At 45.5% G+C, this 288358-nt stretch overlaps 1 protein-coding gene across 1 annotated transcript; it reads left to right on the top strand.

Moving 5' to 3' along the window:
* The first annotated feature begins 121154 nt into the window (after nt 1-121154).
* SLC1A3 (solute carrier family 1 member 3) lies at nt 121155-249936 on the top strand. Its single transcript, XM_088462231.1, has 10 exons — nt 121155-121273; nt 123863-124136; nt 137395-137532; nt 220227-220431; nt 221520-221562; nt 223826-224118; nt 230408-230641; nt 232441-232635; nt 243367-243501; nt 246399-249936. The coding sequence occupies exons 2-10, from the start codon at nt 123956-123958 to the stop codon at nt 246598-246600; spliced, it is 1626 nt and encodes a 541-aa protein (XP_088318357.1). The 5' UTR covers nt 121155-121273; nt 123863-123955; the 3' UTR covers nt 246601-249936.
* The last annotated feature ends 38422 nt before the right edge of the window (nt 249937-288358 follow it).

Below are 288358 nucleotides of genomic sequence, written 5' to 3'. Positions count from 1 at the left end.
AGCAGTCTGTGCACAGGGCACACAGTGACATTGGTGTGAGTGGTGAGTGAATAGGATAAGGCAACATAGCAGTCTGTGCACAGGGCACACAGTGACATTGGTGTGAGTGGTGGGTGAATAGGATAGGGTACATAGCAGTCTGTGCACAGGGCACATAGTGACATTGGTGTGAGAGGTGGGTGAATAGGATAGGGTACATAGCAGTCTGTACACAGGGCACACAGTGACATTGGTGTGAGAGGTGGGTGAATAGGATAGGCTACATAGCAGTCTGTGCACAGAGCACACAGTGACATTGGTGTGATTGGTGGGAGAATAGGATAAGGCTACATAGCAGTCTGTGCACAGGGCACACAGTGACATTGGTGTGAGTGGTGGGTGAATAGGATAAGGCTACATAGCAGTCTATGCACAGGGCACACAGTGACATTGGTGTGAGAGGTGGGTGAATAGGATAGGGTACATAGCAGTCTGTACACAGGGCACACAGTGACATTAGTGTGAGAGGTGGGTGAATAGGATAGGCTACATAGCATTCTGTGCACACAGTGACATTGGTGTGAGTGGTGGGTGAATAGGACAAGGCTACATAGCAGTCTGTGCACAGGGCACACAGTGACATTGGTGTGAGTGGTGAGTGAATAGGATAAGGCAACATAGCAGTCTGTGCACAGGGCACACAGTGACATTGGTGTGAGTGGTGGGTGAATAGGATAGGGTACATAGCAGTCTGTGCACAGGGCACATAGTGACATTGGTGTGAGAGGTGGGTGAATAGGATAGGGTACATAGCAGTCTGTACACAGGGCACACAGTGACATTGGTGTGAGAGGTGGGGGAATAGGATAGGCTACATAGCAGTCTGTGCACAGAGCACACAGTGACATTGGTGTGATTGGTGGGAGAATAGGATAAGGCTACATAGCAGTCTGTGCACAGGGCACACAGTGACATTGGTGTGAGTGGTGGGTGAATAGGATAGGTTACATAGCATTCTGTGCACACAGTGACATTGGTGTGAGTGGTGGGTGAATAGGACAAGGCTACATAGCAGTCTGTGCACAGGGCACACAGTGACATTGGTGTGAGTGGTGAGTGAATAGGATAAGGCAACATAGCAGTCTGTGCACAGGGCACACAGTGACATTGGTGTGAGTGGTGGGTGAATAGGACAAGGCTACATAGCAGTCTGTGCACAGGGCACACAGTGACATTGGTGTGAGTGGTGAGTGAATAGGATAAGGCTACATAGCAGTCTGTGCACAGGGCACACAGTGACATTGGTGTGAGTGGTGGGTGAATAGGACAGCCTACATAGCAGTCTGTGCACAGGGCACACAGTGACATTGGTGTGAGTGGTAGGTGAATAAGATAGGCTACATAGCAGTCAGTGCACAGGGCACACAGTGACATTGGTGTGGGTGGTGAGTGAATAGGATAGGTTACATAGCAGTCTGTGCACAGGGCACACAGTGAGTGGTGGGTGAATAGGATAGGTTACATAGCATTCTGTGCACAGGGCACACAGTGACATTGGTGTGAGTGGTGGGTGAATAGGATAAGGCTACATAGCAGTCTGTGCACAGGGCACACAGTGACATTGGTGTGAGTGGTGGGTGAATAGGACAGCCTACATAGCAGTCTGTGCACAGGGCACACAGTGACATTGGTGTGAGTGGTGGGTGAACAGGACAGCCTACATAGCAGTCTGTGCACAGGGCACTCAGTGACATTGGTGAGATAGGTGTGGCATCATGAGGACAGCCGGTAAGGGGTGGGGGAGAGGTGCTTTGTGCCCGCGGTCACATGACTAGGATAGGCTACATAGCAGTCTGTGCACAGGGCACACAGTGTCATAGGTGTGAGTGGTGGGTGAATAGGACAGGTTACATAGCAGTCTGTGCACAGGGCACACAGTGACATTGGTGTGAGTGGTGGGTGAATAGGATAAGGCTACATAGCAGTCTGTGCACAGGGCACACAGTGACATTGGTGTGAGTGGTGGGTGAATAGGATAAGGCTACATAGCAGTCTGTGCACAGGGCACACAGTGACATTGGTGTGAGTGGTGGGTGAATAGGACAGGCAACATAGCAGTCTGTGCACAGGGCACACAGTGACATTGGTGTGAGTGGTGGGTGAATAGGATAAGGCTACATAGCAGTCTGTCCACAGGGCACACAGTGACATTGGTGTGAGTGGTGTGTGAATAGGATAAGGTTACATAGCAGTTTGTGCACAGGGCACACAGTGACATTGGTGTGAGTGGTGGGTGAATAGGATAAGGCTACATAGCAGTCTATGCACAGGGCACACAGTGACATAGGTGTGAGTGGTAGGTGAATAGGATAGGTTACATAGCAGCCTGTGCACAGGGCACATAGTGACATTGGTGTGAGAGGTGGGTGAATAGGATAGGGTACATAGCAGTCTGTACACAGGGCACACAGTGACATTGGTGTGAGAGGTGGGTGAATAGGATAGGCTACATAGCAGTCTGTGCACAGAGCACACAGTGACATTGGTGTGATTGGTGGGAGAATAGGATAAGGCTACATAGCAGTATGTGCACAGGGCACACAGTGACATTGGTGTGAGTGGTGGGTGAATAGGATAGGTTACATAGCATTCTGTGCACACAGTGACATTGGTGTGAGTGGTGGGTGAATAGGACAAGGCTACATAGCAGTCTGTGCACAGGGCACACAGTGACATTGGTGTGAGTGGTGAGTGAATAGGATAAGGCAACATAGCAGTCTGTGCACAGGGCACACAGTGACATTGGTGTGAGTGGTGGGTGAATAGGACAAGGCTACATAGCAGTCTGTGCACAGGGCACACAGTGACATTGGTGTGAGTGGTGAGTGAATAGGATAAGGCTACATAGCAGTCTGTGCACAGGGCACACAGTGACATTGGTGTGAGTGGTGGGTGAATAGGACAGCCTACATAGCAGTCTGTGCACAGGGCACACAGTGACATTGGTGTGAGTGGTAGGTGAATAAGATAGGCTACATAGCAGTCAGTGCACAGGGCACACAGTGACATTGGTGTGGGTGGTGAGTGAATAGGATAGGTTACATAGCAGTCTGTGCACAGGGCACACAGTGAGTGGTGGGTGAATAGGATAGGTTACATAGCATTCTGTGCACAGGGCACACAGTGACATTGGTGTGAGTGGTGGGTGAATAGGATAAGGCTACATAGCAGTCTGTGCACAGGGCACACAGTGACATTGGTGTGAGTGGTGGGTGAATAGGACAGCCTACATAGCAGTCTGTGCACAGGGCACACAGTGACATTGGTGTGAGTGGTGGGTGAACAGGACAGCCTACATAGCAGTCTGTGCACAGGGCACTCAGTGACATTGGTGAGATAGGTGTGGCATCATGAGGACAGCCGGTAAGGGGTGGGGGAGAGGTGCTTTGTGCCCGCGGTCACATGACTAGGATAGGCTACATAGCAGTCTGTGCACAGGGCACACAGTGTCATAGGTGTGAGTGGTGGGTGAATAGGACAGGTTACATAGCAGTCTGTGCACAGGGCACACAGTGACATTGGTGTGAGTGGTGGGTGAATAGGATAAGGCTACATAGCAGTCTGTGCACAGGGCACACAGTGACATTGGTGTGAGTGGTGGGTGAATAGGATAAGGCTACATAACAGTCTGTGCACAGGGCACACAGTGACATTGGTGTGAGTGGTGGGTGAATAGGACAGGCAACATAGCAGTCTGTGCACAGGGCACACAGTGACATTGGTGTGAGTGGTGGGTGAATAGGATAAGGCTACATAGCAGTCTGTCCACAGGGCACACAGTGACATTGGTGTGAGTGGTGTGTGAATAGGATAAGGTTACATAGCAGTCTGTGCACAGGGCACACAGTGACATTGGTGTGAGTGGTGTGTGAATAGGATAAGGCTACATAGCAGTCTATGCACAGGGCACACAGTGACATAGGTGTGAGTGGTAGGTGAATAGGATAGGTTACATAGCAGCCTGTGCACAGGGCACATAGTGACATTGGTGTGAGAGGTGGGTGAATAGGATAGGGTACATAGCAGTCTGTACACAGGGCACACAGTGACATTGGTGTGAGAGGTGGGTGAATAGGATAGGCTACATAGCAGTCTGTGCACAGAGCACACAGTGACATTGGTGTGATTGGTGGGAGAATAGGATAAGGCTACATAGCAGTATGTGCACAGGGCACACAGTGACATTGGTGTGAGTAGTGGGTGAATAGGATAGGTTACATAGCATTCTGTGCACACAGTGACATTGGTGTGAGTGGTGGGTGAATAGGACAAGGCTACATAGCAGTCTGTGCACAGGGCACACAGTGACATTGGTGTGAGTGGTGAGTGAATAGGATAAGGCAACATAGCAGTCTGTGCACAGGGCACACAGTGACATTGGTGTGAGTGGTGGGTGAATAGGACAAGGCTACATAGCAGTCTGTGCACAGGGCACACAGTGACATTGGTGTGAGTGGTGAGTGAATAGGATAAGGCTACATAGCAGTCTGTGCACAGGGCACACAGTGACATTGGTGTGAGTGGTGGGTGAATAGGACAGCCTACATAGCAGCCTGTGCACAGGGCACATAGTGACATTGGTGTGAGAGGTGGGTGAATAGGATAGGGTACATAGCAGTCTGTGCACAGGGCACACAGTGACATTGGTGTGAGTGGTGGGTGAATAGGACAAGTTACATAGCAGTCTGTGCACAGGGCACACAGTGACATTGGTGTGAGAGGTGAGTGAATAGGATAGGGTACATAGCAGTCTGTACACAGGGCACACAGTGACATTGGTGTGAGAGGTGGGTGAATAGGATAGGCTACATAGCAGCCTGTGCACAGGGCACATAGTGACATTGGTGTGAGAGGTGGGTGAATAGGATAGGGTACATAGCAGTCTGTACACAGGGCACACAGTGACATTGGTGTGAGAGGTGGGTGAATAGGATAGGCTACATAGCAGTCTGTGCACAGAGCACACAGTGACATTGGTGTGATTGGTGGGAGAATAGGATAAGGCTACATAGCAGTATGTGCACAGGGCACACAGTGACATTGGTGTGAGTGGTGGGTGAATAGGATAGGTTACATAGCATTCTGTGCACACAGTGACATTGGTGTGAGTGGTGGGTGAATAGGACAAGGCTACATAGCAGTCTGTGCACAGGGCACACAGTGACATTGGTGTGAGTGGTGAGTGAATAGGATAAGGCAACATAGCAGTCTGTGCACAGGGCACACAGTGACATTGGTGTGAGTGGTGGGTGAATAGGACAAGGCTACATAGCAGTCTGTGCACAGGGCACACAGTGACATTGGTGTGAGTGGTGAGTGAATAGGATAAGGCTACATAGCAGTCTGTGCACAGGGCACACAGTGACATTGGTGTGAGTGGTTGGTGAATAGGACAGCCTACATAGCAGTCTGTGCACAGGGCACACAGTGACATTGGTGTGAGTGGTAGCTGAATAAGATAGGCTACATAGCAGTCAGTGCACAGGGCACACAGTGACATTGGTGTGGGTGGTGAGTGAATAGGATAGGTTACATAGCAGTCTGTGCACAGGGCACACAGTGAGTGGTGGGTGAATAGGATAGGTTACATATCATTCTGTGCACAGGGCACACAGTGACATTGGTGTGAGTGGTGGGTGAATAGGATAAGGCTACATAGCAGTCTGTGCACAGGGCACACAGTGACATTGGTGTGAGTGGTGGGTGAATAGGACAGCCTACATAGCAGTCTGTGCACAGGGCACACAGTGACATTGGTGTGAGTGGTGGGTGAACAGGACAGCCTACATAGCAGTCTGTGCACAGGGCACTCAGTGACATTGGTGAGATAGGTGTGGCATCATGAGGACAGCCGGTAAGGGGTGGGGGAGAGGTGCTTTGTGCCCGCGGTCACATGACTAGGATAGGCTACATAGCAGTCTGTGCACAGGGCACACAGTGTCATAGGTGTGAGTGGTGGGTGAATAGGACAGGTTACATAGCAGTCTGTGCACAGGGCACACAGTGACATTGGTGTGAGTGGTGGGTGAATAGGATAAGGCTACATAGCAGTCTGTGCACAGGGCACACAGTGACATTGGTGTGAGTGGTGGGTGAATAGGATAAGGCTACATAGCAGTCTGTGCACAGGGCACACAGTGATATTGGTGTGAGTGGTGGGTGAATAGGACAGGCAACATAGCAGTCTGTGCACAGGGCACACAGTGACATTGGTGTGAGTGGTGGGTGAATAGGATAAGGCTACATAGCAGTCTGTCCACAGGGCACACAGTGACATTGGTGTGAGTGGTGTGTGAATAGGATAAGGTTACATAGCAGTCTGTGCACAGGGCACACAGTGACATTGGTGTGAGTGGTGGGTGAATAGGATAAGGCTACATAGCAGTCTATGCACAGGGCACACAGTGACATAGGTGTGAGTGGTAGGTGAATAGGATAGGTTACATAGCAGCCTGTGCACAGGGCACATAGTGACATTGGTGTGAGAGGTGGGTGAATAGGATAGGGTACATAGCAGTCTGTACACAGGGCACACAGTGACATTGGTGTGAGAGGTGGGTGAATAGGATAGGCTACATAGCAGTCTGTGCACAGAGCACACAGTGACATTGGTGTGAGTGGTAGCTGAATAAGATAGGCTACATAGCAGTCAGTGCACAGGGCACACAGTGACATTGGTGTGGGTGGTGAGTGAATAGGATAGGTTACATAGCAGTCTGTGCACAGGGCACACAGTGAGTGGTGGGTGAATAGGATAGGTTACATATCATTCTGTGCACAGGGCACACAGTGACATTGGTGTGAGTGGTGGGTGAATAGGATAAGGCTACATAGCAGTCTGTGCACAGGGCACACAGTGACATTGGTGTGAGTGGTGGGTGAATAGGACAGCCTACATAGCAGTCTGTGCACAGGGCACACAGTGACATTGGTGTGAGTGGTGGGTGAACAGGACAGCCTACATAGCAGTCTGTGCACAGGGCACTCAGTGACATTGGTGAGATAGGTGTGGCATCATGAGGACAGCCGGTAAGGGGTGGGGGAGAGGTGCTTTGTGCCCGCGGTCACATGACTAGGATAGGCTACATAGCAGTCTGTGCACAGGGCACACAGTGTCATAGGTGTGAGTGGTGGGTGAATAGGACAGGTTACATAGCAGTCTGTGCACAGGGCACACAGTGACATTGGTGTGAGTGGTGGGTGAATAGGATAAGGCTACATAGCAGTCTGTGCACAGGGCACACAGTGACATTGGTGTGAGTGGTGGGTGAATAGGATAAGGCTACATAGCAGTCTGTGCACAGGGCACACAGTGATATTGGTGTGAGTGGTGGGTGAATAGGACAGGCAACATAGCAGTCTGTGCACAGGGCACACAGTGACATTGGTGTGAGTGGTGGGTGAATAGGATAAGGCTACATAGCAGTCTGTCCACAGGGCACACAGTGACATTGGTGTGAGTGGTGTGTGAATAGGATAAGGTTACATAGCAGTCTGTGCACAGGGCACACAGTGACATTGGTGTGAGTGGTGGGTGAATAGGATAAGGCTACATAGCAGTCTATGCACAGGGCACACAGTGACATAGGTGTGAGTGGTAGGTGAATAGGATAGGTTACATAGCAGCCTGTGCACAGGGCACATAGTGACATTGGTGTGAGAGGTGGGTGAATAGGATAGGGTACATAGCAGTCTGTACACAGGGCACACAGTGACATTGGTGTGAGAGGTGGGTGAATAGGATAGGCTACATAGCAGTCTGTGCACAGAGCACACAGTGACATTGGTGTGATTGGTGGGAGAATAGGATAAGGCTACATAGCAGTATGTGCACAGGGCACACAGTGACATTGGTGTGAGTGGTGGGTGAATAGGATAGGTTACATAGCATTCTGTGCACACAGTGACATTGGTGTGAGTGGTGGGTGAATAGGACAAGGCTACATAGCAGTCTGTGCACAGGGCACACAGTGACATTGGTGTGAGTGGTGAGTGAATAGGATAAGGCAACATAGCAGTCTGTGCACAGGGCACACAGTGACATTGGTGTGAGTGGTGGGTGAATAGGACAAGGCTACATAGCAGTCTGTGCACAGGGCACACAGTGACATTGGTGTGAGTGGTGAGTGAATAGGATAAGGCTACATAGCAGTCTGTGCACAGGGCACACAGTGACATTGGTGTGAGTGGTGGGTGAATAGGACAGCCTACATAGCAGTCTGTGCACAGGGCACACAGTGACATTGGTGTGAGTGGTAGGTGAATAAGATAGGCTACATAGCAGTCAGTGCACAGGGCACACAGTGACATTGGTGTGGGTGGTGAGTGAATAGGATAGGTTACATAGCAGTCTGTGCACAGGGCACACAGTGAGTGGTGGGTGAATAGGATAGGTTACATAGCATTCTGTGCACAGGGCACACAGTGACATTGGTGTGAGTGGTGGGTGAATAGGATAAGGCTACATAGCAGTCTGTGCACAGGGCACACAGTGACATTGGTGTGAGTGGTGGGTGAATAGGACAGCCTACATAGCAGTCTGTGCACAGGGCACACAGTGACATTGGTGTGAGTGGTGGGTGAACAGGACAGCCTACATAGCAGTCTGTGCACAGGGCACTCAGTGACATTGGTGAGATAGGTGTGGCATCATGAGGACAGCCGGTAAGGGGTGGGGGAGAGGTGCTTTGTGCCCGCGGTCACATGACTAGGATAGGCTACATAGCAGTCTGTGCACAGGGCACACAGTGTCATAGGTGTGAGTCGTGGGTGAATAGGACAGGTTACATAGCAGTCTGTGCACAGGGCACACAGTGACATTGGTGTGAGTGGTGGGTGAATAGGATAAGGCTACATAGCAGTCTGTGCACAGGGCACACAGTGACATTGGTGTGAGTGGTGGGTGAATAGGATAAGGCTACATAGCAGTCTGTGCACAGGGCACACAGTGACATTGGTGTGAGTGGTGGGTGAATAGGACAGGCAACATAGCAGTCTGTGCACAGGGCACACAGTGACATTGGTGTGAGTGGTGGGTGAATAGGATAAGGCTACATAGCAGTCTGTCCACAGGGCACACAGTGACATTGGTGTGAGTGGTGTGTGAATAGGATAAGGTTACATAGCAGTCTGTGCACAGGGCACACAGTGACATTGGTGTGAGTGGTGGGTGAATAGGATAAGGCTACATAGCAGTCTATGCACAGGGCACACAGTGACATAGGTGTGAGTGGTAGGTGAATAGGATAGGTTACATAGCAGCCTGTGCACAGGGCACATAGTGACATTGGTGTGAGAGGTGGGTGAATAGGATAGGGTACATAGCAGTCTGTACACAGGGCACACAGTGACATTGGTGTGAGAGGTGGGTGAATAGGATAGGCTACATAGCAGTCTGTGCACAGAGCACACAGTGACATTGGTGTGATTGGTGGGAGAATAGGATAAGGCTACATAGCAGTATGTGCACAGGGCACACAGTGACATTGGTGTGAGTGGTGGGTGAATAGGATAGGTTACATAGCATTCTGTGCACACAGTGACATTGGTGTGAGTGGTGGGTGAATAGGACAAGGCTACATAGCAGTCTGTGCACAGGGCACACAGTGACATTGGTGTGAGTGGTGAGTGAATAGGATAAGGCAACATAGCAGTCTGTGCACAGGGCACACAGTGACATTGGTGTGAGTGGTGGGTGAATAGGACAAGGCTACATAGCAGTCTGTGCACAGGGCACACAGTGACATTGGTGTGAGTGGTGAGTGAATAGGATAAGGCTACATAGCAGTCTGTGCACAGGGCACACAGTGACATTGGTGTGAGTGGTGGGTGAATAGGACAGCCTACATAGCAGTCTGTGCACAGGGCACACAGTGACATTGGTGTGAGTGGTAGGTGAATAAGATAGGCTACATAGCAGTCAGTGCACAGGGCACACAGTGACATTGGTGTGGGTGGTGAGTGAATAGGATAGGTTACATAGCAGTCTGTGCACAGGGCACACAGTGAGTGGTGGGTGAATAGGATAGGTTACATAGCATTCTGTGCACAGGGCACACAGTGACATTGGTGTGAGTGGTGGGTGAATAGGATAAGGCTACATAGCAGTCTGTGCACAGGGCACACAGTGACATTGGTGTGAGTGGTGGGTGAATAGGACAGCCTACATAGCAGTCTGTGCACAGGGCACACAGTGATATTGGTGTGAGTGGTAGGTGAATAGGATAGGCTACATAGCAGTCTGTGCACAGGGCACACAGTGACATTGGTGTGGGTGGTGAGTGAATAGGATAGGTTACATAGCAGTCTGTGCACAGGGCACACAGTGACACTGGTGTGAGTGGTGGGTGAATAGGATAAGACTACATAGCAGTCTGTGCACAGGGCACACAGTGACATTCGTGTGAGTGGTGGGTGAATAGGATAAGGCTACATAGCAGTATGTGCACAGGGCACACAGTGACATTTTTGTGAGTGGTGGGTGAACAGGACAGCCTACATAGCAGTCTGTGCACAGGGCACACAGTGACATTGGTGTGAGTGGTGGGTGAATAGGATAAGGCTACATAGCAGTCTGTCCACAGGGCACACAGTGACATTGGTGTGAGTGGTGTGTGAATAGGATAAGGTTACATAGCAGTCTGTGCACAGGGCACACAGTGACATTGGTGTGAGTGGTGGGTGAATAGGATAAGGCTACATAGCAGTCTATGCACAGGGCACACAGTGACATAGGTGTGAGTGCTAGGTGAATAGGATAGGTTACATAGCAGCCTGTGCACAGGGCACATAGTGACATTGGTGTGAGAGGTGGGTGAATAGGATAGGGTACATAGCAGTCTGTGCACAGGGCACTCAGTGACATTGGTGAGATAGGTGTGGCATCATGAGGACAGCCGGTAAGGGGTGGGGGAGAGGTGCTTTGTGCCCGCGGTCACATGACTAGGATAGGCTACATAGCAGTCTGTGCACAGGGCACACAGTGTCATAGGTGTGAGTGGTGGGTGAATAGGACAGGTTACATAGCAGTCTGTGCACAGGGCACACAGTGACATTGGTGTGAGTGGTGGGTGAATAGGATAAGGCTACATAGCAGTCTGTGCACAGGGCACACAGTGACATTGGTGTGAGTGGTGGGTGAATAGGATAAGGCTACATAGCAGTCTGTGCACAGGGCACACAGTGACATTGGTGTGAGTGGTGGGTGAATAGGACAGGCAACATAGCAGTCTGTGCACAGGGCACACAGTGACATTGGTGTGAGTGGTGGGTGAATAGGATAAGGCTACATAGCAGTCTGTCCACAGGGCACACAGTGACATTGGTGTGAGTGGTGTGTGAATAGGATAAGGTTACATAGCAGTCTGTGCACAGGGCACACAGTGACATTGGTGTGAGTGGTGGGTGAATAGGATAAGGCTACATAGCAGTCTATGCACAGGGCACACAGTGACATAGGTGTGAGTGCTAGGTGAATAGGATAGGTTACATAGCAGCCTGTGCACAGGGCACATAGTGACATTGGTGTGAGAGGTGGGTGAATAGGATAGGGTACATAGCAGTCTGTACACAGGGCACACAGTGACATTGGTGTGAGAGGTGGGTGAATAGGATAGGCTACATAGCAGTCTGTGCACAGAGCACACAGTGACATTGGTGTGATTGGTGGGAGAATAGGATAAGGCTACATAGCAGTATGTGCACAGGGCACACAGTGACATTGGTGTGAGTGGTGGGTGAATAGGATAGGTTACATAGCATTCTGTGCACACAGTGACATTGGTGTGAGTGGTGGGTGAATAGGACAAGGCTACATAGCAGTCTGTGCACAGGGCACACAGTGACATTGGTGTGAGTGGTGAGTGAATAGGATAAGGCAACATAGCAGTCTGTGCACAGGGCACACAGTGACATTGGTGTGAGTGGTGGGTGAATAGGACAAGGCTACATAGCAGTCAGTGCACAGGGCACACAGTGACATTGGTGTGAGTGGTGAGTGAATAGGATAAGGCTACATAGCAGTCTGTGCACAGGGCACACAGTGACATTGGTGTGAGTGGTGGGTGAATAGGACAGCCTACATAGCAGTCTGTGCACAGGGCACACAGTGACATTGGTGTGAGTGGTAGGTGAATAAGATAGGCTACATAGCAGTCAGTGCACAGGGCACACAGTGACATTGGTGTGGGTGGTGAGTGAATAGGATAGGTTACATAGCAGTCTGTGCACAGGGCACACAGTGAGTGGTGGGTGAATAGGATAGGTTACATAGCATTCTGTGCACAGGGCACACAGTGACATTGGTGTGAGTGGTGGGTGAATAGGATAAGGCTACATAGCAGTCTGTGCACAGGGCACACAGTGACATTGGTGTGAGTGGTGGATGAATAGGACAGCCTACATAGCAGTCTGTGCACAGGGCACACAGTGATATTGGTGTGAGTGGTAGGTGAATAGGATAGGCTACATAGCAGTCTGTGCACAGGGCACCCAGTGACATTGGTGTGGGTGGTGAGTGAATAGGATAGGTTACATAGCAGTCTGTGCACAGGGCACACAGTGACACTGGTGTGAGTGGTGGGTGAATAGGATAAGACTACATAGCAGTCTGTGCACAGGGCACACAGTGACATTCGTGTGAGTGGTGGGTGAATAGGATAAGGCTACATAGCAGTATGTGCACAGGGCACACAGTGACATTTTTGTGAGTGGTGGGTGAACAGGACAGCCTACATAGCAGTCTGTGCACAGGGCACTCAGTGACATTGGTGAGATAGGTGTGGCATCATGAGGACAGCCGGTAAGGGGTGGGGGAGAGGTGCTTTGTGCCCGCGGTCACATGACTAGGATAGGCTACATAGCAGTCTGTGCACAGGGCACACAGTGTCATAGGTGTGAGTGGTGGGTGAATAGGACAGGTTACATAGCAGTCTGTGCACAGGGCACACAGTGACATTGGTGTGAGTGGTGGGTGAATAGGATAAGGCTACATAGCAGTCTGTGCACAGGGCACACAGTGACATTGGTGTGAGTGGTGGGTGAATAGGATAAGGCTACATAGCAGTCTGTGCACAGGGCACACAGTGACATTGGTGTGAGTGGTGGGTGAATAGGACAGGCAACATAGCAGTCTGTGCACAGGGCACACAGTGACATTGGTGTGAGTGGTGGGTGAATAGGATAAGGCTACATAGCAGTCTGTCCACAGGGCACACAGTGACATTGGTGTGAGTGGTGTGTGAATAGGATAAGGTTACATAGCAGTCTGTGCACAGGGCACACAGTGACATTGGTGTGAGTGGTGGGTGAATAGGATAAGGCTACATAGCAGTCTATGCACAGGGCACACAGTGACATTGGTGTGAGTGGTGGGTGAATAGGATAGGCTACATATCAGTCTGTGCACAGGGCACACAGTGACATTGGTGTGAGTGGTGGGTGAATAGGATAAGGCTACATAGCAGTCTAGGCATAGGGCACACAGTGACATTGGTGAGTTAGGTGTGGCATCATGAGGACGCCCGGTAAGGGGTGGGGGAGAGGTGGTTTGTGCCCGCAGTCACTTGACTAGGATAGGCTACATAGCAGTCTGTGCACAGGGCACACAGTGACATTCGTGTGAGTGGTGGGTGAATAGGATAAGGCTACATAGCAGTCTGTGCACAGGGCACACAGTGTCATAGGTCTGAGTGGTGGGTGAATAGGACAGGTTACATAGCAGTCTGTGCATAGGGCACACAGTGACATTGGTGTGAGAGGTGGGTGAATAGGACAGGCACATAGCAGTCTGTGCATAGGGCACACAGTGACATTGGTGTGAGAGGTGGGTGAATAGGACAGGCTACATTGCAGTCTGTGCACAGGACACACAGTGACATTGATGTGAGTGGTGGGTGAATAGGATAGGCTACATAGCAGTCTGTGCACAGGGCATACAGTGACATTAGTGAGTGGTGGGTGAATAGGATAGGACACATAGCAGTCTGTGCACAGGGCACACAGTGACATTGGTGTGAGTGGTGGGTGAATAGGACAGGCTGCATAGCAGTATGTGCACAGGGCACACAGTGACATTGGTGGAGTGGTGGGTGAATAGGATAGGCTAGATAGCAGTCTGTGCACAGGGCACACAGTGACATTTGTGTGAGTGGTGGGTGAATAGGAGAGGTTACATAGCAGTCTGTGCACAGGGCACACAGTGACATTGGTGTGAGTGGTGGGTGAATTGGATAAAGCTACATAGCAGTCTGTGCACAGGGCACACAGTGTCATACGTCTGAGTGGTGGGTGAATAGGACAGGTTACATAGCAGTCTGTGCACAGGGCACACAGTGACATTTGTGTGAGTGGTGGGTGAATAGGAGAGGTTACATAGCAGTCTGTGCACAGGGCACACAGTGACATTGGTGTGAGTGGTGGGTGAATTGGATAAAGCTACATAGCAGTCTGTGCACAGGGCACACAGTGTCATACGTCTGAGTGGTGGGTGAATAGGACAGGTTACATAGCAGTCTGTGCACAGGGCACACAGTGACATTGGTGTGAGTGGTGGGTGAATAGGACAGGTTACATAGCAGTCTGTGCACAGGGCACACAGTGACATTGGTGTGAGTGGTGGGTGAATAGGATAAGGCTACATAGCAGTCTGTGCACATGACACACAGTGACATTGGTGTGAGTGGTGGGTGAATAGGATAGGCTACATAGCAGTCTGTGCACAGGGCATACAGTGACATTGGTGAGTGGTGGGTGAATAGGACAGGCACATAGCAGTCTGTGCATAGGGCACACAGTGACATTGGTGTGAGAGGTGGGTGAATAGGACAGGCTACATTGCAGTCTGTGCACAGGACACACAGTGACATTGATGTGAGTGGTGGGTGAATAGGATAGGCTACATAGCAGTCTGTGCACAGGGCATACAGTGACATTAGTGAGTGGTGGGTGAATAGGATAGGACACATAGCAGTCTGTGCACAGGGCACACAGTGACATTGGTGTGAGTGGTGGGTGAATAGGACAGGCTGCATAGCAGTATGTGCACAGGGCACACAGTGACATTGGTGGAGTGGTGGGTGAATAGGATAGGCTAGATAGCAGTCTGTGCACAGGGCACACAGTGACATTTGTGTGAGTGGTGGGTGAATAGGAGAGGTTACATAGCAGTCTGTGCACAGGGCACACAGTGACATTGGTGTGAGTGGTGGGTGAATTGGATAAAGCTACATAGCAGTCTGTGCACAGGGCACACAGTGTCATACGTCTGAGTGGTGGGTGAATAGGACAGGTTACATAGCAGTCTGTGCACAGGGCACACAGTGACATTGGTGTGAGTGGTGGGTGAATAGGATAAGGCTACATAGCAACCTGAGCACAAGGCACACAGTGACATTGGTGTGAGTGGTGGGTGAATAGGATAAGGCTACATAGCAGTCTGTGCACAGTGCACACAGTGACATTGGTGTGAATGGTAGGTGAATAGGATAGGCTACATAGCAGTCTGTGCACAGGGCACACAGTGACATTGGTGTGAGAGGTGGGTGAATAGGACAGGCTATATAGCAGTCTGTGCACAGGACACACAGTGACATTGGTGTGAGTGGTGGGTGAATAGGATAGGCTACATGGCAGTCTGTGCACAGGGCACACAGTGACATTGGTGAGTGGTGGGTGAATAGGATAGGGCACATAGCAGTCTGTGCACAGGGCACACAGTGACATTGATGTGAGTGGTGGGTGAATAGGACAGGCTACATAGCAGTCTGTGCACATGACACACAGTGACATTGGTGTGAGTGGTGGGTGAATAGGATAGGCTACATAGCAGTCTGTGCACAGGGCACACAGTGTCATACGTCTGAGTGGTGGGTGAATAGGACAGGTTACATAGCAGTCTGTGCACAGGGCACACAGTGACATTGGTGTGAGTGGTGGGTGAATAGGATAAGGCTACATAGCAACCTGAGCACAAGGCACACAGTGACATTGGTGTGAGTGGTGGGTGAATAGGATAAGGCTACATAGCAGTCTGTGCACAGTGCACACAGTGACATTGGTGTGAATGGTAGGTGAATAGGATAGGCTACATAGCAGTCTGTGCACAGGGCACACAGTGACATTGGTGTGAGAGGTGGGTGAATAGGACAGGCTATATAGCAGTCTGTGCACAGGACACACAGTGACATTGGTGTGAGTGGTGGGTGAATAGGATAGGCTACATGGCAGTCTGTGCACAGGGCACACAGTGACATTGGTGAGTGGTGGGTGAATAGGATAGGGCACATAGCAGTCTGTGCACAGGGCACACAGTGACATTGATGTGAGTGGTGGGTGAATAGGACAGGCTACATAGCAGTCTGTGCACATGACACACAGTGACATTGGTGTGAGTGGTGGGTGAATAGGATAGGCTACATAGCAGTCTGTGCACAGGGCATACAGTGACATTGGTGAGTGGTGGGTGAATAGGACAGGCACATAGCAGTCTGTGCATAGGGCACACAGTGACATTGGTGTGAGAGGTGGGTGAATAGGACAGGCTACATTGCAGTCTGTGCACAGGACACACAGTGACATTGATGTGAGTGGTGGGTGAATAGGATAGGCTACATAGCAGTCTGTGCACAGGGCATACAGTGACATTAGTGAGTGGTGGGTGAATAGGATAGGACACATAGCAGTCTGTGCACAGGGCACACAGTGACATTGGTGTGAGTGGTGGGTGAATAGGACAGGCTGCATAGCAGTATGTGCACAGGGCACACAGTGACATTGGTGGAGTGGTGGGTGAATAGGATAGGCTAGATAGCAGTCTGTGCACAGGGCACACAGTGACATTTGTGTGAGTGGTGGGTGAATAGGAGAGGTTACATAGCAGTCTGTGCACAGGGCACACAGTGACATTGGTGTGAGTGGTGGGTGAATTGGATAAAGCTACATAGCAGTCTGTGCACAGGGCACACAGTGTCATACGTCTGAGTGGTGGGTGAATAGGACAGGTTACATAGCAGTCTGTGCACAGGGCACACAGTGACATTTGTGTGAGTGGTGGGTGAATAGGAGAGGTTACATAGCAGTCTGTGCACAGGGCACACAGTGACATTGGTGTGAGTGGTGGGTGAATTGGATAAAGCTACATAGCAGTCTGTGCACAGGGCACACAGTGTCATACGTCTGAGTGGTGGGTGAATAGGACAGGTTACATAGCAGTCTGTGCACAGGGCACACAGTGACATTGGTGTGAGTGGTGGGTGAATAGGACAGGTTACATAGCAGTCTGTGCACAGGGCACACAGTGACATTGGTGTGAGTGGTGGGTGAATAGGATAAGGCTACATAGCAGTCTGTGCACATGACACACAGTGACATTGGTGTGAGTGGTGGGTGAATAGGATAGGCTACATAGCAGTCTGTGCACAGGGCATACAGTGACATTGGTGAGTGGTGGGTGAATAGGACAGGCACATAGCAGTCTGTGCATAGGGCACACAGTGACATTGGTGTGAGAGGTGGGTGAATAGGACAGGCTACATTGCAGTCTGTGCACAGGACACACAGTGACATTGATGTGAGTGGTGGGTGAATAGGATAGGCTACATAGCAGTCTGTGCACAGGGCATACAGTGACATTAGTGAGTGGTGGGTGAATAGGATAGGACACATAGCAGTCTGTGCACAGGGCACACAGTGACATTGGTGTGAGTGGTGGGTGAATAGGACAGGCTGCATAGCAGTATGTGCACAGGGCACACAGTGACATTGGTGGAGTGGTGGGTGAATAGGATAGGCTAGATAGCAGTCTGTGCACAGGGCACACAGTGACATTTGTGTGAGTGGTGGGTGAATAGGAGAGGTTACATAGCAGTCTGTGCACAGGGCACACAGTGACATTGGTGTGAGTGGTGGGTGAATTGGATAAAGCTACATAGCAGTCTGTGCACAGGGCACACAGTGTCATACGTCTGAGTGGTGGGTGAATAGGACAGGTTACATAGCAGTCTGTGCACAGGGCACACAGTGACATTGGTGTGAGTGGTGGGTGAATAGGATAAGGCTACATAGCAACCTGAGCACAAGGCACACAGTGACATTGGTGTGAGTGGTGGGTGAATAGGATAAGGCTACATAGCAGTCTGTGCACAGTGCACACAGTGACATTGGTGTGAATGGTAGGTGAATAGGATAGGCTACATAGCAGTCTGTGCACAGGGCACACAGTGACATTGGTGTGAGAGGTGGGTGAATAGGACAGGCTATATAGCAGTCTGTGCACAGGACACACAGTGACATTGGTGTGAGTGGTGGGTGAATAGGATAGGCTACATGGCAGTCTGTGCACAGGGCACACAGTGACATTGGTGAGTGGTGGGTGAATAGGATAGGGCACATAGCAGTCTGTGCACAGGGCACACAGTGACATTGATGTGAGTGGTGGGTGAATAGGACAGGCTACATAGCAGTCTGTGCACATGACACACAGTGACATTGGTGTGAGTGGTGGGTGAATAGGATAGGCTACATAGCAGTCTGTGCACAGGGCACACAGTGTCATACGTCTGAGTGGTGGGTGAATAGGACAGGTTACATAGCAGTCTGTGCACAGGGCACACAGTGACATTGGTGTGAGTGGTGGGTGAATAGGATAAGGCTACATAGCAACCTGAGCACAAGGCACACAGTGACATTGGTGTGAGTGGTGGGTGAATAGGATAAGGCTACATAGCAGTCTGTGCACAGTGCACACAGTGACATTGGTGTGAATGGTAGGTGAATAGGATAGGCTACATAGCAGTCTGTGCACAGGGCACACAGTGACATTGGTGTGAGAGGTGGGTGAATAGGACAGGCTATATAGCAGTCTGTGCACAGGACACACAGTGACATTGGTGTGAGTGGTGGGTGAATAGGATAGGCTACATGGCAGTCTGTGCACAGGGCACACAGTGACATTGGTGAGTGGTGGGTGAATAGGATAGGGCACATAGCAGTCTGTGCACAGGGCACACAGTGACATTGATGTGAGTGGTGGGTGAATAGGACAGGCTACATAGCAGTCTGTGCACATGACACACAGTGACATTGGTGTGAGTGGTGGGTGAATAGGATAGGCTACATAGCAGTCTGTGCACAGGGCATACAGTGACATTGGTGAGTGGTGGGTGAATAGGACAGGCACATAGCAGTCTGTGCATAGGGCACACAGTGACATTGGTGTGAGAGGTGGGTGAATAGGACAGGCTACATTGCAGTCTGTGCACAGGACACACAGTGACATTGATGTGAGTGGTGGGTGAATAGGATAGGCTACATAGCAGTCTGTGCACAGGGCATACAGTGACATTAGTGAGTGGTGGGTGAATAGGATAGGACACATAGCAGTCTGTGCACAGGGCACACAGTGACATTGGTGTGAGTGGTGGGTGAATAGGACAGGCTGCATAGCAGTATGTGCACAGGGCACACAGTGACATTGGTGGAGTGGTGGGTGAATAGGATAGGCTAGATAGCAGTCTGTGCACAGGGCACACAGTGACATTTGTGTGAGTGGTGGGTGAATAGGAGAGGTTACATAGCAGTCTGTGCACAGGGCACACAGTGACATTGGTGTGAGTGGTGGGTGAATTGGATAAAGCTACATAGCAGTCTGTGCACAGGGCACACAGTGTCATACGTCTGAGTGGTGGGTGAATAGGACAGGTTACATAGCAGTCTGTGCACAGGGCACACAGTGACATTGGTGTGAGTGGTGGGTGAATAGGATAAGGCTACATAGCAACCTGAGCACAAGGCACACAGTGACATTGGTGTGAGTGGTGGGTGAATAGGATAAGGCTACATAGCAGTCTGTGCACAGTGCACACAGTGACATTGGTGTGAATGGTAGGTGAATAGGATAGGCTACATAGCAGTCTGTGCACAGGGCACACAGTGACATTGGTGTGAGAGGTGGGTGAATAGGACAGGCTATATAGCAGTCTGTGCACAGGACACACAGTGACATTGGTGTGAGTGGTGGGTGAATAGGATAGGCTACATGGCAGTCTGTGCACAGGGCACACAGTGACATTGGTGAGTGGTGGGTGAATAGGATAGGGCACATAGCAGTCTGTGCACAGGGCACACAGTGACATTGATGTGAGTGGTGGGTGAATAGGACAGGCTACATAGCAGTCTGTGCACATGACACACAGTGACATTGGTGTGAGTGGTGGGTGAATAGGATAGGCTACATAGCAGTCTGTGCACAGGGCATACAGTGACATTGGTGAGTGGTGGGTGAATAGGACAGGCACATAGCAGTCTGTGCATAGGGCACACAGTGACATGGGTGTGAGAGGTGGGTGAATAGGACAGGCTACATTGCAGTCTGTGCACAGGACACACACTGACATTGATGTGAGTGGTGGGTGAATAGGATAGGCTACATAGCAGTCTGTGCACAGGGCATACAGTGACATTAGTGAGTGGTGGGTGAATAGGATAGGACACATAGCAGTCTGTGCACAGGGCACACAGTGACATTGGTGTGAGTGGTGGGTGAATAGGACAGGCTGCATAGCAGTATGTGCACAGGGCACACAGTGACATTGGTGGAGTGGTGGGTGAATAGGATAGGCTAGATAGCAGTCTGTGCACAGGGCACACAGTGACATTTGTGTGAGTGGTGGGTGAATAGGAGAGGTTACATAGCAGTCTGTGCACAGGGCACACAGTGACATTGGTGTGAGTGGTGGGTGAATAGGATAGGGTACATAGCAGTCTGTGCACAGGGCATACAGTGACATTGGTGAGGGTGGGTGAATAGGAGAGGTTACATAGCAGTCTGTGCACAGGGCACACAGTGACATTGGTGTGAGTGGTGGGTGAATAGGACAGGCTACATAGCAGTCTGTGCACAGGACACACAGTGACATTGGTGTGAGTGATGGATGTATAGGATAAGGCTACATAGCAGTCTGTGCACATGGCATACAGTGACATTGGTGAGGGATGCGTGAATAGGATAGGGCACATAGCAGTCTGTGCACAGGGCACACAGTGACATTGGTGTGAGTGGTGGGTGAATAGGATAGGGTACATAGCAGTCTGTGCACAGGGCATACAGTGACATTGGTGAGGGTGGGTGAATAGGAGAGGTTACATAGCATTCTGTGCACAGGGCACACAGTGACATTGGTGTGAGTGGTGGGTGAATAGGATAAGGCTACATAGCAGTCTGTGCACAGGGCATACAGTGACTTTGGTGAGTGGTGGGTGAATAGGACAGGGCACATAGCAGTCTGTGCATAGGGCACACAGTGACATTGGTGGGAGAGGTGGGTGAATAGGACAGGCTACATAGCAGTCTGTGCACAGGACACACAGTGACATTGGTGTGAGTGGTGGGTGAATAGGATAGGCTACATAGCAGTCTGTGCACAGGGCATACAGTGACATTAGTGAGTGGTGGGTGAATAGGATAGGACACATAGCAGTCTGTGCACAGGGCATATAGTGACATTGGTGTGAGTGGTGGGTGAATAGGATAGGCTACATAGCAGTCTGTGCACAGGGCATACAGTGACATTAGTGAGTGGTGGGTGAATAGGATAGGCTACATAGCAATCTGTGCATAGGGCACACAGTGACATTGGTGTGAGTGGTGGGTGAATAGGATAGGCTAGATAGCAGTCTGTGCACAGGGCACACAGTGACATTTGTGTGAGTGGTGGGTGAATTGGAGAGGTTACATAGCAGTCTGTGCACAGGGCACACAGTGACATTGGTGTGAGTGGTGGGTGAATAGGATAAGGCTACATAGCAACCTGAGCACAAGGCACACAGTGACATTTGTGTGAGTGGTGGGTGAATAGGATAAGGCTACATAGCAGTCTGTGCACAGTGCACACAGTGACATTGGTGTGAATGGTAGGTGAATAGGATAGGCTACATAGCAGTCTGTGCACAGTGCACACAGTGACATTGGTGTGAGAGGTGGGTGAATAGGACAGGCTATATAGCAGTCTGTGCACAGGACACACAGTGACATTGGTGTGAGTGGTGGGTGAATAGGATAGGCTACATGGCAGTCTGTGCACAGGGCACACAGTGACATTGGTGAGTGGTGGGTGAATAGGATAGGGCACATAGCAGTCTGTGCACAGGGCACACAGTGACATTGATGTGAGTGGTGGGTGAATAGGACAGGCTACATAGCAGTCTGTGCACATGACACACAGTGACATTGGTGTGAGTGGTGGGTGAATAGGATAGGCTACATAGCAGTCTGTGCACAGGGCATACAGTGACATTGGTGAGTGGTGGGTGAATAGGACAGGCACATAGCAGTCTGTGCATAGGGCACACAGTGACATTGGTGTGAGAGGTGGGTGAATAGGACAGGCTACATTGCAGTCTGTGCACAGGACACACAGTGACATTGATGTGAGTGGTGGGTGAATAGGATAGGCTACATAGCAGTCTGTGCACAGGGCATACAGTGACATTAGTGAGTGGTGGGTGAATAGGATAGGACACATAGCAGTCTGTGCACAGGGCACACAGTGACATTGGTGTGAGTGGTGGGTGAATAGGACAGGCTGCATAGCAGTATGTGCACAGGGCACACAGTGACATTGGTGGAGTGGTGGGTGAATAGGATAGGCTAGATAGCAGTCTGTGCACAGGGCACACAGTGACATTTGTGTGAGTGGTGGGTGAATAGGAGAGGTTACATAGCAGTCTGTGCACAGGGCACACAGTGACATTGGTGTGAGTGGTGGGTGAATTGGATAAAGCTACATAGCAGTCTGTGCACAGGGCACACAGTGTCATACGTCTGAGTGGTGGGTGAATAGGACAGGTTACATAGCAGTCTGTGCACAGGGCACACAGTGACATTGGTGTGAGTGGTGGGTGAATAGGATAAGGCTACATAGCAACCTGAGCACAAGGCACACAGTGACATTGGTGTGAGTGGTGGGTGAATAGGATAAGGCTACATAGCAGTCTGTGCACAGTGCACACAGTGACATTGGTGTGAATGGTAGGTGAATAGGATAGGCTACATAGCAGTCTGTGCACAGGGCACACAGTGACATTGGTGTGAGAGGTGGGTGAATAGGACAGGCTATATAGCAGTCTGTGCACAGGACACACAGTGACATTGGTGTGAGTGGTGGGTGAATAGGATAGGCTACATGGCAGTCTGTGCACAGGGCACACAGTGACATTGGTGAGTGGTGGGTGAATAGAATAGGGCACATAGCAGTCTGTGCACAGGGCACACAGTGACATTGATGTGAGTGGTGGGTGAATAGGACAGGCTACATAGCAGTCTGTGCACATGACACACAGTGACATTGGTGTGAGTGGTGGGTGAATAGGATAGGCTACATAGCAGTCTGTGCACAGGGCATACAGTGACATTGGTGAGTGGTGGGTGAATAGGACAGGCACATAGCAGTCTGTGCATAGGGCACACAGTGACATTGGTGTGAGAGGTGGGTGAATAGGACAGGCTACATTGCAGTCTGTGCACAGGACACACAGTGACATTGATGTGAGTGGTGGGTGAATAGGATAGGCTACATAGCAGTCTGTGCACAGGGCATACAGTGACATTAGTGAGTGGTGGGTGAATAGGATAGGACACATAGCAGTCTGTGCACAGGGCACACAGTGACATTGGTGGGAGTGGTGGGTGAATAGGACAGGCTGCATAGCAGTATGTGCACAGGGCACACAGTGACATTGGTGGAGTGGTGGGTGAATAGGATAGGCTAGATAGCAGTCTGTGCACAGGGCACACAGTGACATTTGTGTGAGTGGTGGGTGAATAGGAGAGGTTACATAGCAGTCTGTGCACAGGGCACACAGTGACATTGGTGTGAGTGGTGGGTGAATTGGATAAAGCTACATAGCAGTCTGTGCACAGGGCACACAGTGTCATACGTCTGAGTGGTGGGTGAATAGGACAGGTTACATAGCAGTCTGTGCACAGGGCACACAGTGACATTGGTGTGAGTGGTGGGTGAATAGGATAAGGCTACATAGCAACCTGAGCACAAGGCACACAGTGACATTGGTGTGAGTGGTGGGTGAATAGGATAAGGCTACATAGCAGTCTGTGCACAGTGCACACAGTGACATTGGTGTGAATGGTAGGTGAATAGGATAGGCTACATAGCAGTCTGTGCACAGGGCACACAGTGACATTGGTGTGAGAGGTGGGTGAATAGGACAGGCTATATAGCAGTCTGTGCACAGGACACACAGTGACATTGGTGTGAGTGGTGGGTGAATAGGATAGGCTACATGGCAGTCTGTGCACAGGGCACACAGTGACATTGGTGAGTGGTGGGTGAATAGGATAGGGCACATAGCAGTCTGTGCACAGGGCACACAGTGACATTGATGTGAGTGGTGGGTGAATAGGACAGGCTACATAGCAGTCTGTGCACATGACACACAGTGACATTGGTGTGAGTGGTGGGTGAATAGGATAGGCTACATAGCAGTCTGTGCACAGGGCATACAGTGACATTGGTGAGTGGTGGGTGAATAGGACAGGCACATAGCAGTCTGTGCATAGGGCACACAGTGACATTGGTGTGAGAGGTGGGTGAATAGGACAGGCTACATTGCAGTCTGTGCACAGGACACACAGTGACATTGATGTGAGTGGTGGGTGAATAGGATAGGCTACATAGCAGTCTGTGCACAGGGCATACAGTGACATTAGTGAGTGGTGGGTGAATAGGATAGGACACATAGCAGTCTGTGCACAGGGCACACAGTGACATTGGTGTGAGTGGTGGGTGAATAGGACAGGCTGCATAGCAGTATGTGCACAGGGCACACAGTGACATTGGTGGAGTGGTGGGTGAATAGGATAGGCTAGATAGCAGTCTGTGCACAGGGCACACAGTGACATTTGTGTGAGTGGTGGGTGAATAGGAGAGGTTACATAGCAGTCTGTGCACAGGGCACACAGTGACATTGGTGTGAGTGGTGGGTGAATTGGATAAAGCTACATAGCAGTCTGTGCACAGGGCACACAGTGTCATACGTCTGAGTGGTGGGTGAATAGGACAGGTTACATAGCAGTCTGTGCACAGGGCACACAGTGACATTGGTGTGAGTGGTGGGTGAATAGGATAAGGCTACATAGCAACCTGAGCACAAGGCACACAGTGACATTGGTGTGAGTGGTGGGTGAATAGGATAAGGCTACATAGCAGTTTGTGCACAGTGCACACAGTGACATTGGTGTGAATGGTAGGTGAATAGGATAGGCTACATAGCAGTCTGTGCACAGGGCACACAGTGACATTGGTGTGAGAGGTGGGTGAATAGGACAGGCTATATAGCAGTCTGTGCACAGGACACACAGTGACATTGGTGTGAGTGGTGGGTGAATAGGATAGGCTACATGGCAGTCTGTGCACAGGGCACACAGTGACATTGGTGAGTGGTGGGTGAATAGGATAGGGCACATAGCAGTCTGTGCACAGGGCACACAGTGACATTGATGTGAGTGGTGGGTGAATAGGACAGGCTACATAGCAGTCTGTGCACATGACACACAGTGACATTGGTGTGAGTGGTGGGTGAATAGGATAGGCTACATAGCAGTCTGTGCACAGGGCATACAGTGACATTGGTGAGTGGTGGGTGAATAGGACAGGCACATAGCAGTCTGTGCATAGGGCACACAGTGACATTGGTGTGAGAGGTGGGTGAATAGGACAGGCTACATTGCAGTCTGTGCACAGGACACACAGTGACATTGATGTGAGTGGTGGGTGAATAGGATAGGCTACATAGCAGTCTGTGCACAGGGCATACAGTGACATTAGTGAGTGGTGGGTGAATAGGATAGGACACATAGCAGTCTGTGCACAGGGCACACAGTGACATTGGTGTGAGTGGTGGGTGAATAGGACAGGCTGCATAGCAGTATGTGCACAGGGCACACAGTGACATTGGTGGAGTGGTGGGTGAATAGGATAGGCTAGATAGCAGTCTGTGCACAGGGCACACAGTGACATTTGTGTGAGTGGTGGGTGAATAGGAGAGGTTACATAGCAGTCTGTGCACAGGGCACACAGTGACATTGGTGTGAGTGGTGGGTGAATTGGATAAAGCTACATAGCAGTCTGTGCACAGGGCACACAGTGTCATACGTCTGAGTGGTGGGTGAATAGGACAGGTTACATAGCAGTCTGTGCACAGGGCACACAGTGACATTGGTGTGAGTGGTGGGTGAATAGGATAAGGCTACATAGCAACCTGAGCACAAGGCACACAGTGACATTGGTGTGAGTGGTGGGTGAATAGGATAAGGCTACATAGCAGTCTGTGCACAGTGCACACAGTGACATTGGTGTGAATGGTAGGTGAATAGGATAGGCTACATAGCAGTCTGTGCACAGGGCACACAGTGACATTGGTGTGAGAGGTGGGTGAATAGGACAGGCTATATAGCAGTCTGTGCACAGGACACACAGTGACATTGGTGTGAGTGGTGGGTGAATAGGATAGGCTACATGGCAGTCTGTGCACAGGGCACACAGTGACATTGGTGAGTGGTGGGTGAATAGGATAGGGCACATAGCAGTCTGTGCACAGGGCACACAGTGACATTGATGTGAGTGGTGGGTGAATAGGACAGGCTACATAGCAGTCTGTGCACATGACACACAGTGACATTGGTGTGAGTGGTGGGTGAATAGGATAGGCTACATAGCAGTCTGTGCACAGGGCATACAGTGACATTGGTGAGTGGTGGGTGAATAGGACAGGCACATAGCAGTCTGTGCATAGGGCACACAGTGACATGGGTGTGAGAGGTGGGTGAATAGGACAGGCTACATTGCAGTCTGTGCACAGGACACACAGTGACATTGATGTGAGTGGTGGGTGAATAGGATAGGCTACATAGCAGTCTGTGCACAGGGCATACAGTGACATTAGTGAGTGGTGGGTGAATAGGATAGGACACATAGCAGTCTGTGCACAGGGCACACAGTGACATTGGTGTGAGTGGTGGGTGAATAGGACAGGCTGCATAGCAGTATGTGCACAGGGCACACAGTGACATTGGTGGAGTGGTGGGTGAATAGGATAGGCTAGATAGCAGTCTGTGCACAGGGCACACAGTGACATTTGTGTGAGTGGTGGGTGAATAGGAGAGGTTACATAGCAGTCTGTGCACAGGGCACACAGTGACATTGGTGTGAGTGGTGGGTGAATAGGATAGGGTACATAGCAGTCTGTGCACAGGGCATACAGTGACATTGGTGAGGGTGGGTGAATAGGAGAGGTTACATAGCAGTCTGTGCACAGGGCACACAGTGACATTGGTGTGAGTGGTGGGTGAATAGGACAGGCTACATAGCAGTCTGTGCACAGGACACACAGTGACATTGGTGTGAGTGATGGATGTATAGGATAAGGCTACATAGCAGTCTGTGCACATGGCATACAGTGACATTGGTGAGGGTGGGTGAATAGGATAGGGCACATAGCAGTCTGTGCACAGGGCACACAGTGACATTGGTGTGAGTGGTGGGTGAATAGGATAGGGTACATAGCAGTCTGTGCACAGGGCATACAGTGACATTGGTGAGGGTGGGTGAATAGGAGAGGTTACATAGCATTCTGTGCACAGGGCACACAGTGACATTGGTGTGAGTGGTGGGTGAATAGGATAAGGCTACATAGCAGTCTGTGCACAGGGCATACAGTGACTTTGGTGAGTGGTGGGTGAATAGGACAGGGCACATAGCAGTCTGTGCATAGGGCACACAGTGACATTGGTGGGAGAGGTGGGTGAATAGGACAGGCTACATAGCAGTCTGTGCACAGGACACACAGTGACATTGGTGTGAGTGGTGGGTGAATAGGATAGGCTACATAGCAGTCTGTGCACAGGGCATACAGTGACATTAGTGAGTGGTGGGTGAATAGGATAGGACACATAGCAGTCTGTGCACAGGGCATATAGTGACATTGGTGTGAGTGGTGGGTGAATAGGATAGGCTACATAGCAGTCTGTGCACAGGGCATACAGTGACATTAGTGAGTGGTGGGTGAATAGGATAGGCTACATAGCAATCTGTGCATAGGGCACACAGTGACATTGGTGTGAGTGGTGGGTGAATAGGATAGGCTAGATAGCAGTCTGTGCACAGGGCACACAGTGACATTTGTGTGAGTGGTGGGTGAATTGGAGAGGTTACATAGCAGTCTGTGCACAGGGCACACAGTGACATTGGTGTGAGTGGTGGGTGAATAGGATAAGGCTACATAGCAACCTGAGCACAAGGCACACAGTGACATTTGTGTGAGTGGTGGGTGAATAGGATAAGGCTACATAGCAGTCTGTGCACAGTGCACACAGTGACATTGGTGTGAATGGTAGGTGAATAGGATAGGCTACATAGCAGTCTGTGCACAGGGCACACAGTGACATTGGTGTGAGAGGTGGGTGAATAGGACAGGCTATATAGCAGTCTGTGCACAGGACACACAGTGACATTGGTGTGAGTGGTGGGTGAATAGGATAGGCTACATGGCAGTCTGTGCACAGGGCACACAGTGACATTGGTGAGTGGTGGGTGAATAGGATAGGGCACATAGCAGTCTGTGCACAGGGCACACAGTGACATTGATGTGAGTGGTGGGTGAATAGGACAGGCTACATAGCAGTCTGTGCACATGACACACAGTGACATTGGTGTGAGTGGTGGGTGAATAGGATAGGCTACATAGCAGTCTGTGCACAGGGCATACAGTGACATTGGTGAGTGGTGGGTGAATAGGACAGGCACATAGCAGTCTGTGCATAGGGCACACAGTGACATTGGTGTGAGAGGTGGGTGAATAGGACAGGCTACATTGCAGTCTGTGCACAGGACACACAGTGACATTGATGTGAGTGGTGGGTGAATAGGATAGGCTACATAGCAGTCTGTGCACAGGGCATACAGTGACATTAGTGAGTGGTGGGTGAATAGGATAGGACACATAGCAGTCTGTGCACAGGGCACACAGTGACATTGGTGTGAGTGGTGGGTGAATAGGACAGGCTGCATAGCAGTATGTGCACAGGGCACACAGTGACATTGGTGGAGTGGTGGGTGAATAGGATAGGCTAGATAGCAGTCTGTGCACAGGGCACACAGTGACATTTGTGTGAGTGGTGGGTGAATAGGAGAGGTTACATAGCAGTCTGTGCACAGGGCACACAGTGACATTGGTGTGAGTGGTGGGTGAATTGGATAAAGCTACATAGCAGTCTGTGCACAGGGCACACAGTGTCATACGTCTGAGTGGTGGGTGAATAGGACAGGTTACATAGCAGTCTGTGCACAGGGCACACAGTGACATTGGTGTGAGTGGTGGGTGAATAGGATAAGGCTACATAGCAACCTGAGCACAAGGCACACAGTGACATTGGTGTGAGTGGTGGGTGAATAGGATAAGGCTACATAGCAGTCTGTGCACAGTGCACACAGTGACATTGGTGTGAGAGGTGGGTGAATAGGACAGGCTATATAGCAGTCTGTGCACAGGACACACAGTGACATTGGTGTGAGTGGTGGGTGAATAGGATAGGCTACATGGCAGTCTGTGCACAGGGCACACAGTGACATTGGTGAGTGGTGGGTGAATAGGATAGGGCACATAGCAGTCTGTGCACAGGGCACACAGTGACATTGATGTGAGTGGTGGGTGAATAGGACAGGCTACATAGCAGTCTGTGCACATGACACACAGTGACATTGGTGTGAGTGGTGGGTGAATAGGATAGGCTACATAGCAGTCTGTGCACAGGGCACACAGTGTCATACGTCTGAGTGGTGGGTGAATAGGACAGGTTACATAGCAGTCTGTGCACAGGGCACACAGTGACATTGGTGTGAGTGGTGGGTGAATAGGATAAGGCTACATAGCAACCTGAGCACAAGGCACACAGTGACATTGGTGTGAGTGGTGGGTGAATAGGATAAGGCTACATAGCAGTCTGTGCACAGTGCACACAGTGACATTGGTGTGAATGGTAGGTGAATAGGATAGGCTACATAGCAGTCTGTGCACAGGGCACACAGTGACATTGGTGTGAGAGGTGGGTGAATAGGACAGGCTATATAGCAGTCTGTGCACAGGACACACAGTGACATTGGTGTGAGTGGTGGGTGAATAGGATAGGCTACATGGCAGTCTGTGCACAGGGCACACAGTGACATTGGTGAGTGGTGGGTGAATAGGATAGGGCACATAGCAGTCTGTGCACAGGGCACACAGTGACATTGATGTGAGTGGTGGGTGAATAGGACAGGCTACATAGCAGTCTGTGCACATGACACACAGTGACATTGGTGTGAGTGGTGGGTGAATAGGATAGGCTACATAGCAGTCTGTGCACAGGGCATACAGTGACATTGGTGAGTGGTGGGTGAATAGGACAGGCACATAGCAGTCTGTGCATAGGGCACACAGTGACATTGGTGTGAGAGGTGGGTGAATAGGACAGGCTACATTGCAGTCTGTGCACAGGACACACAGTGACATTGATGTGAGTGGTGGGTGAATAGGATAGGCTACATAGCAGTCTGTGCACAGGGCATACAGTGACATTAGTGAGTGGTGGGTGAATAGGATAGGACACATAGCAGTCTGTGCACAGGGCACACAGTGACATTGGTGTGAGTGGTGGGTGAATAGGACAGGCTGCATAGCAGTATGTGCACAGGGCACACAGTGACATTGGTGGAGTGGTGGGTGAATAGGATAGGCTAGATAGCAGTCTGTGCACAGGGCACACAGTGACATTTGTGTGAGTGGTGGGTGAATAGGAGAGGTTACATAGCAGTCTGTGCACAGGGCACACAGTGACATTGGTGTGAGTGGTGGGTGAATTGGATAAAGCTACATAGCAGTCTGTGCACAGGGCACACAGTGTCATACGTCTGAGTGGTGGGTGAATAGGACAGGTTACATAGCAGTCTGTGCACAGGGCACACAGTGACATTGGTGTGAGTGGTGGGTGAATAGGATAAGGCTACATAGCAACCTGAGCACAAGGCACACAGTGACATTGGTGTGAGTGGTGGGTGAATAGGATAAGGCTACATAGCAGTCTGTGCACAGTGCACACAGTGACATTGGTGTGAATGGTAGGTGAATAGGATAGGCTACATAGCAGTCTGTGCACAGGGCACACAGTGACATTGGTGTGAGAGGTGGGTGAATAGGACAGGCTATATAGCAGTCTGTGCACAGGACACACAGTGACATTGGTGTGAGTGGTGGGTGAATAGGATAGGCTACATGGCAGTCTGTGCACAGGGCACACAGTGACATTGGTGAGTGGTGGGTGAATAGGATAGGGCACATAGCAGTCTGTGCACAGGGCACACAGTGACATTGATGTGAGTGGTGGGTGAATAGGACAGGCTACATAGCAGTCTGTGCACATGACACACAGTGACATTGGTGTGAGTGGTGGGTGAATAGGATAGGCTACATAGCAGTCTGTGCACAGGGCATACAGTGACATTGGTGAGTGGTGGGTGAATAGGACAGGCACATAGCAGTCTGTGCATAGGGCACACAGTGACATGGGTGTGAGAGGTGGGTGAATAGGACAGGCTACATTGCAGTCTGTGCACAGGACACACAGTGACATTGATGTGAGTGGTGGGTGAATAGGATAGGCTACATAGCAGTCTGTGCACAGGGCATACAGTGACATTAGTGAGTGGTGGGTGAATAGGATAGGACACATAGCAGTCTGTGCACAGGGCACACAGTGACATTGGTGTGAGTGGTGGGTGAATAGGACAGGCTGCATAGCAGTATGTGCACAGGGCACACAGTGACATTGGTGGAGTGGTGGGTGAATAGGATAGGCTAGATAGCAGTCTGTGCACAGGGCACACAGTGACATTTGTGTGAGTGGTGGGTGAATAGGAGAGGTTACATAGCAGTCTGTGCACAGGGCACACAGTGACATTGGTGTGAGTGGTGGGTGAATAGGATAGGGTACATAGCAGTCTGTGCACAGGGCATACAGTGACATTGGTGAGGGTGGGTGAATAGGAGAGGTTACATAGCAGTCTGTGCACAGGGCACACAGTGACATTGGTGTGAGTGGTGGGTGAATAGGACAGGCTACATAGCAGTCTGTGCACAGGACACACAGTGACATTGGTGTGAGTGATGGATGTATAGGATAAGGCTACATAGCAGTCTGTGCACATGGCATACAGTGACATTGGTGAGGGTGGGTGAATAGGATAGGGCACATAGCAGTCTGTGCACAGGGCACACAGTGACATTGGTGTGAGTGGTGGGTGAATAGGATAGGGTACATAGCAGTCTGTGCACAGGGCATACAGTGACATTGGTGAGGGTGGGTGAATAGGAGAGGTTACATAGCATTCTGTGCACAGGGCACACAGTGACATTGGTGTGAGTGGTGGGTGAATAGGATAAGGCTACATAGCAGTCTGTGCACAGGGCATACAGTGACTTTGGTGAGTGGTGGGTGAATAGGACAGGGCACATAGCAGTCTGTGCATAGGGCACACAGTGACATTGGTGGGAGAGGTGGGTGAATAGGACAGGCTACATAGCAGTCTGTGCACAGGACACACAGTGACATTGGTGTGAGTGGTGGGTGAATAGGATAGGCTACATAGCAGTCTGTGCACAGGGCATACAGTGACATTAGTGAGTGGTGGGTGAATAGGATAGGACACATAGCAGTCTGTGCACAGGGCATATAGTGACATTGGTGTGAGTGGTGGGTGAATAGGATAGGCTACATAGCAGTCTGTGCACAGGGCATACAGTGACATTAGTGAGTGGTGGGTGAATAGGATAGGCTACATAGCAATCTGTGCATAGGGCACACAGTGACATTGGTGTGAGTGGTGGGTGAATAGGATAGGCTAGATAGCAGTCTGTGCACAGGGCACACAGTGACATTTGTGTGAGTGGTGGGTGAATTGGAGAGGTTACATAGCAGTCTGTGCACAGGGCACACAGTGACATTGGTGTGAGTGGTGGGTGAATAGGATAAGTTTACATAGCAGTCTGTGCACAGGGCACACAGTGACATTGGTGTGAGTGGTGGGTGAATAGGATCAGGCTATGTAGCAGTCTGTGCACAGGGCACACAGTGACATTGGTGTGAGTGGTGGGTGAATAGGACAAGTTACATAGCAGTCTGTGCACAGGGCACACAGTGACATTGGTGTGAGTGGTGGGTGAATAGGATAAGGCTACTTAGCAGCCTGAGCACAGGGCACACAGTGACATTATTGTGAGTGGTGGGTGAATAGGATAGGTTACTAGCAGTCTGTGCACAGGGTACACAGTGACATTGGTGTGAGTGGTGGGTGAATAGGACAAGTTACATAGCAGTCTGTGCACAGGGCACACAGTGACATTGGTGTGAGTGGTGGGTGAATAGGATAAGGCTACATAGCAGTCTAAGCACAGGGCACACAGTGACATTGGTTTGAGAGGTGGGTGAATAGGATAAGGCTACATAGCAGTCTGTGCACAGGACACACAGTGACATTGGTGTGAGTGGTGGGTGAATAGGATAGGCTACATAGCAGTCTGTGCACAGGGCACACAGTGACATTGGTGTGAGTGGTGGGTGAATAGGATAAGTTTACATAGCAGTCTGTGCACAGGGCACACAGTGACATTGGTGTGAGTGGTGGCTGAATAGGATCAGGCTATGTAGCAGTCTGTGCACAGGGCACACAGTGACATTGGTGTGAGTGGTGGGTGAATAGGACAAGTTACATAGCAGTCTGTGCACAGGGCACACAGTGACATTGGTGTGAGTGGTGGGTGAATAGGATAAGGCTACTTAGCAGCCTGAGCACAGGGCACACAGTGACATTATTGTGAGTGGTGGGTGAATAGGATAGGTTACTAGCAGTCTGTGCACAGGGTACACAGTGACATTGGTGTGAGTGGTGGGTGAATAGGACAAGTTACATAGCAGTCTGTGCACAGGGCACACAGTGACATTGGTGTGAGTGGTGGGTGAATAGGATAAGGCTACATAGCAGTCTAAGCACAGGGCACACAGTGACATTGGTTTGAGAGGTGGGTGAATAGGATAAGGCTACATAGCAGTCTGTGCACAGGACACACAGTGACATTGGTGTGAGTGGTGGGTGAATAGGATAGGCTACATAGCAGTCTGTGCACAGGGCATACAGTGACATTGGTGAGTGGTGGGTGAATAGGATAGGTTACATAGAATTCTGTGCACAGGGCACACAGTGATATTGGTGTGAGTGGGGGGTGAATAGGATAGGGTACATAGCCGTCTGTGCACAGGACACACAGTGACATTGGTGTGAGTGGTGGGTGAATAGTATAGGCTACATATCAGTCTGTGCACAGGGCACACAGTGACATTGGTGTGAGTGGTGGGTGAATAGGATAAGGCTACATAGCAGTCTGTGCACAGGGCACACAGTGACATTGGTGCATCTTTCAACATAGGGATTAATCGTGATCCTAATAATAGGGGTAAACACGTGCAGTTATCGTTCTGGTAAACTGCTCAAAGCACATGTCTCTACATGCAAATATTACAAACAGCGTCAAATATTGTTGCCATAACATTTTCAGATAAATTTTTATCAAAATGCTTACTATAATGTAACCATTTTCCAGGTTGCCTTACTAATGTAGCATATGCATGTGACAGCTGGGGCCTCGGGGAACATGGTGCGTCTACATATCACCGAAAATACTTATTAACACCATATTGAAGGTGGTTGCTGTTTACACAGCTGCCTGTCTAAATTTTAGATCTTCCTCAAAGCAGGGCGACTACATTACTGCCAATAATAAATTTTCTCTGTTTTGGAGAGAAGCTGTGCATCCTGAATTCTGGACTCCCAGTGAGAAGCCGAGAGCTGGGGCTTTCAAAGTCTTTTATTGTGCTGTGTAAAACTGTGCCAGTGGGCAGTGATTGGCTGTAGTTGGTAGGACTGTGGGAGAGGTTATTATAAGGAAGAGATACCCTACCAGGCCGGCTGAATGCATCCTCGTTTCTGGGGCTCTTATCTGGGGGACTCAGATACAAACTGAATAGAGCGCTGAATCATTTTATTTCTGCAGGACTGTTATAGTAGACCTCCTTATGGGAGGACAATTTAGCAAGAGGTAGCAGAGCAATTTCTTATTAGAAGTCAGGGAACATGGAGGGTTTTTTGTGTTTTCCAATGCTTTGTACTTTCGTTGGAGAGGATAACACTCAAGCTCTTTAGTCACTCTCATAATTTCCTGCAAAGGTTAAAAGATCTGCGAAATACACAAGGTTCCAAAACACAGGAGACCGTGCAGGGTGTTCATGAAATAACTGACGCTACTCAGAGCAAATGATCTATAAGTCAGATTTCAGCGAAACTTGCAGGATATAAAAATGAAAGTTTGCAGAAGAGATTTATGGTAGAAAATAATTAATTTATAATAAACAATTTTCAGCGCTACTGAGAATCTCATGGAAAATAGGCCATTTATAGCAATTAGTAGCAGTCTATTCCTAATCTCTGGTTTTGTATGATTTTGTTCATTAATTTTATTATGGAAAATTGTAACTAATTTTTTTCTTCCATAAATCTCTCCCGTATGCTTTATTTATATATCCTGCAAGCCAAACTTTGCTATAACGTTCTGAGTAGCATCAATTATTCTATGGACATTCCTTTGCCTCCGTTCATATGTCAATGAAGATCGGTCATGCTTTTGTAGACATTTTAATGAATTTTACAAATATATTATTACAGTGTATATGAATAGTGATTTAAATAGTTTAACCACTTAACGGACTAATTCTTTTTCCAAAAACCGCTCCAAAATTGTTGGTTTCTTTTATGATTGAATTAGGTCACGAACATAATTTTAAACTTATCCATCACTATTTTATTTGAAAAATTTTTTTTTTAAAAACACAGTATACCATAAAAATAGCAATTTTTATATTATACTGTAGTGATGGCCATTGACGGCTGTACCATCGATGGTTCAACCATCGATAGAAGCCATCAATTGTTTTGCGATTGGTCGAGGAGATCTGTGTACACCACAACTGCCGATGTTTTCTAAACATCGATCGAGGTTTGCCATCGATGGTGCAACATTGATGGCCACAAGCAATGGCAAACCACTTGTCTTCAGTCAGACCATCGATGGTTTGCAAACCATCGATGGCCAGTTGCCTTCCCTAATCAGAGGCTCTGCGATAATCATCGATATATCGATCGAACATTTTATATACATATATATATATATACATACACAGTATATCCCCTTGTTGAAGTCATAGATTGACGAAACGCGTTGGGGGCTGATCATATATCCATGAACTCTTCAATTTCTTTTTTATCTAAAAGATAAGCTTTTTTCAGTTTATTCCTCCTTTTTATCCTATGTATATCATTTATTGCTATGTTTTTATGTACTTTTCATTATTGTAGGTGTCATATTTATGAATTAAATATTTTTTTTAATATTTAGATATATTCCTATTATTTTAAACACGTATTTATTCACTTGCATATATTATTTATTGAGGTTAAATTATTCACTTGGCACTTTATGTGTTTATTTCTGCACTTTGTTTTAAAACACTACATATGAATTACTAAGCGTTTTTCACAGATTTACTGAATTATTTAAATAGTTAATAGAGTGTACAAAGCACTTTTGTCGCTCACATTTCAACCTATGTGTACACTATCTTTATTTTAATTTATGGTGGCTAGCCACCACCAGACTTTTGTTGTTAAGAGCTGACACCTTTAATAGAGGAGTGCAATACACTGAGAGTCATTATAAACCCAGAAGGGTTATAAGGTGGTAATTTTTTCTGCTGTTGGCGCTGGGTACATCTACAATATCAAAAATATATATATATATATATATATATATATTAGGGGTGAGCGGGTTCGGATTTCTGAAATCCGAACCCCCCCCGAGCCCCCCCGATCCGAGTCCGATCCGAGTCAGGCTCGACTTTTCCCGCCTGACTCGGATCTGAAATCGAGGCAAAACGTCATCATCCCGCCTTCCGAGTCTCGCGAGTTTTGGATCCTATATAAGGTACCCGCGTCGGCGCCATTTTCTCACTCGGCTGTGGACAGTGAAGAGGGAGGGTGGGAGTTAGGGCTGTGTAGTGTAGTGTAGTGTAGTGCTGCTGTTGTCCACTACTTCAAAGTCCATAGGGGCTGGCTGTGTTGTGCTGTGCTGATGTTGTTAATAGTTGCTGTGTCCACTACTTCAAAGTCCATAGGGGCTGCCTGGACTGTGTTGTGCAGTCAGTTCTCCATAGGGGCTGTGTCCACTCCAAAGTCCTGTGCAGTGTCCCAGTCCTAAAGGGGTGCTGTAGTGTTGTCCAGGGGGTGCTCTGTCCATCAGGGGTGCTCCCCCCAAGTGCTAAAAAAATAATATATTTTCTGTGTTTGTGAATTGTGTGCGCAGTAGCCGCACGTGCATCAACAAAGTAGTGCCAAGTGTGCGCCTGTGTCATAAGTAAAGGGCCGGCTGGCTTGACCGTTAAAGGGTGCTGTAACCCCCGAAAGTACACTCCAGTCCAAACCAAAAAAAAAATTATTTTCTGTGTTTGTGAATTGTGTGCGCAGTAGCCGCACGTGCATCAACAAAGTAGTGCCAAGCGTGCGCCTGTGTCATAAGTAAAGGGCCGGCTGGCTTGACCGTTAAAGGGTGCTGTAACCCCCGAAAGTACACTCCAGTCCAAACCAAAAAAATAATAATTTTCTGTGTTTGTGAATTGTGTGCGCAGTAGCCACACGTGCATCAACAAAGTAGTGCCAAGCGTGCACCTGTGTCATAAGTAAAGGGCCGGCTGGCTTGACCGTTAAAGGGTGCTGTAACCCCCGAAAGTACACTCCAGTCCAAACCAAAAAAAAAATTATTTTCTGTGTTTGTGAATTGTGTGCGCAGTAGCCGCACGTGCATCAACAAAGTAGTGCCAAGCGTGCGCCTGTGTCATAAGTAAAGGGCCGGCTGGCTTGACCGTTAAAGGGTGCTGTAACCCCCAAAGTACACTCCAGTCCAAACCAAAAAAAAAATTATTTTCTGTGTTTGTGAATTGTGTGCGCAGTAGCCGCACGTGCATCAACAAAGTAGTGCCAAGCGTGCGCCTGTGTCATAAGTAAAGGGCCGGCTGGCTTGACCGTTAAAGGGTGCTGTAACCCCCAAAGTACACTCCAGTCCAAACCAAAAAAAAATTATTTTCTGTGTTTGTGAATTGTGTGCGCAGTAGCCGCACGTGCATCAACAAAGTAGTACCAAGCGTGCGCCTGTGTCATAAGTAAAGGGCCGGCTGGCTTGACCGTTAAAGGGTGCTGTAACCCCCGAAAGTACACTCAAGTCCAAACCAAAAAAAAAATTATTTTCTGTGTTTGTGAATTGTGTGCGCAGTAGCCGCACGTGCATCAACAAAGTAGTGCCAAGCGTGCGCCTGTGTCATAAGTAAAGGGCCGGCTGGCTTGACCGTTAAAGGGTTCTGTAACCCCCAAAGTACACTCCAAACCAAAAAAATATATATTTTCTGTGTTTGTGACTTGTGTGCACTGTGGCTGCACGTGCATCAACAAAGGAGCAGCGCCAAGCGTGCGCCTGTGTCCCATAAGTAAAGAGCCGGCTGGCTCATTTCTTAAAGGGTGGTGTAACCCACAAAGTGCACTACTCTCCAGCAAAAATAAAAAAATATTTTCTGTGTTTGTGTGCGCTTTAGCCGCACGTATATATCAATATAACATAAATGGAGGACCAAACTTTCTCCGATAAAAATAAAATAGGGAAAGATCAAGAACCACTTCCTCCTAGTGCTGTTGCTGCTGCTGGGAGTTGTTCATCATCCCAGAGAGGAAGTAGGAACATCACTACTTTTACTAAACAATTGACCCTCCAACAGTCCCTAGCGATGAGGATGAAGTACGACAGCAGTCATCCTGAAGCAAAACATATAACTGAGGCCTTGACTGCTATGTTGGTGTTAGACGTGCGTCCGGTATCCGCCATTAGTGCAGTGGGATTTAGACAATTGATGGAGGTAGTGTGTCCTCGGTTCCAAATCCCGTCTAGATTCCACCTGCATCCTCAAAGCAGCAGCGACAAGCGTGCGTCTGTCTGTTAAAGGGTGGTGACACCCTCAAAGTGTGCTACACAAACAATTAAAATATTGTTCTTTTTTTTCTGTCTTTGTGAAATGTGTGGGCTGTAGCCGCACCTGCATCCTTAAAGCAGCAGCGACAAGCGTGCGTCTGTCTGTTAAAGGGTGGTGTAACTCTCAAAGTGCTCCAAAAAATAAAAAACTATTTTTTTAATGTGTTTGTGACTTGTGTGCGATGTAGCCGCACTTGCATCCTCAAAGCAGCAGCGACAAGCGTGCGTCTGTCTGTTAAAGGGTGGTGACACCCTCAAAGTGTGCTACACAAACAATAAAAATATTCTTCTTTTTTCTGTCTTTGTGAATTGTGTGGGCTGTAGCCGCACCTGCATCCTTAAAGCAGCAGCGACAAGCGTGCGTCTGTCTGTTAAAGGGTGGTGACACCCTCAAAGTGTGCTACACAAACAATTAAAATATTGTTCCTTTTTTTTCGGTCTTTGTGAAATGTGTGGGCTGTAGCCACACCTGCATCCGTCGCTGCTCCTTCACACACAGTGATCACTATGTGATCACTGTAGTTCCGGAGCCGCAGCAGGAGGGTGTCCCGCTGGCGGCCCGGATAGATAGCAGTAGCATCGGCTACCAGAGCTGCCGCTACTGCTGGTTGCTGAAGGGTGTGGATGGCTGCCCGATCACTGCTGGCCACAGTGATCGGGTCACAAAAGGCAGCACGGCTGCTTCTATGGGGGGGGCTACTTACGGTGCCCGATCACTGTGGCCAGCAGTGATCGGACACGCTGGAGAGGCAGCCATTCTTGCAGAGGGACCAGAAGGTCCCTCTGATGTAGGCGGCTGCGGGAAGATTAGCTTCCCACAGCCGCCTAGTGGCCATTTTCTGACTGGTCGTATCAGATACGACCATGTCAGGGAAAGCCCAGCCTGGTGCGGTTGTATCTGATACGACCATGCCAGGCAAGTGGATAAAACTGTTCATTATACTAGGGGCCAGGGGTATATTTATAATGGGTCCAGGGGGGACCCGCACCGTGCACCCTGCACCCATAAAACTTACCTCTCCAGAGTTCTGAGTCGGCTCCGGTATCTGCGCCTGTTAAAAATGGCTGGAAAATGGCCGCTGTGGCCATTTTCCCGGTGACCTGTGCATGCGTTATAGACTCTGGGCACACTCTAGTGCTCACAGTCTATAAGTCCAATGCTGGCCACGCACCTCTCAGTGAGCAGCTGGCCGCCGGACAGAAAGGAGGGGGCCCGTGACGAAGACTGCACACAGGCCCCCTCCTCTCTAGAAATGCCTTTGCTAGGTGCTACTGTATATGTCACAGTCTGCGAGTTGCAGGCAGGCCCAGGGGCAATATATTAAAAGGCAGAACCAGGTTGGTTTTAAAAAATAACCTCTTTAAATCTAGCTGCTAACTAGTCGTCATATCTCAGCTGCCTGCCACCTGCAGGTTATGACTGTACATATGCTTCTATGGGCCTGATCTGAGTCGCACACAGGAGCTCATTCAGACCCGGTCGCTAAGCTGCGGATGCTCGCTCCCAGCGTATGCCATTCCGGCACACACCCAGCAAGGCAAGTGATCGCACGGCAAGACATAAGCACGCCCAATATGTCTTGGCGTGCGATCACTTTGTGTATACAGACGCCCACTTGCGCACATAATCTTCAGGAGTGTATGTAACCATCGGTACATCGGGTACCATCGGATGCGAACGCAGTGCTTCTGGTTAACTATGCACTACCACAAGCACTGCGATCATGGCAGGCTGAAATACACCCAAGTGACATGTACAATGACGCACCTTTGCTAATCATGGACACCCATTAAACTCCATTTTTGCACCCAGACACGCCTGCGTTAGCATCATCGCTCCTCCGTTCACAAGCACCTTCCCCTGCTACCACCCACAAACGGCACTATCTGTCACTCAAAATTTGCATCCAGTTTGTGTACTATGAACGCACGATTCCCGATTGCAGTGATTGACGCACGCATGTGCATATTGATGCATACACATGCGTCCAAAGCGTGCATCCGTGGCTTAGAGAGCAGGTCTGAATCAGGCCCACAATCCGCAAGCATTGCCGATGTTCACGTAATTGAACAATTATTTGTAACTTTGCACGTGCAAAAAGTTCTGAAAACCCCTTGGACACATGCGGAACACAGAGTACAAATTTTACTTTTTTTTTTATTTTAGGGATTTTTATTTTTGGTTTTGTGTTATTGCAACAATATTGTCATCATGTTTGTGTTTTAGCAACATTTTTAATGGGCCAGGAAACTTCCCATCCATTTTGTTTTGGCAAAGTGTTCCTTAAAACACATAAATGGTTTTTAACCCTTTGGAATCTGATTTCAAATTAATGTTTTTTTTTGTTGTTGTTTTTTTAGGGCTGGGATTACCGAAAAACCATTTTTTAAATAATGTCACAATACAATGGAGCAGATTTTGAAATGTTTTTATTTTGTACACACATTTTTTTTTTTTTCAAGGTGCATTTGCCAGTTTTCAGTTCTGGCAAACGTCAAAATTTGGCAAAGAAAAATTACAAACACAACAATAGTGGCATTTGCCCAAAAGAAAATAACACACATTAAAAACAATTCACAAGAAAGGAGAGGGAAGTTTTGGCCCTTAAGGAATATGGGGCAAGCACAGAAGGATTGTGGGAAAATTAGCCAGTGCTGTCATTGCTTTTTGCCCCGTTTGGCTGGGGTAGGGTGGGAGCCTGACCGGGTCCGGGATGTCCTTTGGCTGGCCTGTCCAGAGGCAGATGTTGGGGCCTCTGGACTAGGCAGAGGGCTAGGCACATTTGGAGGGATGGCTGTTGTTGTGCCAGAGGTGGAGGATCCTGATGTTCCGGCAGGAAGGGAGGGCGGCTCCACCATGTGCTGGCGAACGAACTGCTCCAGGGCATTGGCAATTCGGATGTTGGCCCTGGTATTTTCGGCCAGGGCCTGACCAATGGTCACGTTGGCCGCAGCATTTTGCTCCATGGCCTCCGCCACCTGTAGCAGACTGGCGTCCATCCTCTGCAGAATCTCCGTGTGGTAATCCGATTTAAAATTGAGATCTGTGAGGAGGGCCACTGCCTGCGAGGGGGATTGCCCTGGACTGGCTTCTGCAGGGTCCCCAGCCGGATCTACTGCTTCCTCCCCTGCAGAGCCAGCAGAAATTCTGCGGCCAAGGCTCCCCTCTGGACAGACTCATCCGCCTGTGTCTCTGTGCGAAAAATGCTAAAAGAGTCACATTAGAATCTACATATTGTCATAAACACATTTCTGAGTTGGTAACATAACAACATTTATCTGGGACAACATGAGGAGCCGCAAAGTCTGGCATGTCCGTATCCATGTTGGACACGCCAAACACCTCCTCTTCCTGCACACACCCCTGTGCCAGCTCTTCCAAGTCATTCAGCTCCAATGACACAGGGGTGGGACCCCCACCTGTCCCCCTTGCATGCCTAGCCCTGTCAGCCAGTTTTTGCTTCAGGCGATATTTGAAATCGGTCCATCTGTGGGTGAAAAAGTTGGCATTATTCCTGCAGTATTTGGCCCTGTAACCACTTTTTATTAAAATTTAGTTTTTACGTACCAGCGTTTGACATCCCGGGTTAGACGGTCCAACTCACCCACCCTATTGACAGCACTGGCTATCTCATCCCACATTCTCCACTTCTGGCTTGCACCCATATTCCTTTCTGCCTGTGGCAGGGTGTCCACACACTTTTGGACCAAAACCTCCATCTCCTTTCTTGAGAATTGTGGCTGCCTTTTTTTTTTGTAGCTTTTGTTGGCCTACTCGGCCCAGCAGCCTCTTCCATGGCATCCTCAACACCTTTTTTTAAAAACATTGGTTAATTTTTTTGTGGCAAATTTTCAAAAAATTGGTGTTCTAAATAATCCTTGAATACAAAAGAGACAAATACTTACCGGGCGCCTCTTGGCCATTGTTTTGCTGTTCTGTAGCCATTCTGAGTACCTCAACTTGGACTACAGCAGACCGTTTGTGAATTTCCGTGACGTATTTATACATGCATCCTCATTATTCGTCCGCATCATTGATTGTGCGCTCCTATGATCCATCCTTAATTTGAGCGGGAAAATAAAGACTATTTATGGCTTGTTGCGACTCGAGTCGAGGTGACGGGTGATGAATGTTGGAGGTTTAGATTGGATGAGTGGATTGTTGGCGTGCTTAGTGGTTTCAGGCGGTTGGTTGGAGTTGTTTATTTTTTTGGGCTGTTTGTTTTTTGGATTTGACGTTCTTTTTTTTGGGGGTGGTTATTTTTTGAGTAAGTCTTTTTAAAAAATGCTTCAAAAAATAATGGATCTACTAACCAAATGTTCTTACTTATTTTATTTTATTTTTAAATTTTTTATAGTTATTTTGGCTGTGCCCCATTGAAGTTTTTGGCCTGTGACTTATTTGTCACTTTTCGGTAAGTTTTTATTGTTTCATGATTTTACAAGGTTATTTTTTGAGTAAGTCTTTTTAAAAAATGCTTCAAAAAATAATGGATCTACTAACCAAATGTTCTTACTTATTTTATTTTATTTTTATTTTTTTATAGTTATTTTGGCTGTGCCCCATTGAAGTTTTTGGCCTGTGACTTATTTGTCACTTTTCGGTAAGTTTTTATTGTTTCATGATTTTACAAGGTTATTTTTTGAGTAAGTCTTTTTAAAAAATGCTTCAAAAAATAATGGATCTACTAACCAAATGTTCTTACTTATTTTATTTTATTTTTATTTTTTTATAGTTATTTTGGCTGTGCCCCATTGAAGTTTTTGGCCTGTGACTTATTTGTCACTTTTCGGTAAGTTTTTATTGTTTCATGATTTTACAATTGTGATGTGTTGGTCTTCGCATATGTTTTGCCAAGTAATGTTTTATTTTTAATTTAAACAATCATGTATTAACACTAAAAATAGCGTACTGTTTTGCGAAATATATTTCCTTTTTTTTAAAGTAAAAAAGCGTACTATTTAGCGCACTAATGTGTCCTTATTCCCCATGTAAAAAAGCGTACTATTTAGCGCACTAATGTGTCCTTATTCCCCATGTAAAAAAGCGTACTATTTAGCGCACTAATGTGTCCTTATTCCCCATGTAAAAAAGCGTACTATTTAGCGCACTAATGTGTCCTTATTCCCCATGTAAAAAAGCGTACTATTTAGAGCACTAATGTCTCCTTATTCCCCATGTAAAAAAGCATACTATTTAGCGCACTAATGTCTCCGTATTCCCCATGTAAAAAAGCGTACTATTTAGCACACTAATGTCTCCTTATTCCCCATGTAAAAAAGTGTACTATTTAGCGCACTAATGTCTCCTTATTTCCCATGTAAAAAAGCATACTATTTAGCGCACTAATGTGTTTTTGAGTATAAATTTGGACATTCTTGTTTGTCCACTAAATGTAGGGTGCATTTTCAAAATAATGTGTGCTCCCCCCTATCTTTTAACGCATTTGCAAAAATTAAAAAATTCAAATCTGACCCCCAAAAATTGAAACACGAATTTCTAATTTTGAAATGTAGGTTGTTGCACTCATGACAATACCCTGGCATGTAAGCATCTTAGGATTTTGCGGGAAAGATAAGTATATTTTTGGTTTCACATTTTCCTCAAACATTAACTACCTGGCTTACCATTTCAGGTAGATATTGGTCGTATTATTTTGGCCATGCTTCCGGAACCCGACCAACCTCAACCTCGTCCCAGGTGTAGGCATCGTAGGCGTGCAAGGCCCCAGATATATAGAACATGTGTCACCCTTTTTGGAATGCCCGATGATGAGGTTTTAAGACGATACCGTCTTCCCCCACAAATCATCATAGACACTCTCTCATTAATAGAGAGTGATCTTGAGCGGCAAATTGACAGTCCTACAGGAATACCACCACTTACGCAATTAATGGCAGTGTTACATTTCTGTGCCACAGGATCCTTTCAAACCACAGTGGGAATAGTGGCCGGAATCTCCCAATCTTCCTTTTCAAGGATCCTGAGGGCAGTGATGGAGGCCCTTTTCAAGCACCTCCATCATTTTATTAAAATGCCAGTGGATATGGGTTCCCTTAGTGTGGCGAAGGCCAATTTTTACCAAATAGCTGGCTTCCCACACATCATAGGGGTTGTGGATGGTACTCACATACCACTTCAGCCTCCAGCACAGCTGGAGGCAATTTTTAGGAACCGCAAGCACTATCACTCACTGAATGTAATGGTGGCATGTGATGCCTCCCTCCAGATCCTGTCCCTGAATGCCAAATTGCCCGGGAGTGCACATGATTCAATCGTCATCCGGCAATCAGGGATTTGGCAAAAATTAGACAACCTACAAGCTGGTGATGCGTGGCTTCTGGGTAAGTGGAGACCTTTAGTTGAAACCAATGCAAAGCTTGATACACAGTGATCCTGATTGTTGTATTTGTTTTTTCACAGGAGACAGTGGCTACCCTTGCACACCCTGGCTGCTCACTCCTTATTTGGCTCCCACACCAGGGCCACAAAGTGAGTATAATTCTGCATTTACAGCCACCAGGCAGGTGGTGGAGCACTGTATCGGCCTTTTAAAAGGCCGATTCAGATGCCTCCACCGCTCTGGTGGAGAACTCATGTATTTGTCGGCTATGGTTTCGAAAATTGTGGTCCTGTGTGGGATATTTCACAACATCGCCATAAGGAGTGGTGTCCCAATGCAGCCACAGGATGCCTTACCTGAGGATGGCCCCCCCGAGGTTGGTCGGAGGTCAGTATGTGGGGGGGCCATACGCGATGATGTGGTGGCCAGATTTTTCAGTTAATTATTGAGAAACATTTACTTAATTGTCCCAATGTCTACATGTACGATTGTAATGTGCCTTTTTAATCTTGGTTTTCGTTTTTGTTTCTTGTCTTCCTTTAAAAACCATGTAAAAACGATGCCTACTACCTGATCCACTAAATTGTCTACATGTGGCCACACTGGAACTAACTTGTGGAACAATTATTTCATCGCCTCATTTGTGGATTCATGTTGGCCTGCTACTTATTTCAACAGTTCTTGAGTGTTGATTTTGTTTTTTGATTTTGGTGTAGGTTGTTTTTTGTAGTGTGTTTTCACTGTGTGAATTGCTTATCACAATTCACTTTCTGTTTGTGTTTGGTGTGTATTAAAGTTTTGTTTTCTGTTAAAAAGACTGTTTATTTACACATTACAAGCACGTGTAACCTGGCTCAAAAAATGCCACCTTTCATAATGCCTAATCCTGTAATGTGTGAAATGGTTAAGTCTTGGAACATGCTTTGTGGCTTAGAAAAAAAAAAAAGGTATTAGGGGGAATCAGTAGTTTGTAAAAAATAGGCCTAAGCAGGTTTCAGTTTCTATTTACATTACCCACCACAAGAAAAACAACAAACTGTTGGATTTTCAACAAAACTATTGGTATGGTGAGGTGTTTAATGTGACAGCTTACATACTTACTAGAGCTTTGTACAATCTAATTTACCTTACTTTAAAGAACATGACCAAATAGTGTACTTATGGAAGGTTAAACAATGTAATATTTTCATACAAAAAATGAGACTCATTAACATACAATTATTTTATTTATGAAAAAATACTAAACAGTATAACAGAAAATACAAAAATCAGCTCCAAAGGAGCGCCGCCATGTGGTCCAGGACCACTAGCATGGCAATGACGTGGCCACGCAAGGCGGCCAAGCCCTCCTGCATACCATGCATCCGCCTCTGGTCCTCTGTTGGTAGAAAAAAAAAAGGGATCCTAAAGGGGGGTATCCACTAGATGATAAAGTTGAACAATTGAACGATAATGATAAAATAGTTCGATAATCGTTCGATAATCGTTCAAACATCGTTTGAACATCGTTTGCAAATCGTGCAGTAATTGTTTCTAACGATGTACGATGCGCGCTCCCGCTGGTCGTTTGATCGTCTCCTCCATCGACTGAACATGCAGGTCAATTTCACTTGATTGCTTACAAATCGTTTACACATCGTTTACACATCGTTCACGCTGAACGATCAAACGATGAACCACTATCTGCCCACTATAGCTGAAAGCTCTCAATCACAGATTAAAACAACATAGTTTATTGTTAGATCTTTTGCAAATCGTTTGCAAATCTTTTGCAAATCTTTTGCAAATTGTTCAGAGTGGAAGATCATATTTCAAGGGAAACTTCAAGGGAAAATCGTTAAGAGGTTGGACAGGGATAAAATCGTCTAGTGGATGCCCCCCATTAATGAAATGACACCTTACATTCGAAGTTTACAAAACAAACTAAACAAATAAATCTAGTGGCAAACAAGATCCAGGTTGGCAGAAAAATACCAAGTACTGGTAAATGCTAAGATGGTATCAATACTAAATTAGAAATGAACACACAAAAAGGCGAGCCAAAAAGGACGAAGTACCCTTGTTAGGGTAAACAAAAAAAACACAAGAATGAGTGTTTTGAGATGTGATATGTATCAGTGAAAAATATCCAAGACATTGTATATCCAATTAACAAAGTATTTTTGAAAACAAAAAAAGGGAAACATACTGGTCATTGGGCTTGATGGTCTTGGAGGCCCTCCATCCTCCTCCTCCTCGGAGGTGGGCCAGTGCTGTTGGGTTGAGGGAGGGGAGGTGGTGGAAACAGTTGACGGGTAGGAAAATCGACGGGGTGGTGGAGGGGAGGGTGAAGAAAAGAGAGGGGGGGGAGGGGAGTGGGAATTTTGGGGGTGGTGCAAATTGGGAGAGGGAGGGGACTCAGCTATTGGCCGGTCAGGGGTGGAGGGGGAATTGGGGGAAGGTTGGGGAGATGGGCTGGGACTTGTCGTCGGCGTCAGGGGCCGAGCCCGGCGACGAAGTCTGCGGCGAGGCCGGCTTCTGCGTTCAGCCCCTAAATGATTATTGACAAAATGTTTAGTTTTTTTTTGGAGGGGGGGGGTGGAACACAAATTTACAACTACAAAAATGTACAAACATTAAAAAAAAGGAAAACATGCACACGCAGGCATGTCATAAAACAACAAACAGGGCTATACTGAAAACATGCACACGCAGGCATGTCATAAAACAACAAACAGGGCTATACAGAGAACAAAAGCACACGCAGGCATGTCATAAAACAACAAACATGGCTATACTGAAAACAAACATGCACACGCAGATAGGGCCGCAATAAACAAACAGGGCTATACTGGAAACAAACATGCACACGCAGATAGGGCCGCAAAAAACAAACAGGGCTATACTGGAAACAAGCACACGCAGATAGGGCTGAAAACAAATCAAAATAAAAACAACAAACACTTACTTGCAGCAATCCGCATCCGAAAACATGCCAGCAAGCCGGGGGTGCGGCACCGCAGATCCGACCACCTGCGCTCTAATTGCTCGAAATTACGGCGTGAGCCGAAGGAGCGCAGGTGGTGGCGAACCTCCGCATAGGCCGATCGCTTTGCCCGGTTGGTGATGGGGGGAGGCTGGCTGGTGATCCTTCGGTCCATGACCTCGGTGAGGACCAACAGCTCCCGTGTGGTAAATGCGGAGGCTCTCATGATGGCAATGATTTTTTTGACAACAAACAGTTTTAATAAAGGCCCTAGAAAAATTTTGATTGGCTAATGTACTTTGTAAATTAACAGGAACCATTGTATTGGTTATTGTATGAGTCATGTGTCCTACAGGCTCCAAAATCTAATGTGAATTATGATAGGCTTCATGCAGTGACATGTGTAAGCTAATTTAAAAAAATAAAGAAATGAAGAAACTAAAATATGCCTAACACAAACACATGAAAACAATAGGATCATTGGTTACAACATGTATTTTTGATAAAGTAAACCATTGGTGAAACCGTACGGATTCTGCGTTAAAAATGACACACACGGACAAGAATAAAGTTTATTGAAAATGGAAAAAAAACGGATTGAAAACATGTGAAGAGCAATTAAGCTAATTAATATATTGATTGGCATGATACGATTAAAGTATGTATGCAGAATGAACGACCAGGTAATCGAAATCTGACAGGCCCACTTCCGGTTTGGACTTGTGCGAGCGTTCCCTGCAACCAAATTTGGAGTTGGACGGTCGCAATTTTGCTAGTTCGTTAGCTAGAGGAGGGGTTGGGAGACTTTGGGGCGGAAGATTAGCTACGAGCGAATTTACGAGCGACCGCTTGAATTTACATTTTCTCGCTCGTTCGTCGAACGAGCGATCATCCACTTGCGTCCGGCTCTGAATCAGGCCCAAAGGCCCTGGTGTGATCAGGACAGACGGTATCAGAAATGTGATGGAAAAGTGATGGGCGTTCCTGGGCGGTGACTGGATGGGCTAGTACTTCACACAGTAATGGTCTGTTCAATTCTTTACCAAGCTAGATCTTTTACGGTACGCCTATAATCTTATTAGGATCAGGTCTGGTGACAAGTGGAAGACAGCATTCAACACTCGTGATGGACACTACGTGTATTTGATCATGCCTTTTGGAATAAACAATTAAACAATGCACCCGCTATTTCCAAAAGTATATGAATAACATCTTCCGAGACCTTTTATATAAATACATGGTGGTCTATTTGGATGACATCCTGATATTTTTCAAAGAGTTAACCAGTCATCGTGAGCATGTTTGTGAAGTTCTTTCTCGACTTCTGGAAAACCAGCTTTACTGTAAATTAGAAAAATTTACCTTCTATCAAAAGTAAATTGCACTTCTGGGAGATATTATCTCCTGTTTCAGCTTGGAGATGGACCCTGAAAAGTTCACCATCATTGCTAATTTGCCCCGTCCTACTGGTCTAAAGGAAATACAACATTATTGGGGTTTTGCAACTTTTATAGAAAAATTCATTAAGAACTACTTGTCTATAGCAGCTCCCATTACCACACTCATCAGGAAAGGTCAAGATACTAGGGTGTGACCTCCCAATGCTGAAGATGCATTAATTTGGTCAAAGCAGTGTTTCAATTCAGCGTCCATCCTCCGGATATCCAACTGTAACCAGCCATTCTTCCTTGAAGTGGATATTTCTACGGTCGGTGTTGGAGCAATACTTTCTCAAAAAGATGCAGCAGGAAAGTGGTGCTCTGGTGGCTTTATTTCTCACAAGTTTTCAGCTCCAGAGAATCTTTATGCTGTGAAAGACTACAAATTATTAGCTATCAAGTTGACCCTGCCGGAAAATATTTGCTGGAGGTGGTGAAATTCCCAGTAACTGTCTTCACAGGCCACAAGAGTTATGCAAAAAATTACTCCAATGGGCACATTCCTCTTGATTCATCAGTCATGCATGAGTAAAGAAAACTTTGGAACTGATTCTTAGAGGTTACTGGCGTCCGATTGCTATTTGGGATGTAGAAGACTTTGTGGCAGCCTGTCTTATCTGTGCCCAGAACAATGTTCCTCCTCAGTCCCCCACGTGTTCCTTACAGTCACTACCAGACCCACATATCCATGGATCTTCCCACCTGCAAGGGTTTCAACACAATCTGGGCAGTGGTGGATAGATTCTCCAATGCTGTTCACTTCATTCCACTGAATGGGTTACCCTCAGCCCCAAGACTGGCAGAAATTTTTGTAAGGGAGATTTTAAAACTACATGGGTCCCCCATGGACATTGTTTCTGACTGCTATAGAACATTGCACTGAATTGAAATTGAAAATCCCCCCCCCCCATGTCTACTGCTGTCAGAAAATATATGGCAATACTCACCTATGGGGGTCTATTCATCATCACTTAATTTCTCCAAAATTAAGATTTTCACCTATTTTTATAAAAATTAAGTGTCAGTGTTATTCCTCAAACATGTAAATCAGGAGATATCACAGATATCCTTGTAACCAGATATCTTCTGGTTACAATTGTCCCCCGATAATTGCCAAAGTCCCCATACTTTAGTATGGTGATGTGGAAATTATGAAATTCATCAAGTTCCGAAAAAGCATTTATTTTTGGAACTTGACAGTGATATTGTACACCGCCCTGAGATGGCATACAGTATCCGATACAGCAGAAGGGATCTGAAAAGATCCCTCTCTGCTGTGTTCTCTTTCCTACCTGATGCTCGCTCCTGGCTCCCAGAGCAGTCTTCCTGTGAGCCAGGGCCAGAAGAGGGCAGAGGACCAACACGCTGCTGCAGAGAAGAGAGTAGAGGGTTGGGGCACAGTCTCTGGCGGCGGCTGCAGCTTTGCAGAGAATGTGGGGGGGTCTTCCTTGCTGCTACTCCACGCTCCACTGTATTATGCCTGCCGGCACCTACGCAGCCTACATGGTGGTATTCACTGCTGGTGCTCCGTCCATCATCCCCACTCCACTGTACCCGCTGGGGGGGAAGAGGGTGGTGGCTGCAGCAGCAGCAACTTGGTGGGCAGGCTGGGGGGGCACCTTTGCTTGGCAGGTATGTTCAGACAGGTGAGGTCGGGCAGGTGTTTTCAGGCGGGTGGGTGTGCGGGCACATAGGTAAATGGAGGGGCTCGGGCAGGCCCAGCGACAGGGGGGGACTAAGGGGACACTCGTACCAGGCCCAAGATCCTGAGGGGCCCCATGGACTGGACGGGTAATAAACGGGGCCACAGACGGTGATCTCTGTTCCAGCCGGCGGGCCGCGGCTGCCAGGACATGTGGTGGCTGGCCAACCCCAGCTCTGATTCCCCTGTAGCCTGGCCTGGGCAGTGCTGGGCTCTTCCGAGTGGCTCAGCTGCGACCCGGGCCGGACGTGACTTTTAGGTGAACAACGCGGCGGCATGACATCATAGGTCATGTCGCCGCACGTCAGGCAGGCTGCGGTGTTGAGGGGATGGAAGTGGATAGGTCCCTGGATGGTAGAAGAATAGGGGCTGGGGCAGGGGAAGATGAAGGGTGCTGGGGATGGAAGCATAGGAAGCTGATAGGGGCTGGGGGTAGTGGAAGGTGATGGGAGCTGGGGATAGAGAGAGATGAAGGGGCATAGGAAAGTGAGTAATGGGGGCTGGGGGCAGAGGAAGGTTGATGGGGCTGGGACAATAGGTGATGGGGCTGGGGACGGAGGACGGTGATGAGGCTTCTGGGCTGAGGATGGTATTGAGGCAGAATTTGAGGAAGGTTATGAGTACTGTGGATGGCTGGCTGCAGACACCTTCCCTCCTATCCCTGAGGCATACTCAGCACTAAAATCAAGAAGACCTTGGAAGAGACAGCAGACAAGAACTATAGCCTGCATCGTTTGTGACAGAGAGACAGTGTGGTAAGTCATAGTATATTTTTACTTTATTTAAAGGTTGGCATATCTTTCAGTTAACATTATCATGCTCCACATATCACACATTCAGGAGAGGGATGTGCGAGATCGGGGGTGGTGGTAAGAAGGTGGGGCCTCCAGAGACATCAGTGTACCGGGCCCCAAGATTTCTTTTGCCGGCCCTTGACTCGGGAGGCAGGTTCTCTTCTCCTGCTCCAGTTTAGGCTCTCTTTGCAGCCTGTCTTTGCAGTGAAAACTGAAGAGGAGCAGGAGAAAATTCTGTCACTTCCAAAATACTGACTTCGTAGAAGCAGCAGTTTTTCGGAAGTGATAGTTTAGGGCAGGAGGCATGCCTCCTAAACTGTGTTTGAACTTGCAGTGAGTTCAAACCATAATTATCTCAAGTGATATTATGTTTTGATGAATAGGCCCCGAAGAGTGGAACCCAAACTGAAGAAAGAATATTTTAATATATTAAGAGGAGTAAATAGAGACAGTAGAGCTGACTTAGATTTTGCACGGCACCTATGGGTTTTGTACAGCTCATTTGGGCATCCATAATAATTTTACAGCAACCAATCAGATTGCAGATAGTAACCAAAGCTGGACTACCATTGGCGCTTGCTCCAAGACAGAAGAATATCATCGTCCGCTGTAGACCGAAGTAGCAGATATAAAATAAAAGCATTCCCTGGAACATCTACAGAGGGGGGAGCATATTATATCGCTGAATGTTCAGAAAACCATACGTTCGTGAATGCCACTATACCTATTCCTGACTTTATATCTAAGTTGTTTTACCGGGATCTCTTTTGTGGTGTCAGGAATGCAATCCCTGACAATATCCTCTATATACCATGTTAATTACATTTCTGTGCTGAACAGACTTTCAATAGGTGTGACCCTCGCACAACTCTTCTCTCAAGATGCAGAAAATGCTCTTTAAATCTTTGTCAGTGCCCTCTGGGCAGCAAATGTTTTTGTTTTTACAGAATGACGGGTAGACCCAGAAATCCTCTTCACAATAAACCTCAACATAAAAAGGAAGTGGCTGTCAATGCCATGCTGCAGAAATTGGGAAGCGCCTGAATTTCTGGGTGACAAATCTATCAGAAAGAAAACTGAAAGTTGGGGCACGTGAATACGAGAAGCTCTGTACAGTGTAAAACCTGGTGTTAGGGAAAGAGCAACATTTTTAGTTAGATGTCTGTATTATTATTGTTATTATCCTTCTACAGTATTGGTTTAATAGAGAATATAAAGGTCTTTAAAGGTTACAGTATGTGATTGGTAAGAAAGTATTTTAGTTGGAATTCTTTTTTTGGGGGAACAAATGCCTATTTATTAAAAGATTAAAAAAATATATATTTTCATTTGTATTTGCTATGTACCACACCAAAACAGTGCACATAAAAAGCACCAAAAGTGTTATGGGAGAATAAAATAAATAATAATAATTGTAGTTATCATTGTTTATTTATAGCGCTACCAATTTACCCAGCGCTGTACAGAGAAAGTTTATTTTTCATATCAGGCCCTGCCTACTTGGAGATTACAGTCTAAAGAGGATATGTATCAAACCTTTTAAAGCAGGCCTGACCAACCTGTGGCTCTCCAGCTGTCATGAAACTACAAGTCCCAGCATGCCCTGCAAAAGTTTTGCCATTAGGGAATGCTAAAACTGTGGCAGGGCATGCTGGGATGTGTAGTTTCCCAACAGCTAAGGAGCCACAGGTTGGCCAGGCCTGTTCTAAAGAGTAAAATATGGCGAAGTTGCCCCTAGCAACCAATAAGCTTCTAACTATTGTGGTATAGATGAATGATACATACTGTAGAATCTTATTGGCTGATATGCTCAACTTATACACTTCTTCTCTTTAGAAGGTTTGATAGATGTCAAATTCCTTACCACAGAAGTACGCACACACATTAGGGCTAATTTTTTCAGAATCTTATTAACAGACCAGTATATTTGTGGGGTCCTGGTCAGGAAATGAACACATGACCTCATTGAGGGAACAGTCAGGTCGGCACAGCAGGGGGCGAGGCAGCAGCTTAGGTGAGCGGTGCAGGGGGTGTGGCAGCACAATCACATCATTGCGGACCTGCCCCCCATTATACAAGACAGCATTGTAAAATTGGGGGTGGGGCCAGTGGCATAACTACCGTGGGTGCATGGGGTGCGGCTGCTATGGGGCCCGGGCTGCCTCCAGGACCCGTTGCTCCCCCTGCACCCAGTCATGCATAGATTCAGCCTGAGGCACCTGTCCAGGGGTGGATTGGGCCACCAGGACAGCAGGAATGTTCCTACTGGTCCTGACTCCACTGCAGGCCATCTGCCACGGAATGCAAACCAGTAGTGGACTTCTGCTCCGGCTAGCGGCACCTGGAAGGGACGCTAGCTGGGAGCAGCGCCATAGTGTGCAGGGTGGCCTAATGATCCCTGTAGCCTGGACCAGGCAGTTCACGTCGCCGTGCATCATTCCCTGTACGCGCATAGTCCCTGATATAGGCAGGTTGCGGTGATGAGGTGAGGGGCTGAGCCAAGGACAGTGGTTTGAGGAGGGGTTGAGGACAGTGATGAGGGGCTGGGGTAGGTGAAGAGGGGCTGTGGGCTGAGGATGGTGGTGAGGGGCTGAGGATAGTGGCGATGGGCTGGGGCAGGGGATGGTGGTGAGGGACAGAGGAAGGTGATGAAAGGCTGAGGATGATGGTGAGGGGCTGAGGATAGTGGCAATAGGCTGGGGCAGGGGATGGTGGTGAGGGGCAGAGGAAGTTGATGAAGGACTGAGGATGGCGGTGAGGGGCTGAGGAGAGTGGTGTTGAGTTGGAGCAGGGGATGGTGGTGAGGGGCAGAGGAAGGTGATGAAGGGCTGAGGATGGTGGTGAGGGGCTGAAGAGAGTGGCGACGGGCTGGAGCAGGGGATGGTGATGAGGGACAGAGGAAGGTGATGAAAGGCTGAGGATGATGGTGAGGGGCAGTGTGCTTCTTTGCTTTCCTATTGAGGCCAATGTGTTTTTTTATTTTTCTCATGAGGGGGCCAATGTGTATTTTTTTACCTCTCGGTGCCAATGGAAGGGGGGACTTTTCAAGATTTTGCTATGGGGCCCACAAAGTTCTAGTTACGCCCCTGGGTGGGGCTACTATTATGCGATTTTGCTCAGTTAGCTGCAGGCTGGTTGTGGAAGCTCCGGGAGACTTACCCACTCTTCCAGGTGACCGGGAACGCCGCACGATTTTTCAAAACCGCCTGCAGTTCCGGGAGAGTAGGCAAATATGTCTCAGTGCAGTGAAGCAGAAGTGCTAGCCATTACGACATAATGCTGTGTTCTAAGTATTAGAGGCTTATTTTTATTTTTACATTGAAGCAGCATAAACTTGTTTTTGCCATCAGTTCAAAGTTGAAGGTGGGACCCTGGCACCAATTATAAAATATGTTTATAAGCAGAAAAAGAAACATCAAAATATGTAAATAAACAGTTCAAAGCCAACATAAATAAAAGAGGAAACTGAAAATGTATCTGAATGGGAAATGTATTCCAATCAATAGAAACCTGGTGGTGAATCCAATAAGATACGAGGTGCGAGCTGCCATTTTCTCTGCAAATTCGCATTGCAAATTCATTTTGCAATCCAATTGGCAACAAGCATTGAACCAGTCAGAGTAAACTCGCATTTTTCCATTCACACCTCCCTGAGAGATGGTAGGGAAAATATAGATATATATATTTAGGTAAAAAAGTGGGGACACCGTGCAGAACACCATAGACACCCCCCTAATGACTAATTAGGCAATTGGAAGTTTCCAATTAGCTCAATTAGTCCAATAATTACATGTCATTTTTGAGGTGTTAAAAAATAGCCTCAAATTACCCCCAAATCAACTATAATGTTGCTTTATGTACCCCAAATTTAATTATTATTTTTTTTAAGAATTGCATTTTATATTATATTTTACTTTTTTAGTCACCTCAAAGAAAACCAAAAGAATCTTTTTTCGTACTTTTTTTTTCATTTTCATTTTTTTCGTATTAAAAGTAAACAAAAAAAGTTTGCTTTTAAGCATTTACTAATAAATAAAAAAAATGCACATATCAGCCATTTAACAATGTTTAAATACTTCCAGTGTTATCCTTTTGCCCACTTCTGTGTGATTCTGCATCAGTTTTTTGGGGTCCAGGATGGTCACCCCCCTTTTTCATGCACTTCACTCCCATGGCATTTGGCTGACAATTCGCAAACCTCCGCTGCGAGCATTGCAAATAGACACTTTTAATTGGATTGGAGAATTCTCAGGTGTGCGCATTCGTGTGAAGTCTGCGAGTTTAATGAAACAAACTCTTCACTTGCACCTAACTGTAAATGGGTTGACCCCCTGGACTGTGAAAGCAAAAAAAGCACCTGAAGCCTTTGCTCTGTGGCAAGAGGCCTCCATTATTATAGTTACTGCTCTTCAACCAGAAGGACATCGGTATTATATTATTATTATTATTATTATTATTATCCTTTATTTATATGGCGCCACAAGGGTTCCGCAGCGCCTTACATAGTACATAGACATAGTACATAAACAGTTGAACAGAACAAGAAAACAGTGTCATACAGTTTAAGACACTACAAGACAAGTACATGGTATATAAACACTGCTGCAACAGAAGCAGGATGGCAAAAGTCACGGGTTAGGTGCTTTTGAGTATAGAGCAGATAGTATAAGTAAAGAAAGGATAAGCACAAGAGGAAAGATGGCCCTGCTCGTGAGAGCTTACATTCTAAAGGGGATGGGCAGACAGACAGGGGTGACACAGATGGGGTAGACAGTGAGCGTGGGACAGAGGGTTAGGATGACAGATGGGTGGATTCCTATTTTACAGTATGTGTGGAAGTCATTTGAATTAAGATTTACGCCACTGACATTCTACTTTAAGAGGCAGTTTTTGTAGGTGTTTGTGGAGAGCCATGGCTGTTATATCAGTTTACGTGAAGTCTGACGGGTGGCAGAAGCCACTTCATGTGGGGCTATTTAGAGAGTGTGGTTAACGTGTGAACCAGCAGTCTCAGGTAAATGTCGAAATTGGTGAAAGCAGTTATTGTAAAGAGATGTTCAGATGTAAAATAATAAGTTGTGATCGAGTGTGAATTCTATAAGGCACATTTATTGATTTGGAGGGTGATGGGAGACATGTGAGGTTTGCAGGATATATATTCCATAGCTCTTTTATGTATTATATCACTTATTGAGCATTTCTCTATGACATTAAATGCATGTAAGAAGATTTTGGGAGTTACCACTGAGATGGGGACGCTGTAAATGTCCACCAACCAACAGCATTATGGGTAAACACCAAGTAGCCAATGTGCGTTTACCTGTCAGTATATGGTGTGCAATTGTGACACAATGGTGACAGAGCCTTGTTCCAGACTTTAGGCTTATTACTGCATCAGTAATAGACAACGTATCCTTATATATTAGTTTCTGCTAGTTTCAAATCGTGAGTAACCTCCGGGAAACCTTGCATCTGTCTATGTATTAACTTTAGTATTGCATCTTTATATGGCTTGATTTATAAATCAGTATTAATGTTTGCTATTCAGGGTTCAATAATACTTTAAGCTGAATTCAGGAGTAAAGTTTAGGTTTCATCGAGGCCTTTTACATTTTATCTCAGTATGAAGTGAGAAGCTCTTTTATGTAAAATGCATTGATTGTTTTTAACTTGCTTGAAAGCTCTAATACAATTGGATTTATGGCTTTAAATTCATATCAGAATACATATTTGTGGCCGTATATATTTACAATTTACAGTATCTCCATGATGATATGATCCTATCAGCGACATGGATCTTGTCCATTGGTTGTACACTGAAGTATTATTGTATTAGTATTTATAATATACACTTTTTCACATATTTGAACAATATAGGGATGCTATACATTCCGGATTTCACGGGATCATACCGGTTTTTGGCCTTCCATCCTGGAGTCTCGATAACTGTTTTTGGGATGGACAAATGTCCCGGGTACTGGAGGGCGGAAGAGTCAGAAGCCGATGGGCACTGGACAGTGGTAGACAAAGTCACGCAGGAACGTAGGATGCTTGTGTGTGGACTGATGATATGGTACAAATATTTTAAGGGATAAATAGTTAAAACCTGGTACTGCCACTCAATGTTAGACGAAAGCTGAATAGGATTGAGGATATGTAAGATTACTGGTTTTTACTGATTGGGTGTTGCTTGATGACAGCCTTGTTGCTGGATAATTTACATAGTGGTGGTTTAGGTCAGCTGGTTTTATGTGCCAATGATATAGCTTGGGAGAGTGGTTGAAGAAGGTTATATATGGTATTGTCTGCATGTGATCAGCTTCATTGCAGGATTTTTGTACAGGATCAGGCTGAGTATTCTCTATCTCTCTTTTTGCTATAATCTGCAGTCATTGCCAATTTGATTATGCCAGACCCCTTAACTCTCCCCCAACACGTCCCAACTCCCCTCTTTCCCCCTCCCCCCGTCCTTTCCCCGCATCCGCCTACCCCCCATCACCTCTCCCATCTGCCTCCTCTTTTTCCCCGGCACCCCTTGCAGGTCCTGTGGTGCCGGCTGGGGCGTTTTCCCCTGGGGGGACGCCCACCAGCCACTCCTCGTCCCCGGCACTGCTTTCCGCCGCCGCGCCATTGGCATCCGACGGACGCTCCTTGTCAGCGCCACAGACACACACGGCGGTGGTCACTTCTGCTGCACCAGCGGGAGCGCTGGTGCTCGCGGCTCCCACTGGCTACTCTGCAATAGACCCGCCGATGGTTAGCATCGCGGGTCACATGGGGGCATTAGTTTCAAACCCACGGGGAGCGGGTGGTCCCGCCAGCCTGGCTAGTATGGCCCCAGTTTATCTCTCCACCTCTGTGGTATCTTCCTCTCCCTTTTATTCTACCTATTCCTCGCCCCCTTTTATGTCTTACTACCCCCACACATTTTATCATCCCCAACTTCACTACCCCTATCTTCCACCTCCACAACTGGCTTCACCGATGGTTGCCATGTCCCCGCAGCGACCTACGCTGTCCGTCGCAAGCAGTCAACCCTCTGCCACCAACCCCCCGGCATCCATCCCTGAGCTGGTTCTGCTATCTCATCTGTTAACTGCACCTCCACCTCTACCACCTTTTCCCTCCACGGCCAACCCCCCCACTCCAACTGACGTGCCTTTTGGCTCTGTTGCTCACCAGTTCCCTCCAGTTGCAGGCTCTGATGTGGCGATAGACATTGCTCAGATGGTCCCATTTGTTGGTGCGGCTGCTGATCCCCTGTGAGTGGAGTTGGCCCTGGCAGGCGAACCTTCTGCTACTACAAGCGAACGAGTCAAGGAAGCGGTTCCTGGTCCCTCTGGTGCTGGTGAGCAAGATTTGCCCTGTTCTTCATCTTCTGATTCTTCCTCTTCCTCTCATTCTTCTGGTTCCCCTGCACGCCCGCGTAAGATGGCCAGGATGGTTGCAAAGCGTTTAGCCAATAAGTCTGGTAGTGCGAATACACAGGGCACAGTTGCAGAGCAGATGGCAATAGTGACAGGTGCTGATTCAGTGCATTGTGCAAATACCGCAGTACTACGCGGTTTGCGCAAAAGTGTGAAGGGGAGAATTCGCAAGGGGAAATTTGTGGATTTCTTTTCACTCACTGTTGATATGAAAAAGGCATTTAGTCAGGCTAAGAAGGCAGGGGGTATTGGTGAGGAGGCTTTTTGCAGTTTCATCACTTGGTTGAAGGGCACGTTGATATTCGCAGCATGTTATTTGGTGATGCGGGCCGACAAACATGTAAACATAGTGAAATATATATTTTTAGTCCTTGACATGTTTGTCCGCTCTCAGGCCTTGGCGTGGCACAAATATGATACGCAATTTAGACGTAAACATGACAGTAGTCTTGTTATACCTTTTGGGGCAAAAGATGTTGAGGTGTGGTTAGAGGTGTCACAGCAGCGTCGACAACCCTTGGATTCATTGCCTCCTTGTAAGGGCTATCCCTCCAGTAGGTCGGGGGTGGCAGGGGTGGCAAAGGGCCAATGCTTTGCCTTTAATGACTCTCGCTGTACGCGGGGGTCGTTCTTTCGTTAGTTTTGCCACTCCTGCCACCTCTGTGGAGGAGAGCATCCGGCCAAGGATTGCCATAGCCGGTGCTGGATCTGCTCAGGATCGTACTGAAGGGTCAAAGGGAGCTGTTTAAGGCTAGTTCGCCAATTTGTTTGGGTGCGCTGGCTCGATGGTTGGAGCTCTATCCTCATAAGGAAGATGCTTCATCTTGTTTGAGGGTTTTTCGTTTACCAATGATGGATCCTTTACTGGTGAGGGCTCCCTGGAACTTGCGCTCAGCAAGGGACTACCCGGACATTTTACAGGCTAAGATAGGGCGGAGTTACTGCTGGGGTGGATGGAGGGTCCTTTCCCTGGTCCTCCTTTGCAGGACCTTTGTATCTCCCTGGTGAGCGTGGAGCCTAAGAAGGTACCAGGTAAGTTTTTATTTAATACAACACCTGTCATACCCGCCTGGGAGATTGGTTAATGATGCCATGCCAGATAGTTTCTGCAGAATGGAATATCAAGGTTTCAAAGAGGTTTTGGGTTTAGTTCGCAGTTTTTGAGAAGGTGCATTTGCTCGCAAAATTAGACATTGAGGCAGCTTTCCGTTTATTGCCTCTACATCCAGAGGCTATGCAGTTCATGGGTTTTAAATTAGAGTCTGGTTACTTCGTGGATAATTGTTTACCTATGGGCTGTGCAATTTCCTGTGCTTATTATGAGAAATTCAGTTCCTTTCTTCAGTGGTGTGCTCATGCTGGCACTGGACAGGCGGGCGGGGCACATTATTTGGATGACTTTCTCTTTATAGGTCCAGGAGGAAGCAATGTCTGTTCAGACCGCCTCTTTCCGCACAGGCTCTTTTCTGTGTTTTAGGGGTTCCCATTGCGCAAGATAAGATTGAAAGTCCTGTTTCTTGTCTATCGTATTTGGGAATTGGTTGTCAGTTGTTGTAGGTTGCCGCGTGACAAAGTAAATAGGTTGCTAGAGCAAATTGCAAGTTGCTTGGCAGTAGACACGGTGAGATTGCGCGCTAGGTTCCTATCATTTTGCTTGCCATATAATTCCCATGGCAGGGTTTCTTCTTTTTCCACAGTGATGGCGAAGGAAGACTGACAGGTGTGGCTTGTTGGCCACTCATATATTTATTTGGCTGAAAAGCAGTTTTCGTGTCGGAATGCTGGGTTGTCGTTAGGTGGGGGGTGGGGGGCTGGTGCGCTGGATTGTTGTGAGAGGTCTACGGGTTGAATCCGGACTTTCGCTGCTCATTTCGTCAGTGGCAAAATAGGGAGTGCCTGCCTGGTTGGTAATGCACGTTAGTGGGAACGACGTCGGTCATTTGAAAGGTGTGGAGTTGATTGTTTGTTTGCGTGAGTTGTTGGAGATGGTTCGTGTGCGATGGCCGACTGTGCAGATTGTGTGCAGATGACGCCTCGTTTGACGTGGAGAGTAGCGAGAAAGTTTGGTGCTTTGGACAGGGCACAGAGGAAGATGAATGTGGCAATTACTAAGCATGTCGTGTCCATAGGAGGCTTGGTCGTGAGTCATGGCTTTTTGGTGGGGGACATTGCTTGTTCCTTTTGTCCGGATGGTGTGCATTTGAATGGTCTGGGTATGAGTCTTTTTATTCAGGATTTCTTTTCTTTTCTTTTCTTGGGTAGTTTGTGTGGGTGGCGGGCCAGTCTCTTTTAGGGCCTGGCCTTGGCGGGAGTATGCTGCAGCTCAGTGGCTATATGTGGTGCAAGATAACTTTGTGGGGGCACTTGCCCTCGATGACCATGGCAAATTTGTCCTGCTCTGTGCGAGGGGACCCTGGCGCTTTTTGTGTGGAAGTGCCTCGGATTGGCTCACAATGGAAGTGAGACCCTCGCAGCGTTTGTGCATCTAGAAGGGGGGACGTGTTAGTCGTCCCCCGAGGATTTGAGCAAGGTAATAGCTAGAACTGAGGGCCTGATTCAGAGCCGGACGCTATTTGCGTTTGCTCGTTCAGAAAAAGGGGCCAGCTATTTAAATTGAGCGCTCGCTCTTTGCGGCCTGTTGACGCCTCTATGTCTGAGCGAGCGAACGAAACATGCACTCGTTATTTTGTAAAGACGCCCCCTGGCCGCTCGCATCCTACGTCATCTCCGCTATTTATTAGATTAATCGAGTACTTCGAAAGGCGTCTGAACTGCTCGCAGTGCTTGTGGTTGGATTTTCCTACCGCAATCATGCGAACAGTTCAGGCTAAGACACAACCAAGTGACGTGGTCAATGACGCTGCTTTGTTAATTATGCACACCCTTAAAACGCCCGTTTTGACCATTTGGCACGCCTGCGTTCGGATCTCCACTCCAAGTTTTCAAGAACCTTCCCCTGTTACCACCCACAAACGCCTCATCCTGTCACTCAAATTAGCAGGCACACGCTATTTTGCAAACACACGATTTCCGACCGCACTGACTGGTTGGCGCATGCGCATTATGACCCATACGCATGCGCAGATGTGCGAACATCACTCGGAGCGAACGAGCGGCCACTTACGAGCGGCTCTGAATCAGGCCCAGAGTCTGCAGCGTCTCTTTGCCACCCTGGTTAGGTTAATTGATTTAATTATAAATAAAAGCTGTGACCTTTTAGCCAAGCTCTGGTGTCTGTGTCTTTATTTGTAGTTTAGTTAAGATAATCAAGGATGTTAAGGTTCTGAGGTAATAAACCAATGTAGATCTAATGAAAACACAGTCATACAAAAGATTATTTATGTAAAAAAAAATACAGCCACACAAAGTATGTAATAAAGCACAGCCTCACAAGATAAAACCCCGGAAAATGCAGTTTTCGCGGGGGTTATCGTATACCCTCATACAGTATGTACTAAGCACCGGAATGCTTTGCCTTCAGGTGGCTTTACCCAATAGAAGCCTATGGGCTTCTTACCAGGATGCTCCCCCTTCGGGACATTACATAAGAGATTATGTAATGCAACACCACCTCATAAGATAAACGAAATGACTGTATAGGAGTGGAGAGGGTTAAACTTCCTAGGCTGGGGGCAGACCAGTGTGAGGAATCATGTGATAATTAGGGCCAATGGGTTTTTAGGGTTGTAGGTTATAGCAGGGATATTAGAGATTGTTGGAGGCGGAGTCAGCCTCTTTTGTTCCTGTCTTGGAGTGGGGTAAGTGCTCTTACCTGAGCTGTTATAGTATCTGCATAGCCATCCTTCTCTGTGTTTCTTTACTCTTCTTATCTTTATTCTTCAGCTTCTTCTGCATCTATCCCTCTCTCTTTTCCACACACCCCCCCCACACACTTGCGCTGTGCACTCTCTAGCTACCTCCTAACCCTTATAAGGACTGTGAGCCCCAACCCCCCCCCCCATTTGTTACCATGCCCCGCCCGCACCGCGCATCGCGGACCCCCGCCCGTTACCGGGTGCAGGAAGAAGGCCCAGGGAGTTCTGGGGAGGCTCCTGCCTCTCAAGAGGGAGCTGAAGGGGCTAGCGCGAGTCGCGCGGCCCCACGGCGTCATGGGTGGCCGGGCGCGGCCACGCTTACCCACGGCCGTTAAGCAGGTGGTGTCAGGGCGGCTGGACACAGCCGCCAGCGGGGGGAAGGCGCGGCTGCTCTGAGCAGCCGCGAGAGGCAGTTATTGAGCCCGCGGGAGGGCAGAGCTGCCGCGATTAGGGCGGTGAGCGCTCGCCCCCCGTGGGTTCAAAGGTCACAGGCGCACACGCGCACCGCGAGAAGGGCTGCTAATAGCCCTGTTAGTGCCCAGAGGGGCAGGGGGGACTTCCCCACAGTTAATGAAGTGGGGAATGTGGAGGTAGGGGAGATGGACAGCCCTGGCAGCACATTAGGGGCTTTGTCAGACAGGGAGGCAGGCAGCCATTTTAGGACAGGGAGAGCTGATGAAAGGGGGGCGGGGCTTGCACTTAATATGGAGGATGATTGGCAGGCTAGTCAGCAATCAGCAGACAGGGCCATGTCTGGGGCAGCAGCTTCTGGCTATGTGGATACTCAGGTCCCTAGTGGGGGTGCAAGTCAGTCCTTTGACCCTGCAGCTTTTGCGGCCATGATGTCATCAATGACATCTGCTTTTGCTCCCATGGTTGCGGCATTGGCTCCTAGCCAAGCAGATAGTGAAAGGGTGGATCAGAGGCAGCGTTCAATTTCTGCTACTCTAGGGCCAGCGGTAGATCAGTTCATGCAGGCTTGCAGGGCTATGGGCTCCGCTGCGGCTCAGTTGGCAAGACCAGAGGCGTCTGGGGCTGGTGCGGCTGTGTCTTCTCCTGCTGTGTCGACCGTGCCCAGGGTTTCGGCCCAGGGGGCGGCTTCATCGTCTGTTTCAGATACTGCTGAGGGCGAAGCTATGGAACAGGATTTCAGCGTCGAGGAGGCTTCATCATCGGTCGTGTCCGGGAGGGAGCAGTCCGGATCGTCAGGTGAGATCTCAGAAGATGATGATGTTGCTGACTCTGCCTCCTCTTCTTCCTCTGTCTCTGACTTGTCGTCGACCTCTTCTTCTCTGGCTTCTTCTGTCAGCAGCGCGAAAAAGGCGCGGAAGAGGGCTGCTAAATATGCGCGCAAGGAGGCGGATAGGCGGGATAAGCGGGCTAAGTTGCAGCGTCAGAGTAGTAGCGCGCGGAAGTCCAAGAAGCGTCAGCATCAACCAGGTGTGGTGCATTGCGACAATACAGCAGTATTGCGGGGTCTGCGCGATTGTTCCAAGAAAAAAATCAGGAAGGGCGATTATGTGGACATGTTCATTTTAACTGAGCAAGCCAAAAAAGATTTCAAGGCAGCTAAGCTTAAAGGCGGGGTGGGGTTGGAAGCTTTTCATTCCTATGATAACTGGCTTGCTGGGTTTTGCGTATTCGCAGCATGCTACTTGAAAGATCGCCCAGGGGAGCACCTGAACGTAATAAGGTATATCCACCTGATTCATGGGATGCAGCGTAAATCCAGGGGCAGCGCCTGGAGAACATATGATGAGGAATTTAGGCGCAAGCAGGACGGATCCAAGCGCTTAGATTTTGGGTGCAAGGACGTGGAAGTGTGGCTTGACATCACGCAACCACCAAAAGGTGGAGTGGAGGATTCTCGGGTAGGCGGGGATACTCATAAGGGGGGGTCTGGGGCGTGGCGCCCGAGTCCTGTTCCCTCCCCGGGGCGTTGACAGACGGGCCCCGGTCGGCTTTCTGCGCAGACACCTTTTAAAGGTAAATGTTTTGCCTTTAATAATGCCTCCTGTTCCCAGGGCCAACTGTGTCGTTTTCGACACCTTTGCTTGCGTTGCAACGGATCGCACCCCACCTCTAATTGTTTCAGGTTGTCAGCCCAACAGGGATCCAAGTCGGGAGGAGGAGCTATTCCCAAAGCGGGAGGTAGCGCAGGCGCTAAATAGGGCACCAACCCCTATCCGTTTGGATGCTATGTCCAGGTGGCTAGGGTGGTACCCTAATAGGCAGGACGCTAAGTTTTTGTTTTTCGTGTTCAAGTTGGGTTTTCGTTTACCAGTTATAGGGGAAGTTCGAGTCGGTTCCCCGAGAAATTTACAATCAGCTCGACTTTTTCCTGACGTTCTTCAGTTAAAAGTCGAGAAAGAGGTTCAGTTAGGACGTATGGTGGGTCCATTTGCGCATCCTCCAATGGGGAATCTGATTCTTTCCCCAGTGGGGGTGGTGCCTAAGAAAACTCCAGGAAAATTTCGGCTGATCCAGCATCTGTCTTATCCATTGGGGTCCTCCGTTAATGACGCTATACCTCCTGAATTCTGTTCAGTGAGGTATCAGTCTTTTGATGATGCTCTCAGTATCGTTAGGGCATATGGACGCGGGGCCCTCATGGCTAAGATGGATGTGGAGTCAGCTTTTCGTTTGCTTCCTTTGCACCCCGAATCGTTTAGGTTCATGGGTTTTCGCATTGGGGGGGAATACTTCATAGACAAGTGCTTGCCTATGGGGTGTTCGATTTCCTGCGCATACTTTGAAAAATTTAGCACTTTCCTTCATTGGTGCGTAGAGTTTTCTTGTGGGGGTCATGGGATAGCGCACTATCTCGATGACTTCCTCTGCGTGGGGCCCGCTGGGTCAGAGCGTTGTAACGAGTTACTTGGTTCCATGAGAGCGCTGTTTTTTCATTTTGGAGTACCTGTGGCAGACGAAAAGACAGAGGGACCCCTCTCGTGTTTGTCATTTTTAGGTATCGAGATTGATACCTTGGCTGGATCCTGTCGGCTGCCGCGCAATAAAATTGACAAATTGCGAGATTCCATTTCAGAATGTTTGGTTGCGCGCAAAATTTCGCTCAGGCAGGCCCAATCACTGTTGGGTTGTATGAACTTTGCCTGTAGAGTTATACCGATGGGGAGGGTATTTTGCAGAAAGCTACAGAGGGCCACAGCGGGGGTTTCCAAACCTCACCATTTGATCCGTTTATCGTCAGAAATAAAGAGAGACCTGGAAGTTTGGGTTTCCTTTTGGCAGATTTTAATGGGATCAGGATATGGTTATCCCCTCTGGTGGGCAATGTCGATTTGCAGCTTTTCACCGATGCAGCAGGAACTTCGGGGTTCGGTTGCTACCTGAGGGGATCCTGGTGCGTCGCAACTTGGCCGGAGGAGTGGATTCGTGCAGGTTTGACAAGAGATATGCTGCTCTTAGAACTGTTCCCAATAATGGTCGCCTTGGAGGTCTGGGGCGAGCGCATCTGCAATTGCAGCATTCTGTTCAGATGTGACAATCTGGGCGTGGTGCATGCGATAAACGGGCAGCGAGCAAAGTCGTTGCTGGTTTTGCGTGTGCTAGCGCAGCTGGTGCTTGCCTGTTTGCGCCATAATGTGCTGTTTCGAGCTCAACACGTACCCGGAGTTGACAATGGGATTGCCGATGCGCTGTCCAGATGTCAATGGGGTCGGTTCCGTACATTGGCTCCTGATGCAGAGACTGATGGTGTGCTGTGCCCCTCTTATGTTTGGCAGGTTATCAAGCCGGACTGGAGGGGTTAGCGGAGCTGTCCATTGCACCAAGTACCCTCAAGGCTTACCGTCGGTCTTGGGAAGAATGGGAAGTTTTTTCCCATAGCCAAGGCCTTGGAGGTAAGGGTCAGCATCAATTGATGCTTGCTTTTATTTGGCAGCTGTATGTATCTGGCAAATCGAGAGCGGTAGTTTCACGGTACCTGGCAGGTATTTCGTTTTTCTCCAAATTGAAGGGAATCCCTGACCTTACAAGGAGTTTTGTCATCACAAAGGCCTTGAAAGGTTGGGCGCGCGCTCAGCCGGTTAACCCCGATAAAAGACGGCCTATAGACATTTATCTGTTACCGTCCATTCTAGGAGCGGTTGCGGACGTGGCGGCCTCCGGTTTCGAAACGCTTTTGTTTAAGTTAGCTTTTTCCATGGCTTTTCATGGTGCTTTCCGGGTGTCGGAATTGGTTGCTCCCTCCAAGTGGAGGGATTCAACTATGCTGCGTTCGGATGTGAAGGTGGGTGAGAGGTCCTTGCTGTGCATATTGCGTCGTTCTAAGACCGATCAGTTAGGCAGGGGTCACTGGATAACATTGGTCCCCTCGGCGGATTGTCGAATTTGTCCGGTCGGCTTGGCCACTCGTTATGCATCTGTCAGACCCTCAGCGGAGGGCTCATGGCTGATGCATGGCGATGGGCTTCCGCTGACAAAATTTCAGTTTAGTTGGATGCTGCGGCGATGTCTTTGCAGCGTGGGCCTCTCACCAGGGGAGTTCGGCACGCATTCGTTTTGAATTGGTGCTGCCACTTCCGCCGCTGCTGCGGGATTTCCAGAGTCACAGATTCAAGCTCTGGGCCGAAGGAAATCAGCCAGTTATAAGCGTTACATTCGACCGAATCATTGAGGTTAATGTTGTGCATGCACGTTACATATGGTTTGTTATGTTTTACGAAATGTCATTGGTCCTGGTCTTGTTTGTTTTCCCCTGTCTTTCCTACTCGGGGACTAGCTACTCGCCATTGATTTCAGTGGGAGTCTGGAGAGTTTTGACGATTTTTTTTACCTGATCTGACGGATTTAATTCGGCTATTTGGTTTATAATTACAATTATATGTCCCTCAGCAGGTTTTACGTTTTCTCTCTGGTCGAGTTCACTTGTGTTATCCGATATCTCTCCCAAACCCCCCCCCCCCCCCCGCTCTCCCCCCCCCCCCTTCTTTTTTATTTTAACTTATCCTCTTGTGTCTTCATGTTGCTTCAAATTGGCACAGAAGCTTGTTGATCTTTAAAGATTCAAATCAAAATTTTTTCTTTTTGGCAGATCCTCAGTAATATGTTCCCCGTTAGATATACATGATTAAATATGCTAAAATTTTACAATAACTTTAATGTTTTCTTTGTTTTTCCCTCATTATAGGAATGGCTTTTGATGATTGTACTGTATGGATAATTGGCCATTCATTTGTTTTTTGGGCGGCTAGGTTCATGCAGGCGCAGGATGCGCCGTTGTTTCCGGGGGCTAGTGGAGTTAGATGGATAGGGGTCAGAGGTATGTTGTGGGAGAGCCTTAAGCCTAAACTCTTGCAGCAGGTTCAGCGGTATGGCTTACCGAGAGTCGTGGTTATTCATCTAGGCGGGAATGATTTGGGCAAGAGGACATCTCTGGATTTAAGGCATGCGGTGGTGGAGGATTTGGGTCAGATTATAATGGCATGGCCAGCTTGCACAATAGTTTGGTCTTTCATGATTGTGTTGGCGTGGTGTGGTTGACGGCAGAGCCATTGATGAAGCCCGGAAGAAAGTGAACTTTACGGTTTCAAAATTTGTGTTGGAAAATGGTGCGGCAGTGGTCAGACATCCTAGGATAAAATTTCGGTATACTTACCTTTTTCGGTCTGACGGGGTTCATTTAGCGGAGGAAGGTATGTTTATTTTTCTTGAGGATCTGTTTGAGGTTGTGGTTTCTGTGCGTTAGTTCTATGGTGGCGGTGCAAGGTTTCTTTTGGCAGAACCTTGCTTTTGGCGGGAAAGAACGGCAGGTTACCTATTAGCACTGTGAATATTTGTTTACTCATTGTTTTGCTCACCTTCGTTGACTCATAAAGTCTGCTGGACCACCCTTCCGGGGGCAGCATCATCACCTTACCGGGTGGGTAGTCAAGATAGAAGGCTTGAGCGTATTGTGTTGTGGTTGGAGTGTTTATAGTGTTAGGCTTGGGCTGTTGTTAGCCGTTCTTTCTTTGCCACCATATTTAAATTAATTTAATTAATATAGTAACTAATTCATTATATGTTTTTAAATAAATAGCTAACAAATTCTGCCAAATACAAGTCTCTGTGTCTTTATTTCAATTAAGTATGTTATTGTCACTGATTCACACGCAGGTCAATCCTCAAACGATGGGAAGTTTAGAGATTATGGGATCTATTTACTACAATCCACATTTGTAATGCAGATTGTAGTGTGATATTACCAACTGAATTCGCATTGCGATAAAGCTTTGTCCCTGCGAATCCCCTCCGCACACTTATCACATTATTTTCCCAAAAAATACCATGACAAGTGCCGACGCATGCGCCGACCGCTGTTAAACCCCGCCCCTATTGCTAAGCCCTGCCCCCCGTGATTGCAGACCCCCCCGTGACCCGCCCCCCTACCTTAATTACACTTACCTGCAGTGTTCTGTGATCCGGTGATGTCCTCTGTGGCTCCGGTCAGCTGACATCCCATACTGCACTGGGACCCTGTCAGGTGACGACCGGGCCCCAGTGCAGCATGGGAGACCAGCTGACCGGAGGAATAACATCACCCGGAGCCCCGATCTCCGGTCCCTGAACTTAGGTAAGTTTTTGTTTTACTTTTTTTTTACTTTATTTTACAATAAATCAACGTGTGGTCTGTTTAGACCTCACAGCTGATTACTGGGGCTGGCTCCGGGCTCTGCTCTGCCTGTTAGAGCGGAGCAGGAGTCCGGTAACCGGGGGAGACCCTGGATAACTACACCTCCAGGTGACGTTATTGTCACAGGGCTTTCCCTGGTATTTTTTCACAATTTATTTTTAGTAACTTGCAGACAGATCACATTTCCCATTACAATTATGGAATATGCGATCTGCTTACTAAAAATAAGTGATAATTAACATTATTTTTCTAAAATAAAGAGATTAAGGGTGTTTTCATACCCTTTTCACATTATTTTAGTTTCACCTAAATTTACTCAAGGGCAATTGGGAGTAGAATTCGTAAAATTCTACTCCAAGCCCTAATTATCACATATTTTTAGTAAACAGATTGCATTTCCCATAATTGTAATGGGAAATGCGATCTGCCTGGGATTTACTATAAATTAAATGTGAAAAAATACCGGGGGAAGCCCTGTGATAATAACGCCACCTGGCGTTATCCAGGGTCTCCCCCGGTTACCGGACTCCTGCTCTGCTCTAACAGGCAGAGCAGAGCCCAGAGCCGGCCCCAGTGATTGCTGTGTGGTCTAAACAGACTGCAAGCTGATCACTGCAAAAAAAAAAAAGTAAAAAAAAAATAAAAAAACTTACCTGCATCCAGGGCCGGTGATAGGGGTTCAGGTGATGGCCTCCATGGCTCCGGTCAGCTGGTCTCCCATCCTGCACTGTGACCCAGTCAGCTGATGGCGGTTGCGAGAGGGTCGCCATCGCGCGCAGGGGGGTAGCGGCAGCCGGTCGGCGCATACGCGGCACCTTGTCACTGTATTTTTACCGAAAAATACAGTGATAAGGATGCTGAGGAGATTCGCAGGGACAGAGCAATGTGATAGAGCAATGCGAATTCAGTCGGTAATATCACACTACAATCTGTATTTTAATGCGGATTGTAGTAAATAGAGCCCTATGCAATAAAACATAGCCACACAAGAGAGTATGTAATACAACACAGACTCATAAGAGATTATGTAATAAAACACAGCCACACAAGAGATTATGTAATACAACACCTCCTCATAAGAGATTATGTAATAAAACACAGCCACACTCGATATTATGTAATACAACACCTCCTCATAAGAGATTATATAATAAAACATAGCCACACAAGAGATTATGTAATACGACACCTCCTCACAAGGCCGGAATAAGGGAAGGGCGTCAGGGGCGGTCGTCCCGGAGCACACAGGGCCCCCACCACTAGAGCACGCACGGGGGGTTCTGAATGCCTACAACCCCTCCTGACGACCAATCCCCCCTTCTACCTGTGTCAAAATGGGTTGAGCCAACATGACAAGACCCACCCCCATAGGACCTACGAATCGCGGCAGTACAGCACGAGGGAGCGGGGCCTAATGAAGTGAGCGGCAGCTGCATAGAATGTAAGTGTACTATATGTGTATATGTATGTGTTTATGTGTATATATGTGTTATTGTATATACAGTACTGTATGTATTAGTGTGTGTATATATGTGTATGTGTTATTGTATATACAGTATGTGTTATTGTATATACAGTACTGTATGTATTAGTGTGTGTATATATGTGTATGTGTTATTGTATATACAGTATGTGTTAGTGTGTGTATACTGGGCCTGATTCAGAGCCGCTCGTAAGCGGACGCTCGTTCATTCCGAGCGATGTTTGCCCAACTGCGCATGCGTACGGATCGTAATACGCATGCGCGAACCAGTCAGTGTGGCCGAAAATCATTTGTTCGCTAAATATCGAATGCCTGCTATTTTGAGTGACAGGAGGAGGCGTATGTGGGTGGTAACAGGGGAAGGTGCTTGAAAACGGGGAGTGGAGATCCGAACGCAGGCGTGCTTAAAGGTCAAAACGGGCGTTTTATGGGTGTGCATAATTAATACAGCAGCGTCATTGACCACGTCACTGGGTTATTTTATAGTCAGAACTGCTCGCAAAATTGTGGTAGAAAAAACCAACCACAAGAATAGCGAGCAGTTCATACCCTGGTCGATGTACTCGATTAATCTAATAAATAGCGGACATGACGTAGGATGCGAGCGGCCAGGGAGCGTAGTTATCCAAAAAACGACCGCAAGTTTTGTTCGCTCGTTCAGACATAGAGGCGTGAACAGATCACAAAGAGCGAACGGTTCATTTGAAAAGCCACCCCCTTTTTTCTGAACAAACGATCGCAAATAGCGTCCGGCTATGAATGAGGTCCACTGTGCATGTGTTAGTGTGTATGTATGTGTTAATGTGTATATATGTGCTAGTGTGTGTATACTGTGTATGTATATGTGTTAGTGTGTATGTGTTTGTGTGTATATTGTACTGTATATGTGTGTGTTTGTGTGTACATTATAGAAAATATATGTTTGCTACATACAGTATATATTATATGTGTGTGTGACGTGTTTAACGTGTGGTGGGGTAGGGGGGTAGGCTCCATGTGGCTTGGTGGGGACCCCCACAACTTAGTTGCCCCAGGGCCCCCACAAGCCTTAATCCTGCCTGCCTCCTCATAAAAGATTATGTAATAAAACACAACCACACAAGAGAGTATGTAATACAACACTGCCTCATAAGAGATTATGTAATAAAACACAGCCACACAAGAGATTATGTAAAACAACACTGCCTCATAAGAGATTATGTAATAAAACACAGCCACACAAGAGAGTATGTAATACAACACTGCCTCATAAGAGATTATGTAATAAAACACAGCCACACAAGAGATTATGTAATACAACACTGCCTCATAAGAGATTATGTAATAAAACACAGCCACACAAAAGATTATGTAATAAAACACTGCCTCATAAGAGATTATGTAATAAAACACTGCCTCATAAGAGATTATGTAATAAAACACAGCCACACGAGAGAGTATGTAAAACAACACTGCCTCATAAGAGATTATGTAGTAAAACACTGCCTCATAAGAGATTATGTAATACAACACTGCCTCATAAGAGATTATGTAATAAAACACAGCCACACAAGAGAGTATGTAAAACAACACCGCCTCATAAGAGATTATGTAATACAACACTGCCTCATAAGAGATTATGTAATACAACACTGCCTCATAAGAGATTATGTAATAAAACACTGCCTCATAAGAGATTATGTAATACAACACTGCCTCATAAGAGATTATGTAATAAAACACTGCCTCATAAGAGATTATGTAATACAACACTGCCTCATAAGAGATTATGTAATAAAACACTGCCTCATAAGAGATTATGTAATACAACACTGCCTCATAAGAGATTATGTAATAAAACACAGCCACACAAGAGAGTATGTAAAACAACACCGCCTCATAAAAGATTATGTAATACAACACTGCCTCATAAGAGATTATGTAATACAACACTGCCTCATAAGAGATTATGTAATAAAACACTGCCTCATAAGAGATTATGTAATACAACACTGCCTCATAAGAGATTATGTAATAAAACACTGCCTCATAAGAGATTATGTAATACAACACTGCCTCATAAGAGATTATGTAGTAAAACACTGCCTCATAAGAGATTATGTAATACAACACTGCCTCATAAGAGATTATGTAATAAAACACTGCCTCATAAGAGATTATGTAATACAACACTGCCTCATAAGAGATTATGTAGTAAAACACAGCCACACAAGAGATTATGTAAAACAACACTGCTCATAAGAGATTATGTAATAAAACACAGCCACACAAGAGATTATGTAAAACAACACTGCTCATAAGAGATTATGTAATAAAACACAGCCACACAAGAGATTATGTAAAACAATACTGCCTCATAAGAGATTATGTAATAAAACACAGCCACACAAGAGACTATGTAAAACAACACCGCCTCATAAGAGATTATGTAATACAACACTGCCTCATAAGAGATTATGTAATACAACACTGCCTCATAAGAGATTATGTAATAAAACACTGCCTCATAAGAGATTATGTAATAAAACACTGCCTCATAAGAGATTATGTAATAAAACATAGCCACACAAGAGATTATGTAACTACAGCCACTTTGTGCTCCACTCAGACTCAGCATCTATGTAACTAAACTAGAGATGTGCAGTTTGGTTTTCCTGAAAAATGAACACACCCAAACTTTGGGGTTCAGAGTCAAATCGAGTCCCAGCTCGGATCACTTTTGGGATTCCCGGATAGAAACGAGTCCCAGCTAAGGTCTGCTGTAAATTTGTAACTTGGATTTAAAATATTAATTTCGGGTTTTGGATTGCATGTAAACAGGTCTAAATTACATGATTTTAGCTGTTCTTACCAATTTTAAAGAAATCCAAAATCAGGGACACAAAAAGATTAGGTAATATAACACGACCACACAAAATATCATGTAATAAAAGATGGCCGTATGTGGCTGCGTATTTTTAATTTCATATTTGCTCATTTATCTTGTTTTGTTTTATTTTATTTTTGTTCATTATTTTCACTGTTTTGTTGTTTTGATATTGAAAACCTTTCAATAAAGTTTTTAATAAAAATACTTGTTTAAAAAAAAACTAAAAGACCACCAGACAAGATAACATGTAATAAAACACGACCACACAAAATGTCATGTGATAAAACACGGGCACACAAAATGTCATGTAATAAAATACGGCTACACAAGATATCATGTAATAAAATATGACCACACAAGATAACATGTAATAAAAGATTGCTACACAAGATATCATGTAATAAAACAAGGCCACACAAAATATGGTATGCGTTTGGTATCCTGGCAGTCTGGATGCCGACGCTTACCTTACCGGAGCTAGTATATCGATGCCGGTCAGAATCCCGACACCGGCATCTCGACGAGCGGGATGCTGAAGGTAAGTAGCGGGGTGGGGGTTAGGGTTAGGCACTAAGGGGGAAGGTTAGGTTTTGGGTGCAGGGAGGGGGAGGTTATGTTTAGGCACTAGGGAGGGATGTTCGGTTCAGGCTCCGGGGTTGGAGGGTGGGAGGGTTAGCATACTGACCACCAAGTGTCAGTATGTTACCCTGTCGGGATCCAGCTGTAGGGATTCTGACCGCCTGTATCCCGTCTGTCGGTATTACATACCGATTCCCAAAACATCATGTAATAAAGAACAGCTACTCAAGATATCATGTAATAAAACAAGGCCACGGCCATGTAAAAAACAAGATATCATGTAATAAAACACAACCACACCAAATATAATATAATAAAAGATGGTCACACAAGATATCATGTAATAAAAGATGGCTACACAAGATATCATGTAATAAAAGACGGCCACACAAGATATCATGTAATAAAACAAGGCCACACAAGATATCATGTAATAAAACTAGGCCACACAAGATATCATGTAATAAAACACGACCACACAAAATATCATGTAATAAAAGACATCATGTAGTAAATATCATGTAGTAAAGATATCATGTAGTAAAAACAGAGACTCACACGAGATTAAGATTTTCTACTAATGATACTTTTCAGAGACTAATTGACCTGTTGATGTGAACAGTCAGATGCTGAAAGAAGACCTGTCTCTTTTTGGCTGTAATATAGCTGAGCCCATATGTTGTGCAGGTGACCAGATATTTCCCTTTGTAAATTGACTGTGTCTTTATAGGAAGCTCTGAGCCTTACAAAATATGTCTTTGGTGCAAGTGAAGATGAAAGGCTTGTGTGACCACCACAGGCCATCCATTATCACCATATAGGAAAGGCTTGTGTGACTCCCGCAGGCCATCCATTATCACCATATAGGAAAGGCTTGTGTGACCCCCACAGGCCATCCATTATCACCATATAGGAAAGGCTTGTGTGACTCCCGCAGGCCATCCATTATCACCATATAGGAAAGGCTTGTGTGACCCCCACAGGCCATCCATTATCACCATATAGGAAAGGCTTGTGTGACTCCCGCAGGCCATCCATTATCACCATATAGGAAAGGCTTGTGTGACTCCCGCAGGCCATCCATTATCACCATATAGGAAAGGCTTGTGTGACCCCCACAGGCCATCCATTATCACCATATAGGAAAGGCTTGTGTGACCACCACAGGCCATCCATTATCACCATATAGGAAAGGCTTGTGTGACTCCCGCAGGCCATCCATTATCACCATATAGGAAAGGCTTGTATGACCCCCACAGGCCATCCATTATCACCATATAGGAAAGGCTTGTGTGACTCCCGCAGGCCATCCATTATCACCATATAGGAAAGGCTTGTGTGACTCCTGCAGGCCATCCATTATCACCATATAGGAAAGGCTTGTGTGACCACCACAGGCCATCCATTATCACCATATAGGAAAGGCTTGTGTGACCACCACAGGCCATCCATTATCACCATATAGGAAAGGCTTGTGTGACTCCCGCAGGCCATCCATTATCACCATATAGGAAAGGCTTGTGTGACCCCCACAGGCCATCCATTATCACCATATAGGAAAGGCTTGTGTGACTCCCGCAGGCCATCCATTATCACCATATAGGAAAGGCTTGTGTGACTCCCGCAGGCCATCCATTATCACCATATAGGAAAGGCTTGTGTGACCACCACAGGCCATCCATTATCGCCGTAAAGGAAAGGCTTGTGTGACTCCCGCAGGCCATCCATTATCGCCGTAAAGGAAAGGCTTGTGTGACTCCCGCAGGCCATCCATTATCACCATATAGGAAAGGCTTGTGTGACTCCCGCAGGCCATCCATTATCACCATATAGGAAAGGCTTGTGTGACCCCCACAGGCCATCCATTATCACCATATAGGAAAGGCTTGTGTGACTCCCACAGGCCATCCATTATCGCCGTAAAGGAAAGGCTTGTGTGACTCCCACAGGCCATCCATTATCACCATATAGGAAAGGCTTGTGTGACTCCCGCAGGCCATCCATTATCACCATATAGGAAAGGCTTGGAGAAAGACATTCTGACTTCTTGTGCATTGGTTATAACTATAGTACATACTTTGTACTGAGGATTTACCACTTCTGCTATCTAGCAGGCATGTAGTAATTATACGATAGATCTAGTCTGCTAGGAGTTATCCCAGCTTTCCTTATGAGATGAAATTAGTATCTGCAATGAAATGACACACTTCTCAGGTCCCTGTCATATATTTATGTGTATGTTTCTACATATTATATTACTACATAAATGTCATTATCTACTGGCAGTGCCATCTATTTCAGATTATTTGGCTGAATTTGGACATAACTGCAAATCTTGATTTTCACGGGAGGAATCAGTGTATCTCAATTCATCTCGTCCAGTTTTATAATGTAACTATTTTTACAGGATAGTCTGTACTGCCTACCCTTCTACAATGCAAGGAGCCTGATTATTAGCACTTACCACCCCTCTCTCATTTCAGTGATATCACCCTGCAAAATAAAATAGCATTTTTGCAATGTGCCTCAAAACTAGGCGCAGTCTGTACAAAGGAAAGATGATTTCACTCCACTCATCTCGTCTCTTGGCTGCTGCAAATGCCGCATCTTGCACTGCAAACCTATGCAGTTTGCAGAGAAAGCTAGATGCATCCTGGGCCATAGTGACAACAGATCTCCATATCAAAATAGGCCCATTATCAAGACAGCATAATACTGATGATGACCAGCCGCCCAGCAGGCTACACTATTTTCCCACAAAATGATGCAAAATGTAGTTAGGGAGACATTGGTGCCGATAGTGTAGAGGGGTGCACAACCCACACAGTACTGGTCACACCCATGCAGCACTAGCCGCACTCACACAGCACTGGCCACACCCATGCAGCACTGGCCACACTCACATAGCACTGACCACACCCATGCAGCACTGGCCACACTCACACAGCACTTGTCACACCCATGCAGCACTGGCCACACTAACACAGCACTGGCCACACCCATGCAGCACTGGCCACACTCACACAGCACTTGTCACACCCATGCAGCACTGGCCACATTCACACAGCCCTGCTCACACCCATGCAGCACTGGCCACACTCACACAGCCCTGCTCACACCCATGCAGCACTGGCCACACTCACACAGCCCTGCTCACACCCATGCAGCACCGGCCACACTCACACAGCACTTGTCACACCCATGCACCACTGGCCACACCCATGCAGCACCGGCCACACCCATGCAGCACTGGCCACTCACACAGCACTTGTCACACCCATGCAGCACTGGCCACACCCATGCAGCACCGGCCACACTCACACAGCACTTGTCATACCCATGCAGCACCGGCCACACTCACACAGGACTTGTCATACCCATGCAGCACCGGCCACACTCACACAGCACTTGTCATACCCATGCAGCACTGGCCGCGCTCACACAGCAACTGGTCACAGTTATTTCGCTACTCACAATGGATCAGAGTTTTCCAAACTCCGCCATTACAGTCCAGGCTTTAATGGTTAAGTCAAATTGACTGAGGTACTAATTAAGTCACCTGTGCTCAAGCAAGGATATCCTCAAAACCTGGACTGTAATGGCAGAGTTTGGGAAATGCTGCAATAGATAATTTTTAGCTCCAGGTAACCATTAATCCAGTCCTGGGTGCACCAAATTAAGTAGTGTTATGACATCAGCAACTGCAACTCAGCATCTTTGAACAAAAGACCTGTATTTGCAGCAAAGATCTCATCATGTCACATTTATTATCATTGTAGAATATTTCTAAAGGGGCCTATCCATTACCTGATTTATGAACAATCTGACCAAAACAAGGAGGTTTTGGTCGCATTGTTCACAAAGTCGGGTAATGGATAGACGGCAAGGACCAGCGATGCACGTGCACGCTGGGTCCTTGCCATCCCCGACTGCCTAATGAACATGCCCGTCAGCCTGATGACACTCCTCAGGTTCGGCATGTTCAGGGATAGTAGGTCGGGCTCATTCACTGAATGACGTTCAGTGAACGCCGTTCATTGCAGTGCCCGCACATCGGCAACATGAAGGTCTGAACGCTGGACATTCAGACTTTCATGTCACGTAGTGGATAACCCCCTTCAGTTCCAAATCAGGGTAATGTTACACATACAAGGGCTGAGTCCAGGGGCGTCTTTATAATGGGTGCAGGATGTGCAGTGCACATGGGTCCCCTGGCTCCATGGGGGGTCCGCAGCACACACCCTGCACCCAACCTTTCTTTTGTTTTTCATACTTACCTTTCCAAAGTCAGACGGAGTAGTGCTACACAAAAGGCACAAAATGGCTGCTGCGGCTATTTTCCCAGCGTTTTGTGCATACGCCATAGGAAATTACCGGGAAAATGGCTACCACACCATTTTCTCGGTGACCTGCACATGCGCAGTAGACTATAGGCACAGACTAGTGCCCGGAGTCTGCTGCTGCTATAAGATCGCTGACGGCAGCCAGGGAAGAGGAAGGGGTCCCGGACGGGGAGTAAACACAGGCCCCCATCCTCTCTTAATACCCCCCTGTTTGAGTCCCATGCTGCTGCTGCGGCTGCTTTAGCGTCTTTTACCATACTCCCTTCTGTGACCAATAAAAGCCCTTCCCCTGGTGCACAGCTGTGCGTCTGACCGTGCAAGGATTGAGGCACCCACTGTGTGTCTTTAGATGCTACAATCCCAATTAGCGCATCTTTAGCTGCTACTATTGGATGCACCATCGAAACTTGCCCCTGCCTCATGCTAGGTGCAACAGAGTGAGCAATTGAAAGTCGAAGGAGCAGATGTATGAAGCTCTGGGAAGTGATAAAGTGCAGAGTGATAAACGATCAATCACTCAGCTCCCAACTGTCATTTTTAAAACAGACCTGTAACATGACAGTTAGATGCTGAGCGGCTGGTCGTTTATCACTCTGCACTTTATCACTTCCCAGAGCTTCATACATCTGCCCCTGAGTTTGCTACTATCTATGCGACACGCCTGCGACACTCCCATGACACGCCCAATAGATGGTACATCATCTCCGTGCCTCTGTATAGCCACTTCCCAGTCACCGCCCAGGAACGACCGATACATTTCCAATACATTTCTGAGGCCCTGCATCTCAATCGCTACGGCGACTCTGTGCATTCACACTGTGCAACACATGCTCTGTGCGACTTTTCAACTACTTAGATGCATGCGCAGTTCAAAAACATTGACCATTTGCGTGCATATCAGCTTTATGTCCAAATCTGAATCAGGCATACAGTATTATGTGATATATTTATTTATTAACAATTACTTATATAGCATATTTCGTTGCAGGGGTCAGCACACATCTCTAATAAAAACAGCTAAAAAACATGTAATTTGTGCGTGTATTTGTTCTTACAGTATTATAAACCTCAATAACATTCGTTTTCAGTCAATTTTGACCACAATACTGTTTTAAATTTTCCAGCCGTACTGGCCAAAGGCTGCAGCGAGCTGACTGGCTAAAGTAAGCGACACAGCAGCGGCACAAACACTTGGCATTTTAAAAAAGAATGTAGCACAAACATAGTGGCACTGCAGCGGCAGACAGGATGGCAGTTTAATATAAACTGTATGATGCTATAGAATGTTTTCAATAATCAAGAAATAGATAACAGGCCTGAAACCAGCACAAGTAAATGGAGGTTGTAGTACTAGTGAAATTGATTGATTGATTGATTGATTAAATGATTGAAATGGAACAAACTATTAAAAACAAGAATCCAAATGAGATTGATTGATTTATTGATTGATTACAGAATATAACTATAAATAGAAAGAAATTATAAATGGGACAAACCATTAAATGACAAGAATCCAAATGAGATTGATTTATTACAGAATATAACGTTAAAGAAAAACAAATCAGATGCATGGAAAATACTATAAAAAAACAAACATGCAAAATCCCAATGAGATTGATTCCTCAGGATTCAATGCAGAGTAATACCCCTTTTACACCAGAGCAAAAACCTGTGTTATTTCTGGGTCTACCTGGGTTGCAGCTCAGTGTAAAAGGGTCCCTGATAAATATCCCGGGTCAAGTGACCCAGGATGGACCTGGGTAGTGGTGCAGTGTAAACGGTGCAACCCGGGTTATCCGACCTGGGTCATGCCTAAAATGAGCTGATTGGTGGCTGTGGAGCAGTCACCTCTCACTTTTTATGACCTCACAAGTTTAGCAGGGCAGACACAGGTTCAGTGTAAACAGGGCTGACCTGGGAATAACCCAGATCGATGGTGCTGTGCAAACGGTGTCTGACCTGGGTCTGACCTGGGTTGGACTCATCTCTGAAAATCCAGGTCGGACCTGGCTTTTTGGTGTAAAAGAGGTATAACAGGCTAGTAAAACTGAATAATTACTTATACCCCTTTTACACCTAAATTCCGGGCCTGACCCGGATTTGGAATAGGGTTCCAATCCGGATCAGACCCGGAATTTAGCTGGCGCCGACCCAGGACATTCCAGAGTCGGCACCATTCACACTGGAGTCGGGTCTGCATAGACCTGGCTTTTCCCATGTTGAAGTGGATGCTTGGAGATGACGTCATCTCCATGCGCCACTGAAGCCGGACCAATCGGCCAGCATGCTGCGCACTCCAGGTCATCATGACCCGAAGTGCGCCGTTCACACTGCAGGGTTTCACGGGTTACTCCCATGTTAAACCCTGCAAGTTACCTGGGTTGGATTGCATTGGTTAAGTTTTATCTTCAAAATGGGAAAACATCTGAATGAGATTTTAAATCATGAGAAATTTTTAAGTCTAAAAAAACATGCAAGTTCGCTCTGTTACTTTAGTTTTGGACTCTATTACTTTGGCAAAGTTTAAAAAGTGTCAGAAAGTCTCACTTTTCTAAACTCTCACCCTATTACATTTGGCCCCAGATGTCTGAATGAGAAACTGGTGATTGATGGAATTACAAGATACAAAAGAAAATGAACGACCCAGTAAAGTACAGTACACTGCCTGTCAAACACACACAATCTTGGAAAAGCCCATAAAAAAAGTGCTGCACGATAGAATTGCCCTTGGGCCCTCCCATCCAGCCTTATGTTGTGTATTAAAAAGGACATGCACTGTTTAACAAACCAAGCTCTTGAAAGTGATAAACACTCTTTCTGTGTACACACTGGAGGGTGGGCAGCTTAAATAAAGCAAAACTAATTTGCACAAAGGGCTCCAAATTCCATTTTTTCTCTCCCATGAGTCAAATGAACTGTGTGACATGCTAATTTGTACATTGTAATTTGTTAAAATGAATACATCACCATTCTGTTGATGCTTAGTATATCAGGTTAGAGGTGTCAATAAGTTTGGGCGGTTCTTTTAATCCTGACCAGATTTCATATTGTTGTTTCACTCTTTTGAGCTGAATTGACTCATACTCACTAGCGGGTCTCTTGGAGGCTTTTTCCTGGCAGCAGCATTTGCCGGAGAAACCGAAGCAGGAAATTTTGTTGTGTTATGTGCCACTTGAGCTGACAACTTGCTTGCAAGGAGCTCTCAGTATCTATTAAGGTTTATCTCAGTTGGAAAGAAAGATATTATGTTTATTTAAATCTAGAATTAAGCAAAGTTGGCAAAATGTAGTGATCCAATTGAAAGATGTTGCAAACCATTTGATCCTGGTGGAGGGAATAATTAACTTGATCTACAAGTCCAACATACTTAGCGGAATTGCTTAATTTCATCTCCTTCTTCAGTTTCTCTAGCTGCTTTTCCAGTAGTTTAACTAACAGAATCACCTGACTCAGGCTGGCAGTGTCTGAACTCACGTCATTAGTTGCTATTTCAAATGGTTTCAGTAGCTTCCTTAAAATGGACATTATTCTCCACTATGCTGGAGTTAGGTACATTCTCCATTCTCTCCCTATGTCATCACTTGTAGTGTAGGTTTAGATGGCGTTTTGCGGTTCCTCCAGTCGCTAAAGTATAAAATGGGTGGAATTCCACCTAGTTACTGCGTCTTGTTTCAATTGGTGCAATGGCAAATTGAACTGTTCTTACAGCCACTGCAATCTTCTACATGCGGTTGCTGAATGCCAAAAATGCCCAAAAGTTTTACTGCCACAGACAGCATCTCCTGCACACATTTGTCACAAGATTGTCATTAAGCACCAATACTTTATTTTCAGACATATTTCTTTTTCTTGCTGAATGGCTGGAGAGTTTGTGTAAGTATTATTGATCATGCGCGCACAGTGACTTCTTTCATTTGCAGTGGCCCTTTTAAGAAAGAAAAAAAATGGCACATTTTTTAAAATGATAAACTTGAACTGTTTATTTAATACATTTAATGGACTGTGGGCAATTTGGTTGATAACCAGAAGTAAATGAGATATAGCTAAGTATAAGACTCCTAGAGCATGGCGTACAAAGCATCATATATACTTGGATAGTTTCCTCTGATTGTCCAGAAAACTCCGGAATTCGGGTAGCTGTGCTGGATCCCTGGGAGAGCAGGACTTTAGCAAACTGCTACTGCTGAAGTATTAGGGTACTCACAGGTTTGAGTTACCAGAATGAGGTAGATGAGGAATCTATTTTGCCTTTCTTATTTATATCCCTTATTTCTCCCTTCCTCTGATCACTACCTACGACAAAGAGGTAAGTTCCCCTGTTGCTCCTCCTTTGCACACAGAGAAGGTCTCTGTTAACTCTAGGGGGTAAATTTACTAAAGTGAGAGTTTCTAGAAGTGAGTTTTAGAAGAGATGTTGCCCATAGCAACCAATCAGATTCTACTTAACATTTAACTAGCACTTTCTAGAAGATAACAGCTAGAATCTGATTGGTTGTTATGGGCAACATTGCTTCTAAAACTCACTTCTAAAAAATCTCACTTTAGTAAATTTACCTCTAAGTATATGTGTATCCTTCCAAAATGCTATTGTCTGCGTTTATTATGCTTAGGTCTTCACTCTTGTCCAGGTATGCTGAACATGTGCTAATTTTATTGTGCCTATAGAAAACTTCTTTATCTGCACGTTAGGCTGTCAGCCCATTTCACATACATTGAACACAAATAACAAATAGTAAATAACTTATTTTTCACTAACAGTATAAATAGGTAACAGAACCATTTTGCAGAACTACACAACTGCAACTCTCAGTTAGAATCTCCTAGAAACTCTCTTGTAAAGTACTTTTTACCACTAATGGCACTAACAAGTAATTTCAAGAACAAATAACACAACTTACACAAATATAACACTAATTACTAGAGATGTGTGTTGACCCCTCTGTTTGGGTTTTGGATTTTTTTTCTTTTTTTTAAAAAAAAAAAGTAAAAAAAGTTTTAAAAAACAGTTAAAATCATGTCATTTTTGCAATCCAAAACCTGAAATTCTGTTCAAAGCTCCTCAGGAAGATCAGAACTGCGACTGTCTGGATTCGCAAAATTTGGGTGGATTCAGATTTCTGGAGAACCGAACGGCACATTTCCACTTATTACAAATGACAACATGAGTCACTCCATTCCTTTCCTGCAGTATAAAACCCTGACTGCATTTAGTAGTCCTTCAGGGCATACAGCTAGGTTATACTCGGTGGTACCCAGATTTCTCTTTTAGTTATTGCAGCTGATCCTAAATGGATAGTTCACTGACAGTCACAGGGGCCTATTCATTAAACGTAAAAATTCAATGGAGATAATTAGCTTTAGAACTCTCATGGAGTTCTACCTAATTATAGGTGGAATTCATCATTCCACCTCTCCATAAGTATCTATTCCGAAAAGCTGTCATTTTTGCGATGACAGCTTTTCGGGAAATAGATACTTTTCCCTGCCTACACTACCTTATCGCATCTGGAAACAGTGCTGCGCATGCGCTGTTACATCTGTAAAACCAGCGCATGCGCAGCACTGCCAACAGATGCGGTAAGTTTCGTACCAGCCCCGACCACCCCCCTCCCCCCTCCGCTCACCTTCCCCCCCCCCCCCGACTTACCTGTCTGCGCAGCAGCCTCCGGCTCCGTCCTGCTGGTCTGTCATGTGGTTTCCCTGCAGACCACATGACAGATTAGAAAAAAATATATATATTTTTTTTTTTTCTAAACTTTCTTGTGCTCTGCTGGGGAGCACACATGACAGACCAGCCTCCGGACCCTGAGGACGGAGCAAAGCGCCGGAGGGACTCGTCGGGGGACCTGCACACGCTGATACATGTTAGTGGATTCTGCTATTCGCCACCTCACAGTGGCGAATAGTAACTGCATCAAATTCCGAAAATTTATAATTTTCGGAATTTGATGAATACCATAATTTCCACATCCCCATACTAATGTATGGGGAGTGTGGAAATTAACGCAGGGGGACTTAGCAAGGAGATATCTGTGATATCTCCTGTGTTAAGTCTGTTCATGAATACCAAAATAACGTTATTTAAGGAAAATGTCCTTAAAAACATTATTTTAGTGTTGATGAATAGGCCCCACAGTTGTAACAAAGCTTTCAGATGTATAGAGGAAATATGGTCACTCCTTAATAGAGCTGCTGAACCCCATTCCAGTGAGGGGAATATCTGTTGAGTAACTGTGGAGTCTGTTTACTAAGCCTTAGATGGAGATAAAGTGAACTGAGATAAAGTAGCAACCAATCAGCTCTTAACTGTTATGTCACAGGCTGTGTTTGAAAAATGACAGTTAGGAGCTGATTGCTTGGGACTTTATCTCTGTTAACTTTATCTCAATCCAAAGCTTAGTAAATACACCCATGTATCAGTGGCAAGCTTTACTGGAGTGTTGTAATGACATTCTGGTGGGAGTCAGCGCTTGAGATTTACCATGTCTGTCCTTGAATAGGGAGCAACTGTCACTGGTGCTAGCAGTTGGTTAATACAGATATAAAGCAGACGATCCTGCTTATGTTATCTGCACTGTGGGGGGACCCCTTTATTGGGTGGGTCCCCAACTCCCCAGGGATCCCCGGCCTGGGCTGACTAGCGGCCAGGAGTAATGTTTTGGCTGGGGAACCCAGTGATAGGGTTTCCCTGGCTGTGACATTACCCCTCCGCTAGAAAGGGTCCGGTGCTGGTTGTAGGAATTACAGGGGAACGCTACGCATTTTTCCCCTGTAATTCCAGAACCAGGACCGGATCTCAGCCTGGTGCTGGTTGTGCTAAGTACAGGGCAACCCTACGCAATTTTGTCCCTGTACTTACACAACCAGGACTGGCTATGCAAAGTCCGGGACTGGTTGTGTATTTAGGGGGGGACCCCATGTAATTTTTTTTAAAAACATTAACTCTTTACAAGCTTTTTACATCTCACTGATGTATGCATGTATCTGTGTCAAAATGAACTGCTCATGCTGAAAATGAAAGTATGAATCAGCTTGATTCATTTGAGGCTTTGAAGTTAATTTTGGAGTGGGATTTGCTGTTCAATTTGGACACATGCAAAATCGAACAGGAAATCCCTTTTTAAACTGAAACAAGGTCGAATTTGAGTTGAAAATCGAAAGCAAAATCCATTCTTAGTTAATTTGAGATTTGCTAAGGGATTTTGCTGTTCAAGTTCAATTCGATCTCAGGAGATTTCAGTGATTCATAAAAATGAATCTCTCATCGAACTTTAGTAAATTTACCCCCAGGAGGGTACACACTCCGCATCCTCTACCCATTTATTATACTTACCTCTCCGGAGTCCCTCACGGTGCTGGACAAATCAACGGGAAAATGGCATGCTCATGTGCAGTACAGAAATCACCAGTAACACGGTGCAGACTCTATTTTCCCGGAGACCCGTTCATGCATAGTAGACTCTAGCAACTGTTCTGTGGAAAGAGAAGGGGGCCTGCAGGAAGGCTGCACATGGGCTTCGTCCTCTCTTATTCCACCCCTGCTCGCATGTTTAGCCAAATAAGTGCTAATAACCTCAATTATACTCCACATTATTCACAGATTTTATTATATCTGTTTCGATTCTCAATACTCTTAGTGCTTAGAGTGTGCACCAGCATCTTCTTTTTCCTGCATGGTACTACAAGTCTCAGCATGGCAGTGTTGGAAGGAGTGCGCTCCTGCTCTGCCTCCTTCCAACTAAGGTGTCATACACCTATTCAATACCACTCACATTCTGGCCAGATATATTATACCCTGGTGCCCTAACTGTTCTGGAGAACTACTGCACCCAGCAAAACCCGTTTCGCACTTCATATTAACATCAGCACACAGGTACTATAATTGCCATAACTCTCCTAACAGTTCATGAACTCAGAATGTTCCGGTATATCACTCTCCTAATAGGAAGTAGAGATGTGCGGGTTTGGTTTTACGCGGTTATTTTTGCCAAAATTATCGCAAGTTCGGATTAGTTCGGATTTCTCTTATTGGCTATCCAAAACACGTGACAGCTGAATAGCCAATATGATGCCGTTTTGGAGATCCGAACATATCCGAGTAGAACCGAACCGCACATCTATAATAGGAAGAACCTCTTATTATGTTCAAAATTAGGTTGTATGGTCCAGTCCGTCGCCCCCATTTCCCCAATTTGGAATTAGACAGAAGCCTAGGTTATCTAATGGAGGATCTGACTCTGCTCTAAAGGGGTGTATGTTATGGACTGTTATGGAGATAACTGTGATCACATGGGAGTTCTAGTTTGTGATTCCACAGGTATGTGGGAGCCCTAGTAAATATAGATTAGCTAACAAAAATTCCTAGAAATGTCTTATTACTATGGCGCCAAACAGGGCTGTGCCGTGAGGTCAATGGATGGGGAGGCACTGGCTACAATCAGAGCCAGATTTACACATAAATATGAACGTGCCCCACTTGCACAGATTTCCCCCCTCACACAGATCCCCCCATACACACAGATTCCCTGTAGCATATCTCCCACTAGCACAGAAGATACCCCCTACCACAAAAGATGTCCCCCCTACACACACAGATCTCCCTTACAGTGAGGCATGCCTCCATTAGCTCTTTTTCTCAGTGTTTTATTAGCTGCTTCATGGCCCAGCCCCCAGTTCCTGGCAGTGTCGGAGCTATCAGATGTGAGGCTGAGCTCTTACTGCCTCATCTCTCATCTCTCCCTGTATTTTCAGGGAGTTCTGCAATTTTGGTGAGTTTTGTAGTACTATAAAAATTATCAGAATAATGCAAAGAAGATATTTATAAGTTTTAAATGTCTTCTGTGTATTATTCCAATCATTATTATAGTCAAAACTCTGCGGTCTGACAGGGAGTATGACAGGGGAGGCTCTGATTGGTTTCTATGGAAATACATGAACATTAGCACTCCTGCCAATCAAAGTGAGTGGTCCTGACACACCCCTGTCCCCTCTTTTATAAAGGGGATCTGTTCTTTGCATGTCCTCGCCAATGGTGGCTGGCCACACCCCTTAAGCTTGGACCCCTACCACTGCTTTCCTTGGTGGGCTCTTTATGCCCCAGTCCGACACTTTAGCTATCTAGAAAAACCCTGTGAAGGACTGAAATAGTAGTAGTAAATAGTAAAGTTGTTATTATTAATTCCATAGTAATCTCTTGTAAACTCTGCTGGTATATTCCCAGTATCTTCCTTCACTGACTGCAGTAAAACCTCCTGATGGATACAAAGAAGTGAATTGTTTACACACAAGGAGACAGGGGGCATGATGGCTTGTTTCACAATGCGGCCCACGTGACACAGGCCCCCTTGTTTTCTGTGTGTGTTAGTGTCTGCCAGCGTAAGAAGCTTTTCCGCTTCCCGGGTAAACAGGGATACCTTTGTCGTCAGAGAGCTACATGGGGAACTTAGTGTTGTGGATTCATTAGCATTGGCGGCTGTTACATCTGTTCTATCTGTGAGAAAAGTATTTGCCATTTGCAGACACTGATATGTGTCAGCCTTACTGATTTTGAGCTGCAGACTTAGGAGCTGATTCAGACCCGTTCGCTAGATTCATTCGCTCGCTCCCAGCGTATGCAAATCTACAGCACGCCCAGCAAGGCAGACGATCGCATGGCAAGGCATTAGCACGCACACTATATCTTGGCGTGCGATTACTTTGTGTATGCAAACGCCCACCAGCCAGTCTTAAGATGCCCACTTGCGCACGTCATCTCCTGGAAGTGCATGAAAACATTGGTACATCGAGCACCATCGGATGAGCTCGCAGCGCTTGAGGTTGACTATACCTTGCCGCAAGAACTGCGATCACTTCAGTGTGAAATACAACGAGGTGACGTGTACTATGACGCTGCCTGTTAATTATGCACGGCGTTGAAACACTCAGGCACGCCTGCATTTGTACCTCCACTCCCCGTTTCTAGTGGCCTGCCCTTGTTACCTCCCACAGACAGCCTCTTCAGTCACCCATTCAGCTGGGCTGGCTATGCTGGGCGAGCAAGCACTTCCCGATCTTTCGCAGTGGTTCGCGCAAGCGCATTACGGTGCATACGTATACGCAGATAGCAAACATCGGCCAGCTACGAGTGATTGCTTCCTAGCGAGCGGGTCTGAATCAGCTCCTTAATATTTCCAGTTCGCTGCAGTGTTTATGTCTAAGGTTCCCCACTCGCATTCAAGGTTCACCATTTGCATTAAGTGCGTGTATTAAACTCTTTTATGAGTATAACTTAAATAACATTTTCAATTAGTAAAAACAGCAAAACTGTGAAAGCTGCTATGTTTAAAATTCACCACTCGAGGTTCATCATTCGCCGCGTGCATTGACACATGTTTAAGATGTAACTCAAAGATCTTTAAAACATTTTGCACAAATGAGCACGAAATGGCTTGCACATGGGAGAACTTGCTCAGACAGCCTCAAACTTGGTCCAACTAAATTCAACATGGTAGAATTATAAATTTAGATACCATGGTATGATTCTAAAATTTCAGAGATTCTAGCAAAGTTTAGAACCAATTCATTGAAATGGACAGTTTGAGCACCTCTAGTGAATCAGTTTCCTTCTTTCCCTATAATAAGAAGCCTTGTTTGTGCTTATGACCCTGTGGGACTAATTTACAGTTAGAGCAAAGCTTTGCAAAATGTATACATTTTGTGCTGCAAATGGTAAGAATTGGGTTTTACAATGCATAAAATGATAAAGGGCTCTATTTATTAACATTATTTTGACTAAAATAAAGTGAAAAGGGGTGTTTTCACACCCTTTTCACATTATTTTAGTTTCACCTGTAGTTATTACAAGGCAATTGGAGTAGAATTCGTAAAATTCTACTCCAACCGCTAAGTATCACTTATTTTTAGTAATCAGATCGCATTTCCCATAATTGTAATGGGAAATGTGATCCGACCAGAGTTACCGAAAATAAAATGTGAAAAAAATACCTAGGGAAGCCCTGTGATAATAACGCCAGGGTCTCCCCCAGTTACCGGACTCCTGCTCCACTCTAACGGGGAGAGCAGAGCCAGGAGTCGGTCCCAGAAATCAGCTGTGTGGTCTAAACAGACCGCAAGCTGTTTACTGTAAAAAAATTAATAAATTGTAAAAAAAAAAAATAACTTGCCTAACTCCAGAGGCCAGTGATCGGGGCTCCGGGTGATGTCCTCCCTCCGGTCAGCTGGTCTCCAATAGTGCACTGCGGCCCGGTGATCGAGACCCAGTGCAGTATGGGATATCACCTGACCGGAGGGCATGGAGGACATCACCGGAGGCTTGGATCATGCAGGTAAGTGTAATTAAGGTAAGGGGGGTTCGCGGGGGGTCCGCGGTCATGGGGGCGGGGCTTAGTGCCGGGAGGGGGGCTTAGCGCCGGGGGGGGTAGCAGCGACGGACGATCGGCGCATGTGCGGGCACTTTGTCACTGTATTTTTTCCGAAAATACCGTGACTAGTGTGCGGATGGGATTCGCATGGACAGAGCTTTTTCGCAAGCTCTGTCCCTGCAAGGGATTTTTAGTAAATCCCTGTGATATTGCCTGAATTCGTAATGTGAATTCAGTCGTTAATATCACACTACAATCTGCATTCAATATGCGGATTGTAGTAAATAGAGCCCTTAGAGTTGTGAGAAGGAAGTGGTCTATTTTACACTAAAATGCAGTATAAAAACAGATCCGGACATATCTCCCTACCATGGATGAGGATGTGGTTGGGATTTTTATTTTCTTGGAAAATGGTCATGGCATCATGATATGTGAGGCCACGCCGCCTATTGAGCACATTTTGGGGGTGTGACTGCGCTTCACATCCCCATTCTCATCACACTGGGGCTTGCATTCACCGCTGCTCTGCTTGGAAGACCAGCATCAGCAGAGTGCCACCGCCTCCTAACCTCCCCCCTGCCTGAGGGACAATGCAGCACAGGGGTGGGACAGCGGGACAGTGCTTAAAAACCGGGACTGTCTCGCTGAAATTTGGTTCCAAAATCGTGACTGGAGAATGGTTTTGGCAATCTTGGGGGGAGGCAGAGCCGGTCCTAGGCATAGGCAAATGCCTATTGTATTTTGAATGACTAGGAGCATGCATTCCAAGCATAGAGCCAGCTCAGCTTGACAGCGGGCAACGTCAGGACCGAGACAGGCAGACGGCACCTCTGCTCTTGCTGTGCTACCGCGATCGGAGCTCTCAGCTCAGCTTTGATCGGGCAGCAGCTCATGCAACTGGCAGCAGTGGGAGCAGGGAGCAGAGACAGTGGGGGCAACAGGCAATAACAAAAAATGCAGCTGAAGGAGGGCTGCTGGGCATGCCCAGCGGCTGCAGCTCCTCCTCCCACGGACCTTTGCGGAGTCCAGAAACCTGGGTCTGTATGTAGGGAGACATACAGGGGGTGGGAGCACCAATGATCTTGCTGGCACAGGGCACTAAAATGTCTAGTTACAGCTCTGTGGATGAGGATTGCAATGGGTAAGGGGTGATGGATGTTGCTAGCTGCTGCTGTGATCTGTGCTGCTGGTGGATTGGTGCTGTGCTGAGCAGTGTCGGACTGGGGAATGAAGGGCCCACCAGGAAAATGCAGTGATAGGGGCCCATATTTAAGGGTGTGGCCAGCCTCTAAAGGGGGTGGGGCCAGCCTCCACAGAGAGTGCATGGACTGGACTCCTTAAAAATGTATATATAGTGAATACTTCTAATGCATGCATGATAATGTACCAGGTTAATAACAGCAATGCATTGTAGAAAATACACCATAGTCCTGTGCAGTACAATGTAACATATGTATAATGTATAACTTAAGTGTACAGTTTTGAACCTGATCCCTAGAGGAGGGGATGGGCCCACAGGCAGTGGGTCCCACCGGAGGATTCCCCTGTACCCCTGTGGGCCAGTCCAACCCTGGTGCTGGGAGAGGGGCTGCTGGGTCAGAGGCGGAACTAGCGACGGTGCTAGGGGGCAGCACCCAAAATCTTGCCTAGGGCATCAAACTGGTTAGGGCCAGCTCTGGTATAACTCTGTATCATGTAATTTTTTTAAAAAAAATTAGTAAATGTATTCTCTCATCCACCTATGCTGCAGAAACTTTGCGGCACCTTATAAATAAAAGATAATTATTATTATTATTATTATTATTATTTTAAAAGAGAAATAAAAATGTAAAAAAAAACTTCAACATCATTTTTTTTTCATCCCTCTTGGTCAATATATGGTCAAACCATATCTTGTACCATTTCCAGCTAGTAGTAATTATATTAGTCTATATTAATATTGAACACCATGGGGTATATTTATTTACCAACCTGCATATTGTCAATGCCGCCAATCATCGCAGCTTTCAGAGGCACATGCAGGGAGGCAGGAAGTTCTGAGTACCCAGGATCCCCCCTGACGGTACAAATTTTATTTGTCATAGCTGGATGGACACTTGTCTCCCTCTCCACACTGTGATTGGCTGGTCATGGAAATCGGCCAGTCAGTGCTGTAATGGCCAGCCACAGCAACTCCTCACATGCCATCTGCTGGCCGGCGGCAAGTCTGCTCCTCTCCTCAGCCCCAGGTGCATATTATATGTGTGTATTATATATATAACTTACATGTATGCTATATATGTTATATATATATATATATATATATATATAAATATATATATATATATACTGGAAAAAAAGACTGCGGCACTCCAAGACTGATAAATGCAGAAAACGTATATATTGGTGTTTGAACAAACCAACGTTTCAAGGCCTCCAGGCTTTTTTATCAAGGTAACACCATGTACTGTATAAATGTCAGCTTTCCTGGACAAACAACATCATTCCTGGACTTTTGTCCTGGAATGATGATGTTTGTCCATGAAAGATGACCTTTTGCCTCTTTCTGAGACCCGATTTTTGGCAGGAAAAATCCGAACTTGCCGGGAAAATCCGAACTATTCCGGACCCGCTCATTTCTAACTACTACACCCTCACACCACATAGCATTACTACACCCTCACACCACAGAGCATTACTAATAAGGATGTGCGCCGCCCCCCAGTGTTTTGGTTTTGGATCTGTATCTCCTTCAAGGTTTTGGATCTGGATTTGGTTTTGCAAAACCACCCTTGCGTGTTTTGGATTTGGTTTTGGATCTGTATTTTAATAATAATAAAAACAGCTAAAATCACATAAATTGGGCCTGTTTTTGTTCCTACAGTATTACTAACCTTAATAACAATAATTTTCAGGCATTTCCAGTCATTATTAACCACCTCTCAGCTCACAATATTGTTTTCACTACTTTTTTTCACCTATATAGGCAAAGGCTGCAGCGAGCTGGCTGGCTAAAGTAAGCGACAGAGCAGCAGCACAAACGCACGGCAGTTTAAAAAAATTATAGGACATCTATAAAACATTACCACACAGCAGTGGCAGACAGGATGGCAGTTTAATAAATTATAATAATGTCAGTCAGCAATGCCCCAAATTGTGCCAAATGTAAAGAAAAGAGGTGCAAGATGGAATTGTCCTTGGGCCCTCCCACCCACTCTTATGTGGGATATGAAAAAGGACATGCACACTTTAACAAACCAAGCACTTTAGCGACAAGGGCTGACACTTTTGTGGCTAAAGTCCTTGGTTTGTTTGGGCCCCCACAAACAATTTTTTGGAAGGACTACCTCCAATCATTAAGGAGAATGTTGATGATGAGGGTGTTGGTGGTGGAGATTGCATGTGCTGGTCCAAACCTTTGGTAGCTGATACTGGACTGCTTGTTATTAATTTACAAATGTTATAATTTTGTTAAATAAATTGCATGAACTCCCTGCAAATGATGTACAGGGAGGAGGTGCCTAGATGGTTAACGTCCCTACCTCTACTAACTTTGGGTTCACAAATGGTACAGATGCCTTCACAACTATTGTCAAGATTTGGGTTACAATAATTCCACACAGAAGACGTGGCTTTTTTGCTCTTATGCCCAACAATGACAACATATTTCTTTTTATTGCGAGCAAGAACTGCTGCCACTGGTGGCTGATTTACACAAACAACATCCTCATCATCAACATCCTTATTAGTCAAATAGGGCACAAATAACCCCCTCATCCTCCTTTCGCACTTCCTCCACACAATCATCCTCACTTTCTATTATTTTACCATGTAATACTAGCACAGCTGTCATGGCGTCAGTGATCTGCTGTGGAATTGGGTGACAGCTGTTATACTTGCTTCCTCTATCAAAGGATTGTTAAACAGTCAATTGTTTTTTTGAACTACTACTACTAGTCTTCTTGGTCCCTTTCTGACATGAAGATCCACCCCCAGTACAGCAGCAGGCCTAGTGCTCAAGGGTTCTTCTGAGGAATACTGGATAAGGGAGGAGCCACGTAGCCTTATCCTGGATGCAGAACTACCTCCGATCATTACTGAGGATATTGATGACAAAGGTGTTGGCATTGGAGATTGCAGGTGCTGGGATCTAGCTGAGGGAAGGGAGCTAACTGATGCTGGCAGGGGCATTTCAAGAGAGGAGGGGGGCCGTGTGCAGTCTCCATTATGGACCCCCTCCTATCAATCCAGTGGCCGGCAGCGAACTGAGTGCAGAGTGGCCAGCGCCACACTGATAGACTCTGGGCACTAGAGTGTGCCCAGAGTCTATAGCGCATGCGCAGGTCACCGAGAAAATGGCCCTGCAAAACAACGGGAAAATGACCATGGCGGCCATTTTCCAAGCATTTTCACAGTGCTGACACAGGCACCAAAGTGGGACTCCAGAGAGGTAAGTATAATATGGGTGCAAGCTGTATACCACACATCCTGCACCCATTATAAATTCGCCTCTGGATGCTGGACTGTCTTTTGTTATTGTTGTAGCACCAGTTTCCAATTTTTTTTAAAAATGTTCCACGAACTCGCTGCAAATTACTGTATGTAATAGGGAGGAAGTTCCTAGATGGTTAAGGTTCCTACCTCAACTTACTCTGGGCCTGATTCAGACCCGCTCATGAGCGCTATGCGCTCGCAAGCGGGTCGATGGTGGCCCAGTGCGCATGCGCACAATGGAGCCGGCTCCGTCGTGCGCATGCACAAGACCCGGATAGCGACAGGCAAGCCGTCGCTCCGGCTCTTGTACCAAAGGGGGCGTGCTGTCGATGTTGAGTGACAGCACGCCCCCTTTGGTGGGCGGGCCATGGACATGGCTACCAAGACGGAGGCATTCCCATGGGAACGCCTACCGTCTGGTGCCAGCCCCACTGACATCACAAGTGATGTCAGTGGGAGTACTTTCGGCTCTGTTAGAGCCGAAAGCACTCTGGGGCTTGTGGCAATGAGACCCTGCCACAAGACCATTGATAATGAGCATTGCGACCATCTTCATGGCCGCTCGCTATAGCTGTGGGTGGTCACCCACAGCTATGCGAACGGCCAGGAGCCCGGCCCTGATTCAGAGCGAGCGCTCTGTCAGAGCATCCGGCTCTGAATCAGGGCCTCTGTCTTTACAAAGGGTACAGATGGCTTGACAATTGTTTTCCGGATTTGGGTAGAAATAATTCCACACATAAGAAGTGGATAACAATGGGCTTTTCCTTATCATGGGCAACAACTGTTTCCACTGATTTACACAAACAACATCCTCATCAACACCATCCTCATCATCCACATCCTCATTAGCGTCAGCTACACAAATATCCTCCTCATCCTGGTGCACTTCCACAGCAGCATCCTCGATTCTATGTCAGCATGTTGACTTGTGCTACTCATCCCCACATTTGCAGAGGGCACACAAATGGTGGAAGGAGGCTCTTCTTCAAGTACAGTATTGGAAATGTCAGGTTCACACATGGCACCCGTGCACACACTTAGACTCTCCTCAGGGATTTGTGACATTTCCGAGCACACAGTTGGTTCCTGTGCCTTAACTATTTTCATCTTTTTGAACCATCTACAGGTAGAATGGCCTACATCATCATAAGAGGCAAAACCACCAGTCATAAATAAAGGCCAAGGCCTTAGCCTTTCTTTGCCACTTCATGTGGTGAAAGGCATATTGCCAATTTTATGTCTTTCTGCAGCTAACTTTCCCTTTGATTTTTTTCTTTACCACTGTAAAGGATTGGTTGTTTGATTTTAGATGCCCTGACTTAAGTCCTCCTTGCTCTTGGGCATCGGCTTTAGTAGATGACGATGACAGACTAGTACTGCTCTCCTCTAAACTGATCGGTCTCCATATCAACAAACACGAACGAAGTGGGGTACAGCACACATGTCAATTTGTACCAAAATTTTTTATTTTATTTTAAACTTTGTTTACAAATGACACTGCACAGTCACACCGTTTATGTGAATGCACTGGGGCAGAACCTACAGCGTCACAAATTCACAATACTTTTATGAATATTACACTGAATGACCGACAGCATCACAATGCTTTATGAATATTACACTGCGGTATGAGAATGACCTACAGCATCAAAATATCTTTATGAATATATTACACTGCATTATGAATGACCTACAGCATCACAACATTTTTATGGATATATTACACTGCGCTACTGATGGCAGCATCACAATTTTTTATGAATATTAAACTGTGGTACAGATGGCAGTGTCACAATATTTTTATGAATATTACACTGCGGTACAGATGGCAGCATCATAATATTTTTATGAATATTACACTGCAGTACAGATGGCAGCATCACAATATTTTTATGAATATTACACTGTAGTATTACTGACCGACAGCGTCACAATACTTTCTGAATATTACACTGCAGTATAAGAATGACCTACAGCGTCACAATATTTTTATGAATATATTACACTACAGTATGAATGACCTACAGCGTCCCAATATTTTAATGAATATACTGTATTACACTGCAGTATGAATGACCTACATCGTCACAATATTTTTATGAATATATTACACTGCAGTATGAATGAGCTACAACATCACAATATTTTATGAACACATTACACTGCAGTATGAATTACCTACAGCGTCACAATATTTTAATGAATGTATTACATTGCGCTACGGATGGCAGCGTCACAATTTTTTATGAATATTACACTGCGGTACAGATGGCAGCATCACAATATTTTTATGAATATTACACTGCGATATTACTGACCAACAGTGTCACAAAACTTTCTGAATATTACACTGCGATATTACTGACCCAAAGTGTCACAATACTTTTATGAATATTACACTGCGGTATGGGCAGCAGCATCACAGTGCTTATATATATGGATACACTGGGGGGGTCACAGTGCTTATAGATACACTGGGGTACAGCAAAAAAAAATATTTTCCTTTTATTTTCTTTAATTTTTAAAAAACTTTTAGTAACTTTTTTTTCTACAGCCCATGGATTGACAGCACACCCCTGAATGGACAGCACACTGGAAGGACAGCACAACCCTGGACAGCACAACCCTGGATGGACAGCACACTGGATGGACAGCACAACCCTGGACAGCACACCCCTGGATGGACAGCACACTGGATGAACAGCACAACCCTTGATGGACAGCACAGCACACCCCTGGATTAGACAACACAGCCCCCCTGGATGGAGCACAGCACACCCCTGGATGAGCAACACAGCCACCTGGACAGCGCACAGCACACCCCTAGATAGACAACACAGCCTCCCTCCTGGACAGCGCACAGCACACCCCTGGATGGACTACACAGGCGACTCTGGATGGAGCATGGGACTCAGCAAGCAAATGGCGTCGATCACTGCGGGAGGGACTTGTATACAATCCAAAACACGTGAGAATCTGACAGTGGGAGGATGATGTTTTGCCTCGTTTTGGATTCCAGGTCAGGCGGGAAAACCCAAGGCTGACTCGGATCCCCTATGTTCGGGTTGGTCTGGTACTCAGGGAATTACCATTCCCCCATATCAGAAAGCATTACTAACACTACAATATGCCCTCTGATAACATTATCATACCCACCATACTATTAATACATATACCCCCTATTAATACTAACTTACACCACACCCCCAAGGCAACATTAATCCACCCACCCCAGATTGATTTGCAATCTACTGTCCCATATAGTTTCCTCAGATTGAAGAAGGCTGTCTGGTCTCTGCACAGAGCTCTGGAGGAGGACAGGCTCACAGACAGAGACAGGGTACAGGAAAGACAGGGGTGGGGATCAATGGAGGAGAAGAAAGAGGCAGAGTCTCAGAGAGAGGAGAGACCAGAGACATCCTCATTGGATTTACGAACAAGGGGATTTAGGCCCTCATTCAGAGGCGGTCGGAGGATGCAAGCGGTCGCTCAGAAACTGGGCGGCCGCTTGCACCCTGACCGCCCGCCTCTGTTTCGGTCGTTAGGCTGTGGGTTAACACCCACAGCTCTAACGACTGCTCCGGTGAGATGGTCGCGATGGTCAGAGACCATCGCGACCATCGGAATTTACGACGAGACCCTAGGGTAGGGTCTCACTTGTCGTAAGCCCCGGAGAGCTTCTGGCTCTGTCAGAGGGAACGCCTCCGTTGGGAACGCCTCCGTTTGGGCTGCCACCCCCCCGGCCCGCCTTCCAAACGGGGCGAGCTGTCAATCAACATCGACAGCTCGCCCCCTTTCGAAAGAGACCCGCTACGACCGGCGCTGTCGGTCGTAGCGGGTCTCATGCATGCGCATGAAGGACCCGGCTCCCTCGTGCGCATGCGCACTGCACAAACATCGAGGCAGCCGAGCGGTCGTAGACCGTACGGCCGCCTCTGAATGAAGGCCTTAGTACCCGCACAAGAGAAGTTAAATTATTTTCATATTACATACTGCACCCATACATATGATCTAGTAAATATATATTTTTTATATTCAATAAATATCACATGCCATGTCACGACCATCGCGGCCATCAAAATGCACGCTCGTATAGCCTGTGGGTGGTGACCCACAGCTATACGAGCGTCCAGGAGGACGCTCCATGAAAATGGAGCCCGGCCCTCATGCAGAGCGTGCGCTCTGCTCAGAGCGTACGGCTCTGAATGAGGGCCAGAATGTGAAGTGATATGTTCTGTCAAAGTCAAATAATTGGTTATGATCGTTGTACAATTATTATCTGATGATCTAATTGTCTATGGTCTGATGATGTGTTTCCACGACGCTACTCTGCGTCGCACAATACGATGCGCTAAACTGCGTATTAACAACACATACACTGATGCACATAGTGCACACACATATAAATGTATATATACTTGTATACACAGACACTCATATGCGTATGCACATACTTACACATGGACGCTCATTTGTATATAGTTGCTAATTCAACACACAGACGCACATATGGTTCCCACACATTATAGTTAATAACCAGTGTTATTAAAGGTACTTTTAGCTAATAATTATGACGTAATATTTACTTAAACGAGACCTAAGGTTTAGAATATAGTGGACATGTCATGTTTGTTATCATACTAAATCCCTTTTTAATTGCAGACATCCGTATCTATCGGCAAGGAAGTCGCATCATACGTCCGCTAGTTATGGATGATAGGGAGTTATTGGATAGAAATGTTATAACATGCATGTAGTGTTGTAGTCAGTATTAACCAGTTGTTCGGCGGGAAGCTACACAAAGAGACCATTTGAGAACTGAGCCATACCCCTGATGACACCGTATGAACCGACCAATGACCAGATTATCCAGAAGCAAGAACCAATGGAAACTTGTCAACTAGTTCCTTTGTTAACGTAGAACTCTGTAAGGTATATAAGCTGTGTCCCGACCCCAGTGTACAGACATCCTCTTTGATGATCACAGGCTTCTGTATTGATGACTGTATGCTGGGACCAGTGCGCATGCGTATGTATCGGCTTGTACTTTATTATTGCTTTTTACTCTAATTGTTAACTCTTTCATCGTGTTACTTTTTCTTTACATAAATAAAGTTTTGTGCTTTGGAACCACACGATTGGACTGGAAAGCAATTCTTTCTTAAGCGACTTGCAGCGCTAAATAGCGACTAGCGACTATTAGGAATCAATAGATGGGGGCTCGGCCTTGAGTTCATGCTATCGGAAATTACTCAAAGCGACGACCGGATTTTGATTCCTCAACAAAGGGTGAACGCGTCACATACGGGTGAAAACGCAATGTGTATTGAACCTGTTTTGTACTCAGTGTTGTGAAATCGAATATCCGTTCTCTGGGTGATATAAGGAGCACTGATTAGAATCCAGGGACAAGAGAGTAAAGTCTGTTTCTTTTATTGTCACATTTGCACTGCAAGAAGTGATTCGCAAATAGCATATGCGTCTTCCCTGTATTACTGCAGTATGCTTAAACAATCGTTGTATTAGATAGTCTTGTATCACTTGTGACAATCCTCTGAATAGTTATTGCCACTAGGGAAAGCATTTTTCTACGCAGAAAACAAAGGTATATGAATGTGAACATATGCTTGTGATGTGATAAAGGATAAAGGAAAAACGGAAAAGGTTTTTGATTGTTGAACTGTTGGTAATAGACAGAGCCGGCTAAGGTGTCCAAGAAGTGGATAGGGCAAGCTGAAGCAGTATACATAGCAGGTATAACTGAACGAGAAAACGAAGGTGCTTTTCTCGGCCGAACCCCCAATAGTAATCGCAAAGTCCATTGATGAGTTGTAGTGTCTCTGGGCAATGTGATCGGACCGAATGGTAGTGTAAACCGTGATTGCGACTTGGGGGTCGTGGGAGGAAATCACTGGTAAGGCTAGGTATTGAAATACTTAGATTCTACCAGTGGAAAGTAACTCAAAGTAGGAAGCGATAGACGAAGCTTGGTATAATTCGTCTGGAAAGCAGGAGTATAGTAAAGGCTAGATTCTGTTTCCTCATTTGTGTAAAACTGACAAGACGCTTAGCGGTCGTTTGTGCACAGTGGGTAGAAGTGCGTGGACGCAGCTTGTTGTAATTCATCCACCGGTTGAAAACTCTAGAGAAAGTAGCCAAAGCGTTGTCCCAGATGGGTGCTAAGCAGTCGCTAGGAATGGTCGATGAGATGCTGCTTATGAATGGGCTGACCGGGTTGGCAAGGTATATAATGAATGTAAAGTATGGCGTGTATGCTACTGCGTACTGCGACAGATGGGTCAAAATGACCAAAGGATGTGTGAAACCATTTCCTAAAGTTGGCAATTTCGATTCGGAGGTACTAAATACAGATAACATATGTTTAGTCAAATCTTTGAAGAAAAGAGTAAACTATAATGATTGTGTAAAGTTACGGCAGCACAAGGGGAACACATGGTATGGTGGTGTATGTGCGTTGCAAATCAGCGTACTGACACCGCTAGGCAGCGTGCACATGCGCAAAGTAGTGTGGTCATGCAGCAAAGTAGCACACACACGTGGCATAGTAGCACACTGCAAAACAGCGTACTCATGCCGCAAAGCAAGACGCCACCCAATAGCGTACCCACGCTGCAAGGTAACATTATCACGCATAAAGGAGACAGCGCAAGCGCACCTCGGCCGCCATATGCTACCGCAGGTGAAAGTACAGCCGATGCCAAAAATAATAAAAAAAATCGTAATAAGTAACTTGTATCCTGATTTAAGTCTCCTCAAGGAAAATGTTTTGGTAGAAGATGATGAACCTACTGTAATTTCAGCCATTACACATGCTGTTAATATATTAGATGTTCCACAGAGAGGAAAGGCAGCGATCCAATCAGCAGGGCCAGCAGCTGAAATTGGTGAGACTAGTGGAGACCGTACTAGGAGAGGTAACACCCATAGCACCGAAACATGCACATCCTGTCTGTACAATTGCAGTTCCCAATGGGAAACCAGACAAAGATGGTATAGTTCCCATAAGGAATGTAGAAATGCATTGTCCATGGACGAGAGCAGAATTACATTCAATTATGTCAGATTTTCCAGACCCTAGGAAATAGCCAAATGCCAGAAATTTGTTAAAGATTTAGGTAATGCTCACGAACCAACTAATAAGGATTGGCGAGTGGTGTTAAGGGCCTGTCTCCCCTCCAATACTGATGTGCAGAAGTTCATTAAGGATTGTAAATTGGAGGAGGATGAATCCTTGACGGATGAGGATTACCAGGTAAATGTAAAACGTATAATAACACAATTGGCTATATATTTCCCAGTGGTAGTGAACTGGAGTAAAATCTTCACTATTAGACAAAAGGATAGTTAATCTGCAGCAGATTATTTTGCCAGAGCACTGCTAACAATAACCCAGTACACTGGGATAGCAGATATTAAAGATGATGTACACCACAGGGAAGTAGCTGTTACGGTACTTATGGATGGTCTCAAGGATAATCTAAAAACTAGAGTGCTAACCTCTCTACCTAACTGGAGAGGGATTACTGTAGATGCACTTAGAGAGTCAGCCATAGAACATGACAAGAACATTTGCAGGAAGAAAGAGGCACTGAGTGAGAAGTTAATGGCAGTGAGTATTCAGGCTCTAGAGGTACCACATACACAGCCACAGTCTTACAACACATACCAGCAATGGGGTCATACAGTAAGGTTTTCTTGTAGATACAGGGGCGATCAGATCCGGATAACTTCTCCATTTAATTTAAAGGTTACCAACAAGACCATAGCAGCAGTGAGAGTAACGGGGAGGGTACAGCATTACCCTCTAACCAGATCTGCAGATGTTACTATTGAGCCACAGGAAACCAAGCATTCCTTACTCCTGGCAACGGCAGCTCCTACTAACCTGCGGGGAAGGGATTTGCTGTGTAAAATGGGATGTGTCATATACTGTACCCCTGATGGTATATTCCTAGATATACCAGAAAAGGTTGCGCATAAGGTACAGGACATATTGGATACACCACAAAGGTTAATGTTACACTCTGCCATTTTAGAACAAAGTCCATCTCAGGTAAAAGAAATGTTAATGCAAATACCGGGTTCCCTCTGGACCAAAGATGGACAGGACACTGGATTGATGGCAAATGTAGCTCCTGTAATGGTTAACTTGAAAAGTGGTAGGCAAGCTCCAAAAATCCCTCAGTACCCATTAAAGCCAGAGGTGGAGCTAGGGGTGTATCCCATAATTGAGAGGTTACTGCAACAAGGGATTTTAATTCGTACAGCTAGTCCAGCCAATAGTCCCATTTTTCCAGGGAAGAAAGCTGGGGGGAGGGGCTATAGATTAGTACAGGATCTTAGGGGGGTTAACAAAGTTGTTGAAAGCCAATTCCCCGTAGTGCCCAATCCAGCTGTCATTCTCATGCAAATTCCACCATCTGCAACGCACTTCACTATCATTGATCTATGTTCTATATTCTTCTCTGTTCCTCTTCACCCTGACTGTCAATATCTGTTTACATTTTCCTACAGAGGGGTACAATATACATGGACATGATTCCCCAGGGTTTCATGGATAGCCCCAGTATTTTCTCGCAAGCTTTACATGACTGTTTGCAATCTTTTCAACCAGAAAAAAGGAATTTGCCCCCCAGCACACTGCAGCTAGATCAAAAATACTTGAGAAGTGAAAAAATATTCTATGTGAATTAAGTGGTGATGCCATGAGAAAGGTCCAGCCAGAACAACCCCGGGGGCCCCACTCCCAAACGCTCACCCCAAAATAATTATTGCTACATAATAGTAGCACCCACTCTGGGTCATATAATTACAAATTGGTGTACTGCATGATAACAGTACATGTATGAGCTGAGAGCTTACTTACCTTGGAGGTACCCCAAAAAACCTCCACATGGCACCTCCTCCTAATGCTGACTCCCTTCATGCCTCCAAACTGCAAGCAAAAAATATTGGTAGTTGCCCAATCAGCTTAATGATATACTACAGGTGCTTGTAAAGGGCGGGGTTTCTACTGAACATAGAAAAAAGGAATTTGCCCCCCAGCACACTGCAGCTAAATCAAAAATACTTGAATCCTATATGATAATAGAAATTCTGAGGTATTGGTTACATACATTTGCAAATATATGAATAAGCGCTGGACCGACGTCAAGGCTCCTCTATACCAGCGTCCCTAACATTAAGGGGTTCACGTCCAAGAAGCAAGGCACCCCAAAAAATTCCAGCCAAGGACCATCCCCAGGGCATCACACGAAAAGGGGTAAAAAGGTGATAGTGAAGTGTAAAAGGATAGATGTGTAAAGATAAATCAATAAGTGTTAATGAAATGTAAAAGAATTAAAATGACATAAATAATATACAAACAAACAGAGAAGTGAAAAAATATTCTATGTGAATGAAGTGGTGATGCCATGAGAAAGGTCCAGCCAGAACAACCCCGTGTGCCCCACTCCCAAACGCTCACCCCAAAATAATTATTGATACATAATAGTAGCATCCACTCTGGGTCATATAATTACAAATTGGTGTACTGCATGATAACAGTACATGTATGAGCTGAGAGCTAACTGAGAGCTAACTTACCAATATGTAACCAATACCTCTGAATTTCTATTATCGAGTAGGATTCAAGTATTTTTGATTTAGCTGCAGTGTGCTGGGGGGCAATTTCCTTTTTTCTGTGTTCAGTGTAAACCCCGCCCTTTACAAGCACCTGTAGTATATCATTAAGCTGATTGAGCAACCACCATATTTTTTGCTTGCAATCTTTTCAACTAAGCAATGGGTCTGTCCTCATTCAATATATAGATGATTTGTTGTTGTACTCTGATTCATTTATGTCATGTTTAAATGATACTAAACTGTTGTTGCTTCATCTCTCACAAACAGGGCACAAGGTTGCAAAGAACAAATTACAGCCATGCCAGACTAGGGTCAAATACTTGGGACATTATCTAACCCAGGGGCTATGATACTTGACAACTGACAGAATACAGGCCATACAGACCATGACAATGCCGCAAAACCAGCAGCAAATCCATACCTTCTTGGGCATGTGTGGATACTGCAGGACGTGGATCCCAGGTTTTTCTATTTTGGCATTACCATTGCAGGAATTAGTTTCATCCTCAAAACCCGACAGTGTCATACACACTGAGGAGACAGAGCAGGCTTTCCTTAACCTTAAGGATAGTCTGACAAGAGCACCTGGGAATACCAGATTATGAAAAACCCTTTGAGTTATTTTTTATGGAAGCTGATGGCTGCACGGCAGGTGTCCTCACACAGAAACATCTTGACGCTAGCAGACCTGTAGCATACTACAGTGCACAATTGGACACTGTAGCAAGATCACTCCCAACGTGTTTAAGAAGTGTAGCTGCAACTGCTCTTCTGGTAAATAAGAGCAAGGACATCATATTAGGGCATGATACAACTGTCTATACACCGCATGCAGTATCTGCTTTGTTAAATTCTGCCCAAACCCGACATGTCTCCTCAGCAAGGTTCACGAAATGGGAACTAGCTCTAATGGCACCTGCAAATATTACCATTAAAAGGTGCAATATGTTAAATCCAGCAACGTACTTACCATATGTGCCTCGAGATGCACAAAGGGTGGAGGAAGGTGAGTCTCTGGTTGAAGGTGAGTTTTGCAGGTATACCGACACACATGATTGTATGGAGTATTTGAATCAGACTTTTATTGCAAGACCAGACATACGTGATACACCATTAGAAAAATGTAGATTTGATGTTTTACATGGATGGGAGAATTATGCACAGGTTATGCTGTTGTAAATGACGAGGATGTTGTAGAAGCTGAGCCACTTGGACCACCTCACTCAGCACAGGTGGCTGAACTGGTGGCATTAAGGAGAGCGTGTGAGCTGGCAGAAGGTAAATCAGCTAATATATACACTGGCTCTAGGTACTCCTTTGGGGTAGTACATGATTTTGGGGCTCTTTGGCATCTTAGGAATTTAATGACAGCAGCAGCCACACCAGTTGCATACTCACATCACATAAAAGGACTTCTGACATTAATCCAGTTACCAAAGGCAGTAGCTGTCATCAAATGCAAAGCCCACACATGCGAGGAAGACCCGGTGTCAATGGGTAATAACAGAGCAGATGAAGCTGCCAAATGGGCAGCAGGGTTACGCATAAATATAACAACTAACAAAGTAATGGTCTTCCAGACAATAGACATGCAGAAATTAATTGAAATGCAAAATTTGTGTTCCCTAAAGGAAAAGGCAGTCTGGAGATCGAAGGGATGTGTTCAGGAGTCCTCCGGACTCTGGAGAGAAGAACAAGATAGGCACGTTGCTCCCAAGGCATACTACCCAAGCCTGGCTGAGGTAGCGCATGGTCTGACACACCTGGGAAAAGAAGGTATGTGCAAGTTGGTCAGAGCATATTGGTGTGCACCTGGCTTTTCTTCTCAGGCTGGAAAGATAGCAATGTCCTGTCTGACTTGTTTGAGGAAAAATGTTGGGAAGACAATACCTACCGAGCCATCCCATATCCCTCCGACAGAGGGTCCTTTTCAGGTAATACAAATTGACTTAATTCAATTACCACCTTGCAGGGGTCTCAAGTATGTATTAGTTTGTACTAATGTATTTTCTAATTGGGTAGAGGCATATCCAGCTTCCACTAGTACTGCTGTTTTTACTGCTAAAAAGATTGTTCAGGAGTTTGTATGCAGATACGGTATCCCTAGAATCATAGAAAGTGATAGGGGTGATGTTTTCCAGAACATGTGTAAGCTATTGGGAATTAATAGTAGACTTCACACCCCCTACCGACCGCAAGCCAGTCCCAAGGTGGAGAGGGTGAACGGTACTATTAAGAACAAACTGAGTAAGATCATGGCTGAAACTGGATAAGGATGGCCAGAAGCCTTACCGCTAGTCCTCCATAGCATCAGGACCACTCCTAGATCTCCTCTTAATCTGTCTCCCTTTGAGATACTGTTTGGGAGGCAACCTCATTTGATCATAAGTCTGCAGGATGATTTCAAGTGTAATAATGAGGTTACTGTGAGATATCTTATAAAAATGAGTAGGCAGTTGAAACAACAGCAACAAAAATTGAAAATGTTGTCACCTGATGTGCCAGAAACAGGTTCATGATGTTGAACCTGGAGAATATGTTATGATCAGAAATTTCTTACGCTCAGGTTGTTTGACAGACCAGTGGGAAGGTCCATGTCAGGTGTTGATAACAAGTACCACATTGTTGAAGGTAGTGGAAAGAGATACCTGGGTCAATTCCACTCACTGCAGATAGGTCAACCACCCAAAGGAGATACAAGGCGGAGTTGAGACAGAAAACGTAGACCTGTCGATTGCAAGCCTGTTCCGGGAGAGCTAGAGACTGCAGTGAAACACCTGAGCCAGAGGTGTGTGCAGACCACTATTCCAGCAATGGAGTGGCGGGCTATTTTTGTGTCCTTACCTCCTTCCGGGGTTCTCCTCATCCTTATTTGCTTTGGGATTTCCTATTTCTGTGACGGAGGACAGATGATGGAGAGGGAGGTCGATAGTGATGTCGATAGAGTGAAGTTGGAGGAGACAGTGATAAAACAATCAGGGCGGTATACAGTTAAAATCAGTTTAGGAATTGTTAAGAGATCTGTTATCCATGTAACTCAGAGACAGTGAGAGGGGTTATTGTCTGATGAATATTGTTTTTGCGAGTACTGTGGGTCCCTAGTTGATGAGAAATGCATCCAATGATGCCAGTCGAAGAGTAATCTGTATTTGGGCGAGCATCCTGTAGAGGATTACCATTCCTTAGTGGGTAAGGTCTTAAACCAGACTGAATGATGGGTGTGTTCCCAAGTACCTCAAGTTCAGAGTAAATCGGGATTAGTGCCATACCCATTAAAGTTAACAGAGGTACTTGAATTAAATGGGGGAAGACCAGTGGACAAGAAATTTAATATATCTAAACCCCCTAGTCTTAAGCTCTACCAGTACCAGGTAGATAGATCCCTGGTATGCTTAAATATCACAAATTTCAGACAACCAGGATATTGGGAGGTGACCTGGAACAATCAGACAATGACTTATCCACACCGAGCAGATAATGAGCCTATCGATTCTGAACTTGTACTGATATGAACACTGCAATACTATAGGCATGAATCTCTGATGGAGCTGATGAGGACCTGCTTCCTCCCTCACTGCAAAATCTAGTAGCCAGGCAGCAAAATCTGGTAGCCATGGTGACCTGGCCCCCAGGATTTGTCGAGCCCTGAGATACATAATACCTTCGAAAATAGCAATTAACCCACAAATAAGGATCAGTTAGAATCAAGAAGCAATGTGGCACCCTCTCCATCTGTGACAAATTCATGCCGTTTGAACCACTTAACCAATGGGGAAGAGACTACAGAAGAGTCTGGAACACCTAAAGTCTCTATTTGGAAAGCATATTGAATTTTACATAGAATCTTAAGTCTGGATGGGAGAGATGAGGATTTCCAATTTTGTGCAATGGCCGCTCTAGTGGCAATCAAAATATGACCTAAATATATATCAATATTGGACAGCTCTGAGGGATGGGATGCAGTCAGGAAGCCGACAGTCAAAATGCCGACCGCCGGCTTCCCGATTGTCTAATCCCAGCAAGGTACTAATGACAGGCATCAAAATCCAGACGCCTGTCATTAGACCTACGTCGCGAGCCCGATGCCCGGCATACCGAACGAAGGTAAGCCTGCTGCCGGGTGCAGATAGCCGCGGAGGGGGGGTAGGGTTAGGTTTTAGGGCTCCCAGGGGGATTTAGTGACAGGTACCCCCCGGGAGGGTTAGTTTTAGACTAGGGGAAGGGGGGGTTAGGGATAGGGACCCCCGGGGGGTAGGTTAGGGTTAGGCACCCCGCTGGGAGACTTAGGTTTAGGCTGCAGGAGAGGGGGGTTAGGTTTAGGCACTTAGAGGGGGGTTAGGGTTAGGCACTTGGGGGTGAGGTTAGCGTTAGGCACCCCCCAAAAGAAGGGTTAGGGTAGGGAGTAAGGTTAGCGATACTTACCCAAATTAACAATCGGGATCTCCAGGCTTCTGCTGTCGGGATTTTGCGGCCGGCGGTATTACATACTGATTCCGGGATATATATGAAAAAGAGCTATGGAAGGTGACTCCTGAAAACGGATGTTAACAACTTTATAGGCCAAAGCAAATACCTCATTTTTGGGCAACTTCAAAATATATGGAAAATATCACCTGACTCCGAACAATTCCTCCAATAAAATTTCGACTATGGCCATATCTTATGTAGCTTGGTTGGTGTAAAATATAACCTATGTAGCAACTTGAATTGCATCTCCAAATGGTTAGAGCATTCAGAGAAGCGATGAGCCATTAATAATTCTCTTCCCATTGCTGGGGGGTAAATGTAATCTGTAAATCCGATTCCCACTGTAATTGTGCAGCAGGTTTAGTAAGTTCCATATATAGGGAGTAGCAGAATCTTATAGCACCCCGAGAATTACCATTCGATAATTTAGCTAAAATGGGAGGAGGTAGTGCCAAAGAATCAGCAATTCGAAACATAGTAGAGACCCAATGGCTTATACGTAAATAAGTAAAAAATTCTCCTGAGGGTAGCTGATATTGCGCCTGCAAATATGAAAATGGCAATATAGAATTATTACTGAGTACGTCGGCAATATCTATACCACAAGAGCACCATAATGAGATACGCAAATCTGGGATTAAATGGGAAAGAGCCAAAAGGGAGAGATTACGGGTGGGTAATATCAAGCAGCGAGAAGTTCTTATAGTAGCATCCCAAGCTGTAAGGGAATCTAATATTGCTTTAGGGGGCTCTAACGATATTGGGCATAGTTGTTTAGGAGTCCAAATCATTTCTGCCAGAGGGAAGTGTTGTAACAAAGCTCTTTCCAATTCAACCCATGGTTTTGAATTAGGAGGGAGCGCCCAGTCACTAATCTGGAAATTTCCAATGAACACCTTTTCGGCGTCAAAAGAAGGCAAAAGAGATTCTTGTTTCTTTTTTTTTCTTGTTGCGGGGGGCAGCGGTGGCCGGTCGGCGCATGCGCGGCACCTCGTCACTATTATTTTTTCTGACAAATACAGTGATAAGGCTGCGGAGGGGATTTGCAGGGACAGAGCTTTATTGCGATCTCTGTCCCTGCAAGGGATTTTTAATAAATCCCTGTGATAAATTGGTAATATCACAGTACAACCACATCTTAAATGCGAATTGTAGTAAAAAGAGCCTACGGTGTCATTGGTCCCAAGTTGTTCAGAATTGGTTCAAGGAGCATTCTGCAGAGTTCCGACAAATGGTGTGGACGTGGTGGAGAGGTCCATTCACACCCAAGAACCTGCACCTAAAAATATCAGGGAGTTGTGGGCAGCTATCCAGATGGCATGGGTCAACATCTCTCCAGAGGTCTTCCATCCACTTGTGGAATCGATGCCACATTGCATTGCTACACTTCACCAGGCTAGAGAGGGTCCTACACGATACTAGGCATCTATCCCATGATTTTTGATTTCAGTGGGAATGCAGTTACCAACCCAGCGGTCGGGATCCCGTACCCAACCCCTTCAGTGTATATGCTCACAGATATTTTAAGAACATTAGAACACTACTATTTTTTTTTGTTTAGGCACATATATCATTATATGTGTATATATAAATAATTATTAGTAGCTAGTTTGGAATTCAAATTCTAAGGGTTATTTCGAATCATTTTACATGGGCAAAAAAAAATAAAAATCACAGATGTTTCCCAAAGACCTTGTGTTTGCCCTTCTATCATGGGTGTTTGAATTCACATAGCAATAATGAATTTCACAGAATTTCACAGAAAGATCACTCTTCGTCAGTGATAAAGGTACAGCAGCCACTAAGAACCAGTGATTTGCCTCAGTGCACCTTCATAAATATTAGTTACAGCCAGGGCTATTTATCTGGAAAAAGAGGTTCAGGAACTGTGGGTGGAGCTACTGGGGGTGGAGCTATAGAGACACAATTATATATACATTATCTATGTTATATATACATATATTTAGAAAATAAAGCACTCAAAAGGGACTTTAAAATTAAACTTATCGAATGGAAAATACAGTTTGGCCCAGGGCATGCGTCATAGTTAAGGAGAGTTTCCTGCTGAAAAATAGCACTGGTTACAGCCCACAAAATGGCTGCTGCCATTGCATGTATAGGAAACCTGCCAATGTTACCTCAGATTTACATTGTGCACAGGGGGAGGTGAGGCACGGGGCTAGTAACACTGCATAACTAACACAAATTTTTCACTAATATTTGTTTTGAAAGTCCGCAGTTACTTTGAAAACCATCTTAATTTTCTTTACCGAAACTACTGTACACGCATTATTCATAATGCATTTCTGAACTGCACATGATATGTAATAAGGCATGTATACTGCCTGATGGGTCACCAAGCCTGGATTGCAGGAAGGGCTGAAAGGGCGGCAGAAGTTCAGCTTGTCACATTGGGCCTGATTCAGAGGTGTACAGTAGCGAGAGACGTGACTGCATCTTCTTACACAATGCAACTGTGCCTTCATGCTAATGCTGCAGCCGATGGGATTCATACAGAGAAGCCCAGCGCCTGCGACTGAAATCCGGGACCTTGTGTAATAAGTCGCACAGTTGGATGCATATTGGTCGCACCATTGGACATTAGAGCAGCCTTATGGTTGCTCAAAATGTCCATCGAAACATGGCCACAGGAGCCAGTGCAGCTGTGGAAATAAATGCAGTCTCTGGCAGTGGTTCGCCCGCATCTGACTAGCCACCCCGGGTGTGGATCAAAAGGTCTACAATAAAAAGGTAGACAATGTTTAGGTAGACACCACAAGTTGGATAGGCAATAGGTCAACAGGGACACAAGGTCGACAGGGTCAATAGGTTGACACACTAAAGGTTGGCATGTAAGAAGGTCAACAGGGACAAATGGTCGACAGGGTCAAAATGTTGACACAAAAATGGTCAACGCGTTTTTTTTCATTTTCTAGCCCTAATCATCACCCTAACCTTAACCCTCCCCTTCTTGCCTAACCCTAACCCTCCCTCCTGGTGCCTGACCCTAACCGTCCCCTCTACTGCCTAACCCTAACCCTCTGGTAAGTGCCTGACCCTAACCCTCCCTCCTGGTGCCTAACTCTAACATCGGGGTAAGTGCCTAACCCTACGGTAAGTGCCTAACCCTAACCCTAAAAAAAAAATATGTTTACCATTTTTGTGTCAACCATTTGTGTGTAGTCCTTTTGACCATGTCGACCATTTGTCCCTGTCGACCTTCGTACATGTCAACCTTTAGTGTGTCGACCTATTGACCCTGTCAACATTGTGTCCCTGTCGACCTATTGCCTGTCTAACTTGTGGTGTCTACCTAAACATTGTCTTTTTATTGCAGATCTAAATACCGAATACCAGCCACCCCACTGCTACCACCAAGAACCGCCCACTAAAATTGTCTCTAGCTGTGTCCAAATTCGTCGTGTGTCCCACAGTGGAGCTGTGGGATCTTCAGCATTGGCATGTGGCCTCAGTGGGGCAAAAAATTAAAATCCTGGCCTAGGCAACCTAATCATTTTGTGCTAATTTAATTTTGACATTTTAACATTATCCACAAGAGTAACGTAATACATCATGCCCTGTAATGGCCGTAGTGAGCCTTGCCGGGTCCCGAAATTTTGGGGGCGTGGCCTAATGTCCTGAGGAGACTGCTGCAGCTAATCAGCGGCAGCAGCCTCCCTGGTCCCACTGCAGCCCAGTACATGCTGCTGTGGAGACCATGACAATGCCACTGACAGGTAAGGAAAGGGGGTGGGGGGGGGCAGGCAGCAGACCCTCTATCAAGCCCGGGCCTGGGTAATTAGTACCCATTCCCCCTCCCTCTCTGCGCCCCTGCATCCTGTTTCCCTCTTTGGGGTCAATACATTTATGAGTGAGTTGGGCCTGTGAGCCGTTTTCACTGCAAATTTGCACCACAATTTCTATTTGCAATTCAATTGCAAATTTGTGCTGCATTATACCAGCAATTATGTGTTTCAATGTCTTTTTTGTGCGCACACCCCTGAGCAGGTGAAAAGGTAGGGAAAATCTTGTCAGGACACAGAGCAGAACCTCTGTTAAACTCGTCCCAATGAACTTGGAGGCAGAGGCATAGGCCCTCATTCAGAGCCACTCGCTATTTGTGGTCGTTCGTTCTAAAACAAGGGGTGGCTATTCAAATGAACCGTTCGCTGTTTGCGGTCTGTTCACGCCTCTATGTCTGAACGAGCGAACAAAACTTGCGTTCGTTTTTTGGAAAGATACGCCCCCTGGCCGCTCGCATCCTACGTCATGTCCGCTATTTATTAGATTAATCGAGTACATCGACATGGGTATGAACTGCTCGCTATTCTTGGGGTTGGTGTTTGCTACCACAATTTTGCGAGCAGTTCTGACTTTAAAATAACCCAGTGACGTGGTCAATGACGCTGCTGTTTTAAATATGCACACCCATAAAACGCCTGTTTTGACCTTTAAGCACGCCTGCGTTCTGATTTCCACTCCCCATTTTCAAGCACCTTCCCCTGTTACCACCCACATACGCCTCTTTCTGTCACTCAAAATAGCAGGCATTCGCTATTTTGCGAGCACATGAATTTCGGCCGCACTGACTGGTTAGCGCATGCGTATAACGATCCGTACGCATGCACAGTTGGCCAAACATCGCTTGGTGCGAACGAACTGCCGCTTACGAGTGGCTCTGAATCAGGCCCATAGTCAGAAGTTTGTGGGCCCCATAGCAACATTGCAAAGGAGTCTCTTCCCATTGCTTCTAGAGAGACACCTGGCACCACAGTGATTGTTCATTTGCCCCATAATATTGCTAGTTCATTTTATGTACCATACAGTAATAGTGCCCTAGTTAATTTTCTGCCCCATAGAAGTGCCCTAGTACACATTATACCACACAGTGCCACCAGTTCATATCATGCCACATTGTATTTCTCACAGTTCACAATATGCCACATTGTAGAGCTGCCAGTACGCATAATCCCACACAGTGACTCCAGTTCACATTATGCCACACAGGGGGGGGGGCGAACCAGCTTCTACCTGAGAGGGATACGTCCTAATGCATCACATTTCATTTTGAATGGAGGTCTTCATAATTTAGGCACACTGCCCCTGATTCAGAGACGCAAAAAGCGAGCGCTCGCTCTGATTCAGGGCGGACGCTTTTTTAAAAAAAACAGCCTCCTGGACGCTCTCTAAGCTTTTGCGAGTGGCCAGGTGATGGTCGCCACCATCGCGACCATCGCGCTTGCGACAAGACCCTTGTGGTAGTGTCTCATCTGCCGCAAGCCCCAGTGAGCTTCCGGCTCTAATCAATTCTTTTGGGAACGCCTCCATTTCGCCAGCCACCTCCCCTCCCTGCCTACAAAATGGGGAGAGCTTTCGATCAACATCGACAGCCACCCCGCTTGTAGCGAGCCCCGGAGCAAGTGAATTTCTGCACAGTGCCCCACCATCGACCCGCTTGCGAGCGCATAGGGATAGACTTAATCTCTGAGCTCAATTCCCGACCCCCTGGCTTCACAAAGGCTATAAACAAGGAGAATCCTACTCTCTGACAGTGCTGAGCTTACTGACTAGCTCTGCTGTGTCTGTGAGCGGAAACAGGATTGTGGGAGATGGATCATATAAGTGTGGAGCTTTACTGAGAAGGAGAGACAGAGGGCCTGATTCAGACCCGCTTGCGAGCGTAGGACACTCGCAAGCAGGTCGATTGTGCCCTAATGCGCATGCGCACGACGGAGGCAAAGCCGTCATTATGGGTCTCGCACCAAATGGGGCGTGCTGTCGATGGTGACTGACTGCACGCCCCCTTTGGTGGGCGAGCCGGGGGCATGGCTGCCAGACGGAGGCGTTCCCATGGGAACGCCTACCATCTGAGTCCGGCCCCACTGACATCAGTAGTGATTTTGGCTCTGATAGACCTGACTGTATGTGGAGGTGTAAATGATGTAGGACAGGTACATGAAGGTGTAAATGATGTAGGACAGGTATGTGGAGGTATAAATTATGTAGGACAGGTATGTGGAGGTGTAAATGATGTGGGATAGGTACATGAAGGTGTAAATGATGTGGGACAGATATATGGAGTTGTAAATGATGTGGGACATGTATGTGGAGGTGTAAATGATGTGGGACAGGTATATGGAGGTGTAAATGATGTGGGACATGTATGTGGAGGTGTAAATGATGTGGGACAGGTATATGGAGGTGCAAATGATGTAGGACAGGTATGTGGAGGTGTAAATGATTTAGGACAGGTATATGGGGATGTAAATGATTTAGGACAGGTATGTGGAGGTGTAAATGACGTGGGAGAGGTATATGGAGGTGTAAATGATGTAGGACAGGTATGTGGAGGTGTAAATGATGTAGGACAGGTATGTAGAGGTGTAAATGATGTAGGACAGGTATGTGGAGGTGTAAATGATGTAGGGCAGGTACGTGGAGGTGTAAATGATGTAGGACAGGTACATGAAGGTGTAAATGATGTAGGACAGGTATGTGGAGGTATAAATGATGTGGGACAGGTATGTGGAGGTGTAAATGATGTGGGACAGGTATGTGGAGGTTTAAATGATGTAGGACAGGTATGTGGTGTAAATGATGTGGGACAGGTATGTGGAGGTGTAAATGATGTGGGACAGATATATGGTGTTGTAAATGATGTGGGACATGTATGTGGAGGTGTAAATGATATGTGGGACAGGTATATGGAGGTGCAAATGATGTGGGACAGGCAGGTGGAGGTGTAAGTGATGTGGGACAGGTGTGTGGAGGTGTAAATGATATAGGACAGGTATGTGGAGGTGTAAATATGTGGCGCAGGTATGTGGAGGTGTAAATATGTGAGACAGGTATGTGGGGATGTAAATGATGTAGGACAGGTATGTGGAGGTGTAAATGATATGGGACAGGTTTGTGGAGGTGTAAATGATGTGGGATAGGTATGTGGAGGTGTAAATGATGTGGGATAAGTATGGGGAGCTGTAAATGATGTGGGACAGGTATGTGGAGGTGTAAATATGTGGGATAGGTATGTGGAGGTGTAAATGATGTGGCACAGATATGTGGAGGTGTAAATATGTGGGATAGGTATGTGGAGGTGTAAATGATGTAGGACAGGTATATGGGAATGTAAACGATGTAGGACAGGTATGTGGAGGTGTAAATGATGTGGGAGAGGTATATTTAGGTGTAAATGATGTTGGACAGGTATGTAGAGGTGTAAATGATGTAGGACAGGTATGTAGAGGTGTAAATGATGTAGGACAGGTATGTGGAGGTGTAAATGATGTAGGACAGGTATATAGAGGTGTAAATGATGTAGGACAGGTACATGAAGGTGTAAATTATGTAGGGCAGGTATGTGGAGGTGTAAATGATGTGGGACAGGTATGTGGAGGTGAAAATGATGTGGGACAGGTATGTGGAGGTTTAAATCATGTACGACAGTTATGTGGTGTAAATGATGTGGGACAGGTATGTGGAGGTGTAAATGATGTGGGACAGGTATGTGGAGGTGTAAATGATATGGGACAGGTATATGGAGGTGTAAATGATGTGGGACAGGTATGTGGAGGTGTAAATAATGTGGGACATGTATGTGGAGGTGTAAATGATGTGGGACAGGTATATGGAGGTGCAAATGATGTAGGACAGGTATGTGGAGGTGTAAATGATATAGGACAGGTGTGTCAAGGTGTAAATTATGTAGGACAGGTATGTGGAGGGGTAAATGATGTAGAACAGGTATGTGGAGGTGTAAATGATGTGGGACATGTATGTGGAGGTGTAAATGATGTGGGACAGGTATATGGAGGTGTAAATTATGTGGGACAGGTATATGGAGGTGTAAATTATGTGGGACAGGTATGTGGAGGTGTAAATGATGTGGGACAGGTATGTGGAGGTGTAAATGATGTGGGACAGGTATGTGGAGGTGTAAATGATGTGGGATAGGTACGTGGAGGTGTAAATGATGTAGGACAGGTATCTGGAGGTGTAAATGATGTGAGACAGGTATGTGGAGGTGTAAATGATGTGGGATAGGTATGTGGAGGTGTAAATTATGTGGGACAGGTATGTGGAGGTATAAATTATGTAGGACAGGTATGTGGAGGTGTAAATGATGTAGGACAGGTTTGTGGAGACATAAATGATTTTGGACAGGTGTGTGGAGGTAAAAATGATGTGAGACAGGTGTGTGGAGGTGTAAATGATGTGGGACAGGTATATGGAGGTGTAAATGTAGGACAGGTATGTGGAGGTGTAAATGATGTGGGACAGGTATATGGAGGTGTAAATGATGTGGGACAGGTATGTGGAGGTGTAAATGATATGGGACAGGTACATGGAGGTGTAAATGATGTGGGACAGGTACATGGAGGTGTGAATGATATGGGACAGTCACATTGAGGTGTGAATGATATGAGACAGAAACGTGGAGGTGTAAATGATGTGGGACAGGTATGTGGAGGTGTAAATCATGTGGGACAGGTATGTGGAGGTGTAAATGATGTGGGTGTGAATGATAAGGGACAGGTACAGTATGTAGAGGTGAAAACTATGTGGGCCAGATATGTGGAGGTGTAAAGGATGTGGGACAGGTATATGTAGGTGTAAATGATGTAGGACAGGTATGTGGAGGTGTAGGTATGTGGCGCAGGTATGTGGAGGTATAAATATGTGGGACAGGTATGTGGGCATGTAAATGATGTAGGACAGGTATGTGGAGGTGTAATTAAGTGGCACAGATATGTGGAGGTGTAAATATGTGGGATAGGTATATGGAGGTGCAAATGATGTAGGACAGGTATATGGGGATGTAAATAATGTAGGACAGGTATGATGAGGTGTAAATGATGTGGGACAGGTTAGGTGTAAATGATGTGGGATTGGTATGTGGAGGTGTAAATGATGTGGGATAGGTATGGGGAGGTGTAAATGATGTGGGACAGGTATGTGGAGGTGTAAATGATGTAGGACAGGTATGTAGAGGTGTAAATGATGTAGGAGAGGTATGTAGATGTGTAATTGATGTAGGATAGGTACGTAGAGGTGTAAATGATGTAGGACAGGTATGTGGAGGTGTAAATGATGTAGGAGAGGTATGTAGAGGTGTAATTGATGTAGGACAGGTATGTAGAGGTGTAAATGATGTAGGACAGGTATGTGGAGGTGTAAATGATGTAGGACAGGTATGTAGAGGTGTAAATGATGTAGGACAGGTATGTAGAGGTGTAAATGATGTAGGACAGGTATGTGGAGGTGTAAATGATGTGGGACAGGTATGTGGAGGTGTAAATGATGTGGGACAGGTATGTGGAGGTGTAAATGATGAGGGGCAGGTATGTGGAGGTGTATATGATGTGGGAAAGGTGGAGATGTAAATGATGTGGGACAGGTATGTGGAGGTGTAACTGATGTGGGACATATATGTAGAGGAGTAAATGATGTGGGACATGTATGAAGAGGAGTAAATGTGGGACAGGTATGTGGGCATATAAATGATGTAGGACAGGCGGATTTACTGCTAGGCAACCTAAGCGGACACCTAGGGCCAGGCGAGTCCCAAGGGGCCTGTGGCCGGGCCCCCCGGAATCAGGCCCTGGAGAGAACCTGCATTTTAAGATGCTGCTGCTGCTGGCACCGGCCAGCGAGAGGAGACACAGCAGCAGCAGCATGTCCAGAGCCCTGCCCCTACCAGGTGTGGGGAGGAGGAGGTGGAGTTTCAGGATAGGGCCGGTGAACGCTTGAGTATGAAGTGATCGGAGGATAAGGAAGTCTCCGATCTCTTCAGAGGCCAGCGTTCCAAGTGATGCACTGCGAGGGTGACGTCATGACGTGAGGAGCCTGCGGGCCGCGCCTGCTGGATCAAGTTGGATCTAGTCAACATGGTAGCGGGAGCAACAGCCCGGATGACAGCTGTGTGGAGTCAGGTAAGTACTGGGGGGGGCACTACTTTAAGTGGCACAACTACAGGGGGCACTGCATATGGGGACCACTACAGGGGGCACTGCATATGGGCTCCACTAGAAGGGGTACTGCATGTGGACAGAACTACAGGGGGCAATGCATATGGGCACAGCTACAGCTACAGGGAGCACTGCATATGGGCACAGCTACAGGAGGCAAAGCATATGGGCTCAACTACAGGGGGCACTGCATATGGGCACAACTACAGGGGCACTGCATATGGGCACTATTAGAGAGGGCCCTGCATAAGGGGCACTACAACAGGGGGCATTGCATAAGGGGCACTACTACAACAGGGCATACATGCCTACCCTCCTGGAAGTCGCCAGAGGCTCCTGATTTTTTGGGTAACCCCCAGCACCCCCGGAAGGGTAGGCACTTTTCCCACATCCTGCCCACTTCCTAGTGAAGTGGGCAGAATAAGGAGAATTTTCTTGTGGACCACCCGGCACGCGAGTAGGGGGCGTGACCTAATGACGCGATTCTCATAGAATCACGTCATGTGGCCCCGTCCTCTTATTTAAATATGCGCAGTTCGCAGGAAAAAGATTCCTTTACTGTGGGACAAGATATTCAGAGAGTGTCAAGGAGCAGAGAGTGTGGATTTGGGGATACTTCCCAGTAGCGAAGATCTGACAAAGATTTATATGGGAAAGTGCATTGTTAGACGCACATGCAAATATATAAAATGTGACACATGAAATAAAGACAGCCCCAATGATTTATGTAACATGGATATGAGGCTTGAATAAGCAGCATTTTAGAAGGAAAAAGGACATGTTGCAATTAATTAATCAATAGTATAGCAGTCTAATGAGAAAAGTATGCATATTCCCATGTTAGCCTGCAGTCCTGCAGTATATGCATCTGGTTCTGCCAAGCTTTCCCAACCTGAAAATTCCTGGGGCACCTCTAAATGATGGGGAAGGGGGTAGCCATATTGGTGCAAACCTAAATCTGCTGCCATCTCCTTAGTCTCTACAACATGTTATGCCTTTGTGCCCGGTGCAGCGAGCATATACAGTAGCTTTGAAGAGATCTTCAAAGGGATTAATGACCCACAGGAAAGGTTAAGGACCACACTTATAGGCCAACAATTCTGCACTATTATCATGTTAATGGCCCCATCAACAGTTGACCAATCATGTTCAATATCTAATAGAAGAGGGGCGAAAGGGAATAAACATTGCATTTAAAGTAACAAATTCAAACGCAGCCTACAGTCCGAGAGGAGTCCGCATTCTCATATGGTTCAGATTTCCTCCTGAAAGGGTGCCTTGATCCTAGTACCTGTATCCCAGCACCGTGAGCCCTTCTAGAACTGTGACCACAAGTTCTCTGCAACTTCCCAGGGACACAATTCTGCATTCCAGTGAAAAGCAGCAGGACTGACAGAGCGTGAAACTGGTCTCTACAGATAGACAGGACAAGGTTAGCAAAGAAACTGATCAATATTCCGGAGGCGAACAGCAGCCTGGTCTCAGCTGGAAGGTTTCCTCTCTACACACACTCTCTCTTTCTCTCTGTGTAATCCCCTCCCCTTGTCTTAAGTCATAGAGCCACAGTTGGTTGCTGTAGGAGAGAGCACATGCTTCTTTTCCATAAGTTCCCTGTGTCCTCTGCGTGTGTGTGTGTGAGTGTCTTCTGCTGCAGTATCTCCCTGAAGCTTCTCTATCCAAACTTCAGAGCGGTCCATAAACCAAGGTGAGTGCAGGGTCCGGTACAACTTTACTGGCAGCATGCAAAACTTTCACCGACATCTGTGTTTCATGTGAAGAAAGTTGTGTCAGTCTCAATGCATGCATGTTGCTGGCTGACATGTCACTCATTCATGCATGTGACAGTCCTGCTGCAGAATGGTAACAATGTGTTCATTATTATTTTATTATTATTATTATTATTATTATTATGTATTTATTTATTATGGTTGTTGCTTGTTGCACAATAACACTTTACATGAATGAAACTGTTCGGCTGTTTAAGTACCAGTGAGTGAGAGTAATGCAGTTTTTGTTTGTTTGTTTTGTTTTGTATTTTCATTGTTATTTAAATAACACAAAACACATTTTAACTAATTCCCCAGCTATCTGTGGCTGAGGGGCACTGATGGGGGTCACTGTTCTGTAGGTGCTCATGTTGCTAGCGGTAAATGTATCACAGACATGACTTCTGTGGTTACTGTATGTCACTTCTAGCTGAGTATGAGTAACGTCAGTAGAGAATGGGCTTAGGGATCAGTGTTGGGAGCAGGAATGTGTATGTACTGTAGGTTTAGTTCTGTATGTGCATGACTGATGTCGATGCTGAGATTGCTTATTTTTTTATGGAAACTTGAGAGGTTTCCTGACAAAATAGTAAGATAATATCAAAATTGACAGATGGTTAAGAGTGGACTCTATTTATGGCATCAAAGGAATTCACTGGAAGATGATGCAATTTACAGTGTGTGACTATTGTACAGTGTATTGAAGTTTATGGTGTTTATTGCACTTTAAACTAGTTTGAAGTTTCAGAAAGTGAATATTTAAGTGGAAGTAAAGTAACATTACACACAGCACTCTGGCCGAGGGTATAATTACTAAATTAGAAGTGAAGATGTTGTCCATAGCAACCAATCAGATTCTACTTATCATTTCCCTAGCACCTATTAGAAGATAATAGCTAGAATTTGATTGGTCGCTATGGGCAACATCTCCACTTCTAAAATCCTGCACTTTAGTCATATATACCCCTGGATTCTTTGCGCCTTTATGTGAATGGGATCTGGTGTTATCTGATCTGATGTTTTCAGGCACATTTTATTTGTACAAGTAAATAGTAATTGTGAAGAAAAACCAGTGTGTTTTCAGCAGGCTAGAAGTGTTATATGACAGCTACATTACTCAAAATGAAATTATCCCACAGATAAAATGAAAACTATATTAGTGATTGTTTTTGGATGGTTGCAGCTAATTTCATTAGACATTTGCAGCTAATGTAATTACAGTTTCTTAGGTGATTTGCCACCAAAGTGTAGAAGAGGGCTTGTCTTTGTCACTCTATATGCTATTAGATCAATCAAAGCTAATTGTTGATTGGTTGAAATGGACAAATTAGATTTTGCAGTCTTTTGGTTTTTGTAAATAACCCTCTCTGCATATTTGAAAAGTGCAAATAATTACCTGTGAGTGTGAGATGATTTAATGCTGTGTGTGTAGATCCGGGACCACGGAGTGTCAGATGAATAAGAGGTCCAGTATGAAAAGTTGCAGTAGATGAAACTTATACTTCCATAAAGAATATAGTTGATGGGTTTAATAGATCATGGCATATACATTCATCTTTATTTTGTTACATTTTATTTCTAAAAAAAAAAAAAAAAGAAGTTTTGCAGTACATTATGTAACATTCAGAAGGAGCTGCAGTGGCAGGCTACTACTGCAAAAAAAAATAATAATAAGTAAATCAATTTATACTGCTACGTACTAGAGACAAATACATCTGTTACATAACCCACATTGTTGCTGTGTTTAATGGATGTAAATTAGTACAATATTCATTCATGTCAGAGTATAGCTCATATCTTTCCAATGAATGGATCATATCAAAGCTGAGCAGGCTCAGATGACTGTCTAGGGCAGTAGAACTTAATTCAGTGGCTTCTAGTAATTGAAATAAGTGGCTTTTATCATGTAAAAGTGACAATATTTGTTATACTATATTACCAATCCTGGTAATAATAATAAAAAAACTATGAATGTTTGTGCAAGTGGTAAGAATAGGGGCATTTCATTGTTTAAGTGGTAAAAACAGTTTGTAGGGACAGAAGAAGCGTTAAGTCTTCTCCAGATGGAGACTTCTCTATAATGTTAGTGTTGCCTCAGACTTTGCAGGCATTCCAAGCTTTATTGAATTAAAGTGTATTTTAGCACTTGCAAGTCACCCCATGGGATAGTAGGGCTACACTGATTATACAAGATTCAGAAACTTGCATATTGATACATACTTATCTCATATATATATATATATCTTTTATCATATATAAACTAAATGATCTATTATTGAAAATATTGTATTTTTGTACTTTTTTGCATTCAGGTCCTTGCAACATCTCATTTATTCTTAAATATTATTGAATTTTGTTTGATGCATATGACAGTTTTATTAATTGCCATAAATGATCATTTTTATGTTTACTCTTTGGATTTTGTGTATATAGAAATGTTCCTATTTGGAGGATCTGTTGCATTGGATTGAAAGACTCTGATTTGTCTCTGGCTGCCTATAATAGGTTATTCACATCTTATATTACAGTTCTGCTCTGGCCGTTCTGCTGCCTTTGATCACCCACTGGAAGTTCCAGTTGCCATTACATTGAAAGGAGAGGCATCTCTCTAACCTGCACAAATGACTAAAAGCAATGGGGAAGACCCACGGGCTGGGAACAGAATGGAGCGCTTCCAGCAAGGTGTGCGCCAACGCTCTTTAAATGCAAAGAAAAAGATGCAGAATATAACAAAGGATGATGTCAAAGGTTTCTTCCGACGGAATGGATTTGTCCTTTTTACTGTCTTTGCGGTTATTGTGGGTAAGTCGTTATTAAATACCGTTTATGCTGCGTTTCCATCATTTTAGTACCATGTGTGAATAACACCCCTCGGAAAATATCACAATATTAGGATTGGTGACATCCAACATCTGTTTATGTTTGTAGGTGGAGCCTTATAATCCGGTCCAGTCTTCTTCTCATGCATGTATAAGTGGAAGGAACCTTGAACGCAATATAAATAATGAATATTTAAGGCTCCATCCACAGCTATGTAATTTGGATTTGTTTATAAAAAAGGGTTAATGATTGTTATTGCAAACATCCAAATTGCCATAAAAAAATCCATTGCAGGATTGGTTGTTTATCATGGTAATCATTTGCCGCTTTACATGCGAAGCAGTCAAATTTAAATCAAATTGTTTATGTTTACTTTTTATGGTATTTTATAGCTATTACAATCAGGTGTCACTGAGACTAAAGCTGGCCATATACGGTGCGATATGCATCGTGCAACGCGATGGGGGATCCGACGTCCGACATATCGGGTGGTCCCCACACACGGTGCGTTTGGTTGCCGACCGCCCGATATGCCAGCTCCCCCCTCCCCCACCCGCACAGCGCTGCATGGGATCACACATCACATCCCCAGATCGACTGAACATGCAGTAAGATCTGGAGGTGCGATGTACGACCCTCACGGGAGCGCGCACTGGCCGATATCATGCCCACACACGGTACGATATATCAGCCATATCGTACCAATCTACAGTATCAGATCGGCTGCTTGATCGTACCATGTATGGGCACCTTAAGATAGATTAGAACAAGACAAATCCCTGGAGCCAAGTAGCCAATATGCCTAAAAAATATTTATGGTGCCTAACTTTTTTGAATATTTTTTAATTGAAGTCTATGGATGCACCTTACCTTATTTATTTAAAGGTCCCGCTGGATCCTAGATTGGACTAACTGGCTCCTTGATACTACATTTTTTTAGCCCATCCCATGAATATCAATTGGAAACAATATTGTCCTATTAGATTTGGCATTGTACCAGGGTCACTGGGCATTGTTTACAATAGAGGGGGGGGGGGGCGTTTTGCTGGTGAAGTGATTTGTGGGCTACTAGAGCGTGGAAAACAATAGTTATGCCTACCGGGTTGTGTCACGCTAGGTGCATGGAGCCCACTAGTCAAAGAAACTAGGCCCATCAGTCAATGGAGGGGGCTCCATTGACTGATGGTCCCGGGGTGCACTGCGCACCTTACATCCATAATAGCTACAACAGTGTTCCACAAGTAATTGCTGCCTACACACTAATGGGAGGAGTCATTTGATAAAACATGTTTGGTACGCCTGTAAACTAGTCTGCAGATTCGTTTCTCAGTGAATGTAACAAAGCAGAGTGGCATAATAAATAACTGAATTAGAACCATCACCGTGTTCTTCCGGGGCCTTTTTGATGGGTGCTCTGGCTGGCATTTTTGTTACTAAGGGGCAACCTGAGCAGCGGAGTTAAGGAAGGGACATCAAAAAGAAAACATTGGTGGTACCGATGTATTTTAACATTGGTCACAAAACATTGTTAACCGATGTTTCTATTTTTTTACGAAAACTGTCTTCTAGTTCTTAGACATATATAAATGTATCTATTTATTCATATGTATTTCCATCGCTCATGCAGTGAGCGACTGACACTGTCGCTCTCTGCTCAGTAACCAATAGCTGCCAGCCAGCCTGCCCCTCCCCCCTCCCTGTCTTATGTGCTGCTGCTGATTGGCATACCAGAGTGTCTGTCACTCTGTCAGACACCTACACAGCATGCATGCAGCAGCGGCAGCAGCCGGCCCAGTGTGTATCCAGGGCCTGATGCAGTGATGGCCGATAATGCCGCACCAGCTGCGAATTTGTACACTGCGGCTGTGCAAAAGTAATCGGTATGAAATCCTGGCACTCGGAATGCCAGCTGTCAATATACTGGCAGCGGCATCCCGATGCTCAGGATCCTGACAAGGGTCCGGCAAGTATATTCACCATCCCCCCTTCTCCCTCTAACCCTTCTTTTCTGTATCCTAACACTAAGCCCCCCACCCTAAACCTAACCCCACCCCCTTGGTGCTTAAACCTAACCCTCCCCCCTTAGTGCCTAACCCGAATTTCCATCCCCCCAGTGGTACCTAACCTTAACCTCCCCCTCCCCTAGCCTAACCCTAATTCATCCCCATGACGCTTAAACCTAATACTCCGCCAACCCCCTGCGGCTGAGGCCTAACAAGCCCCGCTATACTTATCATTGGTATCCCGGCTGTCAGGATTCCGGCATGCCGATGTCCATGACTGTCGGTATTCCGGCGCCAGTCTTCTGGCCATGTAGTGGCATTCCGGCGCCGGGATTTCTTCGGCTGGGTATAGGTAAGATGACTACATCACGTGCAAAAATATGCAAAATGTCTCAGCCGTCAGAATTTGTATTAAGACGTCCACCGGTGGTTTCGCAAATACAAGCGACTGCGGATAACGAATCAGCTTGGTCGCAGATCACTCAAACTTCTCACTAACCCTATGGTCGCGAAGAATGGCCCCTCAGAACTGAGATGCCGGAGCCATTTATTCTGCATATGGGACCGCAGTTGAAGGCAGAGACGCACCCCACAAATGGCTGAGACACGCCTGCGTTTTCATGGCCACCACCCCCCGCCCCATGTTGCTGCTGCTCACAAACGGCCCCTTCCTGTCAATCACTTTGTGAATAAATCCTTACTTTGAGCGTAATCTGTAATGAAACTGGACGTATGCACAGTGCACAGACGCACGCACAGATCACCGATAATCATTCAACTGCGTAAACATCGACATCAGGCCCTCGGTCTCTTAAGTTGCAAAATAAATATATTACATTTTCTTTGACCTCCCCTGAAAAAAAGTTGCAGTGTCCATTACGTTATAACCAAGTTCCATCAGAAAAGTGGGAAGACAGATGAACCAGCTACCAGAGCACACAGTGATATTCTGTAAAGACTGATATACAGGGAGGAGCCTGAGAGATAAGAGAAGGCCCAGATTATCAACAAGTGATATTCTTGTTATCATTCGTTACTTTTCTTAGATAGTGCTCCAACCAATCAGCTAATTTTTCAAACACACGATAGGAGCTGATTGGTTGGAGCACCATATAAAATTAGTAAGGAGTGGTAACAAGAATATCACTCGTTGATAAATCTAGGCCAAAGTACCAAACAATTTGCTTCTGTCATTTTTCTAGCACAGGTTGTAAATTGATGTCTAGAGCTTTGAGTCTCCGGCTGTGGCCTCCTTCCTTCAGCGCTCCCAGAAATCCCTACTGGTCCAGTGTGCCGACATAGTAGCGGCGTCCAGCATAGAGCCACAGAGCCTTGGCAGACGACCACTAGCTCCGCACACTGGCAATGTATGGATCCCCGGTAGTTACACCTTTGTGTCCGTTAATGGGCTCAGCCTCCTTGCTGGTGGTGCAGGTTCCCGAAAACTTTTCCCATTGTGGATTATGGAAGAAGTGACCAGTAGGGTTCTTACGGGTCTATTTTACTAAGCCTTGGATGGAGAAAAAGTAAACGGTGATAAAGTACCAGCCAATCAGCTCCTAACTGTCATGTCACAGGCTGTGTTTGAAAAATTACAGTTAGGAGCTGGTTGGTTGGTACTTTATCTCCGTCCACTTTGTTTCCATCCAAGACTTAGTAAATAGACCCCAGCTAAACGTTGTCCATATCTACTATGTAGTGTATTTGCATCTGCTCATATTTATCTTGTTTTATTGTAACAATTTTAATTTCTAAAGTAATGAGATTTAGAAACAATCTTCCTCTGTCTTCAAAGCTGATACTAGTTACTACGGATATTGTAGACCTGTAAGAAAAAGGAATCGCAGAAAGTATACAGTATATGGACATAAAGAATTGCAAACAGCTGTGATCTGACTTAAAATCACAGCAGGTGAAATACTCCCGGTATCAGCACATGCAGAGAGATCAGCTGCAAGGAGGGTGTGTTATATACGTATAACAATCTCCTCACTTTCTGACCACCCAAGAAGCCCACAGTGTAGGCACTCAGACCAGGAGTACAGTATCCCAATTATACACAGACGTGAAAGGACCTTTTCTGCACTTTGCAGGTGGATAGCCTAGTACAAATAGTTATAGTCCTATTATTTATATTAAATGTGCTTCTTGTTTTTAATACAAAACACTTTTCAGTGAGAACAACAGAAGTGTTTTCTAGTTGGCACATTTAATATTTAGCTGTATAAAAAAAATAGCAAAATTGCTTTCCTGTAGAGGACACCAGACTTCAGAAATGCTCTTCCCCCTTCCACAGAGCTGATGTGTCCAGCCGGGTGCCCCCGCATGCCTCACTCATTATATGCAGGAGGAAGGGCAGAGCGACAGATCAGTCACCTGCTTTTCATCCTGCAGTCCGTGCATGAGGAGAGTGACTAACTGTGAGAGTATAGTAACCGCAGGAGAGGGGATACATTTATTTATCTTGCCTGATACCTAATTTGTGGTTTCAGTCGCCACACACTGAATACAGTGACTGCAGGAGGAAACGCAGGTGATTGGTCAGTCTGGTGGAAATTTATCAAGCCTTCTAAAAAGGACAAGTGGAGAAGTTACCCAAGAGCAACCAATCAGCTTCCAGCTATCATTTATCCAGTACATTCTAAAAGCTGATTGGTTGCTATCTCTCCCTCTGTCTTTCCACCATCTATTAGTTGACTTATGGCTCCCCGCACTGAGGTACAGGGGATGATGCTAATTTCCTGCTGTACTCTGCTGCTCTTAGCATTGTGTTGAAGAATAGTTAGGGGGGCACACCAGTTATCACAAAGGATACATGAAATACTAAATAAAGCAAAATGGTCATCAATACCGAGTGTAGCCACACAGAAATAAAACTCTACAATTTAATAACTGCACACAGGCAAAAGAAGCCGAGTTGGTACTTGTAAAATGTATATATTTAAATACAAACTTAAATATCCATAATACATCAGCATAAATCATATCTTAAAAAGTTAGAAAACTTTAAACAAAGTGCATAATTAGAATGTATAACACATATAGAAAGTTTAGAAACATTAAAGTGCATAATTAGAATATATACATACGCACACGTCTACACACACAGGCATAGAGATTCGGGTCGGGCCCGGGGGCAGGGGTGTGGCCTAATCATGGGAGGTGTGGCCATGCCCCCTTGGAGAGGGCTTTTTGCAGTGCCGCTCCCCCCCTCCCCACAGGCAGAGGAGACTGCTGCTGCTGCAGCGAGCAGTCTCCCACTACAGTGCAGCTCAGCACACGCTGCTGTATGCTGGGCTGCCTGTGAGGTAAGAGGAAGGGGACATGGCGTCAGATATGGGCCCCCGCTTGGTCCCTCCATCAAGCCCGGGGATGGGTAATTAGTACCCGCTCCCCACCCCCCTCTCGGCACCCATGCACAAACACACACACACACAGAGTGCCATTGCCATAACTAGATATTCTAGTATTGTGGGTGGTTGGTGCATAACACACAGTACCAGCCTTGGTGCACTGTCATGATCTCTGGCGAGGTAGGTGTGGGGAGGGGGGGACTGCTGTGCCGTCAGAAGAGCCATAACAAGAAGAGTGGCATAGAGTCACTGCGGCTGTCAGTCACACATTGCACATTATCATGGAGATGCGGATTACATCTATATAAAAGTCAGCACCCCCTGGTCTTTGCACTCCTCTCATAGGCACATGCCACCCCCTTCTTGTTACAGGACAAAACCTCAAAAGCAATATACAAAAGCAAACCATACAGATACGTACACAAAAAACTACAAAGATGCAAAAAACACAGGACTGGAAGAATAAAGAAACTTTGGGAATTTTCCCTTTGGCAAAAGGATGAGAGAAGAGTATCAGCTTGGTAGCCAGGGTACAGTAATAACATTGCTGGGGATGACACAGGCTCAATATAAACAAGTGTTGCCTCTTGTCTGTATATTGATGTGAAAGGAAATGGAGGAGTGGGACATATTCATCAGAGGAATGCCACCTCTTGCTGTTACATGTCACCGCATATTTTGAATATGGAATGCAGCAGTAAAAGGCTTCAGGACGGCTTATTCTCTTCTTCACATGTATTAAAATGTATTCTCAGTCCTGTATTAATTCCCAGGCTAATAATATGTTTATCTCAAGCAACACGAGAACAAATGCAGCTGGACCATTACATCTGTTTTAAGTGGGTTTTTTTACAAACAAAATGTAGTCTGAAGGTTATAATGAAGTATGTAATTACAAAGAATTATCACAGGTAATAAAATACATAGAATTAATTGGAAAAGCTATCCAGCATTTATTATTATTATTATTATTATTATTATTATTATTATTATTATTTGATATGAAATGTAATATAAAGCTTTGCATACATATTTTATTAATTACATACCTTCAATGAAGGGGAGCCTGTGATGCCTGACTGACACCATACAGTAGTTGCCCAGCAGGCATGCCAATACAGTAGCCACACAGCCTACATCACGTCACAGCATTCTGCTTGTAGTGGGAATAGCAGTATGAACTGAAGTTGTGTGAAGAACAATATACAGCCACACTGCCTTCTGTAGTATGCGCCTGACAGCTTAGCACCATGTTATGCAGTGGGTGTGATTCAGAATTGTGCGCAGCCATTTCTGTGGCTGTATTTTGCTGGTTTTAGCACTGTGTGCTCTGTAGCTGAACATACGCAGCTTTGAGCAACAACGAGCGATAAAGGGTTGAACGTATCCCAGAAGCATCTCCACTAGCGGCTGAGTTGATGTAACTGGATGGCAACTGTGCATTGTCATGTAGGATAAGTATTCTGAGGATGCGTCATGGGCATGTAGGCTACTCAGAGGTGAGCGTATCCATATAGCTGTCTCATTTCACATGGAACTCTTGCACGAAGAATAGGGATGATGCAAATGCGCGTTGTTTTTACAAGCGGGTGGATGGGGGTGGTGTGGCAGCAGCCGACTCTGAATAAAGCCGAAAATCCTCATTATTTTCCAAGCATGCAATGCGGTGGCACCTGTGGACTACTTGTGTCACAATGAGCTTTCCCATAGAAGGTTTATGAGGAACTCACTGACTGACAGAGAGGCAGGGGGTGGGAGGGCATGTAGGCATGGGAAATATGTTGGAGAGGATGCAGAAGAGGTATTGTTAGAGAGGAAACAGTGAAGGTAAATTGGAAAGAAGGCATGGGAGGAATGTTGGAGAGAGCTTAGTGAAGGTATACTGGAATGGAGACGTGCAAAGTTTGTTGGAGAGGAGACAAGAGAATTATGTTGAAGAGGAGGGATGTTAGAGAAGTGACTGAGTAGGTATGTTGTTGAGAAGGTTTAGAAGGTATGTCGGAGCAGAGGCATGTGAGGTTTTCTGGAGAGCAGGCACAGGAGGTATATTGGCAAGGAGACAGGGAGGTATGTTGAAGGGGAGGCATGGGAAGTATATTGGAGAGGACACATGGAAGATATATTGAATAGGAAGCATGTGAGGCATGTTGGAGAGGAGGCATAGGAGGTATTCTGTGTTGGATTGGACACAAGGAAAGTATAATGGAAAGAGGGCATGGAAGTTACATTGGAGAGGAGGCATGGGAGGTATACTGGAGATGAGGATTGTGCGGTAAATTGGAGACAAGGCATGGGAAGTATGTTGAAGAGGTGACAGGGAAGGTTTGTTGGTGAGGCAGTGTGGGAGGTATGTTGGAGAGTAATCAAGTGAGGTTTGTTGGCAAGGAGACATGAGGTATGTTAGTGAGGAGACAGAGAGGTAGGATGGAGGGAAGGTATGGGAGTTGTTTTGAAAAAAACACAGGGAAGGTATAATGGAATGGAGACATGGAATGTATGTTGGAAAGAAAGCAGGAGAATTGTCTTGGAGAGAAGGTGTGGTAGGGTGTTGGAGAGAAAGTGTGGGATGTATGTTGGAGAGAAGGCATGGGAAGTATGTTGGAGAAGATGTGTGGGAAGTATGTTGGAGAGTTAGAGTGGAAGGTATGTTGAAGAGGTGACAGGGAAGCTATGTTGGTGAGGATGTGTGGGAGGTATATTGGAACCAAGTGAGGTATGTTGGAGAGGAAGCAAGGGTGGTTTGTTGGAGAGGAGGCATGGGAAGTATTCTGGAGAGAAAGCAGAGGAAATATGTTGGAGAGAAGGTAGGGGTTGTATGTTGGAGAGGAGGTATGGAAGGTATTCTATATTTGAAAAGACACAAGGAAACTATGAGGGTGACTCAATAAGTAAAGTAACAAGACCTCTCACATGTGTAATATTCTCTATTACATTCTAATTTCCCACTAGGCCAGAGCAGGTAGACCACTGCTTTTCCCCATGGCCATTAGATTGTGCCTCATATTATCATAGTTATACTGTCCCAACATCAGTTGTAAGATGGTATTGCTGGCGCATACATGGTCAAACATTGAGGTGCGTAATGTTACAGCGCTACCATTGGAGGTACTGGACCACCCTCCCTACAGCTCTGACCTGGCACCAAGTGATTTCTATTGAAGAAGCACCTGTGTGGAAGGTGATTCACAACTGACAGTGAAGTTCAGCAAGCCGTCGTGTCCTGGCTTCAAGCGATTGACACTGATTTCTTCTATGCCGGGATATATGAGAGGTCTTGCTACCTTATTTATTGCACCACCCTCGTATTTTGAAAGGGAGCATGGAAGATACATTGGAGAGTAGACATGGGAATTAAATTGGAGAGGAGGCAGGGAAGCTATGTTGGAGAGGAGGCAGGTATGGTATGTTGGAGAGGAAGCAGTGAAGGTATGTTAGAGTGGAGGCAGGGGAGATATGTTGGAGAGGAGGCAAAGGAGGGAGATGTTGGAGAGGAGGCAGAGAAGAGATGTTAGAGAGGAGGCAGGGACACTATGTTGGAGAGGAGTCAGGGATGATATGTTGGAGAGGAGGCAGTCAAAGATATGTTGTTGAGGAGACATGGCTGGTATGTTGGAGAGGAGACAGGGAAGGCATTTTGGTGAGGAGTAGTGGTATACAGGAGGAATCAAGTTAGGTATGTTAAAAAGGAAGCATGTGAGGTTTGTTGGATAGGAGGCCCAATAAGTATGTTGGAGAGAAGATATGGAAGGAATTTTGGAGAGGAGGCAGGGGAGGTATGTTGGAGAGGAGGCAGGGGACATATGTTTGAGAGGAGGCAGGGGAGGTTTCTTGGAGAGTAATCAAGTGAGTTATGTTGGAGAGAAAGCATGTGAGGTTTTCTGGAGAGGAGGCAGGGGAGGTATGTTGCTGAGGAGATTGGGTATGTATGTTGGAGAGGAGGCAGGTAAGGTATTTTGGAGAGGAGACAGGTATGCTATGTTGGAGAGGAGACATGAAGATATTTTGGAGAGGAGGGAGAGGAGCGATGTTGGAGAGGAACCAGAGGAGTGATGTTGGAGAGGATGCAGAGAAAGGATGTTAGAGAGAAGGCAGGGATGCTATGTTGGAGAGGAGGCAGATATGATATATTGGAGAGGAGGCAGGTATGGTATGTTGGAGAGGAGACAGTGAAGGTACTGTATCTTAAAGAGGAGGCAGGGGAGATATCTTGGAGAGGAGGCAGAGGAGGCATGTGGGAGAGGAGGCAGAGAAGGGATGTTGGAGAGGAGGCAGGGAAACTATGTTGGAGAGGAGACAGTGAAGGTTTGTTGGTGAGGAGGCAGTGAAGGTATGGTAGAGAGGAGGCAGGAGAGGTATGTTGGAGATGAGACAGTGAAGATATATTGGAGAGGGCTCAGTGAAGGTATGTTAGAGAGGAGGCAGGGTAGCTATGTTAGAGAGGAGGCTGGAAAGGTATGTTGAAGAGTAGGAAGAGTAGGGATGTTGGAGAGGAGGCAGAGAAGGTTTACTGGGGAGTAGGAAGAGTAGGGATATTGGAGAGGAGGCAGGGAAGGTATGTTGGAGAGAAGGCTGGGAAGTTATGCTGGAAAGGAGGCAGGGGAGGTATATTGAAGAGAAGATAGGTAAGGTATGTTGGAGAGGAGGTATAGGGATGGTGGAGAGTAGGCAGGAAAGCTATGTTGGAAAGGAGGCAGGGATGCTATGTTGGAGAAGATGCTGGGAAGGTATGTTGGAGAGGAGAAAGAGGAGGGATGTTGGAGAGGAGGCAGGGATGCTATGTTGGAGAGGAGGCAGGGAATGTATGCTGGTGAGGATCCAGAGAAGTTTTGCTGGACATGAGGCAGGGGAGGTATGTTAGAAAGACTGCCAGGAAAGTATGTTAAAAAGAAGACAGAGGAGACCTCCCCTTGAATTCAACCACTATTAAACCCTTGAATTCAACCACTATTAATGGATTTCTTCCATCATGGTAATAATGAATCTACCCACATCCTAAATCAATAACTTCAGTAAATAAAATTTTCAATGGATGTTATCACAATATTTTTTACAATTGCAAAACATATTAAATATATAAAAATTCTAAAAATGAAAGTCAATTAATTTAAACATCTCTGAACTATCTGCTAATTATACTGCTTATACCTAGCACAAGTCTATTACTACATATAAGAGGGTAATATACACACATTAATGGTAATCTCCCTTTCCTTGATTGAATATTACAGGAAAATTATTACATAATAAATTGCCTGATCATTGTCAGAATTAAAATGTTAGAGCTGGGGTTTTCTGTAGCTATATACAGAAACAGAACTTATAAATGTATTGAATTATGCGTACTGACATAATAATGAATAAAAGGGCACTACCATAATTTTACTAAATAATATTTTGTCTAACTAGGGTCCGAGAACCTTTTCATTGCCATTCTGTATATCCTGTTTTTTCATATTTCCACAGAGATACATAGTACAGCATGTAACCAATCAGATTCTCAAATTCCACAGCAGTTCAGAGCATTTCGGGGGATGGATTTACTGACCTTGTCTACAGCAGAGAGTATATTAGGAGATAAGTGATATACTAGTGGGGACAGGGCTAGTATCTCAATGTGAGGAGGGGAATGGAGACAAGTGTGATACTACAGCCTATAAGTTAGGAAGAGAAAGGAGCAGGGTCCCCCTAAAGCACAGAACACTTGAATTGAGTGTACTGATTATGTGGAAATTAGTGACCTTGCAACTTGTGTGTCTCAGTAGGTAAGGGTATAACTGTTTAATTATATAAGACCCTCAATAGTAGAGCAGTAATGTCAGGCTGCTGTCAAACGGATATATGAGGTCAAATGGGGCCAAAACATCCAAGTCTTTTAAATTAGTGCTAAGTTATATTTTGTATATTTATTGTGTATACGCACACCCAAATTTACAGAGCTTTTCAGATTTGTAGACTTTGTCCTCTTTTTCAAATTTGTAGCAAATATCATCATGTTCATTTTGGCAAAAACATGATTCTGCCTTTCTTTTAACTATCTTTAGAATGATAATGAATTCAGCTGAAACACCATATACATCTTGACAAGATGGCTTAAAATGACCACTTTTGCTATAACAATCAGATACAATGATAATAATGTATAGAAAAATAAATTAAATAAAATTTATACTGGTATAAAAAAAAGAAATATAGAGTGATATTTACATGTGTTGTATCAATCTCTTCTGAAACCTGAACTCACAATCAACTGATCAATTACTGACATTTTAATGTTCACACACAAAAAAAAAGTTTGACAAGGTAAAACATACCATTTTAAATGAATGTTTTAGTCATTTATTCATGCCTTCTTTCCTCTGCAATTTAACTATTTTTTCAATGTGCTTGTTTTAATTGATGACACATATTTAAAAGTTATTGTTCATGAAAAAATTCAATTTAATTAAACACAATGCAAATCAATCAATTAATAAACTAAATGTATTTGGTAATAATACATTTTTACAAATAAATTATTCATAATATTAATCAGTGTAAACATCTGTGAATATTATGTTAAAACAAAACATTTTAGGAAGATTTTTCAGCATTCTTCAGAAAAAGATATATGTAAAGTCACAAAAGTCTCTTCCTACACACTTTTCAAATGCCTCCTTAAAATCTTATTAATAGGACAGAGTAACTTACACTTTTGCAAATTAAACCTGGCACACTATTGAAATGTTAAAAAGTTAGCCAATTTATCAATATTAACAAGTAATTTAGTGAATTAAATGACAGATTAAAAATTGTTTTTAGGAAGTGTAAAATTATTTAATATACTAGTAAATAAAGGAAATAAAAAATATAACTTGTTTTGAATGCAATTAAAGAATATTTGGACAAACTCATATTATTACTTTTATATATTTGTGACTAATGATCACATGAGTACCTTAGTAAATTGTGCACTGGAGACAATGATAGAACAGGGTGAGTATGTAGAGAGTGCAGGGCCCTCCTAAAATGTTTTGGGAACAATATCAACATCACTAAAAAGTCCACCCTATATCTAACCTAGAACCACCACCATGAATTTAAATTTCAACATTTCTATTTCTGTTTTACTTCAAATTCATTTCTGCTTCATTTATATTTTAAAGGAATCATGTGAGTGAGGGTAATTGGTCTTCATCCCATTAAGGACATTTATGTTCTGTCATTTTATACCAGTGGGGTACTTATAATGGGTGCAGGGTGTGCGGGGCATGCAGGTCCATGAGGGCCGAGTGCCATATGCTCTGCACTGGCCTATTTATCATTGTGGCTGCCCTTGCGGCTCAACGCCTAACTATGTTCAACTGGCGTATTATAACTATATACTGTATATATAACTGATATTTTTGGAAAGATGGTTCCGCACAGGAGCAGCAGAGGCGCCATAGCCTTTACTCACATGCGTCAAACATATCACAGAGAGATGGCATTGCCATGAACAGGTATGATGAAGGGCACTGCGATGCACACGGGCACCCTAGCCCTCAAGAGGCCCATGGTGTATGTAGTGGTTGAAGCGCCCCTACAAATGCACAATACCGCAACAATGATTCTGGCACAACTGGCCAACCAATGAAATTAATGGATATATGTACTAAGCATTGGAGAGAGATAAAGTACCATCAGCTGCTAACTGTCATATTTTTCAAAACAGCCTGTAAAGTGACAATTAGGAGCTGATTGGTTGGTACTTGATCGCTCTCCACTTTATCTCTCGCCAACGCTTAGTACATCTGCCCCTGAGTCCTTTTGCAGAAAGATAAAGCATGTGCTAACATGGGGCTGTTGCTGCTTGGATATTATATGAATCCATAGTCCTAATATGACTGTTGTTATGGTTCTCTACAGGTATCATCCTGGGATTTTCTGTCCGATCGTATAAGATGACCTTCAGGGAAATCAAGTACTTTTCCTTCCCAGGAGAATTGTTGATGAGAATGCTGCAGATGCTGGTCCTTCCGCTCATTGTGTCCAGCTTGGTTACAGGTAAGGGGAACCGTATTCCTGTTTTTAAGAACAATTCCTTCATTACTGGATCACTGAGTCCAGTCCACACAGCTCCGAATGAGTGACACCAACCTGGCTGTAGCTCCCACTCTAGGGAACAATGGCATTGGCTTTTCCCATCATAGTGTCTATATTTTAAATATTTTATACAAACATTAATATTGCTATGACTTGTATTATATGATGTATATTTTTAAGTCACTCATTGTTTGAATGAATCTTACATTATGCTAATTCACTCACTTAACCACTAATTAGAAATAAACACACGGACACCTATGTGGAATTAAAAGAGGATGCAGCGGAAATTTTTTGATCAATTTGTAATTAGAAAGATGGTGGCAGTAAAAAACCAGTGCTCCAAGGCCAACAGCCTGGCAAATAAATTTGACTAAATGAATAAGAGGCAGATCCCTGCCCGGTGCAAACTGGCCTGAGGTAGAACCATTCTCCCTTAATTGGCATAGCCTTGACCCCTCCGTAAGATGATGGCCCAGTCCCCCCTCAACGGGAATGAATAACTCGTGGCTATCAAAAAGCAAATGCTACCCAGACACTCTTACACTATAATAGGCCGCCTAGGAGCACTGCTTCCTGCCAGGCTGCACCTCCACCTGTTGGAAGGAAAAATTTAAAATTGCACAGTCCAACAACATTTCCAAGAATTGCATACAATACAGCTTAGGTGGGTGGGTTCCAGAACTTGACAAGAGGAAGATGGCTCCTCTTCCAGGCTATTTATAATGAACAGTAGGAGCCCTGCCCTCTATTTTGGCTATAGGCTATTATTGTGATGGACATATCCTCATATCTTTTAACCCCTGGTGAACTAACAATATTCCATCACTAATAGGGTGCTTATCTTACCTCAAACTTATTCAAGTATTCGGATCTATAAAACAAACATTTAAAAAATTGTGAATCTTTCCATTTATGAGTTTCTTATGCTCAAAAGGAGAAATACATGAACACATCCCACACGCTCTCAGGGTAGATCCTGGTCGGTTTGCTGGAAACTATCTTTTATAAGGGTTTAGCTGTTGTCAGCTTGAAGTCTGGTGTAACAAATGAAAGAAATGGGTGCCAGTAGTTTTAGCCATTTGCTTTACTGGGGATCTAAAATTAGAATTCCTAATGACCTCTGTAAAACTCACTATAGCACCTAGGGGATACCTAAAGCGGCTTTCCAGGGCTCATGCACATAAAACGGAATAGAACCCAAGTCATACAATAGATAATATAATAAAATATATACAGTACATGCCAGCTCTCTCGGAATGTCGAGGAGACTCCAGAATTTCATCCAGTTCTCCCAGGAGAATAAACCAGAATGTCTGGGAACTTGGTGTTGTAATTTGCAGTGAACCTTACCGTTAACCCCATGCCATATGATGTGGCATTGTGTAGAAGTGGCCGTGAATCGCATCAACATAAGCCCCCGGGGATCTACCTGCGAGGAGACATACGATGTCATAATATAAACTCATGCATGGATATGGGCATCTAAAAGGATTGGCACAGTTCGGTATAAAATATCTTATCTTGCAATAGTTTAAGGTTAGCGTTAGGATTAAAGCTGAGTTTGGACATTTTCAACATGTAGACTTTGTGTCAGTGTCGACATGTTCCAAATCTACACTGTGCTTGGTGATATTATGAATATGTCGACTTGTACTCTATCGATGTGGGATACCTTGAAACATTATGTATTCCAGAAAGTCATGGTCGATATTTTGACCATCAACATGACCAGGGGCAGATTGGGATGGAAACCCAGCCTGGGAAATTTCTGGAAGTAGTCCTAAAGGGGCCAGGTCTGTCGAGGTGGTGGGATAATCATTCCTTGTAGGGCCCAATTCTGAGTTGGATGCGGTTGTGACCTTCCTTGCATCTGAGGCTTTATGCTATTGCCGCTACAAAGCTCTTCCCTAGTGTACATCTGTGCAATATACAACTATTGAGACACTCACTTTCAGTGTCGACAGACGCTGCAGCTATCCTTTGTGTGTCTTTATACTCTATCATTGGTTGCACCATTGGAAATTGCACAAGCCCTATGCTCGAAAAGTTAAAAGCTGGCATATCAGGGGCAAACAAGCCTGTTAGTAGAAAGTGCATCAGATATTGGTTCCTGGTTTGAAAACGGAAAACAGCGCTTTCTACCAACAGGCTTATTTGCCCCTGATATGCCAAATTTTTACTTTTCTGATGTACATGTGCTTCTAACATACAGTACTACCCTGTCTGCACCCCCTATTTTATTTTGTCTTTGATATAAATATATTTCATTATTTATAGATTTTGTGTACAAAAACACAGTACACTGAACTTCTGAGTAACCCCATGGTAGCTCAGTAAGGCTGTCGGCACTAAGATGCCGGGGTCTTTACAGCTGCATACAAATTCGCAGTAGGAGACACAAGCCCAGACCCATTCTGCGCGTGTGCAAAACGGGGCTGTGAGGCCGCACGCAGACTGGCATTGACAGTCTGCTGCCATCTGTGGGCGGGGAAGGGGCGGCGATGCCCTCCATTTCCAGAAACAGGGGTGTATCGCCGCTGTTGCGGGGGAGGGAAGAAGCCAGCATCTCCACCTCTTCTCCTAGACTGCGGCAGATGGCTGTAGGACCCCATGGGTCACTGCAACGGCCGATGGTACGCAGATTAAGCAATGCTGCGTTGGACAACGCAGCTCAGTTAAGTAATGCACAGGAGGCGTGATGCCTCCTGCTGCTGTACCATTTCTAGACCATTTAAAGATTGCAATTAAACAACTGCCTGCGTGCAGCTTTGCAATTACGATCCTTACAGAATCAGGCCCCCTGTCTGTTAATCACTCTGCCTCTAAGTCCTCACTATGATCACCATCGGTAATCTAAGTTGGTGCATGCGGAGTCCAAAAAAAAACGCTCAACTGGGCAAAGCTTGGCAATGCATCTGCCTCTGAATTAGACCTTTTTTTCCAAGCGGTTGTGTTAATTTTGTGCCCGCTAAGCTCCTGGGTCCCATTATCACCCCTTACTATGCACAGCACCCTCTATAATACCACACAGTATACACAGCACCCCTCAATAGTACCTTTCATCTTACAGTGCCCTCCACCATAACACCCCTCAGTACACACAGCAGCCATATTACATTTCATTATGCACAGGCTCCCCTCCCCCATATTACCCCCAGTACACAGCAGCCATATTACATTTCATTATGCACAGGCTCCCCTCCCCCATATTACCCCCAGTACACAGCAGCCATATCACATTACATCATGCACAGGCTCCCCTCCCCCTTATTACCCCCAGTACACTACACCCATATCACATTGCATTATACACAGGCTCTCCTCCCCCATATTACCCCCAGTACACTACACCCATATCATATTACATCATGCACAGGCTCCCCTCCCCCATATTACCCCTAAGTACACTGCACCCACATCACATTGCATTATACACAGGCTCCCCTCCCCCATATTACCCCCAGTACACACAGCACCCATATAACATTGCATTATACACAGGCCCCCTCCCCCATATTACCCCCAGTACACAGCACCCATATCACATTGCATTATACACAGGCCCCCTCCCCCATATTACACCAAGTACACTGCACCCATATCACACTGCATTATGCACAGGCCCCTTCCCCATATTACACCAAGTACACACTGCACCCATATCACACTGCATTATACACAGACCCCCTCCCCCATATTCAGGGCCGGTGCAAGGTTTCTTGGCACCCTAGGCATTTCTTCAGCCTTACACCCCGCCCCCCTAACCTCCACCCGCGATAGCTACACAACCCCTTATATAGTGCCCCCAGTAGTGGCCTCCCTACACAATGCCCCCAGTAGTGGTCCCCCCATGCAGTTCCCCCAATATAGTGCCCCTTATACAGTGCCCTCAGTAGTGCCCCTTATACAGTGCCCCCAGTAGTGGCCCACCTATGCAGTGCCCCTAATATAGTGCTCCCCGTAGGAACCCTCCGTATGCAGTGCCTCCAGTAGTGGTCACACCAGTGCAGTGCCCCCAGTAGTAGTAGTTCCCCCAGCAGTGTCCCTAGTAGCAGCCCCCCCCAGCAGTGCCCCCAGCAGTAATCCCCCCCTATGTAGTGCCCCCAGTAGTAGTCCTCCCAGCAGTGCCCCTAGTAGTAGTCCCCCCCAGAGTGCCCCAGCAGTAATCCCCCCCATGTAGTGCTCCCAGTAGTAGTGCCCCCAGTAGCAGTCTCCCCCCAGCAATAGTCCCCCCAGCAGTACCCCTAGTAGTAATCCCCCTCTATGCAGTGTCCCCCAGTAGTGGTCCCACCAGTGTGCAGTGCCCCCAGTAGTACCCCCAGCAGTGTCCCTAGTAGTACCCCCAGCAGTGCCCCTAGTATTAATACCCCTCTATGCAGTGTCCCTCAGTAGTGGGCCCACCAGTGTGCAGTGCCCCCAGTAGTACCTCCAGCAGTGCCCCTAGTAGTACCCCCAGTAGTAATCCCCCTCTATGCAGTGTCTCCCAGTAGTGGTCCCACCAGTGTGCAGTGCCCCCAGTAGTACCCCCAGCAGTACCCCTAGTAGTGCCCCCTGTAGTAATCCCCCTCTATGCAGTGTCCCCCAGTAGTGGTCCCACTAGTGTGCAGTGCCCCCAGTAGTAGTCCCCCCAGCAGTGCCCCCAGCAGTCTCCCCACCCCCCGGCCAGACACACACGAGAAAAAAAAAACCTCCACTTACCTTAATCCATGCTCCGGCATCTGCTCCTCTGTCTGGCATCCTCCCGGGCCGGCCCGCTCTGCATGATGGGAGAGACATCATGACGTCTCTCCCATCACCCATTGTGGGAGCCGGAACATGGAGCTCATGAGTCACCTCCATCCCGGCTCCGGCAGTGGGCGCAGCAGCCAATGAGCGTCTGTCTGACTCTCATCGGCTGCTAAAACAAACACATAGCTGCCGGCGCTGGCGGCTGTGTGTTTGTTATAGAAGTAGTGTAGTGCGGACTGCACTTATACACACTACCGCCCTGCAGTGGCCGGTGCTCTTAGGCAGCTGCCTAAGTTTGCCTAGTGGTTGCGCCGGCCCTGCCCATATTGCACCAAGTACACACAGATCCCATATCACACTGCATTATACACAGGCCCCCTCCCCCATATTACCCCCAGTACACACAGCACTCATATTACTTTGCATTATACACAAGACACTGCCACATATTACCCCCAGTCACACAGCATCCCCATATTACATTTCATTATGCACAGGCCCCCCTCCCCCATATTACCCCCAGTACCGCAGTACACACAGCTCTCATATTACTTTGCATTATACACAAGACCCTGCCACATATTATCCCCAGTCACACAGCACCCCCATATTACATTTCATTATGCACAGGCCCCCCTCCCCCATATTACCCCCAGTAAACATAGCATCCCCATATTACATTTCATTATGCACAGGCCCCCCTCCTCCATATAACCCCAGTACACATAGCATCCCCATATTACATTTCGTTATGCACAGGCCCCCTTCCCCCATATTACCCCAGTACACATAGCATCCCCATATTACATTTCTTTATGCACAGGCTCCCCTCCCCCATATTACCCCCAGTACAAATAGCACCCCCATTTACATTTCATTATGCACAGGCCCCCCTCCTCCATATTACCCCCAGTACACACAGCATCCCCATATTACATTTCATTATGCACAGGTCCCCCTCCTCCATATTACTCCCAGTACACATAGCACCCCCATATTACATTTCGTTATGCACAGGCTCCCTCCTCCATATTATCCCCAGTACACACAGCATCCCCATATTACATTTCGTTATGCACAGGCCCCCTCCTCCATATTACCCCCAGTACACACAGCATCCCCATATTACATTTCATAATGCACAGGCCCCCCTTCTCCTTATTACCCCCAGTAAACACAGCCCCCACCTTGCTTTCTTGTTTCTTCCTGTGAAGAGCAGGGAGCCGGCCCCAGAGGCAGCACTTGCAGACAGTCCAGACTCCAGTGACAGACGAGCAGCAGGCAGAGGGCTCAGGCTGATACACACAGACAGCCCAATCTGAGCATGGTAGGAGGAGCCAGCCACTATGAAACAATGGCCGACCCCTGTCTGCCAGGTCATTTGTATTAGTGTACATACTGCGGTGCAGCTGTTAGCAGAGTGGCTGCACCTCCGGTTATTCCCCCTGCAATGAGAAGCTCTGAACGCTGGCCCAACAGAGCTGTGCACCAATTGCAGCAGTACATCGGCCCGAAGGGGGTGGGGGTGGAGGAGAGGACGGCCCAGCCAAGCGGGAAATGTCCCAACTTCCCAGCGGCTCAATCCACCCCTGAACATGACACAATGAACCCAGTCTCCCAGTTTGAAGGAGGCAAAGTCAAGATTCCAGGGCACAATCTAAAACTTAAGAAACATTTAAACAGAAAGCCGAGGGGCCACTCACCACCAGGGCCGTTTCTAGGGGCAGGCTGACCCTTGCAATCGCACGGGGCGCGCCGCCTCCGACCTCTGCAGCAGAAACAGCCTGTTAACTGCGTGCGCCCGCTGAGATTCAGTTACCAGCGGGCGCCCGGCAGAGCAGAGCAGCCGGAGAGACGGAACCTCCGACTTCCGGCTCCCGGCTCCCCCAGTGTGCACTATTGGAGGACATCATGACGTCTTTCCCATAGTGCAGAGGAGCAGTCGAGCGGAACGGACGCCGGAGCGGGGCTGAAGGTAAGTATTAGTGGTTTTTTTTTTATGTGCAGGCAGCCTGGACAATACTCTGGAGGCACTTCTGCTGGGGGAGACACCACTACTGGGGGCACCAGGGCACTACTACTGGGGACATTACTCGGGGGGCACTTCTACTGGGGGCATTGCTTAGGAGGTGCCACTACTGGGGGCATTACTCAGGGCCCAGGGGCACTACTACTGGGGGCACTACTACTTGCGGCTTTACTACTTTGGGTACTACTACAAAGGGAGCATTACTATTGGGGGCACTAATAGAGGGGGCATTAATATTTTGGGCAATACAACTGGGGACACTACTACTGGGGCACTACAACAGGGACCATTACTATTGGGGGCATGACTACAGGGGGCACTACTAATGGTGGCTTGGCATAGGCGGCACCACTCCTGGGGGCACTACTACTGGGTGCACTGCATAAAGGGCACCACTACTGTGGACTCTGCATAAGTTGCACTACCACTGTGGGCACTGCATAAGGGGCATAAATACAGGGGACACTGCATATGGGGACAACTACAGGGGGCACTGCATAATGGACACTTTTGCCTGAGAGCCAGTGGAGGGGGGGAGCCTAAGACCTATCAGGATGGAATGGCAAGGGAGGGGGCTGGAATGAAGTGTGTATTATGTGAATCTTGTTTTTTCAATGTGTTTTATGTGGTTCTGGATTTAATAATGTATTTGAGGTGGATGTGGTTTTAAAACGTAGTTTATGTGCCTCTGGCTTTTCCAATATATTATGTGGAAGTGGTTTGTTGCAGTGTATTTTATGTGGATCTGGCTTGTATTTTCAATGTGCTGGATTCGCTCCCAACGCACTAAAAACGAGTGTGATGCAAGGTCATACTTCTGCAAATGTCACACCAAAGGCATGCACACAGAAATTCGGCGTGGGCTTGTGACAGCTAGGCCACACCCCATTTTTTGAGCGCGCGCCTATGGCGCGCGCATGCTGTCTGTCTTTTATTTAGCTGCATATATTTTTCAGCGCTTTGCCTCTGACAGGTCTGCCACCCCTGGGCTCAGTAGTCACAGTGGCTGACATTCTGTGGTCTTTTGAGGTCACACTCCCTTACTGTGATACCACACCCCCTCACGATGAGGCCACACCCACTCCACAATATTACTGTTTCGAGGGGGGGGCGCATTTTGACTGCTCGCACTGGGAGCCTCAAACCCTAGAAACTGCCCTGCTCACCACCAAGGTCAGACTAGCACACGCACCTGTAGGATTTCTGCTGGGGTTACGAATGCTTAATTTAGGTACAATGTAAAGAAAAACTGCTGCAATAATAATAAAACTAAACATTTCTGTAGTTAAATTGTCTCATAAACGTATGATTGAGTGAGATTAATAGTGTATTTAAAAGGCTAAAATGTTTGTTTTTCACACTATAAAACAACATTTTACTTTCAGCAAAGTTAGCTGTATCCACCACACAGTGTATGTTTCAGGTATGTCCAGGATTGCAGTACGTATGCAGCAAGATAAATTTGACCAGTTCTTGCGGTATGAAGTCGGGAAGCCGGCAGACCTAATCACGACAGCCGACTTCCCGACTGTCATATCCCGGCAAGGGTCTAAAGATAGGCGTCGATATGCCGATGTCAGTCATTAGACATACGCCGAGCGCAGATAGCCGCGTGGGTGGGGGGTTAGGTTTAGTGTTCCCGGGGGGGACTTAGGGTTAGGCACCCCCCCGGGAGGTTAGGTTTAGGCTAGGGGAAGGGGGGGTTAGCGTTAGGTTCCCGTGGGGGACTTAGGGTTAGGCACCTAGAGGGTGGATTAGGGTTAGGCACTTGGGAGGAAGGTTAGGGTTAGGCACCCCTAAGGGAGGGTTAGGGTTAGGGGGTAGAAATAGGTTAGTATGTATTTACCTTTGACGATCAGGATTTCCTCCTCTGCCGGGATGCCGCTGTCAGGATTCCAACCGCCTGGCATGGGTCCGGCGCTAAATCATACCGATTCCATTCTTGCTGCATCCACCATTTAGACTGCAACTAAAATGCTACAATTTTACATACTGACGGTTACCTAGTGTGTGTGAGCCCGGCTTAGACTACATACTGTAAACTTTCAATTATACAATGACAGTCAGTATAACACATGCCCACGTTTGATGGTGGGCTGCCACTACATCATAAAATCAATCTTGTGTAGGGGCTACTGACAGGACTAGAGGACACAGACAAGACCAAGACCCAGACTCACTGACAGGACACACAGAGACACAAGCAGGACTGAGTGACAGGCACACTGACAGTGCTAAAAGACAGTCTCACATATCAGAGAGACAGATACACAGGACAAAAAGAGACACATGCAGGACCGAGGGACAGACACACTGACAGTGCTAGAAGACAGGAACACATTACATACAGACACACTGGCAGTGCTCACCCTCCTTCCCCTTGTGGATCAGGCATCTACAGACTCCCCTTCAGGGACGTAATTAAGGTGGTGCGGCCGGTACGCCCACACAGAGCGCACATGCCCTGTGGGCAGAACCGTCCGCTTCCACCCACGATCACCCCTTTACTACAGCGGCCAGTAACTGTGTGCTCGGCTCCGGGCACACCGCTAGTATCACACAAACACACATAACAGTGAGCAGCGCTGCAGCTGCCCATCCGCCCCCTGAGCTCTGCACCTCCCCCGTCTGCAATAGTGGCTTCAAAGACTAGGAGAGACGTCATGACGTGATGTCTCTCCCAGTCCAGTCCCAGAGTTCCCAGCACCAAGGAGCCGTTACTTCGGTGCTGGGCTGCAGCACAGCCTGAGCCCAGTCAGTGCAGACAGAGAAGGAGGCACAGGCGTGGACGGAGACTGCGGCTGCCCCCGGCTCCCACAGTGATGCAGGTAAGTGCTGAGAGACCAGGAGAGGGGGAACTTTGTACTGTTGGCATAATGTGTAATAGATTGGGGGGGGATTGTACTGTTTGGCATAAAGTGGGAAGGGGGGTTGTACTGTGTGGCATAATGTGTAATGGGGAGGGGGGTGTACTGTGTGGCATAATGTGTAATGGGGAGGGGGTTGTACTGTGTGGCATAATGTGTAATGGAGGAGAGGGGGTTGTACTGTGTGGAATAACGTGTATTGGAGGAGAGGGAGCTTGTACTGTGTGGAATAACGTGTAAGGGGGAAGTTGTACTGTGTGGCATAATGTGTAATGGGGTACAGGGGGATTTGTACTGTGTGGTGTAATGGGGTGAATTTGTACTGTGGGCATAATGTATAACAGGGAATTTGTACTGTGGGCATAATGTGTAAGGGGCATTACTACTGTGTAGGGGCACCACTACAATTTAGAGTAATATATATAAGGGACACTACTACAGGTATGCAGTTTAACTTAAATAAGGGGCACTACTGTGTGGTGTAAAGTGAATTGGGGGTACTATAGTGTGGCCACACCCTTTCCCTATGAGACCATACCCTTTTATTTTCCCGCGCACCTGCAGCGTGCACTGTCCCTGTTTATGATGGGGGGGCACCAAAATCTCTAGTTTCGGCTCTGCTCCCCTTCTCCCTGAGCTGTGTGCTGGGAGCTTCATGATGACATAGAGTAGACACCCAGCACACTATTGCTTTATTCTGCCTCTTCCTGAGCTAGTCCTCTCTGTTCTGCCCACAGGGTGAGAGCAGTGTGTTATTTGGTCAATATTACTGTGATTGGCTGTATATTACATTTTATCAATATCTAGGGTTGGGGTACATAGGACTGTAAATTGGTGGCCTGAAGATTTCATTAACATTAGCTAAAACAAAATTTTCTAAAAGCCAACCCATCAACTACACATAGTGGAATCAATTTACAATGTGTTAAATCAAGGTGTACTGCAGTGCGCATCCAGTGTGCTTTGTAAATGAGGTCCTGTGGAGGAAGCTAGTTTGTGAGCTAAACCCTTATGCAGCCTATCACTTCATTAGAACTTAGTGACATCACTGAGCTTTTAAGAACTTTGAGTCGCCTCATGGTGATCACTGGTTCCTATTAGGGGTGTGCACCGGCCACTTTTCGTGTTTTGTGTTTTGGTTTTGGATCTGGATCTTTCTTCGTGTTTTGGATCTGGATTGGTTTTGCCAAAACCACCCTTCCGTGTTTTGGGTTCTGGGTTTTGTGTTTTGGATCTGTATTTTTTTTTAAAAAAGCATAAAAACAGCTAAAATCACAGAATTTGTTGGTTTCTCTGCTCCTATGCTATTATTAACCTCAATAACCTTAATTTCCACTAATTTCCAGTCTATTCTGAACACCTCACACCTCACAATAGTGTTTTTATGTCCAAAAGGTTGCACCGAGGTAGCTGGATGACTATGCTAAGCGACACGAGTGGGCGGCACAAACACGTGACCCATCTAGGAGTGACACTGCAGTGGCAGACAGGATGGCAGTTAGAAAAACTAGGCCCCAAACTGTACATAATGCAAAGAAAAAAAAGAAGTGCAAGATGGAATTGTCCTTGGGCCCTCCCACCCACCCTTATGTTGTATAAACAGGACATGCACACTTTAACAAATCAATCATTTCAGCGCCAGGGTCTGCCACACAACTGTGGCTGAAATGATTGGTTCGTTTGGGCCCCCACAAAACAAGCTGGCAATTAATGTGTCCCTGCACAAACTGGCTCTACGGAGGCAAGGTGTCATCCTCATCCTCCTCATCCACCGATTCCTCACCCTCTTCAGTGTGTACATCCTCATCCTCACAAAGTATTAACTCGTCCCCACTTGAATCCACCACCACAGGTCCCTCTGTACCTTCTGGAGGCTGGTCTCCCTGGAAGAGCTGATAATTCATTTTGATGAACATCATCTTCTCCACATTCTGTGGAAGCAACCTCCTACGCCTTTCGCTGACAAGGTTCCCGGCTGCACTAAACACTCTTTCGGAGTACACACTGGAGGGGGGGCAACTCAGGTAAAATAGAGCCAGCTTGTACAGGGGCCTCCAAATTGCCTCTTTTTCCTGCCAGTACAGGTATGGACTGTCTGACATGCCTACTTGGATGCTGTCACCGATGTAATCCTCCAACATTCTGTCAATGGTGACAGTATCATATGCAGTGACAGTAGACATGTCAGAAATTGTTGCCAGGTCCTTCAGTCCGGACCAGATGTCCAAACTTGGTCCTGCCTGCCCTGCACCACCGCCAGCGGGTTGCTTAGGATACCTAAGTTTTTTCCTGGCAGCCCCAGTTGCGGGAGAAAATGAAGAAGGAGCCGTTGACGTGTCACGTTCCGCTTCAGCTGACAGTGTGTTCACCAGCAGGTCTTTGCACCTCTGCAGGCTTGTGTCGGCCGGAAAGAGAGACACCACATAGGCTTTAAACCTAGGATCAAACACGGTGGCTAAAATGTAGTGGTCTGATTTCAACAGATTGACCACCCTGGAATCCTGGCAAAGCGAATGAAGGGCTTCATCCACAAGTCCCACATGCCGAGCGGAATCGCTCCATCTTAGCTCCTCCTTCACTTTCTCCAGCTGCTTCTGCAAAAGCCTGATGAGGGGAATGACCTGACTCAAGCTGGCTGTGTCTGAACTGACTTCACGTGTGGCAAGTTCGAAGGGCTGGAGAACCTTGCACAACACGGAAATCATTCTCCACTGCGCTTGAGTCAGGTGCATACCCCCTCCTTTGCCTATGTCATAGGTGGATGTATAGGCTTGTATGGCCTTTTGCTGCTCCTCCATCCTCTGAAGCATATAGAGGGTTGAGTTCCACCGCGTCACAACCTCTTGCTTCAGGTGATGGCGGGGCAGGTTCAAGAGTGTTTGCTGGCGCTCCAGTCTTCGGCACGCAGTCGCTGAATGGCGAAAGTGGCCAGAAATTTTTCGGGCCACCCAAAGCGTCTCCTGCACGCCCCTGTCGCTTTTCAGAAAATTCTGCACCACCAAGTTTATTGTGTGAGCAAAACATGGGACGTGCTGGAATTTACCCAGATGTAATGCCCGCACAATATTGGTGGCGTTGTCAGATATCACAAATCCCCAGGAGAGTCTAAGTGGGGTAAGCCACTGGGCGATGATTTCCCTCAGTTTCTCTAAGAGGTTGTCGGCGGTGTGCCTCTTACTGAAACCGGTGATACACAGCGTAGCCTGCCTTGTAACGAGCTGGCATTTCTGAGATGCTGCTACTGGTGACGCTGCTGCTGTTGCTGCGTAAGGTGATACATCTACCCAGTGGGCTGTCACAGTCATATAGTCCTTAGTCTGCCCTGTTCCACTTGTCCACATGTCCGTGGTTAAGTGGACATTGTGTACAACGGCATTTTTCAGGACACTGAGGACACTTTTTCTGACGTTTCTGTACAGTCTCGGTATCGCCTGCCTAGTGAAGTGGAATCTAGACGGGATTTGGAACCGGGGACACACTACCTCCATCAATTGTCTAAATCCCACTGCACTAATGGCGGATACCGGACGCACGTCTAACACCAACATAGCAGTCAAGGCCTCAGTTATACGTTTTGATTCAGGATGACTGCTGTCGTACTTCATCCTCCTCGCTAAGGACTGTTGGAGGGTCAATTGTTTAGTAAAAGTAGTGGTGTTCCTACTTCCTCTCTGGGATGATGAACGACTCCCAGCAGCAGCAACAACAGCAGCGGCAGCAGTAGGCGTAGCAATGCAGGATCCTCCAGAGAAATCCCGGATAGGAGAGTCAGTCATGCCAGTGACATGGCCTGCAGGACTACTTCCGATCCTGACTAAGGAGGAAATTGACGAGGAGGGAGTTGACGGTGTGGTTTGCAGGCGCTTGGATACAACAGGACAACGGGATTTAGGTGTCCCTGGACTGCTTACGGTCTTAGCCAAAGTTTCTGAACTTGACAGTAACTTTTTATGAACGCGCTGCAGGTGCCGTATAAGGGAGGATGTTCCTAGGTGGTTGACGTCCCTACCCCTACTTATTTCACCTTTACATATGGTACATATGGCAAGACAGTTGTTGTCCGGATTTGGATAGAAATATTGCCAGACCAAAGAGGTGGAATGTTTGGTCTTCTGCCCAGGCATGACCGTGATGGGCTTTTTCATCCCACGGACAACAACTGTCTCCCCCGGAGCCTGATTTAAACAAACCACATCACCATCAGAATCCTCCTCGCCAACTTCCTCCTCAGCGCCAGCTACACCAGTATCCTCATCCTGTTGTACTTCAACAGTGACATCTTCAATTTGCATATCAGCAAGTGGACTGTGGGTGCTCCTTTCAGCACTTGCAGGGGGCGTGCAAATGGTGCAAAGAGCCACCTCTTCCCGTCCAGTGCTGGGAAGGTCAGGCATCGCAACCACCACCACACTTGGACTCTCCTTGGGGATTTGTGATATCTTCTTAGAAAGCACAGTTCTTCGCTGTGCTTTTGCCAGCTTAACTCTTTTGATTTTTTTAGTGGGAGGAGGGCTTCCATCGTCATGTGAAGCTGAACCACTAGTCATGAACATACTAGGGATCGACCTTAGCCGTTCCTTGCCACTCCGTGTCGTAAATGGCATATTGGCAAGTTTACGTTTCTCTTCAGCTGATTTAAATGTCTTTTTCAAGGTCATTTTCCTGAACTTTGCCATTTGGGATTGTATGTGCCCTCTACTATGACATTGGGCATCGGCCTTGGCAGACGACGTTGATGGCATGTTATCGTCTATGTCATAACTAGTGGCAGCAGCTTCAGCACTAGGAGGAAGTGGTTCTTGATCTTTCTCTATTTTATTTTTATCGGAGAAAGTTTGGTCCTCCATTTATGTTATATCGATTTGATATATACGTGCGGCTAAACACAGAAAATAATTTTTTTTATGGTTTGGACTGGAGTGTACTTTGTGGGTTACAGCACCCTTTAACGGTCAAGCCAGCCGGCCCTTTACTTATGACACAGGCGCACTCTTGGCACTACTTTGTTGATGCACGTGCGGCTACTGCGCACACAATTCACAAACACAGAAAATAATTTTTTTTTGGTTTGGACTGGAGTGTACTTTCGGGGGTTACAGCACCCTTAACGGTCAAGCCAGCCGGCCCTTTACTTATGACACAGGCGCACGCTTGGCACTACTTTGTTGATGCACGTGCGGCTACTGCGCACACAATTCACAAACAGAAAATAATATTTTTTTTGGTTTGGACTGGAGTGTACTTTCGGGGGTTACAGCACCCTTAATGGTCAAGCCAGCCGGCCCTTTACTTATGACACAGGCGCACGCTTGGCACTACTTTGTTGATGCACGTGCGGCTACTGCGCACACAATTCACAAACACAGAAAATAATTTTTTTTTTGGTTTGGACTGGAGTGTACTTTGGGGGTTACAGCACCCTTTAACGGTCAAGCCAGCCGGCCCTTTACTTATGACACAGGCGCACACTTGGCACTACTTTGTTGATGCACGTGCGGCTACTGCGCACACAATTCACAAACACAGAAAATAATATTTTTTTTGGTTTGGACTGGAGTGTACTTTGGGGGTTACAGCACCCTTTAACGGTCAAGCCAGCCGGCCCTTTACTTATGACACAGGCGCACGCTTGGCACTACTTTGTTGATGCACGTGCGGCTACTGCGCACACAATTCACAAACACAGAAAATAATTTTTTTTTCGGTTTGGACTGGAGTGTACTTTCGGGGGTTACAGCACCCTTTAACGGTCAAGCCAGCCGGCCCTTTACTTATGACACAGGCGCACGCTTGGCACTACTTTGTTGATGCACGTGCGGCTACTGCGCACACAATTCACAAACACAGAAAATAATTTTTTTTTTGGTTTGGACTGGAGTGTACTTTGGGGGTTACAGCACCCTTTAACGGTCAAGCCAGCCGGCCCTTTACTTATGACACAGGCGCACGCTTGGCACTACTTTGTTGATGCACGTGCGGCTACTGCGCACACAATTCACAAACACAGAAAATAATATTTTTTTTGGTTTGGACTGGAGTGTACTTTGGGGGTTACAGCACCCTTTAACGGTCAAGCCAGCCGGCCCTTTACTTATGACACAGGCGCACGCTTGGCACTACTTTGTTGATGCACGTGCGGCTACTGCGCACACAATTCACAAACACAGAAAATAATTTTTTTTTGGTTTGGACTGGAGTGTACTTTCGGGGGTTACAGCACCCTTTAACGGTCAAGCCAGCCGGTCCTTTACTTATGACACAGGCGCACGCTTGGCACTACTTTGTTGATGCACGTGCGGCTACTGCGCACACAATTCACAAACACAGAAAATAATTTTTTTTTGGTTTGGACTGGAGTGTACTTTCGGGGGTTACAGCACCCTTTAACGGTCAAGCCAGCCGGCCCTTTACTTATGACACAGGCGCACGCTTGGCACTACTTTGTTGATGCACGTGCGGCTACTGCGCACACAATTCACAAACACAGAAAATAATATTTTTTTTGGTTTGGACTGGAGTGTACTTTGGGGGTTACAGCACCCTTTAACGGTCAAGCCAGCCGGCCCTTTACTTATGACACAGGCGCACGCTTGGTACTACTTTGTTGATGCACGTGCGGCTACTGCGCACACAATTCACAAACACAGAAAATAATTTTTTTTTGGTTTGGACTGGAGTGTACTTTCGGGGGTTACAGCACCCTTTAACGGTCAAGCCAGCCGGCCCTTTACTTATGACACAGGCGCACGCTTGGCACTACTTTGTTGATGCACGTGCGGCTACTGCGCACACAATTCACAAACACAGAAAATAATTTTTTTTTGGTTTGGACTGGAGTGTACTTTCGGGGGTTACAGCACCCTTTAACGGTCAAGCCAGCCGGCCCTTTACTTATGACACAGGCGCACGCTTGGCACTACTTTGTTGATGCACGTGCGGCTACTGCGCACACAATTCACAAACACAGAAAAGAATTTTTTTTTTGGTTTGGACTGGAGTGTACTTTGGGGGTTACAGCACCCTTTAACGGTCAAGCCAGCCGGCCCTTTACTTATGACACAGGCGCACGCTTGGCACTACTTTGTTGATGCACGTGCGGCTACTGCGCACACAATTCACAAACACAGAAAATAATATTTTTTTTGGTTTGGACTGGAGTGTACTTTGGGGGTTACAGCACCCTTTAACGGTCAAGCCAGCCGGCCCTTTACTTATGACACAGGCGCACGCTTGGCACTACTTTGTTGATGCACGTGCGGCTACTGCGCACACAATTCACAAACACAGAAAATAATTTTTTTTTGGTTTGGACTGGAGTGTACTTTTGGGGGTTACAGCACCCTTTAACGGTCAAGCCAGCCGGCCCTTTACTTATGACACAGGCGCACGCTTGGCACTACTTTGTTGATGCACGTGCGGCTACTGCGCACACAATTCACAAACACAGAAAATAATTTTTTTTTTGGTTTGGACTGGAGTGTACTTTGGGGGTTACAGCACCCTTTAACGGTCAAGCCAGCCGGCCCTTTACTTATGACACAGGCGCACGCTTGGCACTACTTTGTTGATGCACGTGCGGCTACTGCGCACACAATTCACAAACACAGAAAATAATATTTTTTTTGGTTTGGACTGGAGTGTACTTTGGGGGTTACAGCACCCTTTAACGGTCAAGCCAGCCGGCCCTTTACTTATGACACAGGCGCACACTTGGCACTACTTTGTTGATACACGTGCGGCTACTGCGCACACAATTCACAAACACAGAAAATAATATTTTTTTTGGTTTGGACTGGAGTGTACTTTGGGGGTTACAGCACCCTTTAACGGTCAAGCCAGCCGGCCCTTTACTTATGACACAGGCGCACGCTTGGCACTGCTTTGTTGATGCACGTGCGGCTACTGCGCACACAATTCACAAACACAGAAAATAATTTTTTTTTGGTTTGGACTGGAGTGTACTTTCGGGGGTTACAGCACCCTTTAACGGTCAAGCCAGCCGGCCCTTTACTTATGACACAGGCGCACGCTTGGCACTACTTTGTTGATGCACGTGCGGCTACTGCGCACACAATTCACAAACACAGAAAATAATTTTTTTTTGGTTTGGACTGGAGTGTACTTTCGGGGGTTACAGCACCCTTTAACGGTCAAGCCAGCCGGCCCTTTACTTATGACACAGGTGCACGCTTGGCACTACTTTGTTAATGCACGTGCGGCTACTGCGCACACAATTCACAAACACAGAAAATAATTTTTTTTTTGGTTTGGACTGGAGTGTACTTTGGGGGTTACAGCACCCTTTAACGGTCAAGCCAGCCGGCCCTTAACTTATGACACAGGCGCACGCTTGGCACTACTTTGTTGATGCACGTGCGGCTACTGCGCACACAATTCACAAACACAGAAAATAATATTTTTTTTGGTTTGGACTGGAGTGTACTTTGGGGGTTACAGCACCCTTTAACGGTCAAGCCAGCCGGCCCTTTACTTATGACACAGGCGCACGCTTGGCACTACTTTGTTGATGCACGTGCGGCTACTGCGCACACAATTCACAAACACAGAAAATAATTTTTTTTTGGTTTGGACTGGAGTGTACTTTCGGGGGTTACAGCACCCTTTAACGGTCAAGCCAGCCGGTCCTTTACTTATGACACAGGCGCACGCTTGGCACTACTTTGTTGATGCACGTGCGGCTACTGCGCACACAATTCACAAACACAGAAAATAATTTTTTTTTGGTTTGGACTGGAGTGTACTTTCGGGGGTTACAGCACCCTTTAACGGTCAAGCCAGCCGGCCCTTTACTTATGACACAGGCGCACGCTTGGCACTACTTTGTTGATGCACGTGCGGCTACTGCGCACACAATTCACAAACACAGAAAATAATTTTTTTTTTGGTTTGGACTGGAGTGTACTTTGGGGGTTACAGCACCCTTTAACGGTCAAGCCAGCCGGCCCTTTACTTATGACACAGGCGCACGCTTGGCACTACTTTGTTGATGCACGTGCGGCTACTGCGCGCACAATTCACAAACACAGAAAATAATATTTTTCTTGGTTTGGACTGGAGTGTACTTTCGGGGGTTACAGCACCCTTAACGGTCAAGCCAGCCGACCCTTTACTTATGACACAGGTGCACGCTTGGCACTACTTTGTTGATGCACGTGCGGCTACTGCGCACACAATTCACAAACACAGAAAATAATTTTTTTTTTGGTTTGGACTGGAGTGTACTTTCGGGGGTTACAGCACCCTTAACGGTCAAGCCAGCCGGCCCTTTACTTATGACACAGGCGCACGCTTGGCACTACTTTGTTGATGCACGTGCGGCTACTGCGCACACAATTCACAAACACAGAAAATAATTTTTTTTTTGGTTTGGACTGGAGTGTACTTTGGTGGTTACAGCACCCTTTAACGGTCAAGCCAGCCGGCCCTTTACTTATGACACAGGCGCACGCTTGGCACTACTTTGTTGATGCACGTGCGGCTACTGCGCACACAATTCACAAACACAGAAAATAATATTTTTTTTGGTTTGGACTGGAGTGTACTTTGGGGGTTACAGCACCCTTTAACGGTCAAGCCAGCCGGCCCTTTACTTATGACACAGGCGCACGCTTGGTACTACTTTGTTGATGCACGTGCGGCTACTGCGCACACAATTCACAAACACAGAAAATAATTTTTTTTTGGTTTGGACTGGAGTGTACTTTCGGGGGTTACAGCACCCTTTAACGGTCAAGCCAGCCGGCCCTTTACTTATGACACAGGCGCACGCTTGGCACTACTTTGTTGATGCACGTGCGGCTACTGCGCAGACAATTCACAAACACAGAAAATAATTTTTTTTTGGTTTGGACTGGAGTGTACTTTCGGGGGTTACAGCACCCTTTAACGGTCAAGCCAGCCGGCCCTTTACTTATGACACAGGCGCACGCTTGGCACTACTTTGTTGATGCACGTGCGGCTACTGCGCACACAATTCACAAACACAGAAAATAATTTTTTTTTTGGTTTGGACTGGAGTGTACTTTGGGGGTTACAGCACCCTTTAACGGTCAAGCCAGCCGGCCCTTTACTTATGACACAGGCGCACGCTTGGCACTACTTTGTTGATGCACGTGCGGCTACTGCGCACACAATTCACAAACACAGAAAATAATTTTTTTTTGGTTTGGACTGGAGTGTACTTTCGGGGGTTACAGCACCCTTTAACGGTCAAGCCAGCCGGCCCTTTACTTATGACACAGGCGCACGCTTGGCACTACTTTGTTGATGCACGTGCGGCTACTGCGCACACAATTCACAAACACAGAAAATAATTTTTTTTTGGTTTGGACTGGAGTGTACTTTCGGGGGTTACAGCACCCTTTAACGGTCAAGCCAGCCGGCCCTTTACTTATGACACAGGCGCACGCTTGGCACTACTTTGTTGATGCACGTGCGGCTACTGCGCACACAATTCACAAACACAGAAAATAATTTTTTTTTGGTTTGGACTGGAGTGTACTTTCGGGGGTTACAGCACCCTTAACGGTCAAGCCAGCCGGCCCTTTACTTATGACACAGGCGCACGCTTGGCACTACTTTGTTGATGCACGTGCGGCTACTGCGCACACAATTCACAAACACAGAAAATAATTTTTTTTTGGTTTGGACTGGAGTGTACTTTCGGGGGTTACAGCACCCTTTAACGGTCAAGCCAGCCGGCCCTTTACTTATGACACAGGCGCACGCTTGGCACTACTTTGTTGATGCACGTGCGGCTACTGCGCACACAATTCACAAACACAGAAAATAATTTTTTTTTGGTTTGGACTGGAGTGTACTTTCGGGGGTTACAGCACCCTTTAACGGTCAAGCCAGCCGGCCCTTTACTTATGACACAGGCGCACGCTTGGCACTACTTTGTTAATGCACGTGCGGCTACTGCGCACACAATTCACAAACACAGAAAATAATTTTTTTTTTGGTTTGGACTGGAGTGTACTTTGGGGGTTACAGCACCCTTTAATGGTCAAGCCAGCCGGCCCTTTACTTATGACACAGGCGCACGCTTGGCACTACTTTGTTGATGCACGTGCGGCTACTGCGCACACAATTCACAAACACAGAAAATAATTTTTTTTTTGGTTTGAACTGGAGTGTACTTTCGGGGGTTACAGCACCCTTAACGGTCAAGCCAGCCGGCCCTTTACTTATGACACAGGTGCACGCTTGGCACTACTTTGTTGATGCACGTGCGGCTACTGCGCACACAATTCACAAACACAGAAAATAATTTTTTTTTTGGTTTGGACTGGAGTGTACTTTCGGGGGTTACAGCACCCTTTAACGGTCAAGCCAGCCGGCCCTTTACTTATGACACAGGCGCACGCTTGGCACTACTTTGTTGATGCACGTGCGGCTACTGCGCACACAATTCACAAACACAGAAAATAATTTTTTTTTGGTTTGGACTGGAGTGTACTTTCGGGGGTTACAGCACCCTTAACGGTCAAGCCAGCCGGCCCTTTACTTATGACACAGGCGCACGCTTGGCACTACTTTGTTGATGCACGTGCGGCTACTGCGCACACAATTCACAAACACAGAAAATTATTTTTTTTTGGTTTGGACTGGAGTGTACTTTCGGGGGTTACAGCACCCTTTAACGGTCAAGCCAGCCGGCCCTTTACTTATGACACAGGCGCACGCTTGGCACTACTTTGTTGATGCACGTGCGGCTACTGCGCACACAATTCACAAACACAGAAAATAATTTTTTTTTTGGTTTGGACTGGAGTGTACTTTGGGGGTTACAGCACCCTTTAACGGTCAAGCCAGCCGGCCCTTTACTTATGACACAGGCGCACGCTTGGCACTACTTTGTTGATGCACGTGCGGCTACTGCGCACACAATTCACAAACAGAGAAAATAATTTTTTTTTTGGTTTGGACTGGAGTGTACTTTCGGGGGTTACAGCACCCTTAACGGTCAAGCCAGCCGGCCCTTTACTTATGACACAGGTGCACGCTTGGCACTACTTTGTTGATGCACGTGCGGCTACTGCGCACACAATTCACAAACACAGAAAATAATTTTTTTTTTGGTTTGGACTGGAGTGTACTTTCGGGGGTTACAGCACCCTTAACGGTCAAGCCAGCCGGCCCTTTACTTATGACACAGGCGCACGCTTGGCACTACTTTGTTGATGCACGTGCGGCTACTGCGCACACAATTCACAAACACAGAAAATATTTTTTTTTTTGGTTTGGACTGGAGTGTACTTTCGGGGGTTACAGCACCCTTAACGGTCAAGCCAGCCGGCCCTTTACTTATGACACAGGCGCACGCTTGGCACTACTTTGTTGATGCACGTGCGGCTACTGCGCACACAATTCACAAACACAGAAAATAATTTTTTTTTGGTTTGGACTGGAGTGTACTTTCGGGGGTTACAGCACCCTTTAACGGTCAAGCCAGCCGGCCCTTTACTTATGACACAGGCGCACGCTTGGCACTACTTTGTTGATGCACGTGCGGCTACTGCGCACACAATTCACAAACACAGAAAATATATTATTTTTTTAGCACTTGGGGGGAGCACCCCTGATGGACAGAGCACCCCCTGGACAACACTACAGCACTCCTTTAGGACTGGGACACTGCACAGGACTTTGGAGTGGACACAGCCCCTATGGAGAACTGACTGCACAACACAGTCCAGCCAGCCCCTATGGACTTTGAAGTAGTGGACACAGCCCCTATTAACAACAGCAGCACAGCACAACACAGCCAGCCCCTATGGACTTTGAAGTAGTGGACAACAGCAGCACTACACTACACTACACTACACAGCCCTAACTCCCACCCTCCCTCTTCACTGTCCACAGCCGAGTGAGAAAATGGCGCCGACGCGGGTACCTTATATAGGATCCAAAACCCGCGAGACTCGGAAGGCGGGATGATGACGTTTTGCCTCGATTTCAGATCCGAGTCAGGCGGGAAAAGTCGAGCCTGGCTCGGATCGGACTCGGATCGGGGGGGCTCGGGGGGGTTCGGATTTCAGAAATCCGAACCCGCTCACCCCTAGTTCCTATATATTCTCAACATTGTTGTGAATGCTGATCCAGCCCACAAACTTGCCACTTCCACTTTAATTTTTAGACACTTTGTTCTATAGTTGTTGTTTTTTTTACAGTTTGTTTTCTTACAATTATTAACACACTATAATACAGGTTATGTAGTGTTTCAATAGAAACTAATGATGATTAATAGAAGACATACATCAAAGTGGAATCTAGACCACCTTTTTTATTTCTTGAATTATCTTCAGGGCCGCTCAGGTCTTATGACTACACAATGGAGAAGGATGGAAGGAAATTGATTGTTTTCAGATTTTTTGTTTTAGTTTATTGTTAGGCAAAATTGGTGGATGATGATTATCCATTTTGCTTTGCCTTGGTTTTGATTAGGGGTGTGCACCGGACACTTTTCGTGTTTTGTGTTTTGGTTTTGGATCTGGATCTTTCTTCGTGTTTTGGATCTGGATTGGTTTTGCCAAAACCACCCTTCCGTGTTTTGGGTTCTGGGTTTTGTGTTTTGGATCTGGATTTTTTCTTAAAAAATAAAAAAAAAAACGCTAAAATCACATAAATGGGCCTTTTTTTGTTCCTACGCTATTAATAACCCCAATAACATTAATTTCCACTCATTTCCACTCTATTCTGAACACCTCACACCTCACAATATTGTTTTTAGGCCAAAAGGTTGTACCGAGGAAGCTGGATGACTATGCTAAGCGACACAAGGGGGCGGCACAAACACGTGGCCCATCTAGGAGTGGCACTGCAGTGGCAGACAGGAAGCCAATCAGCGTTATGGTGCCCATTTGCATGTAGCACGAACCCGGGAGATCCGTGCTACATGCATCTGTGTGATTGGCACAGAGCAATGACAGGTCCGTGAGACCCGTCTGTGCTGCTGTGGTAAAAAAAAAAAAAAAAAACCTGTGTAAAAAAAGAAAAAAATGGCGTGCACCCCCCCAAAAAAGAGCAACCAGCCCCGGGCATTAGTAACCCAGTGCTGGGTGTGCTTAAATACAGGGGACAAACGACGTAGGGGTCCCCTGTACTTAAGCACAACCAGCACCGGGCTAGTCAGAACCAGCGCTGGTTGCCAAAATACGGGGGACAAACGACGTAGGGGTCCCCTGTATTCTGCGCAACCAGCTCTGGGCTCTGATCCGGTCCTGGTTCTGGAAATATAGGGGACAAAAAATGAGTAGGGTTCCCCTGTATGTTCCAGAACCAGCACTGGACTTTTTCTAGCGGGGGGCTGATGCCACAGCCAGGGGAGCCCTTTCACCGGGCCCCCCAGCCGCAGCATCAACCCTGACTGCTAGTCAGCCCAGGCCGGGGAACCCTGGAGAGCTGGGGACCCCCCCAATAAAGGGGTCACCCTCTCCAGGGCACCCCAGGCCCAGGCTGATAGCCCGGGGCTATCCCCGCCACCCCTGGTGGCGGTGGGTGGCGGGTTGATTGTGTGGTGTGGTGTAAATAAAGAATATCAAACATTGTCTTTACAAGTAGAACTGCAAGTCCCAGCTAGCCTGCCCCGCATGCTGGTACTTGGAGAACCACAAGTACCAGCATGCAGGGCATTAAGGGCCCACTAGTACCTGTAGTTCACCTGTAAAAAAAATGTTTAAAAAAACACAGGACACACACACCGTGACAGTATAAGTTTATTAAACATACATACACACACACACACACACATGTACACATACTCACCTATGTAACCTGTAGCATCGGTCCACTTGTCCGGTAAAGTATCCCTAGGGGACCTGTGAAAAAAAACATACTCACCATCTCCTATGCGAGGTTCTGTCCTCTTCGTTCCAAAGTAGGCATCCCCGGACTTGGCAAAAAAAAAAAACGAAAACGCGATCCACGAACTTAGTACCGTTCTATAGAACGGTACTTCCCGAATGAGAGCTTAGCGGCGGGGTATCACCATGGAAACCCCGCTGCTAAGCGTTCATTGGCTGAGAGAGGTCATCTCCCGTCTCTCAGCCAATGAACGGCTCCCTCCATTGTAGTCAATGGTGGGAACTGCAGGGTAAACTTTAATAACCTTGCGGCTCCCAGCATTGACTACAATGGAGGGAGCCGTTCATTGGCTGAGAGAGACGGGAGATGGCCTCTCTCAGCCAATGAACGCTTAGCAGCGGGGTTTCCATGGTGATACCCCGCCGCTAAGCTCTCATTCGGGAAGTACCGTTCTATAGAACGGTACTAAGTTCGTGGATCGCGTTTTCGTTTTTTTTTTTTGCCAAGTCCGGGGATGCCTACTTTGGAACGAAGAGGACAGAACCTCGCATAGGAGATGGTGAGTATGTTTTTTTTCACAGGTCCCCTATGGATACTTTACCGGACAAGTGGACCGATGCTACAGGGTTACATAGGTGAGTATGTGTACATGTGTGTGTGTGTGTGTGTATGTATGTTTAATAAACTTATACTGTCACGGTGTGTGTGTCCTGTGTTTTTTTTAAACATTTTTTTACAGGTGAACTACAGGTACTAGTGGGCCCTTAATGCCCTGCATGCTGGTACTTGTGGTTCTCCAAGTACCAGCATGCGGGGCAGGCTTGCTGGGACTTGCAGTTCTACTTGTAAAGACAATGTTTGATATTCTTTATTTACACCACACCACACAATCAACCCGCCACCCACCGCCACCAGGGGTGGCGGGGATAGCCCCGGGCTATCAGCATGGGCCTGGGGAGCCCTGGAGAGGGTGACCCCTTTATTGGGGGGGTCCCCAGCTCTCCAGGGATCCCCGGCCTGGGCTGACTAGCGGTCAGGGCTGATGCTGCGGCTGGGGGGCCCGGTGAAAGGGCTCCCCTGGCTGTGGCATCAGCCCCCCGCTAGAAAAAGTCCAGTGCTGGTTCTGGAACATACAGGGGAACCCTACTCATTTTTTTCCCCTGTATTTCCAGAACCAGGACCGGATCAGAGCCCAGAGCTGGTTGCGCAGAATACGGGGGACCCCTACGTCGTTTGTCCCCCGTATTTTGGCAACCAGCTCTGGTTCTGACTAGCCCGGTGCTGGTTGTGTTTAAGTACAGGGGACCCCTATGTCGTTTGTCCCCTGTATTTAAGCACACCCAGCACTGGGTCACTAATGCCCGGGGCTGGTTGCTCTTTTTTTTTGGGGGGGGGCACGCCATTTTTTTCTCTTTTTACACAGGTTTTTTTTTTTTTTTTTTACCACAGCAGCACAGACGGGTCTCACGGACCCGTTAGTGCTCTGTGTCAATGACACAGATGCAAGTAGCACGGATCTCCTGGTCCGTGCGTGCATCTGTGTCATTGAAATACACAGCAGCACAGACGGGTCTCACTGACCCATCTGTGCTCTGTGTCACTGTCAATCACACAGATGCATGTAGCACGGATCTCACGAGTCCGTGCTACATGCAAATGAGCACCATAATGCTGATTGGCTGAGAGCCGTGACAGACGGCTCTGTCAGCCAATCAGCACTTTGCCCATTAAAGGCAAAGGCATTTTTTTTAAAATGGCCGCTCGAGGCAAAACCTCGAGATCCGACAGCAGATCTCGAGGTTTTGCCTCGGGAGAGGGATCCGGGGCAGACAGGGAGATCCGAGCTTGGGCTCGGATCGCCCCGGATCCCCGAAGTTCGGGTGGGTTCGGTTCTCAGGGAACCGAACCCGCTCATCCCTAGTTTTGATCATGACTAGTTTAGAAAAACTTAACAAAACAGTATGACCAAGTAAAAGCCTATTGACACATTGTTTATTTAAGAACTCTGTATAGTGTTAGATAATGTCATAAGTAATACAGCAGAAATTACTACAGATATTGATATTGTTATTATGATTATATTATTATGATGATGTACATGTCCATCGGCAAAAACTATTTAAGGACTGAATGAGAACTTACAGTTCTGTTATGAATCAGGGAGAGGGTAGTATACCAGAAATTAAGATAATGGGCTCTATTTATTAACATTATTTTTACTAAAATAAAGTGAAAAAGGGTGTTTTCACACACTTTTCACATTATTTTAGTTTCACCTGTAGTTATTACAGGACAATTGGAGTAGAATTAGTAAAATTCTACACCAACCCCTAGGTATCACTTATTTTTAGTAAAGCAGATCGCATTTCCCATAATTGTAATGGGAAATGTGATCCGACCAGAGTTACTAAAAATAAATTGTAATAAAATACCGGGGGAAGCCCTGTGATAATAACGCCACCTGGAGGTGGCGTTATCCAGGGTCTCCCCCGGTTACCGGGCTCCCACTCTGCTCTAACGGGGAGAGCAGAGGCGGGAGCCGGTACCAGTAATCAGCTGTGTGGTCTAAACAGACCGCAAGCTGATTGCTGTAAAAAAAAGAAAAAAAAAATTGAAACATTTTTTTTTTACTTACCTGAATCCAGGGACCGGTGATCGGGCCTCCGGTGATGGCTCCTCTCTGGTCAGCTGGTCTCCCACAGTGCACTGCGGCCCGGTCATCAGGTGATCAGGCCCCAGTGCAGTATGGGAGATCACTTGATCGGGAAGCCCGGAGAAGATCACCGGAGGCCAGGAGGATGCAGGTAAGTGTAATGAAGGGAGGGGGGGTCGCGGGGGTCCATGATCGTGGGGGGCGGGGCTTAGCATCGGTGGGGGGTAGCAGCGACGGTGGATCGGCGCATGCGCGGGCTCTTAGTCGCTGTATTTTTTCCGAAAATACCTCGACTAGAGTGTGGATGGGATCCGCAGGGACAGAGCTTTATCGCAAGATCTGTCCCTGCAAGGGATTTATAGTAAATCCCTGTGATATTGCCTGAATTCGCAATGCGAATTCACTCGGTAATATCACACTACAATCCGCATTCAATATGCGGATTGTAGTAAATAGAGCCCAATGAGTTTTGCTATATGTGGCCATGAAGAGACCTCTTAGGGTTGGCTATGGAATAAATGGGGGCAAATCGATGACCATCCACTCTGTTGGTCCTTGAGTTTCATTCCCCGCATTTCTATTTATCTTAAGCTCCAGTTAGCAAGATTCTCATACCTTGGGGTAAATTTACTAAAGGTCAATTTTGATCCATTTTGATCGATTTCAAATAGATCTAAACTGATGTTGTGTTTCTGGGGCTAAATCAACACATTTATTAACACTTAATAAAAAATAAATATTTGTCTGTTAGTAAATATGTGATTTAGCCCCAGAAACAAACCTTGATTTAGATCGATTTGAAATGAATCAAAATCAATCTAAATCGACTATTAGTAAATTGACCCCCCATGTCTGTCAAAGTATGTTAAACTAATGGCAAGAAATACAAAATAATAACATGAAACTTATAATAATGTATTTTTTGCATTGAATGAAGATTTAATATTTGTTAAAAATACAATTCAGCCCCTTATACTGAGCAGAACTTTGTAAACATTTCTGGAACTGAAGTAACAAAAACTTAAAATCTTACATAAGAGCTAAAGCATCTGCAATGTCGTGTCCTTAGCATTCAATGCCGCGCATCAATCATGGATAGAAGCAGTGCAGCGGAAACACTCTCAATGGATGAACCATTTTTGGCAGTGGCTCATTCAGGAATTCTCATTGTCCTTTTTTGTTGTTGTTGTTGTTGTTCTCAAAGTGTGCTAGAACCAGAGTGATTTAGGCCGTGTGAATACGTTCCCAAAAGCGAAGAGTGAACATAACCTCTCTCCCTCCCTCTCTGCCCAGCCATAGAGACACCGACTGACTGTAATTCTTGTTGCCTAAGGATAAAAAGTTGACCTGAACTGACCACACAGACTGGAAATAACATTCAATATTTTGGTTTCCTTTTCCACTGTTTCATAACTGGACGAACCAGAAATCATTGATTACATACAGTGGCGTAACTTCATCCCAGGTGCCCGGAGGCAAGATAAATGTTGGTGCCCCCCCCCCAAACTAAAATGTACCACCCCCCCAGCACCTATGCCAGCCCCAGCTGCCGCTGCCCCCCTTATGCAGTTCCTTTTATATAATGCCCCCAGTAGTGGTCCGCCTATGTAGTGCTCCCCAGTAATGGTCCCCCTATGCAGTAGTGAGCCCCCGGTAGTTGCCCCCAGTAGTGAGGCCCCTTGTAGTTGCCCCCAGTAGTGAGCCCCTGGTAGTTGCCCCCAGTAGTGAGCCCCCTGTAGTTGCCCCAGTAGTGAGTACCCTGTAGTTGCCCCAGTAGTGAGCACCCTGTAGTTACCCCCAGTAGTGAGGCCCCTGTAGTTGCCCCCAGTAGTGAGCACCCTGTAGTTGCCCCCAGTAGTGAGCACCCTGTAGTTACCCCCAGTAGTGAGGCCCCTGTAGTTACCCCCAGTAGTGAGGCCTTTGTAGTTACCCCCAGTAGTGAGGCCCCTGTAGTTGCCCCCACTAGTAGGACCCTGTAGTTGCCCCCAGTAGTGAGCCCCTGTAGTTGCCCCCAGTAGTAGGCCCCTGTAGTTGCCCCCAGTAGTGATGGCCCCCACCGCGCGCGCACACACAAAAAAAACAAACACTTACCTTTATCCCAGCTCCAGTGCTCCTGCCGTCCATCCCTGGTGTCTGTTCCTCGGCACTATGGGAGTGATGTCATTACGTCACTCCCATAGTGCACTGCGGGACCCGGAAGACGGAGCTCACTCCTGAGCTCCGTCCCCGGCGTCCGCTCCTCAGCACTATGGGAGTGACGTTATGACGTCACTCTCATAGTACACTGCGGGACCCGGAAGACGAAGGGAGCTCCGTCCTCCGGCTACCGCCAGGAGGATAGGAGCCGGGCGCCCGCTGGTAACACACTCAGCGGGCGCCCGGCAAATGGAGGGTGCAGGGGTGCGAGCGCACCCCTTGCACCCTCCGTAGTTACACCAATGGAGGTGGAGCGCCGATCAGCGGCGTTCCTTCTCCATGCAGCTCCCGGGGACAATGGAGCCAGGTGCCCCCTTCAGGGCTGATGCCCGGCGGCAAATGACTCCATTGTCTCCGTGAGTTCCGCCACTGATTACATACTGTAGATAACTTCCTCCATAGGTGTCCTAATTTTCCCCACCGTTGGGACTGCAGCTTAAAAAATCAACAAACAAAATACATTGTTCCATCTTGCCATTTTAAAACAATACTACAGTACAAAGATATAGGAGGGTTATTTTACATCTGTATTATTTGTCTTGAGTCGGTGACTTGAGAAAAGTTTTTGAGGACCTTCTCTCTCCAGGTCCTTGTTTCAATGAACCCAGGGAAAATACCCCTTTAAACAGCCCTGAATGTGGCTTAGACTTGGGTGCAATAAACGCGTCTGCTAAAATGTAGCCTATACGTCCTAAAAGAGAAACCAAAAAATAAATTGGCAATGAATACTGCGTTACAGTAAAGTTTTAAATAACTTCAGTTCTGCAATTATTTACCATCACACATGGAAAACAAGTTATCAATCAGACCTTGCTGATAGCATCCATACCTATATAATTTTCAGTTGCTGATTTCAGTATTCTGTGCTGTCTGATAAAGCAGTTTGTGGAATGTATAGTATTGGTTTCTTCCATCCATTGTGAGACCAACATCCATCCTACATCTGACTCCATTGTCAGGACAGCAGATTCTATATTACAAAATAACAAAAATGCAATTCAGGAAAATATAGTTAACAAGTTTCATTTCAATATCATATAATGAAATCACTACTGTTTGGGTTGGTGTTGTTGAACAATTAATATATCATCCACAGTTGTGGGAATTGCAGCAGGCACCCACACACGCTGGTATCTTGCATACATTGATGGTATCAAAAGCAATATAGAGAAAGAAACTTTTATATGAGACTTTATAATGGCTGGGGACTAACTTACTAAGGGCGGCTTGTTGAAATTACTTAACAATAGAATATTAGAATTTATCTCACTTTTGGGGAGATGTACTGAGCCTTGAAGAGTGATAAAGAGGAAAAGATAAAGTACCAGCCGATCAGCTCCTAGCTGCCATGTTACAGCTTGCGTTTGAAAAAATGACTTTTAGGAGCTGATTGGTTGGTACTTTCTATCTCTCAACTTTATCACTCTTCAAGGCTTAATACATCTTCTCCTGTGTATTTCTACAAGTTTGTAGCTAATGGTGCGTAATACTCGTGCACAGCATCTGAGGTGCCAGTGTATTGCCCGGGTATTTAAATACTCAGGAGCTGATGCAGAGAGAGCACAACATCGGGTTGCGTAGTGTACGTAGTGTAAGATTTCACTTTGCGCATGCTCAGACAGTAAATATACGCAGATGCGATGAGCCTCTGTTGTCCTGTATGCATTTTTGAGGAATAAAAACCTTTTGACCAGATATAACGGAATGAGGGTGGGAAATAAGGAAAGTTTGCGAAGTACATGTCCTCGCATATGCGGCTCATGCAGACCAGCAATTACTGTATGCGCATAGGCATTTGTTAGGAAGTATTTATTTTGCACCTGCTACAGTGCAGGTAGGATGACGATGACCACTTGTCATAAACTACAGTAGGTGCTTATCCTGTGTACACATCTGGAGATTTGTATGGCCCTATGTATGTACGGAAATAGGCTATTTTTGTGTGCAGCTTCCTTTTTGGGAGAAATTTGAAATACATTTTCACACCAACTCATCATCAGCCCCCTAGATTGCACATGTCTCCAATGATAGTTGCAGAAATAGGCCTCACGTTGTGTTGTCAAACAAGACATTTCTTCAGAAAGAAATAATGGAAGTATACCCATGAGTTTTGAGCTGCTCCCTAATTTCCGACAAGGTGCAAGGAGAGACCAAAGTTGACTTTGCGCTGCACATCATCCTTATTTGTGCTCTGCAAGTGACCTCAGTGCACACAGTGGTGGAGATTAGCCAGAGGCCAGGCTGCTCACAGCTGAGGCTACTTCACAGGAGGCTACAGGCACGCGACATTTGTTGATGCTTTCTGGTGGGATCCATGCACTGTGATTGGCCGAACTGTGTAATGAGCATAAATTATTTGGCAAATCTGAATAGGGGTTTGTCCTGTCATTTAAGTCCATTGGGCTTTGTGTTTTGACCAGACAGGATGGTACTTTTATTATTCAAGCACGCCATTCTACTGAAAAGTACCTAAATTGGCTGACTCAATGCCATAATTTGTGGCTAGCATCAGAATAACAGTTCAATCATCATCATCTGGGACATACACTACCCTCCCCCCCCACACACTTTCCTGGTCCCCAGGACATACACTACCCACCCTGACCTCCTACCCCTGTGACATACACTAAACACCCTACCAACCCCCTTACCTCCCACCCCACCCCTCACTAGGACATACACTAGCTCTGCTTACATTGCTTGGACGTTGGTCACTGCTTTTGAGTCTTTGTTGCTGACAGCACTGAGGGAACAGGCAGCCTCATTTTCCATCCAAGATGGCTGATCTGAAACTGCTTTGTTATGATACAGTAGTTTCACATCGGCCATCTTAGAATCTAAAAGGCGCTGATTATTCCCTGATAGCTGTCTGAGGGAGGAGAATCGGTAGGTAGGGGGTTGAGACTGCGTAAGAAGTGTGCGAAAACACACCCTGTAATCCCTGCGTGCACATCTATATATTTACAGTAGTTCAACTATAGTTTTTCCAATAATGTTGGAACTCAGCCAGTCAGTGTGTACAGAAGGGATGGGAGAGGAACAGCTGAGGTGCAGAAGATTATCTCTGGTTTTAAGAATAAGTCCAAATAAACCTTTATATGTAGTTCTGGGTGGCCTTCAGTTATTATACCCAGTTCTGACCTAGTGGAGATCCCCAAGGCTCCATTGTCCAGTGACTCTCCAATTCATTACTCTTGCCTGCCTGTTCCAAACAGGCTGCTGCGTTGCTGATGCCCCCATCTGTGATTCTCCCATTCATGTCTATCTGAAGTTTACTAGAGAGGGCCATTAGCATCATTGTGCTTTGTTAAAAAGAAGCCATTTTAGGAAGAGAGAGGAGGAGGGCCATGAGAGCCTTTGTGGAACCCATTGGATTGTTGTAAAATTCATATTTTATCGAACACCACCAGAAACTAAATTTCACCTTGTGGGTGGAATTATCATCTAAAATAGGTATAATGAACTAGTCCAACACATGCCCAGGATGTAACAATCTACAAATGTGATTGGTAGCATCAACATGTACATTATTTCCATACTACAATAGGGTCAAATCAATTTTTTGTCCCTTGACTTTTGACCTATGAACCATGCCTTGTAATCATGATAGGGATGAGATTCTCCTATATTGTATATTAGGGGATATGTTCAATATCCCGACAGCGGGGATTCTGCCGGTCTGTGCCGACACCAGATTCCCAACACTTATCGGAATACCGGCGCCGGCATCCCGACCGCCAGAATCCCGTAGGTTAGTAGTGGGATTGAAGTTAGGGTTTAGGCACTAGGGGGAGGTTAGGTTTAGGTATCGGGGAGGGAGGGTTAGGTTTAGGCCCCGGGGAGGGAGGGTTAGGGTAGGGTTAGGGGTTAGGTTAGGTATACTAGTCGGGATGCCAGCATCGGGATTCTGACCGTCAGGATCCTGAACGCCGGCATCCTGTACCCAACCCATATATTAGAACACCTGTAAATAGAAAACTTAGGTGACATATTAGTGAAATTACTCAAAAGAAAACTTTCAAAGTGAAAATCACAAATGTTTTTTTTTGTTTTTTGTTTTTTTTAGAGATGAGCGGTGCGGTTTTACTTGGTTCTTATCGATAAAAATAGCTAAAGTTCAGATTTATCTTTTTAGCTGGCCAAAACACGTAAGACACAGATACCAATAAGATCCTGTTTTCAGAACCGAACGTAACCGAGCCAAAATCTGTAGTTTTTTTAGGAATTAATAATGTGCCTAATTTCTCCTTTTCCGTACATATACAGTAGGTGGTGATTAAGAGGTGGACGCAGCTGCAGTAGCGGCTGTGACTTCTGTTGCAGGCGCTACTGCATCTTTGTTAATACGGCGGCCAATGGGCGACCTATTAAGATGCCCACTGGCAGCGTTGTGAATCCATCGATGTACCATGATGCAGTATCCGCGGACCATTACCTATGGCAGGTGCATAATGTCCGAGGGATCATGGACGCAGCGGCTGCAATCAACACAACCCCACCAGTTAGCCACCCCATATCCCAGTAACAACCCAGAAACGCCCATATGCGTCCCATGGCAATAACCATCATGATGAATGTGGAGTGTGTCCGCGGACGCATGCCCAGAGGGAAACCACCTGCTTCCAACTTTGAAGCCCCCCTAGTATATTCGATGTCCCACATAGTGTCTCATCTCTAGCCATATTGTACCAAAAATAACAAAAGTTTCTATAATGTTGGAAACACAGACAGACATACTAAATAATTTCAGCAGCTGCTCAATAGGGTCACTCAGGGTCACTCAGGGCTTTATATTACTCTGTAGTATAAGCTGGGAACCCTGGATTAGTTTCAGCCTCTGCTGCCTGTCATTTTGTCAAGTATGTAACAACCTATATAATGTATATTATGTTGCAACTGGGAAAGCCATGCAAGGCATTCCTGTAATGTTCTGTATCAAATAGCAATGAAAGGGAAGCCCTTAAAATAACTTGTAAAGATGATTACTCAAATGTATTAAACTGTATAAAATCGTTACATGTAAAATGTAACTTATTACTTATTACTGCATGAACGCACCTGTTTTGACAGGGAAGCACGTGGATCCAATATAGGCGGTCCGGTTGGATTCTTGCTAAGTGCAGATACCCACATACCAAAAAAGTAATAAGTTCAAATCAATACACAATGCATAAATCAATACCTAAACATTATACTCAATAATTTAGCATTTTGCACCAGAGGTCGAACACCCGAAAAATTTCCACATCCAAACAGGCGCATATGTGTCTTTCCTATAGTCAGCTTGAGATGCACTTTGCGCAAATAAGCCTTTAATGTACTTTTTCTAAGCTTACATGTCCCTCCTGGTCGGCACCTCAGTCGGCGTTGCTAAGGATACATACAGATTTTTCTTGAGCATACACAGTTGAAAATAACACAATATGCAGGAGGGAAAAAACACACACTGCGTTATCAATTATAGAAGTCAGCAATATCACTAATTATCAATGTAAAAGGCATGCATTTAACATGGAGCCTAAATAGAAGTATTTTAGGTTTGTATTTTGCTTTGTTCACTACAACCTTGTAATGTTATTGCTCAGTAACATGTATAAAAATTATGCTGGGATTCTGACACCAGTCAGAATCCCGGCACCAGCATATTGATCGCTGACATCCCTACGGTAAGTATTGGGGTTAGGAGGAGGGTTAGGGTTAGGCATTATGGGGAGGGTTAGGGTTAGGCTGTGGGATGGGAAAGGTTAGGTTTAGGCTGTGGGGGGGTTAGGTTTAGGTTGCGTGGAGGGAGAGTTAGGTTAAGGGGTAGGTGTAGGGTTAAGGTGTCAGTATTCAAACCCCGCATGGATGACGGCTTCGGAATTCTTAAAGCCAACATCTGGTACTCAACTCTCTGCAGCACTGCACAGTAGAGGAATGTAGCACTGCACAGTAGAGGAATGTAGCACTGCACAGTAGAGGAATGTAGCACTGCACAGTAGAGGAATGCAGCACTGCACAGTAGAGGAGTAGAGGAATGCAGCACTGCACAGTAGAGGAATGCAGCACTGCACAGTAGAGGAGTAGAGGAATGCAGCACTGCACTGTAGAGGAATGCAGCACTGCACAGTAGAGGAATGCAGCACTGCACAGTAGAGGAATGTAGCACTGCACAGTAGAGGAATGCAGTACTGCACAGTAGAGGAATGTAGCACTGCACATTAGAGGAATGCAGCACTGCACAATAGAGGGATGCAGCACTGCACAGTAGAGGAATGCAGCACTGCACAGTAGAGGAATGCAGCACTGCACAGTAGAGGAATGTAGCACTGCACAGTAGAGGAATGCAGTACTGCACAGTAGAGGAATGCAGTACTGCACAGTAGAGGAATGTAGCACTGCACATTAGAGGAATGCAGCACTGCACAGTAGAGGAAAAAAGAAGACCAGGCGCCGTCTTACCAGCCAATTATAATACAATTATTAAAATTAATTTAACCTTTGTTCAGCTGCTGTCAAAGAATGGGTAAATGCCACTACCCACAAAAAAGATCCCAAGGAAAATGTAATTTATAAAGACAGCGCTTTTTGACAAAAGATTTAATACATAAAAATGACCTTACATACAGATACTAAGACATTACATTACAATAAACAAAAAATAGTGTTTTACACAAAACCGGCCGGTATATACACTCATCAATCAGCTAGTAGTACCACAAAAATTTTTTGGTCATATGGTATTGAGAATACACCTTATTTGGTGTTATATGGAGACCATTTTTTTGGAAGCATAAAAAAATCAATAGCATGAGACTTTATCTGCTTAAAAAAAAAACAGATTGGTTTGTTCCAAAGATAGGGGTATTAGTCAATATTCATTGCAAATAATTCCGTGCACTAGCTTGTTTAGTGATTAGTACATGCATGCATCCAAGTTTTCAGCTCTATGAATGTTAGAAGGGGAGGGTTAGAGGAATAACCCTGAGAGATGAATTAAATTCAACATGAATTAAATTCAACATTTCTTGAAGGGCTCGTTAATCCCAACACCTGTCAGAATCTCGTCACTGCCATCCTGACAGCTGGCATACCGAAGGTAAGTAGCAGGGTTGGGGAGAGGGTTAGGCACTAAGGGGGGTTAGGTTTAGGGTGCGGGGAGGGAGAGTTTAGGTTTAGGCACTAGGGGGAGAGGTTAGGTTTAGGGTGCGGGGAGGGAGAGGTTAGGTTTAGGCACTAGGGGGGAGGTTAGGTTTAGACGCCGAGGAGGGAGGGTTAGGGTTAGGGTAGGAACAGGGGGAGGGTTAGGATACCTACCAACAGGTGGCGGTATCGTAACCCTGTTGGGATGCTGGCATCGAGATTTTGACCGCCGGGATCCCGAGCTCCGGGCATCCCGTTGATTGCTCTGAAATAGCTATGACATATCTAGATAATTATAAATACTGTGAGCGGGATATACTAACCTCAAAAATGAGGTCAAACCTTTGAAAACTGTGTACAAAAACCCCCGGTGCTAATAAGTATAATTTCTCTTAGATCCTATAAAACTGAGGGCCTGATTCAGCAAGGATCGCAGATGCTAATACGTGCGCAGACGGCCGATGTTTGCTTTCTGCGCATGCTTATGCATCGCAGTGTGCGTGCACAAGCGGCTCACTGCGAACGGGAAAGTGGTTGCAGAGATCATGCTAATTCATTGTAAAGTGATTGACAGCAAGTACCGTTTGCCAGTGGTTACGAGGAGTGGTCAGCTGAATGCAGCTGTGCCAGTGCATTTGAACGCCGTTACAGGGGCGCTGCGATGCCATATGTAGCTTGAGTGTTCACTGCGCACAGGAAAGGTAGCAATTTATAAGTGAGGTCTGACCTGCCTTAATTGTGCGAGTGGCTTTGATGGTACTCAATGTTACCGATGTTTTGGCTGGATTGCAAGGTATTACCACGATCGCATTAGCGATCCTTGCTGAATCAGGCCCTAAGTGATAACCTTTTCACACCGCAATTTGGAGTTTCTTCACGTGTCCATCCTGGGTGTGACCCCGCTGAGACCCCTTTCAGACTGGCCGCACCACCTGGCTTATTGCCGGATCAATGCCGTCACCACCATCTCGTGCTGAGCCGGCGTTTGGAGACGAGATCATGTTGTGAATGGGACCTGGGTCACACAGCATCGCGAGCCGGGTTTAACACATGTTCAACCCTGCTTGTTACCAGGGTTGAAATGCTTGACCCGGTTTATTTCAACCAGGCCCTTTCACACTGCACAGGAACCCGGGTTTCTGTGCATTCACATGCAATATCCCGGGTTATTGCTAGCCGGGTTATTGCTGTTGGGGTATGAGATAGTCAGTCTCACAAATATAAAGTGTACAGAAAATTGCAGCAATAGATTCTAGAGGCTTATTGCCCTTCCCTATCCTAGAGAGAACAGAATGAATCACCTACTTACTCACTTGGTGTAACAATTTATAAAACAGTGTAACTGGTGGACACCACATTAAAAAAACATACATTGTGCTGTCATTAAGCAACAAACTTGTCAGGCAAATAATGATATAAAATATTAGATCTCTCCTTCAGCAGAAGGAATTAAGAACTAAAAAAGGTGGGATAAAGGCCCCCATACCTCTGCGACGGATCATCGCAATGTAGAGATCCTGCAACCCGGCATCGCAGGAGCGCTGAAATCTAACATGTTGGATTTCACAGATATGTCGATCTCGATCAAAAACTTATCGTGATTGGCAGATAGGTGAAATTTAACATGTAGAATTTCACCGAACCTGAAACGGATCATGGGACATCGATGGCCGCCGGCGGATCGGCGTTTCCGATCCCATTGCTACATCGCGAAGTTTCGTCGCAGATGTATGGGGGCCTTAACATCCCACCACTGGGTGCGTGTGATTGATATAAATTAAACATAGATGTATCAATTACAATCACTAAAAACACTTTAACATTCAAAGAGAAACCTCTGAAAAACAGATATGTAAAACATCAATGCAGATAAATTATTGCAACTTTCCTACTCATAATACATATTGATCAATGACTTACCAATCGAGCCCCCATATAAGTGGTTATTATTAGTCCAGTGTCTCCACTTGTAAATAAGTATAAAAAGAAAGGAGGAAATCCTATTAAGTGACGTTTTTTGTGAGCTCAACCCAGCCAGGGAGCGTAGCGGAAGCTACGGAGATGCCGCCTGGTTATTCAGTAGCCGGCTGGTCACTGTCTTTCTGCCCCACATGGTGGTGGTGATGTGTAGTATAGGCTATTTACCAGAACTTTTTTCGAAACCTCCAAAAACTGCAGTGTTCAGAGGTTTTCCGCAATTCCCTTATGCATTAAAGTGGTCTAAAGTGGATATTCATCGCAGAAAAATTCCCCCATTAGTCAGTCTGTAGTGTGACCCATACCCCCATCCTGTTACTCCTTCAAAGTCCCATCTCCCCTGGACACCAGTGTCTTTCTCTTCTACACTGATGTCGCTTATCCACGCTTACATACAGTACTGTATGTTTATTATAGCAGCATACCTCACTTTTATTACTCTTTTATATTACAGACAGCTTTTTCTCCCCTCTTGTTGAGTAGTTCTTTTGTGGGCAGATAGATTTGTAAAAAATGGAGAGTTGTCTGTGAACCCAAAATGTCCGGTGACAACCCTAGCTGAGAGGTCCCTGTGTTCTAGAGCTTACAATCTAAAAGCAGGGTAGCCATATGTCCCATTTTCGCTGGGACATCCCTATTCTTTTGTAATCTTATTTACTTTGTTATACCCATCCATTGGATGGCCATTTTTCTCTGTTCTCCAACCATTTTACAATTTATTTATTTTTAATATTTGTAACCTAAAAGATTTACAACATTGAAATAGTCAATAAGCAAAATAAATCATGGTGAAGAGAAAAAAAAACGTATTTAAATAAAAAAAATATTTAGAATAGCAGTTCTCAAACTGTGGTACATGCATCAGAGGGTATATGTATAGGGTTTGGTGGTACGTGTTTTAGGGTTCGGTGGTACGTGTTTTAGGGTTCAGTGGTACGTGTATTAGGGTCCGGTTGTACATGAATTAGGTTCAGGTGGTACATGTATTAGGGTCAGGTAGTGCGTGTATTAGGATCCAGTGGCATACGTATTAGGTTCAGGTTTTACATGTTTTAGGGTCCGGTGGTACATGTATTAGGGTAAGGTGGTACGTGTGTTAGGGTCATGTAGTACGTGTATTAAGATTAAGTGGTATGTGTATTAGGGTCAGGTGGTACATGTATTAGGGTCAGGTGGTATGTGTATTAGGGTCAGGTGGTACATGTATTAGGGTCATGTGGTATGTGTATTAGGGTCAGGTGGTACATGTATTAGGGTAAGGTGGTACATGTGTTAGGGTCATGTAGTACGTGTATTAAGATTAAGTGGTATGTGTATTAGGGTCAGGTGGTACATGTATTAGGGTCAGGTGGTACGTGTATTAGGGTCAGGTGGTATGTGTATTAGGGTCAGGTGGTATGTGTATTAGGGTCAGGTGGTACATGTATTAGGGTCAGGTGGTACGTGTATTAGGGTCAGGTGGTACATGTATTAGGGTCATGTGGTATGTGTAATAGGGTCAGGTGGTATGTGTAATAGGGTCAGGTGGTACATGTATTAGGGTCAGGTGGTACATGTATTAGGGTTAGGTGGCACGTGTTTTAGGGTCATGTAGTACGTGTATTAAGGTTAGGTGGTACGTGTATTAGGGTCATGTGGTACGTGTATTAGGGTCAGGTGGTACGTGTATTAGGGTCAGGTGGTACATGTATTAGGGTCAGGTGGTATTTATTAGGGTCAGGTGGTACATGTATTAGGTTCAGGTGGTATTTATTAGGGTCAGGTGGTACATGTATTAGGGTCAGGTGGTATTTATTAGGATCAGGTGGTACATGTATTAGGGTCAGGTGGTACATGTATTAGGGTTAGGTGGTACATGTATTAGGTTCAGGTGGTATTTATTAGGGTCAGGTGGTACATGTATTAGGGTCAGGTGGTACATGTATTAGGGTTAGGTGGTACATGTATTAGGGTCAGGTGGTATTTATTAGGGTCAGGTGGTACATGTATTAGGGTCAGGTGGTACATGTATTAGGGTTAGGTGGTACATGTATTAGATTCAGGTGGTATTTATTAGGGTCAGGTGGTACATGTATTAGGGTAAGGTGGTATTTATTAGGGTCAGGTGGTACATGTATTAGGGTCAGGTGGTATTTATTAGGGTCAGGTGGTACATGTATTAGGGTCAGGTGGTACATGTATTAGGGTTAGGTGGTACATGTATTAGATTCAGGTGGTATTTATTAGGGTCAGGTGGTACATGTATTAGGGTCAGGTGGTATTTATTAGGGTCAGGTGGTACATGTATTAGGGTCAGGTGGTACATGTATTAGGGTCAGGTGGTATTTATTAGGGTCAGGTGGTACATGTATTAGGGTCAGGTACATGTATTACATGTGGTACGTGTATTAGGGTCAGGTGGTACGTGTATTAGGGTCAGGTGGTATGTGTATTAGGGTCAGGTGGTATGTGTATTAGGGTCAGGTGGTACATGTATTAGGGTCAGGTGGTACGTGTATTAGGGTCAGGTGGTACATGTATTAGGGTCATGTGGTATGTGTAATAGGGTCAGGTGGTATGTGTAATAGGGTCAGGTGGTACATGTATTAGGGTCAGGTGGTACATGTATTAGGGTTAGGTGGCACGTGTTTTAGGGTCATGTAGTACGTGTATTAAGGTTAGGTGGTACATGTATTAGGGTCAGGTGGTATGTGTATTAGGGTCATGTGGTACGTGTATTAGGGTCATGTGGTACGTGTATTAGGGTCAGGTGGTACGTGTATTAGGGTTAGGTGGCACGTGTTTTAGGGTCATGTAGTACGTGTATTAAGGTTAGGTGGTACGTGTATTAGGGTCATGTGGTACGTGTATTAGGGTCAGGTGGTACATGTATTAGGGTCAGGTGGTACATGTATTAGGGTCAGGTGGTATTTATTAGGATCAGGTGGTACATGTATTAGGGTCAGGTGGTATTTATTAGGATCAGGTGGTACATGTATTAGGGTTAGGTGGTACATGTATTAGGTTCAGGTGGTATTTATTAGGGTCAGGTGGTACATGTATTAGGGTCAGGTGGTACATGTATTAGGGTCAGGTGGTACATGTATTAGGGTCAGGTGGTACATGTATTAGGTTCAGGTGGTATTTATTAGGGTCAGGTGGTACATGTATTAGGGTCAGGTGGTACATGTATTAGGGTTAGGTGGTACATGTATTAGATTCAGGTGGTATTTATTAGGGTCAGGTGGTACATGTATTAGGGTCAGGTGGTATTTATTAGGGTCAGGTGGTACATGTATTAGGGTCAGGTGGTACATGTATTAGGGTTAGGTGGTACATGTATTAGATTCAGGTGGTATTTATTAGGGTCAGGTGGTACATGTATTAGGGTAAGGTGGTATTTATTAGGGTCAGGTGGTACATGTATTAGGGTCAGGTGGTATTTATTAGGGTCAGGTGGTACATGTATTAGGGTCAGGTGGTACATGTATTAGGGTTAGGTGGTACATGTATTAGGGTCAGGTGGTATTTATTAGGGTCAGGTGGTACATGTATTAGGGTCAGGTGGTATTTATTAGGGTCAGGTGGTACATGTATTAGGGTCAGGTGGTACATGTATTAGGGTCAGGTGGTATTTATTAGGGTCAGGTGGTACATGTATTAGGGTCAGGTACATGTATTACATGTGGTACATGTATTAGGGTTAGGTGGTACGTGTTTTAGGGTCAGGTAGCCCACCAAACCTGTCCCCAGCCAGCTGCTCCCGATGAGACTAATTCTCTGCTTTACAAAGCAGAGAATAATTGTGAATGGGAGCAGCTGGCTTTTGTGTCATGTGATTGCATTACAGCCAATCACAGGCAGAGAAGAAGAGGCGGTATAGTGCATTATTAATATTATTATTTATTTATATGGCACCACAAGTGTTCCGCAGCACCTTACAAAGTACATAAACAAATAGGTTGACCAGTAACTTACAGTACAATACAATACAATGCAGGACAAGGAAATGGATAATATACATTGCTACATTAGCAACCATAACACAGAATAGAGCAAAGTAACCAAGTGTTAGGTGCCCTAGTGGGGAGTAAGAAGTACATGAAAGTAGAGTAAGGAGAAGCACAAGAGGGTAGAGGGCCCTGCTCGTAAGAGCTTACATTCTAAAGGGGAGGGGCAGACAAACAGGTGTGACACAGATGGGGTAGGCAGGGAGAAAGGACTATGTAGCAGCAAGTTAAGATGAGAGCTGGAAAACTTTGATGAAGTAGTGGGTCTTGAGAGCCCATCTGAAGGATTGTAGAGAGGTGGAGAGTCTGATGGGAAGAGGGAGAGAGGGCCTGATTCAGACCCGGACGCTATTTGCGGACGCATTTCAAAAAAGGGGCCGGCTATTTAAATTGTGCGCTCGCTCATTGCGGTTTGCTGACGCCTCTATGTCTGAGCGAGCGAACGAAAAATGCACTCGCTATTTTGTAAAGACGCCCCTTTGCCATTCGCATCACAGGTCATCTCCGGTATTTATTTGATTAATCGGGAACATCGAAAGGCATCTGAACTACTCACAGTGCTTGTGGTAGGTTTTTCCTACCACAATCACTGCGAGCAGTTCAGGCTAAAAGACAACCAAGTGACGTGGTCGATTACCCTCCTTTACTAATTATGCACTCCCATTAAACGCCCTTTTGACCGTTAGGCACGCCCACTCCCCCATTTTCAAGCACCTTCCCCTGTTACCACCCACAAACGGTACATTCTGTCAATCAAATTAGCAGCCCCTCGCTGTTTTGCGAGCGCACGATTTCCAACCGCAATGACTGGTTTGCGCATGTGCATTACAACCCATACGCATGCGCAGTTGAGCGAACATCGCTCAGAGCGAACGAGCGGCCACTTACGAGCGGCTCTGAATCAGGCCCAGAGTTCCAAACGTGGGGAGCAGCGTGGGCAAAATCTTGGAGGCAGGAGTGGGAGGAAGTAAAATTGACATGAGAGGTGGCGTGCATTTGTTGAATGAACAGGGCGGACAGCATTGTACGTACATATGTGTTTCACCTTCTCCCTCTGCTCTGAGTTTTGTGGCAGATGGACGAGGTGTGTGTGTGGCATATTGAGGTCAGGGGTGTTTCTAGTGAGGAGGGGGCCCGTGCGCAGTCTCCGTCACTGGCCCCCTCCTCTCCGTTCGGCAGCCTGCAGCACTTTGAGCTGTGCGTGGCCAGCGCCGTAGTTATTGTCTCCTGGCACTAGAGTGTGCCCAAAGTCTATAGCGCATGTGCCGGTCACCAAAAAAATGGCAGCGGCGGCCATTTTCCCTGTACTGCGCATGCGCAAACGATGGGAAAATGGCCACAGCGGCCATCTTCCAGATAGTTTTATAGCGCCGGACCCCCGCACCGACGTGGGACTCCGGAGAGGTAAGTATATTATGGGTACAGGGTGTGCGGTGCGGAGCCCCTCTTGGACCCAGGGACCCTTGTGCCCCGCACACTCTGCACCCATTATAGTTACGCCCCTTATTGAGGTTTGTGCGTGGCATGTCAAGGTATGAGTGGCATATTGAGAATTGAGATTTATTATGTTATAAGGGACAGTTTTACTATGTTTGCACTTTTTTCATTAGGAACTAATGATCAGCTGTTGTGTGTATTTGTTCAATGCTTTTTTTTACATATTTATGTAATTATTTAAAATTATGGTATACATTGATGCTTAAATTTGTCCCGCTTTAAAGTCTCATAAATATGGTTATCCTATGGAAAAGGAAACAAGGGAAGTGATATTAGTGGTGTTGAGAATACGCTAGTGCTTTAAAGACACTTAAACTATTAAACACTGTAAACTATCATTTCTTATAGCTCACAGTGCAAAAATAAATTATCTGTAGTGCCAATTTATTAAAGAATCCATGCTGGGACAGGCAATAGGCAATGAGGTCATTTTGTGATGGCTGGTGAGGGAGGAGCATGTAGGATTGAGGAGTAATGATCTCCTGATCAGCTTTTTGGACCTTGGAAAATTGCCCAGTTCACAGTCCCCAGTGAAAGTTCCAAGGACTGCGGACTGCAGCGTTAATTTTACCTAGCTCAGGATATATCTCTGGTATCTCCTGTGTTAGGCATTTGTTAAATTGGCAGGATAACTTCCACATGATTTTAGCTTTAATAAATAAACCTCTTAATTTGCACTAGCATAGATTAATCACATACAGACCGGAATGACACTGTCTCCTCATTATCTTCCTCACAGTAGCACACAGGTCCCAGGAACAGAACACAAACCTGTTTTTTAAGATTCCTGGAGAGCAGTCCATTGTTCCATACAATTACCTGCGTTACAGCAACCGTATTCAATGCCTTTTGTGGTCCCTGGGTATTACATCTCTCCTGTGCAATAGTGAAATCCCTTCTGTTTAGGCGAGCTCAAATCTCTCCCATACAAGACTGCATTACATGTTGCTTCAGCTAATTAAATCTCCCAACACGATCATTTATTACTTTCTGTTGAGATAAGATCTTGATCATCTTCCCCATGTAATAATATCTGCCTAGGGACGGAAGAGGAAGAGCTGCGGGCCTTTACTCGCACAGCACATTTCTTACAATATTTTCACCAGCAGATAATTAGTAACTGGTCTATATCCTGCTCTCTGATAAAACTGTGAAATCTAGAAACTGTTCTTTGCAAAAAGGGGAGTGGTTTGTGGATGGGGCAGGGCTTAATGTGTCTAGGGTTGTATGCCTACCGACTGCAATGAAGTCAATCTTGAAACAGCCATATTTGACTATCCTCATAAATTCTGTACAATAGTGTACACATACAATAAAACAGCAGTCATTTTCTGAACATGTTTATGGTTGAAACTAAGACTCGTTAGTTCAATTTGTTAATTAAGGAACCAAATAATATCCCCCCCCTCTCCTCAAACTATCATACAGTACTGAGCCACTGCAAAATGGTTTTTCCTGATCATTTAAAAAGAGGGGGGGCTTGTGAAAGAGTTAGGTGATGTTGGGTGGGCTAACCAGCTTTAATAAATAGATGGGTTTTCGGAGAGGATGTTTAAAGATTGGTAGGCAGTAGAAAGTGTGAGGGCGAGGTAGAGAATTCCATATGTGGATATCGGCACAGGAGAATGTTGCTGGCATGAGTGGCAGTTGGTTACCAGAGAAGATGGACCAGGTCATAGGTAGATCTAAGAGGTTGAGAGGTAGGGTATTTTGTTATGAGATTAGAGATGTACTGTATGTAGGGATGGGGTTAGGAGGGCTTTGTAGGCGAGACAAGAGGATTAGGAGAGAGACTGGATGTTAGGAATAAAGCAGAGAGTAGATTCACAAAAACAGTAGACTTGGGAGACAATTGTGGTGTTATTGATGGTGAGACATGTTGATCATTGGGACATTCACATAGCAGGGTGACAGTTGGTTACATTACAGAAAGTACGGAAGGTGAGAGAAATAGATTTGTGTTTTGTCAGCGTAGAGGTGATACTGGAAGCTGAATAAGCAAATTAGTTCTCAAAGAAAAGAGGAGTGAGAAAAGCAGAGGGACAAGAACAGAGCCTTGTGGGACACTGACAGACTGTGGGAAAGGAGCAGCTTGATAGGTAGGAAATTAACCAGGAGGATGAGCATGGAGAGTTGACCTTTGCTGTAAGCAGGTCATTGATCATTTCTTGATAGAGGGAACATCAGTGGAATTCTAGGGGTGGAAGCCTGATGGCAGAGAGCATGGAATGAAGCTGGAGGTGATAAAGTGATATAGGTAGTTTTACGTAGGTCACTCAGGTAGTTTGGAAGCAAAGGGGAGGAGAGAAACAGGCCAGTAGTTAGAAAGAGAGGCTTAGTCAAGAGATGGTTTCTTTAGAATTGTGAGATGAACCCATGTTTAAAGGAGGATGGAAATATGCCAGTGGAGAGAGACTAGTTCAACAGGTGAGCTAGAGCTGGGGATGTATTGAGGGAGAGGAACCAATAAAGTTGGGAGGGAATAGGATTGAGGGCTAGGATGTAGGGTGAGATGCAGTGTGTGGGTTTGGCATGAGAAAATATCTTGTCGTATGGTGTCAATTTTGTCTTAGAAGTAAATGGTGAAATCATGGGCTGCAAGAGAGGAAGGGATAGGAGGTGCAGGTGGTTAGAGAAAAGCATTGAAGGTGACAAAGGGTTAGTGGGGTTATAAGACTGTGGGAATATTAGAGAAGTGAAGTATGAATTTATAGTAGAGGAAGGCGGCATAGGAGCAATATTCTGCCAGTGGGGCTCAGCAGTCGGTAGTGGGTCTGTTGGGTGTGCCATAGTTTAGGTTTAGATTATCACAGATGTAGGGGGAGATGTTTCAAACCTTCTAAAAAGGACAAGTGGTGAAGTTTCCATAGCAACCAATCGGAGTCTACCAATCATTTTATAGAGTGTACCAAGTAAATGATAGCTAAAAGCTGGTTGGTTGCTATAGGCAACTTCTTCATTGTCCTCTTTTGCAGGTTTGATGTATCCCCCCTAAATGAGGTGACTGGAACTGCATTGTTTATGGACTGAAGTCACTGTTTTGTTGTAGAAAGAGGCCGTATGCTCAGGGAAGGATATGGTAGTCATGGGAGATGTAGCTGTTTAGAGTATTAAGTCAGGTGAAGAGTGTTTAGGTGTCGCAGTGGATTTGGGTGCATGAGGGAAGGTGAGGATGAGGATGCAACCCTCATTATAAGATATTTAAAAAGCAGTTGGGCAGCTTTAGAAGAAATTGTTGAGGGTAAAGATCGCACAATTACATTATAATTCCCGGGTTAATGAATCAGCAAAAATCCCCTTTTACCACTGTAAACAATTGTGTCAACTCCTTCACGGAATGTTTTCCCTCCCGATTGTTTCAATTTAGGTGGGACAGTCACGATTCTAGGGCCTGCTCTGCCGTCCGGACAGTCAGGACTTTTGTGGTGAATGGCATCTGTGTGCACCTGCCATCGTTGCTCATGGCTGGTACAGGTGTTTTCAGTGGAGAAAGTGACAGCTTAGCACTTCAGAATGGCTGTGGCATGCCCCCGAGGGCTCGAGCTGGACAAGGCCACTCCCCCTTGACAGCTAGTGACATAGGGGAAACAAGATGTGTGCTCTGTCTGCTATTCCGGTGCACCCCAAACAAATACCTTCCAGCGCTATACCACATATAGTATATTCAACAACAAATTCAACAATAGAATCAAAATAATAGTCAACCTTATTTAAATTATAAAAGGGTTTATTATAATAAATATAGATCGAATGTAAATCACAAGGTTATGTCCTTACAATATAATAATCAATGTGGTCCTAATACCGGTCTCTACCTCCGGGATCTTGAGATCTGATCCGGTATATCCTTGGTTGGTTTACCTTACTGTAACAGATGGGTATCCTGAGCAGGAATAGTCGTATAAGTAGATGAAAGAAGATGGTGAGTACTTCTCTATTTGTTTGTTCCTGAAGAAGCCCTATCATAGGGTGAAACGTTGGACAAGGAGGACAAGGAAGGGATAGTCTGCCGGCAGACATCGCATCTATCTACATCTTCGACTATTCCTGCTAAGGATACCCATCTGTTACAGAAAGGTAAACCAACCAACCAACCTAGATATCTCCCTCAATATTTATTTATTGGAAGGTACCATTGCTCACATTTATAGGACATTCTTTTCCCAATACAGAAATTGGGTACTGATTTTTATATAATTTAATATCTACTTTTTTCGGGTAGCATAATAGACTTCAAGCACTTTGCCCCTCCATTTATGTTTTATGTTGTTATGTTTGTTGTTATTCTTTTTGTATACCGGTATTAGGACCACATTGATTATTATATTGTAAGGACATAACCTTGTGATTTACATTCGATCTATATTTATTATAGTAAACCATTTTATAATTTAAATAAGGTTGACTAGTATTTTGATTCTATTGTTGAATTTGTTGTTGAATATACTATATGTGGTATAGCGCTGGAAGGTATTTCTTTGGGGTGTATTGATATTTGATGAGGGTAAGGTGAAGTGTACCCTCTTACTTCCTAGCAGCATAATACACATACAGTCAGGTCCATAAATATTGGGACATTGACAGAATTTTCAGATTTTGGACTCTATTCACCACCACAATGGTTTTGAAATGAAACAAACAAGATGTGCTTTAACTGCAGACTTTCAGATTTAATTTGAGGGTAATTACATCCAAATCGGGTGAACGGTGTAGGAATTACAACGTATTCAATATGTGCCTCCCACTTTTTAAGGGGCCAAAAGTGGGCTATTCCCTCGTTATTTTATTATCAATTAAGCAGCTAAAAGGTCTGGAGTTGATTCTAGGTGTGACATTTGCATTTGGAATCAGTTGATGTCGACTCTCAATATGAGATCCAAAGAGCTGTCACTATCAGTGAAGCAAGCCATCATTAGGCTGAAAAATCAAAACAAACCCATCTGAGAGATAGCAAAAACATTAGGTGTGGTCAAATCAACTGTTTGGAACATTCTTAAAAAGAAAGAATGCACCGGAGAGCTCAGCAACACCAAAAGACCCGGAAGACCACGGAAAACAACTGTGGTGGATGACAGAAGAATTATTTCCCTGGTGAAGAAAAACCCCTTCACAACAGTTGGCCAAATCAAGAACACTCTCCAGGAGGTAGATGTGTATGTGTCAAAGTCAACAATCGAGAGAAAACTTCACAAGAGTGAATATAGAGGGTTCACCACAAGATGCAAACCATTGGTGAGCCACAAAAACAGGACCAGATTAGAGTTTACCAAACAAAATCTAAAAAAGCCATTACAGTTCTGGAACAACATCCTATGGACAGATGAGAAAAAGATCAACTTGTCCCAGAGTGATGGGAAGAGAAGAGTACGGAGAAGGAAAGGAACTGCTCATAATCCAAAACATACCACCTCATCAGTGAAGCATGGTGGTGGTAGTGTCATGGTGTGGGCATGTATGGCTGCCAATGGAACTGGTTCCCTTGTATTTATTGATGATGTGACTGCTGACAAAAGCAGCAGAATGAATTCTGAAGTGTTTTGGGCAATATTATATGCTCATATTCAGTCAAATGCTTCAGAACTCATTGGACGGCGCTTCACAGTGCAGATGGACAATGACCCGAAGCATACTGCAAAAGCAACCAAAGAGTTTTTTAAGGCTAAAAAGTGGAATGTTATGCAATGGCCAAGTCAATCCCCTGACCTGAATCCGATTGAGCATGCATTTCACTTGATGAAGACAAAACTGAAGGGAAAATGCCCCAAGAACAAGTAGGAACTGAAGACATTTGCAGTAGAGGCCTGGCAGAGCATCACCAGGGATGAAACCCAGCGTCTGGTGATGTCTATGCGTTCCAGACTTCAGGCTGTAATTGCCTGCAAAGGATTTACAACAAAGTATTAAAAAGTGAAAGTTAGATTTAGGATTGTTTAGTTTGTCCCATTACTTTTGGCCCCTTAAAAAGTGGGAGGCACATATAGAAACCGTTGTAATTCCTATACCGTTCACCTGATTTGGATGTAATTACCCTCAAATTAAATCTGAAAGTCTGCAGTTAAATCACATCTTGTTTGGTTCATTTCAAAGCCATTGTGGTGGTGAATAGAGTCCAAAATCTGAAAATTCTGTCAATGTCCCAATATTTATGGACCTGACTGTATATAAGAAAGAAGTTGTCTAGTATCGAAGCGCAGTGTTCACTGTATTATCTGCTATTCCGGTGCTTTTTATTTATTTTATTCTTTTTTTAATTACTTTTATTATTGGAGCACACAATAAATAAAACACTGGCACAGTGGTGTATGCCAATCGACATTCATTTAATGAATACATTTTTATTTATATAGTGCAATCCCATTGCACTTTACAATTGAATTACAAATTTGACACATGAGCAGAATGTGGACGTACTTCTGTGTACACCGCATTAAAAAAGTTGCTTTTAGGCAGAATTAAATGTACTTTGCTTTGCATACTAGGGGGTAACTTTGCTAAGATGAGAGTTCTATTAAGAAGTGATGTTGCCCATAGCAACCAATCAGATTCTACTTCTCATTTATCTAACACCTTCTAGAAGATAATACCTGGAATCTGATTGGTTGCTATGGGCAACATAACTTCTTAATAGAACTCCCATCTTAGTAAATTTACCCCTAGGGGCCAAATGTAATAGAGTGAGAGTTTAAAAAATGGGAGAGTATAGCAGTAACCTCTCACATTGGTTGAGTTTATCTTCAAAATAGGAAACATCTGGATGAGATTTTAAATCATGAGAGTTTTAACACATGTGAGTTTGGTCTGTTGCTTTGTCCTCGGACTCTCTTACATTGGCCAAGTTTAAAATGTGTGAGAAAACTCTCATATTTTCTAAACTCTCACCCTATTACATTTGGCCCCATGAAATCAGTTTAAAAAAAAACAAAAACAACATTATAGAAACAAATGAAGCTGTAGCCTCAGCTGTAATGTACATAAGGAATATTGATTTTAAACAGGATGTATGCTTACGTAGTTTGAGGGAAAGTCCTGAACTTGTACATACATTGTGTCACATGACAAGTTGTCACTGATACATTCATCTTTATAGAAAAATGTTTATTTTTGGTCTTTTACAACACGTGGAGTAAAAACCAAATGTTTTTTTTTCTCTCCATTTTATATTAATGATGGCTCTTGCTTTACATCTATGGAGAGCGTCTTTGTGTTCAAATAAACCAGTGCCTGTGACCTTGCACAGAATTATGGCTTACACTAGTGCGTAGATAGAGATGGACAGCGGGCATTAGAAGCTTGGCACTGGTTTTGCACACAACTGCAGAAACGATAATGCAGGTAAATTAAAGAGGAACTCATCTGGGAAAATCCAGAATTTTAAATGGAAAGGGTTGGATGTACATTCATTGTAATTTGCTTATTTTTATCCATGCCGATAAACAATTATTACTGATACTAGTAGCACATACATCTGACATTTAAATGAAATAGTTTTCTCCCTTATTTAGCAGATAATCTTACATATGGAATATAGAGGTGATGTATCAAAGCTTCTGAAGAATGGATAATTGGACAAATGGAGAAGTTACCCATAGCAACCAATCAGCTACTAGCTAGCATTTATAAAGTACAATTTAAAGTACATTTTATAAAATGACAGGTAGAGCTGATTGGTTGCTATGGGAAACCTCTACACTTGTCTATTTCGCCACTCTCCACTCCTAAACATTGATACATTTCCCCCATAATCTCAAAAATAGGATTAAGGGATAAAATGTTTTCTCCATCTCCATTTCAAACTGATCTTGTATTCAAACCCTAACGTAATTTAGCTATAAATCTAGACTCTCTTCCAAGATATCACTCTAATAACACAAAGACATTGATACCCCTATTACTTATTATTTTGACAAATACAATCAACTCAATACTTGAGAGCTGCTGCAGAACATCTTAGGTACATCTTAATTACAGCCTTAAAGGTCCACATCCAGTAAAATGCAGCCATGTCCCCTAAGCTCTTATCATACAGCAACACAATCACACGGAAGACCACCCACGCTCACTGACCACCTGGTTTTACCAAAATACAAAGAGAAATGTGCTGTGTATAGGACACAAAGACATGCCTGCTTGGTGAGTGCATCTTCAGTCTGTAGTTTGGAATATGTTGTGTAACACCAGAGGGTTCCGAGAAGTCAATTGGCTAGCCCAGTACAATCCTTCCACCTACACTGCAAACACTGCTTAGTGTAGTGTTTTTGGGGAAACAATGGAAAAGAGTCATTCAGACACAACATAGGAAATCTGTAAATATACGAAGACATAAGGCCCAGGTTTTCTGGATGTAGTAACCGTTTCTTGCTGTGGAAATCTTTAACGGAGAGTTCCTTGTCTCTAATACATTAATATAGATGGTGCACCTAGCTTAACAAGCTCTGTCGAAAATCACTGTAATTAATAAAAAAAATAATTAATATGGCAACAGGATATTCCGGAGCTTGCAGTTGGGTGACAAAGATAGGCAGATAAGCTTACTATCTATAGGGTAATAGGAGTCTGATAATTAAGGTTCAATGTTACAGATTGCATACATGCTCATATAACCATTCACTGCATTCGCCACCCAAAATTCAGCAAAGGGTAGATTTTTTTTTTTTTTAGAGTGGGCAAATTTCATGACGCAGAGTTGCTACAGAGTTTGAATGTATATCAGACATGTTACTCAAAGCAGAGGTGAAATTAACACATTTTCTGCGGTGTAGTCCACACATCCTGCCAGTGTTATATCATCAACTAGTGTTGCTAGCATTAATGAGATAATGACTAGCATCAGGTCTGCCGCTAGCACTTTGGGTGCCCTACGAGGAACCACGTCTATTGTTGGAGGTAATGCCCCACTGACGTAATACCCCACTTACACTGCTTACATTAATATACAGGTGGTGGTGGGGGGGTGACATTCTTTCCTCTAGGAAATGGAAGTGTTGTATTTGGATAACCATTAGAAACAGCAATGGGCAAATGCAGGGGGGGTTTCCAGGAGCCGGGAAAACACTATCCCCCAACCCTGTCCATCCCTCTCAGGGAAGTCTCCACTAAGAAGCCCATAGGTTTCTATTAGGCATTGCCTATCTGGAACAAGCTCCAGTAAGTTTCACATACAGCATTTTCAGAGGTTTGACCGCATTTTTGGGGATAGTACATGGTGCCCATAGTGTTAATAATACTGTATTACATACAATATGCAATGAATGAAGAAACCAATGTGTACATATTTTTCAAGGGTCAGTGCTAGGTTTTTCTGCTGCTCCCTTAGACTCCAATGCTCTGCAGAGCAGGGATTGTGGAATATGGGCTTACGGATCGCTATTGGTATTGCAGCTGCGATTACGCACGCAGGTCCACTGCGAAAATATGCTAATGTTTGCAATTGCTATGCCGTCACAGCCACAACATAAGGACACCCACATTCCCTTACTCGCATTCATTATACTTTGCAAAACAGCGAAACCATTGGTAACATCGAGTAACATCGGAGCCACACGCATAATAATAGGTCAGACCTGACTCAGAAATTGCTAACCTTGACGCACGCAGTGAAAGCTCAAGCTGCATATGCCTCATCAGTGACTAATTTATGCACGCCCCTTTAACGGCATTCAAACGCCCTGACATGTCTGCGTTTTGCCAACCCACCCCCGTCACCACCCCCAAATGCTCACTCCCTGTCAATCACTCTGCGATGGGTCTGCGTAGTGTCTGCGATTGCAGTGTGATTGCAGCGTGATTGCAGTGTGATTGCAGTGAGAGCTTCGCGCACTGTGATGCATACACATGCGCAGAATGCAACAATCGTCCGACTGCATGCATAATCGCAGTTGCGATCCGTAATGAATCAGGCTAGTGGCGTAAGTTCATCCCAGACGCCCGGAGGCAAGTTATAATTTAGTGCCCCCCCTAAAAAAAGGGAAAATAAATATGGTGCATATCTATATCATATCTATCTAATATTTCTCTAACCATCTCATATCTATCTATCTATCTATCTATCTATCTATCTATCTATCCTTCTATCTATCTCTTAGTATATTAGTTATGGTGGCTTCTCAGGTGCCGGGAAGAGGTGCCATGTATTGGGTGGCCGTGATGGTACACTCCGGGTATATATTTACAGTCCTAAGTGGGATGAATATATGTGGGCAATGGAGAAGGTGCCCCTTCAGTGCTGGCGCCCGGTGGCAGGCGCCTCCATTGTCTCCCATAGTTCTGCCCCTGAATCAGGCCCTTTGTCCACATCAGAATGCATCAATTCGATATCGCCCTTCCGGTGACCATTCCTAACTGCCGGCTGCTTCTCAGTTTTAGTTTTATCTGGCACAATAAGAGTTCAGAGGTAGAATTTAAGATTATAATAAAAGTTACCCACTGGAATATATTTTTTATTGTTTTATTTCAATTGTTTTAAAATGGACTTCTGTACTAGAAATGTAAATAATGCACAGATGCACTAAGCCAGAGGTCCCCAAACTGGGTCCTCAAGGTACACTAATGATCCAGGATTTACGGATAACCATGCTTGGCACAGGTGACTTAATTAGTACATCAGACTTTTGATTTAACCATCCGTGCTCAACCATGGATGTCCTTAAAACCTGGGCCGAATCTCTGCACTAAGCATTAATGGTAATAATTCAGCTATATCATATGCAGTAGTTCTGTAACATATGCTTTTTTATACAATAGACATCGTTATATAGTCCAGTGATGTCAGCTATTTTTTCTAGCTTGTTATATATATGGTATGACAACAATAAGAGCATTGAGAGTGCCTAGAAGACTAATCTGCTGCATGACTCTTGTTAATAGTGTTAAATGTGCATGCATATCGCTCAGGAAGTTAGGCAAAGATAGAGGCATGTCTAATTTTGGGGTTGATGTATCAAGCAGTAAAAAGAGTGGAGAAGTGCACCAATTTATCACGTACATTCTATAAAATGATAATTATAATATAGGCAAATGCATGTGGGTGTGGGGTGGAAGGGGGGATCCAGTTGCCTCTAAACCATCCTTCCCTTCCATGACCTGGACAGAGGCCCGAATCATGAGCACAATTACAATTATGCTGTGTGTGTGGATCTGGACGCTTCATCAACGTACTGGATCTGGGGGCTAGAGAGCAGCTACCAGCAAGAAGAGACAGGTGTCTTATCATGAGGTGGGGGAATGAGTGCTTAGAAAGTTTAATTCCGTCTCCTACTGAAAAAGAAGAAAGAGAGGAGCACCATAAAGAATTCAGTAAGTTTTATTCAGTACTAAATATAAATGACCAATTAAGATATCATAAGAAGCAAAGTCTTCTTATTAAATACAAAATAAAATAACAAGGTTATATATTGAAAAAAAACACCATTCTAATATCAGAAATTGTACAATGGTAAATAGACATATCAAATATAAGTCCTATAAGTCAAGCGATCTGCATAAATAATTAATATGGAGAAATTAAATCTATCAGTGTAGCAGACATGGAAATAATGTAGCAGATACTACACTGTTCATATCTGTTCATCAATAGTATAAAGATGGAATTGTGCATAATAACAGTCAGAGGAAATGCTGTCAATATTCCAAAACTAATAATCTCAGAATAGTAGGTCTGGTAAATCGAGGAACTCACCCCTTTGTTGGTAACAACAGATATTATAAGGTATTACTCTCCGTAATGTAATGATGTAATGAACTGCAATCTTCTTAATGATTCCTTATGCAGGTGAAAGGAGTGGACAGGTAAAAATAGCAGCCGTCTGGCTTTCTACCTGTCCATGCCTTTCACCTGCATAAGAAATACCAAACCTACCATTCTGACATTATTAGTTTTGGAATATTGACACACACCATGAGAGGGCATCCCGACTGTGGCATTTCACCCCAGCTAGAAAGAATCCGGTGCTGGTCTTAGAAAATGCGGGGGACCGCTACATCTTTTGTTCCCTGTATTTTCACAACCAGGACTGGCTCAGAAAAGCCTGGTGCTGTTTTTGCTCTTAGGGTGGACCCCACATCATTTTTTTTTCAATTTTAACACTTTACAACCTTTTTTACACACAGAAGCATGCACAGATCTCACTGATCTGTGCATGCATCTGTGTAATTTATACCTGTTTATGCTAAAAATTCCAGCATGAAGCAGGTCTATTCATTTGTTGATTTGAAGTTCGATTTTGTGTTCGATTTGGTGTTTGATTTGGTCATGGGTATGCAAAATCAAACAAGAAATCACTATTCTAAATCGAGCCAAATCGAATTTGATTTAGAAAAGGCTTCCAAAATTGAATTTTAATAAATGTGGGATTTTGACAGAGATTTCTACATTCGATTTGATTCGATTTCAAGTGAGCTAAATCGAACATAAAATCGGATGTAAAATCGAACTTTGATAAATATACCCCTAAATATTCATTAAATTCAGAAAAACACTGAAGAAAATATTCAGGAAATAGCTGTACAAAGTTTAAAAGCTCTTTTTTCATATTTGGTAGTTTGGGAAAATAAGAGTGCCGTAGGGAACTGTTGTCCCAACTTTTCTTTACCATTCACCTCCTATTCCTTTACATTGCAGCAAATTGCAGGCTTTTCCATTCGTATCAGTATTTGTAAATTACATACTATTAATCCCTGCAAAAAACATCCATGCAAAAAAGTTGACAGTTTAAAAATAAATGTTTATAACAGAAATTAACCAAATTTTTCAGTAAATTTAATGACACAAATGTTAGTGTACAGTGGCCCTGATTCAGAGCCGGACGCTCTGACCAGAGCGCTCGCTCTGAATCAGGGCCATCCTATTTAAATTTGGAGCTGCCTTTTGGATGCTCGCATAGCTGTGGGTTACCACCCACAGCTTATGCGAGCGTCCATGATGATGGTCGCAATGGTCAAGACCATTGCGACCATCGGGCTTGCGACGAGACCCTGCGGTAGGGCAGGGCCGCAACTAGGGGGGGGCTGGAGGTGCACGTGCACCGGGTGAGCCGCTGTACCTGGTGCCAGTGACCTCCAGCCCGGCGCTGCAGAGAGGCTCCAAGCCGGACGTCCGCTGGTAATATTTATTACCAGCGGGCGCCCGGCTCCTTCTCTGCAGCGACGCGGTGTAGCCGGAGGCTGGAGTTCTCTCCCGAACTCCAGCTTCCGGCTCTCCCCACGGGCACTATGGGGGAGACGTCATGACATCTCCCCCATAGTTCCAAGGAGCAGCCGGCGGACCGGACGCGACGCTGGATGCAGGAGCGGGGTTCAAGGTAAGTATTTTTTTTTTTAATAAGCTGCACTACAGGGGCATTATTATGGGGGCAGGGGCATTACCACAGGGGCATTACTATGGGGGCATAGGCAATAAGGGGCATTACTAATGGGGCATGAGCACTACAGGGGCATTACTATTGGGGCATGGGCACTACAGGGGCATTACCACAGGGGCATTACTGTGGGGGCATGAGCACTACAGGGGCATTACTGTAATGGCACTACAGGGATATTACTATGGGGCATGGGCAATACAGGGGCATTACTATGAGAGCATGGGCACTACAGGGGCATTACTATGAAAGCATGGGCACTACAGGGGCATTAATATGGGAGCATGGGCACTACAGGGGCATTACTGTATGGTGGGCACTACAGGGGCATTACTATGGGGGTATTAACATATGGGCATTACTATGGGGGCATTACAATATGGGCACTACTGCAGGGGGAATTACATGGGGGGCGCCAAATTACTGTCTTGCCCCTGGTGACAAAAATCCTAGTTTCGGCCCTGGGTAGGGTCTCGCTGCCGCAAGCCCTGGAGTGATTTTGGCTCTGAAATCACTCCCACTGACATCACTAGTGATGTCAGTGAGGCCGGACCCAGACGGTAGGCGTTCCCATGGGAACGCCTCCGTCTGGCAGCCACGCCCCCGGCACGCCCACCAAGGGGGGCGTGCTGTCAATCACCATCAACAGCACGCCCCCTTTGGTGTGAGACCCGGAGCGACAGTTTGGCTGTCGCTATCCGAGTCTCACGCATGCGCACGACAGAGCTTCCTCTGTCGTGCGCATGCGCATTTGGGTACCATCGACCCGCTTGCGAGCGTCCTGCGCTCGCGGGCGGGTCTGAATGAGACCCAGTGGCCAGTAAATTTGCTCATGAAGGTTGTATTTGAAAAAAAAAGATCCCTCTAAGTGTTTTGGGTTATATCAAAATATCCTTTAAAATGCCATTTTTTCCCCCAAACTATAACAATAACAATTTCAGAAACAAAAAGTTAAAAATAACCGCAAACTAAGCAATGTTATATTGTTAATTGCTTTTATATTCATATAATTCTTTCTAAAACAACTGTCTGAACGGGATGCGGTCAATACCCCGACCGCGGGAATTCTGGTAGCCATAATGCCGACACCTGTCAAAATCCCAGCACCAGCAACCCGACCGGTTGTAGGGATAGGCACTAGGGTGAGGGTTAGGCACTAAGTGGAGAGGGTTGGGTTTAGGGTACGCAGAGGGGGAGGTTAGGTTTAGGCATCGGGGAGGGAGGGTTATGGTAGGGAGAGGGGGAGGCTTAGGATACCTACCAACAGGTGTAAGTATCCTAACCCTAATGGGATGCCGGCGTCATGATTCCGACCACCGGGATCCCGATCGCTTTCATCCCGTACCCATCCCGTTTGAACCACTACTACAAGTTTATGTAATCAGTTCAATGAAAATAAAATTATTTTGTTGGAAATAATTTATGCAAACCCGACCACAAAAAATTCACTAGTTTTTTAGTAAAAAAAATTTCATGAAATTATGTCATCATTTTCTTATTAAATAATATGCTTCATATACCTTCATATCTGCCCATTTATCTGACCCTCACCCAAGGGAACATGTTAAGCATCATATATATTTTTTTCTATTTTCTAAATCTCTCTGGAAGTTACAAAATATGGATGCCAGTTATGTAGACATAGCTCTCAGCTCTTGTCATGTGAATGCAGTGGGGAAGGTGAAAGAGGACTTCAAAGTGGCCTTCTAAATCCACTATGCTCACTATGGGGTCTATTCATCATCACTTCATTTCTACAAAAGCAGGTGAAAATTAACATTGACAGAAATTAAGTGTCCGGGCCATTCACCAAGGAGGTAAAACAGGAGATATCACAGATATCTCCTCCTTCCCATTCACTTCTGATGTGGCCCGCTGTCCCCAAACGCTGGTATGGGGACAGAAATTCATCAAGCTGTGAAAATACAATATTTTCAGAGCTTGACTGCAGAAGCATGCGCCATGGCACCTTCTCGTAGTGCACACCCGGGTTGCGGAGAGGGATACTTTCGGATCCCCTGACCCTGTACGGCTCATTCCGCTGGACGTCGAGGCTTTATGCACCTGCGTGAACTCAGGGTCACACAGATGCAGGGGCGTTTTAAGAGAGGAGGGGGACCGTGTGCACTCCTCGTGCGGGGCCCCCTCCTCTGTCCCTGATGGCTGGCAGCCGACTGATGCGGCTGGCCAGCCACCGGAGCATTAGTAGACTCCGGGCACTAGAGTGTGCCTGGAGAGTACTCCGCATGCGCAGAACGCCGGAAAAATGGCCTCGGCGGCCATTTTTTCGGCGTTCTGTAGGCTCCGGGCACACTCTAGTACCCGGAGTGTACTGCGCATGCGCAGAACACCGGAAAATGGGCACGGCGGCCATTTTTCAGGTGTTCTGAGCAGCAGTGACACCCGAGGCGGGACCACGGACAGGTAAGTTTAAAAAAAATATAGGTGCAGTGTGTGCGGTGCGGGGTCCCCCTGGACCCGGGGGTCCGTGTGCCCCACAAACACTGCACCCATTATAGATACGCCACTGTGCAGATGCACTCAGCAGTGCTAAGTTTCACTGCTCTGAAAGGAACAGTGAAGCCACTTTGTGGAGACACCTGATTTTCAGATCAGCTGTCTCCGTGCCGGAGCAATGATGAATTGCTCCGGCGCTCACAGCAAGGTAGTATGTTAATTACCGGGGACCCCGATAATTAACATAATGAATAGACCCCTATATCATGTGCAAAGTGACTGTGGTGGAATCGGTATGTAATGCCGGCTGTCAGGATGCCTCCTGTCACAATACTGACAGCGGTATCCCGATGGTTGGTATCCCGACAGGGGCCGGGTAATAATACTTACCCTCCCCCCTTATCCCCCTAACTCTCCCATTTTGTAGCCTAACCCTAACCCTCTCCACCCCGCACCCTAACCCTTCCTGATAGTGCCTAAACCTTAGTCTCCCACCTTTGTTCCTAACCCTAACCCTCCCCCCTTAGTGCCTAACCCTATCCCCCCCCAGTGGTGCCTAACCCTAACCCACCCCAAAATCTAACCCTAACCCCGCTACACTGCCTAAGGCGCGGCTAACAGTAAGAGCGCCCCGGATTTACCTCGTTCAGGCTGATGTCCTTCTGTATTCCGGTGTCAGGATTAAGATAGGCGTCAGTATTTCGACGCCTATCTTAAGTCCCTTGTCGGGCTTCCCCCGTTGGGATTTAGTCCGGCCGCCGGTCTCATAACTACATCCCACTGTGGTTGCCATAGTAGTTTATGACACTGTGCAGAACTATAAATCATTAATAGCAGCCTGAAGAAACAAACCAAGAGAAAATGGTAAATGCCAGCAATCTTCTTATAGCCTGCCACAGTCATTTATGTTAAAGAGACACTACATTTTATCATGGGATTGTTGCTTTAAAAGATTTCTACTTCAGTCATTCCCAAGAATGATTTATTGGTTCAGTATAATAATATACTTCTTGTGTATTATATAGTGTTTTATTATGTTTATGTCATTCTGAGAATGTCAGGATTTCACATGTTGACATTTTAGAAGTCGACATTGTGACTATGTCGACATTCCGAAGATGTCATGTTGCCTGTTGACATTTTTTGCAATGTCGATATTCTAACTGTCAAAATTGTGCTGTCAACATTGTAAATGTCGATCTAATGACTGCATCCCCCTGGGCGGTATATTAAACAGCTTTAAGTGGACAGTAAACTAAACTAGATTAGATTGTTTTTATTTCATTCGAAAAATGATCTCAGCACAGGACCAAGAAAACCCTCAGCAGCAGGTGGGTTAACGGAATTTTCCACTTTGGGAGAACACGCCCATTTATTAACCCCACAGTTACAATGATCTAAGGGGGTCATTCAGACCCACTCGCGAGCGGCAGTACGCTCGCAAGTGGGTTGATATTCCCCACTGCGCATGCGCACGACGGAGGGAGCTCCGTCGTGCGCATGCGCGAGACCCGTCGAGCGACGGGCTTCCCATCGCTCCGGGTCTCGCCACCAAAGGGGGCGTGCTGTCGATGTTGATTGACAGCACGCCCCCTTTGGTGGGCGTGCCGGGGGCGTGCCTGCCAGACGGAGGCGTTCCCATGGGAACGCCTACCGTCTGAAGCCGGCCCCACTGGCATCACTAGTGATGTCAGTGGGAGTGATTTTGGCTCTGATAGAGCCAAAATCACTCCAGGGCTTGTGGCTGGGAAACCCTACCGCAGGGTTTCCCTCGCAAGTCCGATGGTCGCGATGGTCAAGACCATCGCGACCATCTTTTTGGACGCTCGTATATGCTGTGGGTGGTGACCCGCAGCTATACGAGCGTCCAGGAGGACGCTCCATTTTAATGGAGGAGGGCCCTGATTCAGAGCGAGCGTTTTGGTCAGAGCGTCCGGCTCTGAATCAGGCCCTAAGTAACAACAGCCACTCTTAGTAGAGATTAACAATTATATTGTACTATTTTAGAGCAGGGAGAACACACTGTAAAGTACAGTAGGAATCTGGTTGGCAGTATGGCTTCATTCTACTGGATGTAGTCCTTTAAGGCAATAATTGAATTGTACCTATGATATTTTGCAGCAGCTCACAGGTGTTGAGTTGATTGTATTAATAGGGCAATGACTTTGTGTTATCAGAATGTTACCGGATTTATAACTAAATTACTTGAGGGTCAGAATACAAGATCTGATTGAACCGGAAAATAAGAAAACAGTTGATTCATTAATTCAATTTGTGAGATTATGGGTGAAATGTATAAAAAATTTTAAAGAGTGGAGGAGACAAGTGGAAAAATTGCTCATCGCTACCAATCAGTTTGTAGCTAGCATTTATCTAACATAGGCCAAATAATGAAAGGTAGAAGCCGATTGGTTGCTGTGGGAAACGTCATCATTTTTCCACAAAGGCCCGTATTCAATTTTAGGCGAAAATTCCAGATTTTTCACCTGCTGGACTTTCCACCTCCTTCGCCTGTTTTCCAGGCGGAAAAGTATCACGCGCGTGTCCGCAATACCCCGTATTCAGTTCCAAAGTAGGCAAAATCGGGAACCGGTGAAACATTGATCCGGGAAAAAATACGGGAATTTTTGGGAAATAATTGTAGAACCCCCCCTAAAGATGTCCAGACGTGGGGGTTCACTATCGGTACCCCAGTTTTTGCCTGCAGAAGAAATTCTGGTTTTTAAATAGCGGCGGCAGGTGTTTTTATCCCGACATTAAAGAAGTGATGCAGAAGAGCACTTAGCTTTTTTTTTGTTTTTAAAAGTGGTCCCATCAAATTTGGGGTACATGAAAATGGGTACTAGCATATTTTTAAGTCCCTAAACTAATTTTTTAAAAATTCTGCAAAAAAGCACCTGCCACTAATAGCCTATTCTAGAAAACACCTGCCGCATACTTACAGAATACCCCTGAACCTATTCCGCTATTTTTAAACACTGTTCCCTATTTTTTTTTCACCACATATTTTAAAAAAAAAATTTGGGGGTGTCCCGATTTTTTTTTATTTTAACACAGCTTATTTTTAGGGACCATTCCCATGGGTGCAGGCTATTTTTTTAAGCCTGCACCCCTAAACCCCAATTCTGCACTTTTTTTCGCCTTCTAAAAGCAAGCGAAAAATTATCCCTGTTTTTTAACATTCACTTTTCGCACCATCAACGAAAAAAAATTTGAATTTTCGGGAAATGTGGCTGGGACCCCCCTAAAGATGTCCAGACATGGGTACCCCCTTTTTTGCCTGCTGAAGGAAGTCAGGGTTTGCAATAGTCGCGGCAGGTGCATATTTGCGGCTATGAAGAAGTGGTGAAGAATAGCACTTAGATTTTTTGGGGGGGCAAAAAAACTATTCCTATCAAATTTGGGGTACATGAAAATGGGGGTAAGCATATTTTTAAGTCCCTAAAGTGCATTTTGAAAATTCTTCAAAAATGCAGCTGCCGCTACCACCCGCAGTCTTTTAAACACCTGCCGCATACTTGGGAACCACCCCCTGAATTAATTTCATTATTTAAAAATGTGTTCCCCATTTTTATTTTTTTTAACCCCAAAATTAAAATAATTTTTTTGGGGTGTCCCTATTTTTCTTTTTTTACTTTTTTGACACAGTTAATTTTTAATGGCTATTCCCAGGGGTGCAGGTTATTTTTTTAAGCCTGCACCCCTAAACCCCAAATCTGCACTTTTTTTCGCCATGTAAAACATGGTGAAAAGTTATCCCCATTTTTTTTCAAAGACTTTTCGCACCGGCGAAAAGTCTTTGAAATTGAATACGGGGATAATTGAAACATGTGAAAATGATGTAATCGCCCATAATTTATAGCCGATTCCAACTTTTCGCAGCTTAATTGAATACCCCCATTGTCTGGTTTCGGAATTTTAGAAATCTGGGGAACACAATGTACAAAATTTTCAGCCTAGCTGTCGTTCCAAAACTGCGATTACGGAAGCACAGAGAAATCCATCGCAAACTGAGTGACAGGTTGTCAGTGTTTGGGGGTGGTAACAGGGGGGCGGTCAAAAAAGCAAGTGTGCCTGTACATTTGAACGCCGTTGCGTTGGCATGCATAAATTAGCCACTGCGATTGCATATGCAGCATGAGAGCCCACTGCGTGTCAGGAGAGCTACCGAGTCTGCGGCTGGTCAGACTTGCCGCAAGGGCAAGATGGCCGCTCAATGTGCGTCAATGTTATCGATATTTACTCAGGTAAGAAACGTTGAACGCAGATAGGAAGGCAGCAGTGTCCCTATGCTCGGGTGATTTTTGGAACCATTAGCAGCTGCATTCCGTACGAAATCACAGCTGCGATCGCACTACCGCCCATCTCGTAATCAGGCCCAGACTTTACAATGTTCAAACCTTATAGGTTATATCGCATAGTATTTTTAAAGGTTTTCCATTCAAACTGAAGTTAATAATGCTCACTGTTTGAAACTGTTCAAAATAATATGAAATGTATCTCAAACAAGCCCTGTAAATAAGAGAGCGAGAGAGAGAGAAAGGTGTGAAGCCTTCTAATGAGTTGAAATGAGTGGAGAGGTTGCCCATAGCTTTTTCATTGCATTTATCAAATATATTCTATAAAATAATAGGTAAAAGCTGATTGGTTGTTATTGGCGTCTTCTATCTTCAGAAAGTTTAAAATATTTCCCCAAGAGGTGGGCATGGTGGCATTTGGGGTCACAGTCAGGTGGCAGGCAGAGGATGCTCCCCGGTCAAAATCAGAATGCCTCCCGGCCACCAGCTATGTCTGGTCTGTTCTCCATTCCACTGGCAGCCCGGGGGCTAGCAGTGTCCGTGGCTGCACTGCTGGGTACTAGCAGTGTCGACTGGGGGATGGTATAGGCCATTCACCAATCACAGTTGTGGGAGTATCTAATTACTTATTGGTGGAGGGAGGTTGTCAGATCTGGGGGGATATGTAATAGATCCGAGTTTATGTGCTACTGTGGATTCGCATCAATTTGCAGCGAGTATGAGGCGAGTTTGTTCTTAAAGTCACATTATGTAATAGCCTGTGAATTGTAGTGTGCGAATGTGTAAGAAATGCCAGTCCATGCAAGTTTTTTTTGTGTGAAAACTAGCAAAATGTAATGCGAGTTTCATTACAAGGGTAACAGAAGCTTGCAGAGATCAGTGAGAACCGTGCAGGCTTCTATGTGTTAAACATACTTGCCGACATTTCGGCAGGGGAATCCGGGAGGGGGCTGGCAGGTCCGTCCAGCAGGGAGGATGGAGGCGGGTCAAATAGGCGGAGCGGGGGTGGAGCGGGGGCGTGCCAACGCGATCGCGTCATAGTGGCCCCGCCCCCCACCTTATAATGCCAATATTACCGGCATTTTAAGGCAGGGGGCGGGGCTACGATGACGCGATTCAGCGTGAATCGCGTCATCACACCCCCGCGCCGCCCAATTTTGCAGCTGGTGCGGGGGTTAGCGGGGCTTTCCGGGGGACTTGCCTAGTCTTGCGGGGTGTCGGGAGCGGGACCCGATTTTTGGGAGGCTCCCGACAGTCCCGGGAGAGTAGGCAAGTATGGTGTTAAAAGTGTAGGAAATAGTAAAAAAAAAAAAAAAAATTTAAAATAAGTGCATTCTCCCCCCCCCCCCCCCCCCCCCAAATACGGTTGTGAAAATACAGAGGGGAAAAACATTTAGGGGTCTTCCGTATTTTCAGCAACCAGCACCAGACTCTGTGAGACGGTCCTGGTTGCTCTTACTAGCGGGGGTGTATTGCCGGGGTTCCAGACTATAGATAAACAGTACTTATAGACAATGTCTAGATAGACACCAGATGTTAGACAGTCAATAGTTAGACAGGGACAAAAGGTCGACAGGGCAAAAGTCAGACACACAAAATTTTGACAGGTTCAAAAGTTCAACATGAAAACGGTAGACACAAAAACATCATTTTTTGTTTGGGGTTATGTTTAGGCACTTATTGGAGGGTTAGGGTTAGGCACTTACCCCCATGGTTAGGCATTTACCCAGACTGTTAGGGTTAGGCATCAGGAGGGAAGGTTAGGCACCAAGGGGAGGGTTAGGGTGAAGAGTAGGGCTAAAAATTGTCGACCAGCTTTGTGCCAACCATTTTCGTGTCAAACTTTTTACCCTGTCGACTTTTTGTACCTGTCGACCTTTTTACATGTCTAACTTTAGTGTGTCATCTGGTGTCTATCTAGACATTGTCTATCTAATTACTGTCTCTCTCTTATACCACACCCGTAATGCCGTAGCCAGGGAACACACTTCACGGGGTCCCCCGGCCAAAGCATTTAGCACCTCACACTAGTCAGCTGAGGCCGGGGATCCATGGGGAGGTTGGGACCCCCCAATAAAGGGGTCCCCCCCATCTCCAGGCTTCCCCAGGCCAAGGTTGAAGCCCGGTGCTATCCTCTGCATCCCAGCCTGGTGGATATGTGGTTGATTGTGTAAAAAATAGATATAAATTAAAATCGTCTTTTACAGGAGGACTAGAGGTCCCCAGCAAGCCTTCCTCACATGCCTGTACTTGGGGAACCACCAGTAGCAGCATGCGGGCATTAAGGGGCCCGCATGCAGCTATTGTCTATATTTTTGCACTTGGCGCATGGTGCCCGGGTGCTTGGAGATCTGACAGCCATTTAAATTTCACCACTTGCTTAATACACCATCAGGCGTGAGAGCTAGTGTCATGATGATCTAGTCCCCATTATTCCACCATCTTCTGCCTCTTACAAAAGATAGATACACTCACATTTCTCCTATTTAAGAAGTACAGCATACGCTAATATAATATATCTATTCACCAATGGTTTCCATAGCCCCAGGAAAGCTTCCGACCTGTATCCTATGCAGTATGAATAGCTTAGCATAAAAAGGTATCATTTGGGGACCCTATTGTTCAGGTACCGGTGATATCTAGTTACGGGAATCTGCGCTTCTCTTATGTTTTTGTGTGTTCCTGGACTTCTAATTCTTGGCCAGGGGACAGTCGGCTCTTTGTATTCCCTGATTCCAATGAGCTAACCAAAGAAAAAGAGTCTCAGCCTGCGACTGTCAGCTGTTACTAATCACCGCTCCATGGCTCTGCGAGAGTCCCCTGCTCACTGCTCACTCCTGCTCGGCTTCACACACATAAAGGGAATAAGTAACTCTCCAGTGCCCCCCCTAGCCTCTAAAAACACATTATAGGACCATTCCAGTACAGCAGGCATGGGATGGGATCACGTGAAGAGTTAAATAGGTACCGCATAGCCCAGCAGCATGACCCTACACGGGTAAAATACTGGTTTCAGGAAACTCTCTGCACACAAAAGGCAAAATGTGCTACGCTTTACAGCGACAATAGCTTTATAACTGGCAGTCCTGGGCAACATGGCTGTTATGAAATGAAGAATTGCCCATCGACAAAGAAGTTTTTTCTAATTTCTCACGCTGAGCTTTTATTCTTTTCGGTGAAGCGGTTTCGTAAATTTTAACATTTCATCTGAAAGGGTCCCGGTGACTTGTGGAGACTCCTGCATGCCTCACTACCTCTATTTCCAGTAATGTAATGTGGCAGTTATGCTTCTGATTAAATACTTTGTGATCATTTCAAGAGGAAGCACAGGGCAGACTGGGAGCTTACACTGGCAGACCCCGTTAATGCCTGTGTGGGTTTGCTGATACAGTCATTTCATTATTTTTTTTATTACTCTTTCCTGGCAATTTAAAATCATCTTTAATGTTTGATTATGGTAATAGTCCTTTATTTTTATGGCACCACAAAGCAGGGTCAGATTAACAATGGGGCAGGTGGAGCGACAGTTCCAGGCCTCCACATAAAAATAGGCCCATCATGGTGATGACGACCAGCTGGCCAGACAGTCGGCCATTAAAAATCATATGTATTAAAATTTTATTTCTAGTTTTCTCACAAAATGATCACATTTTTCTATTTTTACAGTCAGGTGCATAAATATTGGGACATTGACAGAATTTTCATATTTTGGCCTCTATTCACCACCACAATGGCTTTGAAATGAAACAAACAAGATGTGCTTTAACTGCAGACTTTCAGATTTAATTTGAGGGTAATTACATCCAAATCAGGTGAACGTTGCAGGAATTACAACGGTTTCTATATGTGCCTCCCACTTTTTAAGGGGCCAAAAGTAATGGGACTATCAACACAAAAGGTATTTCGTGGACAGGTGTGGGCTATTCCCTCGTTATTTCATTATCAATTAAGCAGGTAAAAGGTCTGGAGTTGATTCTAGGTGTGACATTTGCATTTGGAATCAGTTGCTGTCGACACTCAATATGAGATCCAAAGAGCTGTCACTATCAGTGAAGCAAGCCATCATTAGGCTGAAAAATCAAAACAAACCCATCAGAGAGATAGCAAAAACATTAAGTGTGGCAAATCAACTGTTTGGAACATTCTCTGAAAGAAAGAACGTACCAGAGAGCTCAGCAACACCAAAAGACCCGGAAGACCACGGAAAATAACTGTGGTGGATGACAGAAGAATTATTTCCCTGGTGAAGAAAAACCCCTTCACAACAGGTGGCCAAATCAAGAACACTCTCCAGGAGGTAGGTGTATATGTGTCAAAGTCAACAATCAAGAGAATACTCACCAGAGTGTATATAGTGTTCACCACAAGATGTAAACCATTGGTGAGCCGCAAAAACAGGAAGACCAGATTAGAGTTTGCCAAACAGCATCTAAAAAAGCCATTACAGTTCTGGAACAACATCCTATGGACAGATGAGACAAAGATCAACTTGTACCAGAGTGATGGGAAGAGAAGAGTATGGAGAAGGAAAGGAACTGCTCATGATCCAAAACACACCACCTCATCAGTGGCATGTATGGCTGCCAATGGAACTGGTTCCCTTGTATTTATTGATGATGTGACTGCTGACAAAAGCAGCAGAATTAATTCTGAAGTGTTTCAGGCAATATTATATGCTCATATTCAGTCAAATGCTTCAGAACTCATTGGACGGTGCTTCACAGTGCAGATGGACAATGACCCGAAGCATACTGCAAAAGCAACCAAAGAGTTTTTTAAGGCTACTAAATGGAATGTTATGCAATGGCCAAGTCAATCCCCTGACCTGAATCCGATTGAGCATGCATTTCACTTGATGAAGACAAAACTGAAGGGAAAATGCCCCAAGAACAAGCAGGAACTGAAAACATTCGCAGTAGAGGCCTGGCAGAGCATCACCAGGGATGAAACCCAGCGTCTGGTGATGTCTATGCGTTCCAGACTTCAGGCTGTAATTGCCTGCAAAGGATTTGCAACAAAGTATTAAAAAGTGAAAGTTAGATTTAGGATTGTTTAGTTTGTCCCATTACTTTTGGCCCCTTAAAAAGTGGGAGGCACATATAGAAATCGTTGTAATTCCTACACCGTTCACCTGATTTGGATGTAATTACCCTCAAATTAAATCTGAAAGTCTGCAGTTAAAGCACATCTTGTTTGTTTCATTTCAAAGCCACTGTGGTGGTGAATAGAGGCCAAAATATGAAAATTCTGTCAATGTCCCAATATTTATGCACCTGACTGTATGTATTTAGGGAGACAGTGTACACGCCCACATGGCACTGGCCACACCGACATGGTGCCCACATGGCACTGGCCACACCCACACAGCACTGATAGTGTAGGGGTGTACACACCCACATGACTCTGGCCACACCCACACAGCACTAGTCATAGGTCCTCCCCTTCACAGTATAGGCCCTTGAACATTTTCAGTACCAGGCCCATGTCTTCCTTAATCCAGTTCTGTCACAAGGGTTCTGCAGCGCCCTACAAATGAGCAAAACAAGGAACCAATGACTTACAGTACAGAACAATGCAGGACCAGGACATGGTTTCTAAACATCGCTGCATCCCCGATCATAACACTCAAATAAGCAGCGACTAGGCTAGGTGCTGTTGTAGGGAGAATGTCATAGTGTAAGGCGAAAGGAGAAACAGCTAAGCAACATTGTTGCATTTTGGGTCCCTTGCGGCAGTGTGGTGCTGTAAAGGGGGCATGGCCATGCTGTGTTGGTGCCATAGCAGCACCTCTTTCGCTGACCCTGGTACCTTGCAACCCCCCGCACTCCTGGTTATGATACTTACGAAGAATACTTGGAGGTATATTTACTAAAGGCAGATTTGAATCGATTTTGATCAATTTAAAATTGATGAAAATTGATGTTGTGTTTCTGGAGATAAATCACAAATTTACTAACACAATTTTTTATTTGTTATTTTTAAAGTATTAGTAGTTGAGTGATTTAGCCCCGAAAACACAACATCGATGTTAACTGATGTCAATCGATTTTGATCTATTTTAATCGATTAAGATCGACCTTTAGTAAATATACCTTTTGGTATAATAAGATCCCTCTCCGGCAGGGCTGCCAGATTGAAGGTAACGGGAAGGTAGCCCACACATGCAAGATCCGAAAGGCTACGTCTCTCTGATCTTATAAAATACCGACCCAATAGAAAACTAAGGGAGCGACTGCTGCGAGGGGTGTCCAGTATCGCCCGCCTTCTTTCTTATTACATATTAGCAGCACTTAATTCTGACCTTAAAATATAGCAGCAATTTCCGTATATTTTAAGAAAAATTACATGATAAATAGGTATCTTAGGATTCAATAAAACTTGAAAAAAAACCTCTTTTACAGCAGATACAGCTCTTCAGTTCATGTATAAAAGAAATGTAAATGCTAAAACGTGTACACAAAATATAAGTATAAACATTTGTTTTGATGATGAATATTCCACCCGGTGCCCTGGCATTATGCAAATAGTATCTCAACAAGAATTACTGCAATTAGAATGAATCAGGCACTGTTTAGTTTTGGGTGACTGGACACAAACACTTGACAAGGGACAATTAGTTATTTTTGGGCCTGGTTATTTTTGGCACTACGGTCACTGCTCATCTGTGCCATGTATGTATAGACCAATTTGTAGTGTATTCCTAGGGGTTATGACCAGTGGTCACTGAGTTTATGTTGAGATAAGAACTTTTTTTTTATGTTTACACTTCTAAAACAGCAGGCTCCATGTACAGTATATCTATTTCTTTTCCACATTAGTCACCCAACCACATGGAAGTAGCAGATAACTTCATGGCGTTTATTAAATTAACTTTCAGTTATTGGAAACATATTTGTGTGCTCTCTGTAGCTTGCTGTTTATTAATGGTTGTGTTTATTTAATTGGAGAAGAAAGTTTGAATGTTCTTGATGCAGGGGCATTTCTAGAGAGGAGGGGGCCCGTGTGCAGTCTCCAACACGGGCCCCCTCCTCTCTGTCTGGCGGCCGGCAGCGCACTGAGCTGTGCGCAGCCAGCTCCAGAGTTATAGACTCTGGGCACTAGAGTGCGCCCAGAGTCTATAGAGTATGCGCAGGTCACCGGAGAGGGTGTGCGGTGTGGGCCCCCCCTGGACCCAGGGGCCCGTGTGCCCCGCACACCCTGCACCCATTATCGATACGCCCCTGTCTTGATGAGTGTTTATTAGAACTTACACATGGCTTGCACACAATCTAGCTGCCTCTTCCGGGAGAGACAGCGAGCTCGGCACAGCTGGGGGGGGGGGGGCGTGTCACTGTTTTGAGGGCGTGGGGGGGCGTGACAGCGCGATCGTGGTCCCGGTACACAATGCCGGCATTATGTTGCCGGGGGCGGAGCCGCAATGACGCTATTCAGCGTGAATGGCATCATCAGCTGCCCCCGGACCGGCCAGTTATCAAAGGTAGGAGCGGACGCCAGCGGGGGTTGCGGGCAGGTGGTGCCAGCCGGGAGACTTGCCCACTCTTCCGAGGAGGCCCGGGGCGACACCAGATTTTCGGGAGGCTCCCGATCATTTCGGGGGAGTAGGGAAGTATGAGTTACACGAGGCAAATGTTTGTAGTCAGTTTAATAATTAATAGTAACAAATTACATGTGTGAAACAAAACTAAGTAAATACAGTACATTCAACTAGTTTTATTTATTTTACTAGTGTCTATTGAATTTGTTCAATCTTCATTTAATGGTGTTCCCTTATATAGCCCTGGTTTACTTGTACTCATCTTCTTAAACTCATTGAGTGATTTAACATACAGTAATCATGCGTAGCTGAAGTCAGAGTCATAACTAGGAGTGTGCAAGCGGTACCATCGCAGAGGGCGTATGGCCCTGGTCGCAGCACTGTTGCTGCCCCACGGCACCTGCATGTGGAAGAGAGTGATGGCACATATGAGCAGGGCTTAAAGTGGTCCTGGAGCAGTGGTGGAACTCATCTCTTCTGCCGCCTACTCCCCCCCGCCACGCTAGTCTGACTGGCCAAAATAGGTGTGAAAACACCAACACACACACACTGTTGTGTATAGGAAACGGTAAAGTGAATAGCTGGTGGTCCTCTAGGCACTATATCATCAGTGTCATTTTTCAGCCTTGCCTCTTTTTTATGGGGTCCCCACAAACTAGTCTATGTCACTTGGATGCCCGATGTTTTTTTTTTGCAACCCCTATTTATAGGCGCAATGGATCTGACAGGAACCATGGCCGGCGCATGCACACAAACACCAGCAGACCAGCACATGCACACAAGCCCAGCTTCTAGGGACAGCATTAGCTGCAGCCGAAGAACTGGGTAAGGGTGACAGCAAGACAGGGGAGTGGCTTCCCACTGGAAGCACACTCTATTGATCGTGTTCCAGACTGGCAGTCCCAGGGGGAGAACACCTCCCACTGGGATTGCCTGTCCTGTGTGTTAATCACACACAGATGCCAGTGTAGCCAGAGCACATGGACTGCAGCTGGCTCATTGGAGGTGACAGATTATACTGGGACTGCAGCCCCCTGGGTAAAATCTACCACTGCCTATAAGGCACATGTGGAGTGGTCTGATGGCCTATAAAGGGCGTGTGGAGGAGACTGATGGCATAAAAGGGGCATGTGGAGATGCCTGCTTTGGCCCCGCACCACACATCCTGTAACCAGTGTATACTTAACTTGTGCCGGCAAGCAAGTCCCTCCTCCTCCATGGCACCCACTTCCCAGTGACATTTTTGGGAAGATGGCGCTGCACAGTACACATATGCCATCTTCCCAAATGTCACTGGTTGGTGCAGCGGAGGAGGGGGGACATGATTGGCGGCACAAGGTAAGATACGGAGGGGCTGGGGGGGTCCCTCTTTACACGGGTCCCCTTGGGCAGTAATACACCCCTGCTTGGGCACCAGACACAGGGCCGGTGCAAGATTTCCGGGCGCCCTAGGCAACATTTCACTATCTGCCCCTGTTCCCTCCAATTCATGATATGCCACGCATCAGTCTCCCCAGTTAAATTACATGCCACACTACAGTGTCCCAGATTCATAAGATATAGAATATTACATACAGCAGAGCAGCAAAATCATAATGTACCTCATAACTTCCGCAAATTCTTAATATGTCACTTAACAAGCCATGAATTATGCCATTCATTTTTTTTCTTTGTGGACTCAGAGGCGCCCTCCAGTGGCCGCCCTTAGACAGCTGCCTACGGTTGCCTAATGGTAGCTCCTGCCCTGCCCAGACCCACACACACTTTTTTATATGAGGCACGTGGAAGAGTGTGATCTGGCAAGGTGGTGCCAGTAAACAAGAGCTGTAATACAGAAACCCATTGAAATGACCTTAAACAAGTAGTGATAGAGTAAGATGACTTTATTAATAGGTTAGGGTGAAATGCTGGAGGTATTGCATGTTACATCCACTAGCAGACTGTAAAACAAGTGCACGATTATGACTTTGTGATCGAGCAGTCGTTTCACAGTCTGTGCTGTGCCTACACTAAGCGATCAGTCGTTCACCTTCCCTCATCCCTGAACATGGCCAATCTGTCGTTATAGATAGATATAGATGTCATTATAGATAGATATAGATGCTGCCCAATTTGGGCCCGATTGACAAGCGATTGAACGATAATGATGTCATTATCGTTCAATCGCTCTGTTTAATTGGGTAGTGGATGTGCGCCTTTATGCTGGATGTGGACTACTGGAAAACATTATTGTGTAAATAAATGTTGAGTATCTAAATGATGGAAATCAGCATGAGTGCATATTTGTCCACACACTGCTCTGAGCATGCGCAGATTTCATGCAAGTAACATCACGCCAAGGAGTGTACTGGTCACTCTGCACCATCCCCTCCTGTGTACACAAGACAGGACATATTTTATACATGTGTTTATTAGCCTGTACACTTTGTCTCATTTACAGCTCTAATTTGCTGAGAACTATAACGCGGATTATCCCAGCAATGCCCATCTTCAGGATGCTCCGGGGGGCTGTAAGGGTAGCGGTGTGCACGTCTGAAGCGCCCCAATGATGCTCCGGGCAGCAGAAATTCTGGCGTTCCAGGCACCCTGCTAGACAGATGCAGGGACCGTGGCCCACAGGGCTCTGTGCTTTGTGCAGCTGCACCCCTCGCACCTCCCTAGTTATGGCCCCTTCTTTAGGAGTATTTTTTCATAAAAGTACAGGACCCTAACTATGTTATGGTTATTTCCACCCTAAGCCTGTGCGTTATAAAGTTTTGTTTGCCTTTTTTTGCTCTGCGACGTTTGTTGCAATATATACTGTATGCCCTATGAAACGTTTAGACAACGTAAAGCTTCTCAGCTGTTGTGGACCTGCCCTGTCGCCTATGCAGTGAGTTGTAATTTCACACTAAGGGGCCGTTTCCTCATTGGGGGCCATATAGCTCAATAATAAAGTATCCAACCTGCCGTGATTTGCGGTGGTGGATGCAATTCAGTATAGCTCAGGTGCGGGGACATCTGCTCCTATAAGCAGCTGTCTCCGAGATCATAGAAGTAGAAGTGATACTTACCCTTGCCGATCCGGCACACTGCTCATGCATGACTTGAATTCACACATGCACACGGCCACAGGGCACACAGGGCCTGATTCACAACCGTGAGCAACTGCGTATGCAATGGTGATTACGCACGCAGTTCAACTGCAATAGGAAGCTAATTCATTGCGATCGCTATTCCCTCGCAGCACTACACTTTACATACCACACACCTGTAATGATTAGCAAGACTGCGAAATCATCGGTACAATCGAGTACCATCGCAGCCTCACGCACACTTGCACAAGCCCTGACCTTACTCAGAAATTGCTAACAACCACGCACACTATGTGGCCTCAGGCTGCGTATGGTATCGCAGTGGATCATTTATGCACGCCCATGCAACGGCGTTGAAACACACTGGCACGCCTGCGTTCACTCGACCACCCCCCATCACCACCCACAAATGGCACTTCCTGTCAATCACTCTGCGACAGGTCTGCGTAGTCACTGCGATCGCAGTCCCGATCGCAATGGCTAGTTCGCGCACACGCACTGCGATGCATACGTATGCGCAGTACGTAATAATCATCCAATTGCGTGCATATTCGCAGTTGCATACAGTAGTGAATCAGGACCACAGTGTGTTGTTGGATCAGGGATCTGGACAGACCCATCTTCGCAACCCCGGACTATCTTCCCATAGGAATGACCGGGGCTTCGGGAGCCAATGCCATCTGAAGATAGCATTGGTTGCTCATACTTGCTGACATTCTGGCAGGCCCCACAGGGATGGGGCAGCCAGGCAGGGGGGCGTGGCGCAGTAGAGGGGGGCGCGGCCAGGGATACTAACCGGCAATGGGGGCGGAGCGGGGGCGTGGCCATGGTATTGCGTAATTTTGGTCCCGTCCCCGCTACACAATGCCAACATTTTCGGCATTGCGAAGCAGGGGACGTGGTCATGATGACGCGATTCAGTGCGAATCGCGTCATCGGACCACCCTGCTGCGGGGATTTGTCTGGCATTCGCGGGGGAGGGGGGGGAGGTTTACCTAGATTTCCAGGGGGCCGGAGCGGCCGGGATTTTCGGGAGGCTCCTGGCCAAATCGGGAGAGTAGGTAAGTATGTGGTTACTGCAAGCAAACTCCGAAAACTTTCAGTTTTCAGAGTTTGCTGAATACTAGGCGGCCCCATCGTGCCCCTAATTATGAATGGGCCTGTTACTAAAATCATGCGGAAACTAGTGTTTCTGTATGTGCAAGTGACCATAACAGATAATAAATAGTCCCCTAAAAGAGCATCATGTCACCTTACATGCTTGGATTGCTGTCTAGCATAACGTTAATATTTGGCTGTCTGAACTGTTGCAACGTATTGACAATAAACGGGACCAAGCAGCACAGACTATATAAATGCTGTAGGTTATATTGCCATCTTATGCACAATGTGTAGAGGCTGCATACATAAAGAGGAGGAGGCTGTGACTGGCCAGGGCTGATTGTAACGTATGCTGAAATAGTGACCACTGTGAGTACTGAATGGGAATCTGACTAGTCAGTGGATAGAGGAGCAATAAACCTAGTTCTGTGTCCCTCACGTGTTCTGGACTTTATATTAATCGTTTCTCCCTTTCACAGGCAGCCAGCAAAGCTTCCATTGTTGTGAGTAGATGTATGTTCTCCTTTAATCCAAGGCCAAGCTCTCACATCCCTAATATTGTATTCATCTCCAGGCATGGTGGCCCCCCCTAATTCCCTTCTCCTCTGTGGCCGGCCCTGGGAAACTTGCAGCACTAATGGGCTCCACAAACAAGGACGCCTCTCTTGTTGCCACGGCAACTCCAAGTGTAACTTGGGCGATTTGTCCTCTTGCACTCGCTCACACACACTCGAATAGTGAAAGGGATGACGTTAGGGACAAACAGAACCTGCAGAAAGAAAAATATCCCTCAATCCCCTCTTTCTCTCAGGCTGGCCCCCTTTCTCCTTAAGCGAGTGTGAAACGCTCTCACTGAGCTGATATAAAGGCACAACAAGCCCTTCTGTGGATGGCATGGGACAAAAAAAAAAAAGAAATCCAGTTTCACTCTACATCAGTCCAGAACAAAGGCTGAGTAAATGGAAGCTGAACAGAACGTTTCCCATCTGAGAGGAGCTGCAAATTCCTCACTTATGAGTTATCATCTCTTGAATGTCCCCATATGGTAAAAGGGTAAAATGAACGCAAAACAGACACATCGCGCTGTTACATATCTTAATGGTTTTGTAGACGTTGCGGTTGATGCAAAGTCGCGCGTTAGTACGTTTTGCAAATGTTTTGCGATTCGTACGCATCTTAGTTGAGACGCATCTTAGTTGAAACTCCACTTATGACTGAATGGGTGTAATTGGGTTTTTTAACAGGGTATTTGAACGTAAGCGCAATTCATACATGCCTACTTTTCATTTTTCCTCCACGGGAGAAGCCGCAGGTGGGCATCGATGGGGGGCGTGGGCTGATGTTTTGCTTAATTAAGCCCCACCCCTTGCAGTCAATTGCTTTAAATAGTGCATATTTAAATAAAGGGCGGGGCCAAATGACAATTTTTGCAGAATTGTGTCATTAAGCCCTGCGGGGACCCCCCATCTCCGTGAAAATTCTCCCCATTCTGGGGGTCATTCAGGACGCTCGCAAGCAGGTCGATGTTGCCCCACAGCGCATGCGCACGACGGAGGGAGCTCCGTCGTGCGCATGCGCGAGACCCGGATAGCGACGGGCTCTCCGTCGCTCCGGGTCTCGCACCAAAGGGGGCGTGCGGTCGATGTTGTTGACCGCCCCTTTGGTGGGCGTGCCGGGGGCGTGGCTGCCAGACGGAGGCGTTCCCATGGGAACGCCTACCGTCTGAAGCCGGTCCCACTGACATCACTAGTGATGTCAGTGGGAGTGATTTTGGCTCTGATAGAGCCAAAATCACTCCAGGGTTTGCGGCAGCGAGACCCTACCGCAGGGTCTCCGTCGCAAGCCCGATGGTCGCGATGGTCTTGACCATCGCGACCATCATCATGGATGCTCGCATAAGCTGTGGGTGGTCACCCACAGCTATGCGAGCGTCCAGGAGGACGCTCCATTTTCATGGAGGAGGGCCCTGATTCAGAGCGAGCGCTCTGGTCAGAGCGTCCGGCTCTGATTCAGGCCCTCTGTTCACATCAGTAGGAAGTTTGCAGGAATGCGGGAGAAGAGCCTACTGTACCGGGGGTGCGGGGGTTTACACAAATAATTTGTAAGCCTCCCGCGACTTCCGGGAGAGTAGGTATGTATGGCGTAAGTTGAGTGGTGGCGTGCTGTGGGAGTGTAGGTGGTGCCTGCCTGAATTCATACGGATCTCTTGCTCCATGTATAGGGCTGGTGCAGGTGTGCAGGCCCCGGGACAGAGGAGGTACAAAGGGTACAGAGGGGCCGCTGCAGCTAAATTGGTCTTTCAGTACATACAGACTGCGCTGTCCATCCGTCTGCCTGGCATGGCGCAACTAGATAAAAAAATGTATCAAATAAACAAGCTGCCGGGGTAATCTCCCCTGTGACCCCTTCCCCGGCTGGAGTATGCTGCCAAGTGCGCATGCGGCATAGTAATGAATGACGCTGCCACGTCATTACGTATGATGTTGCGCCCTAGAAATGTCCACAATATGGGCGGGATGTACTAAGGTTGCGGTGATCATTGCGCCAGTCACCGCAACCTTACTAATCGCATATGTACTAACATATGCGATTAGTATCGCAAAGGACAGTTCTTGCAATAAGAGCTCCCCTTTGCGAAGCAGCCAACGCCGGGTGAGGGGGTCTCCGTGGGACCCCGCCCCCTCCGAGGCCCAGGAACTTCCTGCTGGTGACCTGTGCAGGAAGCCCTGGGCTCCTCCTCCTCCTCCCTGCACCCGTAAGAAGATTAGGAGGAGTTGGAAGTGGAGGACCCAGGAGGAGCGCGGGCTGGCGACCACTAAGGTGAGTGGTGGCCAGTGCTGGGTGACTGCGGGCCAGCGACTCACTAAGGTGAGTGGTGGCCAGTGCTGGGTGACTGCGGGGCGGCGAGACGGTGGCGAAGCGTCGGGTGTGGCAAGAAGCCCATAGGCTTCTATAAGGTAATGCCAGGTTTTACCCTCTGCACCAATAATAGGGTGGCCGGGGCTTAGTACATATGGGGCTTAGTACATATGGGAATGCAGTAAAATCTCAGAAAACGGGGGTTTTACCGCATTTTTCCTTTAGTACGTCCCGCCCATTCACCCTACTTAGGGCTGTAACTATGTACCCGGAGTGTACCGTCATGGCCGCCCAATACATGGCGCTTCCCGGCACCTGAGAAGCCACCATACACTAGTGTAGAGCTCCATGTCAGACCATCAGCTGCTGCCATCGTCTATGTATAGTCTGTCTGCATGCGAATTGCTACATTACAGTGTCAGCGACTGTGACCGGGGGGGGGGGAGAGACAACAAATTATAACTTGCCTCTGGGCGTCTGGGATGAACTTACACCAGTGTGTGTGTATATATATATATATATATATATATATATATATATGTCACACAGAGAACTTTGGATGAATGCACAAGGATGACGAAAATTTAATGCAAATACATCAACGTTTCGGGACTACACGTCCCTTCTTCAGGATGCACAATACAGAATAAAAATTGCAATAGACAAACAACAAGATTATACAGCTTACCATACAGGACGCGTGTTGCTCCTTCCGCTCGTCGCGCCAGGGAAAAGACCGGAACTAGGGCGACAATATCCACCGGAAATACCTTGCGTGTCAAGCCCCCACGTGGTCTCCATCGGCACAGCGGCTGACGGAGGTAACACATAGCCCAACAGTTGCCATAACAACCTGCTAAACAAACAGATACAGAGACTGTTAGTCACACATTTCATAGTAAAACACAAACACCTGTGAATAAAAATTACAATATCCTACTAGAAGTCATGAGATAAGAAAAACATCATAAAACAGCTCGTATATTGAATGTGAACAAGCATAAATGGTTATGTGTCGGCATAAGTGAAAAAAATAGCGCATTTAAATGAATAATACAACGTGGTGCGCCCGGGCATAAAAAAGTGCACGAAACAAAGGAATGATGAATAAATAATAAATGTGTCGATATCAAATCTAATAAATGGAAATAACTGATTGCTGAAAACACTAAACAAAAAACAGAAAAAATTTGTACTAAAATATATGTACATATAATACAAAATTCAGTATCACCGTTAGAATGCATGACACAAAAACCTGCGGTTGTCTTGAATGGGCAAACTGTGTAAATAACTAAATATCTATATATGTAAATGAAAAAACATTCAGATAAATCAAAATAGATTCCTTATAGCAGCATGGGTAGAAAAAAATCAAACAATTTATAATCTGCCAAAGAGCTATTATATATGAACGTATAAGCATATGCCAAACCATGAGCACAAGAGAAAGATGCCACACCGAGCTGATGCTGGAAAATCCAAGTAATGACATAAAAGGGAGAAGTTTAATACTCACTCAAAAATATGGCTGTCTTATGGCAGACTAGAGAAAACAATTTAGACCTAATGACTCATTGAGCCCTCGCGGCGACAAAGTGTCCAGCCTATGAATCCAAGATGATTCAAGTTGTAAGAGCTTTTTGGCTCTATTGCCACCCCTCAATGAAACTGGCACATGATCGATTACCTTGTAACGAACTGTCGCAATACTGTACTACCTGCAGCTATATGCAGGTAGGTAATTTTGTTGCACATCCGTATTCAGGGAGAAAATGTAGTATTAACTGGTCCTTATCTTGTAGTTCGCGCTTTGTGGCGTATATTCTGTCTTGCCCATATGGTTTGCACTATGTGGGCAAGACAGAGCGCCAATTCAAGGAAAGGATGGCCCAGCGCCGTGCAGCCATCAGTGCCTACGTTTCCCTTTTAACACTCTGAGTGACAACCTGATTGGTGTAAGTGTAAATATCAGTTGGTCTTTAATGAGACGCTCCGAAAAGGAGAGTTAACCTGTTATTGGTGATGTGTAGGGTTTTGGTCTGCCCTTATTAAGAGGTGACCTACCGTACGAGTAACTGTGTCATGTTAAAAGGGAAACGTAGGCAATGAGGCCCTCTTTCAGAGGCGGCCGCAAGAAGCGAGTGCTCGCTCTGAATGAGGGCGGCCACTTGACTTTTCAAGTGCGGCCTCCTGGTCGCTAGCTAAGCTGTGGGTTACCACCCACAGCTTTAGCAACCGACCAGGTTGATCGTCGCGATGGTCAAGACCATCGTGACCACCGAGGCTTGCGACGAGACCCAAAGGTTGGGTCTCGGCAACCGCAACCCCAAGGAGCTTCCTGCTCTGATCGAGCAGGAAACTCCCAACTGACATCACTGCTGATGACAGTGCGGCCGCCCACAAAACGGCAGGCGTTCCTTAATGAACGCCTCAGTTTGTGAAACCACCCCCCCCGCCACGCCTACAAAACGGGTCGAGCAGTCGATCAACATTGACAGCCGCCCCTTTTGTAGTGAGCTCCGGAGCGAGAAAATTTCTCTCTCTCTCCAGGGCTTGCGCAATGTGTGCGCAGGGCCTAAACATCGACCCGGTTGCGAGCGCTCAGCGCTTGCGACCGGGTCTGAATGAAGTCCTGAGTGCTATACGGAAAGAGACACTCTAAAGCAGTCTTCTTATGTTACCTGCAACCAAGGTGCAACGATTAAAACTGACATACAGTATCTGGGCTGATCGTTTACACCTATGTGCAGCATGATATCTGGCCATAGGGTTACATAGGCTTATTATGACATACAGAAAGAGTCACCATAAAGGAGCCTTCTTACTTCACCTAATAGGAGCCAATTCAGGTGACAGGAGTACTTTGTCCTGGACATTATACTTTCCATTTAAGGATCATTGTGACTCCCTACTTAATATATCAGATTAAATATCTTATTTTATATATACAACTTATCATGTATTTTTGTAATACACCATTTTAAATACACATACAAATAAGATTAGCGCTGGTCACAAAACCCAATTTAATATAATACCTACCCTCCGAGTCTGGACAACTCGTGTGCCCAGCAGCTTCCGAGAAAATAGTGGGAAACACTGTAGCGCGTGTGTACGCATACCCTAGAGAACTACAAGTGAACCTAAGGGTGACATATAAATACAATTTACTTAATTTAATTTTTACTGAATTTCTCAATAAGACACTTTTGGCCCAGGGGTGCCGTGGGAAAAAATGCTGATACTCTAGGTCGCCGTGATTTGAAAAAGTTTGGGAACCACTGCACTAGGGTTCACTTTTTCTCAGAAGCCAATTAACCTACCAGTATGTTTTTGGATTGTGGGAGGAAACTGGAGCACCCAGAAGGGAGAACGTACAAAGGGCCTGATTCAGAGTTGGGAATAGAGAGAGAGATAGCACATAACTGTGTACCTGGACAAACCATGTTGCAATGCAAGGGGTGTAAATACATAATTTTTTTTTTTGCATGTAGGGTAAATACTGGCTGTTTTTACATGTAACCCACAAATACTGCACATTTTAAATCTGCCCCACCTGCAGTGCAGCATGGTTTCACCAAGATGATCAGTTGAGAGAGATATCTCTCTCTATTCCCAACTCTGAATCAGGCCCATAGTCCACACAGTTAGGGCCTTGGCGTAAACTGAACCCAAGACCTCAGTGCTGTGAGGATGTAATGCTGATATCAGGCAGTAATGCTAAACTGATCTTTTGGTGTCCCCAATAGGTCCCTATAATAAATGTACCCCAGAGAATGGTCCAAACTGATTTGTATGCCCTAAAAGAAATTGGAGACAAATATACAGTATGCATTTCTCTCTCCTTAATAAATAGCAGGATATTCTCTGTACAACCCTGTCCTGTATCATCACGCACAAGATTATACAGTTCTCCCTACAGCTAAGGCACTAAATGCATAAATAGGGTTTAGGGTTCCCATCGCCTGAGTTTCTAAGGTCAATAACAGAAATAATGTGACCAATATATGCGTTACCCAGTGCTGCCATTGTTTTCTCTGGATCTACCATGTGGGCTCTGTAAGACCTGGTTGTTCTGTCTCCCTAGGTATGGCGGCTTTGGACAGTAAGGCATCAGGGAAGATGGGGATAAGAGCTGTTGTGTACTATATGACAACGACCATCATTGCTGTCTTCATCGGAATTATCATCGTCATCATCATCCACCCTGGAAAGGGCAGCAAGGAGAAGATGCACCGGGAAGGGAAGATTGAGCCGGTCACTGCCGCTGACGCTTTCCTAGACTTAATAAGGTGTGCTAAGACTTAATGTTTAATGTAATTAAATAATGACAGTCAACTATTTAATGCATCATTTCAATACACGCACCCAATAATATGTCGTTACATTTTTAATGCATCACTTTCATTTCTAGGTTGCACGATCTTTATACAAAACACTGCTAAATTTAGGGCGGAATTCAATCGGTCCCGTTAAGTTAAATCGGCTTAATTGATCGCTGGCAGCGATCAATTAGCCCGACTTAACAGGGATTTCTTTTCGGATCTCATGAGTCCCGAAAAGAAATCCCCGATGAGTATGCAGTTAACAGTTGGAAACACCCAGCTATGCATAGGTCCATGAACTTTTCACAGACTGTATGCGTAAATGCCCTTTAACAGCTCTCGTTAAAAAGGAGTTCGGCGGAAAAAGGGATTCTTATTGAATAGCCTCAGCCGATAAACCCCGAGGTTACCAACCTTTTTCAGCCATGAAAAGTTAACACCCCTAATTGCATTCCCCTCTTTATCTCCTATAACCACAGGCTCACAGGGATTTGTCAAATTCAGTACCACCAGTCACACCAGCATGGAGAGGTGTTTTTGTAACTTGGAAGAAAACAACTCCATAGTAAATAGTACTGAATTAAAAAAAACAACTAGTATTCCAGGCATTGAGAGGAGTTAAATAAAATGAAGGACTCCAACTAGATCCATTGTCCCCATATTTTTACCATACACAAACCTACGGTATAAGGGGAACCTCACCAACTGCCACCCCAAACGCTGCCAAACATCGCCGACCTGGACTCACTGGCAGTTGGTGTGGCTCCCCTATTTGAAACTGGTTGACACTAATAATAGAAGAAAATATGTGTCGGAGTCAGTCAAATAAATTGCAATAAAACATTTTAAACTTTTTTTTCAAGGAATTTTGCAAATTATGCAAGGGCCTGTTTAAGTCTCTGGACCCCCCCCCCCTCCAGTTTGGTAAAATCCACCTGTTGATGACATGCAGGATTGTTTGCAATAAAAAGATTGTATTATGATTTATGCATTGATTTTGACAAATTTTTGCAAGTGTATTATAATATTTGAGCGTCTTATCTTTTTTCTGGCAGAAATATGTTCCCTCCAAACATGGTGGAAGCCTGCTTTAAACAGGTACAGTATTGTGTTGCAAAATAAATTTGTTTTGTGGGATGTTCTATGTTCAACTGTGATTATGTAAATGTTAGACAAGTCACTGCAGAAGCGGTTACTAGCAGAGTAGCCATGGGGAACCTGGGGTCCCAGTGCATCTGAATTTAAAAAAAAAACAAAAGAACCAGATTAAGAAGTAACACTGGACAGCTGGACATGGTCATGTCCTTTTTGAACATGTTGCTACTTGCTACACAATGGAGATTTCTGAGGACACCAAAACTGGTAACAACGACTTTGTTCTCCACTAACCAACGATCGGGCCCACCCGCAAATGGTGGAAATTCAACACTTTCAATGTATTTACCCAGTTCTAAAATACAAAAGGTGAGAATGAGCCCATTGGGTAATAGCTAAGGGTCTGCCATATGAGGCCTCTAACGTATTCCCTCATGCCCGTGTCCATGAGTCCGCCATACAGAAGACATTGAAATTAGTTGTACATGGTGGACCACCATGGAGAAAACTTCTGCTCTCCAAAAGTAACATGGCCTTCAAGTAAAGGTTTTAAAAAGGGGTCTGTGAAATATTTGCCTCATTCCACACTTAGGTACAGGCTTTCACTTCTAAAATTTCCCCACTCCGACACCAACCACACGACTGAGCGTAATGAATTGACCCCGTCACCAACCACACGACTGAGCGTAATGAATTGACCCCGTCACCAACCACACGACTGAGCGTAATGAATTGACCCTGTCATCATCCTGTCTCTATTTATAGACTACAAATTCCATGGAATTTACAATCACAGTTCGGAATCTCAGTGAAAAACGGAACTCGAAGATGGTTTCTCTGGAACTCTATGGATCTGGTCCTCAGCAAAGTTCTATACACATGAAATTCCACAGCAACTTCACTCATATTTATCTTCAATCTTAAATTTCCAACATACCACCTGGATTTTCTAAATTGAAAAATGGAAGGCTTATAAAACGTTTTCTCTTAGAAACGCATTTGTTTGTTTATAGTCAAGCACGTTGGGGGCATGGCCAGTCATAAGTGGGTGTAACCACACACACAATCACCGTTTTAAGAAAGAAAAAAGATATTTGCAGGGGAATACTCGGGACAAACATCCTGTTTCCCGGAACAGTGGCCTGAAATTGAAACTGTAACACAGGTTGGTTGGTTGGTTGGTTGGTTGGTTAGTAAGTTTAATTCACCTCTGTGCAATGTAATGTAAATATTGCTTTGCATAGTTTTTTTTTTTAAAAAGGATTGAAGCATTTGCCCTTCCATATTTTTAAAATGCACCTTAAATCCACGAGGGAAAGCGCTTAGGATCACTAAGAACCAATAACAACTTGATAAAACATTATGATAATTAATATTTTGAGATTACAGACGTGTCCTGCTAAATCTTTGGTGATCTCGCCACAAACGTGCGCACGCATCGCGCCATGCGATTACCCGCAAGAGCATACGTTACGTTACGCTATGGCATGCACTGCGATCTCACCATGCATTCCTATGGCGGCGCATGTGTGATCGCAGTGGGCGTATCCGCTCTCGGGCACATGCGTGGAGCGATTTGCTGCATACACAGCAAAGATGTAGCAGGACACATCTGTATATCTTCAGGATTGATTTTCCTTTACTCAGATATTGTAGTATTTTCTTTTATACCATATAAATAAAATGTAATTACACAAAATATTTCTGCTTCGGAGCAGCTATGCAGCTAATGTATTATGGGCCTTATTCATAGTTGTACGCTATTTCCACAGCGGATGCGATCCTGTTTGCAGCTGCTGTGAGAAAATATGCGAATGTCGCAACCGGCGGGATATGCATCGAGGCGCCCACTGGCGTTTTTGCAAATACAAGCATTGGTCACAGATCATTCGATGTTAGCAGCAATGAGTAACTCTATAGTAGCACAAAATGGCCGCAGGAACTGAGATGCCGGAGCCATGTTTACTGCAGAAGCATGATGTATCACACACCCACGAAACAGTCGCGCAGTGTCGGCCTGCGTTTTTAGCCGACACTCCCGTTACCGCTCCCTGCCTGTCAATCACACTGCAAATAAATATTCACAGCGAGCGACTACGGTAATGTACCTTGATGTATTTGCAGTGTGACTCCGATGCTTGCGCAGACGGCTGATAATCGCTCAACTGCCAAAATATCGGCATAGCGTACAATTGTGAATAACTAAACTTTACAGAATTACTGTTCTTGACTGTTTTTTGTTTTGTTTTGTCTTTTTCTCACTTAGTTCAAGACAAACTATGAGAAGAAACAATTTAAGGTCCCCATTCCAGAAAATGAAACAATGCTGTCAGCGGTCATGAACAATGTGTCAGATGCTATGGAGTCTCTATACAAATTTCGTGAGGAGGTCGTGCCCATCCCGGGGGCAGTGAATGGGGTTAATGCATTAGGACTTGTGGTCTTCTCGATGTGCTTTGGTCTGGTGATAGGAAACATGAAGGAACAAGGGAAACCCTTAAAAGAGTTCTTTGACTGCCTCAACGAGGCTATTATGAGATTAGTTGCAGTAATTATGTGGTAAGTATAAAATTGTACTATACACTGTGACATGTTAATTAGCAAATGTAACACTTTAAACCAGGGAGTAACCAGAACTTTGTGAGCCCCATGGAAACATTGTGAAGGGTTCCACAATGCTTCTGTATAGACACCTCTCTCCGCAGCTCTCTGTTGGAGTGGGCGTGTTTAGGTCTGCGCAGGGGGTGTGCTTTAATGCATTAACATCCTCAAGTTTCTACATCGTCTTCAAATACTCTCATATCACCAACATTTTCTTTCATCCCATAGTTGTTAATTTTATGCCCCATTGTAGCACCCTAGTTCATTTTATGCTCCATAGTAGCATCCTAGTTCATTTTATACTCCATAGTAGCACCCTAGTTCATTGTATGCCCCATTGTAGCACCTTAGTTAATTGTATGCCACATTGTAGCACCCTAGTTCATTTTATGCTCCATAGTAGCACCCTAGTTCATTTTATACTCCATAGTAGCACCCTAGTTCATTGTATGCCCCATTGTAGCACCCTAGTTCATTGTATGCCACATTGTAGCACCCTAGTTCATTTTATGCTCCATAGTAGCACCCTATTTCATTTTATACTCCATAGTAGCACCCTAGTTCATTTTATGCTCCATAGTAGCACCCTAGTTAATTGTATGCCCCATTGTAGCACCCTAGTTCATGTTATGCCCCATAGTAGCACCCTAGTTAATTTTATATATCCCATAGTAGAAACCTAATTCATATTATGCCCCATAGTAGTGCTCTACTTAATTTTATGCCCAATAGAAGTGCCCTAGTTTATTTTATGCCCCATATTAGTACTCTAGATGATTGTATGCCCCATAATATAAATGCCCCACAGCTGTGTCCTGGTGCCAGTCCATAATAAGCCCTATATTAGTTATTACACAATAAGCAGTAATAGTTAATTCATGCTTAATGGATATAGGTGACATACTGGGAGTTGGGGGTGTGAGGCACCTACGTTATCTGGTTTACAAGGTATGATCAGCAACATTCCAGTAGCAAAATGTCAGTCTCACCCCTGTTCAGTAACATGTCTGCTTAAGGGGCCTATACATGTACACGCTATTGCGGCAATTCCCCATTCTGCCAACAGCGGGGTCAGGAAATCGGGGAAATTGAACATGTTGGAAATGCTTGATCAGTGAGTCTGGATGGGTGAGTTGGGGACTTTTAACATGCATTTTTTCCCCCAATCTGCCAATGGATCGCCGATCATCGATGGCCACCAATCCGCAGATCGGCAGAGCAGGAAATCGCAGCGCTGATGTATGGCCTGCTTAACTTATAAACTCACATGATAAATTACAAGCTAGAGGACAGGAGAGATTTGCCCATCTCACTGGTATACAGCCACTAATCTTTTCACAGGGGGTAGGGGAGGGAAAGGGGGAGTAGACATCACAGGGCACTTACAGTTCAACTCCCCAGTCCATTATCTGCACACACTGTGGATGATCCTGCTGTGTTATTTTTTCAGTCATCTCTGGTCACTGCTCCCCAGGCTGCCAGTTGAGGAGCAGCAGTGCAACTTGCGAAAGGAAGTTGCCATTCCATTCAGACCAAAGGCAGTTGTAGAGGTGGGGAAGAAAAAAAAATGAGGGCGGTGGATTGATGTGAAGGGAGGGCCTAATATTTGATGCGCAGTATTGGTGGATGGCTCTGGGGGAGGGACCAAACACCATGTATTTGCAGATCAACTGCAAATCAATCTTTAAGCAATGTGTGCTAGGATAGCCATCGATGGCTCTATCATCAATGGGGTGATGGTTTTAAACAATCGGCAGAAAACCATTGAAGGACCATTGGGGCACTGCCATGGATGATGCAGCATCGGTGATGTTCCATTGATGGGGAGAAAACACTCTTGCCATTGGCAATAGATCATTGATGGTTGCAAAACACTTGCCATTTGGTAAAAGATCACTAATGGTTGCGAAACCATCAATGGTCGATGGCCATCCCGAATGTGTGCTGGGTGCTGAGAAGTCAGGCCCCAGAGGCAGATACCCTAAAGCTCCGGGCCCAATAGCAACAGCACCCACTCTAATAATGCCCCTTCATTTAAAACTACTCTTATCAGTAGGAAGAACCAGGGATGTAGCAGTTGCTAGGGGGCCGGTATCCGTGGGAGCCTGTTAAGCTACTCTGGGCCTTGCTCCCCTCCGCGGTCAATAGGGGATTTAGGCCCTGATTCAGAGCCGGACGCTCTGACCAGAGCGCTCGCTCTGAATCAGGGTCCACCTCCATTAAAATGGAGCGTCCTCCTGGACGCTCGTATAGCTGTGGGTCACCACCCACAGCATATACGAGCGTCCAACAAGATGGTCGCGATGGTCTTGACCATCACGACCATCGGACTTGCGAGAGAAACCCTGTGGTCGCAACTTGCAAGCGGACTGCCGCTCGCGAGTGGGTCTGAATGACCCCCTTAATGAGCTCCCGGTTGTATGACTGCCTGCACCATAAGAGATCCTTGCTGAATTAGGCCCTAGGTCTGAATCTGTATAGGAAATGCTACGATGCAGCAGCTGCGGCTTTTTTCCAAGTGTCGTATATCAAATTAATCAGCACAATCGTCTGTTGCGTCCAAGTCGCAATACATTACAACTAAGACTAATAGGCAGCTGGGATCTGGCGACTCACTCGCGCCCCATGGCTTATAAAGGCTAGATGTATGAGGAAACTTCTGTACATGTCACTGGCATCCAGGGGCGGATTGGGATGGAAAACCAGCCCGGGAAATTTTTGGAAACAGCCCTAAATGGGTGGTGGTGGGGAAGCCGAGGAGTCTATTGAAGGGGGGGGGGGGTCTATAATCTAGCCCCAACATTATTCAGTTGCAACTTGCTTTAAAAATTGGCCACCTTACTCCAACTAGCCCTGTGTTTTATATTATCCCCCGTCACTTACACATTACATTAATATTCGTACTATACAACCTTAATAATTTACCTTTAACTCTCTTCCGGGATAAGAGTTCTCGCAAGCTCTGTCCTGGCACCTAAAGATTGACATATATTAATTTTTGCTTTGCAATTTTGGGGCTGATTATCACATCACAACTACATCAAAACTGCGGAATGTGATAAATATGCCCCTGAATGTTCTGTCACCTATCAGTAAGTAGGTTAACCCTAGCCCTGCCCCTAAACCCAACCCTCCCCACAGCCTAACCCTAACCATCCCCCCATTCCCCGCAGACTAAACCTAACCCTCTCCCTAGTGTCTAACCCTAACCCCAATACTTACCATTGGGATGTCAACAGTCAGGATGCTGGCGTCAGGATTCTGACAGGTGTCGGGATTCAGATGATGGCATTCTGAGCGCTAGCATCTTGACCGCCGGGATCATAACTACATCCCATATGGACATCTTTTGCATAGCTTTAAAACATGACATGTAGCAGCGTAGCATTTCCCTTACAGACTGTTGGATAGAACACAGGGGAGAGTAGGGGGGATAGGTGCATGCAGGACAGTCAATTATAAAGGAGCCATAGCTCATTTCCATAGCATCCAGTGCAGTCCATGAAATAATTTAGGACCTGATGCAGACCTGCTCGCTAGGATATGATCGCTCGTTGCTGGCCGATATTTGCATTCTGTGCATGCGTATGCATCACAATGTGCGTGCGCAAACCACTGCGACAGACCGGGAAGAGCTCGCTTGCCCAGCATAGACAGCCCAGTTGAATGAGTAACGGGAGAGGCTGTTTGTGGGTGGTAACAGGGGCAGTCCACTAGAAATGGGGCAGTGGAGTACGAACGCAGGTGTGCCTGAGTGTTTCAACGCCGTTTCATAGGCGTGCATAATTACCATGCAGCGCCATAGTACATGTCACCTGGTTGTATTTCACACTGAAGTAATTGCAGTGCTTGCAGCCAGGTATAGTCAACCTCAAGCGCTGCGAGCACATCTGATGGTGCTCGATGTACCAATGGTTAGCTGCTCTTCCAGATGACGTGCACAAGTGGGCATCTTAGGAATGGCTGGTGGGCATCTGCATACACAAAGTGATCGCTCGCCAAGACATAGTGGGTGTGCTAATGCCTTGCCGTGCGATCGCCTGCCTTGCTGGGCGTGCACTGGATTTGCATACGCTGGGAGCGAGCGACCGCATCTAGCGAGCGACCATGAATCAGGCCCTTAGTGTGCAGTGACTTGGGTAATATAGGGTGGTTTTTTTTTTGGCTGCTTTTCTTGCCATAAGCTTTTGCTTGTTTTATAGTTATTTGGTTAACTTGCAGCCCTCTGATTGTGGCTTCATCCAGCATATTCTCCATGTATGTGTGGTTTGTTTCCACCCTCCTCATACATTGCAATATACAGAATATTAGACAATCCTGCACAGATCACCTGGGTGATTATATTATATAGCACAAACATACTATGCAGCACTTACAGAGACTATTTGGCCATTCACATAATTCCCTGCCCAAGTGTAGCTTACAGCCTATGTTCCCTACCACATACACACTAGGGTTACATTTTGTCAGTAACCAATTCACCTACCAGTATATGTTTGGTTAGTGGGATTATACTAGAGTGCCTGAAGTACACCCAAGCACATACAGGAAGAATATACAAACTCCACACGGATATGGCTTTGGCAGGAATTGCACCCATTACTTCAGTGCTGTTAGGCAGTAAATCTAACCATTATATGAATCATGCCTCACAGTTTGAGTAGTTTCTCACTTGGGCAGGGTATGTAGGGGGATTGTATTTGCCTTTTAGTCCAGAGCTACTGCCCTCCATCTGTGCAGCACTTTTTTCCCCATCATCCCTAGAAAGCCACTTCCCCGCAGAGCATCTGCGGAGTCCTGGGACCGAACCATGACTGGCACACACTGCTAAAGCTAACAAATTAGTTCTGTCTCAGGGGTATGCAGGGAGGGACAGTGCCAATTTGGGTAATACAGGAACATTTTAAGTGTTAGGGGGCCTTTTTGCTCAGGAATAGCTAACAAAGGTTTGATACTGAGCTGTATACAGCATTGTTCTGTGAGTTTAATGATTCACCCTGGTAACACTGCAGCCAGTCCCCTGAGCTCCTTACCTCCTCACATTACTGTAGCTGCACTTGGAGCTTCTGTCCGTGCAGCCCACGCAGTTCTCTTCTTCTAACACAGGCTCCTTGTCTCTGTGCCCCAGTACTCTCTGTGCTCCGATCGAGGCTGTCTGTAGCCACTGAGGTGAGTGCACAGCACGGTCGGGGGAAGGCTGCCTGTGTAGTGCGCGGCGCGGCCCGGAAGGTGTAGGGGGCCGGCTGGCTGACTCTGTGTAAGTCACTGAGGGGAGTGCACAGCACGGTCGGGGGGGAGACTGTGTAGTGCGCGGCCCGGAAGGGGTAGGGGGGCGGGCTGTCTGTGTAGTGCGCGGCGTGGACCAGCCCGGAAGGGGAGGGGGGGGAGACTGACTGTGTAATCCACTGAGGGAAGCCATGTGCCGGCCCAGCGGGAACTGTCCCGGTTTCCCGGCGGCCCAATCCGCCCCTGCTGGCATCTCAGCGGTTGTTATTGCATGCAAATACATGTTGTTTGTCTTAAAAGTCTTAAAAGTTCAAAAGTATAGGAAAGAATAATTGTAAAGATTTAAAAAAAAATATATATATATATATATATATATATATTAATAAAAGTCTAAACAATTTTATGGGAGCATACTCTGAAATAAAGAACATAAAGAAATCATAGAATAATTTAGCAATACTGCAAGTCTGAGATATACTAACTTCATATAAAAGGGGTGAAACCAGGGTTATTTTTCCTATATTTGCTAATTTCTCCATATAATATCCAAAATAAATAAAACAATATTGTTCCCAGTATGGTACTAAAAGACAGTACAATTTGTTCTTTAAAAACACAAAGTAAAATTCACTTGTTGAGACTACAAATTTCAGAATAATCAGCTATCCCCCCTTATGGACCAACCTCGCCCCGGACTGGCGGATTTTGGAACACAGCCCTGTGGTATATGGCTATCGTGGCTAATTGATTCGACCCTTTAAGAGGAAATGTGAACCTTGGTCTTTCAAAGGGCAAAACACATGTGGTTCTGATGTTGTTAAATGTATTATAACCATATTCCTGCCACTTCATTTTAATATTCATTCTCCGTAGTCCTAAAGTTGAGTTATCATACTCTCAGGCTCCTAAGCATGGCCCCTGGCACCAGATCACCTCTGCAGTAACATCTGCTAGAATATCCAAATCGTATCATTGTATGTTTCCGAGTTGTGCACATAATCAATGATTCTTCTGTTTTCAGGTATGCCCCTATTGGAATCCTCTTCCTAATTGCTGGGAAGATCGCAGAGATGGAGGACATGGGGGTGGTCGGTGGACAGCTTGGCATGTATACAATCACAGTCATTATTGGGTTACTCATCCATGCCGTCTTTGTTCTGCCAATGCTTTACTTTCTGGTTACTCGTAAAAACCCCTGGGTGTTCATCGGAGGGCTGCTGCAAGCCTTAATAACGGCCCTGGGCACCTCCTCAAGGTATGCGTACTTTAATAAAATCCTCTTCATTACGGTATTACTGAGGTTTCAAGTGTACAGTACACGTTGTTTGCCTTTGTAATGGCTGAGGATAGATCAGCCTGTATCTGCACCGATTCACGCACAAAGAAAGTGTCACCTTTATAGCGCCAATCGTATTACGTAGCACAGTACAGAGAATATGGCATAATTCACTTACAGTCTATGGGCCTCATTCAGAGGCGGTCGGAGGATGCAAGCGGTCGCTCAGAAACTGGGCGGCCGCTTGCATCCTGACCGCCCGCCTCTGTTGCGGTCGTTATGCTGTGGGTTAACACCCACAGCTCTAACGACCGCTCCGGTGATGGTCTATGACCATCGCGACCATCGGAGCTTACGACGAGACCCTAGGGTAGGGTCTCCCTTGTCGTAAGCCCCGGAGAGCTTCTGGCTCTGTCTGAGCCGGAAGCTCTCCACTGACATCACTAGTGATGTGGGCCTCCCCCAAACGGTAGGCGTTCCCATGGGAATGCCTCCGTTTGGGCTGCCACCCCCCCGGCCCGCCTTCCAAACGGGGCGAGCTGTCAATCAACATTGACAGCTCGCCCCCTTTGGATCGAGACCCGCTACGCTACCTTTTATTGACATTATGAAACATAAATTATATTTTTATACAAACTTTAAGACAGGGCCGTTTGCAGTGCGGGCCTCCTCTTCTTTGGCAGTGCAGTAGAATCTGGCTTGGTGCCAGAATCTACTGCGCATGTGCGGGTCTCCAGGAAAATGGCGCCTGCACCTCATTCTTGGGGACATCTCTACTGCGCAAGCGCAAGTAACCAGGAAAATGGTTGCCGCCATTTTCCCTGTGACCTCTGCTGCTGCAGAGCAGCACTCTGGAGACTGTGGAAAGGTAATTATAACCAGGGCCGTAGCTAGGGTAGTGCGGCCGGTGCCATCGCACAGGGCACCACAGGTCAGGGGGCTCTGTTTGGGGCTCTCAAATTTCTGTTTATTATCATTCTCACTTGTAGCTTCCTCTTATTTCATCCCCAGCATCTCCTGTCCTCTACTATCTCTTACCTGGCTCTTCCCCATGAGGCCATTCACCTTTTTTGGGTGCATTATGTCCCTTTGCAAAATGAGGGGGGCACCAATGCTCTTTCTGGCACAGGGCACCAAAATGTCTAGTTACGGCTCTGATTATAACTATATATGGGTGCAGGGTGTGCTGTGTGGGCCCCCGTGGACCGAGGAGCCGGTGTGCCCCGTACACCCTGCACCCATTATAGATACGCCCTTGCTTTAAGGACATACAGTAAAAAGGAAACTAAGCAGACAGGGCTCCATTTACCATATAAGTAACCTAGTCACACGCCTGGGGCACCACTGTTGATGGGGCAGCAGAGAAGCTGTACAAATGACATTGCACTGACAGATTAGATACTCTAATGCAGCACAGGAAAGGTCAGAGTGCTGGGTAAAAAGCGGGACTGGAATAACATTTTAGCAGGTGGCAGGGTTTCTGTTCAGGGCCGTTGAGGCATCCACGGGACCCGGGTTATAAGGAGGTGTGGCCAAATTCATGAGGTCTGGCCACGCCCCCTCAGCAGCTGCCTCAGGCCCCACCAGCAGGCCCAGGCCCGGGTAATTTGTGCCCGCTCCCCCTCCCCCTTCAGTACCCGTTCCTGTCACCTGGAAAATTAGATTGTAATGTGTCTTTTTATTTTATTTCAGCACAAAAATGTTTTTTATTCTACTAATTACGAATTAACAACACCTCAGTAATCTACAGATGCCTACTCCCGTGTCACTATTTCTAGCTCTGCAACTTTGCCGATCACCTTTAAATGCCTGGAAGAGAACAATAAAGTGGACAAGAGGGTGACGCGGTTTGTCCTACCAGTGGGAGCGACAATCAACATGGACGGCACAGCTCTCTATGAAGCCCTGGCAGCCATTTTCATTGCTCAGGTCAATAATTACGACCTCAACTTTGGACAGATTATTACAATCAGGTAAGAAAACAAAAACAGAGTATTACATTTAGAATATGCATTTTATTTTTAACTCTGACTCATGAAACCCATTGAGCGCTGCAGTAACCTACAAAGGCAATAGCAATATCTTTGCTGAATCTTATATAAATCCACCATATTATGCTGTTATATGTTAATTCAGACATTTCCTTTTTTTTTTCTTAAATATATTTGTATTGAAGCAACGTAAAAGACAGATGATACAGAGTAACAAGTGTAAATGCACAAACACGTAGACCCAATATAAAAGCATATGAAGGGCCAATTAGGCATAATGGTAATAGTAGCTGATAGCATTTGGCCATCTATTCAGACATTTCTCAATAAAAAAATAATATCTTTGCCTATACTGCAAGTTAAAAGTAGATTTTTTTTAATTAACTGTATATATTCATATTATAAATCTGCCTACTATTTTGGCCATTTTACCTATGGAATTATTATCCCTTTAATTCAAGTCTAATACTGATTGTTCTGTTAATTAGGACCTTATGCAGAGAAGGACGCAATTTCGATCTTTTTTTCTGCAATTAGCCGGTTTTCTATATGGCGCATGCATCTGACCCGCCCTGCACAGGTGCTGCGATGGTTTTGCGCTGGCGGTCATACTGCGGATTAAGACACAGTGATTGACAGACAGCAACCATTTGGGGGAGGTAACAGGGGTGTGGCGACTCAAACACTGTCGTTTGTGAGCATTTTGATGGCGCGCCGCACCCAGCAACAGGGGCAAATGCAGGATTTCTAGAGAGGTATTTCCATAGGTTTAATTTTAGAGTGTGGCCAACCCATGGAGGGGGCATAATTAGCACTTAACAAGATATAGGGGTCTATTTACTAAGCAGTGTTAGGAGACAGAGTGAAAAGTGATAAGGTGCCAGCCAATCAGCAGGCCCGCTGAGAGCCGTGGCAGGCCCGCTGAGGCAGGCCCGCTGAGAGCCGCGGCGGGCCCGGGTAATAGGGGGCATGGCCTAATTGCGGGAGGTGTGGCCACGCCCCCTTCCTGAAAAAAGGCGCTCTGGGCCCCCTCAGCCCTGCTCAAAGCAGGGGGGCGCGATCAGTGTGATCGCTCCTCCCCACAGGCACAGGAGACTGCTGTGGCTGCTGCTCACGCTGAGTGCTGGGCTGCTATGAGGGAGGGGGAGCGGCGCTGGACCCGGGCCCCCGCCTTGCCCCTCAGGAAGCCCGGGCCCCGGTAATCTGAACCCGCTCCCCCCCCTCTCGGCGCCCCTGGTCACAGGCTGTGTTTGAAAAATGACAGTTGGGAGCTGATTGGCTGGCACCTTATCACTTTTCACTCTGTCTCCTAACACAGCTTAGTAAATAGACCCCTTAGTGTGTTTACTGTGTTAAGGGTAGGGGTGAGCGGGTTCGGATTTCTGAAATCCGAACCCCCCCGAGCCCCCCCGATCCGAGTCCGATCCGAATCAGGCTCGACTTTTCCCGCCTGACTCGGATCTGAAATCGAGGCAAAACGTCATCATCCCGCCTTCCGAGTCTCGCGGGTTTTGGATCCTATATAAGGTACCCACGTCGGCGCCATTTTCTCACTCGGCTGTGGACAGTGAAGAGGGAGGGTGGGAGTTAGGGCTGTGTAGTGTAGTGTAGTGTAGTGCTGCTGTTGTCCACTACTTCAAAGTCCATAGGGGCTGGCTGTGTTGTGCTGTGCTGCTGTTGTTAATAGGGGCTGTGTCCACTACTTCAAAGTCCATAGGGGCTGGCTGGACTGTGTTGTGCAGTCAGTTCTCCATAGGGGCTGTGTCCACTCCAAAGTCCTGTGCAGTGTCCCAGTCCTAAAGGAGTGCTGCAGTGTTGTCCAGGGGGTGCTCTGTCCATCAGGGGTGCTCCCCCCAAGTGCTAAAAAAAAATATATTTTCTGTGTTTGTGAATTGTGTGCGCAGTAGCCGCACGTGCATCAACAAAGTAGTGCCAAGCGTGCGCCTGTGTCATAAGTAAAGGGCCGGCTGGCTTGACCGTTAAGGGTGCTGTAACCCCCGAAAGTACACTCCAGTCCAAACCAAAAAAAAAATTATTTTCTGTGTTTGTGAATTGTGTGCGCAGTAGCCGCACGTGCATCAACAAAGTAGTGCCAAGCGTGCGCCTGTGTCATAAGTAAAGGGCCGGCTGGCTTGACCGTTAAGGGTGCTGTAACCCCCGAAAGTACACTCCAGTCCAAACCAAAAAAAAAATTATTTTCTGTGTTTGTGAATTGTGTGCGCAGTAGCCGCACGTGCATCAACAAAGTAGTGCCAAGCGTGCGCCTGTGTCATAAGTAAAGGGCCGGCTGGCTTGACCGTTAAGGGTGCTGTAACCCCCGAAAGTACACTCCAGTCCAAACCAAAAAAAAAATTATTTTCTGTGTTTGTGAATTGTGTGCGCAGTAGCCGCACGTGCATCAACAAAGTAGTGCCAAGCGTGCGCCTGTATCATAAGTAAAGGGCCGGCTGGCTTGACCGTTAAGGGTGCTGTAACCCCCGAAAGTACACTCCAGTCCAAACCAAAAAAAAAATTATTTTCTGTGTTTGTGAATTGTGTGCGCAGTAGCCGCACGTGCATCAACAAAGTAGTGCCAAGCGTGCGCCTGTGTCATAAGTAAAGGGCCGGCTGGCTTGACCGTTAAGGGTGCTGTAACCCCCGAAAGTACACTCCAGTCCAAACCAAAAAAAAAATTATTTTCTGTGTTTGTGAATTGTGTGCGCAGTAGCCGCACGTGCATCAACAAAGTAGTGCCAAGCGTGCGCCTGTGTCATAAGTAAAGGGCCGGCTGGCTTGACCGTTAAGGGTGCTGTAACCCCCGAAAGTACACTCCAGTCCAAACCAAAAAAAAAATTATTTTCTGTGTTTGTGAATTGTGTGCGCAGTAGCCGCACGTGCATCAACAAAGTAGTGCCAAGCGTGCGCCTGTGTCATAAGTAAAGGGCCAGCTGGCTTGACCGTTAAGGGTGCTGTAACCCCCGAAAGTACACTCCAGTCCAAACCAAAAAAAAAATTATTTTCTGTGTTTGTGAATTGTGTGCGCAGTAGCCGCACGTGCATCAACAAAGTAGTGCCAAGCGTGCGCCTGTGTCATAAGTAAAGGGCCGGCTGGCTTGACCGTTAAGGGTGCTGTAACCCCCGAAAGTACACTCCAGTCCAAACCAAAAAAAAAATTATTTTCTGTGTTTGTGAATTGTGTGCGCAGTAGCCGCACGTGCATCAACAAAGTAGTGCCAAGCGTGCGCCTGTGTCATAAGTAAAGGGCCGGCTGGCTTGACCGTTAAGGGTGCTGTAACCCCCGAAAGTACACTCCAGTCCAAACCAAAAAAAAAATTATTTTCTGTGTTTGTGAATTGTGTGCGCAGTAGCCGCACGTGCATCAACAAAGTAGTGCCAAGCGTGCGCCTGTGTCATAAGTAAAGGGCCGGCTGGCTTGACCGTTAAGGGTGCTGTAACCCCCGAAAGTACACTCCAGTCCAAACCAAAAAAAAAATTATTTTCTGTGTTTGTGAATTGTGTGCGCAGTAGCCGCACGTGCATCAACAAAGTAGTGCCAAGCGTGCGCCTGTGTCATAAGTAAAGGGCCGGCTGGCTTGACCGTTAAGGGTGCTGTAACCCCCGAAAGTACACTCCAGTCCAAACCAAAAAAAAAATTATTTTCTGTGTTTGTGAATTGTGTGCACAGTAGCCGCACGTGCATCAACAAAGTAGTGCCAAGCGTGCGCCTGTGTCATAAGTAAAGGGCCGGCTGGCTTGACCGTTAAGGGTGCTGTAACCCCCGAAAGTACACTCCAGTCCAAACCAAAAAAAAAATTATTTTCTGTGTTTGTGAATTGTGTGCGCAGTAGCCGCACGTGCATCAACAAAGTAGTGCCAAGCGTGCGCCTGTGTCATAAGTAAAGGGCCGGCTGGCTTGACCGTTAAGGGTGCTGTAACCCCCGAAAGTACACTCCAGTCCAAACCAAAAAAAAAATTATTTTCTGTGTTTGTGAATTGTGTGCGCAGTAGCCGCACGTGCATCAACAAAGTAGTGCCAAGCGTGCGCCTGTGTCATAAGTAAAGGGCCGGCTGGCTTGACCGTTAAGGGTGCTGTAACCCCCGAAAGTACACTCCAGTCCAAACCAAAAAAAAAATTATTTTCTGTGTTTGTGAATTGTGTGCGCAGTAGCCGCACGTGCATCAACAAAGTAGTGCCAAGCGTGCGCCTGTGTCATAAGTAAAGGGCCGGCTGGCTTGACCGTTAAAGGGTGCTGTAACCCCCAAAGTACACTCCAGTCCAAACCAAAAAAAAAATTATTTTCTGTGTTTGTGAATTGTGTGCGCAGTAGCCGCACGTGCATCAACAAAGTAGTGCCAAGCGTGCGCCTGTGTCATAAGTAAAGGGCCGGCTGGCTTGACCGTTAAAGGGTGCTGTAACCCCCGAAAGTACACTCCAGTCCAAACCAAAAACAAATTATTTTCTGTGTTTGTGAATTGTGTGCGCAGTAGCCGCACGTGCATCAACAAAGTAGTGCCAAGAGTGCGCCTGTGTCATAAGTAAAGGGCCGGCTGGCTTGACCGTTAAAGGGTGCTGTAACCCCCAAAGTACACTCCAGTCCAAACCAAAAAAAAAATTATTTTCTGTGTTTGTGAATTGTGTGCGCAGTAGCCGCACGTGCATCAACAAAGTAGTGCCAAGCGTGCGCCTGTGTCATAAGTAAAGGGCCGGCTGGCTTGACCGTTAAGGGTGCTGTAACCCCCGAAAGTACACTCCAGTCCAAACCAAAAAAAAAATTATTTTCTGTGTTTGTGAATTGTGTGCGCAGTAGCCGCACGTGCATCAACAAAGTAGTGCCAAGAGTGCGCCTGTGTCATAAGTAAAGGGCCGGCTGGCTTGACCGTTAAAGGGTGCTGTAACCCCCAAAGTACACTCCAGTCCAAACCAAAAAAAAAATTATTTTCTGGGTTTAGCCGCACGTATATATCAAATCGATATAACATAAATGGAGGACCAAACTTTCTCCGATAAAAATAAAATAGAGAAAGATCAAGAACCACTTCCTCCTAGTGCTGAAGCTGCTGCCACTAGTCATGACATAGACGATAACATGCCATCAACGTCGTCTGCCAAGGCCGATGCCCAATGTCATAGTAGAGGGCACATACAATCCCAAATGGCAAAGTTCAGGAAAATGACCTTGAAAAAGACATTTAAATCAGCTGAAGAGAAACGTAAACTTGCCAATATGCCATTTACGACACGGAGTGGCAAGGAACGGCTAAGGTCGATCCCTAGTATGTTCATGACTAGTGGTTCAGCTTCACATGACGATGGAAGCCCTCCTCCCACTAAAAAAATCAAAAGAGTTAAGCTGGCAAAAGCACAGCGAAGAACTGTGCTTTCTAAGAAGATATCACAAATCCCCAAGGAGAGTCCAAGTGTGGTGGTGGTTGCGATGCCTGACCTTCCCAGCACTGGACGGGAAGAGGTGGCTCTTTCCACCATTTGCACGCCCCCTGCAAGTGCTGAAAGGAGCACCCACAGTCCACTTGCTGATATGCAAATTGAAGATGTCACTGTTGAAGTACAACAGGATGAGGATACTGGTGTAGCTGGCGCTGAGGAGGAAGTTGGCGAGGAGGATTCTGATGGTGATGTGGTTTGTTTAAATCAGGCTCCGGGGGAGACAGTTGTTGTCCGTGGGATGAAAAAGCCCATCACGGTCATGCCTGGGCAGAAGACCAAACATTCCACCTCTTTGGTCTGGCAATATTTCTATCCAAATCCGGACAACAACTGTCTTGCCATATGTACCATATGTAAAGGTGAAATAAGTAGGGGTAGGGACGTCAACCACCTAGGAACATCCTCCCTTATACGGCACCTGCAGCGCGTTCATAAAAAGTTACTGTCAAGTTCAGAAACTTTGGCTAAGACCGTAAGCAGTCCAGGGACACCTAAATCCCGTTGTCCTGTTGTATCCAAGCGCCTGCAAACCACACCGTCAACTCCCTCCTCGTCAATTTCCTCCTTAGTCAGGATCGGAAGTAGTCCTGCAGGCCATGTCACTGGCATGACTGACTCTCCTATCCGGGATTCCTCTGGAGGATCCTGCATTGCTACGCCTACTGCTGCCGCTGCTGCTGTTGCTGCTGCTGGGAGTCGTTCATCATCCCAGAGAGGAAGTAGGAACACCACTACTTTTACTAAACAATTGACCCTCCAACAGTCCTTAGCGAGGAGGATGAAGTACGACAGCAGTCATCCTGAAGCAAAACGTATAACTGAGGCCTTGACTGCTATGTTGGTGTTAGACGTGCGTCCGGTATCCGCCATTAGTGCAGTGGGATTTAGACAATTGATGGAGGTAGTGTGTCCCCGGTTCCAAATCCCGTCTAGATTCCACTTCACTAGGCAGGCGATACCGAGACTGTACAGAAACGTCAGAAAAAGTGTCCTCAGTGTCCTGAAAAATGCCGTTGTACACAATGTCCACTTAACCACGGACATGTGGACAAGTGGAACAGGGCAGACTAAGGACTATATGACTGTGACAGCCCACTGGATAGATGTATCACCTTACGCAGCAACAGCAGCAGCGTCACCAGTAGCAGCATCTCAGAAACGCCAGCTCGTTACAAGGCAGGCTACGCTGTGTATCACCGGTTTCAGTAAGAGGCACACCGCCGACAACCTCTTAGAGAAACTGAGGGAAATCATCGCCCAGTGGCTTACCCCACTTAGACTCTCCTGGGGATTTGTGATATCTGACAACGCCACCAATATTGTGCGGGCATTACATCTGGGCAAATTCCAGCACGTCCCATGTTTTGCTCACACAATAAACTTGGTGGTGCAGAATTTTCTGAAAAGCGACAGGGGCATGCAGGAGACGCTTTGGGTGGCCCGAAAAATTTCTGGCCACTTTCGCCATTCAGCGACTGCGTGCCGAAGACTGGAGCGCCAGCAAACACTCTTGAACCTGCCCCGCCATCACCTGAAGCAAGAGGTTGTGACGCGGTGGAACTCAACCCTCTATATGCTTCAGAGGATGGAGGAGCAGCAAAAGGCCATACAAGCCTATACATCCACCTATGACATAGGCAAAGGAGGGGGTATGCACCTGACTCAAGCGCAGTGGAGAATGATTTCCGTGTTGTGCAAGGTTCTCCAGCCCTTCGAACTTGCCACACGTGAAGTCAGTTCAGACACAGCCAGCTTGAGTCAGGTCATTCCCCTCATCAGGCTTTTGCAGAAGCAGCTGGAGAAAGTGAAGGAGGAGCTAAGACGGAGCGATTCCGCTCGGCATGTGGGACTTGTGGATGAAGCCCTTCATTCGCTTTGCCAGGATTCCAGGGTGGTCAATCTGTTGAAATCAGACCACTACATTTTGGCCACCGTGCTTGTTTAAAGGTTTAAAGCCTATGTGGTGTCTCTCTTTCCGGCCGACACAAGCCTGCAGAGGTGCAAAGACCTGCTGGTGAACACACTGTCAGCTGAAGCGGAACGTGACACGTCAACGGCTCCTTCTTCATTTTCTCCCGCAACTGGGGCTGCCAGGAAAAAACTTAGGTATCCTAAGCAACCCGCTGGCGGTGATGCAGGGCAGGCAGGACCAAGTTTGGACATCTGGTCCGGACTGAAGGACCTGGCAACAATTTCTGACATGTCTACTGTCACTGCATATGATACTGTCACCATTGACAGAATGGTGGAGGATTACATCGGTGACCGCATCCAAGTAGGCATGTCAGACAGTCCATACCTGTACTGGCAGGAAAAAGAGGCAATTTGGAGGCCCCTGTACAAGCTGGCTCTATTTTACCTGAGTTGCCCCCCCTCCAGTGTGTACTCCGAAAGAGTGTTTAGTGCAGCCGGGAACCTTGTCAGCGAAAGGCGTAGGAGGTTGCTTCCACAGAATGTGGAGAAGATGATGTTCATCAAAATGAATTATCAGCTCTTCCAGGGAGACCAGCCTCCAGAAGGTACAGAGGGACCTGTGGTGGTGGATTCAAGTGGGGACGAGTTAATACTTTGTGAGGATGAGGATGTACACACTGAAGAGGGTGAGGAATCGGTGGATGAGGAGGATGAGGATGACATCTTGCCTCCGTAGAGCCAGTTTGTGCAGGGACACATTAATTGCCAGCTTGTTTTGTGGGGGCCCAAACGAACCAATCATTTCAGCCACAGTTGTGTGGCAGACCCTGGCGCTGAAATGATTGATTTGTTAAAGTGTGCATGTCCTGTTTATACAACATAAGGGTGGGTGGGAGGGCCCAAGGACAATTCCATCTTGCACTTCTTTTTTTTCTTTGCATTATGTACAGTTTGGGGCCTAGTTTTTCTAACTGCCATCCTGTCTGCCACTGCAGTGTCACTCCTAGATGGGTCACGTGTTTGTGCCGCCCACTCGTGTCGCTTAGCATAGTCATCCAGCTACCTCGGTGCAACCTTTTGGACATGAAAACACTATTGTGAGGTGTGAGGTGTTCAGAATAGACTGGAAATGAGTGGAAATTAAGGTTATTGAGGTTAATAATAGCATAGGAGCAGAGAAACCAACAAATTCTGTGATTTTAGCTGTTTTTATGCTTTTTAAAAAAAAAATACAGATCCAAAACACAAAACCCAGAACCCAAAACACGGAAGGGTGGTTTTGGCAAAACCAATCCAGATCCAAAACACGAAGAAAGATCCAGATCCAAAACCAAAACACAAAACACGAAAAGTGGCCGGTGCACACCCTTAGTTAAGGGGCACATCCACTAGCAGACATAGGGGTCTATTTACTAAGCAGTGTTAGGAGACAGAGTGAAAAGTGATAAGAAAGTGATAAGGTGCCAGCCAATCAGCTCCCAACTGTCATTTTTCAAACACAGCCTGTGAGATGGCAGTTGGGAGCTGATTGGCTGGCACCTTATCATTTTTCACTTTGTCTCCTAACACTGCTTAGTAGACCCTATAATCTGGTCTGGTGCGCTAAAGGAGTGCTCAGTTCTAAACAGTTCCTTGTACTGCATGCTCTGGCTGCAGCTCTACTACAAACTTATTATATAATGTAACTATTGTGGTCATGATTTGATCCACTGAGCTGAGGGGGGGTTTGGCACTGGCGTCACAACGGGGATGCGGGCCGCACCCGGGTGTGAGGGGTGACACCAAAGTGCTGGCCCCCCCTACATGCAGCACTTGGTTCCTAACAGTGAGGGAGCTGGCACTTCACACAGGCTGGTTCCCGGGGGCAGCCTGCACCTCCGGTGTTCGAGCCGCGAGTCCACGCCCCACACGTGATGCCACGCCCCCACTGCTAGGCCATTCCCCCTTATTTGCCAGGTTGCGGCTCCGCCGTGCCCAGTACAAGCTCCCCGCCGCTGCCTGCGCCGCGTGCAAAGACAATTAGAGACACTACTGGGTTCTGGGCAACTGCATCTTCTTACATAGTGGTTCTGACTCCGTTGTCTTCTATTGCGACAGACATTCTGAGTAACCAGGATGTAAACGTTATTCCGGTATGTGGGATGCCGACGGTCTGAATACCAGCGCCGAAATCCCAACAGGTCGGGATCCCGGCACCAGTATCCCGACCGCAGGCATCCCGAAGGTAAGTATCGGGGTGTTAGGGGGAGGTTAGGGTTAGGCATCAGGGGAGGGTTAGAGTTAGGCACCAGGTAGGGAGTGTTAGGATTAGGGTGTGGGGAGGTTAGGTTTAGGCACTAGGGGGGGGGGTTAGGTTTAGGCACCGGGGAGGGGGTGTTTGGTTTAGGGAGGGGGAGGTTAGGTTTAGGCACTAAGGGGGGAGGTTAGGGTTAGGCACTGGGGAGGGTGGTTAGGGTTAGGGTATTAGAAAACTACTTACCGTTACTTCCTATGAGTGTCGGGATTCTGGCCAGTGGCATCCCGACAGCTGGGATTTCATACCCAACCCTGAGTAACCACACAGTTGCTCAGAGGTCTGTCTTTGCATGTAAGCCATGGATCTGAGAGGGGGCGGCAGTGGTCTGTACAGAAAATGGAGGCTGTGATATTTGCATAACTTCTCAGGTCTGCTGCGCATGGAATCGCAGCAGCGATGGACATTGTGCCCACATCCGAATCAGGCCCTTGGGGGCATGATTCAGCAAGGATTGCAACTGTGATTATGGCGATTACACCGATTGTTATGTTCTGCGCATGCGTATACATTGCAGTGTGTGTGCGTGAAGACTCCACTGCGATCGGGACTGCGATAGCAGTGACTATGCAGATCCATCGCAGAATGATTGACAGGAAGTTCCAGTTTGGGGGGGTGACGGGGGAGTGGTCAGCGAAACGCAGGTGTGCCAGTGCATTTGAACACCGTTATAGGGGCGTGTATAAATTAGCCACTGCAATGCCATATGCGGTTTGGGCTTTCACTGCGCGCGATGAGGTTAGCAATTCCTGAGTAAGGTCAGAGCTTGTGCAAGTGTGCGTGAGGCTGCGATGGTACTCAATGTTACCGATGGTTTTGCAGTCTTACTAAGAATTACGGACGTGTACGGAGGCAAAGTGTGTGTCCTTATGTTAGGCTGCGTATGGCATTGCGATTGCAAGCATTAGAATATCTTCGCAGTGAGACTGCATGCGTAATCGCCATTGCAATAGCGATCCTTACTGAATTAGGCCATGAGTCTGGTAATTGTCTGCCCTCTGCTCTGACATTAATACATATGCGTATCCCAAATATGTAGATGATTTCAATATTCAAAAGACCTGTTCTTCTCTCCATGTAGTATCACAGCTACAGCTGCAAGTATCGGAGCTGCGGGGATCCCACAAGCTGGCCTCGTCACCATGGTTATCGTGTTGACATCGGTCGGATTGCCCACAGAGGACATCACATTGATTATTGCAGTTGACTGGTTTTTGTAAGTATCTGCAACAAATACATCTGGTAAATTGTTTGCCAGAAGATTCCCATAGGCTGGTCATAAACGGTAACACTGAGATTCCAGTCTGGTCTCCAGTATGGGACACTTTTCTAAATTATGGAGGAAATGCATCAAGAGTGTAACAATGGACAAGTGGAGACGTTGTCCATAGCAACCAAACAGCTTAAAACTAGCATTTACTGTATCAAATACATTTATAAAATGATAGGTAGAAGCTGATTGGTTGCTTTAAGTGACTCCTTCATCTGTCCACTTCTGCAATCTTTAGAAGGCTCGATACTTCTTCCCCTATCACTCTTGTGCTAAAACTCAGGATGGTCCAGTAAGGTTCATGATCTTCTAGCACAGAAGGACCACATGTAACCAGAGAACATTCCAGATGCAGGGAAGATATGGACACTTTTGGACTGGGGGAGGGATGGGGGGGGGCAAACACAAACAAGTGGTTAACATCCTTCTACCAGAGCACCGAAAGGAAATATGGTTGGGAGGAAGTCCATGGTGATGTGGTTTATCCAATGTTGGTGTGATTTTATAAAAGCGATAAAATAAAATAAAATATGGTTATGCCAAATGGTCAGTGCTCGATATGGGAATTTAGAAGTGGAGGTATGGAAATTTGACTCAAAACCCCCTCAAAACTTTAGGGAATTTAATCATCTGAGATTAATTTTAGATACTTTTAGTACTATATAGTAGGATATGAAGAACAAACTTTGCTCTTCTATCATGTCTCCAATGTGTCACTTTTGCTTTCTCTTACATGTTTCCTTTGTCTGTCACTCTCCTTATGTGCACCCCACATGCTCTCTTTTGTATCTGACCACCTGCGTTTTTTTCTTCGCTACTTACTCCATACACCTCTCACCCCCTGCTACCCCTTCAGCCCCTGCTTCCATCTCACTCCCTGCACCTCTCACTGCCTGCTTCCCAATCACAAGCAGTGGCGGCAGCCTTTTGAATTTGGTGCTTGCCGAGAGCCAGTCGCGGCATGTGGACTAGCTCGCCCTGGCTGCTTCTGATTGGCTACTGGTCCATGAGACAGGATAGGCTCACAGCCAGCACCAAATTCAAAAGGCCGCCGCTTCTTTTGATTGGTCGCTGGTCCATGAACTGGGATTGGCTCGCGGCCGGTGCCAAGTTTAAACTGTGGCCACAACTGCCCTGGTGCCGGGACACAATGCTCTGTTCCAGCGCCGTTTAGAGATGTGCCCCAAGCAGGACACATCACATAATGCCACTGCTGTTGCTGCTGTTCCTGCGCTGGGATCCCATTCTCGGTCCCAGCACCAGACGATTCTCCATAATTACAGCAAAATTAACTGGGGGTATATAATAGTGCCGTATACTGTTCCACTTCGCAAAGGGTTATAATCAGGTACAACACCTACTAGTTCCAATAGTCTACTAGTCAATAACTATTCCAGTGTCTCTATACAATAAATAGAAAATTCTAGTGACTGATATACAATACAGAGTGCATTCTAGTGACCTCTGTACAATACAAAGAACATTCTTGTAATACAGTGTCTATAAAATACAAGGTATTCTAGTGACCAATTTACAATATGGACAGTTTCTATCTGTGCAATGCACAGAGCATCCTAGTGAGCGATATACAATACACAGAGCATTGTACAATATTGACAGTGTTCTAGTCACTGATACAGAATTCAGAGTATTCTAGTAACAGAGAGGATCCTAGTGACAGACCTACACACAAAGATCATTTTAATAAATTATTTACATACAGAGAACATTTTAGTGACCTCTACACAACATAAAGAGAATTTGTGTGAACACTTGTCAGAATACAGTGAATACTAGTGGCTACTATTCAATGTCAGTCCTGTTCTGGAGACTATTAAAATGCAGATCCTCATATCTCTGGTGGCTTTACAATGTAGGCCCTCAGATCTCTGGTGGTGTCACAGTAGAGAACCCTAAAATTGATGGTGGTTTTATAATGCAAAACACTCCAAATCTCTAATGGCTTTAACATACAGATGCCAAACCTATAGTGGCAGTACATCCCGTCCCACAAGTTTCTGTTTTTGGCAACATGAGAACCCTTGTGAAATCTTGTGATCCCAATAAATTGCTTTCACATCCATTAGTCCTGTGCTGCCTCTCTCGGGGCGCTAAAGAAAATGTTTTGCTGTCCGTGGAACATCCACCAATCAGCATGCCAAGAAAGCGGATTTTGTGATTAAACATACAGATACGCCCCTAGTTCATTGTGGCTGATCGCACCACAAACGTTCCCTCGAATCGCGGTAAGCGCCACACTATGCTATAGCGCGTCCCCGATCGCGGGAGTGCGTCTACATTGAAACCTATGGAGATGCTATAGCGCGTCCCCGATCGCAGGAGTGCGTCTCCATTGAAACCTATGGAGACGCGAATGCGCGTCTCCGAACACAGGAGTCCGTCACGCATGGCATGAGGTGCTGCCATGAATGCAGCTGGGCGTATCTGTACAAAATGGCTGAGAAGCATCCCCTGACACAGCCATGAACTATACAGCCCTGGATAGGCAAGCCCCTAAATTGTACTGGCCTGATGGATACTGTAGATGTCCCTTTGATCCCCTGCTCAAACTGTCTTTGCCTGTATCGATTCCCAACTTCAGATCACCTGTTTAATAACAAAGTTTAATGATGAAAGAGGGAGTTTAGGAAAGTAGTGATATCGCCAATGACCTGTGAGGTAGAAACACCTTTCCGATGTGTTGCCTTTACCATATACACCTGACTGTCTACTTGTACTGGCTATCGGTAATCAACTATCACTTGTCTCCCACTTGTGTTGATTAATCATCAGATGTGATAGTGAGTTTAACTTATACCATCTCCTTGTCTGCGTTCTTCCAGGGACCGCCTCCGTACCACCACCAACGTGCTTGGAGATTCTCTTGGAGCTGGTATAGTGGAGCATCTGTCAAGACACGAGCTGAAACGAGGCGATGCAGAGATGGGGAACTCAGTGATCGAGGAAAACGAGAAGAAACCATACCAGCTGATCTCCCAGGAAAACGAAACCGATAAACCCTTAGACAGCGAAACCAAGATGTAGACAGCCCTAGGTGCCTCCATTTACTGACCAGAATCACACTCATTCCATTTTTTTTCCATTGCATACAAACATCTGGTTTGGTGATGGATCATCGGGGAAGTAAACAATTTGCAGGCGCCACAATATCCATTTCTGTACAATATTAAAAAAATAAAAAGTAATATTCTGCTAACGTGGCCCTGCCCGGTTTGTGATAACCAGGTGACAGCACTGCCATGTTTGTATATTTTTTGGGTTTGTGTGGTTTTCTCTCTTTCATTTTAAAGAACTGGGAACCATGGTAGCTGAGAGGGTCTTGATGATCGCTGGAAGTGATCAAATTTATAGTTTTGTTTATAAAAATGTTATGAAATAATTGCAGGGGGCAGAGAATGGGAAAAAAAATGGCTATTTGCAGGGGCCACAGTTAAATGATCTACATTTTTACGGAAGGTCTCTTGTAGTTTTTCTCTTACCCCTTGGAACATTATATTTGGCCCATTACCTTACCAGGGACAATTTACACATTACTTTTTTTTTTGTCTACAATACTGCATACAAAATAGTGACATTGAAAATTAGTAATAAGATTGTACGACTTGCGACTTTTTCCCCTCCTCGCATCAGAACTTTGCTATTGTCCCAGCCAGCCGCGTCCTCGCCCAAACACGAGTGGACAGACCACTCCCTCCTCCACCACCCCCCGCCACAAGATCAGCACACTCCTATCCTGAATTTCTCTGGCTACCGTTAACATTCAAATGATCTGATTGGCTACAAATTAGAGATGTGCACGAACCCCCGTGTTTTGGTTTTGGATCTGGATTCATCTTCCTGTTTTGGTTTTGGAATTGCAAAACCACCCTCAAGTGTTTTGGTTTTAGATTCAGATCAAAATTTATAATAAAATCTATTAAACATTCTATAAAAATCAATAAAAATTGATAAAACAGCTAAAATGACTGAATCCAAAAATCGAGTTGCAACAGATCCGAACCAGGACTCTGTTCGAACCGGGTCACAAAAGTGAATCCTAACCTTGACCCGGTTTTACTTGGAACCCCTAAATTTTGGGTGCGTTTAGATTTCAGAAATCCAGTCAAGCACATCTCTACTACAAAATGTTTTATCCCTGTCCACTTTCAAACAGGATACACACATATGACTAGAAGATAAGTATTGGAAACAAAAAGGTGCTTTGACCGTAGCTCTGTTAGACACAACACAATAACTTTTACTTTCTCCACAAGTTTTCAAAATGAAAACAGTACATTGGCTTATCTCACTGTTGGCCCACAGGTTTATGCAGGCTCATCTTGCTTGAGAATTTGGTAAATCCATCTATTACTAAATTAGAACACTCATCCTCTAGACCAGGGGTAGGCAACATTTTACTCTTTGGGTGCCAGATGTTCGACATCGGAAGTCAAAAACATTTTGTGCCACCACGACTACAACATATTCAAAAGTTTACAAACTAATAGAAGGGTAATAAAAATGTAAGTGGCTTCCCTGTCCTTCCTTTTTTTTTGAAGCTAGATTACTCAGGTTAGATGATTCATTTGTAGTCTGGAGATGAAGGCATGCTTCAAAATTTTGTACTGTTATGAGAGTGTGAGCAGGATTAACTGTGTCAGGGTTCCCTCACCAGAGGCCAGGCTTCGCTGAGTGTGCAGGCCAGGCTTGGGTTCTTCGGTTTTGAGAGGGTATAGTAGGCCAAAAGGATGTGAGGGAAGGAGGTGGAAGAGAAGGGGAGTAGGAGAGGAACTAACCTCATGAATGCCATTCAAAAGATCCTAGAGTTCCACCTTGTGGCTCTAGAGCCAAGTGTTGCCTATCCCTGCTCTAGACTAATTTGTGACTTGCAGTTGTGCTTTAGTAACAGATGGATGGCTGAAAGATGTCTTACAGGTGACCTGTAGACCATGGAACATTATGACCAGCCATTTGTGGAACAACTTCTGTATGAACAAATCTCTGGTATTATCTGATAATGTGCAACAGTTCTCGATCCCTAAAATCGGACATACATCATGTTTCCACCACTGCAGTAGGCTATTGCATCAATGGTGTCAACCAAAGCCTAAATTGCCATCCAAAATTTATGTACTCCTTGCTAAATTATAAATAAAGATAATGTAGAATTTACACATTTGCGAAAATCATATCCCCATTGGATTATTAAAAATTTTTTTATCACAGTATGGAGGTTTTAGAGATTTGTAGCCTATCTACATGTGAGCTGGAGATTTCAACTGACCTGTATCAAGTGAGTTTGGAAATATATGGGGAGATGTATCAAGCCTTGGAGAGAGAGAAAGTGGAGAGAGATAAAGTACCAGCAATCAGCTCCTAACTGCAATTTATGAAACTCAGCCTGTAAAGGACAGTTAAATGCTGATTGGTTGGTATTTAATCTCTCTCCAAGGTTTTTTTTAATACAGATCTCCCATAGCTGCTAGCTCACCTATTCACTTCAATAGAGCAGGGCTACAATGTGACTGTTCTCTACTAAACAGTTAAATATTAGCATTGCAGAAACGCAGTTACGTTTTTATTCCTAAAACAGCAGAAAAATTAACACAAATGCAATATTATTGGAACATATACGTTATAACAATGAGTGTCCACTTTAATGTTTTAGTTTCTTGTTCATTCTGACTTCAGAGACAGAGCAGAAGCGTCTTTCAACCAACTCATGACCATAAAACGAAGTAGAAACCTAACATTTATTATTTGAAATGCTATATACTCACCAGACATCGAATCCAAATGTATTTTCAGATTGTTTTTTTTTTTTTTTTTTTAACGATATGTAATACCTGTTCTGTATATAAAGTGTGAGAGAAAGGAGAGGTTTTTGTTTTGTTTTTTTTGTTTTTTTTTTTAAAGTGGGTTCTATCGCAGAAATATCTCTATATTCTAGAATGTTTAACTGGGAACCGTTCAAAAGAAATACAGGCATTACACAAGTCCGAGATCTACAGTACGACATAAATGTTTTATTTTGCTAATATGAATAGAGAAAAACAGATCTTATGAAATGTAAGTAGAAATATTTTTATAATAGATAAAATGTTTATCTGTGTACAAAAGTTAACTTTAGCCAGTAACTGTGTATTTTTCTTGACATCTGTAAAAACAATGGCAAGGTCCTAATGTCAAAGTTTTTTTTCTTTTACTTGTTGAAAGTTTTTTTTTTTTTTTTTTTAAATCTGTTGTATGTGATTTAACTAACTTTTACATGAATATGGGGTACGATAGAAGCTTCTTTCCACATTTACTGGTTCTGTTTTCATGTACCCAGTGTGGACTGAAGAACTGTACTTTGTAGGTGTATTTTCAATAAAAATATATATATAGATTGAATATAAAATTGTACAGATTTTTTTGTAAGCAAGTTGCTTGCTGGAAGTGACGCGCTTGACTAATTTTTCATGCCACTGTACTTTTTTGTACTATATTAAAATGCGACAATCTTCCTCGCTACGTCGGCAGTCCGTGCGACTGAATGCACTAAGCCTATCCCACCCACTGTGTTAGCGTCTGTGTACGCAGTCATCGTCACTAGTATCTGGAGTCTGCTAGCCCCATTATTGGTGCGATTATCTGTCTGAAAAGTAGTCGGATTACCATGCAACAGTTACAAAGTGTTAAGACATGCGCAGGAGATGTCCTTGACACTCACATGAAATTCCTATTGAAAGGAGCTGTACAGTGCGACTCAGTACCCCCTGACCACATGCCGCCATTTCATGCTATCCTGTTACAGCTCGCAAATGCGCACTATTTTGACACCAAAGCTAAATATTGGAGAAAGACATGCTCAGTAGGAAACAAAATGCTAATTCCATGCATGAACTCTATTACGCCGACTAAGAATCAGCCCCCTAATGTATTAAAGCAAGTTAATTTTAAAAAGTAACAGTAAAGCTACTTGGTTACAATAATATATATGAAGATTTATGTATTACGGAGTTAAATAATTAACTTAAATAACTGTCTACTAAATTAAAACTGTACAGTATCCTGTCTGTTCTATCCGTTAGCAACAACTGCTTTAAAGGGGTTGGGTACGGGATGCCGGCACTCGAGATCCCAACGGTCAGAATCCCGACGTTGGCATCCCGACTGGGTCACAATGCAGACAGATGAAAGTAAGTATTTTACCTTTCTCCTACCCCTGCCCCTAACCCTCCCTCCCCGAAGCCTAAACCTAACCCCCCCACAGCCTAAACTTACCCTCTCTCCCCAGTGCCTAACCCTCCCAGTGCCTAACCCTAACTCTACCCCTAGTGCCTAACCCTAACTCTCCCCCTAGTACCTAACCCTAACTCTCCCCCTAGTGCCTAACCCTCCCACCTAGTGCCTAACCCTCCCAACCCAGTGCCTAACCTTAACTCTCCCCCTAGTTCCTAACCCTAACCCTCCCCCTAGTGCCTAACCCTAACCCTCCCCCTAGTGCCTAACCCTCCCAACCCAGTGCCTAACCTTAAATCTCCCCCTAGTGCCTAACCCTCCCCCTAGTGCCTAACCCTCCCAGCCCAGTGCCTAACCCTAACTCTCCCCCTATTGCCTAACCCTAACTCTCCCCCCCTCCTGCCTAACCCTTACTCTCCCCCCTCCTGCCTAACCCTAACCCTCCCCCTAGTGCGTAACCCTCCCACCCAGTGCCTAACCCTACCTCTCCCCCCCTCCTGCCTAACCCTAACTCTCCTTCTAGTGCCTAACCCTCCCCCTAGTGCCTAACCCTCCCCCTAGTGCCTAGCCCTAACTCTCCCATCCAGTGCCTAACCCTAACTCTCCCATTCAGGGCCTAACCCTAACTCTCCCCATAATGCCTAACTCTCCACATAGTGCCTAACCCCCTAACCCCAATACTTACTTTCGGGATGCATACGTCGAGATGCCGTCGTCAAGATTCAGAATGGTGCTGGGTGTTGACGGTATTCTGAACGCCGGCATCCCAACAGCCGGGATAATGACTCCATCCCTTGTAGGGCTTTTCTGTCTTGCAGCAGAGCAATGCTTGAACTTGCATACTTGGCTAGTAAGGCTACAAGGTAACATAAATGGTCATTAGAGGCGGCAGACATAGGGCCTGATTCACAAATGGACGGATGTGCAGAGCTGCACACAAGCAGCTGTGCAAATCCGTCCATCTCAGGTGCAAATGTCAGACAACTCCTTGCGACATTTGCATTCCCAGCACTGCGACCAACGTCACAGGCTGGGATCTCCATCGCGACTGGTTGCTCCTTCGATCAGGCTGCTGGAGCTGAAGCTTCCCGCAGTCTCACCGGGTGCTGGTCATGTAAGAGGCCAGGAATCTGCGTCCTTCGACACAGATCCTACCCTCCTTCCTCCCGGAAGCCATACTGTAACATCTATATCATAAGTCATATGTCTGCTTACCTTCTAATTTGTTCCTGTGTATGTATGTATGTATGTATGTATGTATATATGTATGTGTGTATGCATGTATGTATATATTATGTATGTATATATGTATGTGTGTATGCATGTATGTATATATTATGTATGTATATATGTATGTGTGTATGCATGTATGTATATATTATGTATGTATATATGTATGTGTGTATGCATGTATGTATATATTATGTATGTATGTATAATGATTCCAAATATCAATGGACTTTTGCTGCATGTAAGGGAAGCGGACTGAAAAATGGGCACATGAGTTCTTCCTGTCGTAAAGTGGGCGAGTCTGCAGCAGTTGCAGAGTACAGCACATCTTGATCCCCGCTAGAACTCAATTTGCGCACAGTTTTTTCAAGAGTAACTTATACCCCTTTTACACCAGAGCAAAAACCTGGGTTATTGCTGGGTCTACCCAGGTCATAACTCAATGTAAAAGGGTCCCTGAAAAATAACCCATAATCAATAATCAAGTGACCAGCAATCCAACCCAGGTAGCTACCAGGGTCGGACCCAGGATGGACCTGGGTAATGGTGCAGTGTAAACAGCGCAACCTGGGTTATCCGACCTGGGTCCAGGGCCGGTTCTCCCGTTACGCATGGTACACAATTGTGTAAGGCGCCACATAGTGAAGGACTGGGCCAGAGGATATTTTAGAAGATTTTTGTGAAAAATTGAATAGTAATACTTTTAATATTGTATTAATGTTTTTTAAACATAAACAAGAGATTAATTTTTTAGACCTTACTATTTATAAAATTCAGGACAAGATTGCTACCAGGAACTATACCAAACCTACCGATAGTAATTCCTATATTAATTATAATAGTCATCATCACCCTAATTGGTTGAGGAATATTCCTAAAGGTCAGATACAACGTTCACGCAGAAATTGTACAGAGACAAATGTGTTTGAGACACAAGCACAGGAATTAAAAAATAAATTCACTAAGAAGCGTTATGACTAGGGGTGAGCGGGTTCGGATTTCTGAAATCCGAACCCCCCCGAGCCCCCCCGATCCGAGGCAGATCCGAGTCAGGCTCGACTTTTCCCGCCTGACTCGGATCTGAAATCGAGGCAAAACATCATCATCCCGCCTTCCGGGTCTCGCGGGTTTTGGATCCTATATAAGGTACCCGCGTCGGCGCCATTTTCTCACTCGGCTGTGGACAGTGAAGAGTGAGGGTGGAAGTTAGGGCTGGCTGGGCTGTGTAGTGTAGTGTAGTGTAGTGCAGTGTAGTGTTGTGCTGTGCTGTGCTGTGCTGTGCTGTGCTGCGCTGTACTGCTGTTGTCCATGAGGGCTGTGTCCACTCCTCCAAAGTCCATAGGGGCTGGCTGTGTTGTGCTGTGCTGCTGTTGTCCATAGGGGCTGTGTCCACTCCTCCAAAGTCCATAGGGGCTAGCTGTGTTGTGTTGTGCTGCTGTTGTCCATAGGGGCTGTGTCCACTCATCCAAAGTCCATAGGGGCTGGCTGGACTGTGTTGTGCAGTCAGTTGTCCATAGGGGCTGTGTCCACTCCAAAGTCCTGTGCAGAGTCCCAGTCCTAAAGGGGTGCTGTAGTGTTGTCCAGGGGGTGCTCTGTCCATCAGGGGTGCTCCCCCCAAGTGCAAAAAAAAATAAAATATTTTCTGTGTTTGTGAATTGTGTGCGCAGTAGCCGCACATGCATCAACAAAGTAGTGCCAAGCGTGCGCCTGTGTCATAAGTAAAAGGCCGGCTGGCTTGTCCGTTAAAGGGTGCTGTAACCCCCAAAGTACACTCCAAACAAAATAAAAAAATATTTTCTGTGTTTGTGAATTGTGTGCACAGTAGCCGCACGTGCATCAACAAAGTAGTGCCAAGCGTGCGCCTGTGTCATAAGTAAAGGGCCAGCTGGCTTGACCGTTAAAGGGTGCTGTAACCCACAAAGTACACTCCAAACAAAATAAAAAAATATTTTCCGTGTTTGTGAATTGTGTGCGCTGAAGCCGCAAGTGCATCAACAAAGTAGTGCCAAGCGTGCGCCTGTGTCATAAGTAAAGGGCCGGCTGGCTTGTCCGTTAAAGGGTGCTGTAACCCCCAAAGTACACTCCAAACAAAATAAAAAAATATTTTCTGTGTTTGTGAATTGTGTGCGCGGTAGCCGCACGTGCATCAACAAAGTAGTGCCAAGCATGCGCCTGTGTCCCATAAATAAAGGACCGGCTGGATTGACCGCTAAAGGGTGCAGTAACCCCCCAAAGGGCACTCCAAACAAAATAAAAAAAAAATTCTGTGTTTGTGAATTGTGTGCTCTGTGGCTGCACGTGCATCAACAAAGGAGCAGCGCCAAGCGTGCGCCTGTGTCCCATAAGTAAAGAGCCGGCTGGCTCATTTCTTAAAGGGTGGTGTAACCCACAAAGTGCACTCCAAACAAAATAAAAAAATATTTTCCGTGTTTGTGAATTGTGTGCGCAGAAGCCGCACGTGCATCAACAAAGTAGTGCCAAGCGTGCGCCTGTGTCATAAGTAAAGGGCCGGCTGGCTTGTCCGTTAAAGGGTGCTGTAACCCCCAAAGTACACTCCAAACAAAATAAAAAAATATTTTCTGTGTTTGTGAATTGTGTGCTCTGTGGCTGCACGTGCATCAACAAAGGAGCAGCGCCAAGCGTGCGCCTGTGTCCCATAAGTAAAGAGCCGGCTGGCTCATTTCTTAAAGGGTGGTGTAACCCACAAAGTGCACTACTTTCCACAAAAATAAAAAAATATTTTCTGTGTTTGTGTGCGCCTTAGCCGCACGTATATATCAATATAACATAAATGGAGGACCAAACTTTCTCCGATAAAAATAAAATAGGGAAAGATCAAGAACCACTTCCTCCTAGTGCTGTTGCTGCTGCTGGGAGTTGTTCATCATCCCAGAGAGGAAGAAGGAACACCACTACTTTTACTAAACAATTGACCCTCCAACAGTCCCTAGCGATGAGGATGAAGTACGACAGCAGTCATCCTGAAGCAAAACGTATAACTGAGGCCTTGACTGCTATGTTGGTGTTAGATGTGCGTCCGGTATCCGCCATTAGTGCAGTGGGATTTAGACAATTGATGGAGGTAGTGTGTCCCCGGTTCCAAATCCCGTCTAGATTCCATCTGCATCCTCAAAGCAGCAGCGACAAGCGTGCGTCTGTCTATTAAAGGGTGGTGTAACCCTCAAAGTGCGCTTCACAAACAATAAAAACATTCTTCTTTTTTTTTCTCTTTGTGAAATGTGTGGGCTGTAGCCGCACCTGCATCCTTAAAGCAGCAGCGACAAGCGTGCGTCTGTCTGTTAAAGGGTGGTGTAACCCTCAAAGTGCGCTCCACAAACAATAAACAAATTCTTCTTTTTTTTCTGTCTTTGTGAAATGTGTGGGCTGTAACCGCACCTGCATCAACACAGTAGCAGCGCCAAGCGTGCGCCTGTGTCATAAGTCAAGGGCCGGTTTGGACATCTGGTCCGGACTGAAGGACGTGTCAACAATTTCTGACAAGTCTACTGTCACTGCATATGATACTGTCCTCAAAGCAGCAGCGACAAGCGTGCGTCTGTCTGTTAAAGGGTGGTGTAACCCTCAAAGTGCGCTCCACAAACAATAAAAAAATTCTTCTTTTTTTTTCTGTCTTTGTGAATTGTGTGGGCTGTAGCCACACTTGCATCCTCAAAGCAGCAGTGACAAGCGTACGTCTGTCTGTTAAAGGGTGGTGACACCCTCAAAGTGCGCTCCACAAACAATAAAAAAATTCTTCTTTTTTTTTCTGTCTTTGTGAAATGTGTGGGCTGTAGCCGCACCTGCATCCTTAAAGCAGCAGCGACAAGCGTGCATCTGTCTGTTAAAGGGTGGTGTAACCCTCAAAGTGCGCTCCACAAACAATAAAAAAATTCTTCTTTTTTTTCTGTCTTTGTGAATTGTGTGGGCTGTAGCCGCACTTGCATCCTCAAAGCAGCAATGACAAGCGTACGTCTGTCTGTTAAAGGGTGGTGACACCCTCAAAGTGCGCTCCACAAACAATAAAAAACTATTTTTTTTATGTGTTTGTGACTTGTGTGCGATGTAGCCGCATGTGCATCAACATAGTAGCAGCGCCAAGCGTGCGCCTGTGTCATAAGTCAAGGGCGGGTTCGGACATCTGGTCCGGACTGAAAGACGTGCCAACAATATCTGACAAGTCTACTGTCACTGCATATGATACTGTCCTCAAAGCAGCAGCGACAAGCGTGCGTCTGTCTGTTAAAGGGTGGTGTAACCCTCAAAGTGCGCTCCACAAACAATAAAAATATTCTTCTTTTTTTTCTGTCTTTGTGAAATGTGTGGGCTGTAGCCGCACCTGCATCCTTAAAGCAGCAGCGACAAGTGTACGTCTGTCTGTTAAAGGGTGGTGTAACCCTCAAAGTGCGCTCCACAAACAATAAAAAAATTCTTCTTTTTTTTTCTGTCTTTGTGAATTGTGTGGGCTGTAGCCGCACTTGCATCCTCAAAGCAGCAGCGACAAGCGTGCACCTGTCTGTTAAAGGGTGGTGTAACCCTCAAAGTGCTCCAAGAAATAAAAAACTATTTTTTTATGTGTTTGTGACTTGTGTGCGATGTAGCCGCACGTGCATCAACACAGTAGCAGCGCCAAGCGTGCGCCTGTGTCATAAGTCAAGGGCCGGTTTGGACATCTGTTCCGGAATGATGGACGTGCCAACAATTTCTGACAAGTCTACTGTCACTGCATATGATACTGTCCTCAAAGCAGCAGCGACAAGCGTGCGTCTGTCTGTTAAAGGGTGGTGTAACCCTCAAAGTGCGCTCCACAAACAATAAAAAAATTCTTCTTTTTTTTTCTGTCTTTGTGAAATGTGTGGGCTGTAGCCGCACCTGCATCCTTAAAGCAGCAGCGACAAGCGTGCGTCTGTCTGTTAAAGGGTGGTGTAACCCTCAAAGTGCGCTCCACAAACAATAAAAAAAATTCTTCTTTTTTTTCTGTCTTTGTGAATTGTGTGGGCTGTAAGGGTTACATCGGTGACAGCATCCAAGTAGGCATGTCAGACAGTACGTACCTGTACTGGCAGGAAAAAGAAGCAATTTGGAAGTCCCTGTACAAACTTGCTCTATTTTGCCTGAGTTGCCCCCCCTCCAGTGTGTACTCCGAAAGAGTGTTTAGTGCAGCTGGGAACCTTGTCAGCGAAAGGCGTAGGAGGTTGCTTCCACAAAATGTGGAGAAGATGATGTTCATAAAATGAATTATCAACTCTTCCAGGGAGACCAGCCTCCAGAACGTACAGAGGGACCTGTGGTTGTGGATTCCAGCGGGGACGAATTAATACTCTGTGAGGATGAGGATGTACACAACACTGAAGAGGGTGAGGAATCGGTGGATGAGGAGGATGAGGACGACATCTTGCCTCTGTAGAGCCAGTTTGTGCAGGGACAGATTAATTGCCAGCTTGTTTTGTGGGGGCCCAAACGAACCAATCATTTCAGCCACAGTCGTCTGGCAGACCCTGGCGCTGAAATGTTTGGTTTATTAAAGTGTGCATGTCCTGTTTATACAACATAAGGGTGGGTGGGAGGGCCCAAGGACAATTCCATCTTGCACCTCTTTTTTTTCATTGAATTATGTACTGTTTGGGGCCTAGTTTTTCAAACTGCCATCCTGTCTGCCACTGCAGTGTCACTCCTAGATGGACCACGTGTTTGTTCCGCCCACTCGTATCTCTTAGCATAGTCATCCAGCTACCTCGGTGCAACCTTTTGGATGTAAAAACACTATTGTGAGGTGTGAGGTGTTCAGAATAGACTGGAAATGAGTGGAAATTAAGGTTATTGAGGTTAATAATAGCATAGGAGCAGAAAAACACACAAATTCTGTGATTTTAGCTGTTTTTATGCTTTTTTTAAAAAAAAATACAGATCCAAAACACAAAACCCAGAACCCAAAACACGGAAGGGTGGTTTTGGCAAAACCAATCCAGATCCAAAACCAAAACACAAAACACGAAAAGTGGCCAGTGCACACCCCTAAAGTATGTATGTTTGTTTATTGATTGCAACTAAAAATATTCTTATTTAAAGATGCTTAGAAGGTATACAATTTTTTAAATCAAATGTTTGACTTTTTTATTATTATAATTATTTATGCATCAAGAAGGTGTACTCCTATTTTATACACTATGCACCTGGTTCAGAGGTGGGCGATCGCTTGTTTGCGACTTTATACAGATGCCACTGCAAACATTTTATGGTTTCTGGCACTGTTTAACTATCGCAATTGTCCAGGTGTCTCTAAAGTATTTTACAAGACACTCCTTTTTTAAAACTCTTTATTTATAGAAGACAGTGATCAAAAACAGCATGACATATACAGAAAACACACAAAAGGAGCATCAATAAAACACGCCAGCAAAAAGAGGCTGTTGACAGAACCTGCGGGGGGGCAGGAAGCAGTCACAAACATTATAACCCCGCTGAGTAAAATATCTTAAGCTACACATTAAAATAATAGGCTTACTGAAAAGGCAAATGCAACAAACAACTCCTTTTTGATGTGTCCACTAAATTTTTTTCACAAAACATACAAATCTGTTCTCATCGTGTTGTTGACTTAATCATCTCACACGGGGGGGGAGACGTACTATGCTTTGGAAAGTGGCGAGAGATAAAGTACCAACCGAACAGCTCCTGTCACTTTACAGACTGTGGGCCTAATTCAGCAAGGATCGCAGTTGCTAAGCTGCACGCAATCGGCCGATTGTTGCGTACTGCGCATGCCGGCCACTGCGATCTGGACTGTGATCACAGCAGCTTTGCAGACCCATTGCAGAGTGATTGACAGGAAGTGCCGTTTGTGGGTGGTGACGGGGGGGTTTGGCCGAACGCAGGTGTGCCAGCGCTTTTGAATGACATTGCATGGGCATGCATAAATTATCCACTGTGATACCATACACAGCCTGAGGCCTCATAGCGTGCGCTGAAGTGAGCCATTCCTGAGTGGGGCCTGACCTGCCTTAACTGTGCGTATGTGTCCGATGTTACTCAATTGTACCGATGTTTTCGCAGCCTTGCTAACCATTACGGATGTACGTGTAGATGAAGTGGGCGTCCTTATGTAGTGATGCGGCGACATTGCGATCGCTATGGATTAGCATACTATCGCAGTTTAACTGCGTGCGTACGCTATATAGTGATCCGTAGTGGATCAGGCCCTGTGTTTGAAAAATGACAGTTAGGAGCTGATTGGTTGGTACTTTATCTCCATCAACTTTATCACTCTCCAAACTACATCTACCCCACAAACTTTACATTATCATTTATTTCACCCTATAATGACATCAAAATATATATTGTAAGTTTAAACCAAAAGGGTTTCTTCATAGCTAACACATAGGATTCCTAACAGTTTAATAATTCATACTTAACTCACTTGTCTAAAGGAATGTCTTGCTCAGATCTCTGGTACACAACACCTCCTGGAGCAAGTGGGCAAATTTTTCTCAGCCACCCACTGGTCATATCATCAAAACCTTATTCACTGCTATCAGTAACCATAAGAGGGCGCAATTTTCACAATACTCCGCTAAAATGCCTGCAGGTCTAAAATGGTCCAACCAACAATAGGAAGGCAGATGAAAAATGTGGAGAATATTGTATAAATACTAAATGATTGAACAATGAAGACTGGGGAAGAGGTTCTGTTGTTGCAATTGCGATTATGTATGCATCATATAAAATTGATTATGTATGCATCATATAAAATTGATTATGTATGCATCATATAAAATTGATTATGTATGCATCATATTTTTCTTTAATCAATTATATATTTAATCAAACCATACAATATATTAGTTTCGTTATTATCAACTTTCTAAGAGTGGGTCTGACAAAACAGTGCTTGGTGTTGCTATGGGTTCTTCTCTGCCACTAGTTATGGACATAAGCTTTAGGTCTTATTATAAATCCACATATCGCTTTATAGCAGAGGTTTCCAAACGCAATCCTCAGGGATCCCCAACAAGCTCAGATGTTACAGATATCCATGGTTGAGCACAGGTGGTTAAGTCAAATTGACTGAGGTACTAATTAAGTCACCTCTGGTCAAGCATGGCTATCCTTAAAACCTAGACTGTTAGGGTGCCATGAGGACCGAGTTTGGGAACCTCTGCATTATAGTAAAAGTCTGACCTGGTCCATGGAACAGTGGTGTAACTAAGGGGAGTCGAGCAGGGTGTGTGCCCTGGGCGCCGTAGGACCGGAGGCGCGGGGGGCGCCGTCAGCCACGTTACCTGCCCGCCTTAGTTAGGCAGTAAGCACTGACCGAAGTGTGTGCAGTCAGCACTACACATTTACACAGGACAGGCGCTAGGCTTCCCTGCGCCGGTCCTGTGCTGCACAGCCGAGCCCCTTCCCTCCCCCTGAGCGCTTGCCCAATAGCACCAGGAGGAGGGTGGGAGGCGGGCTCAGGCTGTGCTAACATACACATCGCCGCCAGCCCGGCAGCAATGTGTTTGTTTACCAGACGACTCTCATTGGCTGCTGCTGCACACACATCACCGCCGAGCGGCAGCGATGTGTGTATGAATCAGCAGCTAATGAGAGTCAGACAGACTCTCATTGGCTGCTGCAGCGCCCACTGCAAGAGTCGGGCTGGAGCTCACTCATGAGCTCCGCCTTCCGGCTCATGCAGTGGGTAATGGGAGAGACGTCATGACGTCTCTCCCATAATGCTGAGCCCGCCAGCATGTTGTATTTATATATACGTGCAGCTAAGGCACACACAAACACAGAAAAGAAGATTTTTTTATTTTTTTTTGGAGTGGAGGTAAAGTTCCAACCAATCAGCTTCTACAGTAACTGTCATTTTACCACCTTTGATAAATCTCCTCACATATATTGTATTAAACTTGTGTAACTATGGATGTTCCTCTCCTCACCTCTGGCGTTCACATTTTTTCGCCGTGCATCACTAAGGACACATGGTCAGATCATATCTCTCTCTCTCTCTCTCTCTCTCTCTGTCTCTCTCTCTATATATATATATATGTTTAGGGGTCTACCTGTTAGTTCTGGCTAATTTCTTGAACCACTGGATGGATTTTGATTGGGTTTTCACTATTCTATACAGCATTGGTAGCGGAAGGTTTAGCTCCATGAACCATTCATCTGTGACAAAAGGGAGCTGAGAAGTGATAATTTTAGCGAAGCAAAGCACAGAAAAAATTTTTGCACCAAGCTGTTGTCCAGGGTGCAGAAACAGCAAGAGACAGTGAGAGTCAATCAGAGATAGCAATGTGTCCTGTTGATTAGCAGCAGCTTAGAGAGGGGAGGGAGTCGGGGGACTGAGCAGGGTCACATCTGAGGCAGAAAGAGTGAGAGACAGCCTCCAAAGAAACCCATGAAGATGCCCTGATGCAGAAACAGTAGCCAGGAAGGAGCCAGGGGAGGCATAGCTATCAGGAATTAAAAAGAAAAACAACAACCATCAGAATGCCATTGAATGATTTCCATTTGATGGTGGCAAACATCGGGCTGCCACCATCAATTGGTAACAACATTACCATCGGAACAAAAACATTGATGGTTAGTAATCATATTCCCATGTTCATTTCTACGCTGAAGGTGGACTCCAGTCACTACTCCTGCACCGTGAAGTGCTCCCTCTCCGGCGTGATGTTTCCGCTCAGCCACACTCCCTCGATAAACAGGAGGCACCTCCCATGGAAGTCAGTGCTGTTCTAAAACGGGGGCACCACAGCAAGCAAGCTCAACAGGAAGCCCAGGAAATACAGGGTACACCGTGGAAAGAGGACATTGCTTATCGCCATGAAATTGCTCCTGAGGGTCGCTAGTTGTTACTATTAGTTTTGATGTCTAAATCAAAAGTATACAGCTACATCAGAGTTGGGCTGTATATAAAACCTTGATTTTAGTTTATTTGTTACAATTACAAATTTCTAGAATTCCAAAAAATAATCTTGTTTGACAGTCGTGGTTATAAAAGTGTTAAGAGTTGCAAATTGAGTAGGAACATTTAGACCTCTTTAAAAAGAAATCTTAGGAGTGAATTTGCGAAAGCGAGTTTGTTACACCTCCACGTACCTGACCTACATCATTTACACCTCCACACACCTGTCCCACATCATTTACACCTCCACACAGCTGTCCCACATCATTTACACCTCCACACAGCTGTCCTGCATCATTTACACCTCCATATATCTGTCCCACATCATTTACACCTCCTACATACCTGTCCCCACATCATTTATACCTCCATATACCTGCCCTACATCATTTACACCTCTACACACCTGTTCCACATCATTTACACCTCCACATACCTGTCCCACATCATTTACACCTCCACATGCCTGTCCCACATCATTTATACCTCCACATACCTGTCCTACATCATTTACCCCTCCACACACCTGTCCCACATCATTTACACCTCCATATACCTGTCCCATATCATTTATACCTCCATATACCTGTTCCACATCATTTACACCTCCACATACCTGTCCCACATCATTTACACCTCCATATACCTGTCTTACATCATTTATACCTCCACATACCTGTCTTACATCATTTGCACCTCCACATGCCTGTCCCACATTATTTACACCTCCACAAACCTGTCCCACATTATTTATACCTCCACATACATGTCCCACATCATTTATACCTCCACATACATGTCCTACATCATTTACACCTCCACATACCTGTCCCACATCACTTATACCTCCACATACCTGTCCCACGTCATTTACACCTCCACATACCTGTCCCACATCATTTACACCTCCACACACCTGTCCCACATCATTTACACCTCCACATACCTGTCCCATATAATTTATACCTCCATATACCTGTCCCACATCAATTACACAGCCACATACCTGTCCTACATCATTTACACCTCCACACACCTGTCCCACATCATTTACACCTCCACATACCTGTCCCATATCATTTATACCTCCATATACCTGTCCCACATCATTTACACAGCCACATACCTGTCCTACATCATTTACACCTCCACATACCTGTCCCACATCATTTACACCTCCATATACCTGTCTTACATCATTTACACCTCCACATACTTGTCTTACATTATTTACACATCCACATACCTGTCCCACATCATTTACACCTCCACATACATGTCCCACATCACTTACACCTCCACATACCTGTCCCACATCATTTACACCTCCACATACCTGTCCCACATCATTTACATCTCCACATACCTGTCCCACATCACTTATACCTCCACATACCTGTCATACATCATTTACACCTCAACATACCTGTCCCACCTCATTTACACCTCCACATACCTATCCTACATCATTTACACCTCCACACACCTGTCCCACATCATTTACACCTCCACATACCTGTCCCACATCATTTACACCTCCTCATACCTGTCCTACATCACTTATACCTCCACATACCTGTCCCACATCATTTACACCTCCTCATACCTGTCCTACATAATTTACACCTCCACATACCTGTCCCACATCATTTACACCTCCTCATACCTGTCCTACATCACTTATACCTCCACATACCTGTCCCACATAATTTACACATCCTCATACCTGTCCTACATCATTTACACCTCCACATACCTGTCCTACATCATTTACACCCAGTGCTCGAAGTGGGAATTTTGAAGTGGGGGTATGGAGATTTGAATCCAGACCCCCCCAACCCTCACTCCACTGGCTGTCCTGCACTGTATGACACCCGGTGCGGTCACCACAGAATAGTGAGCGCGGCTATCCTTTTAGCCCCTGCTTTTATCTCAGCCACTGCACCTTTCACTTACTGCACTTCTTCTTGCCAGCTTCCCTCTCTCTCACCCCCTGTCCCTTTCTCTAACTGGTTCCTCCTCTCTAAACTCCTTCTACACCACTAACTGCCTATTCATCTCTCTCATTAACATATTCCCTCCTACAATCTCCCCTCTTACCTCTAGCTACACTGCAGCTGGAACGGAGCCGGGGCCTGGAGCATTAGGTCCCTGATGAAATGCAGTTTAACGTCCACACGAGCTGGCATCCAATCCCGGCTCGCGGACCAGCTCACCGGCTGGCCGGATCTGTGAGCCAATGAGAAGCTGCCCCTTGGCAGCTTCTCATTGGATAGCACTCTGTGAGCCGCGATTGGCTGGCTCTGGCTGTCAGTGCCGCTGCTTACTAGTGCAGCGCAGCCATCCATCACTCGAGGCTCCTGGTTCCATGCCAGCGCCGTCACCGATAAAGAGATGTGTCCCCAGCGGGACACATCTCCACACTTTGCTGTTCCAGTGCTGGGATCCCATACTAGATCCCAGTGCTGGTACACTTTCTGCCACAAAAACAAAGTGGCGGTATATCATACCGCCGTATACCGCCCCACTTCGACCACTGTTTACACCTCCACATCCCTGTCCCACATCATTTACACCTCCACATACCTGTCCCATATCATTTACACCTCCACATACCTGTCCCATATCATTTACACCTCCACATACCTGTCCCACATCATTTACACCTCCACACAGCTGTCCCAGATCATTTACACCTCGACATACCTGTCCCACATCATTTACACCTCCACATACCTGTCCCATATCATTTACACCTCAACATACCTGTTCCATATCATTTACACCTCCACACACCTGTCCCACATAATTTATACCTCCACATACCTGTCCTACATCATTTATACCTCCACATACAGTACATGTACTACATCATTTACACATCCACATACCTGTCCCACATCATTTACACCTCCTCATACCTGTCCTACATCATATATACCTCCATATACCTGTCCCACATCATTTACACCTCCACATACCTGTCCCACATCATTTACATCTCCACATACCTGTCCCACATCACTTATACCTCCACATACCTGTCATACATCATTTACACCTCAACATACCTGTCCCACCTCATTTACACCTCCACATACCTATCCTACATCATTTACACCTCCACACACCTGTCCCACATCATTTACACCTCCACATACCTGTCCCACATCATTTACACCTCCTCATACCTGTCCTACATCACTTATACCTCCACATACCTGTCATACATCATTTACACCTCAACATACCTGTCCCACCTCATTTACACCTCCACATACCTATCCTACATCATTTATACCTCCACACACCTGTCCCACATCATTTACACCTCCACGTACCTGTCCCACATCATTTACACCTCCTCATACCTGTCCTACATCACTTATACCTCCACATACCTGTCCCACATCATTTACACCTCCTCATACCTGTCCTACATCATTTACACCTCCACATACCTGTCCCACATCATTTACACCTCCTCATACCTGTCCTACATCACTTATACCTCCACATACCTGTCCCACATAATTTACACATCCTCATACCTGTCCTACATCATTTACACCTCCACATACCTGTCCTACATCATTTACACCCAGTGCTCGAAGTGGGAATTTTGAGGTGGGGGTATGGAGATTTGAATCCAGACCCCCCCAACCCTCACTCCACTGGCTGTCCTGCACTGTATGACACCCGGTGCGGTCACCACAGAATAGTGAGCGTGGCTATCCTTTTAGCCCCTGCTTTTATCTCAGCCACTGCACCTTTCACTTACTGCACTTCTTCTTGCCAGCTTCCCTCTCTCTCACCCCCTGTCCCTTTCTCTAACTGGTTCCTCCTCTCTAAACTCCTTCTACACCACTAACTGCCTATTCATCTCTCTCATTAACATATTCCCTCCTACAATCTCCCCTCTTACCTCTAGCTACACTGCAGCTGGAACGGAGCCGGGGCCTGGAGCATTAGGTCCCTGATGAAATGCAGTTTAACGTCCACACGAGCTGGCATCCAATCCCGGCTCGCGGACCAGCTCACCGGCTGGCCGGATCTGTGAGCCAATGAGAAGCTGCCCCTTGGCAGCTTCTCATTGGATAGCACTCTGTGAGCCACGATTGGCTGGCTCTGGCTGTCAGTGCCGCTGCTTACTAGTGCAGCGCAGCCATCCATCACTCGAGGCTCCTGGTTCCATGCCAGCGCCGTCACCGATAAAGAGATGTGTCCCCAGCGGGACACATCTCCACACTTTGCTGTTCCAGCGCTGGGATCCCATACTAGATCCCAGTGCTGGTACACTTTCTGCCACAAAAACAAAGTGGCGGTGGGAAGTGGCGGTATATCATACCGCCGTATACCGCCCCACTTCGACCACTGTTTACACCTCCACATCCCTGTCCCACATCATTTACACCTCCACATACCTGTCCCATATCATTTACACCTCCACATACCTGTCCCATATCATTTACACCTCCACATACCTGTCCCACATCATTTACACCTCCACACAGCTGTCCCAGATCATTTACACCTCGACATACCTGTCCCACATCATTTACACCTCCACATACCTGTCCCATATCATTTACACCTCAACATACCTGTTCCATATCATTTACACCTCCACACACCTGTCCCACATAATTTATACCTCCACATACCTGTCCTACATCATTTATACCTCCACATACAGTACAAGTACTACATCATTTACACATCCACATACCTGTCCCACATCATTTACACCTCCTCATACCTGTCCTACATCATATATACCTCCATATACCTGTCCTACATCATTTACAGCTCCGCATAACTATCCTACATCATTTCCACCTCCACGTACCTGTCCCACATTATTTACACCTCCAAATACCTATCCAACATAATTTACACCTCTACATACCTGTTCCACATCATTTACACCTCCACATACCTGTCCCACATCATTTACACCTCCACATACCTGTCCCACATCATTTACACCTCCACATACCTGTACTACATAATTTATACCTCCATATACCTGTCCTACATCATTTAAACCTCAAACTACTCATACCACATAATTTATACCTATACATACCTCTCCCACATAATTTACACCTACACATACTGTACCTGTACCACATCATTTACACCTTCACATACCTGTACCACATCATTTACACCTCCATATACCTGTACCATATAATTTATGCCTCCACATACCTGTCTCACATTATTTACACCTCAACATACCTGTCCCACATCATTTACACCTCCACACACCTGTCCCACATCATTTACACCTCGACATACCTGTCCCACATCATTTACACCTCCACATACCTGTCCCATATCATTTACACCTCCACATACCTGTCCCACATCATTTACACCTCCACACAGCTGTCCCACATCATTTACACCTCCACATACCTGTCCCACATAATTTACACCTCCACATACCTGTCCCTATCATTTACACCTCCACATACCTGTCCCACATCATTTATACCTCCACACACCTGTACCACATCATTTATACCTCCACATACCTGTCCTACATCATTTACACCTCCACATACCTGTCCCATATCATTTACACCTCCACATACCTGTCCCATATCATTTACACCTCCACATACCTGTCCCACATCATTTACACCTCCACATACCTGTCCCACATCATCTACACCTCCACATACCTGTCCCATATCATTTACACCTCAACATACCTGTCCCATATTTACACCTCCACACACCTGTACCACATCATTTACACCTCCACATACCTGTCCTACATCATTTACACCTCCACACACCTGTCCCATATAATTTACACCTCAACATACCTGTCCCACATCATTTACACCTTCACATACCTGTCCCACATCATTTACACCTCTGCATACATGTCCAACATCATTTACACCTTCAAAATCTTAGACTCATAAGTACACTGGTTTGAAGCTGTAATTCTTTAACAAAAAAATTGCTACTAAATTTTTTTTCAATTGTTTTTGCAGCTCACCTAATTGAGCTAGAGAGTTAGGCAATGTCTCATTTTAAACTTCTTTTTATGGGCTTTCATATGATATAAAATCAGTTATGTTTCAATAAAGATTAATAATGTTACATTTTCTAAATTAACATTTTTATTTTCTCAAATATTTTTTAAATTTAAAAAAAAAACCTCTCAAAAATTGTTTGTACTGTTGATAATAAATCCACAAAGTTTTATTTTGGGATCATGACATTTTACCCCATTTCAGCCCCTGCTTAGTGGGTGCTTAGGTCATGAAAGGAATAAATATACTCCCCAAGCTCATGTTTCCAGGTCCAGGGGTTTGGACTGGGTGAGGACGAGTCAGTGAGTCAGGACATTTGTTTTTATATATTAAGATTGCACAACGTGATATAATTTTTTTTTATTTTTTTACATTCCTGGAAATTACACCCACCTCTACATTTCTGGTAATTGTGTAACTCCTGTGACCTATATGGCTTTTTGTTTCACATTTCAAGTTAGCAACACTGCAATTTCACTATTTCACCGAACATTAGGTTACAGTCTGAAACCAGGTGTGTGGGTCAGGCAAGCTGACATGTGATGGTAAATGGAAACAGCCAGAGCATTACATTTATCCACAATGAATTTATGTCAGGATGGTTAGGGGCCCATCTTGCTCTGCCATTAAAGAAACTCTTCCATACAGTAGTTGCTCACAAACTCCAGCATTCACTCGTCTCTCCATTCATACCTCCTACCGATTACAAATGTTGTAGATATTTCCCATAGATACTCTTCCAAACACAGGGCCTGATTCAGACCCGCTCGCTAGATGCGGCCGCTCGCTCCCAACATATGGAAATTCAGCTAAGTGACGTCAAGGCAGCCGCTAGCACGGCAAAGAATAAGCACGCCCACTGTCTTGGCAAGCGATCACTTTGTGCTTATAGACATCCACCAGCCTGTCTTTAGCCGCCCACTAGCGTACGTCATCTCCAGGAAGTAATATACCACCGGATGGGATGACTGAGCAGAGCTCAGAGCAGTGGGAAGGCCACAGTTATAGCCCCATCCCTATAAAGAGCCAAAGCAAACACAATTGGGCAGATGAAATTTGTGGAAATGAATATAATGTGACAATGTGTAATAAAAAAAATATGTAATAAAAATTATGCCCGCCGAGGACGAAACGCGTTGGTTTCACAGAGCAAACTTTGACACTTGACGACCACCGAACTTGCACTTCACTCCCACATTTCATTGCATTTCATTGCAATGAAAAAGCCAATAGGAGAGAATTCAAAATGGAGGAAGGTACAACAATAAACATTCACGTTTGTGACCTATCAGGTAAGTCTTAGGAGAAGATCTAAGGGCCTGATTCAGAGTTGGGAATAGAGAGAGATATCTCTCTCAACTGATCATCTTGGTGAAGCCATGCTGCACTGCAGGTGGGGCAGATTTAAATGTGCAGAGAGATTTATATTTGGGAGGGAGGTGTCCAAAATGAATCTAAATTGTAGAGTAATAATAAAGCTGTGCAGTATTTGTGGGCTACATGTAAAAACAGCCAGTATTTACCTACATGCAAAAAAAAAAATATGTATTTACACCCCTTGCATTGCAACATGGATTGCCCAGGTACACAGTTAAGTGCTATCTCTCTCTCTGGGCCTGATTCAGAGCTGAACGCTCTGACCAGAGCGCTCGCTCTGAATCAGGGCCCTCCTACCTTTTTTTGGAGCGTCCTCATGGACACTCGCATAGCTGTGGGTGACCATCCACAGCATATGCGAGCGTCCATGATGATGGTCGCGATGGTCAAGACCATCGCGACCATCGGGCTTGCGACGGAGACCCTGCGGTAGGGTCTCGCTGCCGCAAGCCCTGGAGTGATTTTTGCTCTGTCAGAGCCAAAATCACTCCCACTGACATCACTAGTGATGTCAGTGGGGCCGGCTTGAGACGGTAGGCGTTCCCATGGGAACGCCTCCATCTGGCAGGCACGCCCACCAAAGGGGGCGTGCTGTCAATCAACATCGACAACACGCCCCCTTTGGTGCGAGACCCGGATCGATGGAGAGCCCGTCGCTCGCCGGGTCTCGCGCATGTGCACGACGGAGCTCCCTCCGTCATGCGCATGAAACAGGCCCTAAGTACTTTTCTTTATCCTTGGCTCCTTTGTCTCTGTGGCTCATAGGAGCTTCCTGTATAGTATGTCCAGCATTAGTTTACAATACTGCAAAATGGCACAACCGGGCACTATATAATAAAATCAATAAATAACAATAAGAAAGTATGAAATATATATCACAGTTGCTACCCAATATACAATATTCTAACTAAGCTAATAGAATTATATATGAAAATGGAAAAGGTGACTCAACACATGGTTCACCTTATGGAAGCGCTTAAATGTAAACTTCAAGATCAGATATATTTTATATCACAATTTATTATGATCAATTAAAAAACGTAAAAAATCAGCAAATTTAAAACTATATTGAGTATCCCGCACAATTCATTACATTCATGACATATGATTAAAAGATGATTCACTTAATTAAGATATCAGCTCAGAGTAATATTGATTCTAAAAGGACTGAAAGCCTCAGGTTCAATATTGTTTTTTTTTTGTATTGTTTAGTTTGGTTGTTATCACGCATTGTTTTATATCACACATCAGTTTTAGTTTTTCATTTATTACACATTGCTTTTATTTACTGTATATATTTATTTCCAGACATTTCAAGCCCTTCAAACCTCCTCTGATCCTTTTTATTGTATATTGCGAAATGTATGATCCTAAAGCAGCTTATACACATGGCATTCCCGGGGCTTAGTATATATGGAAAATGCGGTAAAACCCCTGAAAACTGCATTTTCGGGGGTTTTACAGCATTTTTCACTTTAGTACATCCCGTCCTTAGAGAGTTAACCAGAGGAGAACAACACAATACAGATGGAACGGGGGAGACATGGCTGCTGCACTGGCGAGCAGGGTAAAGTGAAAATTAGAGGGGGAAGGTGATTGCCAGGGCCGTAGCTAGGGTAGTGCGGCCGGTGCCATCGCACAGGGCACCACAGGGCAGGAGGCGCTGTTTGGGCCTGTCAAATTTCTGTTTATTACCATTCTTGTTGGTAGCTGCCTCTTATTTCATCCCCAGCATCTCCTGGCCTCTCCTATCTCTTCCCTGGCCCTTCCCCATGAAGCCATGACCCTTTTTTTGGTGCATTATGTCCCTTTTAAAAATGACGGGGGGGCCAATGCTCTTTCTGGCACAGGGCACCAAAAAGTCTAGTTACACCTCTGGTGATTGCTGACATGTGATAATCAGTGTGATTAGGAAAAATGGGGAAAGGCACCACAAGAAACAGTTAACAGAGGGAATCAGCAGTGAGATTCAGGAAAAACTGGGTATGAATTGATAGCACCAGCTTCATGCTAGGCCTGCCATTACAACTTAGAGAGGAGTTGGGTATGGGAGACCGACAGTCAGGATGCCAGCTGTCAAAAGACCGACAGCGGCATCCCAATGCTCAGAATCCTGACAGGGGCTGAGTAAGTATTGTCACCCCCTTCCCCATTCACCCCCTAACTAGAGATGTGCACTGACCCCCGTGTTTCGGTTTTGGATCTGGATGGGTTTTGCCAAAACCTCACCTCCGTGTTTTGTTTTTGGTTTTTGGTTTTGGATCTGGATTTTTTTCTTAAAAAATCATAAAAAACAGCTAAAATCACATAAAATGGGCCAGTTTTTGTTCCTACAGTATTATTAACCTCAATCACATTTATTTCCACTAGTTTCCATCCAGTTTAGGCCCAAAATTTGCACCAAGCTAGCTGGCTGATTAAGCTAAGCGGCAGCAGTGGGCGGCACAAACACGTGGCAGTTCAACTTCCAACATGGCACATCAGGAAACACTCCTGAGGGAGTTGGAGTGTGTATGTAGATGAAGGCAGTGCAGAGACAGGAAGGGTTGATTTGATTGGTAGTAAATGTAATTAAATTTTTTGATTCCGAAGAAAATTTATGAAGGAGAAGGGGAGGGGGCATTTGCAAAAAAAAATGGTATACATTCACATCAGTCCTTGCCACAAAAGAATGCTTGAGCATGGCTGCTGCTGCTGGGAGTTGATTTTCTCATCCCAGAAGGGTCCAGAAAGACTTCTAGTAGTGCTTTCCACATGAAAATGCATTTCCCAACCTGTACAGGGACATAAAAAAAAAACATAGTTAGTTAGTGGCCTCAAGCGTAAGATCTATGATTTAAGGCAGGCGTAGTCAACCCTGGTCCTCAAGAGCTACCAACAGTGCATGTTTTCCAGGTCTTCTCACAGAATCACAACTATAATAATTAACTCCACCTGTGGATCTTTCTAAATGTGTTGGTGAGTAATGAATACACCTGTGCACCAGCTAGGTTATCTGAAAAACGTGAGCTCTCGAGGTCTGAGGTTGGCTACTGATTCAAGGCCTTACGATGTGTCTTTCTTGAGAATCCTGCGCCTACTTCTGCAGCTATGAGTGGATTTTCATCCCAGAATGGGACCAGGAAGAGTGCTTCCAAAAACAATTGACTGAAATAATCCTTTGGATTATCTTCTGTAAAGGCATTTCCCAACCTGTACAGGGACATTAAAAAAAACAGTTACTGTAGTTTTAGTGGCCTTAGTTCAAACTGCCGTTGTTCCCACTGTCCACTTAACCATATCAGATATGTGAAAAAGGTTTAAAGGTGCCCACACATATACCGATGTGCTCACGATACGATTTTATGGCCAATTTCCTCATGAACTTTCACGGGAGCTCCCTTGCCGTCGTGATCACGATTTGGGAAAAAAGACACCCAATCTGTCTTACGATCTCACGATCTATCGGATCGTACGCATCGTGAGATTGGACATAACAAATCGTGAGTTTAAAAAAAAAAAAAAACAGGCTCTTGACTATTGGTGGGAAATTTAAATAGCCATAACAATGGGAGGGGCTATCTAGGGAGTGTAAACAGCAGGAACCCTTTAAACTCTGTGTACATTCTGCTCTGCTACTAGATGAGGCTAGGTGTATTCCTGCTGAATCCTGTACATTGCTACTGTGCTCTTTGTATTTGGCTTGCCTTATACAAAGTTTATTCTACCTGCAAGTGTGTGCTACCTACCTGCATTCTATCCTGTTCCTGAATTCTGTACTGATGCGTCCCTATCAGTATAAAGTGTTGGTCGCTGAAGCCGGGGTCCGGGAGATTAGGAAGAGGGCCCAGCGAAGAAGGACGAGAGCATGCTGGACCAAGGAGTGGCTGCTACAAAGGGATACCCGCTCTCACATGTCCCTGCTGATAGAGATCAAGGAGGACAACCCGGAGGACTATCGGAACTACCTGCGCATGGATGACGCCAGCTTCCAAGAATTGCTGCATCTGGTGACCCCCCACATCAAGAGACAGGACACAAGGTGGCGGAGGGCAATCCCTGCTGAAGACAGACTGGTGGCTACCCTGAGATACCTGGCTACAGGAAGGTCACTGGAAGACCTAAAGTTTGGGACACTCATCTCACCTCAGTCTTTGGGCGTCATCATTCCGGAGACCTGCAAAGCCATCGTAAAAGTGCTACAGTACCAGTATTGCAAGGTAAGTTAAAAAAAAAACACCACACATTGGTTTCTTGTGCAAAGAAAAATTTTTATATTTATTTTTTACTCAACATATAAAGCAAGAAATTGCCTTATTTTAATACAATGTGCACTGACCTGCAGGCAACTGAAAGTGTGCACTAAACTGTGTGCAAAATACTTTTTTATTACAACTTTACAAAAGAACATTATCACCAAATTTTATGAATCTCAATAGGTAGCCGGCTGTATGTGATAGGGTGGGTCAGACGCCAGTTTGAACAGGCCAATACACACATGGCACAAGTACACATTGTGGCCCCGGCTTCCAGCTATGTGTACTTGTGCATGTGCGTAGTGACCTTGTTCAAATGGCGTCATCACCACCCTATCCCATGCAGCAAGCACCAATTGGAATTCATAAAATTTGGTGACATTAAAATCAAGACAAGAAAACAACCAAATTAAATATCACCAAATTTAATGAATCCCAATAGGTAGCCGGCTGTATGTGATAGGGTGGGTCAGACGCCAGTTTGAACAGGCCAATACACACATGGCACAAGTACACATTGTGGCCCTGGCTTCCAGCTATGTGTACTTGTGCCATGTGCGTAGTGACCTTGTTCAAATGGCGTCATCACCACCCTATCCCATGCAGCAGCACCGATTGGAATTCATAAAATTTGGTGATATTACAATATAGAACAAATTTACATCTCTGTATATTGGGGCGACTCATCTGCTGCATCCAGCAGAGCATTATACAAGGTGGTGCTGGTGCTTGGGGTGCTTGGTGGGGGAGTAATATCTAACTGGGCAGGGAGGGGGCGGACATACCTATTTGGGGCAGGGGAAAATAGCATTGGATCTGCAATGTATGTCGAATTTGAGATATTTTTGCTCATACAGCGACTCAAGAGGTCGTAGTTTAACCGTAAAAAAATTTTTGGGATATCTGCATCCAGATTTCTCAATGTGCTGTTCACATGAGCTGTGAAATCATCAATTGCATCTGGGGGTTTCTGCAGCAGCCGTTCTGCGTTTTGTAAAAAATGGTCCTCTCGTTCTGTAAAATTCTCCTTTCTGCCTTTTTTTTTTTTTTTGGGGTTGTTGCGAAGATGAGGGTCCAGGTGGAAGTGGAGTTTCCACTTGTGTGCTATTCTCCGGATCACTGTCGCCACCGAGCAGACTGAGGTCCGGTGTGGATGTTAAATCAGGGTCTTGGGTGGGAGTCTATATAGGGAAAAAAGATATAAAAAATATTATAGTCATGTTTTAACATCTTTTTTCCTATTTTTACAGTTTCCTAACACCGTGGAGGAGTGGACTAGCATCGCGGAAGATTTTGAACAACGTTGGAATTTCCCTAACTGCGGAGGAGCCATCGATGGGAAACACATCCGCATCAACCCACCTGCCAACACCGGATCATATTACTACAACTACAAAGGATTCTTCAGCATCGTTCTCATGGCAGTGGTGAATGCCAACTACAAATTTCTGTTTGTGGATGTCGGCAAGAATGGGCGTGCTTCAGATGGTGGATCCTTCAAAAAGACGTCTTTCTACCAGAGACTCGCCAACAAAACCCTCAACCTGCCCTCACTGGACCAGACAAAGCACGGCCTAAATTACGTTTTCGTTGCAGACGAGGCTTTTGCATTACATGAACATGTGATGAAGCCATTTGCACACAGGGGCCTGACCAGAGAGAAAAGGATATACAACTACCGTCTATCCCGGGCACGGCGCATTGTGGAAAATGCATTTGGAATAATGAGCAACTGCTTCCGCATTTTCCACACCACCATCAATCTACATGTGGAGAAGATAGACTGGGTCGTGATGGCGTCCTGTGTGCTGCACAACTTTCTGCAAAGAAAATCTACTCAACGAGGACCAGTCCCAGCTAGACCAGAAGATGTAGGACCCCTGGAGGACATTGAACATTTGACATCTGTGTCTGCACCAACAACTACAACAACATCCACTGCACGTGCCAAAGAAGTGAGGGAGGAGTACATGACCTATTTCAATGGACCAGGTGCTGTACCATGGCAGGAGGACTATCTGTGAACTACTGACTAAATTGGACATTTGGGATTTAACAACAAAAACATTAAGGATTTTGGTTTAAACTGTGTCACTACTTACCAAGACTTCTGCAACCTCCTCATCTCCCTCACGCTCAGACATCAAGATGATTGATTCCCTTTGAGGCTCTTGTTCACTGATGAATGACATCATTTGGTAGTACCACAGCGCAGGAGTATATATTTCATCTGTAGCCGCTCCTGATTTTTTGGAGTCATCCACCTTCTTTTTTTCTTTGATGTATACTGTCCTGAGATTTTGTATCTTTTGCCGTACAGTTTTCAGGTCTGCATCAGATATGTATTTTTTTGTATACACCAACAGTTCCTCGAGTGCGGCCAACTTCTGCGACTTATTGTGGTACTTCCGAGAACTGATCTTCCACAGATAGTCTTTCGAGTGCAGGATTTCAATGAATCCTGTAACGAATTCACGTTCTGAATCCATGGACATTATCTATGAATAAGAAAAAAAAGGACATTTAAATATATGTGTATATAGTTTTGTAAAATGTAATGTTGTTATAGTTCACATTTTTAATGTTTTAATATTTTCTTTTTTACAGGTTTTTAAAGGTTTGTTATGGTATTCTAATCATGTTTTCTTTTACAGGAATGTTATGTGTTTATTGCTTGGTAATATAATGTTTTTCTTTGACAGTATGGGTTTTCCACCTTTGGGCCTGTCGTTGTGGTAGAACTACAGATCCCAGGATGCCCTAAAAATAGTTTCAAAGGTGGGTGGCAGGTCATCCTGGGATCTGTAGTTCCACAACAGCTGGAGACCGAAAGGTAGAAGACCCCCAGCTTGAAATAATGTGTGTTTTTAAATGTAATGTATGGTGTTTTTTGGGAAAAAACGTGTTTATTTATTTATTTGAGGTATTACACACATTGGTGGGCAGTGGGGGAGCTTAATGCATGACCCAGCCACCGCCCACCTCAGTACGGCGGGCGGTGGCTAGGTCATGCATTTATTGCCTGGGGGCACACATTGGTGGGCAGTGGGGGAGCTTAATGCATGACCCAGCCACCGCCCACCTCAATACGGCGGGCGGTGGCTGGGTCATGCATTTATTGCCTGTGGGCACACATTGGTGGGCAGTGGGGGAGTTTAATGCATGACCCAGCCACCGCCCGCCTCAATACGGCGGGCGGTGGCTGGGTCATGCATTTATTGCCTGGGGGCATACATTGGTGGGCAGTGGGGAGCACATATTGGTGGTCAGTGTGGTTGCAAACTGTACAAATACTCACCAAATATCCAACAAAACAAAAATCCAGTGTGCAGGCTCCCAAAGTGCGACTGACTTGCTCCATACACGATGCTGCACAAGATGGCGATGGGGCGTGTCCAGGCTTCTGTCAGTCAAATTCTGCATTGTGTGATGAATCGTACGATTCATCGTGAGGAAAAAAACACTCACGATCGGCGTCCAACGGGTTCATGGTTGGCTAATCTGCCCTACAGCACGGCAGATCAGAAGATGCGATATACGACGAGCGGGGCCGCGCATCGGCATCGTGCTCGTGAGTATAAACTCACGATTTGTACTTTTTTTACCCGATTTGTCGTCACGATTCGTCGAAATCGGCCAAATCGTGTAAAATGTCGCTATGTGTGTGGGCACCTTAAGTCTTATGTTGTGTCTTTCTTGGGAATTCTTCAGTGCCTTGCCTGCTTGCTGGGAGTGGATTTTTTTCATCACAGAAGGGGACCAGGAACAGGAAGTGTGCTTTCCAAAAATAAATAAACAATTGACTTAAATAATCATTTGCAAACCTTCTACAAAGGAATTTCCCAACCTGTACAGGGACATTAAAAAAAACAAACAGTTAGTTAGTGTCCTTTAAATTGCCATTGTTCCCACTGTCCACTTAACCATATTACTTAGATACAGTATGTGAACAAGCGGAACAGAGCATTAAATGCAACATTTCAGTTTAAGGTTTAAGTTTTACCTTGTGTCTGGAGATCAGTGAGACAGCAGAAATAGAGCTCCACCACAAGCGGCTGATGACTAAACTCACACACTAAGGTTTAATAGAAATAGTTACAACACCAGATCAGATGTTTACCCTGGAGGATCTGTCTGATTCATCATGGTGCCCCCAAGATTGCACAAATTCTGCCAAAAGAGAGACTGACACCACCAGTGGCATAACTATAAATTTTGCTCCCCCCTGCCAAAAAAGTTTCAGACGCCGCCGCGGCTCAGCACCAAGCAGGAACACACACACATCTGCAGCACTGGGATAGTGAATCGAGTCCCCAGTGCCAGGGTATGAAGGCAAAATACAGTGGCAGCTTAAACTTTGAGCCGGCCATGAACTAATCAAGGCGCATACCAGCAGCCAATCAGAAGCAGCCACACAACTGCTTCTGATTGGCTGCAGGACCACATTGAGCTCGGGCCAGCCCTGCAGATAGAGAAAACATTTGTTGTTTCTTTTGAGCTGGCTTCTGAGGATGGTTCCCACGTGGCGTCCTCATCAGCACACACCTGAGCTGCCTCAACGTTCCCCTCCCCGAGCGTGCAAACACACACATTGACAGCAGGGAGGCAGAGCTGATGAAACTGACAGGAGGGAGGCGATGCTGAGGACAGCGTCGTAAGAAGGTAGAGCAGCGGACAGTTTGCCGGGAGGGAGGCTTCGCTGCAGAATCCAGACCGGCCCATCTGGCCAGTCTGGCCCTGCCTGTCTGTACCCCTCTGTCTCCCCAGCACAGTACAGCGGGGAGCCCCTGGGTGCCTAACAGATGCTCTAGTATATGTCTCCTCCTATGCAACGCCATTTTTAGAGGGCCGTTTTCAGCAGATTTCATGCAGACGGCTAGTCCTCATGGAATCTGCAGCCCCCAAGCCACCATGCCCCACAAGACTCCGCACCCCCAAGCCACTGCAGAGTCTGCGGGGGCTGTAGTTATGCCACTGGACACCACGACTAAACATAAGAGTCACCTTCTGGATGTGAATTGTCTCATTTACATGGGGAAAACCCAACCCTCAGATGAGATTAATCTCAGCCAGTGGACAACATTGAAATCACCATTAAAAGTCACAATGGAAGACTACAGTGTGGAGAATCTTTATTCACAGTCAGGAGAGGCCTCAGAGAACATGAAAAAAGATGCTCTAGGTGCTGAACTTAAAGGGATTTCTCCATCATGTTCTGCAGTGTGGAAAGGTTTCATTCACATGTTATTAAATATAGGCTTTAGTTTTTTAGAGCATATAACTTTATAAGCTGTTAGGATAACATTTCTGTGTTTAAGATTAAAAAAAAAACTTTCATTGCAGTATTCATGTTTATTTGTTTTTTTAAAAAAATAGTTTTTTTTTCTATTACTGGTTTTGTTTACAAAATGCAATAAAAATATTTATCAAAATTAAAAAAATAAATAAAAAAAATAGTTTTTATTTTTTCACTGATGGTATGGCTAACACGCCCAAATTGTTTATTTTTTTCACACTGGGGGTGAACCCTTGAAAGAGGCAGCAGCCCCTTGACAGACAGCAGCACAGCACCCTTGCGCAGCTACGCCGATGACAGGTGTGGCTAACACGCACACAAAAAAAAGGGGGGGTTTTATGTTTGGGCCAGCAGCCCTTGACAGACTGCAGCATAGCACCCCTGCGCAGCTACGCCAAAGTTCGGGTGGGTTCGGTTCTCAGGGAACCGAACCCAATCATCTCTACCCCTAACCCTCCTTTTGTGCTTCTCTCCACACCCTAACCCTCCCCGTTAGTGACTAAACCTAATCATCTCCCCTTAGTGCTGAAAACTAACCCTCTCCCCCCTTAGTGCCTAACCCTAACCCCCCCCTGGTGGTGCCTTACCCTAACCCCCCCTGTCGCAGCCTTACTATAACCTCCCCCCTCCCACATCCTAACCCTAACCCCCATGTGGTGCTTAAACCTAACCCTCTCCCCTTAGTGCCTAAACCTAACCCTCCCCCCCTTAGTGCCTAGTCCTAACACCCCCCCTGGTGGTGCCTAACCCTAACCCCCCTTGTCCACAGCCTAACCATACCCTCCCCCCTCCCGCAGCCTAACCCTAACTTCCCCACGTGGTGCCTAAACTTAACCCCCCCTATGGCTAACAGCTAACCTGGCCCGCTATACTTACGTTTGGGATGCCAGCTGTCAGAATTCCAGCATCGGCATCCCAATTGATGTTGGGATTCTGGCACCGGTGTTCTGGTCTCGGGTTCGCATTCCGGCGCTGGGATTTCGACCGCCGGTATCCCATGCGTTGGTATAGTAACTACATCCCCTTAGAGCAGTGATTCCCAAACTTTTTTGAATCACGGCGCCCTAGTCAGCATTGTTTTCACGGCACCCCTAACTCAAAAGTTTGTTATTGAGAAATACATAAATATATTTAGTAAAGTAGTAATGCAAAGTAAATTGTGCTTACCAGTTATCCTTAGGCTCAGTTATGTGGTGGTGGACAGGTTTGCACTTCTGTTTGTCCACATATTTACATTACATTGACCATAGAGAATTTGATTTTCTTGCTGGACCACCAATTTGAGGCACCCCTGCAAGCGTCCCAAGGCACCCCAGGGTGCGGCGGCGCACAGTTTGGGAACCACTGCCTTAGAGAGTCCCCACATGCTGACTTAAGCTAGAAAACAGAGAGCATAGTACTAAGGTATTTAAAGCTTCAAATTAACTTAACCCTTTTTTTTACCAGCAGGGTCTGGATTACAAACCATAGGAGTGAAGCAAACGTAGCCTCCTGAGTGTACGGCCATGCCTGGACCTCTATATTTTAAAGGGTAGGACCAGCTAATAAACTTTGTAGCACACATTAAAGGCTCATACACACTTAATGATATGCGCCATGAGCGTTATCGTTAAGTGTTTCCCCTGCACTGCCGGGATCAATGTCATTGAGCATACACACTGAACGCTATCGTTCAGTGACTGCACCCTCCCTCATCCCCGAACTTGCAGAACCTGACAATATCGTCAGGTTGCCCTGCAAGTATGGGCGATGAAAGACATTGTTAATGATCCGCGTGAGTGTGCATCGTTAACGATATCTTGCATACACACTGGACGATATTGAACGCGATGAACGTTAACTATATCGGTCATATCTTTCAATTTATCGCCTAGTGTGTACTCGGCTTGAGCCACACTGTTATGGCGGAGTTTGGGAACAACTAGGGGGCCTGATTCAGAGTTGTACGCTATGCCAAAGTTTTCGCAGTTGAGAAAAAAATCGTTAATCTAAGTCACACGGCGCATGCGTCAAGGTGCATTACTGTAGTCGCTCGCGGTGACTATTCGCAGTGTGACTGACAGTCAGGGAGCATTTGGGGGTGGCAACGGGGAGTGGCGGCTATACATGACGGTGCGCCTTGACCGTTTCAGGGGCGTATCACATTCTGCATTTGCGATTCCGTATTTTGAAAACATGACTATGTCGTCTCAGTTACGGTGCCATTCTGAGTGACCATAGACTTATTGGAGGAGTCGATGTTTTGCCTGATCTGCATCCGATGTTGCGTATGTGTACCCAGTTGCGGACAGCTGTGATGGCTCCGGTGCATGTCTCAGTACAAGTCCTGGCGGCTCTTCCATTTGCATATTTTCACAAATACTCAGATGAAACAATCACAGCTGCGGCAGCAATAGCGTACAGCTTTGAATCAGGCCCTTAGTATGCAATGCTGAATCAGGCCCTTGGTATACAATGCTGAATCAGGCCCTTGGTATGCAATGCTGAATCAGACCCTTGGTATGCAATGCTGAATCAGGCCATTGGTATACAATGCTGAAGCAGGCCCTTGGTATGCAATGCTGATTCAGGCCCTTGGTATGCAATGCTGAATCAGGCCATTGGTATGCAATGCTGATTCAGGCCCTTGGTATGCAATGCTGAATCAGGCAATTATATGCAATGCTGAATCAGGCCCTTGGTATGCAAGAAAACAATAATCGGAAATGAAGGCGCTGTGGTTAAATGATGTATAATATTGTCAATCTACCTGCTGCTCTCTAAAAAAGTGATGACTAGTCACTTTAGTGGGTAACCCAAAAAGATAAAAAAGATGTGAAAGCGCAATGAGATATAACAATTAAATAATAGATAATTTAATAATAAGGATGTGATGTATGGAAAATTGGTAAAAAATAGTATTATATCACAAAGAATTAATAATAACACAGAATATACAATGAAAAGACACTAATAGCATCAAATATATACATAAATAGAATACACATGAAATACTGAATGTACAGATGAGTAGTTGGTAATGATTGTATTTCTGTCTGTGAGACAGAATGAAGTAATTAACCCAATTAATAAAATAGAACCAATGGAAATATTCTTATGGGACAAAATGAAATAATAGTCTCGGATGATATAGAAAAAGACAATAAGAATGCTCCTGTAAAAGGTAAATTAGCGTTGGTATTGTGCACAATACAGGCTAACCTTAGAGATGTGGCTCCCGGTTAGACTTCACTGAAACACAGAGGGCAGTGTCCGGAATGCCTCTCTGGTATATATCTCACCGACCAAGGAATGATCCGGCCTCCTACCAATGTAGGGGAATGAATGTTGAGTGCGGTGGCAGGGAAAGTTGGATGCGGAGTAACCGCTGGTGTGAGGCTGCTATGAAAAGATCTGAGGACTGGTCTCTGGCGGTCCTGTGAGCGGCAATGGCTATTCGTAGCTTCTGCTGTCAGCTGTCGGGACTCTGTGTGCAGGAGAACCAGGGGGTCAATGCGCCCAGTCTCAGCTGATGAACGGCCGTGATGGAAAGGGCCGTGCTGATACACTCCGACCTCCGTCTGATGGCTGGATTGGGATAGTTCAAAGTCATCATATGAATGCTCTAATAGATGCCGTATGGTACTGTGTAGGTGGTCATGTGGAATCAATAAATAGGTGTGGAACAGAAGTGGTCTAATGCGTTTCTCAGCCTTTAAACGTCCGGCCATTTCCTCAGAGACAATGATCTCTGTTCCACAAGCAGTGGGAATATATACCTCCAGTCATTAGGTAAAAAGGAGACAGGTGAAGTGCTTTTCCCTTTTTTATATTATATGCCTCTTTTGTATTCAGGAAAGGTCTTCAGTTAAACCTCTCACATATTTAGGATTATAAACTCATATGACAAATGTGCATTTTTTACAAAAATCAAATAAAAAAGAATAACAATACAATAAACTATATATAGCACCTAATTTAATTCATTAAATCAAGACTCCAATATAAGCAAATAAATAAATGAATATTAATTGATAAATAAATAAATAATATTGAACTCTGCATGCGAAATCCAAAGATTGTAACAGTATTATTTGAAATTAATATACCGTATTATAGCTATCATATGATTTATCAGAAAAAAGAAGAAAAAATCAATAATAGAATTTTGTTGAATTGAATCAAATCAGTGTTACTATCCAAAATAGAGTGCACATTGAATAGGTTTAATGTCCGATATTATGTATATGATATATCGATTCTTAACCTAAATATATAGATTAATCGATTAGAAATAACATTAAGGAAAAAATTTTTAGAATAAATAAATAGTATGAATAAAATAAAATAAATCAACAATGATAAGGGAAGTGCAAAGAAGAACGCGCCATCCATCCGAGATATATTTAGACTCAGGGTGGAGAGCATGCCATCGATGCACTGCCACAAACCACCGCAAATCTAACTCAGACTATAATCCCAACATGTAAGAGTAAAATGGACTAATACTGTAGTCTGTGCGATTAATTAGATGGATCAGAAAAAGAAAAAGAGATATAAAAATTGTTGTATTAATAGCTAGAAAGGACAATTAATCCCCATAAATTATTTGTAGATGATGATAATAAGTTTGATGGTGTCAATAGAATATATACTGAATTAGTTTAAATAGTGAGCATACGGAATAGGAAATATTATGACGATAGAATATTAGGATGAATGAGAGTGGACAAGGGAGAACAAGTGTGGTTTGAGTGGAAAATGCGTCTCACCATCCGAGATATATTTAAACTCAGGATAGATGACGCACCATCCACTCACTCCACATATGTGCAAAAGGGTTTGTGAGAAGATGATCATACTCCTCTCTTAGACCTGTCTCAACCTCCAGGGACCTGGAGTGTTGGGGGGTCATCGGAGGGAAAGATGTAGAGCGTTAGATGTTATTTAATTCTACTGTGTCGTTCAGACCCATTGGGGTCATGGTGTTTAATTTGAAAATCCAAAATGCTTCTCGTCTACATAAAGTTTTGAATCTATCTCCACATCTTGGAGTAGCATCTATTTGCTCAATGGCCATCACTGTCATATCTTTCGAGATGTTCATGGAACAATTGTTAATGTGCTCTGAAAGGCTATGTGATTTAAGACCCTTTTGGACATTACATCTATGCTCTAAGAATCTAATGTTTAGACTGCGTGTCGTTCTGCCGACATATTGTATGCCACATTTGCATTGTATCAAATAAATAATATATTGTGATCTACAATTAAGGAAACTGGTGACACTAAAACTTTCTTTGGTGCAAAAAGAAGTGAAAGTTATGCCGTTTTTCTCCATATGTTGACAAGTTTGGCACTTGTTACGGCCACATTTATAACAGCCCTTAGGTTTGGGAGGCAACCAACTAGTGTTTGTGGAGATTTCTCTGCTGGAAAAAAGACTCTGTGCCAATCTATGTTTAAGAGTTTTAGCTCTCCTATAGATAACTTTATTCTTAATTGGTAATGATGATTTCAAATACTTATCATGTCGTAAGATACTAGAATTTTTGTTAATAATTTCTGTTATTTTCTTTGCTGCAGCATTATATTGGGTAATGAATAGTGGAGAATTATCTCTCAATTCGAAGGATGATTTAGCATCTCTATCTGGTTTGTTCAGTCTTTTCTTGTTAATGATTTTCGTGTCTAAAAGTGTTGACCTAGAACAAGATTGAACTTCTTTTAAAGCTCTATCTAAAATGTATGTTGGATAGCCCTGAGTTCTAAAGGCTTTGTACATATCACTACTTTGTTTCAGAAAAGTGTGTTCTGAGGAACAGTTCCTTCTTAGCTGAAGGAACTGACCTTTGGGTATATTATTAATCCATGGTTTGAAGTGACTACTATTGTAATGCAAATAATTTTGGCAGTCCACTTCTTTAAAATAAGTAGCTGATTCTAATTTTCCAGCAGAGACATTCACAGTGATATCTAGATAATTTATTTGTTCGTTGCTGTGCGTATAAGTGAATTTCAATCCAAAATAATTATTGTTCAAATGTGCAACAAACTGAATAAGAGTGTCTAAAGTGCCATCCCAAATAATAAAAATATCATCAATGTAACGTAAATAAAGGACCAAGTTCGCCCCGAAAGGGCCCGTCCACACATGCCTCTCTTCAAATGAGCCCATGTATAGATTGGCGTAACTCAGGGCAAACTTTGTCCCCATAGCTGTGCCACGTGTTTGGAGGTAAAACTGTGAATCGAACGTGAAATAATTATGTTCTAATATGAACCGAATAGATGATAACAAAAAAGTGCGCAAATTATGGCCCAATTCTATATCTGAATTCAAATAGTGATTAACAGCAACTAAACCAAATTTGTGTGGAATATTAGTGTATAGTGATTCAACATCACAAGTGAGTAAAGTATATGTGTCTTTCCAAACAATTGTGTCTAGTGTTTGTAAGAAATCTGTGGTATCCCTAACATAAGATGGAAGAGAAACCACATATTTCTGCAAATGCGCATCCACAAATGCCGACAGATTTGCTGTGAGAGATCCAATCCCCGAAATGATTGGACGTCCGGGTGGAGATACAATAGACATATGTACTTTAGGCAAATGGTAATATATTGGGGTTATCGGATGTTCTACACTCAGGAACCTAAATACCTCTTTGGAGATTGTCCCAGAGCTGAAGGCTAAATCCAAAATGCAACTTAATTCTTCTTTGAATCTATTCATAGGATTCATATTTAGTTTAGAATAAAAATATGTATTGTTTAATTGTCTGTATGCTTCAAACACATAATCCTCCAAATTTTGTATTACAAGGCCTCCGCCTTTTTCGGCTTGTTTAATAATTATTTCTTTATTTTTTATCAAATTAGATAGTGCTATTCTTTCAGCTCTGGTCAAATTATCTCTAAGTTGGTATTTGTCCTGTTTATTAAAGTCGTGCATGGTGGTTGTATAAAAACTTTCTATAAATGGTCCCTTATATTGAAGGGGATAGAATTCCGACGCTCTTCTGAAAGTCTTAATGTCTCCTGATCTCTGGATATCATAGATAGAGGTTTCTTTCTCTACTTCATGTCCACTCTCACTCAAGAGGGATTCCAACAATTCTAATGTGGGTAGATCTCCCTCATCTAATAAAATGGGTGTTCCTTCGATATTTTGTTTGTTTAATGACTTAATACAAAAATATCGTTTCCTGCTCAAAGTGCGTATATATTTATTCAGATCTACAAATAATTGAAATAAATTTGGTTTTGCTTGGGGGGCAAATTTTAGTCCTTTAGTTAGGAGATTTTCCTCCGCCACTGTCAATTCTTTCTTAGACAGGTTAAATATATTAGTGGGTTTTAATCCCATCTCACACTTTTTCTGTTTTTCTGTGCTCCTTCCTCCTCTACCTCTACTTCCTCTCTTTTTCTTCTTTTTAATGTCTGTTCTAAATTTTTGTTCTCTCTTGGAGGAGGTTGTATGGATTCTCTGGGCGATAATTGGCCTTTCTCTAAAAAAGAAGGGTCAGAAGTATCTCTCATTCTATTAACATATGTATTTCTCTGATGATCACCTCTATTTCTAGGAGAATATACAGGAGATTTTGATTCTCTATGTCTAAGTATCTCAAATCTATTGGGATGTGAATAGTCATCTTTCATATCTCTCTTCTGATCCCATCTGGATGTATCTCTATATTGCTGGGGAAGTTTGTGGGTGGTCTTGTGCCGGGGGACAGGATCCCAATCTCTCTCATAATTAGTGTGTTCTGTCGACTGGTCCCTGTGTGAGACTCGTGTTTCATATCTATCTTTCTGAAATCTTAATGTTCTCACTGGGTGTTCATTATACTTCATCCTAATAGAGGATTTCTGTATAGGGGTTCTTTGTGATCTATTAAAAGAGCGTACTCTATCATTAGAGTAATCTCCTCTATCTCTATACAATTTTTTATCTTTAATTTGTATTATAGATTTCTCAAAATCCTCTAATCTTCTATTTAATCTCATATCTTTACTATCAAACTCTGGATGTTTTGTATATTTGGATAGGATTGATTGCGATTCCTCAATTTCTTTTTGAATGTTATTAATTTTTTCTTCTCTATATTTTATAAGTAATCGCATTAAAGTTTTTGAACATTGATCTAATGCTGTATTCCAATCCTTAGTAAACACGGGGTCATCCTTAAATGAACATGACTTGAGAATCCTAAGACCCCTGGGAATCATGTCTTTTTCTAAATATTTACTTAATGTGACTTCGTCCCACCAATGTCTCGTTTCTAACATCAATAAATCCTCTAATTTATTAAAAAGTTGATTCATATCTAAATGGGTGGATTCTCCACCTGTGGGACACTGATCTAAAAATTCCTCTGATATATATTTTTGTCTATGCTCTAGGCGTTCTGACAGATTTCTCAAAGAAGTCATTTTAATCTGATGGCAATAAATTATGTAAAAAACGTAAACCATATACTGCCTTACTAAGTCTAAATCAGAAAGAAAACAATAATCGGAAATGAAGGCGCTGTGGTTAAATGATGTATGATGTTGTCAATCTACCTGCTGCTCTCTAAAAAAGTGATGACTAGTCACTTTAGTGGGTAACCCAAAAAGATAAAAAAGATGTGAAAGCGCAATGAGATATAACAATTAAATAATAGATAATTTAATAATAAGGATGTGATGTATGGAAAATTGGTAAAAAATAGTACTATATCACAAAGAATTAATAAAAACACAGAATATACAATGAAAAGACACTAATAGCATCAAATATATACATAAATAGAATACACATGAAATACTGATTGTACAGATGAGTAGTTGGTAATGATTGTATTTCTGTCTGTGAGACAGAATGAAGTAATTAACCCAATTAATAAAATAGAACCAATGGAAATATTCTTATGGGACAAAATGAAATAATAGTCTCGGATGATATAGAAAAAGACAATAAGAATGCTCCTGTAAAAGGTAAATTAGCGTTGGTATTGTGCACAATACAGGCTAACCTTAGAGATGTGGCTCCCGGTTAGACTTCACTGAAACACAGAGGGCAGTGTCCGGAATGCCTCTCTGGTATATATCTCACCCACCAAGGAATGATCCGGCCTCCTACCAATGTAGGGGAATGAATGTTGAGTGCGGTGGCAGGGAAAGTTGGATGCAGAGTAACCGCTGGTGTGAGGCCGCTATGAAAAGATCTGAGGACTGGTCTCTGGCGGTACTGTGAGCGGCAATGGCTATTCGTAGCTTCTGCTGTCGGCTGTCGGGACTCTGTGTGCAGGAGAACAAGGGGGTCAATGCGCCCAGTCTCAGCTGATGAACGGCCGTGTAACGTTTACGTTACATTGATGATAGTTTTATTATTTGGGATGGCACTTTAGACACTCTTATTCAGTTTGTTGCACATTTGAACAATAATTATTTTGGATTGAAATTCACTTATACGCACAGCAACGAACAAATAAATTATCTAGATATCACTGTGAATGTCTCT

The sequence above is a fragment of the Taudactylus pleione genome, unplaced genomic scaffold, assembly GCF_031769625.1.
Source record: "Taudactylus pleione unplaced genomic scaffold, aTauple2 ptg001165l, whole genome shotgun sequence".
Lineage (NCBI taxonomy): Eukaryota > Metazoa > Chordata > Amphibia > Anura > Myobatrachidae > Taudactylus > Taudactylus pleione.
The sequence above is the reverse complement of the archived record's forward strand: the minus strand, read 5'-3'. Positions and strand labels throughout refer to the sequence as shown.

Coding starts and splice junctions, on each gene's coding strand:
- SLC1A3 (XM_088462231.1), top strand. CDS start 123,956: ATGACTAAAAGCAATGGGGAAGACCCACGGGCTGGGAACAGAATGGAG. Junction 232,636..243,366: donor GGACAGATTATTACAATCAG/GTAAGAAAACAA, acceptor CTCTCCATGTAG/TATCACAGCTACAGCTGCAA. Junction 243,502..246,398: donor ATTGCAGTTGACTGGTTTTT/GTAAGTATCTGC, acceptor GCGTTCTTCCAG/GGACCGCCTCCGTACCACCA.